At 40.7% G+C, this 288,358-nt stretch overlaps 3 protein-coding genes across 7 annotated transcripts; 2 read left to right on the top strand and 1 right to left on the bottom strand.

Annotated features, from left to right (window-relative positions):
* Window positions 1-55,470: 55,470 nt before the first annotated feature.
* On the bottom strand, window positions 55,471-137,690 carry JPH1 (junctophilin 1). 3 transcript variants are annotated; one of them, XM_082674473.1, is made up of 6 exons: window positions 137,203-137,690; window positions 131,860-132,619; window positions 77,992-78,110; window positions 67,529-68,169; window positions 60,676-60,772; window positions 55,471-58,002 (listed from the first exon to the last, which is right to left on the bottom strand). In XM_082674473.1, the coding sequence occupies exons 1-5, from the start codon at window positions 137,579-137,581 to the stop codon at window positions 60,692-60,694; spliced, it is 1,980 nt and encodes a 659-aa protein (XP_082530599.1). In that variant the 5' UTR covers window positions 137,582-137,690; the 3' UTR covers window positions 55,471-58,002; window positions 60,676-60,691. The 3 variants fall into 3 exon arrangements, with proteins under 3 accessions (XP_082530599.1, XP_082530598.1, XP_082530597.1); XM_082674472.1 differs by lacking the exon at window positions 55,471-58,002 and adding an exon at window positions 58,199-60,225; XM_082674471.1 differs by lacking the exon at window positions 55,471-58,002 and adding an exon at window positions 58,199-60,222.
* A 338-nt stretch (window positions 137,691-138,028) lies between these two features.
* Window positions 138,029-141,023, top strand: LOC309835141 (uncharacterized protein). The gene is made up of 5 exons (XM_082674474.1): window positions 138,029-138,197; window positions 138,497-138,536; window positions 138,664-138,809; window positions 139,926-139,967; window positions 140,128-141,023. The coding sequence occupies exons 2-5, from the start codon at window positions 138,507-138,509 to the stop codon at window positions 140,249-140,251; spliced, it is 342 nt and encodes a 113-aa protein (XP_082530600.1). The 5' UTR covers window positions 138,029-138,197; window positions 138,497-138,506; the 3' UTR covers window positions 140,252-141,023.
* Window positions 141,024-166,762: 25,739 nt separating this feature from the next.
* On the top strand, window positions 166,763-182,682 carry GDAP1 (ganglioside induced differentiation associated protein 1; the record flags this gene model as incomplete). Of its 3 annotated transcripts, XM_082674829.1 has the most annotated exons (6): window positions 166,763-166,879; window positions 167,559-167,751; window positions 176,736-176,909; window positions 178,861-178,955; window positions 181,210-181,324; window positions 182,300-182,682. In XM_082674829.1, 6 exons carry the CDS (start codon window positions 166,763-166,765, stop codon window positions 182,680-182,682), a joined length of 1,077 nt encoding a protein of 358 aa, XP_082530955.1. The 3 variants fall into 3 exon arrangements, with proteins under 3 accessions (XP_082530955.1, XP_082530956.1, XP_082530957.1); XM_082674830.1 differs by lacking the exon at window positions 176,736-176,909; XM_082674831.1 differs by lacking the exon at window positions 166,763-166,879 and having other exon boundaries at window positions 167,581-167,606.
* Window positions 182,683-288,358: the final 105,676 nt, after the last annotated feature.

The following is a 288,358-nucleotide window of genomic DNA, read 5'->3' as shown; positions in this document are numbered from 1 at the left end:
AGCCACAGTGACTGAGCCCACGCTCCTAGAGCCCGTGCTCTGCAACAAAAGCCATTGCAATGAGAAGCCCGCACGCCACAGCGAAGAGTAGCCCCCGCCCGCCGCAGCTAGAGAAAGCCTGTGCGCAGCAGTGAGGACCCAACACAGCCAGAAATGAAATAAATAAAACAAAAAAAGAAAAAAGAAAAACCAGACATCTCAAGGAATTTAGCATTTTTCTGTATATGGGAACATGCAAGAGTCTGGGCTCATTGAAATCATTCCTTTGATGTGCACCCCAGCTATCTTGGCCCAGTATCCTGTTTTGTTTTTTTTTTTCCTATCCTGAATCCCCTCAGGGTGCACACTTGGGGGCGCTGCAGTGGCTGATGGCTTGATGGCCCCATATCCTTTGTTTTCTGACATGGCAGGTGACTTTTCTTCATCCACAGACCTGTCCTGAAAACACATGGGAGTTGTCCATTGGTTTGGGCTGACAGGATGATAGAAAGAAAGGAGATCTGAAGATTAGTTTCAAATTTAAAGTTCCTCTCCCTTGGCAATAATATCAAAAAGGATGGTAACAGGCAAACTAGAAGTATACTTGGGTTAAGAAAAAATATTTTATTAAAAAAATACATGTTTTCTATATCCTTTCCTGGTTATAAGGGTCTTAGAAATATTTTAGAAAAGCCCGGAGTTGGCACTGTTCACTATGCTCTCTTGAAATTATATTTCTGCTTGTGTCAGTGCAGTATCTGCTTCTCTGTTCCCTGATTTCCACTTGTGTTCAGTCTTGAAGTCAAGACACTATCCTAACTCCTGCATCCCAGCCCGGAGCCCCAGGGTGCTGTTTCTTCTTCCCCACCTTCAAGCAGAGCCAGACCTGGGGTTGCCATTCCTGCACACACTCCCTCATCCCACCACCAGTAGCATCTTAGCTATGTTCTGTGTCGACTTTTTCCTCAAGCTGGTCCTTTCTGTTTCTTGCTGCTGGATTAATCTCTTCAGGATCAGTTCACGCCTCTGCTTATAAACCTAGAATGCCTCCTTCTTTCCCCTGGAGGAAACCCACATTCCTTGATCAAGAATATAAGGTCCCCTGGGCTTCCCTGGTGGCGCAGTGGTTGAGGGTCCGCCTGCCGATGCAGGGGACACGGGTTCGTGCCCCAGTCTGGGAAGATCCCACATGCCGCGGAGCGGCTGGGCCCGTGAGCCATGGCCGCTGAGCCTGCGCGTCCGGAGCCTGTGCTCCGCAACGGGAAGGGCCACAGCAGTGAGAGGCCCGCGTACCGCAAAAAAAAAAAAAAAGAATGTAAGGTCCCCTAAGGCCCCTTTAGTAATTTAAAGTCCCATAAGGTCCCTTTTCAACCCCATCTCTCACTAGTTCCCCTCACACCTGTCTAGCCCTGACCCAGACCCAACTACGTCTGTGCTATGCTGGCTTGAAACTTGTCCTGATTGTTGTGCCCATAGAAGAAAATTTCACTTCTTTAGCATTCTCACAGCACTCTCCTTGTGTCTCTCTTCTACGGCATTTACCACATTTTAGGTTGTTTTATAATTTGTCAGGAATGTTTTTTATCTCCTCCACTAGACAGTATACTGAGTGTGTCTGTGCACCTGTCTCATCTTTGTATATACCTCCTTCATGTCTTGGACAGTGTAGGTCCTGAGTAAATATTTTAAATTGATTAATTCTGAGTTCAGCTGGGACTATTAGACCAAACTAAGTTCACCGGTCCAGCTCTGTGTTGGAATTAAATCTAGGGTTGGTCTTGAAACTAAGGTGTTCTTCAGATCTTTTATAAATCAGGCCAAATATGGGACCAGCCTTTAGCTTTTAGGACATTAACGATTCTGCACCTAAGTCCAACGTGGTGGTGATGGGTAGGGGGGTTCCTCGTACATCCAAGCAATTCTCTGATACCAGCTGGGTGTCTTACAATTCAGCTCAATCCTGACACTATCTACCTGGAGATAGCATCAGATCCCACAGGTTAAGGGCTCCATCCCAAAAGAGACGGCACCCAGCCGCCCCGCCTGCCCCTTCAGACAACAATCACAAGTCCAGGTTGCCAACTGTGCTTCTGACCTACAGGCTGTCGATCGGAGGTTTCCATGACCCCATCCTTAGGTTCAATTAATTTTCTAGAGTGGCTCAAAGAACTCGGAGAAACACCTTACTAGATTAATGGTGTATTATGAAGTGGTATAACTCAGGAATAGCCAGATGGAAGAGTTGCATAGGGCAAGGCATAGGGAAAGGGCATGGAGCTTACATGCCCTCTGAGCCCACCACTCTTCTTCAAATCTCCACATGTTCACTAACCCAGAAGAACCCCATCCTTTTTTTTTTTTTTTTTTTTTTTTTGCGGTACGCGGGCCTCTCACTGTTGTGGCCTCTCCCGTTGCGGAGCACAGGCTCCGGACGCGCAGGCTCAGCGGCCATGGCTCACGGGCCCAGCCGCTCCGCGGCATGTGGGATCTTCCTGGACCGGGTCACGAACCCGTGTTCCCTGCATCGGCAGGCGGACTCTCCACTGCGCCACCAGGGAAGCCCATATGTTTGTTTATTTATTAAAAAAATTTTTTTTATTTTTTGGCTATGTTGATTCTTCGTTGCTGCGCGTGAGCTTTTCTCTAGCTGCGGTGAGCGGGGGCAACTCTTTTTTTTTTTTTTTTTTTTTTGCGGTACGCGGGCCTCTCACTGTTGTGGCCTCTCCCGTTGCGGAGCACAGGCTCCGGATGCGCAGGCTCAGCGGCCATGGCTCACGGGCCCAGCCGCTCCGCGGCATGTGGGATCTTCCCGGACCGGGGCAGGAACCCGTGTCCCCTGCATCGGCAGGCGGACTCTCAACCACTGCGCCACCAGGGAAGCCCTCCCAGAAGTTTTTAAGCTTCCCCCGAAGCACGACAAATAGCAAATCCTACTGCAAGTCAAAATATCTTTCATGTTAACTCATACTCTGATATCTCTAGCCATCTGGCTAATTTAGGGCCTCTTTTCTAGAGTCAGTAAAATTGTAATGAAACCTAAAGGCTAAGAAGTAGCAGGTCACTGGTGTTATTCAAAATTGTCTTATTTGGGTGAAAGTTTGAGACATAAAAAACTTAAAATATTTTAGTTTCCAGATGAACGGGTACCCATCTCTGCATATTGCAAATTAAACTTGGAACGTTTACTTGCTTTTGGCCAGAGACAGATCCAAAATGACTATTAATAGAGGTAATAGTCTGGTGTGAAGGCCATCCACGAAGAGATACTAACTTTCCAGCAAGAACGTCCAAGGCATCCAGCGGATGACCGAAATTAGAAAGGTTCTTTGAATTTAAAATGACTGGTACTTACGAAGGAATCATAACATCTATAAAAAGCTATCATTCATGTATCTTCGTCAACAAACCAGGAAGCAGTGGCCTCAGCCTGAGTTCTAAACTTGGAAGCCCTAAGGGTTTGCAGTGTGACTCTGGCCAGGCCACCTTCTCAGTGTCCCACATCCCTGTCTCTGAAATAACTGGACACATATTTTCTACCTCATAGGAACATACAGAACCGAGAGGAGGTGAGACAAAGGAAATGTTCCAATTATTAGTGAGACTAATTCTGACATATCTAAAAGGAACCATAAATGTTTAAGCACACGGGGGGAGTTTGCAGACATCTGTCCTTTAGGAGTTAGGCATCCCAGTTGTGGATTGTCTAATCCTACAGTTTCACTATGCTGTCCATTTTTTTGTCTGTTTCCCACAGTACAGTTTAGAACATGACCTTCAACTGAGGCACATTTCTTTCTCTTGGAGATGGCTGTCCTGGCGTCTGTCCCGCCAGTTCATCTCCAACTGTGACCACCACTTTCTCCATCCCCACTGACTTCACTTTCTTGCCTCTCTCCCTGGATCTTTTTCCTCTTCCTTCCAACACCCCAACCCCGCCCCGCCCCGGGTGAGTGATCCCAAGGGAAAAAGAATCATCTGGGCTCCCTGTCAACCCTCATTGACCTCCTAGTCCTTCTAGCTCAGCTAGCCCTTCTTGAGATGTCCACGGAGCCACTCAGCTTCACCGATCCCTCAGGGAGCCTCACTCTGGTAGCTACACTAGCCTAGACCCCTTTTGGTGCAGTTGAAAAAAGTGCAGTAATTCAGAGGGAATTTTTATTTAAAAAATAATACAGGATAAGATTTTAAAAAGTAGTTGAATTTCTAGATTCTAGACTTTGATCCTGACTTAACCACAGATTTGCTTAACGACAATTTCTCGGCACCTCTTCTTGCATCCTTTTCCTTTGTGCAGCCCAACCTGGGGTGGACCCAGTCTTAGCTACCTGGCTTTTTGTCCCTTATGGATTCCGTGTGACCCTGCTGCTGGGTCTAGGGAGATTTAACTCTTCTTGATCTTGTTTTTGTTTGTGTTAGTTTAGTATGTCAGCTTCACTCTGGTTGTCAAGACCTCTACAAGTTCTCTTATTCAAGAGAAAACAAAGACAATAACCGAACACTTTGCTTGATCACCTACTTTATTTATTTTTAATTAAAAAAAATTCCGTTAACTCTTTTTTAAAAAAAAATATTTATTTGGTTGCGCTGGGTCTTGGTTGTGGCAGGCATGCTCCTTAGTTGTGGCTCATGGGCTCCTTAATTGTGGCATGTGAACTCTTAGTTGCGGCATGCATGTGGGATCTAGTTCCCCGACCAGGGATCGAACCCGGGCCCCCTGCACTGGGAGTGCGGAGTCTCAACCACTGTGCCACCAGGGAAGTCCCTTGAATCACCTACTTTAATCCAGGCACTGTGCTACATAGTGTGTGGCATACAAAGGAAAGCAAGATAATTTCTAGAGTAGCTCATAGCTTAGTATGAAAGAGGGACAAAAACCTATAGAGTTGCAGAAGAGTGAGGCAAAAGCTTGGGCAGACGTTTGACATTTTTTGGTATCCTACATCCAGACCTCCTCTATGTTCTTGAGGATTGGCCAAAGATTGCATCTTCACGCTGGGCAGGGTCTTCCTTCACCTCTTGTAAACCACAGGAATTCTTTCGTGTCCCCAAAAGATGCAGCCGTGTGACCATGCTCAGCCAATCTAATGCTCCTGCCTAGGATTTCGGATTCTAATGGAAAGAGATGAAGATATAGAGACTATTGAAAAGTGTTTTTAAGGTGGTAACCTTGGCACGGAATCCAGAAACTGCATTTGGTTTCAGCCCATTTACCACTATTCTCTAGCATTGCAGGCACTCAGTATTTTCCAGGGTATATTTATTTTCCTCTTAAGTTATTCAGAGTTTTGTTTTTTTGTGTTTTTGGTTTTTTCATTTTTGCTTGAAATCAATTGAAAGAGAAATTAGTAACGAGGAGTGTGATGCAGACAACAGATCCTCAGATGAGAAAAACTAAAGTTGGGTGTAGGGCAGTGAAAATTCCATCCGTATTAGTCATGGGATTCTGACAACCCTTGATGTGAAGTGGCAAATACCCATTGAATTATTGTGCATTGTCACCTGAAATGAAACACTCATTGAAGGCAAGATTTGGGGAATCCCATTACTACGGACACAGTACAGTATGATGTCATGAGAACTCAAGAGTAGTGGGTGGAATGGTTTCTTCTAACAGCACTAGAAGACCTAAAGAAAGAGAACAAACAATAAGCCCAAATATATAAACCCTTAGCCGAAGATTGCACCCCCTTAACTTGAAAGGACCTCACTAAAAAATCTCTTACCACCTGAAACTAAATGGTTCAGGTCGCCCAAAACCAAATTCAAAGTTTAAGTTGCTGAATTACATTAGTTGAAGCTACAGCTTTGTCAAGTCTCTTCCACAAGTGGCTTTCAAATGTTTTTGGCCATAGCCCTCATAAAAAATATATTTTATATCATGATCCAGCGCGGGGGGGCGCGCGTGCGCGCGCGCACACACACCCCCCTCTCAATACAACTGAAACAAAGGTGTCATGAAACAGTATTTACCTTTATTGTATGCAAAGTGTTCTGATGTTCTTGTTCTATTCTGTTTAAAAAATTCTACTTGCAACCAACCAAACTGGAAAAACATTGTGTTACAGGAAGAATTAGAATGAGGAAGTAGAAGAGGATCTCATGGACTCAGGAGGTAGCTGGAATCCCAGACCCCCAGTGAGACTTCCTTATCAGTAAAAGCAGCCCAGTACCTGTGTTGTGGAGGAAGGGGACAGACCCTTGTTGAAATCTGCAATTCCCTCCCAATGCGAAGCCAATACTTGTCAGCTCTCCGCCATTTACCATCCTCCACCCTACCTATCTTTGTCTCTAAATCTGTAACCAGAGTCAGACCCAAGCATGCTCCAGGAGGCTGACAAGTTAAGCCAGGAAAGGGAGACATCCATAACAAAGAATTAGAGGACTTTGTTAACTTCTGTCATCAAAATCCTGGAGAATGTATGTAGAAATGAATTCTGATGAGGTGCTTCCCAACCAAAGGGGGAGGAATCCAATGCACAATCAGACTGAGCTTATCGATAAGGCTGGGTTTTCCGGAGATCCTGGAGTCAGCATACTAGTTTCAGCAACTGAGAATCATTTCAATTTTTAGCTTGATTAGTTGACCAACAAAAGCTGGTTTCAATAGCAGCTCCCATCAAATGAAACTGATGAGCTATGAATCTTTTGTAAGCAGGTAGAGGAAGGAATTCAAAGAGTGAGGAACCCTGGAGTGAACTTATCCTGTGTAATCTGTCAGCCACCAGGTAATTAGACCCCCTCGGGAAGGCACAGGGGACCTTCCCTTTGCAGTACCTTGAGAAATAAAACAGCTGACAGGGGGCCCTGGATCTTTGAAAAGCTCTTTAGTGACTGTTCTCTGAAGGACAGAATTGCTTATGGAGATGTTGTCACTGAAATGGGATTACTGATTTCAATGGCAAGATGAGGGGGGTTGAAGAGGCCCCTTCCCAATGCAAACTGGGCATTCAGAGTTTACCTGCTAAACGATGGGCGGGGGCAGGGCCCATAATGAAAGATAAGTTGCTGCCTTTACACCCCTGTCCTTAAAAAGAGAGACAATAGCTGATATCTGTTGAATACTTAATGCAACGATCACTGAATCCTCCTAACACTATGACGTAGGACTCTCATGTTCTCCATTTTACAGGGGAGCAAAGTGAATCATGAAGGTTAAGAACTTTGCCCAGGATCTTACAGATACTAAGTTGTGGAGCTAGGATGCTATCCCAGGGCAGTGTGGCTCCGGAGGCCATGCTGTATCACAGGAATGTTTGATTTTGGAGGCAACCTTTGCCCAGAGGTGGATTTGCCATGAGGCTATTGAAGCTTAAGCTTCGAGACCCTCTTCTGCACGGACCCCCTCCGAGGCCCTGGGAGGGCCCTGGAGATGTACTTACATGGGCATATGTTGTAAAATTTGCAAAAACGAATATTTTAACTGCAGTTCGTTATGACTGCTGTCTTTTTACTCTGGCTTCCGGATCTCATGTACCCTCGAGTCAGGTGACTTTGGAGGGGCTGTGTGCATGCCTGGGATCTGGCTAAGGGGAAGTTGAGTTGGGGATTCATGTAGATTAGTTTAATGGGATACATTTGTGTGGTTTACAGCCGCTCTGCCGACTGACCTATGTCGACTGAGAAAAATTGCGCAACCTAAAAGTTGAGAGTTATGTTTTATTCGGCAGACATTCTGAGGACTTCAAGCCCAGGAGACAGGACTCTCAGATCACTCTGAGGAACTGCTCCAAAGAGGCAAGGGTGGGGGGAGCCAGGATCTATGGAGTTTTTGCAACAAAGACCAGGTAGTCGGAACATCAAAAGATTACTGTTAATTAAAGAAAGCCAGATATCTCAAGTTAAGGAGTTTAGCACTTTTCTGTGGGACAATGCAAGAGTCCGGGCTCACTGAAATCGTTCCTTTGATGTGCACCTCAGCTCTCTGGGGCCAGTATCCTGTGTTTTCTCATCCTGAGTCTCCTCAGGGTGCACTGTCGGGGATGGCTGCAGCGGCTGACTGCTAGATGGGCTTGGCGGTGGACAGCCCGTTTGTCTCCATCCTGAGTTCCCTCAGGGCTCACTGTCCGGGCGGCTGTAATGTGATTGCTTGACGGCTGCAACATCCTTTGTTTACTGATATGGAAGGCAATATTTTTCACTCACACCTAGTATGGTGAAACTGACACTACTGTCCTGGTTTTAAGCCATAGATAGGGCCAGAGGTTCTACCAACCTATGAACATACATGATGGACCCCGGTCCAGGAAGTACATGGGATGTAGAGGGAACCAGGGTTTAAAGTGGAGCCAGATCTCCATAGGGAGGTAGAAGCTCGTCTATGGAAAATTCTTCAGTCATCAGATGTGTAATAATTAGAAGTAGAGGATTCAGTTTTCATAGATGTTTGGTCAAAAATGGAAAGTTCACTTTTGTTAGGCATATACTTAATAACTCAATATATATAATTAGAAATGTACCCTAAACAATGTATAGTTTATCGGAATTCCTATGCTTGTCGGGTGTAACTTGGGAAGTCTGTGTGTGAAGACGTTGTGTTTAATGCAGCATCGTCTGCCTGAGACAAACAGGTGAAGAAGATTTATCTACCAGCCTGCATCCCCCTCGCCATCCTCCCTGGTCAAGGGTTGCCCCACAGGCTGGAACCTCCTCAGACGTTCCAGGGCTGGGTGTGAGGCAGGTGGTTGAACAGGTCCCTGCAGGAGACCCAACAGAGGCAGAGAAGCCCAGACAGAAAGCAGGTGATACACAACGGCCCTGCCCTCAGGTGACTCACAGCAACAGTGGGAAGAAACAAGTGGACTCACGTGGAGTCCAGCAGATGCCCCACATACCGGCCCACAAACTTCAAAGCTTATATTATACAAAATCAATCCCTGCATAAGGAAATTGAAAGGCCCCCAAATCTCACCATGGAATTAAGAAAGAAACTTGATAAAAGTTTTCCTAAATTTGACAACAATCCTGAAAATTAAACCAAAAAGTTTTTTCTAAATTACCAATAGTAAAAAAAAAAAAAATTGATCAACCATGCAAAAGAAAACAATGAATTCTTTCCTTCTTTTTTGTTTAGAAAATATTAGTCATAAAAGTGTGTGTAGCCAAAAACCTTGGGAAAAATATTATAGAGGTGGATTAGGCATTAACTAATAAAATATGTTTTTTTGAATTTTCTGATATTTGTGATGTTTACCAGCTTTCTAAAAACTGCAATTTGTATAATGTTCGTACCTAATATATTCGTAATTTTGTACTATTTTTCATAAAGAGGTTTCTTCCAAGGTTTTTAAGTGCAGATCCTACAAAATCTGGATCTGCTTCTGTGTAGGTCACATCTGGGGGCTCTGAAAGCCTGCCAGCTTTGGGTGGGCCCAGGATAAGAGAGGGCTCTCCGGCTGAACCAGACCAGAGCACAAACATGGGAATAGACAGCAGTGCTCATGGGTCAGCGTATCCAGGGCTGTATCTTAGAGGAAGTTGCGCCATTGTTTTATTAAGAATTTCTAACGCAGCACCTGAGATTCTACCAACAGCACAAAATCTATCTTTTGTGGACCAGCTGAGAACCTACCTAGCATTTTCAATATTGTTTTTTATGAACAAATGTACTCTAAGTCTTCCCTAAATCGCTTACAAACCCAGCTTTGAACCATAGGCTGTTTGTCTATGACTGTGTGTAGGTACACACACACACACACACACACACACACACACACACACACACACTTCCATATGTAAGCTCATCTCGCTTTGCTCTTTTTAAAATATATTTATTTACTTATTTAATTTTTGGCTGCTTTGGGTCTTTGTTGCTGCGCGCAGGCTTTTGTCTAGTTGTGGTGAGCAGGGACTATCTTGCTTGCAGTGTGCAGGCTTCTCATTGCAGTGACTTCTCTTGCTGCAGAGCACGGGCTCTAGGTGCGCGGGCTCAGTAGTTGTGGTGCACGGTTAGTTGCTCTGCGCCATGTGGGATCTTCCCAGACTAGGGCTCGAACCCGTGTCCCCTGCGTCGGCAGGCGGACTCTCAACCACTGCGCCACCAGGGAAGCCCGATACGTTTCATTTTTCAAGGCATTTCTTGTAGAGAGGTATAACTGATATGCATTTGTAATCACTGGAAACCTCATAAAGTCTAGCTCCTTTCTGAATAGATTTCAGCAATAAAGGGAGCGCCGTGGGTTTAGGGGCTCTTTTGCCAGGGTCTATGTGATAACAGGAACTTCTTTTAGGAGTTCAGTTATGTAGATATAACTTTTGTTGAATAGGATTGTCTGTAGGGTGTAGATCAGGAATCAGCACAATTTTTCTCTAAGGGGCTACATAGTAGATATTTTAGGCTTTTTGGGCCACCCATGGTCTCTGTTCCTCTCCCTCCCCCTGCCTTCCAGAGGCAACCCCCCTTCCTTCTCCTCCTCTTTATCCCATTAAAAATGTACAAATCATTCTTAGCAACAAGGCCTGACAAAAAATAATCTGCAGAATGAATTTGACCAGTGGGTCATCATTTCCGACCCCGGATATAGATTATTATATTTATTTAGGGTAGGTTGAGCTGTGCTCCAGTAACATCTTGAAAGTCTCAATGGCTTAACACATTTAATATTTATTTCACACTTACCCGGTCACGTGGCCCTCCTCCATTTTATAGCTGTTAGATCTGCACCAGCCATCCTCGAAGGTTGCCTCAGAACAAGGCTGGCATTGGAAGGCAAGTGAAGTCCCCAGGGGACAAAAGTTAGGCGACCCTTACTCTCAGGTTCATGCGGATCTGTCTTGGAAGGGAAAGGGAGATCTGGGGATTTTACAAAGTCTTTATTTTTTAGAACAGTTTTAGATTTACAGAAAAATTGAGAAGATGGTACAGAGAGGTCCCAAAAACCTTATACCCAGTTTCCCCTGTTATCAACATCTTACATGAGTATGGTTTTATTTGTTATTACAACATTTATTACAATGAATGAACGAATATTGATACATTATCATCAACTAAAGTCTATATTCAGATTTCCTTTTTTTTTTTTACCTAATATCCTGTTTAAAAAATTCCAGGATCCCACATGACATTTCATTTTCATGTTTGCTTAGGCTTCTCTGGGTTGCAACAATTTCTTCGGCTTTCCTTGTTTTTGATGACCTTGATAGTTTTGAGGAGTACTGGCCCTGTATTTTGTAAAATGCCCCCATGTCGGAATTTGGTGTTTTTCTTATGGTTGGACTGGGTTTATATGTTTTGCAGAGGAAGACCACAGAGGTAAAATGCCATTTTTATCACATCGTATCAAGGGTGCACGCACTCAACATGATTTATCACTATTGATGTTGACCTTGATCACTTAGCTGAGGTAGTGTTTGTCAGGTGTCTCCGCTATAAAATTACTCTTTTTCCCCCTTTTCATGCTATACTCTGGAATGAGTTATGCGCAGCCCACACCTAAGTAGTGGGGAGTTATGCTTCTCCTCCTTGGGGGCGGGGTATATACATAAATTATTTGGAATTCTTCTGCACAGGAGGCTTCGGTCTTCTCTCCCATTTATTAATTTATTCAATACTTCATTTATATAAGTATGGACTCTTTTTTAAATTAATTAATTTATTTATTTTTGGCTGCGCTGGGTCTTCGTTGCTGCCCACGGGCTTTCTCTGGTTGCGGTGAGTGGGGGGCTACTCTTCGTTGCGGTGCGCGGGCTTCTCACTGCGATGGCTTCTCTTTTTTTTTTTTTTTAACATCTTCATTGGGGTATAATTGCTTTACAATGGTGTGTTAGTTTCTGCTTTATAACAAAGTGAATCAGTTATACATATACATATGTTCCCATATCTCTTCCCTCTTGCGTCTCCCTCCCTCCCACCCTCCCTATCCCACCCCTCCAGGCTGTCACAAAGCACCAAGCCAATATCCCTGTGCCATGCGGCTGCTTCCCACTAGCTATCTACCTTACTACGTTTGTTAGTGTGTATATGTCCATGACTCTCTCTCGCCCTGTCACAGCTCACCCTTCCCCCTCCCCATAACCTCAAGTCCGTTCTCTAGGAGGTCTGCGTCTTTATTCCTGCCTTACCTCTAGGTTCTTCATGACGATGGCTTCTCTTGTTGCGGAGCACGGGCTCTAGGCGCGTGGGCTTCAGTAGTTGTGGCTCACGGGCTGTAGAGCGCAGGCTCAGTAGTTGTGGCGCGCAGCCTTAGTTGCTCTGTGGCATGTGGGATCTTCCCGGACCAGGGATCAAACCCGTGTCCCCTGCATTGGCAGGTGTATTCTTAACCACTGCGCCACCAGGGAAGTCCTATAAGTATGGACTCTTGATGTTTGCTTTATGTTTTGGGTTATAATTCAGTACTTCCTTATTTATTTTGTGACTTAAATTATTCCAGCTTTGGCCATTGGGACTATTTCAGTCGGCTTTTGTGTCCCTTTGACATAAGTAAGCACTTCCTTACTTTTTGGTACAACAATATTCTTCAGGTTCATATTTTCTGCCCCAATCCTAGAATCAGCCATTTCTCCAAGGAGCCCTGGTTCCTTTTATTGGAGAAACCAAGATTTGGGTGTTAGGTGCACGCATTGCTAATGGGGTGTCCTTGTTTCTACAAGACACAAGTTTTAAGGGCTTGGTGCAGCAGAGGCTTCAGAGCATGGTCCGGAGAGTAGAAGCATATCCTCATTTGAGAGCTTGTTAGAAATGCAGAGTTGCAGGCCCCAGACCTACTGAATTCATACCTACAGCTTAACAAGAATGCCAGATGGTTCGTATGGACGTTTGAGGTTGAGGAGCGCTGGCCGGAGCTCAGTCCCACAGACCCAACTGCAAGGGAAGGTGGAAATGGGAGCCCAGGGAGAGAAAATAATGTAGTAAACTATTGCGTTGTCTCTATGACAACCAAGCACTTGAGTATTTGCTCAATATTGGTGAGTTGGTTGGATAACTTATGCTTAAAGCACCTGGTTTATTTTTGTTTTTGTTCTTCCACTATATTATTTTCTTACATAAAACATTTGTTCCCTTATTCAAATATTTATTTATCAAGTACCTGCTACTTTTCTGGCACTGTTCTGAGTACTAGGGTTGCGGTGTGAACAAAAAGGTAAACATCCCCACCTCCGTACAGCTTACAATTCATGTGATGGTGAACCGCGCAGCCAAACATGTATATGGTAGATGTGGGAACTGTTATAAAGAAACATAAGGCAAGTTAAGGGGTGACGGGGAATGGAGGAGATGGGGAAGGCTGCTGATTTAGGTAGGATGGCTTGGTCACCTAAGCAGAGATTGGAATGAAGTGAACAAGTGAGGCCTGTGACTGCTGGAGACATTCCAGGCAGAGGGAACACTAGGCAGTTGTTCTCTTAAAAACCAAATGACACATTTAGATTCAAATTTTAAATCTCAGCTCCAGAGTCAGGTATCAGAATATTCAGATGTTGAAAACTTTTGGACCTTAGGTTGATTTTTGTTTTTTTTTGTTGTTGTTGTTTTTCCATCAAGGTTTTTGACAACATATAGATCCTGCTGTGTTATCACAAGCTCTTTTGTCATCAGTGTATTTGATTTTTAATGTATGTGAAATCCTGATACTCATTTTATAGGCTGTGAAAGACCGTACTTCAGTTACTCTCAAGCTTTTTGATCTTGGGACTCTTTTATATTCTTATAAATTAGTGAGGACCCCAAAGACCTTTTGTTCATATGGGTTACGTCTATAGATATCTACTACAGTATAAATTAAATCCAAGGAAATGTAAACATTTATTATTAATTCATTTAAAAATAAGAACAAAAAAAAATAAAAAATAAAAATAAGAACAGTAAGCCCATTACATATTAACACAAACAACATAATTTTTATGAACATAAGTGTATTTTTCAAAACAAAACCAGAATTTAGTGAGAAGGGTAGCATTGTTCCATGTTTGCGAATCCCTTGGAAGTCTGGCTTAATAGAAGCCAGCTGGATTCTCATGTTTGGACAGAATGAGAATTCTGTTGCAGTGTCACACTGTTGCAGTGTCACACATCGTGTAGCATCTGGAAAAGTTCATTGTATACCTGTAAGAGATTGAGAGTAAAAGAGGCAAATAACAGTTTAGCATTATTACAAAGTAGTTTTGACCTCATGGACCCCCTCAAAGGGTCACAGGTACCTCCAGGGGTCCCCAGATCACAGTTTGAGAACCTTTCCCTTATCATATTCTAGCCTCATCCCTCTGCCTTGGGAGAGTCATTTCGCTTTTTTGGCTTGAATGTCTTCATCTTTAAAGTGGACGGAATAACAGTACTTATCTTCCTGGGCGGCTGTGAGGATCGAATGACAGTTCATGGGATGCATTTACAGCCAGGCCTGTACAGAGAAAACCTGAGAGTCATTAGTGTGATTTTTAAATATAGAGGTTGATTATGACTTTTTTTTTTTTTTTTTTTTGCGGTACGCGGGCCTCTCACTGTTGTGGCCTCTCCCGTTGCGGAGCACAGGCTCCGGACGCGCAGGTTCAGCGACCATGGCTCACGGGCCCAGCTGCTCCACGGCATGTGGGATCTTCCCGGACCGGGGCACGAACCCGTGTCCCCTGCATCGGCAGGTGGACTCTCAACCACTGCGCCACCAGGGAAGCCCTGATTATGACTATTTTTAATCTGTGATATTGTTCATATAGAGGATTTAATTTCATGCTCTTTCCTTGGTCAGGAATTCACCCCCTACTTAAAATCTTCTTGTTATAAAAAAATAAGGCACAGAGGTGAAAAGTATTAAACACACACATCTGTTTTCTTTTTTGAAAAAAATTTCTCTTTCAACATATTTTAAGTTCCATTACATATTTTTTTCATATTGATAATCCCTTTGTGATCAGGACCGGGGAAAACACGTGCTCCCACCCCCCAGATGAAACATACTCGTACGTGACAATTCCCCACATAGATCTCATTTGCTGTTTACTCTCATCATTGAGCTGAATTCCTTTGAAGTCCAAGAAGAAAACTGCCTTCAACCACTGTAATAATTCCTTAGGGACCATTGACCTTCAACGCTTCTTTCATTTATAACCAGTTTGCATGTTGATCTAATTGTCATAAAAGTAGTGTGCATTAAAACTGCCAGCCAGTGGGCTTCCCTGGTGGCGCAGTGGTTGAGAGTCCGCCTGCCGATGCAGGGGACACGGGTTCGTGCCCCGGTCCGGGAAGATCCCACATGCCGCGGAGCTGCTGGGCCCGTGAGCCATGGCCGCTGAGCCTGCGCGTCCGGAGCCTGTGCTCCGCAACGGGAGAGACCACAACAGTGAGAGGCCCGCGTACCGCAAACAAACAAACAAACAAAAAACTGTCAGCCAAGAACACGGAACGTTGATTTTTTTCCATGTTCAAATTGCAGTGATTCTCTCTTAATTCAGGATGTATGGCATTCATATTCTGTTGTTGTATTTCACCCACAGGAGTTTAAATAAAAAAGCGTCACATCACTTAAGCAACAGATGTACTATGCATTGCAAAGTTGGACAGTCTTGTAATAATGCTCTTAAATGTAAAAAAACTTCAAATGACAATAATACTAGGTCAATCCAATAAGCATTCACAGCCTCCCCCACACCCACCCTGAAAAGGGAAGCATTTATGCAACTAATTAGTTTACCATAGTAAGTAATCCACTGACATTTCAAAGAAGCTTTCCTAGTGGAACCTGGAGTAAATATTATGTGGCATGTTAAACTATAAATAGGGTGAATAATGGTTCCCCGCCCAGTTTTAAAATGCTATGGAAAATAAGTGAGCTCCATCTGGGTAGAATGGGTGTTACCAGCCCTCTCTACACAAGTGTCCAGTTGCCAGGCTCAGGTTCCCTATAGCTGCCGTGGAAACTTGATGATTCATCTCACTTTCCAGCCTGACTCTACCAGGTAGCTAAAAAAGAGAGTGAGTGTTTCTCTTGGAAAAGAAAAAAAATGTAGAAGACAAAAGAAAACAAAATTTATAACCGACTCAGAGAGATGGATTCCATCTCATTTTGAGTGAGTGGAAAAAACAGGGCTTTCTACATAAGCGAATTTTGCGGCCACTTGCAACTTGAATGATTTGAGGAGTTTTGATAAGAAAATCATGTAAGGCTCCACATCATTGTATTACGGATGATCTTAGCCTCAGAGTTCTGTGCACTTAGTGATTTTCTTCCAAACTGCACATCACTTGTAGCAAGCATGAAGCCCAGAATAGAAAAGTGAATGATGAAACAGAATCTCTACGTGGAGAAACTTCTCAAGCACACTGGTTTGGGTAAAGCAGAAAAATGGGGCTCAATTGAAGGCCTCATTAAGGAGGGAGTGAGGAGAGGGCTAGAAAGGAGAACCAGTATTTTCAGGGCTCACCCAGCAGAGCCAACGAAGCAGCTGCCTTTCCAGGATATAAGAGGGGCCCAGAGTTTCTCACTTGTCTCATTCCTGAAATTCCAACCGTAAGAGCCACACATTCAAATTAAGTCTCTCTGTGGAAAGACCCCATTCCTGTGTGTGACACGTATTCATCCATTAAGTGCATTGATTCAACATTTCCCATGACCTGTGGATTGTTCTAGAAATGTAATGATGCCAGAAACACAAAAAAGTTTTATTTTTTATCTCAAGAAGTTCATAGTCTCGTGGAGTAGAGAGAGAGAGAGAACAACAAATGATACTTTAGGCTGCTATAACGAAATACCAGAGACTGGGTGGCTTAAACAACAGACATTGATTTCTCACAGTTCCGGAGGCTGGAAGTCCCAGTTCAAGGGGCCAGCAGTTTCAGTTCCTGGTGAGGCCTCTCTTCTTGGCTTGCAAATGGACTCCTTCCTTCTGTGTCCTCACATGACAAAGAAAGAGAGCTCTGGTGTCTCTTCCTCTTCTGACAAGGGCACTGATCCCATCATGAAGGTGTTCAATTAAAAAAAAAAAACAATCAGACGTTCAATTCAAGACATAATTAAGGATAGGAGGAGGGGCATGCCAGTGTATGCTAATAGCCTGGGTGCAAACTCATGTGTTGAAATCTAAACCTTTAAATACGGTGGTATTAGGAGATGGGGCCTTTGGTAGGAGCTTAGGTCATGAGGGTGGGGCCTTCATGAATGGGGTTTGTGCCCTTATTAAAGTGGCTCCAGAGAGCTCCCTTACCCTTCTATCGTGTGAGGGCACATGAAAATGATCCAGGAAGAGGGCCCTCCCCAGAATGTGACCATGCCTTGATCTTGGACTTCCAGCCTCCAAAACTGTGAGAAATAAATTTCTGTGTTTATAAGCCCCTGGTTGGTGCCTTTTTTTTTTTTTTTTTTTAAATAGCAGCCCAAACAGACTAAGAGTCACACCAGTTACAAGGGCCTCCACTGCCCCTCGTGCCTGGGAGGCCCTCAGTGTTTGCCAAAGCCCTTCTCTGAGAGTCAGTCCACGAAATCCCCCAGAATGAGTTTCTTCCTTTGCAATCTGGCCTCTGTTACCCCTAAAGAGATGGCAGGGAGGCTGTAACTAGTATATGACCTCAATTGATGCTCCCAACTTCCAATAGACTCGGAAGAAAAAATATAAAGGGTGACAGCAAAATCATGATAAATGGTCTTCTGCAGGAAGACTACCTCCAAAACTCTTTTCCAGGGCTAACATGCCCCCTGGGCCAAGGCTGCCCCCAAGTCTGTTGCTTCCCTCACATGAAACCTTCCTGGGGTGTGGAGAAGGCTGAGTGTGGTCAGATTCAGGGCCCTGTTGCAGGATGCCCTTGGTAATCCCTGTGCCGGGGAGTTCGTGTCTTCTGCACAGTTACGATTTAACTCCTTGCCTTAGGAGCTGATGGGGCAGGGCTGAAACTCACACGCCCAGTGAACCCTCTGATCAGGGGATCAGGCTTTAATTCTCTGAAGGTGCCTTGGGACGGAGCATCTCTCTGAGGTTGTTCAAGGTGGTGGCTTTAAATAGTTCCGTTTCTGTTTTCTAAGTACATCTGCTTGGGAGAGAGTTCTGGGTGGCAGGGGTGGGCTCAGATACAGACTTCACCCAGGGTTACTCTACACATGGTGTTGTTTTCTTTTTTTAAATAAACTTATTTATTTATTTTTTGGCTGTGTTGGGTCTTTGTTGCTGCGTGCGAGCTTTCTCTAGTTGCGGCGAGCGGGGGCTACTTTTCGTTGCGGTGGCTTCTCTTGTTGCGGAGCACAGGCTCTAGGCGCACGGGCTTCAGTAGTTGTGGCACGCGGGCTCAGTAGTTGTGGCTCACGGGCTCTAGAGTGCAGAGCTCAGTAGTTGTGGCGCACGGGATTAGTTGCTACATGGCATGTGGGATCTTCCCGGACCAGAGCTTGAACCTGTGTCCCCTGCATTGGCAGGCAGATTCTTTTTCTTTTTTTTTTTAATGAATTTATTTGTATTTTATTTATTTTATTTTTGTCTGTGTTCTTTGTTGCTGCTCACGGGCTTTCTTTGGCTGCGGCAAGCAGGGGCTACTCTTCGTTGTGGTGTGCAGGCTTCTCATTGCAGTGGCTTCTCGTTGCGGAGCACAGGTTCTAGGTGCGCAGGCTTCAGTAGTTGTGGCACACGGGCTTAGTAGTTGTGGCTCATGGGCTCTAGAGCTCAGGCTCAGTAGTTGTGGTGCACGGGCTTAGTTGCTACACGGCATGTGGGATCTTCCCAGGCCAGGGATCGAACCCGTGTCCCCTGCATTTGGCGGGCAGATTCTTAACTACTGTGCCAACAGGGAAGTCCCCATGTAGTGGTTTTGATAAATACTGCACTCTACCAAGGGCAGGGGCCTTGACGACTGAGGCTGGGGCTGGGGAGCCCTTTTGGTGTCCGGCTCTGGGCTTGTCCCTGCTCCACCAGCCGTTTCGCTCATCACTGCTGTGCTTCCACTCTAGATCCTCTTCCTGCCACTCCAGCCAGGAAGGAGGTGAGGACGGGGGCACCATTTTTCTGGGAATCCTGACCCGTAACCTCTCCCTTTAGGATGGATGATGAAGGACAGCCCCTCTTGCCTCCAGAGGATTCCCATCTCAGAATAAAACCCAGATCTCTTGCCATGGCCTCCCAGGTCCTGTGCGCTGTAGCCCCTGTGAGTTTCCCCTCCATCACTCCCTCTGTTGCTTAATCCGTGACAGCCTAGCTGGCTTCTTTGTCAGTCGTGGATCCTGGATGGAGTCAGGAGTCATCCTGCCTCAAGGCATTTGTGTTTGGCAAATACCTTGGCGTCCTGGGCAAGCCTTGCTTGTTCAAGTGTTTTATTCAAGGGTCTGCTCCAAGGTCTTATCAGAGACCACCTTACCTGACATAGCACCTTCCCTCCTCCCTGCCTTGCCTCTTACTTGGTACCCTCTTCCTGGCTGTGTTTCCTTTCCTAGCTCTTCCTGCTGTCTGACATATGTTGTGTGTTTGATATGATAGCTAAGTGTGTCTCTCCCATCACCCTACTGCAAGCTCCTTGAGAACAGTTACGTGATCTCCCCAGCGCCTAGAACAGCGTGTGGCATGTTAGGAGGGACGGTCCAAAATATTCTGGAATGTTTGTTGAATAGGCGAGGGCAATTTTCTCAAAAAAGTACTGTCGCTTCCCTGTATGCTCACCTCACCTATGCTCACCTCACCTCTGTTCACAGCCACTCACTGCAGTGAAGCCGCACCCTTGGCTGGATGATGACGTCTTACATTCATGCAGCCCTTTTCAGCTCTATTTGACTTTCTGAAGCAGTTTATGCTACGAAGAGAGTATTATGGACTTTGGAGCCAGATAGGTTTGGCTTTGACCCTATTTCACCGCTTAGCAGCTCTGCGCCGCTTAGTAGCTGTGTAATCCTGGGCAGCTTCTTTCACTTCTCTGGGCCACAGTTTCCATTTTAGTTAAGTTAGGATGCTAATACCTCACTCATGGGATTTTTTCCAGGAGGGTTAAGTGAGAGAATATATGTGAGACTCCTGGTCCAGGCTGGGGACCTCATCAGAGCGCTGTAAATGTTGGCTGCGTTGCTTGCTTCCCTCCCTCTTCACACTTCCATGACTCCACTGTGTCTTCTGCTCATGTCTGGTCACTTCTTTGTGTCCCTTGCACACTTAACTTTATCCTTTTCTCCACCTCTGGAATGACTGTTGATCCCCAAGACTGTCCTTAGCCTTGTTCGCTTTTTCTGCTACTGTGTGTCCCCCGGGTTATCTCATCCACACCTAGGACCCCAACTGCCATCGGTATATTGATGATTTAAAACCCCTCAGGCCCCTCTCAGTCCTCTTTCCTGGGCTCCAGACTCCTAGTTCCCACTGTCTTCCGACCTCTCCACCTAGATGGCCTTCTGGCATCTCCAACTTCATACGTTTCAACTCAGCTAATGAACTTCTCTGCTCCCCCAAACACTCTTCCTCAGTCTTAGACAATGGTACCTTCTCGGACGCTCATTGGAAATTGGTGAGTCGATTTTCACTTCTCTCTCTCCTATGTTCTGTATGACTAAGCCCAATCATTTCTTAGGTATTTATTTATTTTTTATTGAAGTATTGTTGATTTACAATATTGTGTTCATTTCTGGTGCACAGCAAAGTGATTCAGTTATACATATATATACACATTCTTTTCCATAGTCTTTTCCATTCTGGTTTAATACAGGGTATTGAATATAATTCCCTGTGCTATACAGTAGGACCTTGTTGTTTATCTCTTTTATATATTGTAGTGTGTATCTACTAATCCCAAACTCCTAATTTATCCCCCCCCCCCCGCCACTCCTTTCCTCCTTGTTAACCATAAGTTTGTTTTCTATGTCTGGGAGTCTGTTTCTGTTTTGTAAATAAGTTCATTTCTATCATTTTTTTAGATTCCGCATATAAGTGATATCCCATGATATTTGTCTTTCTCTTCCTGACTTACTTCACTTAGTATGATAATCTCTGGGTGCATCCAATGCTGCAGATGGCATTATTTCATTCTTTCTTATGGCTGAGTAATATTCCATTGTAAACACGTACCACATCTTCTGTATCCATTCACCTGTAGATATTTAGGTTGCTTCCGTATCTTGGCTATTGTGAGTAGTGCTGCTATGAACATTAGGCTGCACGTATCTTTTCAAATGATAGTTTTCTCCACATATATGCCCAGGAGTGGGATTGTTGGATCATATGTAAGCCCAATAATTTCTAATTTCTAAATATCCTTTAAAACATTTTTACCCTCCCTGCTGCTCCCTTAATTCCAACTCTAATCATTTCTCACCTCCTTTTGACTGCCTGTATTTTCAACTGGTCTCCCCCTTCAGAGTACTCTCTTTTCTAAATAATCCTCCAGTGTGAACTTTCTAAAATGGGAATGTGGTCATATTATGTCCAATTAAAAACAAAATCCTTGGATGGTTACCTGGTATCTTCAGGTTCAAGTTCAAACTCTTTGGCATGATAGATGACTTTCCATGAATTGGCCCATTCTCAGCTACACTTGCAGCTGCCCCACCCTGCTGGGTTACGACAGGCCCCCCTGCCCTTGCCCAAGCTCTTCCCTTTGCCGGGATCACCCTCATTTTCCCTTGTCCATTTGGTAAACTCCGCTTAGCCTTGCAGCGCCCAGTATGAACATTACCTCCTCTTTGAAGCTTTGTTGACCTTTCCAAGCTGTGGAAAGTACCAGCCTCCGGAGTCCCTCCCCACCTGCACATACCCTTCTTGTAAGACTTACCACTCTCCACCATAACCCATTGACTTTCCTGTTTCTCGTGCCATCTTACAGACTGGAATGTTGCTGAGGCATTCACCTCTGATTCCGCAGCATTTACCTCAGTAAATAATGGTTGGGTTAGTACAGTACACTGGCTCATCCTTTATCTATCTATCTACCTACCTACCTACCTACCTACCTATCTAAGTTTATTTACTTAAGACATTGAAAGATAGTTGATGTACAATATTATGTTAGTTTCAGGCGCGCTGCGTGAAGATCTGACATTTACAGGTGCTCGCTCATCCTTTAGCACATTGAAGCTGCTGATAGATTCGGTTTTGCCTTATTCCATTCCGGTCTCCCTATTGCATGTGAACTGGTTCTAGACTTGTTTCAGGCTTCAGTTTTTTTTTTTTTAGAACTAGCTTGGTTTTTCTCCTGAATCACATTGGCGGGCATACATTGGACTAATTCATCTGTAAGTTCCTCTCAGACTCTGATGTTATAATCACGTCTAGCGGGACTAGAAACTAGGAACCCCAGAGTCCTGCCCCAGCGCTGCCACTAAGCAGCTCGGACACGTCAGTTAGCCTTGAGCTTTGATGGTCTCTTTTGTAAAATGGAAGAATATTCTTCCACATGGTTTTGAAGATGAACCAAGTACTGAAAGTCTCAAATGCAAGGCAACCTCTTCAGGGGGTTATGCCACATATTTCTACATTTTATACCATCTCGAAATAAAGAGGGACCCGTGTCGCATGGCTGCCTGGTCTTGCTGTGTTGAACCAGGAGAGGCCGTATCAAAAATTGTGGGTGAAGTCGTGAGGAAATAACGCAGAGTCCTTAAATAACCCAGAGCATTCAGAACATACCAAACGACTCTCTCGGAGAAGTGGTCTAAGAATCCCTCTTTTGAACCTGGACAAGCTGACATGGAATTTTCCGGGGTGGAGCTGTGATGACTGGGATGGGTCTGCCTCATTGGGTCTCTGTGAGCTCTGTGCTGGATGAGTTCAGGGTGTTGCCCTGGAATATTCTGCTGACGTCCTCTTCTGAGGCCATTTGATGATCACAGATGAAGATGTCTCTGTTGTGATTTAGAAATCCTGGAAGCCCCCAAAGAATGCTCCAAACATAGAGGCCCAGAAGCTGTCTTGTGTAACAGCTACAGAAATGAACAGAGGGGGCAGGAGACAAGAGCAGGGATGGAGCCTGTATGTGGATAAACCAGTCTGTTTGCATACAGATGGCCAAGAGACACATGAGGAGCTGCTCAACATCACTAATTATTAGAGAAATGCACGTCAAAACTACAGTGAGGTATCACCTCACACCAGTTAGAATGGGCATCATCAGAACATCTACAAACAACAAATGCTGGAGACGGTGTGGAGCAAAGGGAACCCTCTTGCACTGTTGGTGGGAATGTAAACTGATACAGCCACTATGGAGAACAGTATGGAGAACACTATGGAGAACAGCCTTAAAAAACTAAAAATAGAACTACCATATGACCCAGCAATCCCACTACTGGGCATATACCCTGAGAAAACCATAATTCAAAAAGACACGTGAACTCCAATGTTCACTGCGGCACTATTTACAATAGCCAAGTCATGGAAGCAATATAAATGCCCATTGATAGATGAATGGATAAAGAAGATGTGTTATATATATACAATGGAGTATTACTCAGCCATAAAAAGGAATAAAATTGGGTTATTTGTAGAGATGGGGATGGACCTAGAGACTGTCATACAGCGTGAAGTAAGTCAGAAAGAGAAAAACAAATATTGTATATTAACGCATATGTGTGGAACCTAGAAAAATGATACAGATGAACCGGTTTGCAGGGCAGAAATTGAGACACAGATGTAGAGAACAAACGTATGGATGCCAAGGGGGAAAAGCGGCGGGGGGCGGTGGTGGTGGTGGTATGAACTGGGCGATTGGGATTGACATGTGTACACTGAAGTGTATAAAATAGATAACTAATAAAAAAAAAAGGGCAATAAAAAAAAAACCAGTCTGTTTGAAAAGACTTACTGAGCAACTGTTATGTGTCAGGCTCTGTCAAGTTCTGGGAATGCAGAGGTGCATGAGAAATGGCTTGTGCTTGTAGTGGAGGAGCTGGGAGAACCGGTTTGGCATCAGCAGGGTCTGTAGGAGGGGAATGCCCCGAGGCAATGTGGTCCTTTCCTTAGTAGATGAACACCACTGAGCACTGCAGAGATCAGGGACCAGGCTGCCTGGTGTAGGGTGTACGGGAAGCTTGGCCTGGTCCCCACTCCATGCAGCCCCTTCCCCATAAGTGCGTGACTGACAGGACATCTGTTCTCCTGTCTCTACACCGTGGTGGCCTAGCTGCATCCCAGAGGCTCAGAAGCAGAACCACTTGTGTGGTTTGAGCTTCAAGCCCCCGAGAGAATGGTTGCTCACACATGTGGTCCTCTTTGATCGACACCAAAGACCTTCCCACTTACTACAAATAACTTCCCCTGAAGCCCATATCATTTGACCTTTCACTATTATAGATTCATTCCTTTAGATGATCAATGGAGGATCATTTGAAAAGTGAATAATTCTGCAAATACGAATAATAGCTAACACCTACTGATATTTCCTCCTTGAGACTCTGGTTTAAGTGCTTTACAACTATTAACTCATGTAATTCTCACAACAACCTGATGAGGTAGGTGTTTCTATTTTCCCCATTTTACGTATGAGGAAACGGAAGCACAGAGCTATTCAGTAACTTGTCCAAAGCCGGTCCCACGACTAGAAAGTGGTAGATAGGAGTTTTGAATCCACGTAGACTGGCTCCAAATTCATGCTATTAATACTGTGCTCTTTTAGAAAGAGCAACATTGAGCCTTATTAGCAATTACTTCTTTAAATGACATTAGCTTATATTTAATAAGTATGGTGTTGCAGACACCACACTAAGTGATTTTTATTATTTATTGTTAATAAAACCCAATAGTGTAGGTACCATTATTATTACCATTTACAGGTGAGGAAAATAAAGATGTAACTTGAGTTCACATAAGCAGGAAATATGGAGCCAGGACTTGAAATCAGGTAGTTGAATTCCAAAGCCCATGTGTCCAACAGGACACTAGACTGTGACGTACAGTTGGGTGGGAGCATGACATGGAACGCCCAGGAGGAAAGTTTCCTCAGGGAGAGAGCGGGCTCTGCAGCATTTCCGGGGAGAAGGGGATGTGGGACAGGATGGAAAACACTGCTTTCCCTCCTCGGTTGTACCTGAGGCTGACTCTGCCCTCTGTTCAGCTGAGAATTTGTGGGAATAATTTTGTCTACTAGAACCTTACTTAATAGACCAAATATTCTATCACTAAACTTTAAAATCAGGAAGGTTAAAGGTCTTCTATCCCAACATCCCACCTAATGCCATACGTAAGTTCCCTGATAGATGCCAACTCTCCCTCTGCTTGTACATCCTCATTCACAGAAGCTCACTGCTCCTCCAGACAACCATTCCTTTATGAATGATGTGAGGAAATAATGAAGAGCCCTTAAACAACCCAGAGCACTCAGAACATTCCAGAAGACCCTCTCAGAGAAGTGGTCTAAGAATCCCTCTTTTGAAACCTACCTCTCGTTGCCAAATTAGTGGGCTGAAAATCTGCAGCTCTGTAACTTCTATTTCTACCCCGTGGAGCTAGACAAATGGAACTCCTCTGTTCCTGAGCCCATCTCCTCTTCGTTTCATAACAGGTCCCTTCACTCTGTGGGCTCTTGACACCAACTTTCTTTCAGGCAATCAGAAAGATCTCGCTCTCTGCTGCCGCAGGTCCTTTGCTCATGCAAAGGACCAGCCTTTCCTCTGTCTGGAAGGCTTTCACCTCTCTTCCGATTCATTTTGTTGATTTAGACTCTTCCTTTCCCTTCAGCTCAGTCATTTTCTCAGGGAAGCCCTCCCTAGTTCCTCTGACTCGGTCAAATCTCCCAGTCATAGACTTTCAGAATATCACTGTCTTAGATGAGGTTCTTCAAAAGCAGAGCCTGAGGCAGGGATGTGTGTACTCATGATTTACTGAGAGCGGGAAGGAAGGAAGGGAGGGAGCGAGGGAGGGAAGGAAGCAAGATAGGGATGGAGAAGTTGCTGCATGTACTGGCTTCAGCCTGATCTGAAGGGGAGCTCTGGAGGGTAGACTCAACTGTAGAGTCTGTCCTACCTTTGGGAAGATGCTGGGGGCTGCTATACTCCCCACGCGTGCACTGGTCATGGGCTGTAGGGGTGGGTTGACTTCCAAGCACTTCCTGCAGATGTTGTTGGGCATCCTCTTGAGAAGGTTGCACGTTGAGGCTTTAGATGAAGACTTTGGGGATGGGCTCAGAAGCCCAACAAGTAAAAGGCATCTCAGAGGGCTGGGTGGGGCACCAGCCAGAACCTCGTCTTCGTAGAATTTGCCCAAGTAAAACTTACATTTACATGTGTGATGGTTTGATCAAAATCTGTCTCTTCCTTTGGAGCGTAATCTCTTTTTAGAGATTGCATCTTTGTTTGTTCATAAGGTTTCTGTGTGCCAAGCTCAGGGCTTGTAGGTAGACAGTATTCAGTAGGTCCTAGGTGAGTAAATAAATCGACCAACAAGGGAATGGATGAAGCCTGCTTCCTCTCTCGGATGATAACCATCTCTTTTACTTCCTTTTCTATTTATCAGCTTTTGGACGCTTTCGATTCGATTCTGTCCTACAGACTATCTTCCTTTCTGGCTTCCTTGAATTACACTTTCCATCCTAAGAATCCTACATCCTGGTGGTTAACAAGCGAGGGTTTATGGAGACAGTTCCTCGATTGCTTGTTCTCAAGAGTGGGGACCAGCCCGCTTTTGTAACAATGTATAATTGTCAAGAGCCTCAAGGAAAGAGAAGAACACAGCAGATACCATTTAGATCAAGATTCTCTTAGTGTTGCTTTCTGGGTATCAGGGGAAACAGTGGTGACATAGTCTTGTTTTTATTCTCTTGGAGAGTTCCATAGCCAACTTCCCATTGACCTTTTGCTATATCTCACTACCCTGCCTTATAGTACTATTTAGATGAATGAAGATTTTTATGAATTCTTGCTAATTTGTCCATGGGCTTATTTAATTAGCCAGATCCCCCTTGTTGCCATATAGCTTGTTGAAGGGTCAGGCCCAGAAGCAATGTGATGAGAGAAGGCTAAGCTTTGGTGGTGGAGAAACTGTTTGGAGCCTGAAAGCTTTTAGAAAGTTGAAGGCACTGATCACTGGGCAAAGGGGCTTCTATCAGATGATAGGAAGTTCAAAGGCACGAGGAGTCTGGCTTAAATCTAGAACTGACTCTGTCTGTTGGACGAGGCATTAGAGTTCTAATGAGTCCTCTGCTTTGCAGAAGTGTGCGTGTGCGTTTCAGTTAGTCAGAAATATTGGCTGGGGTCTACTATCATCGAAGCATTGTTCTGGGCCCTGGGAATATAACAGTGAATGAGATGACAAAGTCCCTGCCCTCAAGGAGAATGCCGGTGTGTGTGTGTGTGTGTGTGTGTGTGTGTGTGTGTGTGTGTGCGTGCGTGCGCGCGTGTGTGTGTGCGCGCGCGTGTGTGTGCGCGCGCGCGTGCACATATCCAACCCTGAGATTTGCAGCTCTCTAAGTCTGCATCCGAAACATGCATGCTCATCTGACTTTCCACAACCTCTCCTTCCACATGTCAGAGCAGCATGGTGTCTGGGACACAGCACGAGGCCAGGCGTGAAAAGAGCTGGTATCCGTCCTTGGGTCTGTATGGCCCAGCTGGGTCACCTTGGGAACTGTACTTCACCTCCCTGAGCCTCAGCTTCTTCATTTATGAACAGAAGGCTTGGAACAAATGGCCTGCAGCTGTAGAATTCTATGGATACATTTACTGTGGGTCTAACTATGTGTTGGGTACCTTTGTGGTATCATTGGAGTTCATTTTCTCATTGAATTCTCTGCGGAGCTGGAATCCATTCCTTTGATTTATAGATGAGGAAACTGAAGCCAGAGAAGTTGAGTTACTTGCCCAAAGTCACTCAGCAAATTAGTGTTAGAGCCAGGATTAGACCCATTAGACCCAACTCCACATTCAGTGGTATTTAACGTCGGCACGGCTGACCCTGCTCCATTGCTCAGCCCTCACCTCATCCTTACATCTGCTTCTCACCCCACTCGTGTGCCTGCTGTCATCAGGGACTGCAAGGTGGGTGGCTTTGGTGGGGAACCAGGAGACAGAAATCCCATCAGGACTGGCTCCGACACTCCCACTGTCATCCTGTTTTCCATGCCTGTCTCTGCGGCTTGTTCCATGCTTGTACCAGCGGATCAGAGCATCAGCGGGGAAGGGAGAGCCCCAGGTAGGGACACTGAGCACATGGGAACAGGATTTAGTGTTGTAAGCGAATCTGACACATGCTCAGTGATGTGCACAATAGTTATATTCTATAGTAATGAAGAATAAATATTACATCGTAACATAAATCTGATTAGCGTTAAATTTTAAAGGTCAAGCTAAGCACTGGTCATTTTAGAAGAAGACTTGGCCACAACAGGAAAGTCTTCACATTCAACTTCCCCCCCAGATTACTCTTGTCCCAGCTCTCACCTTTCCTGATTGTGTGTCCTTGGGCAGTGGTTCATTCAGCTCACTGACCAGCAGTTTCATGACCTATCAAAGGGGCACAATAATACTATTTCCTAGGGTTTTGGTAAAGATTAGATAATGTCTGTGGAAGCACTTTGTAAACAGCAAAGTGCCAAACAAATGTTAGTTATTGTGGTGGACGTTGTGCCATCCTAGTGGCTGGGAATATAAGAAAGAAGGTACAGGCCTGGCCTGTGAAATGCTGTCTTCTGGAAGCCCTGTGCCTGCATCCAAGCTGCCTTTGACTTGAGTGTTCCCGTTGCCTCAGGTTACGTATTTTCCTGTTTCTGTCACTTCCCTTGGTTAATGGTACCCAAAGAGCAGATTGAGTTGATTTAAGGGAATACCTTTCCTCCCGCGCAAAACTTCTATCTCCTAATGTAGATTTTCCTAACAGCAGCATTCGTTTGTCAGCGACCAAGGGCACAGCACCGAAGCACAAGCAGAGTAGATGCTGGTGTGGGCTGCTGACAGGGAGGAGAAGCCCCCAGGGTGGCCTGGCCCAGGAGATTAGGAGCGAGGGACCTTGCCGGCCTTTGCCCAGATGTAAGGGGTGAGTGTTGCAGAGACTGGCCACTGGCCACTCATAGCAACCTTCCTTCTTCCATTATGCAGACAGCGCTCAGTCTGAGCTGAGCACATGACTGCCAAGCTCTGTTAGATGTGGCTTTGCGAATAAGTTCTGTGATGTGAGCAGAAGTGATGCTGTGTGCAACTTCTGGGCTGTGCCCTTAAAGGGATGAAGTCTTTTTTTTAATTTTTATTTTATTGGAGTATAGTTGATTTACAATGTTGTGTTAGTTTCAGGTGTACAGCAGTGATTCAGTTATACATATATTCATTCTTTTTCATATTCTTTTCTCATATACGTTATCACAGAATATTGAGTAGAGTTCCCTGTGCTCTCCAGTAGGTCCTTGTTGGTTATCGATCTATATAGTAGTGTGTGTATGTTAATCCCAAACTCCTGATTTATCTCCTCCCCCCCACAGACGTTTCCCCTTGGGTAACCATAAGTTTGTTTTTGATATCTGTAAGTCGGTTTCTGTTTTGTAAATAAGTTCTTTTATAGCAGTCCTACTCCTGGGCATATATCCAGATAAAACCATAATTCGAAAAGATACGTGTGCCCCAATGTTCATTGCAGCACTATTTGCAATAGCCAGGACATGGAAGCAACTTAAATGTCCATTGACAGAGGAATAGATAAAGAAGATGTGGTCCATATATACAGTGGAATATTACTCAGCCATAAAAAATGATATGATGCCACTTGCAGCAACATGGATGGACCTAGAGATTATCATACTAAGTCAGTCAGACAAAGACAAATATCATACGATATTACTCATGTGTGGAATCTAATTAAAAAAGGACACAAAGGGACGAGGTCTTTACTCAGCCTCCTCCCCTTTCTGTAGGCTGGAATGTTGGCATCATGGCTGGAGCTGTAACAGTGAACTTGGACTATACAATGGAAACTGCCTGCTGAGAATGGCAGAACAACAAGATCAAAAGAGCCAGTGTTGCCAACACCATAGAGACATCGTGACTAGTAATGGATTGCTTACACTTGGCCCATCACATGAGGGAGAAATATATCCTATTTTGTTTAAGCAAAATGTTATTTTAGCATTTGTTATAGCGACTGTCTCTTAGGCAGTCCAGTGAGAAAGGGTATTTTGTGCCCTGGTAAGGACAGACATCTCCATGCATCATGGGAACCATTGGATGAGGTCGTTGTCATTTAGCGGAATGAGCTTGGGTGTTGATACTGAAAGGCTATTTTGGTGTTGCCGCATAATAATTGTTGGGGGGCTTCCCTGGTGGTGCAGTGGTTGAGAGTCCGCCTGCCGATGCAGGGGACGCGGGTTCGTGCTCCGGTCCAGGAGGATCCCACATGCCATGGAGTGGCTGGGCCCATGAGCCATGGCCGCTGAGCCTGCGTGTCCGGAGCCTGTGCTCTGCAATGGGAGAGGCCACAACAGTGAGAGGCCCGCGTACCACAAAAAAAAAAAAAAAAAAAAAAAATTGTTGGGGACGTTATTAACCTCTCTGTGTCTGTTTCCTCATCTGTAAAATAATAATAATAATAATAGACATAATGGTACCAGCTTCTCACATTTTATTGAGCACATAGCTTGGTTCAGGTGCCACACGTTGTTTGGATTAAGTGAAATAAGAGAGTCTTAAGTAAACAGAATACAAATGTTAGTTATTTTAAACTTTGTTATATGTCTATAAGCATTATTATTTAATTTTTCCCATGCTGATTTCTTGTTTATTTCAACGGCTTATGGGCATTGACCATTTCTGAGACTTTGAATCCCCCAAAAGACCTAGTTCAAAATTGAGCACATAATAGATACTTAGTGAATATGTGTTGAAGGCATAGCTTTTTGTTTTAATTATTTTTTTTGCAGTATAGTTGCTTTATGATGTGTTAGTTTCTACTGTACAGCAAAGTGAATCAGCTGTATGTATACATATATCCCCCCTTTTTTTGGATTTCCTTCCCATTTAGGTCACCACAGAGCACTGAGTAGTGTTCCCTGAGCTATACAGTAGGTTCTCATTAGTTATCTATTTTATACATAGTATCAATAATGTATATAAGACGTAGCTTATGTTTAAGTGGGATACTTCTATTCACAGTGACATTTTATCTTGATTAAAAAAATTTAATTGTTATATACATAACATAAAATTTACTATTTTAATCATTTTTAAGTGTACAATTCAGTGGCATTAAGTACATTCGCATTGTATAACCGTTGCTGCTATCTATTTCCAGAATTTTTCCATCATTCTAAATAGAAACTTCGTACCCACTAAACAATAACTCCTCATTTCTCCCCTCCTCCAAGTCCCTGGTGAACTACTCTACTTTCTGTCGCTATGATATTGCCTATTCTAGGTACCCCATATAAGTGGGATCATATAGCATTTGTCCATTTGTGTCTGGTTTATTTCACTCAGCATAAGTTATCTCAAAGTTCATCCTGTTATAGCACATGTCAGAATTTCATTCCTTTTTAAAGCTGAGTAATATTCTATTGCCTGTATATGCCACATTTTGCTTATCCATTCTTACATTGACGGACACTTGGGTTTCCACCATTTGGCTGTTGTGAATAATACTGCTGTGAACATGGGTGTGCAAGTCTTAATTTGATGTTAAAGCAGCAACTTGGGCCTTACATCTGGAATGGACACCCCTGTTTCTGTGGGGCAGTGCAGCAGTGGGACGCAGCTCCAGTGTTTCTGTCGGAGGCGTGCTTGGGATATCGGAAGGGTCTTGTGTATGCCTAGTCACGACATCTAGTCCCTGGCACAGCTATGAGAATGTCCACAGTTTGTGGCCATCTCCTTACTGGGCACGGAAGGCCTCTAAGGGACAGGGAGAACACAGGGAGGGTGACATCGGCGTGGATGGGCACAACGTGTTTGTGCAGGTGGATCTCTTCCTGTCCATTCCTGGATATGACATGTCCAAACTGCTCTGGGCCGACTGGCTGAAGGTGTGCATCGATTTGCTGAAGAATCAGAGGTTGGTGTCTCGGAGCTAGAGGTCAGGCTTCCATATCCTGGGGCTGTAAGTGCTGTATGTGTTTGGCTGATAAGCCTTTGGTTGTTGGCCGTCTGTCGTGCAAGTCGAAGCTGATGACTCTGAAGGCATGTTATGGCAGAAGAATGCGCGGGGAATGTGGCCATTACCCCCACTCCTGAGAAATGCAATCAGGAGGATTCTTACTTAGGTCATGTAGCTCTGAAGACACAGCTCCCCAGGCCTGCAGGTTTTATACCACCTGCCAATGAATTCTCCAATCTGTGTCAACAGAGGACGCACTGCACGGCCCTGAAGCCTCTCACATTGATCCTGCCGTCTGTGAGATCAGATTCCAGGATGATGGGCTTTTGAACGTCTTTGAGTCTCAGACGAAGTCAGATGAGGACAGTACAGGCAGGTGTTCTCATATGACCTTGGTTTTGGGATCTGTCCCTTTGGGTTTCAGTCATTCGGTAAAAATTCAGATCCTTTCATGCGCTGCGGTTGTAAACGGTTTGTGTTTACTGCTTGCTAGACGGTGTAAAAGACACTCCTAAGATGCACTAAGAAAAATAAGGATGTTGGGCTGTTAGGAAACAAAGGACTTAAATTTCATTTTTGGGTTAACTGTAGAAATAAAAGAGTTTATGGAATACTATAGCTCCAAACCCAGTGCCTGGGCTGCCGTGCCCTCATTTTTGTTGCTTGCTGGGTTTCTAAAAATTTAACTAGTTCCCTCTCTTTCTCTCTCTCCCTTTTAAAAATTAAACTATTGTTGATGTACATTATTATATAAGTTACAGGGGTACAATATGGTGATTCACAAATTTTAAAGGTTCTACTCCATTTATAGTTATTATAAAATATTGGCTATATTCCCCACATTATACAATATATTCTTGTAGCTTTCTTTTTGTGGTACGCGGGCCTCTCACCATTGTGGCCTCTCCCGTTGTGGAGCACAGGCTCCGGACGCGCAGGCTCAGCGGCCATGGCTCACGGGCCTAGCCGCTCCGTGGCATGTGGGATCCTCCCGGACCGGGGCACGAACCCGCATCCCCTGCATTGGCAGGCGGACTCTCAACCACTGCGCCACCAGGGAAGCCCCTTGTAGCTTATTTTATACCTAACAGTTTGTGCCCCTTAATCCCCTACTCCTACGTTGCCCGCTCCCCCTGCCTCTCTCATGTTTCTCTCTCTCTTTTCTAATTGCAAAAGAAATATCTGCATATTGCCTTAGCCTAGGAAACAAGAGCTTGAATGAAAGTGCTATTGCATCATTGGGAGGTACAATGCCAAGGTGGCCAGAGTGAGGGAATTGGAATTGCAGAGGCTGGGAGGAATGGGAAGCAGATATAAGGTGGGGCGTTACTTCACGTAGACACAGAAGGTGGCTGCTGCTTCACGGATGCATCTAGCCAGTTTCTCAGCCCCATGTGTTGGCTCTGGACGAGATGTGCAGAAATGCCATACCCTGGAGCAGTGTCTCGGGGGGTGAGTGAGGAATAAATGTATTTGTTGGCTGCCTCACATCTCCTGTGTTTCCATACGGTGAAGTTCACCTGCAGGACATTATTTCCCCCGCACTCCCAGGTTGCCCACCCCCCCCCCCCCCGCCCGACCCCTTAGCGGCTGCAGAGAAGTCAGACCCCAGGGTGTGGTACTTCATCTGAAGCAGTGGGAGGAGCCAGAGATGCTGGCCATTTACTTCACCTGGTGGAACCAGTGTGTTACAAGGGCAGCAGGTGAGTGGGGCAAGCATCAGAGGTCTAGGAGAGAGCTGAAGCTAGAGAATCCAAGGCAGCCCCTAAGATGTGTCGATACAGACATGGCAAACATTGAAGCAATACTAAAGAGTGTTAATAAGTTTCCCTTCCATTGCAGACCTTCAAGTCACTGTCTGTAGTTTGCCACAATATCCCACGTGTACCAAACTCTCATGTATGTTGATAAGATTGTATTTTGATGCTTGTAGCAAACCCCCCACATATGTGGCTTAAACAAGATGGAGGTTTATTTATAAAAGTCAGAGGAAGCCGGGAAGGCAAGGGGAAGGCAGACCAATGGCAGCTTCCTGGTTATCATTCTGTTCCATTGTGTGTAGCATGGCTTCTATCCTCAAAGTTGCTTTATGTTTTCAAAATAGTTACTGGAGCTCCTCCAGCCAGTTCCAGGCCAAAAGGAAAAAGAAAGAACAAAAAGGTGTGCTCTCCTAGCTGAGTGAACCGCATTTAAGGAGCTTTCTCAGAGGCCTAGCCTAATAACGTCCACTTATGTCTCATTGGCCATCCCTAACTGCAAAGGAGCTGGGAAATAAGGCCTCTTGGCAGGTACCCTGCAGCCCGGAATAAAATCAGGGTTCATTTAGTAAGAATAAAGGAAAGAATGAGTACTGGGTAGACAGCTAACAGCTTCCTTTTACACAAATCCAACACCTTGCTTGTAAACATTTAATGCATCTTGGGTATTGCTCCGAAGTAATGCATGTAAACTCACTTCATTAATTTGAATACCTGCATTGCATTCTGTTGTGTCGAAATACTCAAATTGACTTAACGTGTCCTCTGTGGGTAGATATTTAAATTATTTCCAATATTTTGGCTATTATAAACTGTGCTGCAGTTAACATCCTTCTACATATGTATTTACTCATTAGTTGAGTATATGTCTCCAGGATAAATTTACAAATGAGGAATGGCTGGGTTAAAAGGGTAACCGTATTTTACATTTTACCATATATTGTCGAATAGCTTTCCAAGGTGTTGGCATTAATTTATATTCTACCCAACAGTATATGAGTGCCTATTGCCTTTCAGATAAGCACTGTGAAAATAATACAGATAACACTGTGTATTATTAACCTTTATGACTTCCTCCAACTTGACAGGTAAAAATGGTATCCCATCAATTTGAGTTTTACTCATTGTGACATTTACTTTTTAATTGATCTTGGATGTTGTCAATTTTACCTATTTCCTTGTCCTAAAGCAGTTTAGGTCGATGGGTATTCATGTTACTCTTAAGATTCAGAAGGAAAGATTAAAATGTTCAATTTGCAGTCCATTCTAGTGGATTAAAAATTTGTTATACATGTTAAAAAATAACAGTTTTATTGATATATAATTCACATAGCATAAAATTCACCCTTTTAAAGTGTACAATTCAATGGTTTTTAGTATAGTCACAGAGTCGTGACTCTATTATCTAGTATCAGAATATTTTCTTCATCCCCAGAAGAAACCCTGGACCCATTAACAGTCAGCCCCATTCCTTACCTCTCACAGTCACTCATCTACTTTCTGTTTCTGTAGATTTGCCCATTTATCTATTCTGGACATTTCATGTAAGCGGAATCATACGGCAAGTGGGCTTTTGTGACTGGATACTATCACCCGGCATAATGTTTTCAAAGTTCATCCATGATGGAGTACGGATCAGTGCTTCATGCTTTATTTTATTTTGGTAAAATATACATAACATAATATTTATCATTTTAATCACTTGTAAGTGTACAATTAAGTGGCATTAAATAATGCATAGTGTTGGTTACCCATCACCACTCTCTATACCCCAAACTTTTTCATCATCCTCAGGGTCAATTCTGTAACCATTAAACAGTAACTCCCCTTTCTACCTCCCCCAGTCACTGGTAACGTGTCTCTGTCTCTGTGAATGGCTTATTTTGGGTACCCCATACAAATGGAATCATGCAGTAGTTGTCCTTCTGTGTCTAGTTTATTTCACTAGACCATGATTTTTCAAGGTTCATCCATTTTGAGGCATATATCAAAATTCTGTTCCTTTCTGTGGCTGACTAATCCCTTGTGTGTATATAACATATTTTGTTTATCCATGAATCTGTTGCTAGACAGATTGTTTCTACCTTTTGGCTATTGTGAATAATGCTGTTAAGGACGTTGGTTTATAGACGTCTCTTTGAGTTCCTGCTTTCAACCCTTTGGGATATAGACCTAGGAGTGGAGTTGCTAGGTCATAAGGTAGCTCTATGCTTTACTTTCTTAGAAACCACAAACTTTTGCACAGCGGCCACACCATTTTATATTCTCCTCAGCAATGCATGAAGTTTCTAACTTCTCACGTTCTCACCAACACTTGTTATTTTCCATTAAAAAAAAATTTATAGCCATCCTAGTAGGCGCAGGTGTGAAGTGAGGTGTGCATTTTCCTAATGAGTTAATGATGTTGAGTATTTTTTCATGTTCTTATTGATCGCTTGTATATCTTCTTTGGAGAAGTGTGTATTCGGATCTGTTGCACATTTTTAAATTGGGTTATTTGTCTTTTAATTGTTGAGTTGTAAGAGTTCTTTATCTTTCTGGATAGAAGTCACTTGCAAAATGTATACAAAAATGTATGATTTGCAAATATTTTCTCCCATCCTGTGGTTTTTTTCCACTTTCTTGATGGTGTCCTTGACGCACAAAAATTTTAAATTTTGATGAAGTCCATGTTATTTAGTTTTTCTTTTGTTGCTTGTGGTTTTGGTATCATATTTAAGAAACCATTGCTTAATCCAAGATCAGTAAAATTTATTCTCATGTTTTATTCTAAAAGATTAGAGTTTTAGCTCTTATATTAAATCTCTAATTCATTTTGAGTTAATTTTTATATATGATGTGAGGTTGGGGTGAAACATTTTAAAAATCATCTTTATAAAACAAGAAGTTCTTCATTACATTTAAATGGTGTACATCCTCCCTTAGCTTTAGCTCATTTTCCTTCAGTAGAGAGTTCTTCATTCATTCACGTAGTCAACTAATATTTATTGAGCAACTGCTTTGTGCCAGGCTCCAGTATAGAAGAATGCAAAGGGGAATAAGAACTAGTCTCTATTTTCAGTGAGCTAACAGTGGAAAAGGGACACAGACAAGGCAACCAACAATTATTGGATGCTGTGGCAATAGGAGGGGCACTTAATTCATCTTGAGAAGGTCGGGGGAATGTTTCTCTGGAGAAATTATGATTGACTTGAGCATTGAAGAATGAGGTCAAGCTTGTCAGGGGGAGAAGTGCAGGGGGAGAGAGATGACGTTCCAGGTAGAGTGAAAGCACATGTAAAGAAAGCCATGGAGCCCATGAGGAACTGTGGTACGTGTGTAGACAGGAACGTGAGGTTGTTATTATGTGAAGTACCATATGAGGGGTCTGTATTACAATTCTGGCAGCAAAACACAAAGGTGAGTAGACGTTGTTCCTGGAGGCCTTTGTTATTATCCAGATAAGAAGTTATGAGAGGCTCAACTCTCATGATAAGAGGCAGTGGAAATGAAGCAAGAGGTAGATTCAAGGAATATTTCAGAATATTGAACTGATGAGAGTTGATGATGGATGAGATATGCCAGTGAAAAGGAAGAGAGGCTGAGCATTATAGCTCTGGGAAACTGGGGAGACAGGGGTGCAGTTAATTCACTGAATTTAGTTAGGGACCTAAGTATGGATTGTAAACATCTGCCACATTTTAAGTAAACTTGGGCCAGGTCCAAAGCTTTCAGAAGGCTTCAAAGATGCTTAAGTGTTCTACTCTTCCTTCAAAGCCCAATTCACTTTCTTCAATTTGAGCTCTCGAATAAGGAGTTTCTTATACCATTGCTAACACGTTACTGGATCAGGCTCATGTTCCTTTCCCTCCCTCCCTCCCTCCCTCTTCCCCTAATTCCCTTCCTTTTCCAGTACTCTTTTGCAAGTTTGTATCGAGCTAGCCTATTGCAGGCAGGGGAAAGAAAGAACCCAGGACTTTCCAGCACTGCTTTTTTGCTCCCTCTGCATGTTGGGGAGCGCATCAGATCCCAGTGGGTACAAAGGAATTTGCTTTCCTGATGGTTCCCTTGGTAAGAGCACTGCATGGAACAAGCAGACGCCTCATAAGGAGGAAAAGCTGTTGTTGGAATAGGAAATGTGGATAATTGGCGTGCTTCCTTCATCTGCCAATGCTGCCCTGAAAACGAGCCTCCACGGAGCACAGCTTTTCCGCAGTGCAGCTGTGGCTCCCAGCACGCAGAGTCTGTTCTTTGGGAATTAGAAACACATTGATCGGAGCTGTAAAAGCTGATGGCTAAAAACAGTCCAATTGCATATGTCATCTGAGAGTTCAGTCGATGGGGCCGTCAGGGTGGTGAGCGAGCCAGCTTTTTGCCGCTGCTTTTGCTTTGCTCTGAACCCACTTTTCAATGGCAAGATTATGGGCACCTGCGCTTCATCCTCAGGCCTGAGAAACCCAGGGGAGCGGGAAGTCAGTGCAGGTTGGTCTCCTTTGCTAGGGTGCAAGCTGTTGGAAGTCAGGGGAGTGGAATTTAATTTTGTATTTCCCGTAGCACCTAGCAGTATTCTTCCAGGAGAAAAGGTAGGTCACGTCATTCCCCCAAGTGCCTTCTGGGAAGGCTGCAGCTTGGCTACATCCTTTGACCCTCTCTTTCCCGGCTCACCCTCAGGTGAGCTTGCGGGACTTGGAGCAGGCCTTTGGGCCACCACTTTTCCGGGATCTCTAGAGACAGCGGACAAAGGACTGCCTTCTCCCTGGTATCTGGGGAGGGCTGAGGGACTAGTTGAAGAGGGGAGAACCTGCTTCGCCTTGGGGTCTGGGACAGACACTGACATTTTATAGCTGCCTAGGAGTGTCAAGTTGGAGAACTCCTGCCTACAGGAGTTCTCTCACCTGGAGGTCCTGATGACCCCGTTGGGAACACCCCCTCCACGAGCCTCAGGTGAGTGGTACTGATTGGCCGGCTTGTTTACCGAAGGCCCACCTTCAGCCCTTACTTGGTTTGCTCGTGTACCAGAGCCCACAACGGCCTGACTCGTCTGCTTGCAGGGCTGGGGTCGGGGTGTGGGACACAAAATCAGGAACAGGCCGAGAAAGAACCACAGCCACTGGATACAAAAGCCAAGGTGGCTCTGTCCAAAGCGAAGCTCTTTCCACAGACAAGGTAAGAAAGAACTTTAACCAAAAAGAATCATGAAAATTCTTAAGGAGATAAAATTAGACCTTTAAAAAGGCTTTCTGGAACTAAAGGACTCTGGTTTTTGAAGACATTTAATTCAATAGGTGTATTTCGAGCTCTTATTACTGTCTTACAAACCTTATGCCGAGTGCTACGAGGAATACCGTGATGACCGAGATTATCCCTTTGCTCAGGGAGTTTACAGTCTATTGAAGAAAAAGTTATATGTAACTAGACATGGTGCAAAGGAGGGTGACGTGAGAGCTTATATGAAGTAGGAATGAAGTGTTTTTGCACATAGAAGGAGCCGTTAGTTCTAAATGTCAGATGAGAGAAGCTTCGTGGAGGAAGCACTTTTCCAGCTGGGCGGTGGGAGATGGAAGGGTCTCAGCCTGGGGGAAGGGCGGGCAGGCAGCTCAGTGAATGCAGGGCTCTGGGAGCACCGAGGCCGAGGGGTGTCATGGAGATGAGGTTGGAAGATGGTGAGGAGTCCCATCAGAGGGTCTTGGACGCCATATTAAGAAATTTGAGGGCCATGGTGGTGGACGAACCAAGCAAGACTTGGGCCACCCCTGAGGGGTTTTGCAGGGGTAGAAACAGCGTGAAGGACCGGACTGGGGCTCAGGCCGCACTCAGGGTTCAAGGCCTGTTGTCTCCCTCTCAGCTGGTGGCCCTTCTGTCCTGGCATTGCTGATGTAAAAAGAGACATGTCCTGAGAACTAAGAATCGTATATATAAAGTGTGTTTGGTACATCGTGGCCTCTCGGTGTAGGTCTGCTGCCTTAATAAACAACCCAGGGAGAGGCTTGGGTAGGATAGAGCCAGGTTATAGTCGGCGTATTTGAGGCTGAAACTAGCTTGTCTGAGTTGCCTGAGCCAGTCAGAATTCCAGTCCAGATCTGAGCCCAGGGCTCACATTCTGCCCCTTGAATAGCACTGCTCCGTGCAGGCAGATGGCCGGCGCAGAGGGGTTTATAACCCGTGTGTGTTGCTGTCTTCGAGGAGTTTACCATCTGGCCTCTTTTAACACGGGAAGTTGGCCCTCGAAGCAGAAGCTGCCTCAGGGCTGTGGTGATGGGGGGGGGGGCTTTCCTGGAGGCAGCCGACCTCCCCGTGGACTTGGCCGAAGAGAGGGAGTTCCAGGGTGGTGGGTGCGCTGAGGTGCTGCCCGGAACCTGCTTTAGGAAGGAGGGACTTACTCCTTCAGCTGTTGCACGTGCTACAGGAAGATGGCCCTCAGCTGTCACCCTCTGGGGATTGCTTCAGCTGAAGAGAACTGCCTCACTCACTTAGGGTCCCATCTCCTTCCAGAGGAAGTTCCTGCGCAGTGACTGACCAAGGCCGGGTGATAGACCTGTCCTCTTCCCCAACCTGGGGCAACTTGGAAGGTTAGCTCAGCCCCCGAGCTCTCTGTAGGGTCACTTGGGGCTGACGTCCTCCTTGGGGCTGCATCACAGCTCAGCCTCTCCCTCTCCTGCTTCTCCTTTCCTGGTTCTTCCACAGGTGCTGACCCTAGAGCATCCCTAGCAGACATCTGCCTGCTAATCCTTGTCTCCGCTGGCTTCTTGGAGAACCCCATCTGTGACATCTGGGTTCAGATGATAACTTGTAGCTTTGGGCTGTAGCTGAGTCTACATGATTCAGACGTTCCCTGGGTGCTGTGTGGTGAGAGGGCAGAGATCAACGTAGAAGGTTGATGGGTCCCAAGAGCCCACCGGTGTGTGCTCTTCTAGGACCTGGGGCCTGTCCCTGACCCCCACCTTCTATCTACCCCCTTAAAGTTCTTGTCTGGGATGGACATATTCCTTAATGCCTGGTGGGACAGAGCTGAGTGTGTGTGGGTGGTAGACAGTGGCTGGTGGGGATGCTCAGGGGCATGGGAGGAGCGTCCAGTGGGGGAGGTACCATCTTCTAAATGCCTTTGCAGCTGCTCTGTCGCATGGAGAGAGGAGCAGAGCGTGGAGAGGATAGTTAGCAGGGACTGGCTGAGAATGGGGTTCCGTGTTGAGTGGGAGGGGAAATTCAAGCCTGGGGAGGACACCTAAGTGGTCTCAGTCTTTCTAACCTGTGCCCACTTTGTGATGGAGGTAAAAAAATACCTGCTCGAAAAGATCACTAATATGCAGAATAGAGAACCCAACATCTGCAAATCTCCAACCAGGAGAGTTCCATTGGGATTGATTTTCTGTCGTTCGAATGATGAAAGAAGCTTTATGCATACAAAATTCTAAGTTGTAAAACTGAGACTCCACCTCGGAAGCGCTGTCTTAGTAGAGCACAGCAGCCTGAGGTTGTGTCGATATGAAGCCGGAACGTCTGATGGGCTGGGGCCGTGGGTGCCCCATTGACGCTGAGCAGCTCCTGGAACTCAGGGACCCCAGGAACCCTCTTGCACACTAGTGACAGGAGGGCACATGCCTGACAAAATCTCTCCAGGCTGCCTGTCTTGCCTGTGGCTGTACGTACGCGCGCGCACACACACACACACACACACACACACACACACACACACACACACACACACACACACACACACACACACACACACACACACACACACACACACTTTCCAGTGAGTTTTCTGAGTGGCTCTCTGCTCCTTCTCTGGCCAAGTTCTCACGGCCAAGTGTTGGCCAGTTGGAAAGTCAAGACCCAGCAGGGGACTGGCTCCCATATACCATCCTCTGACAATTCTTCTTCAGATGCCAAGAACCTTGTATCGAAAGGGTCTGGCCTGGTTCCATGAATGCACAGGGGCTTGTTTCCCCGTCTCCTCTCATTTTCAGGGCAGTGAAGGAGCTGGTGTACATTCTCTAATAAGGAGGTCACAGGCTCAGAGCTAAGTTGGAGAAAGCTTTGGCTTTTGTACCTCTGGCGAGTCCTAGCAGCAGCGATAGAAAGGGCAGACTGGGGGCAGAGAGGCCGGTTCGGATGCTCTTGTCATCCATCCGACCGGCCAGTGGTCATGAAGAGCCGAGCTGGAAGGGTGGCAATGAGACTGGGAGAGAGGATCATTGAGACGAGCCGGGGGCAGAGTGGGGGGAGCTCACAGCAGCTCCAACAGAGAGAAGTCCGGTTTCAGCCCCGAGGGAATGGTGGCTGATAAAGCTGTGAAAAGAAACTAGGAAGTTAGTTCTCACAAACCCGATGAGACAGTCTTCAAACATAGATGTGGTTTCAAATTCTAGCTCTGTTACTACTAGCTGTGTGCAGACCATTGCATAGACAAGTCTGATTTGTTGTCGGTTTTTAATTTGTAAAATCTAGGATGACAATGACCACTTCATAGAGTCTTTTGTTGCAAAGAATACATGGAGTGAGAAAATATCACGAAGCCTTTACAGTAGGCCAGCACACATCACACTCCGATGGTAGTGACTGGATAGAGTCTGATTAGCACAGCTTATGAGGCTGTAGCAGGGAGGTCATCCTGTAGAGGAGAGAGGACAGTTCTAGCTGAGCTGGTTGGGGAAGGGATAGACCCATGGAGGACTCAAGAATTTACACTGGTGTTTCTTGAGGCCTTTGATATTAAAGGGGTTCGACTTTCCCAAGCACAGAAATGAATTGATTTAGAAAACAGTCTCTTATTTTTCAGAGTAGATACAAATGACAAGCATGAATACTGTTGATAATCTCTTTCATACTTTCGTAAGGTTGAAATTATTTTCTTTTACTTTCATTATAAGAAAAGCTGAGATTTTTTTAAACATATTTATTGGAGTATAATTGCTTTACAGTGGTGTGTTAGTTTCTGCTTTATAACAAAGTGAATCCATTATACGTATACATATGTCCCCATATTTCTTCCCTCTTGCATCTCCCTCCCTCCCACCCTCCCTATCCCACCCCTCTAGGTGGTCACAAAGCACCGAGCTGATCTCCGTGTGCCATGCGGCTGCTTCCCACTAGCTATCTATTTTACATTTGCTAGTGTATATATGTTCATGCCACTCTCTCGCTTTGTCCCAGCTTACCCTTCCCCCATCCCCGTGTCCTCTAGTTTTTCTAGTAGGTCTGTCTTTATTCCCGTCTTGCCCCTAGATTCTTCATGACCATTTTCTTTTTTTTTTAGATTCCATATATATGTGTTAGCATACGGTATTTGTTTTTCTCTTTCTGACTTACTTCACTCTGTAAGACAGTCTCTAGGTCCATCCACCTCACTACAAATACCTCAGTTTCGTTCCTTTTTATGGCTGAGTAATATTCCATTGTATATATGTGCCACGTCTTCTTCATCCATTCATCTATTGATGGACACTTAGGTTGCTTCCACGTCCTGGCTATTGTAAATAGAGCTGCAATGAACATTTTGGTACATGACTCTTTTTGGATTACGGTTTTCTCAGGGTATATGCCCAGTAGTGGGATTGCTGGGTCGTATAGTTCTATTTTTAGTTTTTTAAGGAACCTCCATACTGTTCTCCATAGTGGCTGTATCAATTTACATTCCTACGAACAGTGGAAGAGGGTTCCCTTTTCTCCACACCCTCTCCAGCATTTATTGTTTGTAGATTTTTTGATGATGGCCATTCTGACTGCTTTGAGATGATATCTCATTGTAGTTTTGCTTTGCATTTCTCTAATGATTAATGATGTTGAGCATTCTTTCATGTGTCTGTTGGCAATCTGTATATCTTCTTTGGAGAAATGTCTAGGTCTTCTGCCCATTTTTGGATTGGGTTGTTTGTGTTTTTAATATTGAGCTGCATGAGCTGCTTGTAAATTTTGGGGATTAATCCTTTGTCAGTTGCTTCATTTGCAAATATTTTCTCCCATTCTGAGGGTTGTATTTTTGTCTTGTTTATGGTTTCCTTTGCTGTGCAAAAGCTTTTAAGTTTCATTAGGTCCCATTTGTTTAATTTTGTTTTTATTTCCATTTCTCTAGGAGGTGGGTCTAAAAGGATCTTGCTGTGATTTATGTCATAGAGTGTTCTGCCTATGTTTTCCTCTAAGAGTTTGATAGTGTCTGGCCTTACATTTAGGTCTTTGATCCATTTTGAGTATATTTTTGTGTATGGTGTTAGGGAGGGTTCTAATTTCATTCTTTTACATGTAGCTGTCCAGTTTTCCCAGCACCACTTATTGAAGAGGTTGTCTTTTCTCCATTGTATATTCCTGCCTCCTTTATCAGAGATAAGGTGGCCATATGTGCGTGGGTTTGTCTCTGGATTTTCTATCCTGTTCCATTGATCTATATTTCTTTTTGTATGCCAGTACCATACTGTCTTGATTACTGTAGCTTTGTAGTATAGTCTGAAGTCAGGGAGCCTGATTCCTCCGGCTCTGTTTTTCTTTCTCAAGATTGCTTTGGCTATTCAGGGTCTTTTGTGTTTCCATACAAATTGTGAAATTTTTGTTCTAGTTCTGTGAAAAATGCCAGTGGTAGTTTGATAGAGATTGCATTGAATCTGTAGATTGCTTTGGGTAGTAGAGTCATTTTCACAATGTTGATTCTTCCAATCCAAGAACATGGTATATCTCTCCATCTCTTTGTATCATCTTTAATTTCTTTCATCAATGTCTTATAATGTTCTGCATACAGGTCTTTTGTCTCCTTAGGTAGATTTATTCCTAGATATTTTATTCTTTTTGTTGCAGTACATGGGAGTGTTTTCTTAATTTCACTTTCAGATTTTTTATCATTAGTATATAGGAATGCAAGAGATTTCTGTGCATTAATTTTGTATCCTGCTACTTTACCAAATTCATTGATTAGTTGTAGTAGTTTTCTGGTAGCACCTTTAGGATTCTCTATTTATAGTATCATGTCATCTGCAAACAGTGACAGCTTTACTTCTTCTTTTCCAATTTGGATTCCTTTTATTTCTTTTTCTTCTCTGATTGCTGTGGCTAAAACTTCCAAAACTATGTTGAATAATGGTGGTGAGAGTGGGCAACCTTGTCTTGTTCCTGATCTTAGTGGAAATGGTTTCAGTTTTTCACCATTGAGGACGATGTTGGCTGTGGGTTTATCATATATGGCCTTTATTAGGTTGAGGAAAGTTCCCTCTGTGCTTACTTTCTGGAGGGTTTTTATCATAAATGGGTGTTGAATTTTGTCGAAAGCTTTCTCTGCATCTATTGAGATGATCATATGGTTTTTCTCCTTCAGTTTGTTGATATGGTGTATCATGATGATTGATTTGCATATATTGAAGAATCCTTGCATTCCTGGGATAGACCCCACTTGATCATAGTGTATGATCCTTTAATGTGTTGGATTCTGTTTGCTAGTATTTTGTTGAGGATTTTTGCATCTATGTTCATCAGTGATATTGGCCTGTAGTTTTCTTTCTTTGTGACATCTTTGTCTGGTTCTGGTATCAGGGTGATGGTGGCCTCGTAGAATGAGTTTGGGAGTGTTCCTCCCTCTGTTATATTTTGGAAGAGTTTGAGAAGGATAGGTGTTAGCTTTTCTCTAAATGTTTGATAGAATTCTCCTGTGAAGCCATCTGGTCCTGGGCTTTTGTTTGCTGGAAGATTTTTAATCACAGTTTCAATTTCAGTGCTTGTGATTGGTCTGTTCATATTTTCCATTTCTTCCTGGTTCAGTCTCAGAAGTTTTGCATTTCTAAGAATTTGCCCATTTCTTCCAGGTTGTCCATTTTATTGGCATATAGTTGCTTGTAGTAATCTCTCATGATCCTTTGTATTTCTGCAGTGTCAGTTGTTACTTCTCCTTTTCATTTCTAATTCTATTGATCTGAGTTTCTCCCTTTTTTTCTTGATAAGTCTGGCTATGGTTTATCAATTTTGTTTATCTTCTCAAAGAACCAGCTTTTAGTTTTATTGATCTTTGCTATCGTTTCCTTCATTTCTTTTTCATTTATTTCTGATCTGATCTTTATTATTTCTTTCCTTCTAACTTCGGGGTCTTTTTGCAGCTGAGATTTTTATTTAGCTATTTATTGATTTATAATTGACGTATAACTTTAGTTTCAGGTGTACAGTATCATGATTTGATGTTTATATGTATTGTGAAATGATCACCACAATATGTCTAGTTAACATTCATCACCATTAATAGGTACAATTTTTGTTTTTCTTCTGAGAACTTTTAAGATTTGTTCTTTGCAACTTTCAAATGTACTATAAGATAGTATTCTTAACTATAGTCACCATGCTGGACATAATATTCCCCATGACTTATTTACGTTACAACTGGAAATTTGCGCTTTTTGACCCTGTTCATTCATTTTGTCCACCTCCACCCCCACCTCTGGTAACCAAGAATCTGGTCTGTTTCTATGAGGCTTTTGTTTTTGTCTTTAAGATTCCACATATAAGTGAGAGCATAAGGTATTTGTCTTTGTCTGGCTTATTTCACTGAGCATAATGCCCTCAAGGTCCATCCATGATGGTTGCAAATAGTGAGATTTCATTCTTTTTTTACGGCTGAATAATATTCCACTGTATGTATACGTGTATGTATATAGATACCACATCTCTTTATCCATTCATCTGTTGGCAGACAGTTTATTTCCATGTCTTGGCTATCGTAAACAATGCTGCACTTAACATAGGGATGCATATATCTTTGAATTAGTGTTTTTGTTTTCTTTGAATAAATACCCAGATGTGGAATTGGTAGTTTTATTTTTAATTTTTTGAGAAACCTCCATATTTTTTTCCATAGTGGCTGCACCAATTTACATTCCCCACAATACTTCCCAAGGATTCCCTTTTCTCTACATCCTTGTCGACACTTGTTATTTCTTATCTTTTCGGTAATAGCCATTCTAACAAGTGTGAGGTGATATATCACTGTGGTTTTGATTTGCTTTTCCCTGGTGATTAGTGATATAGAGCATCTTTTCATATACCTGTTGACCATCTGTATGTCATCTTTGGAAAAATGTTGAGATCCTATGCCCATGTTTTAATCAGATTTTTTTTTTGCTATTGTGTTGAATTGATATATCTATATATTTTGCATATTAGCCCCTTATCAGATATATGATTTGCAAATATTTTTTCTTATCCAGTAGGTTGCCTTTCACTTTGTTGATGGTCTCTTTTGCTGTGCAGAAGCTTTTTAATTGTATGTAGTCCCACTTGTTTATTTTTGCTTTAGGTTTAATTTTTGCCTTTGCTTTTGGTGCCAAAATCAAAAGACCATTGCCAAGACTGATGTCAAGGAGATTACCACCTATGTTTTCTCCCAAGAGTTTTATGATTTCAGGTCTTACATTCAAGTCTTTAATCCATTTTGAGTTAATTTTTGTGGATGGTGTAAGATAGTGGTCCAGTTTCATGCATTTGCATGTGGCTGTCCAGTTTTCCAAACATCATTTATTGAAGAAACTGCTCTTTCCTCATTGTATATTCTTGGCTTCTTTGTCTCAAATTAATTGACCGTATATGCATGGGTTTATTTCTGGGCTCTCTATTCTGTTGCATTTATCTATGTTGCTGATTTTATGCCATAAAATGCTATGTTGATTACTATAGCTTTATAATATACTTTGAAATCATGGGGTGTGATGCCTCCAGCTTTGTTTTTCTTTCTCAACATTGCTTTGGCTATTTGGGGTCTTTTGTGGTTCCATACAAATTTGGGGATTCTTTATGTCTGTGAAAAATGCCATAAGAATTTTGATAGAGATTGCATTGAACCTTTAGATCGCTTTGGGTACTGTGGACATTTTAACATTAATTCTTCCAATCCATAAACACAGAATATCTTTCCATTTATTTGCATCTTCTTCAGTTTCTTTCATCAATGCCTTAGAGTTTTCAGTGTACAGCTCTTTCACCTCCTTGCTTAAATTTATTCCTAGGAATTTTGTTCTTTTTCATGTAATTGTAAATGAGATTGTTTTCTTAATTTCTCTTTCTGAGAGTGTATAGAAGTGCAACCAATTTTTGTGTATTGATTTTTGTACCTTGCAACTTTACTGAATTAATTTATTCTAACATTTTTTTGGTGGAATCTTTAGGGTTTTCCATATATAATATGTCATCTGCAAACAGTGATAATTTTACTTATTCCTTTCCAGTTTGGGTGCCTTTTATTCCTTTTCCTTGCCTAATTGCTATGGCTGGGACTTCCAATACTATGTTGATTAAAAGTGGCAAGAAGTGGGCATTCTTGCCTTGTTCCTGATCTTAGAGGAAAGGCTTTCAGCTTTTCACCATTGAGTATGATGTTAGCTGTGGGCCTCTCATATATAGCCTTGTATTATATTATGGTGAGGTACATTCTTGCTATATCCACTTTGTTAAGAGTTTTACCAAAATGGATGTTGAATTTTGTCATAAGCTTTTTCTGTATCTATTGTGATGATCATATGATTTTTATCCTTTATTTTGTTAATGTGGTGTATCACAATGATTGATTTGTGGATGTTGAATCATCCTTGCATCCCTGGAATAAATCCCACTTGCTCATGGCATATGATCCTTTAAATGTATCATTGAATTCTGTTTGCTAATATTTTGTTGAGGATTTTTGTGCCTATGTTCATCAGAGATATTGGCCTATAAATTTCTTTTCTTCTGGTGTCCTTGTCTGGTTTTGGTATCAGGGTAATCCTGGCCTCTTAAAATGAATTTGGAAGTGTTCCCTCATCTCCTATTTTTTGGAAGAGTTTGAGAAGGATTGGTATTAATGCTTCTTTGAATGTTTGATAGAATTCCCCTGTGAAGCTATCTGACCCTGGGCTTCTGTTTGTTGAAGTTTTTCATTACTGATTCAATCTTGTTACTAATAATCAGTCTATTCAAGTTTTCTAATTTGACATGATTCAGCCTTGGTAGGTTGTATATTTCTAGGAATTTATCCATTTCTTCTAGGATGTCAAATTTGTTGGAGTGTAATTTTCATGGTTGGCATATAAATTTCATCTTTTATGATCCTTTGTATTTCTGTGGTATCAGTAGTTTCCTCCTTCACTTCTGATTTTGAGTCCTCTTTCTTGGTGAGTGTAGCTAAACCTTTGTCAACTTTATCTTTTCCTATATGTAAGGTTGAAATTATTTTTTGCTACCATTTTAATAGTAGCTGAGATTTTTTAATGGGGATTAAATGATAATAAAAATTTACTGTTTACTTAACAAGAAAAGTTCAACCGTGTTATTAAGGATCCAAGCTCTTTCCAGCTTTCTGCTCCCCTGTTCTTGTTGAGTTTTTGTTCTTATGCTTGTTCCCTCATGATCGCAATATGGTTGCCATAGCAAATAACATCACATCTACACCCAAGACAGAACAAAAGTGCATGTTGCAGCACCATTGAGTTCTCTGCTATGTATCTTTTTTTATCAGGAAAGCAAAAAGTTTTCCAGAAGATTCAGCAGAGTTTCACTGGCCAGAATTAGATCACATGGCCACCTCCAAGGATTAAAAAAGCCCAAGAAAGCAAAAATTTGGCAAGGAGGAACAAGATTGCCTGATAATCATTCCCTACCCTAGTGGGAGATTTTTAAATTTTTTATTTATTTATTTTTTTTGTGTTACACGGGCCTCTCACTGTTGTGGCCTCTCCCGTTGCGGAGCACAGGCTCTGGACGCGCAGGCCCAGTGGCCATGGCTCATGGGCCCAGCCGCTCCGCGGCATGTGGGATCTTCCCGGACCGGGGCACGAACCTGTGTCCCCTGAATCGGCAGGCGGACTCTCAACCACTGCGCCACCAGGGAAGCCCGGGAGATTTTTTAAGCAGCTGAGTTTTTGGAATAAGGTTTTTGGCAACTTAGAATTCTGGTTTATCCAGTGATTTATTATTTAACTGTAGATCAGTAGATATGTTCATGGGTAAGTAGGTAGTCTCTCTGTTTTCTAGGGGATAAGAGAAATGAAAGACCATTTTAGAAGAAGAGATGTTTTTGCCTTTTTGGTATCCTAGGGCCTGCAGAAGCCTAATTCCCTTTCTTTTCATTCCTTTTTTTCTCTTTTTAAATTTCAGTAAATAAATAGTAGCGCTCTCTATAGAATGATTAAAAATGACTGGTGGACTTTAAATTTAAATTGCTTTTTGTTGTTGCTTTTTAAATTTATCTGTGAGTGCAGCAGTGGGCTCAGTTGCTCAGGAAGCTGAAACAACAGGAAGGTGGACAAAGAAGCCAATTCCACCTCGTGCAGGAAGGGCTTGTGCAGTAGTGATTAGCAGCTGCCCCTTTACTGCCCTTGGACTCGGTGGCAAAGCCTAGGCTCCTCCTTATAAAGAAAAACTGTCTTGACCCTTCATGGAAGATAGCTTAAGCATTCACAGATATTTATAGTAGTTTAGTCACCAAATTCCTTGTTATAGAATCGATTTAAAAATTGTGCATTTGATGTGATATTCAGGGACCTCAGACTCAGTGATAAAACAAGTTATTATGGTAACTTGAAACACCTTTGTATTAAACCTCAAATTAGTGAAATTAATGACAAAGTAGTTATTTTTTTGAAGGGAGGCAAATTTTAAATATCTCAATTAAAAAATCTTCTGAAGATGGATCGTGGCAATGGATGTACAATGATGTGAATATACATAATGGCACTAAATTGTATACTTAAAATGGTAAACTTATGTATATTTTGCCACAATAAAAGAAAATTCTGAACGTAGTCTTGTTGAGGAACCTACTCTAATGAATAGGTAGAATAATTTGTAAAGAGAAGAGCAAATAATTGCATATCAGTGGATGTTCTCCCTTTACGCTCAGTACGTATCTTGATCGCAAAGCGTTCTCTTGCACTGTGGACCTGTACACCCAACGGCGTTCTCTCCATTTGGCCTGTCTCACCAAACACCTCCGATCTCAAACTGAATTCAGTGTCTTCAGTTTACCTGTGCACACCTGTTCCTCCTCCCACCTTCCCTGTCTTAGTTAAGGGGCCTAAGAAGCACCCAACTGCTCCAGCCTGAAACCTGGGTGTCGTTCTTGAATCCACATTTTCCCTCAACCTCCACACCCAATCAGACACCACTTCGAGTTAATTCTGTCTCCTCAGTGTTGCTGTAATCTGTCCATTTCTTTTCACCTCCACAGTTGCCACTCTAAGGTAAATAAGGAATCAGGAACTCTTCTCTCCAGATGAGCTCCCAGCATCCATTCTGCCATCCGCTTATCTTAATGTCTGAAAAACGTTCAAGGTGTTAAGAAACACTTAAAAAAATCATTTTATTGTGGTAAGACCACTTAACATAAGATCTGCTCTCTTAATAGATTTTAAGTGTAAAATAGAGTATCATTATCTACAGATAGAATGTACAGCAGATCTCTAGAACGTCTTGCTTTACTGAAACTTCATACCTGTTGATTAGAAATCATTTTCTTAACCAATAGATGATCTGTTGGTTTTCTTGGAAACATCATCAAATTGCTTAGCAAACTTTACAAAGGCACTCAGCCATAGTTTTTGCCAAATGGAAATGAGTGACATCTAAACTTCTAAAACTATCTAAAACTTCTTACTCTTCCACAAAATATTCACCCTCCCCCCCATTTAGCATAGTAATATTAACACTGTAAGACAAAAAAAAGGGGGGGAGTGATATCTTCAGGGCAAGTTGTGGAAGATGGCTCTCTTACACTAGTCTGTGAGTTGCCCAAGTGGGCAAGGTGATTTCAGTTTTACTAATTCACTTATCAGTCTTATTGGACATATATGTGTACCAGGCACTGTTGGGGCAGAGACATGGGACAAATTCCCCACCCATGAGGAGCGCACAGCCTAGTAGTCGAGACAGATTTGAAAACCAGATGATTTATGCAATGCAGTGCTAAGAGTCAAGCAAGGTGGTCTGGAGTTATTGAGGAGGGACATTCCATGGAACCCGGGAAAGCTTCCTAGAGCTGGAAAGTAAAGAAGATCTGGACTTGAGATCCAGTGCTGCCTCCAAATCCAGCCCTTTTTCCATTTCAGCTAAGAATGTAATCGATGTGGCAGGCACGGGATTTAAAAAATCTCGTTATTTTCATTTGCATTTCCCTGGCTGTCCGTCAGGTTGAGCATCTTTTTATGTTTATTGACAGCGTATATTCTCCCTTCTGCGTATTGTCTATTTTTGCCATTTGTGGAAAATCCTAATGTTGAAAATAAACTCAGAGGCAGATAGGGGGCTTGTCTGACGCTGATTGTAGGACTGATTTCTTAAGTCCTACACACATCTCCTGACAAAAAATAAGGATCAGGATGTTTTCCTAACCACCCCCCCCCCACCCCCCGCTTCCTGCCAATATCTGTCTTCTCTCTGATAACTGAGCTTCCTCTTCTAGCCTGGTGGTCTCTGAGGAAGGTCGGCTGGACATGACGGAATCTGTAAGTGCAGACACTGTCATCATCTTTAACTGCGTAGTTTTATTCTTCTGTTAAGACGAGGGGAGAAAGTCTACACAGATGGACAGAGGGAGTTATGTGTAGGTTTGCAAATGTGAGCACTGTCTGATAAAACGGAAGTTTCTGAGCGTGCAAATCTTAGAGAATGAGGTCCAATTTCATATCTGGTTTGAGAGATATATCTATAGACAAACTACTACATGGATCTGAGAATGACTCTCATTCATGTAACAGAAAATGCCTGAGACATCAGTGTTTCATCCCAACTAATCCTGATGACTCAACCTCCAATGTTGTCTTGCCTGATGGCAGCCAGAAGGGCTCTCCACCTGTGCCCTGTGTTCTAATCTCTTGGTGGCCAGAGGAGAGAGCCGCTGAGATGTAGGGGAAGGGATATCCAGGACTTGGAGCCAGAGGCACCTGGCTGGGAGTCTTGGCTCTGCTCTCTATCAGCTGTGTTTTGTTAAACAATTCTCTCCACCCCTCTGGGCCTTGGTTTTCTCGTATGCAGAATGGGGAGAGCGCTTTGTAGTTCCCAGAGTTGTTTTAAGGATCAAATAACATGATTGCTATACACACATTAGGTATGCATGTATTCTTTTTCACTCTTCTGTCTTCTCTTTGCCACAAGCCAAGGGCCTTGGCTGTAGTCGGTGCTTGACACATGTGTAGTGCTTGATTCCATACAGCAGTGGTTCTCAAAGTATGGTCCCCTGGCCAGCAGCATCTGCATCACTTGGGAACACGTTAGAAATGCAGAAACCTTGACCTACTCAATCAGAAACTGCTGTGGGACTCAGCAGCGTTTGACATCCAGGTGATTCTAATGCTCGTTCAAGTTTAAGAACCACTGCAAGTCTCCTTCCTGCTGTGGTAAATATAGAATGAGATTTGGTGAGAGGGGAAAAAAAGTGTTTAATGATATAAAAGCTATTTAAAGTCCCAGAAGGTGACTTTCATCTAATGTGAGGTTTTCCTTAAAATAGTGAATACAGTGTTTCAAGAAGGAGAACTGTTTCCTGCTACCCTTTGGAGAAAAGCAACCACCTTTAGCTTAATGCAGGGTTTGAGATAAGCTATCTGGACGTGGCTATCCACCGGCTTAGAGCATATACCTTCTTACCCTCTTTTCTGTTCTTTTTCTATAAATATTAATGACAGAACTTATAAACTAATGGATGCTACACTAACTACTGAGCTCTGGGAGATCTGACATGATGCTGTTTTTGCCATGCTATTATTTCTGATTAAATATATTTTAATTTAAAGGCACAGCCACTTGCCTATGTTCATAACCACAGAGATTAAACGTAATAGCGGGGCCCATTAACACACTTCTGGGTATCAGTGAAAATCTTGACGCTCTACATGGATCAGGAAGCTAGCTCCTACAGCTAAGAGTGTCATCACTCCGGCAAGCCTTTGTCAAGCTTGTTTCTAGTACGCCTTAACTGTATCTTTTATTATAAAGTTTCTGTGATTAATAGACACTAATGAATAGTTGTACCTAGTGTATATAACGAGTGTTCCGTATTATTAAATATTCCTAAGCTTCTTAGGAGAAACGCATCAATACTCACCAGTAAACCTTCTGATGATCATTATAAGCTTTGATTTTTAACTGTCTGCCCTTTGCTTTTCATAAGGAACTCATTTAAATGATTTAAAGTACAACTGATTCTCTATGCAGATACATTCCTTTGGGCAGGACCTGATACTTAATAGCCAAAGAATTTCATTTCAGTGAATGTAAACAAACATGAATTGAGTAATCATGAACAATAAAGAAAATAATTTAGGTGATACACACAAACTTTATTTTACACTTGATGAAGCATAGTTTTCTTTTGGAGAATTGCAAAATGGGGGAGAAGGTAGGAAGCTTTTATTGGATAAAGAATAAAGAACAAGGAAAAGAGAAATTGAACATATCTAATTGGCTGGAGCCGCAGAGTCAACTTTGGGGTGAGAAGGTCTAGGTTGGCTTGGTGTTTGGGGGTTGATTGGCTGACTGTATGTATTGAGTTTCTGGTTAGGCGGAGCAGGGACTAGAAAGTTATCTACGTTTTGGTTTGCTGAACTGGTACCCTTGGCAAGAAAAGAGTCCATCTTGGGCCTAGGAGTTTATTAATGAAGGAAGAAGTAAACATTGCTAAGAAAGGTGAAAGTGTTAAGTGTAATCGTACCTGCTATATGTTGAGAGTCTACCAGGTGCCTCTCCTAACCTCCTAACCTCTTCTAACCTCTCCTGACTGAAGTCACCTATTTTGATTCTTACAAAAACACTATGAGGCAGATATTACTGTTCCCATTTTACAGACACCAAAACTATCCTTAGAGGGTCCCAAAATGGACATGAGATGTTTGGTGTTGGCATATCCTATGAATATGGGGATGACTCAAAACGAAGTGTCGCTGGTTTCATAAAACTGCATCTGAGAAAGTGATGTGCCTGCTTTTGAGGCCTTCTTGTGCTTCTCTGTTTGAATTAACATCCTCAGTTAAGTTGACCTGTTTGTCAAACTGCACTGGTGCGTTGTGTGTGTCTAAGCTTGCCCCTGGTGTGGGGAGCCTGATAAGGAGCCAGGCTACGATTAGGTGAGATGGAGAGCTGGGGACTCCCGGGGCACAGGGCATTGGGCAATGTACTGAACACACAGGTAGCGTGAAAACTCCTGAGGGCCTGAAGCAGGGCAGCAAATAGGTTTCGAGTACTTCCTTTATAATTTACTCAGGTAGTCTTTGGAAGTCAACACAAATACAGGTAAATTTATAGAGTAAACCAATAAAAACTTAAACATATAGTCTTCTAGGATCTATTCTGGTTAGTAATACTCTTTTGTGAAGGAAGAAATGGACATGATTATTAGAAAAAAATGGAAAGGTAATTCAATGCACAAAAATTCTAATAAAAGAAAGCCAAATTGCAAAGTAAGGAAATATTCTTAGTGCACAAGAGAAATTAAAAAAAAGTTAAGAATTCCTCACATTACTTGTTGTATCCTGACAAAACCAGCTGGATGTAGTTAACACCAAACTTTTATTTGAAGCACAAATATGTTTCATTCTTTAGTGCTTTCTCGTGTTGAGATTATTTCCCAAATTCTTGCTTGGTTTCAGTGGATTGATGAGTAACGACAGACTTAAGTGATACTTGTTTATCCTTTTGAATATTGTATGGATTTGTAGGTTTCTAACCTCTCCTAACTTTTATTTGGCTCAATTATCCAATTTAAAACTGCTTTTCAAATGCCACGTGTAGTTCTTAGGTGATGGGGTCCACCACCCCTTAGCTCCACAATGATGCTACATTTGAGCATCTTCTTGGCCTTTATCACCTTCAGAAACAGCTACCTGATTTCTAGGTATTTGCTCTAGCGGTCAGAGCGATTGTTAAAACATGCCTAGAACATGAGAAGATTAGATGACTTTGTGGCTTCTCACTTTTGCCTCCACTTTTACTGAATTAGGGACGTGATACTTAATCAGATTCTTTTCTTTCAAATATGTGCAGTAAGTGGCAGGAATGTGATACATATAGTCTTAAACTAAAGCCCTCTTCCACTGCTTTCCCTGAAGCAAATATCGTCATGAATTCCACTGAATGTTCAGTATTGTTCTTGATAATTTCCTGAATGAGTTTGCTTGGGACAAGGATGCAGACAAGGAAAGACTTGTACCTCAACGTTGTAGTCATCTTCCACTGATTTTGTCTCTGCCTCCACACCCTCTCTCCAAAATTCTTTTCAAAGATGGATAATGCTCTTCACCACAGTAAGCAAACAGCCTTATCAATCACTAGCTGACCAAATCTCTGGCCCTCCCTTTCTGTGGTAATTCTACTAATAGTTTACCTAAATGAGGCTTGGGGTTGAGAGAATACCAAGGCAATTCTATGGAACACTAAGGTAAAGTATTCAAAAGAACATCATGATATACATCTAAATCTTTTAGGCCTTCTGTGTGCGGTTTCTGGGTTAATCCTAGAGATCAGGTTCAAACACAACCCATACCAAGTTCATTTGTAAAATGCCTCTTACTCCAAAATACCAAGCAAGATAGCACTTAAGAACTAAACGTTTATTAATAATATTTAGTATTTTTTAAGGTTCAAAAATCAACATCTTATTGAAATACCGAACTAAAAGTTATGAAACTTAAATATACTTAACACTTAGGATTTTAAGTACCTTATTCAGAACTTTTGATAGTCTCTGTTATAGTTACATCAACTGAGTAGCATTCAGGAACTTACGGAAATGGGCTCATTCAACCCACACTGTTACCTTGTATTTCATCGTATTTTCTGCCTTTTCATGGCTGATCAGTATGACAGTCTGGAATAATGCTGGTCAATATATGAAATGAAAAAGCACAGCATTTAGAGTCATAGCTGGGACTCTGATACAAATATTCGTAGCTTTTTGGCTACATGACCTTGGGCAAGTCATTTACCTGCAGGAAATCGTTCACAGGGACCTTGTAAGACTCTAATGAGACGAGAAAGTTCTTTGTGTAAAGCAAACGTCTCGTATCCTACTATATTAAAAATCACATTTTAGTGTAGAGACGGAGCTCTGTAAGTGTGGCCTTCGATTTTCCCAGTGAGAGAGACTCAATGACTACCACTAAAGAACATCATATGACCTATGGCGTAATTAACCTTTATAAAGAGGCCTTTAGTGGGATCTTACTATATATTTTTTAATGTGTTTGAGACACAGGAATTAAAATTTCCCCTAGTTCTTCCAGTTAGTAAAGGCTAACATGTACGAAGCAGTTCCTATGTGCCAGGTACTGTACTAAGCACTTCAGGTAAATAAGCTCATCTCCTCCTCCGATGAGGTCAGCGCTGTGGTTCTACCCATTTTACAGATGAGGAAACCAGGGACACAGATTAGAGAAGAATTCCTCCATCAATCATGACCACAGCCAAAACTTCACCCATATTCACTGCATTCTATATACGCTGATATTTTCTCCTACTCCCATATGTCAGGCCCCTGTAGAGGCTATGACAGAATCCTAAGTCCTTTCTGGTACTTTGGGGGTAAAAAGGACATGCTGGACATAGATAATTGACACACCTGGGATCATCGAACACGGCCTGATGGATCCTTACACTGTCCTGGCAGAATACGCCACGTCCACAGCTGCCTATGAAGCTGGAGAGAAGAGTCTACACCGCTTTGCAGAGCCTGGGGGGGGCTGCGAGTGCACAGATTGAGCCCAGGGAGCTGCTCACCACGACTCTTGGAATAGCTGTTGTACGAAAAGGGCACGCAGAATATTTTCCAGATCTCCCAACCACACGGTCTTCACCCTAGCTTTGGCTTCAGCCACTGAAACACGTGGTTTGGACACAAATCTGGAGTCAATAATCTTTCTAGCACCCTGTGCTTCTCCCGCCTGCTCCGAAGTAGTCTGTCCTGTGTTCTGTTCCCTTAGGATTTGCTAGGAGATGAATCACGTGAGTTGATAAATCCGTTAACACCTAGAGGCGATAACTGGGCATTGCTTACGTGGGGGTCTTCGATACCTCAGCCCTCAACAGGAGTGGCTCACTTGGGAATTTAAAAGCGCTGTGGCAGCTCCGTGGGAAGCTGTTCTGGAGAAGGTCCGTTTATTGTACTTCACAGGCTGCCTGCTGATGCGTGGAGCCAGCCGAGGCCAGCACCGAGGATGGCTTCAAAGGCTGCAGGTTCTAGTGGCAGCAAGTTTATTCAGCTGCACTTTGGACCTAAGCAGCAGAGGCCAGAGCAACATAGTAATTTCTTTGGGTCACAATGGTCAGAAAACTGTAACTGAAAAGTGCCCACGCAGGAGAGACTTACTTCATCTTTAAGTTTTCCTTAAAAACAGGAGCAGACTCAAAACCCAGGATAAGGCACTAATACAATTAACGAAGGCAGTAAAGCAGAGCGATGAATCTTACTTTGCAAAATGATTCCAAAGGCCTAAGATGAAAGAGACGAAGAAAAAACTTAATGGTGCAGCGTAAGACCTTCTGCCAGGTGGGTTCTTTGAGCACTGCGCCCCCCCCCATTTCTATTATTAATTTCTCAGCAGATCTTTCTTTCACCACCATCACCAGCCAAAAATTCCACATAACTCAAGACAGTAATTTACTCATAAAGGAAACACACCTGCAACTTTATTAATAACCAACGTTTTTTTTTTATTAGAGCAGATACAGTTGTGAAAACTGTACATTATACATTTTGGTTTCAAGGATTATAAATAACGGAACTCGCAGGTAGGGAGTTCTTTTTCACAGCAAGAAACTTTAAATAAACAAAGTCATGTTTTATTAAGTACATTGGCAGACTTCGTGTGCTGTCCAAAATGTAGAGTACAGTATAACAACCCATTAGAAAGAGCCTTTCATGTAAAATACAGCTGTGCACATTTTAGAAAAATACCAACAATTTGAGCTTTGTTTTTAAAAAAGCTTATAAATCATACATACATTTATAAATGGAACCAACATGCTCACTTTATAAACATATCCTTTATTATCTGTTACCCATTATTTTCCAAAGCATTACACATTCGAAATAAACACTTAAGATTAAATATTTTATTTAATTTTTTTAAAAAATCAGCTTTCCCAGCATCAAGAGCGATGGGGTGAGGAAGGAGCAGTGAGAATATTGAGACTGACACAGGAACTGAAACGTTTCTTGGGGAAAAACGTATACTTCCTAAATTTAAAAGTCAAAGCAAAATGTAAAAAATAAATAAATATACAAGTTGTAATTTTCATTTGCTCTCTTTCTGCTTTCTTCTTTATTCCATATTGGTCACACCCAGGATTCTCAACATATTGTACTTCTGCAAAAAACACCACTGCGTTACTGCCCTGCAGGTGACAAAGCATTCAGTCCACACCTGTGCTAATACGGGAATTGTCTCTTCTGCGTCGGAACAGTAGCAGATAAGGTAAAAAGAATCTGATTAAACCATGCAGATGGTGAAAATGTTTAGGAAGAGCTCCCTCTCCTCAGTAACGTCTTACCAAGATTGGACAGATAACTTACCTCCCCTGATTTTCTTTTTAAATAAGTATTTTTATAAAGACCACATAGTTTCTCTAAATAAGCATGCTTCTGAGTAATAAAGAATAAATTATAAAACAGCAAAAAAATCAGATTATGTCAGAATAACAAAGGACTGCAAAAGACAGATACTTAAAAATTGTCTAAGCCTTTAAAATGTGAAATACAATTACAAAAGGACTTTGAAAAACATGAAAGGCGTAAAATTGAGAAGCACTGATTTTAACAAAGCTTTATGCTCTACCTGAACGTATTCAACAAAAATTTAAGTTTGGGGAGAAAAAAAAAAAAGAGCAGTTATTAATAGCATCTTGCTTAACTTTCATGGGAATTAACATAGCTACTGACAAGATTTTATTTGGTTGGCAAAGTACGTCAGCAATGAAACTGAATCCTTTAAACACCGATTACTGCAATCCATGCAACATTTTGACTCTACTTCTTAGAATTCTCTCGTGTTTCAGCTTTTAAAATTTAGCACCTCCTAAGTGCGTAAATAATTCATCTCAGTAGTGTTAAAAATGTTTAAAGTTAAATTATTTTTAGGTAGGTGTAATGCCTTTCAAATTGCTAACTTTTAAATAGCCTTTTACAGGTTTAGGAAGACTAAACGACACGAAGAATGATGTATTGCTATCAAAATAAACACATTTTCTCTAGCATTCTGTTGTTTCTTTTCCTTGAGATGCGACACATGTGCGCTTCAGCCAGCCGGGACCGCATGTTGAAGATGACTATACATCGGATTTAAATAAACAGCAGAAATGAACATAATCGTGCACAAGCCAACGAAACCTTCTCTCCCGGGACGTTCCAGGAGATGAGAAAGCAGCAGGTCATGGCATAAGACTGGTGAGTGATGCGGCTACCTACTTCTTCTAATGAGACAGGAGTGAATGCTGGAACCACGGCCACAGCAACACAATCCTCCGACCGCATTCCTCGGGCAGTCGTTTGTTTCCCCAGCTCCCTACTAGAATCGTCAGATGGTAAAATAGTAAGGCAGCTGTTGACTTCCATCAAAAAAAAAAAAAAAATGCAGCTCCATACATTTCCAGTTTAGTCACACTCTGCTAGGACAGATGGAGTAGCCAATGCCAGGAACTTCGCCGGATGGGGCTGCTTCAGCAGATTTTAAAAAAGAATGATTATTAAGTTTTGCTCTCCAACATGGCTGCTTGCTTCAGCTCCCAGAGGACCCCAAAGCATTCCCAGGGGGACCGAACGGGTCCCCCGGCTGAATTTCCCCAGTTTCATCTCTCTCTCTCTCTCTCTGGTGATCCCATCCTAATTCCAAGCCTCCTTCCCTGTGTCTGAGTCTGACTGCGGTGTGCCATTTAAAGGGCTGATGACACCACCGCAGAGAACTGTGGGCTAACACCACTAGTTGTCATGACTTCACTGAAGGGTCAAAACAGTTACATCATTGAGTAACTATGTTGAATCGCATTCAGGCACAGCCACAATTAAAGTGAAGGACAATACGTAGTTGTTAAAAAAAAAAAAAATTTGAATATGGGGAAAAAAATGTTATATATTGTGATTTTATAGAGAAATGAAGGCTGTTCTTACCTTTTCCTAATTCCAATCAAGTTAGAAAGTGGACAAAAAGAATGGCCAACCCGATATTCAGCAGCATGACGAGGACAATCATGATTGAATTAGGGCCCTGGAGACGAAATAGAACAAAACAAGTGTCACTTTTCCATGTTAACGGCAGTAGATAAATTAGCTCACAAAACCAATTACCAAAAATATTTAAAAAGACCCAACACAGTTGCAGTAAATAAGGTATGAAGAATGACGGCAGTTCCAAAAGGTATAAACTAAAAATAGCTAGGCTGTATTTAAATGGAGCCGTCTCTCAACTTTCACTTAAAGATGAATCCAGTCTTGATTAAAGCTAAAAAACGACTTAAAAAGTAATCGACTTCACCTCGAAACACTGGGCAACAGTCTGGGTGAGACACAGCTCACCGTAAAGGGTTTAAAAACTGATGGGAATTAGATACGCATTTTTGTTAAGGTGTATGTAAGTCGTCGGATAAAGAAGAATCATTTCCTCATAAAGGCAGTCAGAAGGGGAGAGTGAAATCCGCAGACAATGAGGCTGCTCTGGAAACGTTTAGGAAAAACTCAAAATGAGGTTCTTTGACTCTTGCTTTTCCTGGGTTTCTTTTTGGATACTCTCCCTTCCTTAAGGTAAAAGCTGCAAGTGGGAAATTGAGCCCTCTCAGAAGTTACTGTGCAGCTCTCATTTTTAATTCCTCTGCTTAAAGCCACAACGTTTCAGAAATCAGGTTACATTTTAACAAATCAGAGTCCTATTTTGCCAAATACTGCTATAAATAAATACCACATAGCCCAAGGTACCCAAAATTTACTTTTTTTTTTAAAAAAAAAAAAACAAAGAAACCTTATATGACCCATCTTTTTAGATTTGCCTGTGCTTGGCCATCTTTATTACAAAGATGCGATCTTGGTATTTACTATTAAAATAGTGTCTAATTCTTAAGTAGCATTAAAAGTGTTCTAAAAAGTGTTCTAAAACTTGCCATATAAGAGAGGTTGGGTAGGTAGTTTTATTCTCATTCCACAGATGAGGAAACAGTTGTACTATATTTGACTATCCAATGAGACTACAGTGAAACTGGGTCAGAGTCCTCAAATGTCGTATTGATGTGATTTTTTTTGTGGGGAGGGGTGGGTAAGTGAGCAAGGGAGACCGGAACTGCCACTGGTCCAGTGCTTATCTCGCAGGACCTAGGGCTTGAGTCTCATATCCTTCAAGGACATCTCCTTTCTGGATGAGGTCACAGCCTCCTTGGTAGAGGTCAGAGTACCCTGTTCTTTACCCTAACGCTTCACACTTTACTGTCGTTTCTTGTTAACTGTCATCTTTCCCCCTAGACTGAGTTCCACAGGGGCACTGCCTTGTTTACCACTCTATGCCCACACATAAGGGCTGCCCAATTCATCCAGGCAACCAATATTTAATGAAAACCAATCTTTTGGTACTTTTCCAAGTGCTGTGGAGGTGGTGGTTGAACTGATATATTCACTGTATTAAATGAGGAACAGGGTGATTAATAAAATCAGGGTGAGAGAGAGGAGGAATAAAAATGGGTGCCCTTGATGTAGGGACTGTTAGGAAGAAGAAAAAGCCTAGTTCCTAAACCCCAAGTAAATGGGAGGAAAACAAACACTTAATTCTTCACGGTGACTATTAGTTCCATTTTACAAAGCTCCGAGAGGGTAAATGTCTTGCCCAAGGTTACTCAAGCCAGTTTGAACAAATTAGAACTGGGATTAAACTTTAGTCTGTTCACTTCAGAGCTACACGTTCTTTTTATCTCTATTAAACCCACAGGCCTTAGTTTAAAAATAATTTCCCATCAACTTCTTTAAAATGGCATTTTCATCTACATCCTATGATACTGTAGTATCAGAAAAACATCAAATCTTGATAATGACCAATGGTTCTTTTAGTAGAGTTGTGTTCTCAACCTATGTAACTCCTCAATCATGGTTAACTTAGAACATATCAATAATGTAGGAAACTCTTATAACTCAGAAAATAATTGAGATGATCGTTCAACATCATTACTCAGCATGGAGATTAAAGAAATGCTGTTACTACACAAACTGATTAGATCTTGCCATGAATGTGTTAAGAATTTTGGGATCGTCTCAACTCTTTTGGGTTAGTGGATTTCTTTTCATAATTCCTAAAGACAGTGATATGAAAGAAGATGAGGAAAAGTAACAGGGTCAGAGCAATACAATGTGGAGTTCAGTGACTTACACGGACGCTAGGAAAGCGGAATAATAGAGTACCTTCAGTAAAGCTACTTTCAAAGACTTAAGGTGTGCCTGGACCTTTAACTCCCATTTCATAAATCCTTATAAGGTTCTATGAATTTCTAACCTTTTTGAATTGGTTAGTATTTTGGGCTTGTGTGTGTATATATATTTATATACCTAACACTATTGAACATGTATTTCTCGTATATGTTCTAATATACAAATATATGTATATTTCTCCTACTAGTATAGCTCCATTATATAAAGCTATTTTTAAAGATGACTCAGTGAAGATGAGGGTAAACCAGCAATAAAAGACTCAAACAGCAACCAGGTAAAAAATAAGTTCTGGGATGCTATGTTTAATAGGCAGATACCAAGACGTCAGTGACCTCTGTGCTCTTCAGATACCTGGGCTGGGTACAGGGTGGAAAGCTTTAAGGTGAAGTCTCATAAATATGACTGTGGTGGCCAGTTGTAGCTTAAAATAGCAAAATGAAAAAAAAAAATCAGTCTTGATTTTCAAGACGGACTGGGACAGGTGTAATAAAAGAAGCTGTGGCAGGGCAAAGTGCGAGTCTTGTTTGGAAGAAACTTTCAGGCAGTTAGAAAATAAAGTGCAGGAAGTCAAAATATGGAAAGACGTTCTAACTCAAAATTTTTTTCTTCAAGATACTATCGCTCATTTAAAATTGTGAAGAATTTTCTGAAGAGTTAGTATAGTTTATGTTAAACCTCAAACTTCTCCAAAAACATGGAAAAAGCCAAGTTTAATTATATGTATTTATGGAATGTGTGTGTGTGTTTCAAACCTGATCTAACAGGGATAGGGATGCCTTAGGTTTTACGACAATTCAGAAGAAAGGTCGGGTAAATCTCAGACTCTGAGGCTGATCGGTGTAATTGCTAAGAGAAAAGTGCAGGTAGTTTTCAGGAGTTGAGATTCCTAAAGAGAAGACTCCTCACTAGTCTATTTGACGATAAGGTTCTAAAGATACCTCTACTGCCTCCTAGCCAAGCTGCCACACTGCAAAAATCCTACAAAAAATTCTGGCATCCCATAGCATTGAGTCCATAGGAGTCACAGACTGAAGGGACGGTGCAGAGTGAGCCTTGCCAGGGCTTCCCTTCCCCTAAGTGTCAGCCTGTGTCCCAGAAGAGTCTCTGGATTTCTAGGAGATCAATATCTAGGGTGATCCTGAGGGTGGGTCAAAACCTACTGGAATATTTATGAACTATTTATGCTCCAACTAGTGTTAAGGTGAACTCAGTAACAGTCAACGCTCTTTGAATACTTACTTTGTGCTAGGCACTGTGCTGAGAACTTTATAAAGTATCAACTCATTTAATCTTTACCACAACCCTTGATACAGGTACAGATGAAAAAATCAAGTCACGGAGCAGTCAAGAAACTTGCCTAAGGTCATCGAGCTGGTAAGTAACACAGCTAGGATGTGAACCTGTGAAGTCTGGCGCCAGAGGCCCTACCGCTAGCCACTAGCCTACCCTGTCTCAGTAAGCTGGCTAAAATTGTGCAGATGGTTTGGTCAGCCACCCTACACGTGGCGATGCTGACTCAAGGTGGATCTCTCACAAAGATGGATTCAGTCTGCTTCCCCTCAGATGTCTGCTTTAGTGTGAACTCTGCCATGAATTTCCACGTTGTTATTTGTAAACTTCTAACTTACACAGTGTCTTTTTACCTCGAAATTGTATGCAGTGTTCTTTTGTTTTAAAGGCCATTCACGGCCTACCTTTAGGATGATTTTGTCACTTCCTAACTCTCTGTGAAGAAAACAGTTATAAGGGGTGCGAGAGGCAGCTTTATGTTATTAAGGAAGAGAAGGTTAATTGTGAAAGTCTCCGCACGAAGGTGCCAACTCAGTCCTGCCTTCCAGCTCCCGGCAGAGGTGCAGAGCTGCTGGCCTCCCTTCTCTCTTGGGGTGTTTAGGGGAACCCTAGAGACCGGCCTGCAGAGCTGCACGATGCTTGGCCAACTCCCAGAATCTGACTGTTTCGCACATTCGTTAAGACAGATGCTGTTTCTAAACAAGAAGGCTGTGAATTTACCAAATATACCTATTAGTAACGTTTTACAGAAAGACTACTAGGTAACTCATCTAATATGAGGAACACTGGGGCACACGCTTCCCCTTGGGGAGTTCTGGAAATCAACTGAACCCCACTACTGGGTACCCGAAGGTATAAACGATAATAGCCTTGCATTGCCTGAATCTCCCCTTTGTAAATCAGGCAAACCAATACTAATACGTAGGTGAGGCTTTACTAACCTATGGCTATAAATGCTGAAAGCCAAATAAGAAGTGAGTTATCACATTTAACAAAGTCAGTAGTGATGATATTAGCACAGACAGTTATAATATCAGGATACTGACATACCAGTGTTAAAATATTTTAAAAGATGAATGCTCACTGAACAGTCTCAAAGTTATTGTTTTGAAAACCATTTATCTATATGGAGGTTGACTCTCAGAAAGTTAACCTGATTTATTCATATTTAGATAATTAAAATGGTGAGAATTTTAAAAAGGTGGGAACCTGTGTTGATAGATATTAGCAAAATAAACCTAAGAAATTTCAAATATAAGTTAATTAAAAAATGAATTTCAATGTCTAACCCTATGAGTAGATAGAACAGTAAGAATTTTTTCTTAAAGGTAAGAAACTGATGGATGTATTGTTGGCCAAAATATTAATCCACACCTTTATGCAAATGTTTCTGAAATTACTCGTAAATACTGGGTCAGCTATGGCTTCCTCCCTAAATTACAATCTTTTCCAAAGGCATATGACTAGGTCAACAGATCAGTCAGCTTTTTATCAAAAATTACTTAGCTTCAGATTTTATAAATGCTACAGAATTTGATAAAATACTAATTCCTTTTATCATTAACAAATCTCATGGAATGAGGATGTAATAACAAAAACCTTAAATGCTCCAGACTCATAATAAAACTAGCATCTACCAGAAAACTGAAATTTTAGGAGAACTGACACTTGGAGGAGTTAGAAGACCAAAGTGATTTTCTTAAACAGTTGAAAAATTTCACTTCTCATATGGGAAAGAAAAAGTTCTAGCTGCAAAGCCTGGCCATTAAATAAAATCCACACTATTTATGAGAATAATTCATAATAGCTAGAAAAGATGTTCTTTTGTCTAAAGATGCTGACCATTGTGGGTGCAGAGTCAAAAGGCAGGTTAAGGACTTAGCAAATGGCAGTGGAGCCCTCCTCCTGGTTAGAGCACAGGCGCAGGGGGCAGGTGGGCCGTGATTCCTTCCCAGCCCTCAGAATTAGCTATTGTTATGGACTGCATATTTGGATCTATCCCCTGCCCCCAAATTCATCCACTGAAGCCCTAACCCCCAATGTGATGGTATTTGGAGGTGGAACCTTTGGGAGAGAATCAGCTCATGAGGGTGGAGCCCTCAGGATGGGATTAGTGCCCTTCCAAGAAGAGACGCCAGAGAGCTTGTTTCCTCTCAGTCCCGTGAGGACACAGGGAGAAAGACGGCCTGTGTTCTATCGACCAGGAAGTAAGTAAGTGGCTTCTCACCAGACACTGAATCTGCTGGTGCCTTGATCTTGGGACTCCTGAGCCTTCAGAACTGTGAGAAATAAATGTTTGCTGTTTAGACCACCCAGTCTAGGGTAGTTTTGTTATAGCAGCCAGAGCTAGTAAGACAGCTACCATGTAGTCCTTTTTTTTTTTGGTGGTGCCTCACAGCTTGTGGGATCTTAGTTCCCTGACCAGGGATCGAACCCTGGCCCTCGGCAATGAAAGTGAAACAGGACAGAAGGGGGCAGGGCACAACCTTTAAAAGAATGATATAGCCATAGTACATGACAAAGACTGGTTAGAACCAACTAGGTCCAAGATGGCAGAAGATCTGACTTCCAGAAGACCTTAAGCCTCATTGCATGCTCATTGTAATGTATCACCTTATGCTAAATGACACATCCACCAGCGCCACGACAGTTCCGAGGCCAACCATAAAAGGTCAAAAAGTGGGCGGTGACCCAATTCCTGGAAATCCCCGGCCCTTCCCCCAAAGTTGGAATAATCCACTCATTAGCCTATGAAATTACCAGCCCATAAAAATGAACCACCCCATATTTCGAAGCCTCTTGCCTTCCAAGATGGCCCACACTCTGTCTGTGGAGGGTGTTTTTCTCTAAATAAATCTATCACTTTGTCTCCGAATTCTTTCACAACGAAGAAAGAACCTTAAATCCACCGGGAACAAAAGTGCAGAGTCCTAACCACTGGACCGCCAGGGAATTCAACAGCTACCATGAAGCTCACCAAGAAGTGCTGGTAAAGGCTTGTAAAAGTGGAGCTGCAACAAGCTAGTCACGTCAGCCTACCTGCATGAAGCCTGAGGGTTGGCCGAGTGAGCACAGAGGAATTTCTGCCCGAGAGCCCACTGTGGCTCAAGCTACCAGTGCTAGGCTCTACTCTACACAGCCCGGTGCTCCCAGGGACTTTTGCTAAGCGTAGGTGCAAATCGTCGTCATCAAGGCGCAGATGCCCCACGCTGCCACCCGAAAGAACCAAAAGGAGCAGAAGTGAGAGAAAAACACGTCTCGCACGACTTACCGAATTGGCTTCTTTTTCCAAAGCAGGGCACGAATCGTTGCTTGCTGGGTTCTTTGGTATAGCAAGTTCAGACTTCTTAGCTTTTGGCTCAGCTTTGCTTTCTTTGGCAACTGGTTTTGTCACAGATTTAGGGGGACTCCACCTGTTGGGCGATGGCTTGTGCACCAGCGCCGAGGAAGACTGGCTTGGCCCTTCCTCTTCTTCCACGTCCTCCGGGGGGTACTGGGGGGCGTTCAGTTTCACGTAGTAGCCGTGATACTGAGAGTGCAGCTCCCCGTTACTGGGGTTAGGGACGTGGTGACGGCCAGAGTACCTGGAGTGGGGCACAGCCGCTCCCACCTCCTTCGTGGGAGCCTTGGAGGTCAAGGGCTTATTGACGGTGGCCGTCACCTGCTCCTCGGCTGCACTCCTTTTGTCTTGGTTGAGTCTGGCCCCTGAGCTGGGATTCTGCTTCTTCACGGGCTTTGGGGAGGGAGAGCCGCCTTGTTTGGGACTTGCCTCGGGAGACGCTGGGGGTGTCGTGCCTTTGCGATAAAAGTGAGGAGATTCCTTTGGTGTAGGTGGCTTTTCCGGGACCTTTTCTTCTGGATTTTCTTTAGCATCTACACCTTCCTGAAATCTCTGTTTGACATAATCTGGACCTGGGGAGAAAGGGGACAACACGAGGGAAGGTGATAAAAAATAATAAGGCATAAAGGCTTGTTCCTCATGGCTACTCATATAGTATTTTGCTAAATCAGCTTAGCCTTTTCTCTTTTCGTTTTAAACATATTTATGAGGCTTTGACTAAGCATAAGGACGTTTCATTCCCTGGGAGAAAAGATTATTTACTGATTAAAAGTTTTTAAGTTAATATATACCATTATGTACACTATTGTGATAGCCACAAAAGTTAAACAGTCCTGCTTTTTGCTGCTGGTAGAATACAGAGGCAGAATTCATATGGATAGAGCACTCGAGACAGCACCATAATTAATCTGAACGTTCCAATTTACATGGTGTAACTAAAATACAGAGTATACACTCATATACAGAAATAAACTGACTCGTATGTTTAATATGTAATATATTAGAACACTTAAATATATTAGTGTTTAATAAAGTATCTACACTGTCGGTGGAGAACATGCAGATAACATAGTTTTAATGACCCTTCATCAAAGGAGCATTTAAACTGCCTAGTTAGGAACAACTTCTGAGCTTTAGGTTACACTTTATAAGATGACTTACTCGGAGTCCCTTCACAGCCTGGGTTTGCATCAGCAGCGTTTCTGCAGGCATCAAAGTCAAGACAAGGCAGTTGTCTTTGGCTCTGTAGTCTCAGGATTTTTTTTTTTCTTTTTCTGAGTACTTTAGAATTGTGTAACAATCATATGTTATTTTCATAAATAGAAGAAAATTTCACTTAAAAAAAGGGACCCTGGTGCCATTGTTATTTTATGGGTAGATTTTGGGGGGAGTGGGGATGTAAGGAGAATGTGCATCACAAGATGGTACTGGCAGTGAGCGCTTATTTAAGGAGGCCAGTGGTCCAGAGAAGGGCCTTTCTGGGGCCCTCAGAGACATGCTCCAAGGCAGTGCCCTTCTTTCTAGGCACTTTGCCCCTCAGCCCCTCCCCAGTAACCGGGTCCTGTGCATCCTTTGGCCACCACTTCACCCATCAGCCATTTTTCATCACAGCAAGTCAAGGTCACACAGTCCAGCTGGCCCTCTTCTCTGCAAAGGGGCAGGAGCTGACAATGTCATCTCTGGAGTACCCAAGGAAGAAATCACCCACCAACTTGCTTACAGGAGCTGACCAGCTCTTGTCAACTCCAGAGCACTGCATCTGTTCGCTTCCCTTCCTGTCTCTACTCCCACCTCTCAGCCCAGAGGGGCTGAAGAACAATTATCCTTAAAATTGTTAAAAGTACATACTGCCTCCACCAACAGATGAATGGATAAAGAAGAGGTTTTATATACACACACGCGGAATACTACTCAGACATAAAAGAGAACGCAAGTTTCCCATGTGCAGCAACGTGGACGGACTTGGAGGGCATTATGCTAAGTGAAATAAGTCAGAGAAAAACAAATACTGTATGGTGTCACTTATGGAATCTAAAAGATACAACCAACTAGGAAATATAACAGAAAAGCAGCAGACTCACAGATATACAGAGAACAAACTAGTGGGTACCAGTGGGGAGGGAGGGAGGGGCACTATAAGGTGGGGGAATAGAAGAACTACTGGGTGTAGGATAGGCTCAAGGATGTATTGTACAACAAGGGGGGTATAGCCAATATCTTGTAATAACTGTAAATAGAAAATAACCTTTAAAAATTGTGTAAAAATAGGGCTTCCCTGGTGGCACAGTGGTTGAGAGTCCGCCTGCCAATGCAGGGGACGCGGGTTCGTGCCCCAGTCTGGAAAGATCCCACGTGCCGCGAAGCGGCTGGGCCCGTGAGCCATGGCCGCTGAGCCTGCGCGTCCGGAGCCTGTGCTCCGCAACGGGAGAGGCCACAGCAGTGAGAGGCTCGCGTACCGCAAAAAAAAAAAAAAAAAAAAAAAAAGAAAATTGTGTAAAAATAAAAAATTTCAAAAAGGTAAATAAAAAAATTACATACTACCGACTTGTAATTGCTCCTCCTAATTGCTCCTCCCATGTTGTGAGACTGCCGTTTATTATACAAGGCACTTTCCAAAATGTAAAGCCTCACCGAAACCTTAGGAAGCAGGCGATACTCCGATTTTACTGATATGGAAACAGCTGTAGCAGCTGAAAAACTCAAAGTCACACAGCTCCTGTGTATCCTTAAAATATAATGCAACATGGAATACACTAAGCCCAGAAATGAGAATCCCCAAGGACCCACATTTATAGCTTGTACTCAGGGCCAAAAGCATAAGAGCATTATCTCATATTCCATCCTCCAGAAGACAAAGCCAAACAGGGTTCAAATTTCCCAAACAGGTCAACACCGCCAACAACTGAGATTTCCTTTTCTAAACTTGGTTAAGTACCCCCTTTAAAAAAATCGGCAATTTTCTTTTACATCCTCCATTAAAAACGGCAGTATGATTTCTTGGCAGAGATGTATCTCACTTGAGTGAAGAAAAAGAGGCAACTGCAATTATTCAAAAGGTGCTGTCTTTGTTTCTGGATTCTTCCTTGGTGTTGTGACTGGGACATACCACCAAGAGGAAGAAGCATCGGCAGCACCAGAAAGCGACATTCTTCATCGACAGGCTTGCCCCTACTTTCAAAAACCCATGAAGAACATTTATACTGGCCTTTCATGGAGAAGCCCCTCCTCTGCACCTCTGCAGTGTACTGTTTACATTTTTTCCTCCCACCCCTCTACCCCAGATTTCATCAGAACTTGGTTTCATTTGTGCTTCTCTGTTATCCAATTGTAGAGCATTACTGAAATACCCATCTAGGCATGGTAGGAAGTGTTCCGTGCAAAGGTAATTAATAGTCAAGGCTCTTGGAGCCAATCATGTTTCATTTAAGCCGCCTAACTCTGAAACACAAATTACGAAGTACTTTTAATGTCTTCAGTCTAAGGGGTCAGTGCAAAAGTTAATTTTGCAAATCCTTCTCTCTTGAGATTAAGTCATATTAAAAGCTAATGTTTAAATACACACAACAGAAAAGAACGGGAAAAAATAATCTCTGGCAAACATGACTAGTTATGCACTCTTGATGTTGGAAGGAGAAGACAGTCACTGAACCACGAGAAATAAAGCTGTCACAAAGCCTATGTGCTCCATTTTGAAAAGGTGAGACCCTAACAGTGACGCTTACAAGTTCAGGATTTATCTGGGTAACCACTGGTCTCACCTGCGCTTACTGCAGAAAGCAGACGAGAAGCTGAAATGGGAGCTGCTCTGACAGATCCCAGCAAGCACCAGCTGCCAGCAAGGGATGAGACTCTGCTGAAACGCTAACAGCGGCAAGAGATCGTTTATTTGGGAGGAAACTCAGGCAATTCAGTAAGAGCGGGTCCAAGAAAAATAATTTTTTAAAAAGTGATATGCTTTAGTTATCTGGAAAAAGAACAAAGACTTACAAATACCTGAAGACAAAGCACAGTTTCAAACGCTCTTTGTAAAGAGTAAGTAGAACTCTGCCTACCTCTTAATTTATGCTATCATTAATAGGCCAAGCAGAGAATGATTTGGCCACTGGAGGATTTTGTAGTAACCGACTTACGAAGCTTTATTTTGGATTCCATTGAATGTATTTATTATGTTTATGAACTCTCAAATACCGGTCTAACCACTCCTTTAGATCTTTAGAAATCTCATGCATTGCTCCTTTGCACAGTTTTCCTGTCTTAAATGTCTTAGGAAAGGCATTTCTTGTGCCCTATCTCCTAAGACACGGTTTTCAGGCGTATTCAATTCAGTTTTATTTACAGGGCTTCTGATGATATTCAAAACCTGTTGAGCTCAAAGAATTTACCAGCACCACCTTTCAGATGAAAAAATCCCCCCCAGCTTTATTATGCGTTAAAAATTGGCTGGATAAGGGAATAAAGGCACTCCAAAGCAGTCAGTCCACATTTGCTGCCCATCAGAGGTACCTGGGGTGCGATTCCCAGAGAATTTAATAAGTATGAATCGAAGCCTAGAAATCTTGATGTTTAACAAATGCTCCAGGTAACTCTCATGTACCCAGTATTGGCATTTAAAAGCATGGCAAATTTGGGATTGACATGTAAACACTGCTATATTTAAAACAGAAAACCAGGGACTTCCCTGGTGGTGCAGTGGTCAAGAATCCACCTGCCAATGCAGGGGACATGGGTTCAACCCCTGGTCCAGGAAGATCCCACATGATGCAGAGCAACTAAGCCCATGCGCTCTACTACTGAGCCTTCGCTCTAGAGCCCACACGCCACAACTACTGAAGCCCGTGTGCTCCAGGACCCGAGTGCTGCAACTACTGAGCTCGCGTGCTGCAACTACTGAAGCCTGCATGCCTAGAGCCTGTGCTCCGCAACAAGAGAAGCCATTGCAATGAGATGCCTGTGCACCGCAACAAAGAGTAGCCCCCGCTCACCACAACGAGAGAAAGCCTGCGCACAGCAACGAAGACCCAACGCAGCCAAAGATAAATAATAAAAAAAAAATAAAAATTAAAATAAATAAAATAAAATAGATAACCAACAAGAACCTACTGTATAGCACAAGGAACTCCCCTCAGTATTCTGTAATAACCTAAATGGGTAAAGAATCTGAAAAAGAATAGATCCGTGTATATGTATAACTGAATCACTCTGCTGTACACCTGAAACTAACATTGTTAATCAACTATACTCCAATATAAAATAAAAATTTAAATAAATGAAAAAAAAGCACCTGGGCGAGACCTTGAAATAAAGACTTCTGACTCAAAAAAAAATTAATTAAAAAAAAAAATTAAAGTGTGGCAAAAAGTATGTTGACTAGAGGTAGACCCAACTCCAGCCTCCCTTACCTGCATCCAGCTGGAAGTGGTTCCAGCATGGCATAGTCAACTGGGGACTGGCCAGCTACCTGAGGATACACACTTAGATTTTACAGAGTAAGATTAAGTGCTTTTAAAACAAGATATTTAGTATAACGCAGAGGGCAAAAGTTTTTCCTGGACAAGTTTCTTGGAAGGCACACGGTGTGACTACTACTTGTCTGTGTAGTAATGTGCGTCAGTGTTGCAATGCCAAGCAGCATAAAGTTGATGAGATGCAGCAGTTCATTAAAAAGACTAGTCAGAATATCACCAAGGAGGGAAATTATGAGAAGTGTTGATAGCTGTCGCAGTCAGCATTTTTGTCTGTTTTTACAGACAGTATTTCTAAATCCTAAGGGATTTTTTTTTCTCCCCTGGGGATTTAGTATTGGGACGATGTCAGAGACGGGTCACCTGCTCACTGACATGCCGCACAACACGAAACAACAACACTGAGCACGTGTCATGCCCACACACAGAAAGGTTACACGTCACAGCTGGCATGAACGGCGGATGGAAACAGCAGGGCGTTCAGCTAGTTCTTCATAGGTGAGCCTCAGGGAAACGGCTGTGGGCAGAGGAAGCACCACGGAGACTCCTCCAAACAAATGTCTACCAGGGCAGTGCTGATGCCAAATGCTTTGTAGCAACATCAGAAGTCATTAAATAGATAGCAGGATTTTTCTGCGGAGACTGCCAATCAGTAAAAGAAGACCAGACTGAAAGATTTTTAAAAAAATTATATAACCGATAGCAGGATCCCTTTTATATTCCATGTGGAAAGAATGCTACATTCCCACAGGACTTTAGAGTCCCATCGGTAACAATACCGCAACTTCTGAGAACACAGCCACAGCCCTGTTGTCCACAAGCCGTGGGACACCCAGCCCAGGGCCCCTTGCACATGGTGGGCTTTTCAATACACACGTGTGTGGAAGGGGATACACTGGAATGCCTAAGTGGTAAGAATAACCAGCAAACCCATGAATTATTAATTTCACGTCAACTAGTGGATTATTCAGTTTTCCTTTTTCTATGAAAAAATTTATTCAGAATTTTGGGTCTGGAAAGTGAGTTTAGAAGGCATCTATTCCAGGATGCTTCTTTCTTCTTAACCAAAAGTATTACATATTAATGATAGGCACGGACAATTCTTAAGACTTCCAATCCATACCAGAGCTTAGTTATCAGTGTCTCAAAATAATCTAGACTAAAAGACTTCACTTTAAGTAATCAACACGCTGTGTGTGTGTGTGTGTGTGTGTTACACCCTGTTTGTCTCCCTGCCCCTCACAAATTCATATGTTGAAGCCCTAACCCCCAATGTGATGTTATTGGAGGTGTGGCCTTTGGGAGATAGCTTAGATTAGTTCACGAGGGTGAGACTCTCACGATGGGCTTAATGCTCTTATGAAAAGAGGAAGAGACACCAGAGTTCTCTCTCTCCAGGTGCATGCACTGGGGAAAGGCCATCTGTGAGCCAGGAAGGTGGGCATCACCAGGACCCAGCCATGCTGGCACCCTGATCTTGGACTTCCAGCCTCCAGAACCACGAAAAATAAATGTCTATTGTGTAAGCCACCCCGTCCATGGTACTTTGTTTTAGCAGCCCAAGCTGACTAATACACACACTTAAACACAGAAAGACAAAGCTCGTTGAGGGTGCTGCCTAGGCCACCTGGCAAGAGGGCCCTACGTAATACATTTGCCACATTCTCTTTTTTAACCCATGACCAGTGACCCCCACAACGGACAAACATCACTGGAAATTAAAAACAAAATAAGCATCTTGATGGAAAGGAAATTGAAACAGTGGGGAAATGAGCCATACATAGAGTTTCCCAATCATTCTCCACCATGTCCAACTCCCCACTACCTGCTCAGTGATCCTCCAAAGTCTCACCTCAGCTTTCCGGGCTTAAAAACCTGATTTCATCCGCACTTTGAAGTAGAGCCATCCCTTGGGGCAGACTCACATCACCAAAGCTCACAAGACTGATGGTTGACACCAGAAGACCAATTCATCAGTTCACAATGAGCAAGGTAAATGTCACGGAGGCCTGAGACCTGCACTGATTACCACCAGTGCGTGCTCTCCCTGTTGGCAGACCTCCACGAGAAGCTCAACGAAAATCAGAAGGTTAGTGGTGGATGTGGAATCAAGACGGAGGCATGAGATGAATCAAGTAGCTAATGGCATCATGCTGAGCTAACCTGATGCACCCATTTCTTCACTCGGATGATCTCGCCAGGAAAGCCACACACAGCTGGCAACGGTTCCCCGCATCCCTCCCTATCGCAGAAACGTCCTTGCCAATGCAACTGCGGTACTCCAAGGTTTTGGGCCATGGGTTTGCTCTCCTCTAGACAGCATCTGGATGGGCACTGCCTAGTTTCGCCTCTGTGACTCTTTCTTCTATGCTACTTTGGGGGGTGACCGAGTCTTTAGAGGTTTCAATACACTCAATCAGGTTACAAGGAAATCTTGCTATGCTACAGCCGTGCTGTCACTTACGATCACTTTATACACTTCTGTGCAGTCTCATGGGCTCATTTTAACGCCCGGAGGGCAACCTCATTTCTAAGTTCCTGGGGGACAACTCACTGTGTCACTCATACTCATGGCAATTTAGGTTTCTGGGTACTATGCGATCATGTACATACACATTCATACACATCCATTGGTACGCTTTGTCTTATGTTACGACTTGGCCCTTTGAGTGATAAAGCCATTCTACATGGCTACGTTTTTTCTGTAGTTTTAAACTAAACTATAGAATAATACAGTTTTGAACTAAAAGTAGAAGACTGAACTAAGATGGGAAATATCTGAAAATACCGCCAGCTCCTGAAAAGAGGTAACTTACTATGAAAGTGTTCGAAATATAAGCTATGACAGACATCCTTCTTTCCCCAGGGTTAACAACTTCTATATAAGACACATCCATTCCAAACAAAGGGAACATTTGTATCTGTGATATGTAAATGAAACAAGCAGCCTGACTCAGAGAAAGTACTTGAAAGCCCTTTCAGAAATGTCTATCTGATCTGATCACCCTGTAAATGCAGAGTGGAAAGCATGAGTTATGCTCCCGTGAGAAGATCAATAATACTCAGTACAGAAAAGGCTTTCTATACAGTTGTCGAAGGAAGTGTTGGCTGCGGGTCAAAGGGGATTGCAGCCGCTGCCCTTAGCTCCTGTCTCAAACAGACCCCTTGTCATCTCGTGCCGCTGTGATATATTCATTACTGACAGCTTGCTTATATGAAGCTGTTTTAGCTAAGAAAGGGTGGAATTACATTTTCCCACAATATGTTTTCCCCCCTCAAATGCTTTCACATCATAAAAAGCTTTTAAAACCATTTAGCCTGGAAAACTGAGATGACCTCCCGTATCATTTACCTCTTGTTAACACCTAATAGCAAGCTACAGCGACCCTATTCCCCAACAGAATTAACAACAGAATCAAGAAATGACCATCTGCAGACAACAGCAAGTTTGTTTGCTTCCAAAGCAGCTCGAGCCCAGGGCTGCTATGTGAACCTGCACCGTCTCCTGACTGCTGAGCTGCTCCCAAAAGCTTCACTGCTGGGAAGGAAAAAGATGATCCCTCCTGGGTGGCTGAATCCCCTCCCCAGCTCTCACACCCTAGGACACGTAGCTGCTAACGTGTGTGAGTTTCCAGAAGAGTGTTTATTCCTACTGCAAAAAATGGAAAATTTCCTTTTCCTAATAAAATACACATACGTATTCAATGATTTAAATCCCACCCAGAGGTTTAGAAAGGATGCACACAAAAGAAGAGGCCCATTATCACTGGTCCCCTCCCTTGGAGCTGAACTAGTACAGAAGTCGCTCTGTGGTAACTCAATCAACTCAGCAACCGGACTGGGCCCCTCCCTAAGCTCTCCTCCTAAAAACTGAGTCTTGTTAATGGCCTTTTACTGTCTTCATTCTTTGCAGAAAAAAAAAAAAAAAAAAAAATCCTGTCATTTCCTTTTCATTCTCCCATCCTTTATTATAGCCCCGTTCCTAGCTTTTAGAATACAGGGACACTTGGTCTTCTATTCACTGTGACTTACCTTGTTCATGTAGTCACACTAATGCCCTGTGGGTTCCAATATTATGTCACCTTCACTGGAACCAAACAGGTATTGGACACGTGTGTTGTGCAGGGTGCTACTTATCCAGCTTGATTAACAGAAACCAATGTGAAAAAACTTTACCAAGACAATATAAATTTTGAAACTTAGAACATTTCTTTTAGTCTCTCTTGCCCAGAAATCTGTTGATCCTACAAATCAACAGGAAGATGCTGTTTCTAAAACAATGGAGAAACATATATAAAAAGGTGGCGACTGCCATTTTGTTAACACCAGTATATTAAAGGGATGGAAGCAGTCTACTAGGAGACCACTAAGAAGTGAGGTAACTATTGAAACCCACTGTAAATATTTGTTTACTGCTATTCTATAACATCTGAGCCAGATGATCTGGAACGATTTTCTCCTCTTAATCTGTGCAGATTCATCTGTCTTTAAGTGGTATATTTCTTTACGTCCTAACCAAATTCCTTTGAGGTGTATTAAAAAAAAAAAAAGTCGCAGTACTTACTGGCTCTTCTCTTATTGCTAACGTGATGGTTCCCCGTGCTTCTGATTTTGAGGTACCTGTTTTAGCACCTGAGACGGTCCCCAACACACTAACACAATTTCTTAACCACTTCTCTTTTAGATTCCTGTCTTGTTTACTGCTATCAGCTCAAAGTCTGTTGCTGGAGGGTGGGCAGAGGCACCGGGGAAGAAGCCAGATCTCCAGCGCTAACACTCGGGCTCCAGGCACGTGTTACTCTAAGCTCCCACTTGTTTTGTAGTATTGCTGAAATTCATGGGGCACAGACCTTTGGATTAAAAGGAAAAGAAGGGAAAAAGGAAACCAGAGGCAATGCTCCTACCCCTCCCATCACAGGTCACCTGTCCTACCTGGCTGGTAGAAGTCAGGTGACAGCTCTCTGGCCACAGCTCTCGCGATGTCACACTCCTGGCGGGCGGCCAGAGCAGCCTGGTCGGCGGCGTCAGCTTTGGCTCTTGCGTGCGCGGTCCTACAGGAGCACAAAGGGCGCGTCAGCAGGGGCGGCACCTAGTTAATTACACAGGACGGGCAAACGGTCTACGGGGCAGGCAGGGCCTGGAAAGAAATGCTAACCGTGATCCTCGCCCCACATCTGCAACAGAAAGTTGTGAGACATCATACTGTTGTGAGACATCAATGAAAATCAAGCGGATGAAATCACCTGTGAATTGCCTCCATCTTTCTTTCAAGGTTAATGGAAGTATAACCAATTGTATGAAAGTATAACAAGTTCTGCGCAGCTTAAGGCAAAGCCTGGTGTTCAAGACTTAGAGGATGAAATCCCCCGTTGACTTTGGTTGGCGTTCCCCCTCCCCGCCCCCCGACCATGGAGAGTAGAATTAGAGCATGTGAATTAATACAGGGCTCATGGATTTAATGTCTATGGTAGAATCGATACAAGGATTTGATTAAGAAAGATCTGCCCAGTGGTGCGCTGGCAAAGTAGCTCTCTGGGGGAAAAAACAGTAAAACTGATTTGTAGCACTGACTGATTTCCGTGGTGTCCACGCTCCCAACGTGGCCAAGTCACACTAGCAGCGCAACTCTGCTGAACGTGTAGTTGGGAACAGACGCACACCACGGGCTCCCCCAGCCTGCAGGAGCAGGCCCAGTGGTCTGCGGGAAGAATGTGCTCAGGAGGCTTCCAAGGAGTCCATTTAGTTGTTCTTTAAGCATGTCTCTTGTGTGAAACCGAAAGCAGGCGGAGAGGTGGAGCGGGAAAGAGGAAAGGGATCTCCTTCTGTCTTCCACCTTCTCCCCGGCCCGTCCTCACCCACTGAAACCGCTTATCTTTCTAGAGGACAAGGGCTAGGGAGAGGGCAGCAGGGATAAGAATGGGGCTCCTTACGGCAAGGCAGAGGGACTGATGTCTGCCTGCCCAGGAAGAGGACATTTGGAGGCTGAGACTTTGGGTCATCCTCTTCCAAAGGAGGAGATCTTATCCAAGCTAGTATTTAGACAATTTTCATGGGCACCTGCTTCTTATAATTTTGTGAACTATTTTCTTTTATTAGCGCTAGGCAGGGCTATAGATAACTAGTGGTAAAAGCTTAAGGGGAGTCTAAAAGAGGTGTGCCTGCAGGCCTTTCAGAGACAGCAGGAGAGGAAGTTGGGAAATGGCATCATGCCCTAGCTGGTCTTAGGAGAGAAAACCCAGGTGGCACCTGGAGGAGGCCAGCAGACGGGATTCCTGGAACTAGACTGCAGGCAGAAAAGACGGGGAAAAAGGGGTCTGACCTGAGACTGTGGGGCTAACTGGGGGAGATCCTATTTCACTCCTACTTAGGACCCAGCTGAGCCTGGAGGACTGATGTACTAGAATATAAGTGTAAGGGAGATTTTTTATTTTGGGCATTTTTTAATTTTTAATTTTTGGTTCTCTACTATACTCCCAAGGCACAGAACAATGCCTGGCACATAGTATTTACTGAGGGCCCACTTTATAAATAAAGGAATGTCCTTCGGAACCTTAAAAATAAATGGATTGACAAAACCACAGAGACAGTAAAAAGACCAGTGATTGCCAAGGGTTCAAGGTGAAAGTGGGTGAGGGATGAACAGGTAGATCTAAAGGGATATTTAGGGGTGTGAAACTATGCTGGATAATCCTCTACTGGGGGATACATGACATCATGCTTTTGTCAAAACCCACTGAACTGTACAACACAACGAGTGAACCCTACTGTCAAGTATGGACTTTATAGTTAATACTAACGTTTCACATTGGTTCATCAGTTGTACCAAATGTACCCACTAATGCAAGATGTTAATAACAAGGATTAACTGGGTGTGGGCAAAGGATGTATATGGACACTGTACTTTCTCCTCAATTTTTCTGTAAGCTTAAAACCGCTCTAAAAAAATAAAGTCTATTAAAAATGAATGAATCAAATTCTGATCATCAAAATGGTCACTTACGAATCTTGGAGGATGTTGAGGATGTTTTAGATGATCTCTGTCTACAGGGCAGGGAGTACAGAGGCAAAATCAAGGGGATACGGGCTTCCCTGGTGGTGCAGTGGTTGAGAGTCCGCCTGCCGATGCAGGGGACACGGGTTCGTGACCCGGTCCGGGAAGATCCCACATGCCGCGGAGCGGCTGGGCCCGTGAGCCATGGCCGCTGAGCCTGCGCGTCTGGAGCCTGTGCTCCGCAGTGGGAGACGCCACAGCAGTGAGAGGCCCGCGTACAGCAAAAAAAAAAAAAAAAAAAAAAAAAAGGATAAGAACATATTCCTAAAAAACCCGGCTGTGGTAACCCCTGCAAGGGAGCCATCACTGATGACACTTTAGTCCCACGTGTTGTGCTGAGACTCAGAGGCTGCCCTCTCTTATGTCCTTTCAGTTTCTCAGAATCTCAGCTCTTTTTTTTCCCAGAATTATTTTCCATTTTATCTGCTATTCTTAGCTAGAGCCTAATTATGTCTAGGTACCATAATTAATGAAGCCACAAGAGTACAGTTATCCTACCCTATAATAAAACCTGATAGCCCTTCGATGATAAACTTACAAAACTCAAGCACCATTCCGAAACAATCACAACCCACCACCACGGAGTGGAATAAAATGGCGGTAGTATTTCCACCACTTTGACAACGCGCTAAACTGGAGAACAGACAAATGTAGATGAACCTTTCTGCAAATATATTTTGGAAGCACAGCATCAGTGAAGCCTTAACCCTTTACTTTTTTCCTTGTTCTTTCCTGTAAGAGCAGACGAGGAGGGGGGACTTTTCCATCTAGCACCCCTCCCCATGTCAGTGCTCCCGCATGGCTGGCACGATGGTCAAAACCACATTCAAGCCTGAAACTAGGTATCTGCTCAGGAGATTTTGGTAGCCCTGGACCTGATAACAAGAAGTAGAAGAGAACAGGAAGCCATCTGAGTTTGCTGTCATCAAAAGTGTTGTGCGGGGCTTCCCTGGTGGCGCAGTGGTTGGGAGTCCGCCTGCCGATGCAGGGGACGTGGGTTCGTGCCCCGGTCCGGGAAGATCCCACATGCCGCGGAGCGGCTGGGCCCGTGAGCCGTGGCCGCTGAGCCTGCGCGTCCGGAGCCTGTGCTCCGCAAGGGGAGAGGCCACGACAGTGAGAGGCCCGCGTACAGCGAAAAAAAAAAAAAAAAAAAAAAGTGTTGTGCGGCCAGCCCATTAAAACATCTTGATTTTGCCCAGGGAAAAATCTGGGCTTGACCCTGGTCCACGTTATTCATGTGCTCCAATCCCAGGCTCAGTTCTGGAGCAACACACGACCCCGTTACTCACCCAACGGGTAAGACGTGCCATTGTTCATGGCTTAGGGGGAGGGAAGTTTGGGCTAGTCATTCTGGGGAGACCGGTGGAAAAAACTCCAAGTGGATGCCTGGCTGCTACATGTAGCTGGTCACATGGAAAACATACGCGCCAACAAGGAGCATGCCTGCGTGCCCAAGAAGGCTTTCATTTGTTCCAAAGACTGCTGACATCCATAAATCTTCAGACCCTCAGGAATCTCCAAATACCATTATCATTTCTATACTTTCTCACATAAAAGGCAGCAAAAAGTAAGTGAAAAGCAACATCTTTCAGTTAGGCATCAGTGGTAGACTTTCTTTTAGGGTCCTATTACAAATAAACCAAAATTTTGTAGAGAGTTACTATTTTGGGGTAAAGAGATACAGAGAGGCCTGGGCAACTGGCTAAGCTGGTACAGCAGGTAGGTGACCCCCTCCTGGACATCAGCCCTGCAAAGGTCACTCGGCAACAGCTGAAACAGTAAATGTGGAATTTCTTTTTTTTTTTTAATTTATTTAATTTATTTATTTTTGGCTGCGTTGGGTCTTCGTTGCTGTGTGTGGGCTTTCTCTAGTTGCAGCAAGCGGGGGCTACTCTTTGTTGAGGTGCGTGGGCAGTGACTTCTCTTATTGCAGAGCACGGGCTCTAGGTGCGTGGGCTTCAGTAGTTGTGGCACGCGGGTTCAGTAGTTATGGCTCATGGGCTCTAGAGCACAGGCTCTGTACTTGTGGCACACGGGCTTAGTTGCTCCGCGGCATGTGGGATCTTCCCGGACCAGGGCTCGAACCCGTGTCCCCTGCATTGGCAGGCAGATTCTTAACCACTGCACCACCAGGGAAGCCCAATGTGGAATTTCTGAATGGCAGGCATCACCTGTACTTAAGAACTTAACTACAACTTGTTTCTTTCCAATCAGTAATTTGATGAGAATCTAAGTTTCTTTTTTCTTTAGTGACTAAAATGGTGTTTCACGAACTCTCAAGTCACCTTACTCAGAACAAAATGGTCTGGCTTTCCCAGTTTTTCTTAAACATAACAGTGCTTTTAAAAAAAAGAAGCATATAAACAATACACTGCACACGCCCAGCACATAGGCCTACTACTAGTAAGGTAGATGCAAGTCCCTTAGACGTCTGTCCCAACTTCTTTCAATCTTTTATATACCTGTTCACTGACATAGCTGATAAAGATTTTCATCTAGAATGGACAAGGATTTTGCTAAAGGTAAAACTGTATACAATACTTATACTTTTCTATTTCTACTTCTTACATATTTTCTTCCCAACAAAAAACTGCTTCAAAAAATACGCTGATTTTTGATGTCTTCTAAAATGTGTTACTTACTAAGTCAAAGTTAAGTTTCCTGACCTGACTCTGAAAATTTGATGGCAGAGGCTGTCATCTAGTTGGTTCAGGAGCTGTACATGTGATTTGCTTTGATACCCATATATGTAAAGAAAATTCTTAGCAACATTTAAAAACGAGCAATTGGACTTCCCGGGTGGTGCAGTGGTTAAGAATCCGCCTGCCAATGCAGGGGACATGAGTTTGAGCCCTGGTCCAGGAAGATCCCACATACCGCGGAGCAACTAAGCCCATGTGCCACAACTATTGAGCCTGCGCTCTAGAACCCACGAGCCAAAACTACTGAGCCCGAGAAACACAACTACTGAGCCCGCGAGCCACAATTACAGAGCCTGCGTGCCACAACTACTGAAGCCCACGCACCTAGAGCCTGTGCTCCGCAACAAGAGAAGCCACAGAAATGAGAAGCCCGCGCACCACAACGAAGAGTAGCCCCCGCTCGCCGCAACTAGAGGAAGCCTGCACGCAGCAATGAAGACCCAATGCAGGCAAAAAAAAAAAAAAAGAGAGCAATTGTACGTAAGACTCCAAACATCAGTGAACGGCAACCCCATTCGTCCAGTTGCTCAAGCCCAGATCCTGTGAGTCATCCTGGTTGCCTCCCTTGCTCTCACACACCACATCCACGGTCAGCAAGGCAGCCGGCAGGACCTTCAAAATACACACCCGACCCCGCGTGTCTCCTTCTCATCACCGCTCCTGCCCAGGTCACATCTCACCGGGTTCCTGCAAAGGCTGAACTGATCTCCCTGCTTCTGTCCTTGCAGCCTGCCATTCTATTTCCGTTCTGGTTTTCTTGAAATTGCCTGACACTAACCAAAATCCTTTCCTGGGTTACGGCATCATGTGCAAGAAAATGCCCAAAAATGACCTTAGTTAGCCTTCCTTTTGGACTGTGACATTATTCACTTATGAGAGACCTAGACTGGCAAAAACCAATCATCTTGTGTATACAGTGGGAGCCCTTTTAAAGAAGAAATCAGTCTGTTAAGCAAGGAATACTCTCGATATGAACAAGAACTAGGTGTCTCCACAGCTCTCAGCTAAAAAGCAAAGGCATAATGTCTGAGTTCCTGTACCGGAAAGAAACTGGTCTCTCAGTATCGATCTGCTTGCTTCTCTGGTCAGACCAACCCCACGAGACTCAGCATACACTCCTCCTGCTAAGGCACAAACGGCCCCCTTAGCTGCTTCTCCGGACTTCTAACTGTCCATCTCTCACACACATACCTATTCATTGGCACAGCTGAAGATGATTTTAATCTGCAATGGACAGTGATTCAGCTAAAGCTCAGTAAATGTGGTTTAGGAAGACTACTTCTTGTGGGTCCAATCTTTACGTTTATTAGTTCTTGAATGTTAATTTTCTTCCTACGTTGCTTTTTTGTTTTGTAAAAGACAGGACCTGGAATAATAACTTCAAGACTGTGTTCTTAGGTCCTGGTTAAAAACAAGTTACAGCTTCAGCAAATAGTTGTCTTTTTTTTGCCAGGGTGGTCCATTGCTTCCTTTTCTAAAAGCATTATCAAGTTATTTAGATATAAAATGTAAATTTAGGGGCATGGTATCCCTACTGAAATCTGGTATTTGACCTTTCAAGGGCCCAAACTCTTGCAGAGGTATGACGACACAGGCTTTGAAAGTGTGGGTAGCCAGAGACCAGGCTGAGGCCAGTCTAGTCACAGATGATTCTTGTCTATGAGATCAGAAGTTAAACCACATTACTTTAGCAATCTTAGAGATGCCTTCTTAGAATCATAATTCATACCATGCCCTTGGCCTTTTTTCAAGGGGAGATAGGAGGACGAACCATGATATCCAAGATAGGATATGAACCAAGATTCATGTGAAGAGTGTGAAATGCTGTCCATTATGTGTATCACTGTCATGTTCATAAAGATGTGGGCAATACATTCCTCAAAGTTTAGTGTCAGGAAAAATCTGGTCTATGATGATATACTGGCGTGCTTCCTTGCACAATGAGAACTACAATGAGAACTACGTTATCTATTGTTTCTCTTTTTGTTACAGCTACCGGGATACCTGGAGTATAATTAACCTCAATCGTATGTGCATGGTTATCTTCTCTAAAGACATGGCTTTAACATTCCCTGGTCAGAGATGCTACTATGTATGTGACTTATAAAGCCCTGAAAATCCTTTTTGGAGACTGGCAGGATATTGAAAAAAATTACTTGTTATACTAAGTTTTCTGAACTTCAGCCCCTCATAGTGTGTGAATGCTTAGGGACATACGTGATAACTTGGGGACATCAGAGCCTACTATGCAGCTTCCTTTACAGAATTTTTTTCTATATTCAGAACATTTTCAAGCTTGGAAAATAAGTCCTCATTCTTAAGTACTTTACAGGCTTTATTCCCTAACATTTTATCAAACTTAATAAGCTTAAAGGCTATATTCTCTGGATAGGCCGGGTCAAAGGCACATTTCTAATCCTCGGCTGGAATAGGCCAAATAATTGGCTATCTTCTACTTTATCCTGAGTTTTATAAAACTTATCTAAAATTTACTTTGCCATATAATTTACGTATTTAGAAAAACCTGATGTAAAAACAAATTTAAGGGATGTTTTATTCTTGAAATAATTTTTAGAGAAAAGTCCTTTTAATGAGGATTATTCTACAGGTCAAAAACATTACCACTAAATAAGACTAAAATTTCATTTTATGGGAGAAAATATTTGCTGATCATATATCTGATAATGGGTTAGTATTCAGATTATATAAAGAACTCTTACAACTTAATAAGAACAACAACAACAATTAAAAAATAGGCAAAGAGGGCTTCCCGGGTGGCGCAGTGGTTGAGAGTCCGCCTGCTGATGCTGGGGACACGGGTTCGTGCCTGGGTCCAGGAAGATCCTACATGCCGCGGAGTGGCTGGGCCCGTAAGCCATGGCCGCTGGGCCTGCGCGTCCAGAGCCTGTGCTCCACAACGGGAGAGGCCACAACAGTGAGAGGTCCGCATACCGCAAAAAAAAAAAAAAAAAAAAAAAAGGCAAAGAACCTGAATAGACATTTCTACAAAGGAGATATAAATGGCCAATAAGCACATGAAAAGGTGTTCAACATCACTAACCATAAGGGAAATACAAATCAAAACCATAATGAGATGCTACCTCACACCCACTAGGATGGCTACCATGAAAAAAAGCACCCAGAGAAGCAGCCGCATAGCACAGGGAGATCAGCTCAGCGCTTTGTGACCACCTAGAAGGGTGGGAGGGAGACGCAAGAGGGAGGAGATATGGGGATATATGTATAGCTGATTCACTTTGTTGTACAGCAGAAGCTAACGCACCATTGTAAAGAAATTATGCTCAAATAAAGATGTTAGAAAAAAAAGAAACCACCCAGAAAGTAATAAGTGTTGGCAAGGATGTGGACAACTTGTAAACCTTGTGCACTGCTGGTGGGGATGCAAAATGGTACAGCTGCTGTAGAAAACAGTATGGTGATCCCCGCAAAATTAAAAACAGAATTACCATATGATCCACCAATTCAACCCCTAGGTATATACCCCCTAAAATTGAAAGCAGGGTCTCAGAGAGATATCTGTACCATCATGTTCATAGTGGCATTATTCACAATAGCCCCAAAGCAGAAACAACCCAAGCATCCATCAATGAAAGAATGGATAAACAAAATGTGGCATAAACATACATGGAATGTTATTGAGCCTTGAAAAGGAAGGAAATTCTGATGCGTGCTACATCATAGACGAACCTTATGCTAAGTGAAGTAAGCCTGTCACAAAAGGACAAACATTGTATGATTCCATTCATAGGAGGAACCTAGAACAGTCAAATTCCTAGAGTCAGAAAGTAGAAGGGTGGTTGTCAGAGGCTGGGAGGAGGGAGAACAGAGAGTTGTTATTTAATGGATATAGAGTTTTAGTTCTGCAAGATGAAAAAGTTCTGGAGACTGGCTGCACAACTATGTGAATGCACTTAACACGACGGAACTGTACACTTAAAAATGGTTTAGGATGGCAAATTTTGTTATGTCTATTTTACAATTAAAAATTTTTAAAAAAATCACCCATGAACAAGTATTTCTAGAACATTCTGTGTGTCCAGAGGAAGTGAGGAGAAAAGACCAAAGGTTGGGCTCTCAGACGAGAAATTGCTTCACTAATCCCAGCCAGGGTAAGCTAAGTCTAGTGAGGGGAATGGCGGTAAGAAAAGGAAGAGCCGAAGGACACGTTAAGGAAAAAAGTGTCAGAACTTTGAAACACGAGGGCAGCCTCCACATCTGTTTTTCCAGCTCTTAACATAAAGCCTGGCCCAGAGGCTGTCCTCAACAAATATTGGTGGAATAAATACATAGGTAAGAAGGAGAGAAACATAAAAGCTAACCCCAAGGTTGCTAACTTGGTGTCCAGGTGAATGGCTTTACTACAGAGAGAAATTGTACAGGTGGGAAGGAGAGACAGTTTGAAGGTGATGACAAGCTCAGTTTTAGACAAGTAGGATTTTACACGACACAAGCATTGCGATTTGGAAATACAGGGCTGCAGTGCGAAGTTAAGGGTCAAGGTTAGCAACAGGAATGTGGGCACCGTGATCACAGACGATGAGCTCACAGAAGATCGATGAGCCCATCAAATACATAAGTTCTTGGATACATTGTTCTTGGATAAATCCTGTGCTCCTCTTAGGAGTTAAGTGGGCCAGATCTGAATTTGTCTCTTCTCTAGGGGAGCTGCACTGATCGGCTGATTTTGGGGCAGTTAGAATTAACAAGTGCAGTTCAGAGTCTGAGAGAGGGATCGTTTGTCAATCCTGTGATGTGCTGGAGAAAGTGAGGGCTGAGAAGAGGCTGCTGAATTTGATGAGAACCTCCGGGAGGGCAGTTCTAACAAGAAGGCCACTGTAGAAGCCAGACTGAAGGGGGTCAGTGAGGAAGGAACAGAGGAAATACAGGAAGCAGGTGTGGGCCACATGCTGGTGATTTCTGACCCAGAAAGGAAGGAGGAAATTTGGACAGTAACTGGGAGGATTAGCTGGGCCAAGGGAAAAAGACACTTTACTTGTATCGTTGAGAGCTGATCCTGTTGGAAGGTGGGAAGAAAGATGCTCAGAGAACAGAAGAAAATGAAGGAGCTTTGAGAAGGGAACCACCATTGGAGTCGGGTCCTAGATGAAGCAAAAGAAAGGAAACAGGAAAAAAACATAAGGACAGTGATGGGTTGATCCAATGTTTTAAAATTATTTAAAGGATTCTAAGCTTGAAAGAGACAGAGAGTACTTTGGGCTTTGGAAACCAGACAGACCTGGGTTTACACCCCAGTTTATCACATCCTGGCTGGGTCACTTTTGCCTCAGTTTCCTTACCTGTAAAATGGGGATGGTATTACCTTGTATAGATGCTCTGGATCAGAAGTGATTTATATGAAGTACTGAGTACTAATGAGAGAGTATTTAGTTGACAAATGGCCATTATTAGTCCTTGGCTGAAATTTAGGGCTGGTAGGGAAAATCTGGGTGCTTAAAGAGGTGAGGATTTGGAATCAGCACTGCACAAAAGTTCTAAGGGATGGAAGAAAGGGAAACTGGAATTGCTGAACAGCACTGGGAAGACCTGATCTCAGGCCAGCATGATTCAGCATCTTCCTCTGGCAGGGGTCTCTTTTCTGAGAGAAGCAAAGAAGGAAGAAGGGGCCATTGATGCAGGGTAGAGATCTGAGCAAGGAGGATGGAAATGTACCCATCACAGAGCTTTGGGTAGGAGGAAGGGCACATAGCCAGTGATAGACGCTGGACCAGATGAAATACAAAGGGTTAAGTTAGGATCCAGTGAACAATGTGAAGTGAATCTGATGACTGTAAAGTCATATAAACGCAGACTATCATTACAGTTATTACAGTTTTAGGTGCTTTTTAATTGCTTGAAATATGGCTTCTTTCCTATGGCAAATTTCACAGAAATGGCCTATTCTGACTAAATCTGGCTTACTACTAAAGGGTGTATCTTTAGTTCAAGTTATCAGCCAGCAGCCTTTTGGTAACAAAAGGCAGGTCAAATTATTTCAAAATGGATGCATATACGATAAAACGAAATGAGATGTAATCATGGCTACATTTCTTTTTAGTGCTGTAACAGAAACATCTGGATGTGCCTAAAAAGAACTTTACAACCTTCGGGATCTGGGTTGTGACGAGAATTGACGAGAATTGTCAGGTCAAGGCTGTTTTTATTTCCATGTCAGTGCTATTATGCTTTCTGTCCTTTACCAATGGTCACTGTGGTGAAAGATTAAAGTATGACTAAGAGCAATATAAGACTACCTCGTGGTCGAAACACATGATGGCAACCAGCAGTGATCAGCTGAGGGACTGATGGACTCCAGTGACTGGGTCACGGACAGACCTAACTTCCGCCTTACTGCAGCAAATGCCCAGTGGATGTGCACTTGGTGGTGCTCAAACAATCCCATTTCATAAATGCTTAAACATTAAAACAAAGAAGCAGACATCCTTCATGCCTTTAAAATGACATAAACCACGGAGAACTCCTAGTTGAAACAGTCTCTTAGGCAGTAAAATATCCATTTTGTAAATTACCTAAAATGGCTCTCCTAAGATCCCAAATCCACCAGTTACCACTTCGCTTTCATCTGTCTAGACCTGCCAAGACAGTGAACAACAAAGGCATCCATTCCTCTCCTGGGCATGCGATGCTGAATGGTATGAACGTGAACGTGCTTGGGACTGGCTTCCGCAAAGCCATTCTGCATCTTAAGCTTTATCATATTCAACATACGTTGAGTTGTTGGGTTTATAACAGGACTGCTTTGCAAGGAAAACCAAGATAGTAGGGGTACAGTTATTCTCTCAGCAAACCAGTTTTATTCACTTCATGTTTCCTTGTAGGAACTGTAATTCAGTGACTCCACTCATTTCACACCTGGTCCGTGACAATGACTCGTTCCATAGTTCAATTAAGAAGTCCTTGACTGCTTTCACTTTAAATCTTTAGTCTTTTGCTGCAACAGATATTGGGGACACCGATATAACGAGCACAAAGGATTTGCTCTGATTTACGTTAACCTTCTGGATTTGAGGAAGGGACTCTTGAAAGTTCTGCTTTACCAGACAAATTAAAAAGCACAATTAGAGCTAGACAAGCCTCAGAGAGTCTACGAGGCCCCTCCCCTGGGGTCAGAGAAGTACTATCCCTTCTGTAGGGATTTAAGACTCAGAGAAACCAAGGAACATATTCAGTCACACAGCAATTCAGTGGGATGAACGGGCAGAAGCCAGGTCTCCTAACCTTTAGGGCAAAGCTGGCTAACGATGCTGTCTACCGTCTGCAGATTTTGTTTTAGCAAATGTTCTGTGATTTATTTCATCTTCTAGTTATAAACTTTTCTTTCTGCTATAAATATTCCTTCATAACCATAGTTCTGTCTTCTTATATTCATGCTTTCACCTTATTGAGTCTGCTGCCCTCCTTATTTCTCTATTCAGTTATCTTTAATATTAATAGACTTTTAACTTCCACTGAAAAATGCAAATGTTGGGCTTTCTTTTCCTACATATTTTTAAAACCAGTTTTGGCTGACTTTCAAATGAAATACAGCTTAGAAAACATCTTACTAAAGACTATAGGGAAGATGTGGTTTTCATCAAGGTTATTCTTTCGCGGGAACATTTTAGGTGGTGTTAAAAATACTGCAGATTCATCTAAATCATAGTTGCCTTCCCCAAATCACCAAATTAGTAATTAACGCCTCCAAGTTTAAAAGGAAATATCAGAAGATCATCCAGTTCTTCCTGAATTCTTAAAAAGTTGTCTTCTTTTTCCTCATGAGAATCTTAAAAAATGTCTTGTGATTTTTATCTGTTTTTAAGCATTTGCTGTGTTAAACTGAGAACAGAAAATGTTCACCCCATACTCAATGTGTAAGATAATAGCTTACCCAAGGACGCTGAGAAAAATGGAGGCTGAGACAAATATATAAGCCAGGATGACTGGTTTTCTGTTTAGCACGTTTAAATAACACTTGGTACAATTTGGGGGGGGGGTAAAGGCAGTTTTGAAGATGAACACACGTATGTTGAGATAAAAATGTGTGCTTCTCCTTCGTTAGAGATGGTGCTGGAAATGCAAGGCAGAATTCAAATAAAATAAGTAAAAGAATCATGTTAAATTCCTGCTCAAATAATAGGAGTCTTCTCTTTCAGTTCTGATAGACTGCCAATGACCTGCTTCAATACTATTATACATCCTTATGGCACCTATAATATTCCAATACTTGGAATATTCTTGACCAGGAGTCTGTTGCTGGCTTGAGTTTCTATTCTAGAAACACTCTGATGAACTTTTAACCTTTATTTTTTTTCAGAGTGGAATTAATTGCCTCGGGGGCCTGGGATGCAATGCCATGCCCGTCGCTGGGATGGATAAACTCCTGCTGCAGCCACTGGGGAATGTGGGGTGTGCCTTCCTGGACTCCATTCCTTAGTGACAAATGCATTGACCCAAACGGAACTACCCCTTACCAGTATGAGATTCAGACCAACTCCAAAGAATGTCAAGAAGAATTCCAGGCACAGAGGGAATGCTGCACATCCCAAGAACAAGGCAGAAATTCAGGCTCTGATTGGCGCTTAGGAAGGGGTTTCCTTTGAGGCCCAAGAATTCAAAACCTACTGACTACCATCTTGTAATGGGGAAAGCAGACTGAACTCTGGAGGGACAGGAAGAGTTACCTGCCGAACCCCAAAGTCTGCCCACCGCCTGGTTGAAAGTTGCCCAGTGTTAGCATAAAGGTCCAGGGCCTTCCCTGCTGCTTTGCTGGTCTCTGACAGCTGCTCTAAAGGTCTCCAGGTTTACCTTGCAGCATGGGCTATACTTCCCAAGTTAGATTACCTGCATGTGCTAAGTTTCAGGCAATGGCAGGAGTACTGGAGGTAGTTCTTTTTTCCCTTTCAATAGAATCACAGTATCTACTGGAATGACAACAGACTTGATAACAAAAGGATGTGCCCTTGTCGTATGGCGGCTTGGGAGTAGCAATGTTAAAAATCCACTTGTACTGAAGGCAGAGAACCTCAGAGCCATGAGAAGCTCTGGAGGATTCTGGTGGAAACGTGTAACATACATTTATAATTGGACCAATTATATACATAATTATAGATATATAATTGCACTATTATAATTGCAGTCCCAAAGGGACTGCAATGGACACAGTGGAGGATGATACTTCCCATTCTTCACTCTGCTCTGGAATGAATGAGATGGGGCACAGAAAGCCCTCTTTATAGCTTCATATGGAGTCCCTTTGGGTTGACCAGTTACCCTGAAAACGTACAGGCCATCAAAGAGAGGAGAAGCCTATGAGAGCCAATCATCAAGTCCAGAACAAGCCCATTCTGAAGAGGCCTCCATTCCTTTTGGAGGATGTGGGAACCCCTCCGCCCTGCAGACAGGGCTTCTCCCAAGGAAGAACTGGAATGCCCTGGAAAATGGCATTTGTTCCACAGAGTGGGAGGTTAAGGAGCCTCTTTCCACGCCAAGACAAGGAAGTTGGAAGCTGGTGTGTGGCTTGCTGCTCCACATCTCTGCTGTTAGGAGCTTTTACTGATATTATTAACGTCCTGCTGTCCCTTGTCTTTCTACTGACATGTCCCTGCGGGTTTCAGATCACTTGTGAATTTGTGTTCTCTAAAATAACCACCCCTGGCCTGTCTCCTTTCACTGCTGTCCAAATTGTCATTTCATGATCAACTCCTAATGTCTGCTACCTCAAAAAAAACCTCAATGTACTTAGTGATTGACAAACGTCCAGAAATACTTTCAAATTATTTGCTACTCCGGGCAGCACACATAAGTCTACTTAATTCTAAGTCCCATGGTCATTTTTCTTCCCCTACTTACTATATTTATATTGCCCACATCACCATCCTGCTCTGACCTCTCTGTAATTCTGGGGGTGAAATTCAAGCTTTTTTTCCCTTAAATTTCTCTCTGGCAGATGATCACTGTTGGCATCAGTTAATTGTAAATACGGAACTTCTCCGCAATGTTTTTCTGAGACATCACAGCCACAGCCACTCAAATGACTAAGCCTGCATGGAAAAGTGAAATTAAAAAGGTTCTCACGCTGGTCTGAGAGAGGCCTCTGTCACACCCTGAGCTCTGAGACACTATAGTAAATCACTGTAAGTAACACATTTTAATATGATAAATAACTTCTTGCAATTTAATTGTTAAACTACCTTTTCCAGGAATCCACATCAGAAAAGAAGAAGTAAAACTGTCACTGTTTGCAGATGACATGATACTATACATAGAGAATCCTAACGATGCTACCAGGAAACAACTAGAGCTAATCAATGAATTTGGTAAAGTAGCAGGATACAAAATTAATGCACAGAAATCTCTTGCATCCCCATACATTAATGATAAAAATTCTGCAAGAAAAATTAAGGAAACACTCCAATTTACCATTGCAACAAAAAGAATAAAATATCTAGGAATAAACCTACCTAAGGAGACAAAAGACCTGTATGTAGAAAACTATAAGACACTGATGAAAGAAATTAAAGATGATACAAAGAGATGGAGAGATATATCATGTTCTTGGATTGGAAGAATCAACATTGTGAAAATGACTCTACTACCCAAAGCAATCTACAGACGTAATGCAATCCCTATCAAACTACCAATGGCATTTTTCACAGAACTAGAACAAAAAACTGCACAATTTGTATGGAAACACAAAAGACCCTGAATAGCTAAAGCAATCTTGAGAAAGAAAAACAGAGCCGGAGGAATCAGGCTCCCTGACTTCAGACTACACTACAAAGCTACAGTAATCAAGACAATATGGTACTGGCATACAAAAAGAAATTTGGCTCAATGGAACAGGACAGAAAGCCCAGCAATAAAACCACGCACATATGGTCACCTTAGCTTTGATAAAGGAGGCAAGAACATACAATGGAGAAAAGACAGTCTCTTCAATAAGTGGTGCTGGGAAAACTGGACAGCTACATGTAAAAGAATGAAATTAGAACACTTCCTAACACCATACACAAAAATATACTCAAAATGGATTAAAGACCTAAATGTAAGGCCAGACACTATCAAACTCTTAAAGGAAAACATAGGCAGAACACTCTTTGACATAAATCACAGCAAGATCCTTTTTGACCCACCTCCTACAGAAATGGAAATAAAAACAAAAAAAAACAAATGGGACCTAATGAAACTTAAAAGCTTTTGCACAGCAAAGGAAACCATAAACAAGACAAAGAGACAACCCTCAGAATGGGAGAAAATATTTGCAAACGAATCAACGGACAAAGGATTAATCTCCAAAATATACAAGCAGCTCATGCAGCTCAATATCCAAAAAAACCCCAGACAACCCAATCCAAAAATGGGCAGAAGACCTAAACAGACATTTCTCTAAAGAAGATATACAGATTGCCAACAAACACATGAAAGGATGCTCAACACCACTAATCATTAGAGAAATGCAAATCAAAACTGCAATGAGGTATCACCTCACACCGGTCAGAATAGCCATCATCAAAAAATCTAGAATGAATAAATGCTGGAGAGGGTATGGAGAAAAGGGAACCCTTTTGCACTGTTGGTGGGAATGTAAATTGATACAACCACTATGGAGAACAGTATGGAGGTTCATTAAGCGACTAAAAATAGAACTACCATACAACTCAGCAATATATATCCTGAGAAAACCATAATTCAAAAAGAGACATGTACCACAATGTTTATTACAGCACTATTTACAATAACCAGGACATGGGAGCAACCTAAGTGTCCATCGGCAGATGAATGGGTAAAGAAGATGTGGTACATACATACAACGGAATATTAGTCAGCCATAAAAAGAAATGAAATTGAGTTATTTGTAGTGAGATGGATGGACCTAGAGTCTGTCATACAGAGTGAAGTAAGTCAGAAAGAAAAAAACAAATATTGTATGCTAACACATATATATGGAATCTAAAAAAAAAGGTTCTGATGAACATAGGGGTAGGACAGGATAAAGATGCAGACGTAGAGAATGGACTTGAGGACACGGGGAGGGGGAAGGGTAAGCTGGAACAAAGTGAGAGAGTGGCATGGACATATATACACTACCAAATGTAAAATAGATAGCTAGTGGGAAGCAGCCACATAGCACAGGGAGATCAGCTGGACGCTTTGTGACCACCTAGAGGGGTGGGATAGGGAGGGTGGGAGGGAGACGCAAGAGGGAGGAGATATGGGGGTATATGTATACGTATAGCTGACTCACTTTGTTATACAGCAGGTACTAACACACCATTGTAAAGCAATTATACTCCAACAAAGATGTTAAAAAAATAAATAAAATAAAATACCTTTTCCATGGCGCCAGCATGATTTCAGAAACCAGCTCATAGACCTTGGTTCTCAAAGTCTGAAATTTAAATGCTATCAGATGACGAATCCCTCACATCATTAAAATTTTCCAAAGTAGCACTAAATGTCTGCTTGGTAGGTTTAATATGACAGTGAATTTTGGGGAAGAATACATTAATATACATAAATACATAATATACACACATTTTAGTATGTGTATATTACATGTGATTTGAAATATATATCTGCACCAACAAATGTTAACCACTGTTGAGTGTGTTTTTTTTGCTTGTTCTCATTTGGGGCCAATACTTAACTATCCTATAATAAAATTTTTTTTTTGGCTTTGTTGAATCCCAGGGAACATGACAGCTGAAATCAAGAAAATCTAAAAATCAACGAACCAAGCAAAAAATTTCAGGAATGAATACTTTAACTGAAATGGTAGCTAAAACTCTTGTACCGACTACTGTCACTGTTCTGGCAACTAGTAAAGTCAGGGCTGTTCATATTTTTAAATGATAATTTCATCATGTGCAGCGCCAGGCTCAAATAAGGCTTTGTTATAGGGTTATTATGTAATTCAATTCATGGGTTCAAAATGTCTCCTATGCCTGGAAAGCCTAATTGCAATGGTACTGTCCTTGACTTCTGACGAGAAATCACTGAAGGGGAATTCAGGGACCAGATTTAATTTTAAAATAATAATAATATAGCACATTTGAAGTAGCCTTCTAAGTGGCTGAGCGTTTTAACCCGTCTTCTCTTTTGCACTCTGGGCATTTACGCTGACCTGAAATTTAAGTTATGAAGTAGGATCCCAGGGTGTCCTATCCGCCGTTGTTATCTGAGCCTGTACAGTCCATCTCAAAAGCCCGTTTTCCCATCCCTTAGCCATCTCTTGGCAAACAGCCCTGCTCCCTGCCATTTGCCACTTGTGCTGGGCTATTTTAATTCTGGACAAGCTGCGGTAGTAGGCTATATTTAAATTGGCCTGCTCTGTGAAGAAACACGGCAAATTCACATGGCATCTCTTCCCTTTTTGACATAATCCAATTGTGCTTTGGCTTTGCACAAGCTGCGTGAGCTTCTGTGTCATACATGCTGGCTTAGCTCCCATTCCCGGCCTCCCAGGTGTTTACCACCCAAAAGGTGCAGTGGGGGAGGGCTTCTGGCAGGGAGGAGACATGGCAGGGACCCAGGGAGCAGTCACCAAAAACTCTAACTGAGACACACGAACAACAATGAAAGGAAAAGGAAAGATGCCCCCAGCTCCTCTGGCTGCGTGTGACTGGAATATCTGCAGAGTAATTTCTCAAAGGCCGATCTGCAGATATGAATTTTTGTAAAACAAAATGCACCTACTGAGAAAGCGTTAAGAGAAACGGCACGCCCATAAAAAGCCAGCTTTCTCAGGTTTCTGAGCTTTTAGATAAAGTGGACATTCTTAGAAACACCTGGATTCTAACCGGTCCCTCTGACTGGCCTCACCTCCGTCCCCTGCCATTGGTTTATACCCTTCTGTGCCAGACAGAAGGCGTACGTCCTTACTGGAGTCATGCTCGTGCTTCAGAGAAGACGAATAGGCCGGAAATATCCCCTTAAAATCATTAAAAGTTAAATAAAATGTAAAATACGGTTTTCTAGAGAACTGCACCTGAGGTCTTGTAAACTTTCAGAGTTCAAAGCTAGCCGAAAGCCAAAATCTATTATGAAGAATCTGAAGACAGTTAACTTTCAAGGGAATATTTTACAAGTCCAAGACTTTTGCCTTGAGACCTTAACGTACCAATGCTGTACGGACATACTCCTTTTGCTGGCAGTGGAATTAAAATCCAGACTAATTATAAGATCCTCTTCATCTAGCCGATCCAGGGAGCTGAAGTACAGAAACCAGGATTTCTGCCTGTTTACTTTTGTGATATTTTCTTTGACTACTTGGGCCATTAAACTTCACCTGCGGTCAGCCAGGATTCTACTTGATTTTTTGCTGAATAAACTTGACTACCCAAGCAGGTGGTAAATAACAGACTTCTGTTTTCTGGAGTGAGCAAGAAACCGTCTGAGAAATGTCATGTTAAAAAAGCATTCACCCACATAGACTTATGAATTAATACAAAACCATTTTTAAATGTCCCTAACAAAGGAGGGGCCCTAGTAGACTATTTGGTTACACGTAGTCAGGGCTACAAGCTTTCAAATTTATCTACATAGTAGCAAAACAGAGATGAAGAAAATGGATCAAAACAGAGACGCCTGTTTTTACTAGAAGGCACACAAGTGTTACTATCATTGTGCTCTGAATATCATGGAAACACAACTCAAAATAAATCCCATATTACCCTTACTGCTCTAAGCTTTAGGAGAGCTAATTCCCAATTTCGACAGATAGAATGCCATTTTCTTTCCCAAAGGCATTCCCCCAGGCTCCCTGGTATTCTTTCAGGTAATAAAATAACCTAAGGTCTTCTTAGTGTTTTTTTCTTTTCCTAAAATATTGTCCAAGCTCATTCTTAAAGGCAACATGACAATGAAAAAAAATGTGAGGGACTCTTCCACCACAACTACACACAACTATTTAGAATAAATCATGCAGTTATGAGACTGGATCAAGGACCTGCTATGGAAACGCTGCCAACGGGAGTATAATTTTGGCTACATCACAACAGAGAACGGGAGTATAATGTCCCTAAAGGACCCTCGAATCCTTTAAGGTCGCTGCTCCAACAGTCATTAGGACTTTCCTCCCATAACCAGCATCCCCTGCCCTGAGAACAGAGGGAAGGAAAGGTCTTGATAAGACATCTTCTTAGGTCAGGATCAAGGTAGGAGAGACCAATTCTGGCCTTAAAAAATTAGTTTACATGATTATTAGCACTTTCGAAGACCTATTTTTAATAACTTCCTAATTATTAGTTCAACTTTTATTATATTATGTGCTTCTCTGTGATAATTACCAACTAAAAGACACACATATAGATCACACATACTCCAAGATTACAATACCAGTACATTATTTCTAGGAACGACAGAGTAGAGGGGAAGTTAAAGGAAATTCTATCACATTTCTTAAGGAACCTGGGAGAGGAACGACCATTAAGCAGACAAATAAAACCACAGGTGGTAGGAGCTGAAAATAAAGGGGCACAGGCCAACGTCTGGGTTTCGGAGGACAAGGACGGGTGAATAAATGGGACAGGTCCCAGAAGTTTATACCGGCAGTGGGCATGCTTCACACAGCGTGAACAACAGGCTAAAAAACTGAGGCTGGGAAGGTGTGAGCAGGGTGGTGACCTGTGAACTCTGCCCTCTGTGGCCTGGAGGTCAGCCCCTGCCTTTGGTCATTACACAATATGACAGGACAACAAAGGAGAGGTGCAGGTTCCTCTTAGTCAATTCAATGACTTGTAATCCACAGAGTGTCACCACTGGGAAAATCCAAATATCTGGGATATATTTATTGCATTAAGCCAGCAAGTACTGATGATGATGATAATTACTGTTGACATTTACTGAGTGATTTTTTTATACGCCAGGTTCAACTTGCATTATCTGTTCTAAAAACTTTATGTGCAATAGGTCCTGCAACCTACCCTGGGTTACCAGCTGGTGAATGGTGGGAGCTAATCTGAACTGAAGGCAAGAACTGTGCACACACCCCCCGTCCCAATCCTAGTCAGGCTGTAGACTTTCCGTATGGTGGTCTTTTCATTCTCTCCATGAACACCTGGTTTTTCTCATCATCTGAATTACTAAAAGATGAACATTCTCTTCCAGATATGACTAAATTAACATATACATTTCTCTTTTGCGTGAGTTGATCGTTGTATATAATAACCTTTTAGCGATAAACAATTCTCGGTTTAAACAAAAGTATAATCAACACTGTCAAGCAACAAGTTGCTTATGAGCTGCACTAGCTTTCTCTGTGATTTTGCTCCAAGATAAGGGATTTTTTTTCCTATCAACATCTCCCTCAGACCTTGGTAAGACGCTGAGGTGTTGCTGTCTTTCACTGGGGTTTCAGTGGGTGACACACCCCAAACCCTCGTGGTGGTGGCATATGAAGCCCTCTGCCTGCTGGGCCACCCTGAGGCCACCATGCCATCCATCCTGGTCTCTGTTGTCTCCCTTCATCTGGAGGCTCTGACTGTTCCCTCCCTACTACTGCCCTCGATGTGTCCTTAGGTGTCACAGCATTTTTGACTTTTGTTGGCCTTGAAAGCCCGATACCTCAATCCACGGCATATTGTTACAACTACAGCATAAATGTAATCCTTGGATTAGATTAGCATAATGGAAACTGCACGGTCTCCCTGGACTTGCTCTATAAATGTAGACACATTATTTAGGATTCACAGACTTCGAAAGTGCCAAACTAAAAATATCTCTTACATCATACTGGAACGCACTCAAAGTTGAGTTTCTTGCTGTTTGTCTAATCCCTTCCTATAGTGGTTACAAGCATGAGGTTTAGAATCAGACTGCGTGGATGTGAATTAGCTCTTAGCACTCGCCGGCCTGTAACTCAGGGCAAGTGACCTAGCCTTGTGACACCTTTGTTTCTTCATATGTTAATTGGGAATCGTGGTAGAACCAACCTTGCAGAGCTATTATGAGGATTACAGATGATACATGTAAAGCCCTAAAAACAGATGATACAGATACAGCTGGGCATAGAATACTCAACATCATTATAGACACTATCTATCCATTTAGTTAACTGAATAACTTAAACAGATATTAGGTTTCTAAATAAGCAACATCTTCAAATGGTTCAATAAAATATAAAAAACAGCAAGGAAAGTCTCCCTCTTCCCTTGTTCCTTACTCACTCTGGTACTAACCCAGCACAGCTAACCAGTGTTGCCGCTTTTTATAAAGATTTTTTCAGGGTTTCTTTAAGGAATACAAGTTCCTGTTTTCTCCACAACAGGAAGCAATATATACGACATTTCTGTACCTTCATGAAATGCAGCCAGAAAACCACGACCAAACCAAGCATTAGGTATCATACTGTGCCAAGTTACTGCACCCCTGACCTTCGAGAGGGACGACAGTGAGTGTAGCTACCCAGGGGAAGCAGGGGTGCTGGGGGGTTCCAGTCAGAAGACCTGTATCTGTGTCCTGGTCCCAGCATTTGCAAGCTGTGCAGACCTGCGCAGCTAGTATACTTAAAAGTCCTGGAGGCACAGAATTGGTTGTCAACGTGTGTGCTGTGGGACTATGAGATATGAAAACTTGAAGACTCACACAGACACACACACACAGCATTACCACCAGTTAGAAGCTACCGAAGCCCATAAGGCCACTCTTTCCACTCTAGAAACACCAGCGGGTGAACGTGGAGAATGTGACATCTCTACTCCTGACCCGGTAACCTGGCTGGCCAGGTGATGTTCCTTGTCTAGGGTCACAAAGGTCTACATTTCCTTGAGGAACAAAGAGCTGGCATGGCCTGCGCTCTGTGCCTTAGATCTGCCTTGTCCAACTTTTTCAGTGTGGATCCGGTTTCTGTGAGAGCTGTTCTAAAATTGCGTCAACAATAGTTTTTACCTGACACTAGGCTTAAGGTCTGGAGATGAACGAGAGGTAAACTGGGAAGGAGAAGAGATGACCCCGAAGACGCTAGTGGTTTTCACGTCCTTAGAAGCAGCTAAACGTGTTCGGTCCTCTGAAAGCATGGCTGACGGGCCCAAGCCCTGAGATCCGGGTTCTATGCTGATTCCTTGCTACTTATGACCAGAGGCCTCTCACCTCCCTGTGATATTTTAGCTTCCTCATCAATAAAACGAAGGGGTTAGAATGAGAATTCTAATTCATTCTCATAACAAAATGTTACATATTTTCCCCACCCATATGAAATCAGATAAGTGTGCCTATGATCTGGTTTGCAACGGCCCATTTCCACCTCCTCGGCTTCCCCCTGCTTCCTACGGACAGCCCTTCCATAAAACCTGAGAACTCCAAGGTCTGAAGCTACAGCCTGAAGACCCCTGGGAAAGTAAGAGTTCTAAAGTTCCTTTCAACTTGAATATTCAATAACTGTGGTAGCTACACGTTTATTTCTAGGGAAATTTGCTTATTATATATAAGTAAAATCTAGGCCTCTCTTTATTGGTTTTAAAATTTTTTTTTAGAGTGATAATAGTCTTCCTACTAAATTATTTTTCTTTGGTAAATAAAGTTAGAGGTATCAGATTAAATAAGACTGGCGAATGTACCTTCTAACTAAAACTTTCCTATGATAATGTGCCCTAAACAATGGCCTGCATACAGCAATCATGTGGACAGTGAGAAATGAAGTTGTATGTCTTTGACAACAGCGCAGATCCGAAACCCTAGCAACAGATGTTTATACCTATGATCATAAAGCCTAAACGTCCTCAAGGATTCATGGCTGATTATTTTTGTAAGTGAACCTCTAATGCTAGCCACAGTCTTCAAACATCCTGTAATCTTCTAACTAAACCTGGAATTATTAATCGTGATATCAACATACGTTGCAAAATCTGGAAACTAAGAAAGACCTCAGAGATCATTCAGTTCTAACTAATTTGTGCAGACCGGGCAGCTCAGGCCTAGAGCAGTTAAGCTGACATCACACTCACATGCACGCACGCGCACACGCGCACACACACACACACACACACACACTCTTTCAGGTCCACAACAGAGATGTCTGCGTTATATGACCCCAGCCTCCCCAGGGCCAGCACCCATGGTGACAGCATGGCAGGAGGCATGAGAACAGCACCATACAGGAAGCAAAGTACTAATATTCCTAATGAGCTGGGCAGAAGGTATCACTCCACCGGCCATTAGCTGCAGAAACTTGGGGGACGTGCCATCGTCCTGGGACTCAGGACGCATTGTGGGCCGGGACGGCTCTTTTAAATGCGATTGCCAAGAACTGGGCTACTCTTCAGCAAAGCAGAATGTTAGATGCTGCCTAAATATTTTTTTTTTAGTTAATTATACTATTACTGCATTCACTTTTCTTACTAGTGATGAAATGGATGGGAGGAAGGAGAGGGAGGGAAGCAACAGCCCAGAGAAAGGCGGGCGGACAGGAAAAGCGAGGAGAGGAAGAGAGAGATGGCGGTGCCCTGACTGCTGTGGGTTCAACACAGCAAAGGGCGACGAAGCAGCAAATATTCCAGAGTTATGCTTTACGCTGACAAACTACCTCAAGTCCCCGAGAGAAACAAGAAAATTAAAATTTTAATATTTATAGACTACCATATTGTGTGGGTTGATGCATACACACAACACACAAATAATGATAATAAACGTACAGTACTGCCCTGCAACCACTAAACATCCATATTCCAGGAACTTTATGAAACACTTTATGAACAAAATGATTGTGCTGGACTCTCCCTACAATCCTTCACGGTTACTATTCTATTATGTACAAGGAATCGTGCTCCGATAGGTGGTGGTCTATTCAAAGTAGACAGAAAACAGCAGAATCAGAACTGAACCCAGGTATGTTTAATGAAAAAGCCCGTCTTCTTTCCTCGAGAAAATAATTAAAATGTTGTGTGTGTGTGTGTGGGGGGAAATGCCAGTGTGTGATAACTGTTTGCTTATTATACTGGTTTTTGTATTTAAGTCACACATAATCCTGATAAAATGAACTTTCAGTAAGTTGATCATTCAGATAAAGATTCTTGTCAATTCTGCGAGCTACAGACAAAACTAAAACGGGAAATTAAACAGCATCCCTAAACCAACTCTCCTTCCCATTGTCCTCCCAGGATCAGAATGTTACCAGTGGTCACTTGGGCGTGTAAGGCTTGCCTTAATATAGTAGGAGCAGAACCCCTACTGATCCTTCAGTGAGCCAATCTGGTCAAGAGAGCCGAAAATACTAAGTGGACAGATGTGTTTATCCAATTATTTCAGGCGAACAGACCCAGCCTTAGTACCCAACACGCTGACATAGCCCCATTCTTCTTTGGAAGCAAGTGTTCACGGACGAACATTCTGTTTATGAGACTTTGTAGAAGGTGCTCAGTGTTCTTCTGATTACCGGAATGCAAGTGTCTAGGCCCGGCTCCCCACACCAGATCCACTCCTATGTGTCCTGCGTGGTTAGTAGGACCTACCCCAACTCTGACCTAACTCAGCCCACAATTATCCCCTCATATTCCTACTTCGATGCTCTTAGGCCATGGGAAGTCTTCCTAAACACTGTTGGATTTCGCGCTCCTACACCCTGTCCTTTTCTTTTTTTTTTTTGTGGTACGGGGCCTCTCACTGTTGTGGCGTCTCCCGTTGTGGAGCACAGGCTCCGGACGCGCAGGCTCAGCGGCCATGGCTCACGGGCCCAGCCGCTCTGCGGCATGTGGGATCTTCCCGGACCGGGGCACGAACCCGTGTCCCCTGCATCGGCAGGCGGACTTTCAACCACTGTGCCACCAGGGAAGCCCTGTCCTTTTCTTATAACCCCTGATGCTGCCACTGCCAGCCTCAGCCTTCCCAGGGGTGCCCGGCAATAGCCATCTTTGACCTCGTGACGGACTGGAAGACGGGGAGAGGCGACACAGGGATGACCAAGCTAGCTCTTAGAAACCCTCCGAAACACGCCTGTGAAGCTGTCTAACCCGAGCGGAGGTGAGGACACTTTCCCGAAGTTCCACAATTACCCCTTACGGAAGGCTCACTATGCGTCAGGTGTTAACACAAGATCCATCTCACACGTTAGCTCATTTAATCCTTTTGATGTCCCTCTGGGAGAGCTCCACAATGAATCCTATTTCTACTGATGAAGAAACTAGGGCTGAGAGAAGTTAACTAACTCGCCCAAGGCAGAGTCAAGACTTTGCCTGGTTCCAAAGCACGTGTTCTTCCCACATTGCAGGACCTTATATTACAGCGTGGATAAGACCGGTCCTTCTTACTAGGCTGGAATCTTCCTCCAAGTTTTGCCTGTCAAAGACCCAAACTATTATTAGGGAGGATGTGTGAATATTTTAGTCTAAAACAGAAGACCCAGAGGCTGTCTGCCCGGCCACGCAAGGCATTCCACTCTCTATCAGGAAGTTTTAATTTTTTCTGTGTCATTAGGCCAGAGATGCCAAGAATATTCATGCTGTGGTGGGTACCAGCAGTACTCTAAACTGTAGCAAAAGATTTTAAATGAAAACCTTCAGAATGGATACATGTGAATTTAAACAGGTAGCACAATATTTTACTGGAGACACATTACTGAACTGTATCTTGGTTTTTTAAAAAGATAGTTGAACGCAGTGTCGATTATAGCACTGCTAGTGATATGGGGCGTTTGAGGCAACCTAAGAGTCCACCACTAAGCGAATGGTCAGTGAACCGCGGTACATGCACACTTTGGAATACCGTGCAGCTGAGAACCCACAGCCCAGGTGTCCATATGGCCACAAGGATAAATCTTAACACGCTGTCTTGAGGGGCAAAAAATATAAACAAAACTAAAAAATTTATACAGGAATGTTATTAATCTATTAATAATTATAAAGAAAAGGAGCTGTGTGACTTGGTGCCATTCATATAAACTACAAAAATATAGAAAATGACACTCTTCCCTTTACACAGAATCAATGACACATAATAAACATCTATTACTGAGTGCTTCTAGAGTGGAAGGGGACAGGCCTGGGTAAACAGACAAAGGGGACGAGGGAGGCCTTGCATACAGAAGGCCAGGACCTGAGGAATGGGACTACTTCAACCTTCTACACTAAGGGGTTCAGCAAAGGTGAGGGGGGGGGACAGGGAGGGGTGGGAGGAGGGGAAGGTAGGAGAGGCAAGAGGGAAGACAGAGAAGGAGACAGTCAGAGGGTGGACCCAAGTTATGAACCCAGCTCAGAGCTTTGCTTCCACAGGGTCGTTGTAATCTCGTAGTTCTATTTCGTGGTGGTCTAATACGCCGTCCTCAGTTCTGGGAACGTTCCCCGCGCTCACGTGCACGCGGTCACCCCCCCCACCCCAACCCCACCCCTGTACAACCAAGCCTGGCCTGGACCCAGTCTGCAGGCTGGGATACTAACGTAAACTGAAAATGGCAATTGTTGGCATGAGAACTGAACCCTTGGACCGATGCCTATAAAAAACGCTCCGTTTTCTTTTTATAAATACACAGACTGGCAGAGTATAAACACCGCAATGCGCAGAGAGCCAGGAAGTGAAGAGAGGGGTGGGCTCACAACTGGATGTGACTGAAAGTTCCCTTCCCTGCCCTCCCCCTGCATGCACTGAATCCAGCCGTGGCCGTGACCACACCTCTCCTTCCCTGGGACCCCAGCCTTGGAGAGTCCGCCTGTCTCTTAACCTCAGGCCGGGTGGGGAGGCGCTGGGGGTGGTGGTGGGGAAAAGCCGTCAGGAGCCAGGAATGGTGAATGAACTCCTAAACAAACTCTCCACTGACACATCACTAAAAATAAGTATGCTTACATGCGTGACACATTTTTGGAACGGTACACTGAACTCTCTCTTTTCTCCTCTCTAGGGACTTAACGTTTCATACTCATCTTTATAGGAAGTAAAACGCAGGTACAAGAACTCTGAGCGTGCTAGGTAGGAGCTGCTGATGTCTGTGATCAATGCACAATTGCCAGAGCTGCAGGGAACGGCTGGGCACGTGTATCAGCTGCTAGCCTGCATCCCGGTCAAACGCTGATAAGGCTCACTTGGGCATTGCCTTATTTAGTCAGGCTTCTGTGCCCAAACACTGGTGCACAGTGACAAGTGCACATGCTATTACCAGTCTTTCTCCTCTTGGTCACTGGTGCTGACACACCAATTACAAAAAGTGTCTCCATTACTTAGACAGCCTCTTGCCTTTCCCAGCAGGTAACGGTATCACAAATAAGCCTGAACACGTCTACCGGGCAAAGAATTCCCATAAGCAACACCGAAAATTAAACTCTAATTCTTAAGGCTTTCCACCCCCTTTACCCCAACACTGAACAAATTATAATGTTATACATTAATACTCTATTGGCTAAACTGCTTATTTTTTGTAGTGTTGTAATATGATTACTCTATTTGGCTAAACTGCCTTTTTTCATAAACTAGTATTATTACTATTTCTGACTATATTATTTTTAAAAAGAAGCATAGTGTTGTAAACAGCCTAATATTAGAAGTCAATAATTTGACCTAGACCTTATTGTGCTCTTAACTGCACCAATATATATGAATCTTGTATGTCTATGTACACATATATGTGTATGTACATAAACCACTATATGTATTTAAATTATCTTCTGCAAGAAATCTAGCATATGAGCAGTTTTAATTACTTAGAGAATGAGGAAGCTCTTTATGTATTGATAAGGAATGAATTCCAATACGTGCTGTTAATCTAAAAAAGCACAGAGTACAAAATAGTGTGGATTCTAGTTATAATCCTATATATACAATTCCAAGACCTAAAAACCTTTAAAAACCGTAATTTTCTTTTTGTAAGTTTAGTGCCAAAACTTATTTGACAGTAACACCTGAATGCACCTGACATGAGTTGCATTTATGGTTCTTACGGCTATTTACGGTTCTTATTTATCCCACCTGGTATGAATATTCAGTTTCCCTGGAGAATTCATTTCTTTTATTATTCAGCGCTGCTCAGACCCCCTGGGGGGGTGTTACGTAATTTATGCTATATGCACCATATTGCTTTTCTAAAATCCAATAAACTGAATTCTAAAATGAATCTGCACCCAAAAGGCTTTGGAGAGCAGTTATGGACTTGGGGTATGTAACCATCTGCGTCAAAGGGAATAAAGTGTGTATCTGGATGTACGAATATCAGAAAAATTTTATGAAGTCCTAATAACACTGGTTGTCTTTCGGGAGAGAGATTTACTACTCAGCCTATTCCACTTTGTAACTTTAGAAGTTTGAACCATGAGCGTGTATCACGCATTCACAAAATAAAGAAAAATTAAAAAAATTGTAAACCACAAATGATAAGCATACCACGAGAGCCCGATCTACTTAAAATCCATCCTGTTAACAAGTCTGACAGGCAACGCTTCACACCCACTGTCAGTGGGTCCCTTTGACGAAACTCCCTCAGTCACCGTGAAGTCTGGTTTCTTTCGACTCTCGTCTTGAGCACATCCAGGTCTTTCCAATGCATTCCCCTCTTCCTCTAAATACTGTTTGCCTTTTGCTTCTTAAATGAAACCTTTGTCTCCCTAACCCGCCTGTGGTTACTTCAATTATGTTTGTAACTCTCTAAAACTCATGTAGTTGGCCAGATATATGCTTACTTATTGGTCCTATTTTTTCTATTACACTGGAATCTCATGACAGTAGGGATAAAATATCTGGCTTTAAAAACTCTACTTGCGGGGCTTCCCTGGTGGTGCAGTGGTTAAGAATCTGCTTGCCAATGCAGGGGACACGGGTTCGAGCCATGGTCCAGGAAGATTCCACATGCTGCGGAGCAACTAAGCCCGTGTGCCACAACTACTGAGCTCACGTGCTGCAACTACTGAAGCCCGCGCACCTAGAGCCCGTGCTCTGCAGCAAGAGAAGCCACCGCAATGAGAAGCCCGTGCACCACAACGAAGAGTAGCCCCCACTCGCCGCAAATAGAGAAAACCTGCAAAGACCCAAAACAGGCAAAAATAAATAAATGAATCAATCTAAAAAAAACGAAAAACAAAAAAACTTTACTTGGCACAGTTTTTCTTACATGGATGGTCAATTATACTGTGTGTATATCTGGTCCTCCTAATGAGCCTCCTAGGGCCTGCTCATATAGTGATAAATATTAGCTAAACTGAATTAAGCCTAGAAAAGAAAAATTACTTCCCAGGAAAGCTTTAAAATGAAAATAAAATGGAAAAAACAATCAAGGCAGGCTTTAAGACTCAAATACCACTTGTAATGACAATTAGAGGTAGAACCCTGGGCTGACAGGGAACCATTCTGAATTTACAATTTCCAAATGCTGACACATGCCCTGAGGGTGGAGAAAACTCAGTTACGTTTTGGTGCTCTTGCATACAGAAGAAATGATCTAACAAGAAATGCTCTGAGTTAAAGAAGCAAGTTATCTACTAATCGTGATGAGTCCTGAAGACCTAAACTAAGAGTCAGAATCTTTAAAAATCATTGACTTCTAAATTTAGAAAAAACCCAAATCCTTATCTTAGAATCCCTGAAATCACTTCAAAATCATTTTTGAAAAGGTCACTAAATTGCATTAGTACACATATTCACTTTAACAATTAGTCCAGTTTCTCCTTTTTTAAGACTTAGCAGAGACTTTTGAAGAAGAGTAAAATTCCATCTAGTGAAGTGAAACTTGCCTCTATACAGTTCATCCAAGTCTAGTGCTTTGGCACTGGTAACAAACCTTTGCATTCAAAACCATTCGAGGGACTTCCCTGGTGACGCAGTGGTTAAGAATCCGCCTGCCAACGCAGGGGACACGGGTTCGAGCCCTGGTCCGGGAGGATCCCACATGCCACAGAGCAACTAAGCCCGTGCTCCACAGCTACTGAGACTGAGCTCTAGAGCCCGCGAGCCACAACTACTGAGCCCATGTGCCACAACTACTGAAGCCCACGTGCCTAGAGCCTGTGCTCCACAACAAGAGAAGCCACCACAATGAGAAGCCCGTGCACTGCAACGAAGAGTAGCCCCCGCTCGCCGCAACTAGAGAAAACCTGTGCACAGCAACGAAGACCCAACGCAGCCAAAAATAAATAAATAAATTTATTTCAAAAAAAAAAAAAACATTTGAAACCCCCACTCCAAATAGAAACCATATTTTCTCTCCTTTTTATTCTCGTAAATTATTCCTACTACAGAAATTCACTTTTTTTTTTGGCCATGCCCCACGGCTTATGGGATCATAGTTCCCCGACCAGGGATTGAACCTGGGCCCGTGGCAGTGAAGGCTCCGAGTCCTAAGCACTGGACTGCCAAGGAATTCCCAAGAAATTCACTTTTAAACCATGTCTGTGTAATCACAAAATAAAGACAGAATGCCTAAACAGTTCTCAATACAAATGTATTGTTGTGACTAATAATCACTGAACTTTTTTCTTTAAGCCAGAAAAAACTTGGTCAGAATTCTAAGTCACCATTCTCACTTTACAGATGAAAAAACCAAGTCCAGAGAAGTCCCAGTTTATTGGATGTGTTCGATCTGCTGTGCACTCTGAGCTATGCAATTATCAAGAAGAACTGGCTGGACATTTTTAAAGAAACAAGTACGTACCTATAGCCTGTTAAGTACTGAAACAGAGGTCTGCACCCAATGCCAAGGGCGGAGAGAGGAAGATGGAGGGAGCTAAAGAAGGCAGGCCCGGGGGGCATGGGGGGGAGGGGAGGCACTTCCGCAGGGACAGGTTTCATCGTCCCCCCTCCTCCGTGGGTCCGCTAAGCCTCCTGCCACCCTCCCTGGCAGAATTTCAGCTGCACCAGCACTTCTGCCCGCTAATCGGCTGTTTACTTGTCTGGCTTGCCCAGAGGGCAAGGGCCGCCTCTGAAAACCCGTTTCTTGACCATACGTAAGGTCAGCACGGAGTAGGCTCTTGGTCAGCATCTATCAAATGAACTGGATCTACACATGACCTTGCGGTAAAAATGGGCCAATCCAGAAGGACGGTGGATGCTGACTTTGAGTGGAGAAGCAGGAAAAGTGGGAAACAGGAGAAGGCAGATGTGAACAGAAGGCAAGGAAAAGCAAGAGCTAGAAGGCCAGAGATAGTTAAAGGAACATGTGAGCGCTCAAGGAAATGCTTTATGAGGAAGGCAAGACAAAAAGAAAGTTAAGCCCGTGGACGATTTCTCAACAGAGATGAATGTGTGCTTCATTCTTAGTTAACACTAAATAAACAGGTCAAGAAACGAGACACTCCTTCGGTTATTTGAACAATCTTTTCCCCCCACATTTCCGATAAGACCTAGTAAATATTTCAGCTGTGCAGAGCTGACCTGGCCTTAAAAAATGACTTTCAAACTATGCACTTCTTTTGTGCACGGAGTGAAAATGTTACCTAAGAGTTTGCTGCTTGGCAAACACAGACTCACTCAGTGAAGGGAGTGTTATGAGACACCGGAAAGGAGGCTGCTGTGTAAACTGTGAAAGACACCAACCAACCAACCCAAAGAAATCCATCTATTCTAAAACCACAGGATCCATTAAACCCAGCTACCTTCAATAAGGAGGAAGTAGATTTTCTATAGAAACCTTATTAGAGAAGATGGTGTATTTGTTTAGTTAGATCCGACTGTCATGTCTTTCCAGGTTTAAAATGATAAATGACCACCAGGGCCTAACATAACTGGAGTCATGGCAATGGGCGTGTGTATCTATCACAAGTATGCCACTAGCTAGAGCACGGTCCTCTTTAAAGCAAGATGCTAACACACAGTTGCTTAGCAAGAATAAGATGGTCTAGCAGATTTATAATGGTAATTAAAGCTTTGATTTTTAAAAGAGGTGATAACCCCAAAGGTATTTCATTGAAAAGTGCACAGTAATCACAAACCTTCAGTAGCACACCAGGAATCAGGTACATTACAAGATGTTCCCCATTGGGCTACTGTTGCCCTCACACCTGCTTTTGTGCCCTTTTCTCATGCTCTTTGCTCTGCTTAGAATACATTCCCCCCCCACCAGCCATTTCTGCTGCCCAAATCCTTCTAGTAGTTCAAGACCAAACTCTAACCCTCTCCCCATAAAGCCTTTCCTGATGCTCAAAAAGGATGAATCACTTTGCTCTTTTAAACTTTACCCAGAACTGAAGATTCTGAAAACCTGATTCTATCCGGGCACTTACTCTTCACCTTGGATCACGGTGACCTGTCACGTTCCACCACGAGGCTCTAAGCAGCTGGAGATCCAGCATTATCTCGGGCTCACTTGCAAACTCCTAGCAGCGCTCCCTCACAGAAGCACCAACAGTATTCACTGAGATAAAGAGGGGGGGAAAGAGGGGGGGGTCTGGGTCTTCCACGAATTTCCACAATACGAGTGGCATGTGGGTCTGTACTAACTTCTCCCTATTTTTTACTTTATTCTTCTGATGTCATTTTGCAAATGGCAAATTTACCCAACTTCATATGGAGAGAAGCGTGGTTTCAGTTGTTTCCCTAAAGCCTAAGCAGACACGCTTAGAGAATGTAGTGAAGACGTTTTAATAATCTTACAATAGACATTGCACACTCTTTTCTTTGATTAAATGGAGAAGTAGTACAGGAGAATTTTCTATCCAACTTTAATGTCATTTTCTCATACTTTCAAGTCTGGCTGTTTCTTCTAAACAAGTGGATTGAAGCAATATGAGGTGGGAATACAGAAATGCAGGGAAGTAGGTGGGCCACTGTGTTGAAAAGAGAAGTCCCATCAAATCCTGTTTATTAGCAAGGCTCTGAGACCAGGACAAAGACACAGGTGTTTCTCTTAAGGCTGTTTAAACTTCCATGGCAGACAAAACACAATGGTGAATCGGGCTGGTCTCAAAACAGAAACCTGCATCACAAAAATCTGTCTTTATGGCCACAGTTTGCACATACCCTGGGGCAGCCTTCAGGCACCTCACCCAGAGGCCTGGCCCTGTACACAACAGGCTGGGGTCTTTCTTCACATTTGTGTGTGATGTATTAGGAGAAAATCATTCGTCCTATTCTAGAATTGAGTGAGAATCTCCACAGCCCTCCTTCTCAGAGACCTATGACTGCCAACGCACTCCTACTCACCCAGTAACTGAACGCGTCTATAATACTTGAACTTCTTCAAAACCCTGGATCGTGCCTCAAAAGGCATCATATCCTCGTTGGATATGCCCGACGAGGCAGCAAGAGAACAACTTTACCAAAAACCTCTCTCTGCGCCCCATGATAAGAGCCCACACCTGCACAGCACTTGCTGGTGCCAGACACTGTTCCAAACGCTTAATACATAACAACTCATGGGAGTACTCACTCCAACCCCATGAGGAGGCATCATTAATCATCACACCCACTTCACAGATGAGGAAACTAAGGCCTGGAGAGGTGAAATTGTTCGCTTGAGGCCACTCAGCTGAAAAGTGACAAAGCCAAACTTGTAGTTGCTCTGGGCTCTTCACTGCTATACCAGGTTACAGAAAGATTTCAAAAGAATTCCCTAAACTTCTCTGGGCAAAAATCAGGCTGTCATGTCAAAGATTTATGTGAACTGCTTCCCCCTTTCTCCTGTCTGAAGTTCTCTGCGACACAGCCAGATCACATTCACCTCTTCCTCCATCTTCCGACAATGATAATTAAGAGTTGACCCACGAGCCTCTCTTCCCAGGACCAGACTGACCAAAAAGAGGGGATGGCATTTTCTCAGAGCTCAAACTATGGTTCAGAGCCGGGCACACACGACCATCCCCGACATATTTCTGCCAGAAATAGGATAGTTGGGACCCAACCGTTGGAAGACAGTGGGCGGTGGGGTGTGGCAGTAGACGCCCGCCCCCCAGCAGTGGCTGGCAGCCCCTGGGAGACACGGGGACTCTCTTGCAGAGCACAGAAGGGTGGTCCCCCACTGCAGGCAGGGGTTGCGCTCGCCTCTCTGCTTTTTCAAATCAGGCTTCCCAGGCAAAATGCAGGCCTCACTCTGGTCTGTCCTCGGGGAGGGATGGGGACGGCAACCTGCCGATCTGAGGGAGCTTCTCTGACTGTGGAAGTTGGTGGAGCCACCGGAACCAACAGCAACGAACCAGGCGCAGCCGAATGGCTGGAAGGGGAATCTGGGGACGGGCTCCAGAGCCCAGGGCCTCACTCGTGAGATGACCTCTTAGCACTGGAGAGAAAGTCCTCAGCACTGGCTCTTTCTGTACCTCTCTCAGGCCGATCATAGAAGCCTACCTTACTCACCTCTCCAGCTTCAGTTCTAAGGGAAGCATCTGAACGCCGTCCAGGTAGACAGGAGAAGAGCCAAGGTGAAGTCGGCCACAGGGAATGAAACAGGGCCGGGAGCGGGCCTGGGTGGACCTGCCCTGATTCGCACACCACCGAGCCCAAGTAAGCCAAAGTGAACAGCAGGCAAAGACTCTACACCAACCTCCCTTTTCCCAAGAATTCCTCCTCTTCCTTGGAACAAACCTCCTATCTGGTGATGCTCCCACACATTGCCTCAACCTCCACGTAGCTTTTATTTAATTTCCAGCCGCCTTGCTAGTTGCTTACATGCCCATCTCTCTGTCACTTGGTTATAAATTTCCGGGAGGATGGGCCCCTATCGTTCTCATTTTGATTTCTCCCAGGGCACCAACCTTCCTCCCTTGCTCTACACAGAGCATACATTCGGAAGAGGGTGGAAATGATTACAAAATTGACTCTAGGCACTTCCCTGGTGGTGCAGTGGTTAAAAATCCACCTGCCAATGCAGGGGACGCGGGTTCGAGCCCTGGTCTGGGAAGATTCCACATGCCGTGGAGCAACTAAGCCCGTGTGCCACAACTACTGAGCCCGCGCACCACAACTACTGAGCCCACGTGCCACAACTACTGGGCCCGCGTGCCACAACTACTGAAGACCTCGCGCCTAGAGCCCATGCTCCGCAACAAGAGAAGCCACCGCAATGAGAAGCCCGCGCACCGCAACGAAGAGTAGCCCCTGCTCGCCGCAACTAGAGAAAGCCCGCGTGCAGCAACGAAGACCCGACGCAGCCAAAATAAATTAATTAATTAAAAAAAATTGACTCTAACATGAGAAAGTTATCATCCACTTTCCACTTCAATTGATTACCTTGTTTAACCCTCATGACAATCTCCTGAGGAGCTATCACATTCCCGACGTGCAGCTGAAGTGGCATGAGGCCTGGACAGCTCGAACCACTTGCTTAGGACACATCATTGGCAGCTCCAGGACCTGAATCCAGACTGGGGCTGCAGTGTCTCTTCTTAGCCACTAACAGTTTAGACGGCCTCTCTGTGCCCTGGAACCACGTGGATATAAATGACAATAGAGGTTTTTTGCAGGGAAGAAACAAAAGAGAGCTCTTCAGCCTCCACGCTTTCGCCCTTGTGGTTCCCTCTGCTTGGAAAGCCCTTCTTCCCCTTTCTCTTCCTGGAAAAGCCAACTTGTCTTCTCAAGAGCTGTCCGTCGAAGTCCCTTGTGGTTCCCCCGGGTGTTTAAAGACCCTCTGTTGGGCTCTTACGCATACTGTCCTTTGCTATATCGCACCAGGTAATACTTGCTGGTTTTCTCCTCAACCTCCTGCCCTAGTATATGAGCTCTCTGAGGGCAAGGGCTGTCTTTTCACAACACTCCACATTGAAGTATTCAACAACTATTGGCTGTATCAGTTTATGTAGCTGAGCCCTAGGAAATCAGCCTCATGAACCATAAAGACCTTTTAGTAATGAATGATCATTTCTATTAAACTGAACAATTTTTATGCAGTAATCTCAGTACAGAGATTTTAAAGATACATATATGTAGTACTGAGCTGATACAGGAGCTGTCAGAAACCTGATTAGATTTTAGCCTTGTACTGTGGATTCTAAATCTCTAAGGAGGAATACCAACCTAAAGATGACAAATCAATCAAAACCAAGTATTTAGAGAGCCAACATCATCTTGACTGACACCTGTGCTTGGTTCCATGCAAGGTATAAAAACTGAATTGTTCTTATTGGCTATACAGTATATATTAATGAGCATCAAAGAGGCCTCTGAAGTCTAAAAAAGACCTACTCATGATGATCATTTTCTTTCCAGGTGTGCAGTATAAGTAAACATTTCATTTGTGCTGAATTATTAGGAAAAACTTTCAGTAATTCTGTATGGCTTTAGAGCTCATGAGTTCAGTGTTTATTAATTCAGACTTCTAAAGCTTATTTAGAATTTAAGTGAGCAGAATTTCATACTAATCAGAGATGGAATGGATGGGCGAAAGGAGGAAAAGAAAAACTAGGAGAAAAAATCCTGAAAATGTCATGAGAGAATCCAGTTCTGCACAGACTCTCTTCAGTTCCTAAAGGTCCTTACACCTATTTAGTGCAGGACCTGTAAATATACCAATTTGCCTAAAAACTTCATTTTTTTTTTTTCTGCAAAGATATCCCTTCTTAATCTCCATGACTTGAAAGCTTAAACTTTTACATCTCTGGCTAATTCACAGTCCTCATAGAGACAAAAATTATAAAGCATGATTCAACGTAATCCATGGTGTTGAAAGAGAAACTTACATGTGAAGAGTTAATGATATAAACAGCTTTACATTTTGATTCACTTAAGAAGCAGTCATCATGCAGTTAAAAATATTTTTTCTTTTCATATTTTCCTGTTTTAAAGGCAAGAAAAACCTTGACAGACTAGAAGCAGTAACCAGCTTTTTCTTTTTTTTTTTTTTTTGCGGTACGCGGGCCTCTCACTGTTGTGGCCTCTCCCGTTGAGGAGCACAGGCTCCGACGCGCAGGCTCAGCGGCCATGGCTCATGGGCCCAGCCGCTCCGTGGCATGTGGGATCCTCCCGGACCGGGGCACGAACCTGTGTCCCCTGCATCAGCAGGCGGACTCTCAACCACTGCGCCACCAGGGAAGCCCCCAGCTTCTTCTTAATGGAAAAATCAGACTGCTCGACAGAGACCCCTGCACCTGACCAAGCACTCCCACACCTGCCCGTTTTCCAGCAGGAGTGGTGTTTTCTCAGGTGGTTGGTCAGATCCTAAGAAGGCCCTTAGCCAGCGACGTAGATGGTATCACGGAACATCATAAGCACAGAATAGACCCCTAGCACCCCCACTGGTTTTGATCCTAAGCTGAACCCAAGTGTTCTTCCTGGGACTCCTAACTCACTCACTGTCCTACCTACTCCATGTAGGGAAAATGTCTACTAATGTCCTTCTAGAGGTACACAGTGGATGGTACGGTTTGGGGCCTGCAATCAGCCACTACAGAGTTTTCACACTCTTTAACTAGTAAGGCATGTTATCTTCATGCAAGTCATGTCCTTATTCCCTTCATTTTGTACACATTTTTTCTGTAATGCAGGTCACATTTTAATATAGTTTTAGAAACACTTCCGAATATGACTATCACTTTAATCAGGAAAAATACCTGAAACATGTATGTTAATTAGCCATTAGTACATTGTTTAAAAGAATTTTTTTTTGAATCCTTGGTTTACTTCATTGGGTTTATAAAGGTATAAACCTACTGATTTTTCCATTTGAGTATTTTGTACTAAATGTAGTTTTCCCAGTAAACCTGTTGACAAAAATCATGTTTTAAATAGGGGAAAAATGAAAGGTACCTTTTCTAAGCATCTTAGGCGAAGAAAGTCACGGATGTTAATTTCATTCTCTTATGTGGACTTAGCTGAAGACACTAGGCAGCATGAAGAGTTAATGAAAGCTATGACTAGAGTATGGCTAATAAACTAGATAGGGGGATGGCTTGTCTCTTAATAGAGTAAAAAAAACAGATTTGCTAATTTGATTTCAGACAGTGGAATTATGCAAATAGAGATGTTAGCTATAACCACAACCAAACCTTGTTCAGCATCTTGTCTTAGTTTATCTTACCTTAGTATAAAATAATTCCCTGCTTCTTTCCACATACAGGCCACTATCTCTAACTCTCCTTTATCAATTTCTCTACCCCAGCCCTCTCTACTCATTTTCCTAACAACTCCTTATTATAATTGACAATGCATATCTTTCTTTGATGTTTTCATTTCCTTTGGAAGCTCTTAAATGCACAAGGCTTCAAAGTACCATTCTTACAGGAATCTCATCTCTCTGCTTTTCTTCCTCCTTGAGGGGCCATAAACTGAAAGCTCCTCCCCAAAGCGTCTCCATCATCATTCACGGTCTGCTTGTGCTCTTAGCTACCTATGCTCAGACCCTCAGAGCCTGAACTCCCTTGTACACAACTACCTGTACACGAGATGAGTTCCCCTTTATAGTTCAAGAATCCAGTCCTTTATGCCTGGATTGACTTATTCACGTCCTGACGGTGCTGTCCTAACTTCTGCTGCTTGAAATCCACCTTGCGCACAGGGCAGCTAAAATCATTCTCCTCACATGTTGTTTTGCTCATGTCACTCACTTCCTCAGAACTCTGAAACAGCTTCCACTTGTGTGTTGCGTAACACCTGATTAGTGCTTTTAGGATCCTTTACTAGTCAGCACCCCTTATCTAATTGTCCTCCTCTCCCGACATGACTCAGCTGTGCTCTACACCACTGCAAAGCACAACATTGCGAAGCTTAGATTACACACGCCAGTGGGTGGTGCAAAATCCAGAAGGGGTTTGAGTACACTTTTGTACACACATTTGTAAGATTCCTCAAAAGGGGATGGAGCTCCGGAGCCTGAATCTGACAGCAGGGGGTCTGTCCAGCGTCTCCAGCCTCCTACTTTCCTAGTATTTTTATTCTTTTCTACAAACCAACAGCATTAATTTTCAGGGATTTCAGAGCAGCTCCACGACTGCCCTCCCCAGATTTACCAGCTTTCTGGGTCATTGTTCCTGGCGGTAGGATGAGGGTGAGAGGGAAGCGCTTGCCCATGAAAGAGCCTTGTTTTCAGGTTTTACTAGCAATGGGAGTCATTAGGCAACATCAACACAGAACATCAGATGATTAACAAGGCTATGAAACTAAAAGAAAGATCTACTCCAGCAAGCCACAAGGACAATATTGTCCACAGATAATGAGCACTGGCGATACTCACTGCCTTTAAGCGGTTTTTCTTTCTCTTCAGGCTGTGAGTCATCAGATATGCTATTCTTCCCCCCACCTAGCAAAATCTCCGTTTGCCTCTGTGACAAATCATGCCTTTGCTTCCCTTTAAAATGTTGCCGAAGACTCAGATTCCTTATGAAATCACTCCAGACCAATTCCACCTGGCATCAGACACGCCCGTTACACCAAGAACCCCTCTTTATTCACGCCCTCTAATTTTCCTCCCTTTTCTCATTCCTGGGCATTTCTTTAGGGCCAGTATTGCTATACATACATGTTCACGCAGACACCATTTATGGGAGGGATGGTTGGGACTTGTTTTGTTTTCTTTCTTTTGTTGGCTTATGCCTTCTACTTCCCTTTATCTTTAAGGGCTTATTACTGGGCACCGAACAAGTGTAACGATTACAAATATAGCAACCGTAATTTAAAGAAAACTTTTAAACAATAAAGTTTAGTGACTGAACTTTAACGCCGCACCGTTAATGCATTACTGAAGACTCCAAAGCAAAAAAAAGGGACAAACCTTTCAATAAGCTCTTCTTCCCCTTGTTTTCATTTATGGAATTATTGACTGCTCACTTTAGTACCATATTTTAATCATTCCAACAACGAGTGGAAAGTTATTCTGATTTAGTGAGGAGTAAGAAGAATAGCATAATTTTGAAAAGAGCTTTCACTGTCAAGTTTATCCACTAACATTTAAAAAAAAAAAAACCAAAACCCAAAATATTACTACGATATGTGGCCAAGTAAAAAGTCTTTGGATCTGTTTTATGAACAATTTATTTCTTTTTAATACCTATAAGACTGACCATTTAGACATTTTAATCTTCTTCAAAACTTGTATGGAACGGGGGCAGAGGACTAACAGTTGACTGAATGTATTACTCTGTGCTATTATTTAACCACTTCTATGAGTACAAGTTACCTCCCACCAGCTCAAAGCTTGTGTGTCCGTGGGCAGAGGGGCACGGGGTCAGGCTCACGCTTCCTCTCCCCCTTCAGGGCTAGTGCAGGTCTAAGTATGTGAGCATCTAACAATGCCTCTGACTTGATCAACACTGACTGGTCTGTCAGGGGTCATTCAAAACCGTTTTGATTTTGGTTCGATGTTCCTTGCTACAAGCCTGCTTCTAACAGTTTACACGGTAGGTCATTTCCCCTTTCAGCCCACCATCTTCTGATTGCAGACAAGTCTAGAGTTGGAAGAGTAAAACGTCAGTGGTGTTTCACTGAGTGATTTACTCACGGAGTAGTTTCTGTACGAGGCATCGTTGGTAGAGCTACGTGAAGTCAAGGTTCAAAAACAGGCAAAGGAGGTGAATTCACAGGATGGCAGAGACCCAGACCGGGGCTTTCCGTGACTGCCTGGTCCAGTTTTTCCCACTTCCTCACTCCCATTGCATCGGTAAGAAAAAGAGACCTGGAACGATTACTTGTTCAATATGTCAGAAATAAATCACCCATATTCTGGGAATGAACGAAACGTTTTGCTAACCTGATTTAGGGGCATTAGAATATCAGACACACAATGTCCTAGATCTGCCTCTGCTCCTTACCTTACCCACCACTTCCAATCCATCAATTTCTGCTCGTTTTATCCCTTGCTTCTCTACCACCCCAGCCTTCGACTGGGTCTCTGTCATCTCCACAGACCAGGCCTCCAGTCTTGGCCCCATTTAAATCCATCTCAAAGGCAGATGGTTTCCTGATCAAATTCCTTCAAAGACTCCCCAAGGCCAGCAGTGGAAAACCCAGCTCCCAAACCTTCACCACCTCGTTTCCCATCGTACCTCAATGTAGCAAACTTCAGCGCGCCTGAGAGTAACCTGGGAAGTTTGCGAAATGCAGACCTCCGGGCCTCAGCCAAAGAAAAGTTAATTCAGCCCCAGGTGGAGGACCAGGAAATTTTCAGCAGGCCGCCCGGGATCTGCCCTCGGGGTGGATGGGGCACGCCTGGGGAGTGCTGCCCTCCAGTCCCGCTGCTTGCAGGAACTCAGCCCATGCACGTTCACTCCACTCTGGCCTCCCAGGATGTTCCTTTGGTCTGGAGCATGCTTGCCACCGTCTGCTTGCCGCCTAACCTCCACAGCACAGGCTCAGCCCCACTCCCGTAAGCCCCACGTGCATTTGGTGTTCCTCTTCCTCTAGGCACGCTCACAGCTTTACCTCAGCATTTACGATACTATATGGACAGTATCGGTTTATGTTTGTCTCCTGCACAAGGTTTGTGGCTGTTGAATGAATAATGTCTGTTATTCATTGTGGCAAATGAAGTATATGAGTAAATAATTCTGCTTCCAGACAGATCTTCCTTTAGGAACCGAGACAGGATACGGGTCAAAGAAAAAAAAAATCCTACCCCAATTCTCAAAATCCTGTGGAGGTTAAAGCCTTGGGCTCCAATGGTTATGCTGTCTGGGATCCTCCCTTGATAGGTCATCTACTTGTTTTGTGACCTTTCTATACCTCAGTTTCGTTTCCTACCTACTCACAGAGTTGCCATGGGGATTAGGTGAGATGACAGATGACAAGCTCACAGCACAGGTCCAGGCACCAGGTAACCACTCAAGACATGTCTGTCTGCACGTGGCTAAAAGGCAGTGCCCCAATTGCTCTCCTCAGAGCAAAAGGGGAAGGGCGCTTGCACTGATGCATGCTATACACGGGGGAACCGTTTAGAGTGTCTACACTGCTTCCATATCTGGAAACACTGCCAAAAAATTCACTACCTGCTAAACAGCTTCCTTTGGCGTTTCTGTATCCAAAGGCTGCTAGTGAGATTCCTGCTACCGTCAAAAATCATCTTACAGACTCTATGCAGAGATCTTAATTTAAATTAAAAAATGTGATTTAAATGAAAATAATTTAAGTATTTTAACAGGTTAATATTTTTTAAAGAGAGCACAGTTATCTTCCCTTCCCCATTATAAAATTCTTCTGTACTTTACATTCTTCCGTTACTTTACATTCCTATTGTTAGGGGTGACATTACATATCTGAAGAGACATTTTATTAAGTTTTCTTAATTTAGTCCGGGCCCGCTGTGCATCTTGAGAGTGGTCACAAGAGACTAACGGGTTAGGCAAAGGAAAGGGGCCTGGCAGGGAGGGCCATTCCAGGCAGAGGGAGCTGCCTGTGCAAAGAGCACGGGAAGCGGTCTGCAACAAACCACCCAGGCTGGGTTACGTGCTTCCAGGTGGGCCCCTCCAGCCTGCAGCCCTGCCTCGCTCCCAGCTCCTGTCCTGCTGCACAGGAACCCGCCAGCCTATCTGGTCTTACCAACACGTTTTGTTTCTTATTCATCTCTGTATTCCTAGGGCCTAGTGCCATGTTTGGACACAGCTGGCACTAAATAAACGTTTGCCAAATGATGTTTCTTTAGCATAATAATTTCTGATAGTGATATTTTGTTCCCGTGCGTTGCCAAGAAAGAAACAGGCCAACAGATCTATCTTGCTCGCTGGGTATGTCCCTTGAGCACAAATCTTAGAAAGTATAATTTCACAAATTCAAGAAGGGACGTTCTGATACCTGAATTGCATTGTCATAAGGCAACAGATTCCCAAGCACTTGACGTGAGAACTGCTTTATTGGTAACTCTTAAAAAACAGCTGTGTCTAGTATCATGTACAGGAATTCCTCTTTCGTGGCAGGGCTCCTAAATGCCACTGTTCCTCAGGGTTACTGTCTGAGCTCTTTACATAAAGTACACATCTTTCTGAGTTCCAGGCCCACGGCCCCTTTTGTCTTTTGGGCATCTCAAAATTTAAGAAGTCAAAAATCCGGGCTCCCCTGGTGGTGCAGTGGTTGAGAGTCCGCCTGCCGATGCAGGGGACACGGGTTCGTGCCCCGGTCTGGGAAGATCCCACATGCCGTGGAGCGGCTGGGCCCGTGAGCCATGGCCGCTGAGCCTGCGCTCCGCAGCAGGAGAGGCCACAACAGTGAGAGGCCCGCGTACCGCAAAAAAACAAAACAAACAAACAAAAATCCAAACTCATCTTCCTCTTTAAACCTGTACCTTCCTCCCTGGTCCCTTGTTTCAATAAACAGGACCAGCATCCTTCTAGCTGTCCAGGCCAGAAACCCGAGTCACTGACTCTTCTGGTTCATCACACCATCAACTAAGTCCTACTGGGTCTGCCTGGGAGGCTCTCACCCATACATTCACTTCTTTCCCACCTCCACTGCCACTGCTTAGCTCACTCCATGGGCTCTTACCTAGATTACTGGTCAGCCGATTACTACTTAACCTGTCTCCAGTTTTATTGCCTGCCCCCTTCCACTTGCCAATCTCTATACCACCTGCAAACAGAGTGATCTTTCTAATACTTGATCATGTAATTCTGCTGCCTGAAACTATCAACAGGTCTCCTCTGTCTTTGGGATAACGCCTGAATTCCCTATAGGTCCGTGAGCCCCCTGCTTACTTCTCCACTTCATCTCTCAACAACCGCCACCTAGTGCCCTCTTTTCCAGCCAAATACACGAGTGCCACTGTCCTCTGCACCATCCTCCACCTTCTTCTGGAAAACATCCACCCATCCTTTGGTTCCCAGCTTGCTACCACTTGCGGAATCTCGCCTCCAGCCCCGGCCTATGATTAAGCTCCTCCTGTGTGCTACCTAAACTCACAGCAAGGTGCCTATCATCCAATAGGTAACTGCTTTTTCAATCTGTACCAACCAGATGCTGTGACAGAAAGGACTAGGTCCTAATCATAATTTTACATTTACATAGTATGTAATCGGTGAGTGACTGGAATTAATATTTCACTGAGATAAGAAGCAAACCTTATAAAATGGGCTGTCTTTTCTGGGAATCCAGGCCAGACTGTTAACTAACTTGTTAAGAGACGACAGATAAGGGCTAAAGGTACCGCACTGTCAGGGCATTTGCATCTTTGCAAGGGAGCCTGTCAGTCCATAGCTCAACTGATTCTGAAATCACTGGGATGAGCCGGAGGGGGTGTGAACAAGTGACTAGGGCTGGTGGAGGGTGGGTGGAGCCCCATCACCTGACACCCCACCATCCTCGCTCTTGAACCCTAAACTTTAACTTCTCAACAAGTTTTGACGAAGAGGCTCCCCCTATGAATCTCAGACCTTTCCCCAATAGGTGGAAGTATACGTATGAAATCTTGAAATCCTACTTCCAAAAAGCTCCCTCACCAATGTAAAAAAAAAAAAAAAAAAAAGAAGAAACTGAGATGGACACTTGGACCAAGCGAAACTGAGAGGGACACTTGGACCAAGCAACTGAGCTCAAAATTTGATTGACTTGATAACTGTAAAATTTAGCAAAACATTTTACCTCATTTAAAAGTTTTTAGACGCTAACGAAAAAATATCACAAAATGATTTGTTAATCTCTGGCACAACGGATCATTTTTAAAATACTAGAAAGTGAATTAAAAATTAATTGTATTGTACTTGGCTTGAATAAGTTTCTTTGGGTGCACAGGGAAATCCTAAGAAGATTTGACTTCAAAGAGCTGTACTATTTTCGAGGCAATCTTGATTCCTTACACATTAATTAAATTTCTGATAAAGCAGCTTATTCTGAATTGAGCATATTATACAAATACATGTGAAACACCCACTGAAACAGAAGGGCAAAATGATTAAAAGCTGATTTGGTTGTACTCCCAAGAGGCCATTGGACTAAGGCTGAGTGACTTACATAAATACCTTTGGCATTTGTTGGATCCTGTTCCTAAACACAATGTTCATATTTCATCTATAATAAGAAAAGCATCTCAAAGATTTGCAAGGCACTAGTCTTGCAAGCGTCCAGTTTGGTGTCTTGAGTAAAGTGAGATTGGTAGAGTCAGCTTAATCCATGATGGAAAGTTGTAAGCAGGGTGCCTGACAGCTGCTGCTCGCAGGCGCCTCCCCGCTAGGTTAGCATGCGCACGGAACCCTGCCACTGGCCCCAAGGCAGAGCTTCTCCAGGGCAAAGCCAGCGTTCCTATGGAGCACACGGGATGGGGCCTGAACCCAATCACACCTCCGCCTTTCCGGAAAACAGTTTTAGCAGGGTGGTTTCCACTACATCGAAGCTGTAGTGAAAAGTAGCTGCTGCCTTAATGCCCCACATTGACTACATCAGGAAGGTGTCATATTTCACAGCTAAATGAGATGGAATCTGCCGAAATTTGGACTGTCTGGAGCAAACTCAGATTTCTGCAGTTAAAACCCGGGCCAACGTGTGTCCCCCAAGCCTAGGTTATCATCGCCCTGGACTGTTTTTTTCCCTCCAGTCTTCACAGCCGGTTTCCACCAAGCAGGTCTCTGCAGAATTGACTATGACCTCACGTGCCACTCGTGCCACTCCTACCACGTACGGCATATTCTCCTCGCCCTCCCTGTTCCAAGCGGAGAGCCACGTCTACACGGTTCAGGGTTTAAAAAGGAATGCGTCTAATGGCCCTAGAGCCTGGATAACTGTGTGGTTCTCCCATATCATGGTGGCCCAAGACTGAGTTTCATTAAATCTGTATTGCTTGGACCTATCTGTTAATCACTAAAACTCAGGCTCACCTCAATGCCTCAGGGTTTCTGAATGGGCCTGGCCCTGGGAGGGCTGGCTGAAGAATTTTTTTAAAGAAATATATTTAGAAACGAGATGGCCTAAGAATGTTTTATAAGGTGCTCGTGATACAATGTGTTCCCATTTCATGTGTTAATGACCTGTTAAGCCACCAGGTGATATAACATCAGAGCTGAAGGAGAAGGAAGAGCAGAGCAAGGGCTTTCTCCGTCTTCCCAGTTCGGCCTCTGGACGAGCATTGTAGCCAAGCTCTGCCCCCTGCTTAGGGGCAGGACAGGGCTGACGCCTAGGTTATCTTTGTGGTTTCAGCTGTTCTCTCCACACACCCACAGAATTCTCAGTGACTGCTCGGCCCCTTAAGAAGTCCTGGGCCCCGGGATAGGAAGAAGCATGTCTTTCTTTCAACAGCCTGGAGAAGAAGGTGAGGAAATTAGAGCGGGTGCCTCACTTGCTCCCATGGGAAATGGGCAATCTTTGGTAAAAACGACAAACATGTACTTCAAACTTTGATGTGCAATACAGAAACCACAACACACGTAAAGGGTAATGGTGACCGACACTAATATATCCAAACAATATGAAGATGAAGTCTTTGTTATCCTCCACTGTCTTCAGGATCAGGACCCCAGCCTAGCTTGACAGAAACACACGGGGCCATTTCCTTACTCATTTTCTCTTCAGTCTTAAAAAATGTCATTGCCTGTTGACAATATACTGACTCCACACCGACTGCGGCTGGGAAAGGGGTGAGTCTGGACACGCACGTCTGCACACAGGTGGTCAAGTCTGGTGGACTCAACTCCGTTCCTTTGGCTTAGCCCTATTTCCGCTTCCCAAGCCTTCCTTCCCTTCCTGCTTCCATCTTTACCTCCATCTCAGGCTGGCTTCTTGGTCTTCTATCAACCTCCACTTTTGGGAATGGTACTTGTAGGATCGACACGTTTTCTAAAACATTAACTAGATGTAGGGATTTACAGGTTAAAGTCCCATGACACTCACTCTTTCATTCAACCCTTAAAACAACCCTCCTGTGAAGAAAAAGGCAAACGTCAGCCCCCACACACAGAAGCTTTTCCGCACCTCAAGGCCTGAGCGCTTTAACCAAGACTCTGGAATCTGCTCATGGGCTGGTGAGAGCAGGTGGAAAAGGGCGACAGGCAGCAAAGGCAGATATGGAAGAACACGGGAGACGCAACTGAAAAAAAATAACTGATGCTCTTCTCAGCCATACATTCCCACATTTTAGGTGATGTGCCCCTCAAATTTCTTTACTTATTTAACAGTCTCTTCATTAAAGTGACTTATGAGGCATTACAAGGAGTCCGCCTTCCTATGAAAAATCACTTCCGCTAATAGTTGAAAATTAACCAGAGCCCCAGTAGAAGAAACAAAAACATTCATGGAAAAGGTAACCTAAAATTGTTTTTAAAGATGTGATACAGCCTCTGATATTACAGAAAAGAAATAAAGATAAAATATAAACTATAATAATATCGATTTTCAAAAGAGAAAGAGAAACCTTTTATCCAACAGAATTTAAGGACCTCAAATTCCCTGCCCTTTACAATAACTCGGCAGATTGAGCTTTACCTAAAATTGGTGGTAATAAGTTTAATTTGGATCGATAAAGTGCACTGGCTCATGGCTGACTTTGGGCTTTAATAGGTGTGAACGTAGTCAAGTGATCTTGTGAGGGACTGTTCCACTGAATGTTATTATTTGAGCTAAAGAAAAATGACCAAAAAAAAAACATGGCTGGACAAGAAAACCTTTCAAAAGGAAACAGACAGCTGAATATTCAGCAAACAGATTTTTAAAAAGACAATAAGCTCTTATGTTCTGCCTTATCACAAATTTTGGTGATGTCAACTAAGTAGGATAGGCCAATGTTATTGTAGTTAGTAAAAGATGACTTCCTGGAAATTTCTTCTCGGACACTCACAGGTATCACTGGACCAGCTCATGACGAATGGAATTAACATTTTGGCTTAACTAGAAGCTGTTATTCCCTGGCTATGCTTTAGTTCTGACACTTTAATGATGTTGACCTAATTAGGGAAAAGGGCACGTCTAACACATACTTTTGCATTTTCTGCACTTCCTTGACTACTGCCAGGTTACAGGGTGATGAACTGTGAGAGCTAGGTTTCCTGTCCGAGAACTGCGGTTTAAAAATGTCTGGCAAAATGGAATTAGAAGCACTGGCAGTGTACGTACCCAAAGTAGTGAGGATGTGATTCACTCATTCATCAAATATTTACTAGAGCTCTTATAAAAGTGCCCTGATCTCAACTAGCTGCTGGTAATTCAAAAGTGAGCCCAGCTGCCTTCGGGGCCTGGCGCTCCAATCTAAGCTGGAGAAAGAGATATTATACACACATACTGAAATACAATGACGATTTAGACCAACGGGGGGATTTGGACTGAGGGGGTGGGGTGGGAGGGGCAGGGGTGGGGAAACCCTCTGTGAAGAAGAGGCTCTATGTCTAAAGCAGAGTGGGGAGCAGCCCGAGGGGCTGGCCAGGGGAGCCGGGCCTGGGTACCAGCCAGAGGGAGGGATGAGCAAAGACTCCCCTGAAGGAAAGCTGTAGTGGCTGCGTCATTCTGGGCATGGAGGAAAGGGGGAGAGTGGCATGAAATTGTAATGTACCTTTTTAAAAGAGAAGTATGGGAAATATATTTTTCCTGTAGGGTTAAAAAAAAAACCCTGTCATTTTAATATGTGAGTCCCAAACTGGCAAACAGGGAATCCAGTCTCTGGTGCTGCAAACGGACAGAGCAAGCTCACCAGACCCCTTGATGCTGAAGTTCTCCACGTGCTATCTGGCTGCTTCCGTCCCCCAAGCACAGCAGGGCTGGGCAGGGGACAGCACATTCCCTGTCTAGTGCTGCCGTTACCACCTGAAGTGACACTAATGGTGGGGGAGAGGTTGGGAGCAGACAGCTCCACCCCACTCATCAGCCTGACCCACCACTGGCACTTCACAGTGGTCCTGGGGGATTCCCAGCCCATCACCCGACTAGCTGCAGTGAGGCTGGCCAGAGTTAGTGAGTAAGGGTCACTATCCCACTCCGCTCTATCCTCCCTTCTTAGTGTTCTTTCTTCTAATCTGATAACAACGAAGCAAGTATAAACAAATACCTGTGGTTCTCAGATGCTTTAGGCCAGAGCTCTCCCATCCTTTTCAACACACCTCTTCCACCCTTTAGCATAACTACTCCTTCTAAGGCCCAGATTCTACAAAGCCCTTCCCTCTGTCTACACCCCTCCCTGAATTATCTATTCGTTTCCATGGAAGCGTGGTTCTCAAAGGGTCACTTAAATGCCTCAACCAAATGCCTCACCTTAAAATCCCTCCTTAAAATATTTTTCTCAAGGAACAGTCATTTGAACATCTGTCTTAAGGAATTATTGGAGACAAGAGTTAGCGGAGTAAAAAATGACCAAATGAGAAAAATGACTGAAATGACAGGGACAGTGGGGTGACCTTGGGCAGAGCCTCGGTCTCTGCCTCTGAAAATGAGGAGCTTGAAATGTTCAGAGCTGCTCCCCTTTCTCTTGCACATTTCTTAAAAAACAAGGTGGAGACATTTTCTCAATCCCATATGATGACTTTTACTCTCTGGGCCAAGACAAGAGGAGAACAAAACATTTTAAAAAAATCTTATTAACATAAAATCATATAAACGTTTGGAATTAGAACAGACACCTAAAGAAAGGTTATAGGAGTTGGCAAATTATTAGCATCCCTTAAAGTTTTAACTCTTTGAGTGCTAGCCAAACTAGCTAGGAAACTTTCAGTAACTACTGATTCTACTGCATTATTTCTACCATCTACTACCTCTTCTCTGTCATCCTCATATTCCCTGATCTATAAGAATTAAGTCCATAATAAGCCTTCAGAAATAAGCCTCCTGTGTTTACTGGGAAGATACACCACTCCGTCTGCAAGGAAGTAAAGGAAAGATCCACAGATCTATCATGTTTTCCTGAATCTTTGGGCCGAAGATGGCTGGTTCCATGTCTCCTGATTTCCTTGAGGAGCCATTTTCACAGAAGGTAATTATTTTCCCTCAAAGCTAGGCTTTGTTTCCAGATAAAATAAGGTGATGGTACAAAAGCGGATCCAGGGCTTCCCTGGTGGTGCAGTGGTTGGGAGTCCGCCTGCCGATGCAAGGGACATGGGTTCGTGCCCCTGTCCGGGAGGATCCCACATGCCGCGGAGCGGCTGGGCCCGTGAGCCATGGCCGCTGAGCCTGCGCGTCCGGAGCCTGTGCTCCGCAAGGGGAGAGGCCACAGCAGTGAGAGGCCCGCGTACCGCAAAAAAAAAAAAAAAAAAGCGGATCCATTTCCCTGGGATTTCAGAAACAAACAAAGATCTCTGTAGCATAAAAAACAACAGTGCTACAATAATAACACTATCAGGGAGGCAATCTGAAGTGGTCAATAACCATTAACAGATCATCTCCCTTTGTTGCTAATGTTGAACTAGTGATTTCAACAGTGGCCGCTGCCAGGAGTCTTACTTTCTAGTTCTTATTCTGCCATCACTGGGGCAAGGGAGGGGGAAGAGTGTCTTTCTTTCTTAAACTTTTGATATTTTTAAAAGCAAAAACCATTAATAACAACTGCTAGAAGGGTCAGGAAGGACTGAGCAAGTTGCAAAACTCTGTATCTGAAGTAGTCATTAAAGCAAGGAATCTGGAAAGACACTAAACCAGTGAAAGTGAAATATAAAAGGTTAATCGGGAGTTAAAAATTTTTTTTGCCTATCATGTCATCAAAACAGTGTTTTTTTCCTTGTGGTAAGAACACTTAACATGAGATCTACCCTGTTAAAACGTTAAGCACACACTACAGTATCGTTAACTACAGGCACAATGTTGTAGAGAGCTCTAGAACGATTCAACTTGTTTAACTGCAGCTTTATACCTTGGAACAGCAACTTCCAATTTCTCCCTCCCTTCAGCCCCTGGCAACCACCATTTTACTGTTTCTATGCGTTTGACCATTACAGATCTCGCCTATAAGTGCAATCATGCAATATATTTGTCCTCTGACTGGCTTACATCACTAAGCATAATGAACTGAGCATTCTGTAAACAGCTAAGTGAAATCTTTATGAAGGCGTTAACTAGCTAGAAGTACAAGCTCTTAAGCTAAATGTCTGTTAATTATAAACTATTATAACACACTACTCCCAAACTACATAATACCACCCCAAAAGACTTTCGACAGAGAGACTGTGCCTAGAACTTGGATAAGAGTTTTACGATACCGGTAAAATCAGAGGTCTCTGCATCACAGCTTTTTGTTATGTAGGTTCGTCCAATTTAATCATAAAAGTCAATAATTAAAGCAAGCATAAGAAAGGTATTTGCTAGAATGTCCCGCACAGGTTTATCTTCCACCTGCCAAGACTGAATTACCTCTAGTATTATCACTAGGTGAAAACAAAAGGGAAGAATCCAAGAGCACATTTCAAATTAGAGACTAGGGCCTAACGAAAAGTATATCAATTCGCTCTAAAAGTTATCAGAGGGCCATGGAAGCTGGCAAGGTTAGATGTGCCAAGTATCCTATCTACAAGCAAAGTAAAAAGCAAGTAGATGCGATGCCTGGTGATCAGAGAAAACCATGATCTACAATAAAAGATGCTCAGCAGATAGGAGAGACCGTTCTTGAAAGTTTGCGCCAATTAACGAGCAATATTAACTTTAAAATTGGGTTTGGGATAAACACGGAAATCTTGAACACTTTAATATCATATATATCTAAAAATAATACAAAAACCAAGACCGCCTCCACTTTCCAATTAGCGTTTCAGACACTCAGAAGTAAACAGCAGCCATAAAATAGGGGCATTTAAAAAAAAAAGAATTTCAGGGCTTCCCTGGTGGCGCAGTGGTTGGGAACCTGCCTGCCAATGCAGGGGACACAGGTTCGAGCCCTGCTCTGGGAAGATCCCACATGCCGCGGAGCAACTAGGCCCGTGAGCCACAACTACTGTGCCTGCGCGTCTGGAGCCTGTGCTCCGCAACAAGAGAGGCCGCGATAGTGAGAGGCCCGCGCACCGCGATGAAGAGTGGCCCCCGCTTGCCACAACTGGAGAAAGCCCTCGCACAGAAACGAAGACCCAGCACAGCCATAAATAAATAAATAAATTTAAAAAAAAAAGAATTTCAGAAGTCTAGAAGTATTAAGTTAAACAATATGAAATCGCCATTTTTTGTACATCGAAAAGTTTGAACATCAGAATTTTCACATGGTTCCACCAAAGAAAAGGGAGGGCTCATTAATTTAATGGTAAGAATAAAAACCTGAAGACATGCTAAGAGTTCGTGGTTTCACAAGGAGGTTTACTTCAATGCGAGGATAGTACTGAAGCAGGACAAGGGTTTTTAATATTCTACGATAAACGTTATGTCTCAAATCACACGAAACTAGGGCCAGTCAGTACCTGCTCAAATGAGCCTAAGAATAAAATTTTCCACGTATAACCGTCCCACTTTCTTTTTTGACTAACATATGACATCCAACCCTAGTAAAATTCTATTCCCAGTCGGTTTCTCCATGCCCTGGTTGGATGCCTGAACCTGGCTATCATGGGTAGAACTTCAGGGGCGTGCCCACATACACCTCACTTCTCAATCTACTATTCACCACTGTGTCCTACTCACTCCAGCCCTCCTCTGCCGCTCTTTCTTTTAACCTTGGCACACTGACAGTCCCATCTGCCTTTGTCAGGCTCTCCCCACCCCCTTCCTTTCAATATAACAGTGATCTAGGCTTTCTTGCATAGAATGGGGGGATTCTGCCGAGCCTCGGTCACTCTGCCTTTCCCATGTAGGTAAGCTTTGCTGTTCAAAGAATGTCTGCTGGATTCTGTCACGTAGCTTTACATTTCTGCCTTATCTGAATCCTGGTGAGTTTCCCAAAACCAATCTCACCTATAAGGCATCCATAAACAGAATTTGAATATTATAAATTAGGATAATTTTCTAAGGCAGAGTTGTACACACCTCCAACTTTAATATTAGAATAAAGGGACTCACCTACACTAGGTGGGTTTCCAGGTGGATGGTATTTTCTTTCCAGCACACAAAAGCACTGTGCACTCTCTGGAAGTATTTCAGGGGTACTTTTCTTTCTTAAAAAAAGTAACTTTCTGGACTCTGGGAAATGTACACAGGCTCTGAGTCAACTCCATCACGTTCAGTTATCAGGGAAGTAATTTATATGAGGAAGGGAACCGCAATGTGCCTTCGACATTTTTTGAGGGCGGAAACTTTCAGAAGAGTGCAGGTACGTTTCTGACTCATTCTATTGGGCTTAATCATTTTCCACCTTTGATTCCGGCAGTTGTAGAACCTATTTGGTGATGTCACCAAAGGACTGACAAACATATTATTTGATATTCCACTGTTGCGAAGGACCCAGGCAGAACCACCCATCCTGTGCGTACATACCTTGAATTTGCTATTTCCACTTTGGTTCTCGCCATGGCGGCTGCCCTTTGCGCGCCTTCGATCGCTCTGTCCACCTTCTCCCTAGTTTTTGTATTTCTTATTGGTATAAGCTGCTTCCTTATTCCACGGACCAGAATATTATTTTTGTATTTTCCCTCTTCCTTAGAGCCGTCGGGAAACACGGTGCAGCCATACCCGTGCCTCTTGTTATTTGCCCACTCGCCTTCATACTTCATGCCGTTGGAGCGCTCGCTGATGCCGAAGCCGGTGCGCTTGTCATTCTTCCACTCGCCCATGTAGGTTTCCGTGGTGGTGGCGTCCACGTGGTCTTCCACCGGGCAGAAATCACAATCTACGTCGCCGAAGCTGATGGTGGAGTTGGCGTCGCTGGAGCTGATTCGGCTCATGGCCGCGTCGCTGCGGACCGAGCTGCGCTTGCTGGAGATGGAGGACTTGGATTCGGACTTGCGCAGTTTCATGCTTCCCAAGAGGGAGCCGCGGCGGAAGAGGCCGCCCTTCTTCTTGCCCGCGAGCTCGGCGTCTGCATGGAAGTTGAGCACGAAGCCCCCGCGGCTGCCGGCCGGGCTATCGGCGGCTGCCGCGGCGTCGTGGAGCACGCTGCCGTTGCTCTGCTCGCTGCGCAGCGAGGCCAGCGACGTGCGCAGCGGCGAGCGGATCACCGTGGCCATGCCGTAGGGCACGCTCTGGCGCACGCCGTAGCCGTGTCGCATGCCGCCGGCCCACTGGCCCTGGTAGGTACCTTCGAGAGACCGCAAGAGAGCACAGCGTAAGTCTGGGGCCGAGGGGGCGCTGGCGCCTGCGAGCGCGGGGCGCGCACGGCTAGAGCCCTGCGCGCAGGCCCGGCGGCCCAAGGTTTAATCCCGCACATTGCCAAGTCAACTCTTAGGGATGCTTTTAAAATTCCATTTGTGAATCCCGTCCCTGAGATGTTGTGCCTAGACCTTTTCTGTAATTGTATGTAGGCTTTTTGTATACAGCTGTGGTGGCTAAAAAGCGCGCACTGTTTACCTTTGGGAAAACTGAGATAAGGCCAGAGGAAAACTTCCACACTTAACATTACGGAATTCATCTCAGGGCAAAGGCGTGCTTGACAGTGTCCACTAAAACCTTGTTGACACCAGATCACTTTTTCAATGAATATTATGCCTTCTCAGGAAAAGAATAATCTCTAATCGAAAGCATTTGTTTTCAGTAAGTTTTTCTATTAAATAAATTAGCAGAGACGTTTAAAAATTAATCTGGAGCAGCTTTTTAAATAACCTTAGGAGGAACTGAATGTTAAGATTAGGGAACTTAGAATTTTCTCTTCTACATCAAGTTCATTTCCTTTTAATTAAAGGAAAATTTTAAATTAAAATATCCCCCAAAAGAAGCTATGTAGAAATTTTAAGATGTAATTACTTATTATTCCTAACTCACAATATCACAGAACACCAATCATGATAACAGTCTGTCTTGACTTCTTTCAGTTTCTGATTATACCGAGCTACCTTGCCATTTTATATTGCCGTGAAAAGATTTCTATTGCATGGCATACAGTTATTTTTAAAATACCGAGAAGTGCTGCTTATAGTTTTGTATCATTGTGTTAACAAGGGCTGATTACTGCACTTAAAAGTTAAAGCCATAATGGCTCCAAAGTCAGAAGTTTTGACTAATTTCAAGACTACCGTCGCTTTCTGTTCATTCTGATAGATTTTTGGTATATAAGTAGACAGTAGCAGGGAGACAATGAAACATGAAGTGGGTCTGGTACTGTGAATGTCATATTCTGGGTAGGTCTGAACATCTTAACCTGACACCTAAGAACTTCTGAGGAGGTGGGCATCAACCCCAAAGGATAAGACAGTCAAATAGAACATTTCAGATCAAGAAGCTTTCTACTGAATATTAGCCATCTCCAAACAGGGAAGGAAACGGAATTATTTCCTTAATAATTATTTCTTTAACAGGGAAGGAAACTGAATTATTAGGAAATTGCAACTTACTTTTCCCTTTTCCTGATAGATAAAATTTTAAGTTCTAAGATAAAAGTTATACAACCTGACTTACACGCACTAAAACTACCTTATTTTTAAATACTTTGTTTAAATAAGCAAGGAATGCTATAATTGTATCCTTCTACATAATGACAAGTTAATTTTGCTAGAACAACTTCCAACATACTGTTTGATATCAAGAAGTATTTACACTTTTAAAATGCAACCATACTGTCTTAGGAATTCCTAACACTGAAGGGAAATTAACAGCTAGTTTCCTTAAACTGCTATCTCCAAAAAGTATTTAGAATTTCCAACGACGTATTGCTTGAAAACTCTAAGTGGTTTAAGGCAACAGCAATAATTAGAAAGTTTAGGGTGTTGCTTAACTGTCCAGTTGAGAAGCAGAACAATGGCATTGGCTATATTCCCGTCCTATTCTGTTGAGGAACAGTATATGGAAGAATTCCTCCACAGAATTGCTAGAAACCAATTTACAGTCAAAGTGTTAGTGGCTCATCTGAAATTTAAAACAGGTTTAGTTTAGTCAATGAACCTAGCAAAAAAAGGGCCTCTAGTTCTTTATGAAGCAGGTGGTTTCCACCTGCTCCCTGCTGCTCAAATAAAGTTCTAATTAGTTCCTCGCAATCCCTTAAATATAGATGCATAGTTCACAAGTTTAAAAATTATTTTCATGGGTTTGAAGTTATGTGCTATGATTCTGTGTCTGGGAGCTGATTTTCTAGATATGGCCATTTTCACTAAATAAGCTTGTAGTGGAAGGCATCCAGTTCAGAAAGAATACCAGTCAAATTTAGACTTTATTATGCCAAACTTAAATCTACATGCTGTGAATGGGTATGTGCATGTGCAAGTATGCATATAATTAACAAAACAATGTGTCTTCCTAGATATTTTCAATAGCTTCATGACAGGTGAAAAAAGGAACCACAGCAGGATCAGAATTTGCACCAAATATTCTGGGCACCTAGACTTGGATTTCATGAGCATGGTACTAATTTATTCTTAATATTCAGGGGCTTTCTATTTCAGTAACACTTCACACACAAATCACTAATAAAATAAACCGAGTGATACTTGTCAATGGAATTATGGCTTCCTTCCTCTAGTTTAATGCCACCACAAAATACATGGAATCAGATTTTCCCTAGGTCTGAAAGGGTAGCTAGGGATGGACTTGTGGTGCAGAGGCAAAAAGTAAAAATAGGGGAAGTGATATGTCCTGTTTTGGCCAAAATCTTTGTATGAAATAAGTTGTAGCAATACACTTCAATTTAGACCCCCATTTTATGATTCAGGACTTTCTAATTAACTGATTGGCATCCGAAAGAAAAACACAGAGTAGGAATTCAATAGTGATTTTTAAGAGTTTTTTCTCCCCTTCCTAATTGGTAGCATATTAGATTTGTTTTTGGTAGAAAAAGAGAACCACAGTCCTACAGTGATGCCAAATTTTGAGGTTTTTAAAAAATTCTTTTAAAAGTTAGTTTTAAAACAAGATGCTGATTATCTACCCTCATCCTAGACACTTATTTGAGCTTCCACAACACATACACAGAGGACCTTTACTGTGCTACATATATATATATATTGATTGCTAGGTATAGTGAATACTCTAAACCAAGAGATTTTGTTTAATGAGTAGTAACTTTGAAAGAAGACATTTATTTTTAGCCTTCCAAATACTGTGGTAAAAGAACTATCCATGGCCTTCTTGAAAGGTTATAAAATAATGCACACATTTGAAAGATAAGTTTTGTATTCCAACTTTCGAGCATGGAATTTAGTTATATTGTAGACCCGGGGCCTCCAATAAAATCCAATCACAAGCTAACATGTTTGTAAGGCTGTCAACCTAAGGCACTCTATGCCCATTCAGAACATTTAAGGGCCCTAATTACTGTGGAACTTGAAACTCATGCAGCCCATATACAAGTATTTAAGTCCCCCCCCTTTAATCCATGAGAACCATATCCTTCATTTATACTGTAGGATGAAAAGATGTCCTTTTTAGCAAATCCTACCATTCTGCCGTTTTGCATTTGAAACACGGCCCAACTGTTCTGAGTAAGTGAAGTGTACAAATTGTATAAGCTTTTATATAAGCAGTGGCCTGACTGGGGTTGCCGTGGGCTGGAGAAACTTTTAACTGGATCCCTTTAATATCCTCCAACTCTGAGCTGCAGAATTCTGACCTTGCTTCCTACAACCCTCTTCAACTAACTGATTATGTTTAGTATATGAAAATGTATTTTACCAAAGCATAAGACATGCATGCTTCTCAGTTTATTACAAAAGGAAATTCATCAGATTTTGATACCTGTTTCAATAATGTTTCCTGGCTGGAAAAAAAAAGGGAACTCTGCCCTCTTATATACAAAATTTCTTTTGCAAATATTGTTTAAATATTAAAACAAGGTGAATTTTGCTCACAGCCAGCATACCATGTCGGTCATACACCTTAGTGCAAACCGGCGATTTCGTACTGCCATTCTCAGGAGGAAAGTAGCTGTTAACTTAGCAACTATACCTTTCAATTGTATTTTTTAAAACGTAGACTCCATTGTTCATTTCTAAAGTGTTTTCCTCATAATTTGTCCAGCTATCTGCAGCTCAACAATGAGTACCTTCTTTTGATGGAAAACCAATACTTCAAGAAACCGAATGAAAAACAGAAAGAAAACCCCACATCCTCCGAATCCCACCTGCATCAGGTGGCCTCTCCACTCCCATAACTAGGATGTTTCCAAAAGCACCTCAGATAAGGAACAATTCCCCAACATCCTAGTTAATGGGGTTCTGGCTTCTATCTTTAGGCTACTAGAGGACCAGAAGCGAAATACGACTCCACGTGAAACCAATCCCAGGAGCGGTCCGCAGCGACCGCCAGCCTCACAAGCCCAGGGCGTTCGCTCTAACTCCATGGGAGTGGTGATTTCAAACCCGCCCGGGAGAGGGAGGGATCAGGAACGTAATGTGACGGGCTCAAGTGACAGCGTCCCCTCTCCAGCCCAACCCTCCCGGGCGCGCTCCCTCCCGGTGGCAGCGCGGCGCCGGCCAGGTATATTCACGCCTTGCTCCCCAGGGTGTGCACACACCGCCCGCTCCAAGAACCGGGTCAGATCCAACCCTTGCGCACCAGTCGCGTCCCACTGCACCCTCCCGGGAAGAGCGGGCGCGGGAAGAGGGTGGGAAGCTTCCCCAGGTGTTTTGGCGGGTTTCCGGACACGTGCGCCTCGCGTCCTCCCCGCTTCCCCGCAGTCTGGGCAAAGCCCACCGCACTAGCTCGCGGAGCAGCCGAGCCGCCAGCGACGCCGCTCACCTCCGTCCCCGTAGGTCTCCACGCCGTACCCGTCCTGCAGCCCGTTACTCCAGGTACCCTCGTAGCGAGCGGGGGTGCACAGGCTCTGCCGAACCCCGTAGCGCCCCTTGAAGCCATGTGACCACTCCCCCCGGTACATCCACTTGCCCTTCGTCTCCACCCCCAGCCCGTGCCGCTTGCCCTGCGCCCAGTAGCCCTGGTAGGTGTTGCCGCTGGGCCAGGTGTAGCCTCCGACCACCTCGAAGCCGTGCGACCAGGAGCCCGAGTACTCGCCCTGGCCCTTGGGCCCCGTGCAGATGCCATGCCCGTGCGCCTTGCCCTCCTCCCAGCCGCCGCAGTAGGTGCCGCCATCGTCGAAGTCGAACCTTCCGCCCGTCATTCGGGGGGCAGCCCCGGCGCGCTCCCCGCGGGGGCACGGACGCGGGCAGAGCTGGGCACGGCAGGGTGTAGCTCGGGGGTGGAGGCCCGGCGGGCGAGCTCACGACAGCGCCCCGGGCAGCTCGCGCCGCCGCTCGGCTCCAGTCCGACGCCGCCCCCGTCCTCCCCTCTTCTCTCGCCGCTGCCGCCGCCGCCGCCGCCACCACAGCCGCCTTCCTCCTCCTCCTCCTCCTTCGCCGCCGCCGCCGCCGCCCTGGCCAGCGCCGCGCGCGAGAGGACAGCCCGGGCTCCGGAGCGGACCTTCAGCTGCTCCCACCCGCCCACGTGAGCCGGGCGCCGCCCCGCGCCCGCCCCTCTTCCCCTCCCCGGGCGCCGAGGCCCGGCCCCGCGGCGCTCCCGCCCCGCCCCCCCCCCCCGGGCCCTGCCCCCAGCCTCGGGAGCCGCCGCTTCCCCGGCGGGCGGGCTGGCTCGGGACCGGCCGGCGCGCTTGTGTTCTCGCAGCGGGATGCGGGTGGGAGGGCGATTGTGCCCAGGGCCGCGCGCGAGTCCCCGCCTGCCTGGAGGAGGAGGCGAGGCCGCCTGTGTGGAGGCAGCTCGCGGGCGGCGGAGGCCCAGGTGTTTGTGTTTGGGGTTTATCAATGTGGTGACGCGCCCATAAGTGCGGCCACGTGTGTGTTGAGGGAAAACTCATATGCGTGTTTGTCTGCATGGGGTTCGTAGTTGCATTTTTTCGGCCTTCCAATTTGTGTACTGTTGCGTTTGTCATGCTCAGCTGTCACCGTGAATTAACATCCCCCAGATACATGTATGCATGTGAGATAAGTCTGCCACAGCCTAGATCTAATTGTGCAGAATGTTCTTTTACACCTACCCATTTCAAAGCACATGTGTTTGCATTTATTTAATGAATATACAGGGGGAGAGCAATGCAGTTTGAAAAAGCACAGAATAAACTGGTGAGTTTTTTTGTTTGTAATAATGAAGAGGGTGTTTTTAACCTGTCTTTGCAGGGATATAGGGTATTTGCTTCTACCTCAGAGCCTGCTCCCTCTAATGCCTCATTTATTCTTCTAACAACCCTAGAAATTCTTCAGCCCGGAGCTGTGTACCCAAAGGGCAGACGGCTCAGTCTGTGTATGTTGTATAAGTGTCTGGAATGCACACCTGGTACCTCTCCACTGGCATCCACAGTTTAAGAAAGTAAATAGAAGCTTTCAAGGAGGAATATGGTAAGTAAAACACTGCTCTAAACTTACAAAGAGTCCCTGACCTACAAAACTGGAGACAGGTGTCAGCTGATCTACTTTCCAGCTGCAACACTGCTTTGTTGAATTCACTTTAGACAACTCTTTTAAACTTTTAAACCTCTATTTCACCATCTTCCAAATGGGAATGACAAGATTTACCTTTCACTTTCAATGTTAGATAATAACTGAATATACTGTGGGTGCAGTGTAAAGCCAAACATCAGAGATTTGTTAATAGGCAAGTTGCTAAGTCAGTATTGCCTCTGGGGAAAGCAGGCACTGGTTTCAACCTTACCCTTAAAATACCCATGGGAGACACTTCTCTGTGGTTCATAGCCAGGGGTCTTGGGTTAGCCTCTCAAGGACACTGCTTTGCAGAGCATTCCTGGTATTCCTTAGGCTGAGAGGCTTTTGGATGACACAGTAAGCACCAGAGGCTGCCAAAAGTTCTCTCACTAGGTTTTGATAATCAGATAAAAATATAAGGACAGGTGTCAGGGAAGGCAGCGGGGAAAACGGAGACTAAACTGCACAGAAAAGGAACTGAAACTGACCTTGATTGTCTCCAGCTCAGGACTGGAGCTGGCCTTTCCTGCTTATCTGGCTGAAATACTGAAAGAAAAATCTCAGTTTACACAGAACCAAATCACCAAAGAGAATTAGAAACCCTTATCCATGGCGCTGCCTGCGGAGCTGCCAGGAATAGTGCTTACCCTAGTGGCCTGAAATAATTATGCACCTTGCTCAGCATCTTGTCCTGGGCTGGGGATTGATTTAGGCCACTGGGAAAACGAAGGCCCAGGATTTTGCAGCTGAGCCATAATTCCATTTTTCTGGATCAGGAGCTAGTGTAGACGGTCCCATTTCCATCTGTTTTGGGGTTCTTTTTGATACGCGAAACTGTGGGATCGCTCAGGCCAACATATTTTTTTCTCATTTTGAACTGGATTTCTTCATAGAGTAACTTTTGTTTTTTTGCCTTTTTATTTTCGACCCACCCATGTGTGTTAGGATCTACATATATGAACATTTAAGGGCTAAACTTGTGTTTGCAGGCATGGTGGAAACATTGAACGCTTTTTTACTTTTCCTAATTAGCTGTCAGGCAAATGATGGACTTTCTGAAATACACAGCACAGAGTAAGTAAGTTTCTGGATCTATAATGGATGTGTAGTCCATCCATGGTAGATGGATAAAGGGCGTTGGTGCAAACACATCTGGGAAGAATATGGAGATCTGGGGACAGTAAAAGATATGCTCATTTATCCCTTAATCTTTTACTCTTGCTATCCCTCATAGATGTCTTCCTTGGAAGGACCCTTCATTAAAAGAAAGAATCCACCACCAGGTGTCTGCTATTACATTTCAACTCATCAGTCCTAACTCGACTCTGCCACTGACTCTCTTCACAGGGGAAAATTAGTATTGAATTTTTGGTAGTTCACTGAGAGATTTTTGGCAAAAAATCATACATACAGAGCATACGACCCATGCTTCCATTTACCTGCTGTCATCCCGGTGCAGTGTTTCCCCAGTCTGACTGATATGTTCATTAACGTCAGTGTTCAGGTTCAATGGCAACGGTTGGAGAAGACAAGGGAACGAGAACCAGGAAGAGGAAGAGGTGCTGAGGACGGTGGCACAGCACGTAGGAGGTAGTGGAATAACGCTGCAGTTTACTAGTTGGGGTTAGTAATGTCCTCATTGAGTTGAATTTAGCTTTAAGAGGAGATTAGTAAGAAGAGAATATGAATGTTGGTTTGACAGGTGGGGTGCGGGAGGCCATTAAAGCCCAGGGGCCAGCAGCCACGCTAGCGCTTGGTTTTTCTCCACTGTTTAAAATGCGGCCTTGTAGATTTCCATTCTAGAAAATTTTGTAACAAAAAGTAAGCCATTTGAGTGTGAATGTCTAGTAACAACATGTTGGTGAGGATGTTTTGCTTAGAATTTTATCTTTTTTTAATAGAAGATGTGTTTAAAATTTTATTGGTGATTTCATTTATTTACATATTAGAATTAGTTACTGAGAATTTTTAATAAAACTACAAATGACAGAAAGCTAATCTGGAGGTGTATGTTGTCCGAAGTGTGCTTATTGATTCAAAGTGTGTACAAAAGCAAGTAGAATTTAAATTACTTGATTTATTATATAAGTCAAAATGAGTTTTACTACTATTATATATAGGACGGATAAACAACAAAGTCCTACTGTATAGCACAGGGAACTATATCAATATCCCATGATAAACCATAATGGAAAAGAATATGAAAAAGAATATATATGTATAACTGAATCACTTTGCTGTACAGCAGAAATTGACACAAATTGTAAATCAACTATACTTCAGTAAAATTTCAAAAAGAGTATTATTAGCATATCTGTGATAAAAGATTCATAAAAATTTTAAAAACTTGCCCACAATAAATAAAAAGTTAAGAAATATGGCCATAAGCTTTGCAGATACCATGAAGTCAGAAGAGGAAGCGACTTACGAAATTAATGAGCTTCACAACTTTGAAGGAAATTACGGTATGCCAGATATGTGTCAAGTTCTTTACATGCATTAATTCATTCAGATCTCATGATAACCCATGCTAGTAGTACTAGTGTTATAACCATTTTACAGAAGAAGAAAATAAGCTTTAAAACAGTTAAGTGTCCAAGATCATTCGAGGTAGAAATGGTTGAGCTGGAATTTAAACCAAGTCTGTCTGATTCTCTTAATTACCACTCTTTATTAGAGTGAGGGTGAGAACTTCCAAATGGAGGAAGGAAGCAGGCTGGGTGGAGAGCAAGAAGGGGTGGTGAAGATGACTTTTATTTATTTTTTAGAATAGCTGTCCAGGTGACGGTGATGCTACTGGCTAGAATTAAAGAAATGGAGGAAGAAGAGTAAATTATAGAGGTTGGGAAGATAGGTTCATATAGGAAAAGATGATCCAGAAATATATCTCAGAGATGTTCAATAGGCAGTTGGAGGCTTCCCTGGTGGCGCAGTGGTGGAGAGTCCGCCTGCCGATGCGGGGACACGGGTTCATGCCCCGGTCCGGGAGGATCCCACGTGCCGCGGAGCGGCTGGGCCCGTGAGCCATGGCCGCTGAGCCTGCGTGTCCGGAGCCTGTGCTCCGCAACGGGAGAGGCCACAGCAGTGAGAGGCCCGCGTACCACAAAAAAAAAAAAAAAAAAAAAAAAGGCAGTTGGTAATGCAGGTCAAGGACTAAAAATAAATTAGTTGATAAGTAAATATAGTTGTCCTCAGTATCTGTGGAAGATTGGTTCCAGGACTGCCCCTCCCAATACCAAAACCCACGATGTTCAAGTCCCTTACAGAAAATGGCACGGTATTTGTACATAACGTATGTACATCCTCCCATATTCTTGCAATCCTATCTAGATTCACCTAGAATAACTAATACAATGCAAATGCTATGTAAACAGTTGCCAGCACGTGGCAAGTTCAAGCTTTGCTTTTTGAAACTTTCTGGAATTCTTTTTTTTTTCAAATATTTTCAATCTGCGGTTGGTTGAATCTGTGGATATTGAATCTGATGCAGCATAAGGAAGGCCAACTGTAATCCCTGAGTTTCTCTTCTGACAGGTCTCTTTCGGTAGCCCTTCCCTTTGAGACTTGTACCATTCATGCTGGCCCACTCTGTAGGAAGCCAGCAACTGGCTCCGTGCTGTATTTTTCAGACAATCCATCTTCTCTAGGTCACTCCCCTTGTTTATCTAGGACCAAAGGCTTAGCTGCTTTCCCCCACCTGCTGTTGCCTGCCATTGTCCCCAGCAGCCTCATCCTGGCCTCACCATCCGTCGTGTTTCTCAGCATCATGGCCTTTATCTTAAAGTCCTCAGACATAGCGTGGCCCTTACTTTGACCCATACGTAGGCCAACACTGAAAACTAGAACTTGACAATCTCCCTCTTTGACAACACTCGCTGGTCTTTCCCATTCACTGAACAAGCCATGGACTCTTAGCCAAGTCTCCACTCCTTTGATGCCCTTCATGTCCTCCTGGCCCTTCCCTATCCTCCCTGAAGGCCCTAATGCATCCTTTCCTCAGCATTGTCCTTTCTATAGTGACCTCCTAGTTCATCTGCCTGCCCAGCCCCCAAGCCTAAGCCACAGTTTCTCATCCCCTGCTCCTAGGAAGCCCCTTCTGGAGAGAATCACATTTACCAGTTGTCATTGCAAATCATGGGTGTGAAGCCTCAGGCAACCCCTCCAACACTGCGTGGCCTATCTCTTCCCAGGCAACTTCCAGAAGCCCATCACCATCCCTGAGCCCCTCTTTCTTTCCTACTTGTCTTCTCTCTCATGGAGGAAAAGAGCTAACCCCTGGGAACACCTTCCTTCTCTTCAGATTGGTTCTCATTTTCTTCCTTTCTTCACGACCTCATCCCAGAGGAAAAGATGTCCCTTTTCCTCTCCACGTTCTGGGTCAATTCCTTCTCTCTTGGATATACTTTAATTTCTTTTCTTCCCTCCAACAGAGGTGCTCGTGTGTCCTCTATGTTAAAACAGCCCTCATTTCCTGGTCCCGCTTTCACCTCAAGTCTCCTGTCTGTTCTGGAAACTGCAAACTTCCCTGAATGAGTAGGTTACGTTCACGTTTTTCCTCCCCACCTCTCATTCTCATGCCACTTGATTTGGGTTCTATCCTCACCAGTCCAGTGAAGCTTGTTTAGCCATTAGGGACCTCCTAGTTGACAGATACAATGGCATCTCTTCAATTCCTATCCTGCTAGGAGTGGCAGCTGCCAGTCTGATATTTGTGAACACTTAACCTCCCTCAGCTTCTGTAAAACCCATCTCTCTCAGCTTATCTCTCCTCTCCCTCTTCCTCTCCTACCGCTTTAGCTGTCTCATTCCCTGTGTATTTTTCCTCTTATCCCTTTCTAATCTCCTTAGGCTATCTTTTGTTTCCAAAACATTAGCTTCATCGTAGCCAAATTTCCTGTAATTACTGGATACTTGTTGGCTTATTTTATACAACTAGGCAATCCTGCCCTAGGGCCCAAGAGTCTAATTTAGAAATAGTCTAATTCTGATATAAAAACACCAGCTGAGCCTTATTTAAGTCTCAAGGGCAGGTCTTTGGTTTCTTCCCATGACTTGTCCCTTGTGGCTCTCTGCCTGCTCTTTTTAATGAGCAGTGGTCCCCTAGACTTAGCATATGTGTCCAATGATGAGGCTCACGGGGGCTTTCAGAAAAGTTCTAACAATGAAAAAGGTGAATGACAGGTTAAAGGGAGACTTAAAAGAGATAGTAAGCTTGAAGACACAGAGTAGACTGTTTCAGGTACTAGGTCTGTGCATTGAAGACCTACTACCTGAAGCAAACCGTAAGATGTATTTCTATGTGTGTGTGTACGTATATCTATGCACTTGTATATACGATGACTCGGTTAGGTTTGGAGACAGAGAAGTAGCTCAGACCTTGCTCTTAAGGGTATAAAACATACCTAAAGAGGCAGGAGATAAAAATGAAAAATAATAAAAGTGCAAGGGAGACAACTATAAGTAGTAAACAAGCACCAAGTGTGATAAGGGTTCAGAGGATAGAGTAGTTTTGCGGGCTGCTATAGTTGAAACGATTCTCAGGAATCATGGGCGTACTGTTTAGCTTTGTGGATAATGTAGAAGGTGCATCCTTCCAGATATCTCTAAAGGGATGGTCTTCTTAAGAGACACTGTACAGAGGGAAGGAATGAGGGGAATTCATGACTGTGATTGGGAGAATAGAGGAGACCTCCTGGAAAAGAGGTCCCTGGAATTGAAGGAGAAAAGAGGATGAGTTCATCTCTCTCATGCAACAGTGAAAATCATAATGCTTTATTCTGAAAATATGGATGAAAGGCAACTCAGATTTTGAAATAACACAAATTGGGGGTGGGGGCAAGGGACTATAAAAACATACTTGGGAGTGTTGCTATTAAGATGGTAAAAGTTGTGAAAATTGATGGGATAACCATTTCCTAAAAAGGTTGAATAGAGGAGGGCAGTACATCAACATCCATTCATGATAAAGACTCGACTCTTTCCAAAGTGGGTATAGAGGGAACGTATCTCAACGTAATAAAAGCTATTTATAACAAACCCACAGCCAACATAATACTCAATGGTGAAAAGTTAAAAACCTTCCCACTAAAATCTGGAACAAGATAAGGATGCCCACTCTCACCACCTCTATTCGACGTAGTATTAAAAGTCCTAGCCACAGCAATCAGATGATAAAAAGAAATTAAGTGTACCTGAATTGGAAGGGAAGGAGTAAAATTGTCATATGCAGAATACATGACACTATACATAGAAAACCCTGAAGACTCCACACAAAAACTACTAGAAGTAATAAATGAATTCAGCAAGGTAGCAGGATACAAGATAAACATACAGAAATTGGTTGCATTTCTTTACACTAACAATGAAATATCAGGAAGGGAAAGTAAAAAAAAAAAAATCTCTTTTAGAATTGCATCAAAAAAATAAAATACTCAGGAATAAACCTGACCAAGGAGGTGACAGACATATATGCTGAGAACTAGAAAACATTGATAAAGGAAATTGAAGATGATTTAAAGAAATGGAAGGAGATCGCATGCTCTTGGATTGGAAGAATTAGTATTGTTAAAATGGCCTTACTACCCAAAGCAATCTACAGATTTAATGTGATCCCAATCAAATTACCCATGACATTTCTCACAGAACTAGAACAAATAATCCTAAAATTTATATGGAATCACAAAAGACCCAGCCAAATTGCCAAAGCGGTCCTGAGGAAAAAGTACAAAGCTGGAGGCATTACACTCTGAGACATCAGACAATAATACCACAAAGCTACAGTAATCAAAACAGCATGGTATTGGCACAAAAACAGACATATGGATCAATGGACCAGAATAGAGAGCCCAGAAATAAACCCCCACACCTAAGGTCAATTAATCTTCGACAAAGGAAGCAAGAATATACAATGGAGAAAAGACTGTCTCTTCAGCAACTGGTACTAGGAAAACTGGAGAGCTACATGTAAATCAATGAAGTTAAAACACTCCCTCACACCATGCACAAAAATAAACTCAAAATGGCTTAAAGACTTAAATATAAGACAAGGACACTATAAAACTTCTAGAAGAGAACATAGGCAAAAGATTCTCTGACATAAGTTGTAGCAATGTTTTCTTAGGTCAGTTTCCTGAGACAGCACCAGGAATAAAAGAAAAATAAACAAATGGGACCTAATCAAACTTAAAAGCTTTTGCACAGCAAAGGAAACCATAAAGTGAAGAAACAACCTATGGACTGGGAGAAAGTCTTTGCAAATGATACGACCAACAAGGGCTTAGTTTCCAAAATATACAAATAGTTCATATAACTCAATAACAAAAACCCAAACAGCCCAATCAAAATATGGGCAGAAGATCTAAATAGACATTTCTTGAAAGAGGGCACACAGATGGCCGACAGACACATGAAAAGATGCTCCACATCGCTAATTATTAGAGAAATGCAAATCAAAAACACAATGAGGTATCACCTCACACTGGTCAGAATGGCCGTCATTAAAAAAGTCCACAAATGATAAAAATGCTGGAGAGGGCATAGAGAAAAAGGAACCCTCCTACACTGTTGGTGGGAATGTAAATTGGTGCAGCCACGATGGAGAACAGTATGGAGGTTCCTTAAAAAACTAAACATGGAGTTACCATGTGATCCAGCAATCCGACTCCTGGGCATATATCCAGACAAAACTAAAATTCAAAAAGATACATGCACCCCAATGTTCATAGCAGCACTATTTACAATAGACAAGACGTGGAAGCAACCTAAATGTCCATCAGCAGGTGAATGGATAAGGAAGATGTGGCACATATATACAATGGAATATTACTCAGCCATAAAAAAGAATGAAATAATGCCATTTGCAGCAACATGGATGGACCTAGGGATTATCATACTCAATGAAGTAAATCAGACAGAGAAAGACAAATATCATATATCACTTATATGTGGAATCTAAAATATGATGCAAATGGACTTATTTACAAAACGGAAACACAGACATAGAAACAAACTTCCCTAAGGGGAAAGGGGGAGAGGGGTAAATTAGGAGATTGGATTAAAATATACACACTACTATATATAAAATAAACAAGAAGGTCCTACTGCAAAGCACAGGAAAATATATTCAATATCTTGAAATAACATAATTAAAAAGAATATGAAAAAGAATACACATATATGTATAACGGAATCACTTTGCTGTACACCGGAATCTAGCACAACATTGTAAATCAACTATAGCTCAATAAAAAATGTTTTTTTAACCAAGAAGGGAGGTGCACAATATTGCTGAAAGCACAACTAAGGAGTTGCCAAGTGACTGACAGCTGAAGGAGAGAAAAAAACAAATCCATTATTAGGCAGTAAAGAAACGCAAATTATAATTGGGGAATGAATGGTACCGAGAGATCTGGAATGGGATTAGAAACAATGGCCAATAATAGGAAAGGCTTCCCTCTAACTAAGCGACATTGGGGACTGTTGTATCCTTGCCAAGCGCTGCAGTCCCAGTCCACATATCACCTCAGCACACACACCTTAGAGCCCTGGGGGATTCTTCAGATACTGACTGCATTCCAAATACAGCTTAAATTCCTCTTCCTTTCCTTAAACACACTCTAGAATGTTTGTTATCGCTTGCATCTCATTTACTACTTTCACATAGCAAGCGCTTTTTAAAGCTTACTGAGAAGGAGAAACACCCCATGGGGAGGCTGCAGGGGTGCACTGCTGAGATCTCCCTCCAAGAGAACCTGCGGCAGGCGAGGAGGGTACTTGGTGGATAGCCTCCAGCTGCGGCGACTTCAGATCTGTGGTGGTGTTTGCAGTCAAGGCCATGCTCTACCCTGGGACATCCCCTCCAAAGTAAAAGGCAAATCGCTGCATCTCGTGGCCTCTGATATACAACAACAACAACAAAAAGCAGAGGACCCAGTAGGCCTCTTGGATTCTGGAAGCAACACCACACTTAGAAACTGCTCCAGCCTCTATGCTGAGCGACATGGATGGAAGGCTGGCAGATTTGAGAGGGCTCAGAGCTGGAAAGAGTTTTGCAGGAGGCCCAGGCAAGCAGCCCTGCCTCTTGGGCCATATGATCAGGCAGATCTTTTGGTGCTGGCGTCTGGTGTCAGTGGTGAGAAAAGATATGATAGGAAGATTGTGGCAGGCCCCAGTGGAAGAATCACAGTGCAGGTCTGTGGAGATCTGAAGCAAGGCCATAGCGTCTGCAGAAGAGAATATAGAGCTTCTGAGGATCAGTTCCTTGACTTTGGCAAAAAAAAAAAAAAACACACACGACTGCTTGACCATGGGACCCCAAATGACTGTTACTTTAGAATTTCCTATGATGAGCTGGGTCCTGTAGAACCCGCCAAAACAAAGTTGTACAGACCCAGAAGCAGTCTATTGTAAGATGAACGTGGTATATCCAGGGTCAAGCCGAGCAGAACCAGAGGACACAAGTAAGCTGCAAGAACAGGTGGTCCAGAGCCCCATGTCCCCTAGAATTGCACTAGCACCCCTTCCCCAGCTCTTACCTATGGGAAGATTACCAGCTAAAGAGGAAGAAAAGCCTGCACTTGGTTTATGGATGGACAGCCTATTATGTGGATGAAGCTGAAAATGAGTGGAGGCTGCATTACAGCCACACTCAGGAGTGGTCTTGAAAGTATGCAGAGAGGGAAAATCTTTCCAAGGGGCAGAGCTGTGAGTGGTGAACCTGGTCATCTATTTTATGTGAAAGGTGGGAAAATATGTAGATTTCTGGGCAATGGCCAACAGCCTGGCCATCTGGTCAGAGGCCTGGAAGGGAAAGGACTGGAAGATGAGAGACATGGAAGTTCAGAGTAGACGCATGTGCATGAACCTATGGGAACGTGTAAAGGGTTTTGTGCTACATGTCAATGACCTCCATGGAAGGGTCACCGAAAACCCAGGACTCTACCTAGACTGTCTCCAGCCAACAGCTGAGCACAGTGGGATTGCTAGAGCTGATTCATGCCTTCTCAACACAGGCCTCCTCTGACAGGTTATGTTTTCTGTGCTCCCCATGGACCTGGCTGGAACTTTCTTAGAGCTATTCTGCAGTCTGTGTTTCCTCTACCCAACCCTCCTTCCTTCCCTCCTTCCTTTCACAGGTTTCAGACCTGCATTGTGACCCAAAGGCCACCGCGATGAAAAGCCCGCGCACGGCAACGAGGAGTGGCCCTCGCTCGCTGCAACTAGAGAAAGCCCACACACAGCAATGAAGACCCAGTGCAGCCGAAAAAGAAAAAAAAAAAAGAAAAAAATACATTAGGATCTCTGGGGAACGTATGTGATGGGGCCTCTCTCAGAGATTTTGCCAGACGAGGGTTAAACCTGGACAAGCACCTTTTGAAAATGCTCGACAAGGGATTCTTACCTGCACTCTGATGAAGTATTTGTACTAAAGGAATATTTAGTATGGATCTGAGGTGTGGAAACGAGGCATAATTTAGCCTAGGCTGTAACATGCAGGAAGGAAATTGGTGGTGCGTCAAACATGGAGGGACTGACAACAGTATATAGCTGGCAGTTTCTAAATGTCCACTCTGTCACACTCAGGTAGAGACGCTATGAATTATTCAATCAGTTGGTGAGTTAGAAATCACTCAGGCCATCTAGATCACCCAGACTGTCTTTTTCCAACTGCGAGACTAAGTTTTAGGGGGTCCTTAAGTTTATCAGGTCCACTCACTGCTGTACATAAGTTACCAGGGAAGTGCCCCTAATATATTTCTGATGAAGAATCATTTCTGTAGGGTGACTTCCAAAAATCCCCTGATGACAAACACTAGGGGCACTTGTTATATATATGCATGCCCAGGTTACTCCCATGGTGAATTCTGATTCAGTGGGTTTGAGTTGGGGCTCAGGGATCTGTGATTTTAATAAATACTCTGGGTCTTCAGGGAAACATTACTGTAGGGTTGTGTAGCCTCATGTAGGCTAACTTAGATTCCATAAACTGATAAAATAATTTCAAAGTTGCCTGATACTAGTGATCCTAATATTTCTTTCTCACATGAATTCTCTCTCAAAGTGCTTTAATAATTATAAACTGTATCCTTCTCATCATTTAAAAGTCAAAATTCAGGGCTTCCCTGGTGGCACAGTGGTTGAGAGTCCGCCTGCCGATGCAGGGGACACGGGTTCGTTCCCCGGTCTGGGAGGATCCCACATGCCGTGGAGCGGCTGGGCCCGTGAGCCATGGCCGCTGAGCCTGTGCGTCCGGAGCCTGTGTTCCGCAACGGGAAAGGCCACAGCAGTGAGAGGCCCGCAAAAAAAAAAAAAAAGTCAAAATTCAAAAGTGAAAGGCCACAGCAGTGAGAGGCCACCGCAAAAAAAAAAAAAAGTCAAAATTCAAAAGTGCTGTGTAAGAGCATGCTTGCTAAGGATAAGTGTACAATAGATAGTGAATACTTATGCAATAAAAGAAGCTGTTAATGAGGTGACCTTGAAATCCAGAACTTAATAGAAATCTGATAACTCTAGACCAAATCAGTTGGTTGACTTGTTAAGTCTCCATTCCTTCCTCAGTGTCTCTGGAGTGTGAACTCAGGGAGTTGTGCTGTCTTTAGAGATCACTGGCCTTGAGAGGTCTATCTCTTTCACCCATCTTGGATAAGTGACAGGGCATAGGGCCTGAGTTTATGGTTACCACACAGCAAAGTACCACTAGCCCCAGCTCCTGAGGTTTTCAGTAGTTTAGAATTGTAGCCTTGATCCTGCTGGCAAATTAGTCCAGTGCCCTGGACTAGCTGGGCACTATGGCGGCCAGGCATACAGGCCTGCCCCCTGCTCCCGATTAGGGGCACCTGGATTAGCTGCTTTTCTTGTCCATCACTCCTGGGGGTTTAGAGCAGTATTGAGACAGGAGGGGCTTAGAGTTGAATACATAGCAGGAGAATGTATCCATGATCCTGGGACGACTACTTCTAGATTTTTAAAAATAATGTCAGATAAATGACATTAACGCTCTACTATTCTGAGTAAATGCTTGTTGACTGCTGAATTATATACATCTTAAGAGCTATTCCGTCCAAGAAGTAACTAAAATAATCTGTAGCCTTTAGAGTCACTTTCATATTGATAATGGCATATGTCTTGTCTTTGATTGGTGTCTGAGGAAACTATATGCAAGTGCTTTTTCAGTTTGTGATTCTCTTTCATCTCAAAGGCCACGTTATTTTTCCTAAAATTTATCATTTCTTTGGAATGCACCAGGTGAATGTAATCCAATAATTAAAAGACTTTAAAATGTTAGGAAAGGTCTATTCTCCCTCTTTATAGCTATTTTAGTGATAAGAATGTGGTCTTCAGGATTTCCTTTTGTCCATTGACTCAACATATATATAGCGAGTGTCTTCTAAATGGAATGCCCTATAATGAGTATGAAGTCATTAATGACCTGCCCTCATGGAATTTACAGATTACTACAGGGGATAGATAATAAATCAATATATCATTGCAAATTGCTGTGCTATAGAAGAAAAATTAGTGCTATAAAAAAGGATGTCAAGGGACACTTTTGTTTAGATTGCAAGGTCAGGAAAGGCCTCCCCATCCATCCAGCCAACTACCCATGCATCCATCCATTTATCCATCCATCCATCCATCCATCATTCTAAGAGTTATGTCTTTCTCTGTCTGACTTATTTCACTAAGAATAATACTCTCTAGGTCCATCCATGTTGTGCAAATGGCAGAATTTCATTCTTTTGATTTGCATTTCCTTGATGATTAGCGACGTTGAGCATCTTTTCACGTGCCTGTTAACCATCTGCATTTCCTCTTTGGAAAAATGTCTATTCAGTTCTTCTCCCCATGTTTTAACTGGGTTGTTTGATTTTTTGATGTTGAGTTGTATGGGCTGTTTATATATATTTGATAGTAATCCCTTATTGGTCATATTATTTGCAAACATTTTCTCCTATTCAGTAGATTGTCTTTTTGTTTTGTCAATGATTTTCTTTGCTGTGCAAAAGCTTTTAAGCAAATTAGGCCCCATTTGTTTACTTTTGCTTTTATTTCCTTTACTTGAGGAGACAGATCCCTCCAAAATATTGCTGTGATTTACATCAAAGAGTGTTCTGCCTATGTTTTCCTCAGGGAGTTTTATAGTGTTCGGTCTTATATTCACGTCTTTAATCCATTTTGAGTTTATTTTTGTATATAGTGTTAGAGAATGTTCTAATTGCATTCTTTTACATGTAGCTGTCCAGTTTTCTCCACACCACTTATTTAAGAGAGTGAGTGTCTTTTCTACATTGTATACTTTTGCCTCCTTTGTCATAGAATAATTGACCATAGGTGTGTGGGTTTATTTCTGGGCTCTCTATTCTGTTGCATTGACCTATGTGTCTGTTTTTGTGCCAGTACCATGCTGTTTTGATTATTGTAGCTTTGTAGTATAGTCTGAAGTCAGGGAGTGTGATACTTCAAGCTCTGTTCTTTTTTCTAAAGATTGCTTTGGCAATTCGGGGTCTTTTGTGGTTCTATATGAACTTTAGGATTATTTACAATAAAGTGACAGGTAAGCTAAGCTCTGAAGGATGAGTAGGAGATGGCCTGGAAAGTAAGGAGCAGATCAGCTGGAGAAGAGGAAACAACTCTGAGGTAGAAACAGCTTGGCACATAGAAGTAACTGAAAACAGGACAGCGTGTTTGGATTTATTGAGCAAGGGAGAGGATCTTGGTAAGAGGTGATGGTGGGGAGGGAGGCAGGCACCAGGATGTGGTTGTGATCTTATTCTAAGAGCTCATAAGAAATGATGACTGTCTAGGCACTTCCCCCATAGCTGGGGGTAGGGCAGAGAAATGAAATGAGGAAGAAGTGTAGTATTGGAAAGAAAATATAAAAAGGGTGTTAAATACCAGCCCCTCCTGATTGATTCTGATACACACCCTGAAGCAAGATATGACCCCCTCTGCTACAGAATAGTGTTTTTCAAACTTGAAAAATGCACAGATAGCTTTTGAAGAAAAACAAACATTTATCCAGACTTCTTGCCCATGGTGGGTTCAATCATTTTATAAATATTTAAGTATACATTCTTTGTATATATGCACTTAAATATATAAACCATCAGATAAGGTATATCTCTGTATGCTTATAATTTATTTACAACATAAAACAACATAAATTGAAAACCGGTAATTTTGAAATTAACGACCTGAATTTCATGTGACATGATGTTTTGATGAAATAAAATTGCTGCTTGCATTTAAAAAAGTTACGGCACTGCCTACGGAGGTACAGCTTCTCCTGATTCAGCAAATGCATCCTGCTGGATGCCACTGAGGACTCCTCTATAGGATTTCTTAGGAAGTCTTTCTTTGTACAGAGTGCTGGTATAACATTTGGCTATTGCTTGGTGGATATACATCATTTACATATTAGCTCTGCCTCTCTTCTCATTAGTCAGAAACAATTAAAGTAGAAAGACTCAATGGCAAAGTCTGCTTGAACATAAACACAAGATTAGCCACCAAAATCAAGTGACACTCCACAGAGATGAAAAATCTAGAGAAAATTACCAGACCCCTTAGAATACATAGGTGAACTCCCGTAAGTGTGTGGACTTTTGTTTGGAAAATAGTTCTAAATATGAGAGCAGATTATTCCCAGAGACTTCCTAGAGGAGAAAAAAGGGCACTATTCCTTCTCCCATAGAGCCATGGAGACAGGATAAATTGTTCCTTCTAACATTCTAAAAAGGGATCACTGGAATCTAAGGTTTGGTAGGGTCAGGAGGGATCATTAAGATTTGAGTGAAAGGAGAGACCAGCTTGGGTGTGGTCACAAGTCCCTGTGGTTCCTGCTATGGTACTCAGGACAGACAAGATTAGAAAGAGATGACTGAGGTGCCTCTGCCTCCCAGATGTTTCTGGTCAATTGGCTGAAAAAGGCTTATAGCACTAGCCTCCCAAGTCAGGTGCACAAACCTATGGGGTGTGGGAAGAAAATATTAAGAGCCCTGAGCCCTGACCTCAGGCATATAAAGGGCAGCTCTCAAAGAAGTGTGAGTGGGGGCTCTGTAAAAGTGAGCGCTCTCAACAGTCTGTATAATTTACCAAACACGAAGAGCAGCCAGGAAAAGAAGTGTGCATTTTCTGATAAGGTAGACTATCATGTCGTCTATCATTGTAAGTTGATCAGGTTAATCTATATGAAATGTCAACTAAAGTTAAGTTTTACTGTTCCAAGGTGTCACTAGTCTTCCATCCATCAATAATATCCATTACTCCAGGGAGAGGGGTGGGCAAGGTACAGAGGACTAAACTGGAAACTTCCAGCTCGAAAACAAATTTTACGTAAGAAAAGGTATACGAGATGCCAAGGCAAATATTTGTAAGATTCAGGCTTTGCAAAGAAAAAGAAATGATTTGTCGGGTTCCCCAAAGCCATCAGTTGGAGACTTAACACAGGGTTTTTACGGTGGAACATGGATTAGAGAGGATGTAGGCTATGACATCAGAGCAGTTTAGAGGGGTCTGGGAGAGGATGAGTGGGAATAAAAATTCCCAGACATATTCCCAGATACACAGAGAATCTGAGGGCGGAAGGACTGCATATTCTACTTCCCTCTTGGACATCTGGGGAGAAGGGTGGCAACACCTCATCAAACAGTTGGAAGCAACACAAGACAGCCACGTTAGGATAGAGGGGATGGAGTGGATATTTGGGCAGGCGGCCTGAGATGGCCGTGCAGTGGACATTGACGTGCTGCCCAGATACCCCTCCTGGGTCAGGTACTCGTTCCCCGGCTGCTGTGAGTCCTGGCGGCCGACGCCTTGCAGCTGAGTCCATCTCCAAGCATCGCCCTTCGCCAAAGAAGCCCTCCTAGCCCAAGGTCAAAAGAACTCCCTAAGGCAGCATATATCCAATGACTGGTCCATTGTTGGGGATAGAAAGGTCTAGACCCCTTGCCTCTATTGGAACAACTCTGAAATGCCCTCCCACTTCCAGAGCTCCCAGTACTATCAGCTTCTTTGCAAATGCATGGCAGTAGTAACTTCTCTCTCTGCTCACCAGCTTCCCTCATTCCCTTACAAGTGTTGTTCTGGAGAACATTTGCCAATAAACCTTTTATAGGCGCATCTCAAAGGCGGTTTCCTGGGGAACATTAGCTACAACAGGCCTCCTAGGTCTCACTAGCTCTGGGGCTTGGGGGTTGAAATACGAGGAAGCGAGAGATGAGTTCTCCTGACTTGATATTGTTGAGGATTTTGAGCAGGTGGACTGCTCGTGGGTTTCCTTGGTGTGGTGAGAGGTAAGGCTTTGGATGGGTGTTACAAAGGCAGGGACTGGTTGGGAAGGTGTGGTTGAATTTCAGAGGATCAGTGAGAGCAAAGACAGAGTCAGCATAGCGGGGGAGGGTTGGATGGCCACATGCTGCCCATGCCTGATGCTGGAAGGACTGGCCAGCTCTGAAACCTTCAGCACATGCAGAAAGGCCAGGGGTCAAGTTTCGAAGATCCAGCTGAACAAGACATCTCAGGGGAGACTATTGAGGACCAGGGGATTGTTTTCAAACCCCCTCTCTTGAGGTCAGGTGAATTGTAAACCACCAGAAAATTAGATCCATTCCCCACCCTCCCTACCACCACCAGAGGGAAAGAGAAGAGTGACTGACTATATACCCCAAAGAGATCTGTATTCTATTAGAGTGGCTGAGTTACCCTGAAAGGGACGAAATTAAGAGTTTTTTCCACTATCAGTGGAAAAGAGTCTCTAGAGCTGTTAATTTTGGTCCTAGAGAAATAAAACAGTTCCATTGTTACACATCTGAGGTGTGATGGTACAGAAATATGCAACCGAAAAGAGGGAAGAAAGACCAAAACCATACCAGGGCAAAAAAGCCATCGTTGTGATATGTACTTATATATATCACTTTCTTAACAGGAAGAACTAGGCCTTGTTGTAAGGCCCTTTACTGAAATACTTCTATAGTTTACGGACATTTCAGGTGAAAATCAGCTGAGCTGCCAGCTGAGAGTGCACTTTAAATATCCCCCTGGATACTGGAAACGTATTTCCCAGGCAGACAGCCAGAAACCTCTGAGTCTGCAGCACAATTGCCTGTAGTGATTTTGAGAGTGAACAGTTTGAAGACCAACTACAGTTGAGGCAAAGGAAGCATGCTGGAGGGAGGTTAAACGTCCCTGCTCGAAGATGACAGCAAGCCTCCTGTTCTCAACCTTTTCGTTTCTCTAACTGTGTTTACATATATTGTTTCCCCAGTTAATTCTCACAATACCCTGGGAGGAGGTTCCTGTTATCGTCCTAATTTTGCAGAGGAAAGGGAGGCTTATAGAAGTCCCACAGCTGGCTAGCCGGGACAAACACCGGCAGTGGGCTCCGGAGCCCATGCGCCCACCTCTGCAACCCACTGCCTCCTCTAGAATGTTCTGCTGCCTTGTACGTTACAGAGTGGAATTGCAGCAGGGCTCATGGAATCTGAAGTCACTTTTGCAGAGCTAGAGACATACTGCTGCCAAGCGCAGACGATCCGCCAGGTGAGCGCGAACGCGGAGTGATTACAAGCTACGGCAAAGATCTGACCACTCGGTAACGCACAGGGGTCCGTGGTAGAGTCAGAATCCCTCTCACGTGGTGCAGCGTGTAACGCATGTGGTAATTAGTTATTTATGTATCTAAGTTCTTCATTTAGAAAGTCTGTATACAGTTACTTTCTAGGAGCCGTGTCACCTGTGCCCTGCACCATTGTATCCTTAATAGGAGTTTCTGTGGCTTGTCATTTAGTCCCTTTCGCGTCACAAAAGAGGAGTGTCTAGTAAGGAAGAGTATGAAGCAAGAGAAAAGCTTCAAGTGTTCTGGTAACATTTGGACACTCCCAACACTCAACAGTGGAAAACTCAACATTTGCCAAATTTCCAAGCCGTGTTTATCAGCCAGATTGTCACCGCCGCCCTGCCCCCCGCCCGTCCATGTTTTCTTTCCTTAGCAAAGATACCACCAGTAGCAGTTTATGATAATAGTGGGGTGCTAACAGTACACATTTAAAATACAGGACCACAGAACGTATAGCTTTTCAAGCCATAAGCGAATAGATTTGGGAATACTGCAGAACTTCTCGTTTTAACTTTCCTCCTGATAGAATCTATTTGTATCACTGGTTTTAGCCTTGCAGACTTGGAGGGCGTGGTGAAAGATGAACGGGCAGTGCTCAGCCACAAGGGGAGAAAAACGTCACCCAGCCCCCAGAATAGCAACAGCAATAAATATGGTCATGTCGCTCTTCTGCTGAGGACGAAACGACAGACAGGATCACATTTGCGGCACCCAACGCCTGCTGGCTAGGGGAGGCTGGCTCAGGGGTTTGGAGGAAACCTGCACAAAAGTTGATGCTGACGGAGCGGCTTCATTTTGGAGCTGTGACTTAGCACGCAAAGAAGGGGGGCACAAATCCCACCGCAGGGCGAAGGCACCCTTCTGGCCACATGGGGGTCCATTCTAAATCGGCTTTCCTGACAGCTGGCTCAGGGCTCTGCAGAGCTGAGCCCAGAACTTCCCTGCATGTCTGCCTGAGAACTTGCTGTTATCTGCAGCTGCCACAGACAGCCATCAAGGCACATGCGTAAGGAGGAAGGTGAAAAAGAGGGCTCTCGTTGGTCATCAGTTTAAAGCGGGGCCCATAGGATTTCAGCCCCTTCATTGTACAGAATCAGCACCTCTGCTCCGGGAGGTCTTGGAGGAAGTGGCATCTCCCTCCCTTCAAACCTCCTCAAGTCTCCCTTTGCAGACGAGCCCCCCTGGGCTCTCACCATTTCTGTGATTCCGAGTGCTTCATCTTCCTGTGTCCCTTTTCAGACACATTTCAATTTCATATAATTTATGGCCATGTCTCTGGGTGGTTGTGGATTTACCATCTTTACATTCTTTTGCCACGTGGAATTGGCCAAATTGGGCTTTTACATTTTCATACCTTGCATACAGCAGTCGTCTTTTAGGCTGAAATCAGTTTAAGCTCATATATGTGTACCTGATTTTTTTCCATGTTTCGAAAACCAAAGCATCACCTGAATTTGACCGGTTTTCCTTTTTCTGCTAAAGTTCCCTGCTCTAAAAGGATATAATTTCTTATAAAGCCCAGCTCCTTCTCTCTAGGTCTCTGTGGTTCACTTGGTCTCTCCAGCCAGTTCCCAATGTCACACAGGGGGTCACTGGAAACAGGTTCACTGTGGCCACGTGTCACCTGTCTTCCTCATGTAGCTTTAACAGGCACAGATTCGATTCCACGCTTTCGGTTACATGCTTAGGATTTAAATGAATCTTTTCTCCATGGATCACAGTATTGTTTTCCTTCGGAAAATACAGCACATAAAAAATGAAAGGAAATGTTGCTTTGGACTTTCGTATCTGAATATAAACTTCAGCACTGTGTTTTATTGTCACTATTATGCTTCTTTAGGATCTTATTAAGACCAACAAGATAAATGAAGTAGTTTTCATAGCACTAGCTCTCATGTTTGTTCTCTCGACATCCCTGGTGGCGTTGGGTGGTTAAGAAGAAAAATCATGCCAGAGTGTTGAAGCTGGTGCCAAAGGAACAGAGATGACTGTTTGGTGCCTGGTATCTGCTGCTGCCCAGAACCTTATCTTGTCCTATTTATACATTCACAAAGCAAAATCTGACAGAACAATCCTTGAAACATTAGCATTTTCTTTCTTTAAAGCTTATGATTCTGAGTTTTAATGCCATTTTTCTCATGTGGCCAGGGACAATGCAGGCATAAATTAACTTCTCTGCTTATTATTTAGTGACTAAAAGAACACAAAAGCAAGGACATTGGAAGAAGAAATTCCAATGCATTATTAAATATTCTAATTTGAATTACCAGGCTAAATGCCAAATGATCTTAAATCCCTGGAAAGATTCCTTTAAACATAAAAAGAAAGTGATAAAAGAAGGTGTCCTGGAAAACTACTTGGATCATTTATTGGGAAACAGGAGGAAAAAGGTATCCTCCACCGAGAGAATGGCAATTCTGTGGTTATGATGAAAGGCTGATTGGTACCTAAGCATACTGTAAATTAGTAGGAAAACATTAACTTTAGGAGACATAACTAATCAAAAGCTGCAGTTTCAGACATAAGCAATAAGTATTCTCTGTGGAATACACTTTTTTCACATCTAAATATCCTAGAGGCTTTCATCAAACATTTATGAATAGATCTCTTTATTATTGTAACATGAATGAAAGAAATGTTAGGCTATTATTCATATACCAGTAGAGCATACTGAGAAGCGACTCCTTTTTTTCCTCCTTAATTTCTTTTGTCCCCATAAGTGATATTTGCATAATATTAATGTAATCACCAAAGTATTCTTTTAGTGATGTACTCCAGTGAGCACAGCCTGAAGTCCAGAAATGAACATGTGGGGCTAAGCCCCCGTTTTGACACTTACTTATTAGTGTGAGTTTGGGAAATTTCCTGACCTCTCTGTGCCTCAATATCTCATCTATAAGACAGGGATGATATATCTCCCTGCCTTAAGGGATTTTGCAAGTGTTAAAACAGAATCCACATATCAAGTCTTCAAAATAGTTCCTGGTACACAGTAAACGCTTCAAAAAATATTAGCAACCGTGTAGTGCAAATGCGTCCTTGTTTTAACTGTATACTGGTCCATATTCATGAATTTATTCTGAAATGTCCACCATTCATGTATTTATTCTGAAATGTACACCAGTCGAGATGGGTAAGAGTGGGTGGACAGATATGTCAAATCCTTTCCACCAGAAATACGGCTCAAAGTGAATTCTCTACTAAAAAATAAAGAGTTTAGTGCACCGTCAACATTAGTAGTGATTCTTCGAGAAACTAGGACATTAATAAAATTACTATAAGTTTACAGTAACCTCACAGTGAGAGCCTCCTGAATTAGTAAGTTGCACTTGGTATTAAATATGACTCTTTGCTCTGGGATGCATTTTGGAGTTTCAGAAGCAAGTCTGGGCCATTCTAAGGTTATTGAGGCTTTTGCCTAGAAGCCTGCAGAGAGTAAGCTACATTTTCTGAGGGGAAAGCGAAGGAGTCTTGGCATCTTGCGCCTGTAAACTCTAACTGGTGGCTTGGCACCAGGGGGTTTTACCCGGCTATTTTGTGGAAGTGGTTCCAAATTATTTAAACTTTTCTTCCAGATACCATAGTCAGCCTTTGGCTTTCATGCACTATTCTGCTCTACCAATTTTACAGATGTGGCAAACTCGGGACTGAGAGTTGAGATGGTTCATCAGGTATACTGATAGCTCTCAGACTTAACGTGCATCAGAAAGACCTGGAGGGCTTTTAAAAACACCACGGCTGGGCTCCACCTTCAGAGTAGAATGTGCATTTCTAACAAGCTCCCAGGTGATATTGATCTGCTTGTCAGGGGACCACACTTTGAGAAGCACAGTGATAAGTATAGAAGGCAAGTTGATTAGAGCCCTGGTAAACTAGTTGAAACCATCGCAATTGTTTTAAACAAATCAGTGTATTGATATTTGAGGAGCTATCTTTTGTCTTATTCAATTGGATAATTAGTTTTGTAGATGCTTGAGAATATCAGATCACAGGAATTGTTCACACTGGAGGTAAAAATTCTCAAAAGTAATTTCTAAATAAGGACCTCTCCCCTTTTTTCTTATGTATATACCAGTTACAAATCTTATGCAATTCACATGGGTCAGATAACCGGCCTGCGTCGGGCAGAGCAGGTCAAATAGCTTCTGGGTGCTTGGTGTTAATGTTGCTGTTATCAGGAGAAGTGGAGATATTCTGTGTCGTTTTGTTTTGTTTTACATATGTATAAGATGTTTTTCCCTAATTTTCGAAAATTTGGTTTTGAACTAGATAGCTTAATTAGTTAAATATATTCTCTGGAGACTATCACCATTTCTATTTTCTAATTTGTCAAGGGAAAAAAAAAAGGCAGGGGATTGATTATTCTTAAAAAGATAGAGACCTCTTGTGGTCATTCATAAAAGTACTTAAAAAAACCAGAAACCTAGAGTATTTCAATTTGTCAAAAGGTTTCAAGATCTCTGGCTTAGCTGACATGCATTAAAAAAATACAAAAAAATATGAATTACCAAATACCTGTCAAAATAGATAATATAAGTAATAGGACTTTATGTAATGATAACTCATAAACATATACATCATTCAGCTATAACAGATCTATATGATAAATTAAAAGTTGACAGAAGCATAAGACATAAAGGAAAGTGCACAAATCATAATTGTTTAGCTTGGAGAATTTTCCCAAACTAGCTCTATCTGTGTATCCACCATATCTGACTCAGGCTCAGAGAGCGTATGTGATCTGTTATTTCACAATATCAATCAAATCCATTTTAACTTCATTCACTCAGAAACACTTAAATGAATAAAGAATTTCAATAAAAATGAACATAAAAAACAGTCAATTTAATGAGCCATGATCCACAGTCCAGGTTTGTAAGTATCACATTTTGTCAAATAAAATTACCTTTACACATAGAATTTCTAGAGCAGTGGGCTAAATAGGCTATAATTTATTATTACTATTGTTGTTGTTGTCATTGTTTGCTGTTGCTCTTGTTGTTGGTGGTGTTTATCTACTCTTTTTCTCAATTAATAAGCAGTTTTGGAACATCTTTTATGTACCAAGCACTTTTTTTTTTAACATCTTTATTGGAGTATAAGTGCTTTACAATGGTGTGTTAGTTTCCGCTTTATAACAAAATGAATCAGTTATATATATACATATGTTCCCATATCTCTTCCCACTTGCGTCTCCCTCCCTCCCACCCTCCCTATCCCACCCCTCTAGGTGGTCACAGAGCACCGAGCTGATCTCCCTGCGCTATGCGGCTGCTTCCCACTAGCTATCTGTTTTACGTTTGGTAGTGTATATATGTCCATGCCTCTCTCTCACTTTGCCAAGCACTGTTTTGGATTCTTGGGGATACTAAAATGAATAATATGGGGTCTTTGACCTCAAGAGGCTCAGAGTCTAATACACAAGAAAGACATATAAGCAGTAGTTTGATATGGTAGTTTGTGTTCCAATAGAAGTATCTATGTGGACTACTTTTTAAGAAAGTGGCTATATTTTCCCTAGGCTGTGTAAAGCTTGAAAGTCCACAACTTTGTCTCTTTGGTGTAAAGCTAGCAGTGTTGTAGAAAGTAATACTTGACTAGTAGTCAGAAAAGTCATATTTGGGGCTTTCCTGGTGGCGCAGTGGTTGGGAGTCCGCCTGCCGATGAAGGGGACACGGGTTCGCACCCCGGTCCGGGAAGATCCCACATGCCGCGGAGCGGCTGGGCCCGTGAGCCATGGCCGCTGAGCCTGCGCGTCCGGAGCCTGTGCTCCGCAACTGGAGAGAGGCCACAACAGTGAGAGGCCCGCATACCGCAGGAAAAAAAAAAAAAGTCATGTTTGAATGTAGCTCTTTCACTTACTAGCTCTAGGATTTTGGACCAGTCACTCAGTCATGATGGACGGTAGTTACCTCACAGGCTATCATGAGGATCAGATGAGACCGTAAGAAAGTCGTCACTGAGTTTTAGATGTGGAAATTCTACATTATGCCTTTTGCTTATACGGTACTATTAATATTAAACACTAATGCAATAATCGATTCATTCAGTGTTTACTGGCGCATGGTTCTGCTGCTGGGAGGATGTGCTAGAGAAAATGCTCAGTGTTTAACAGTGGGCAGGTGCACATTTCTTTTCTTCCTAAAAAGAGTGAAGAGACTGAAAAGGAAATAAGGATAGTGGGGTCTGAGAAATGGGGAAGGAAAGAGAACTGAAGCTGGTTGGGACAGTAAAAGGTACCAAAAGGAGATGAACATACAAACTTAAGCACGAATTTACCCCCAGTTCTCCTGATCATCGTCACCGTCAAGACAATTTTTTGAATACTAAATAACATACATACATTCAATGGTGTGCTGGTAAATATTTAACAACCAACTCTCCAGAAAAAACCCAAAACACACGGTAGCACTGGTCAATTTCCATAGTGTAAACACTCCTGCCACAGCCAATTTTAAGCTACTAACATGATATCACTGAACAGGGAGATAGGAAGAGATGCACCCACCCCTATATATGATTTCCATCCTACAAATGTAATAGACATAAATAAACTCAAGAGTATAGATAATGGTAAACATAGCAAAATAATTTGAAAGTGATGTTTTGAGTATTTGCTAGCTTTATTTTAAAAATAACTTCTTAAATGCAATTTAATTTTATTTAATTTTTAATAATGGCTGTGTTGAATATCCAGCTTGCAAAATTTCTGCAAATTTAACCATCAGCACTCTCGAGGCAGTGTGAGCCAGTGGCAGCAGTGGGTAGATTGGTAATTGCTCTAGTACGGTACCAGTTAGGGTTACGATCATCACCTCTTCTGGGAAGCCTATCTATGTTAGGTGCCTTTCTCTATAATCCCGTCATAATCTCTTACATATCAAAGCAATTACCACACTGTGTTGAAATCTCATTTTTCTACCTCCACACTTGAGTTCCCAGTGACTGTGACTTTTAAGTCCCTATGTTCTTCAGCTAGGACTGTTCCTGGGACAGGTAGAGCTCAACAAAAGCATACTGAAGAAATAAATTGACCTGGCTCTGGTTCCTGTTGTCCCGGAGCCTGCAATCTAATGTGATTGATGTACAAAGACACATCACTACAGAATACACACAAAATTTAGTAGAAGCTCTGAATAAACATGTGAATGAATAATAAGGCTTTTATATCACATAAGAGTGGCTTTTATGAGGGTGGAAAATAACAGAGATTACGGATCAATCGAAGTAGATATAGCAGTTCTATTTTTATCCCTATCGTGATTTCAAAACAAAACAAAACACCAACGTGTTTCCTTATCCCATCTATTTAATAACATTCTAATGTTCAAATATTTAAGAAGTAAAAGTGGCACATATTCATTATAGAAAAATTACAGAATACAGAAGCATAAAGAAATAAAGGCCACCTATATTTTACAAGGTTGATGTATTAGGGAGGATAGGTTAAGATAATAGCACCCGAAAAGCACCAAATAACAGTGGCTTAAACAAGATGCTTTATCTCTTTTTCAGGTAAAGTTTGCAGGTTTGCAGACTGAGGTTCATGTGGTGGTTCTGCTTCCCAATGTCCCAAGGACAGCTCAGGGCTCGCCATCCCTGGGGTGTGGCCCCATTCGTCAAAATGCAAGTCAGCATCCAGCCTCCTGGTAGCAGGATGGAGGATGGGATGAAGAAGAGGCACAAGGCCAACTGCCTCCTCCTTCAGGAAGATTCCCAGGATTTGCCCTTTGGCATGTCCATTACATCCCATTTGTTAGAAAATAGTCACATGCCACATTTATCTACAACGGAGCCTGGGAAATGCAGCTTTTCTTCTCAGCAGCCATGTGCTTGGCTAGAATTTCTATCACCACTGAAGAAGGGGAAAATAGATATTTAGGACCAGAATTTGCTGCAGTTATTTCCTTAGTTAAATTGCAAAGAAAGGAGTTAATAGAAGTTGTGCCCACTTTCAAGGTTATTGATGCATATTGATAATTTTCCTTTCAGAAGCTCTGTATGCATTTGTACTTCCAAGGACATATATGAATACTTAATGTTAAACACCAATTCAGTAATCAGTCAATTCATTGATTCCTATATGGCTTGGCTGCTGGGAATATGTGATGGAGAAAGTGCTCACTGTTTGATAGACCCGGGCTTTATTGTCAGGACTCTTTCAGCTGCAAGTGACAGAGGACCTAACAAGAATATTGGATTTATTCAGATATTGAGGTGATCGATCACATTAAGGAAAGGGAATGGATAGTATACATTGGAATCTGAAGTTAGAGAATTAAAAATGAAGTTCTTGTGAAGAGGAATGGGAGAGGAGGATTATACAGTAGTTGTAAACATTCTGAGGCCTAAAGAGAGAGCAGCAAGTGTGATATGATGCCCTGTTAAAGTCACGGAGGGGCTTTTCCACATGTACTTTCATCAACTGCTGTTTTTCAGGCAATGTGCTAAGCGCTTTATACACAGTCCCTCACCGAATGCCCATGTCAATCATATATTTTTATATGCCTATATGTTGCACATGATGAAGTGAAGGCTCAGGAGAGGTCAGGTTAAGGGTGGAGCTAGAATTTAAACCCCACTCTGATTGATGTCACAATTTTGCTTTTTCCTCTTCTATTCGGAAGAGTGAACTGATAGAAAACAAATTTGGTAAGGATCACTTCTGCTGTAGTATTTGAATTAACTTAAGGGTATAAAGAGACGCTATAAAAAATCTTTAAAAATTATACAAGAATTAGAGAGAGCAACAAATAAAGTGTTGTAAAAGGCAGGAAGGACCTCATGAGAATTTTGTCTCTTCTAGGGGGCTTTTTTTGACCTGAGTTGGATGCCTACCTCTCTTTTCTCTTAGTACCTGTGTTTACTCTAAGACTGAGAGTTCTCATCTCCACTGTGGTTGTCTGTTTATTTTGTTGTCTCTGCCACCAGACATATCTTGGGTGCCAGGTATCAGGTCTTATACAACTTTGTATTACCAGGGCCCAGTACAATGCTTGGAACACAGTAGGTACTCAATAAGCATTTGCTGGATGAATTATACAAGCATTCATTTCATGGTCATATTAATACATATTGACTGAAAGAGAAATTTTGCTAATTTACTATTACGTTAAATTTTGAGAGGTGAATAGTAACAACTAGATTAGCATAAAATTATGATTTTGGCCATGATTATAAAGAGAATGTTTATAAGGCAACTGAACTTGTACATAATATGGAGTGTCTACAACATGCTAGGCTGTTTTGAGTGCTTAACATTGTATTTAGTTATTTATTTCTCACAAAAACCTTATGGGGGGAAATAGAATTATCTCTACTTCAAAAATTGTGAAAATTGAAAAACTAGGAAATGAACCCAAGTCGTTCTGCTCTAAAAATTCTGTGTTTAATTAGCAGATGCAAACTATTATATATAGAATGGATAAACAGCAAGGTCCTACTGTATAGCACAGGGAACTATATTTAGTATCCTGTAATAAACCATAATGGAAAAGAATATGAAAAAGAATACATATATATATGTATATATATACACATATATATGTATAACTGAATCACTTTGCTGTACACCTGAAACTAACACAACATTGTAAATCAACTATACTTGTTTAAATATTTATAATATAAGTATTTTATTATATTGCAATAAAATAAGTTTAAAAAAATTTTTAAATGGGCAAAATATTTTCTGTGTTTAACTAGGCTATTTTAATTCGCCATTGTTTATGAGATTTATTATTATTTTTATTGTTGTTATTACATGACCGCATAATAGCATCTTCTAATGAGAACTCATAAATCTTTATCCTGTTGTTTTGTCTGTAAACCGGGAACTTCCCTTCCACCAAAGGCACAGACTCTCCAAGAGGACCCCTAAGTATCTTGGGAAATTGATGCTTTTATGCCTGAGCAACCTCTACTCCATCTACAAAACCGATGAATAATTTGCAATCAACATTTTCCATTACTCATCTTAAATGATCAGGGACTCATATTTGAGATCGTTTTCCCTAAAAAACGTCCAATTGCACCTCCCCCGCACAGGTGACTTCTGTGCGCAGACTCTCCCCCGCAGCTTTCTCGCCCACGAAACTACACTTCCCAGCGGTCTGTTCGTTCATCTGCGCGAACTCTTCTTTCCCGGAGCATCGGGTGGCATCCTGGCAAAGCTAAGGGCGATTTGCAGGGCGCTGTGGCTGGGAGAAGTAAAGGGCGGACAGGCGAGGCCCTCCCGCGCTCGCGCGTCCCCGAAATGGCCCGGAGGCAGGACGAGCAGAGAGGGGGAGCGCCCTTGATGGCGGAAGGCAAGTCGGACGCGGAGGTTAAGCTCATTCTGTACCACTGGACGCATTCTTTCAGCTCTCAAAAGGTAAAGGCCTCCGCCGGGCGGGCGGTGCGGATCGGGTTTCAGCACCGGGACAGCTCCCTCTGGGTGTTGCCCGGGTAGGCCGGCCCACTTAGAAACAGGCCTCCGACGCCCTAACCCCGGCGGGCGCTCCCTGAGGGGCGGGGGTGCGCCTTGTAGGGGAGCAGGGAGCATCAGTCTGAGGTGCAAAGGCACTACCAGTCGTGAAATGCAACAAAAAAGCATCGCTTTCGGTATTTGGGCGGGAGGCCTTGTCTCCGGGGCCGTGGAGAGCGAGGCAGAGGGAAGCGCCTTCCTGCAACCACATCGTCTAGGGTTCCTTCGTTTACTCTTGGTCGCATTCACTCTCTTCAACAGGCCTAGCCTATCTGTTTCAGGTCCTTATTATGGGGAGGACACATCGTAAGGTTTAGGACACCGAGAAAGTAGTAGTGATGAAGAGGGTGACTGTGGACTGAATATAGCCAGAATCCTTTTCATTACTTAATTATCTTTTCTCACTTATAAGAGGAAGACGCTAGAATATATCTCACTTGTTAATTCCAGGAACAGGAATAGTTGAAAAGAATCTTGAAAATATTAATAACTCAGGGAAGCACAAAAGAACTGCTTGATGGTATCCAGGGATGTCATTTAATTAAAAGCCTCCACGCGTTGTGGTAACCAGTGTGAACTCTTCCAGGTGCGCTTGGTAATTGCTGAAAAGGCATTGAAGTGCGAGGAACATGATGTAAGTCTGCCCCTGAGTGAGCACAATGAGCCCTGGTTTATGCGTTTGAACTCAACTGGAGAAGTGCCCGTCCTTATCCACGGGGAAAACATTATTTGTGAGGCCACTCAGATCATTGATTATCTTGAACAGACTTTCCTGGATGGTAATGTTAAGGCTATTTGTGATTTCTTGGATTTACTTTCAACACAAATATATGTCTTTCTTCCTTCCCTCCCTTCCTTTCCCCCTTCCTTCCTTCCCTCCTTCCTATTTCCTCCCTTCCTCCCCTCTTTTTGGTTTCATGATGGTGGTTTAGTGCCAACAACCTTTTCCATTTCCATAAGCACACAAATATAAAATGGGTCAATAAAATAAATTTTGTATAAGCCATTGTAACTCCATTGAAAAGATTTCACGTAAACTACCAATTTTAATGTCGGAACTTCCCTTTTAAATTCACTTGCAAAAAACCCTGCAGGTGTATGGTTTGTGGTGGTGATTTATTAGTCTTGAAGTCAAATTCATAATATTGATTTTAAATGAACAGTATGAAAATCAGTTTCATTTAGTCTACTAAATGGTTCTACCTTAAGAATAATAAGAGGGAAAAAGAGGAATAAATCTTAGGCAAGGGAGATTAGAATGTTGGTATACTTGGAGATCTTTGCTCTTGTTACATCTGTATGGTTTGAATTTTTATATCTTTTGTGAGGAATTATAGGGCTTAAGTTTGTACAGTGATTTAAAGTAATAATCATTTATTGACAGCCTGTTTTGTGTCAGACATTTTATAATTTCTGTTCTAGTCAGTCTTCAAAAAAAAAGCAACCTGAGATAGGCATGGTAGACTAATTATTCCCCTTTTGTACATGAGGAAGGAGAAACAGAGTGGTTGCCTAAGGTAACATAGCTATTTTATGGTAGGTTAGGGCTGGAACGCAAGCCTTTCAAATCCAAACCTTCCTATTACATGGACCATCTCTCATAGTCATTGCCACTTACACATTGTCTTGCTTCTTCCTAATAACAAGCCTTTGAGGTAAACTGTAGCTTCAATATTTGCCCAGGATTACACAGCTGATCACCGACAGAACTGAGAGCAGAACAGAGGGCTCTTAGCTATCAGCTAAGTACTCTTCTGAAAAAGAAGTTGCACGACGAGATCCAGTTACTCTTCATCTGCCACCAGTTATGTTGATGTTAATTGGGCAAGATAAAACCAGAATATAACGCCAAATTATTGGAAGCTGAGAAAGGAAATTATAAGGCCCCAAGAAGTCTGAGGTACTTAGAAGAAAGATAGGTTTAGGACCTAAATGGGAGCTGGGGGGAGTTTACCCCAGGGAATTAAATTAGCAGTGGGCTTCCCTTATTCTTAACCCAAGTGTTTAGTTCCCTAAGATTTTGATTGGAGGTGGCCACTGATCTAAACTGCTTTTCCATCCATCATTACTTGCTATTCCTTATAAGTCTAAATGCTGGGGACTGAACAGGAAATGGGGGCTAATTGATTTAAGACAATTTTTCTCAATCTTGAGCTTTTTGGAAATGGACAAGTCTGTTGAATAATAATTTGTATTTCTTGGGAGAAGTGATTATAATAATGTGAATAAGACAAAATAATTGCATAAGAATTCTACTTTAAATCATCAAAAACTTTCAAAGGATATAGCAAATGAAAATGTTTAAATCTTTTGTTAGCATCCCTTGAACTACGATTACTACCATTCTCCTCCTCTTTGTGACATTATCTCTCCTGTAAGATATTCAGTAATATACAGTATTACTTTACAGTATAGTAATGTTAATGATTATTAGGCTTCATGAAATTTTTTTTAGGCTTTTTCTTTTTCTTTGACTATATAATAGCAAAACTGAAATGCATTCGGAGTCCTACTCAAGGTGAATACTGACCTTTTCTTGCTACTATTTATTGAATCAGAGGAGAAGGTACTGTGGGCTAAACATTAAGAGGAAAATATGGAAACTAAGGACTTTAATTCTGGTTGTACCAATAGAATAAGTAGACAATCGAGAATTCTAGCTCTTAATCTGAAGCTATCGCAAACTGGTTGCATATCCTTGGTGACTTGACGTTTCTGTTTGTCCTCTTGGATTAGGTGATATAATTTTATCAGTTGCAGAGATAAAGCAAGTCCAATCAACTCTTATTTCACTCTTTCCCATTTCCCAAGGAGAGTAGTCATTCAACTGGAAAGAGTGAAGGAAGATTAAGATTCAGGGAACTAAAACCCATGGTAGCTATGAAGACAGTAAGAAAACAGTTATATAAATGCAGGCGTCTAGTCTCCAGATGAAGTTTGTGTCAAAGTGTTAAAATAAGAAACAAACATGTAAGCATTATCACAATGATCATTTAGATAATTTGTATTTATCATTAAGAACTCATGGAGATTAGGAAAAGGGCCAGACAAGAGAGAGACAAATGTTATCCCAATTGTTAACCAGAGGGGAGGCTGAATTCTAATTCCTGCTACTTAACACGTATTCCATGGGCCAGCAGCACTGGTATCACCTTGGAGCTCGTTAGAAATGCAGAATTCTAGACTCTACTGCAAGTCTCTTGAATCAGAATCTGCATTTTAACAAGATTCCCAAGTGATTCATATATACATAAAAGTTTGAGAAGTACTACTACAAATTACTGTGCATTAAATAATTGCTTAAGCTTTAAGCAGTGCTATAAATTACTGTCTTCAAGTGTGGCAGAGTTCTAGAATGTGTTGTCAAAAAATTGTAAAGTATATATTTTTTGAGTATCTCGATGAAAAGGAAACAGCTTAAGTTTTACATTACTGGAGAATGTCTTTAACACTTTAAAAAGTGAATCTATTAGGTGCTGGGCATAGTTCTACATACAGGGTATCTTGATTTAAGCAGAGCATTTGAGGTTAAGTCATATGATACCCCTGTGGAATGAAGGAGCATATACGGCTAGATGAAAGTAATGCACATTTTCTGATGAATAAACCACCATAATGAAGAATATTCATTTATGAATTTCTTATACCATGTTGCTTGTTTAGCTGTATTCTCTCATTTCACTTATCCTATGATAATTTTATCATACTTTAATTATTTCAATTACTTGTAGACCACTGTAAGCTCCGCGAGGTCAGAGACAGTGCCTGTTTCATTAACAACTGTATTCCCAGTGCCTGGTATGGTGACTGTTCTTTAATGGGAGCTAATAAATACTTTTGAATGATTAAAATGAATGAGTTATTGAAAACAGATGTCAGCCTGGACAGGGATCTCTCCTGGTGTTCTTTTAGGCTTCTATTCTCTGACTGAGTCTAACAATTCCTTCAATGATTTGAATAAAGACATCAAAGAAACACTATTATACTTGCAGATGTGTGAGCTGTGATAGTTAAAATGATGACTAGCTTATGAAATGCTTCTCATGGACAATAAAATGGAACAATAACTAAGATAAAGTTTAACAAGGCTAAAAGTAGTATATGAATTTTGTTTTAAAAAATCAGCTGCAGGGCTTCCCTGGTGGCGCAGTGGTTGAGAGTCCGCCTGCCGATGCAGGGGACGCAGATTCTTGCCCCCGTCCGGGAGGATCCCACATGCCACGGAGCGGCTGGGCCCGTGAGCCATGGCCACTGAGCCTGTGCTCCGCAGCGGGAGAGGCCACAGCAGTGAGAGCCCCGCATACTGAAAAAAAAAAAAAAAATCAGCTGCATTAATGAAGGACGAGAGACCTGGCCTGCTAATAAGTTACCAACAAAAGCCAACAATGAAATAAAAGACTAGTGTGATTTCAAGTTGTTTCAAAAGTATAGATTCTGTCTAGAACATGGCAAATTGTGACCTGCTATATTTGAACTGGTTGGAACATGCAGCATTTTGACCAATTATGGATGGAACTTTGAGGAAAGGTGACAAATTAGAATGATAATGAGTGAATGGATTTCATGAGGTGTATAGCTGCCCATGGTTATATAAGAGACTTTAATTAAGTGTATCCATTCATCTAAAGAACAGAGTGTAGTCAACTGGCATCTCCTTTGCTCTTATTTGCTATCCTTTATTAGTCTATCAACTGGGGATTGTACTAAAAATGATGGCTTGCTGACCTGTACACCTTTCTCAACCTTTCTGTATAATCAGTATTTACATATTTACATCCTTTTGGTATATCATAATCTCTTTTAGTGAACTGTAACTTGGCCACCAAATAATAAAAAAAAGTGAGCATGTAATCTCCAAATTATCTGGAAAATTAAAAATGTAAATTGCTAGGAATCTGGCATCCCAATTAAATTCAGAGTTTTAGAAGTAAAAAAAAAAAGAGAGAGCATGAAATAACTACAAAATACTAGAATATATACTGTTTATTACTGCCAATCAGTGGTAACCTGGAATCAAGGATGTCATATGGTGAATATTGAATTTTGGTAATTTAATATGTTTTATAACAGTTCTCTGAAGACTATGCCCCATGTCTTATGTCTAGATATATCATTTTAAGTATTCTTAGGAAAAGAATTTGGTTTGGAAATAATCCAAGTATTCTGGTATATATTAAAGTCTCACATACTACGTCTGATTAGGAAATATAAATTTATTTTATAAATATAGTTTTATCAATATATATTGAAAATCAACTCAGATTTTAAAGATAATATTCATTCTGAAATTACTGTTATATTAAAAATATAGTTATTTATGTAAGGAATTTTCAATTATTGTTAAGGTCATAGAATAAATAATTTTATATCTATTACTAAAAGGGTCTCATATATAGTTGAATAACATTATACACTTTTTCGCACATCTACTGAAATTGCAGGTTAGCACAAAGGATTGTAACTGAGTGCAGAGAAAATATGGTATATGGTAAGGAAAAGAAAATGAGTCTTTAAAACTCATGATTATGCCAATAAAAGTGATTTTAAAAAGTAATTAAAAAAACTTTCTCTGATTTGTTCAATTTTAGTGAACAGGATGGGGTGTTAAAATTACAGAGGTCCTGGTTCTATATTATGTGTATACAATAATTGGAACAAACTATCTGATCAAGGAATTTTGCCCCCCAATTATGAATGTTCCTATAAAAGTTTTAAATATACTACCAATTAAAAAGTAGTTAAACATTTAAGGTATAAAATGTATTGACTATCTTGCTACAAATTTGGCTGTGTCTCAGAAAATTCTGGATGTGTGTAATGAACTTGTGTAATTTGACTTCGTGTTTTTTCTCATCTGTGTTTAGATTTGATCTTCCTAGCTCTGAAGTTATGGCAGCCTTGAATTGTAGTCAGTTTGTAACCATATCTTTTGCTTCAGGTCATAATTTAATTGTTTACCATTATTATCTTTTTAATAGCCTGGTGTATGACTAGTTGAAGGGTACAATTTTGTTCAGCTACATGCTGCATATTATCTTACGTACCAATGTCATCACTAAGTGATCTAAGTAAAATAAAAAATCGGCAAAGGGATAGAGATAGAAATGAAGTCTAATCTATTCTCATTGAAGGAAGACCTGACAATTATTCAAATAGACCTAGGGGGTATCTTTCTAGAAAACAGTCATAATAATGCCTCCTTTATCTGCCCTCACTGGGGAGTGTAGGAAATCAAAGCAGCCAATTTAGGAAAATAATTAAAATGTATGCCTTTAAGCCCCTAGATTCTTTTTAGTTTTTGCTCTTGGGGAAACTGAATGTAATTTTTTTAATGGCTCAGGGCCATTGTTATTCTACCCAACAGTACAGGGACTTGAGAATATATGGAGCTGTTGGTCCCCATTAAATGGTTACAGAATGCTTTTATTGTTTCTTTCTGATTTAGAATTTTGTTCTTTTATTTCCTCTCTTTGTTGTTTATCACATCTTTCTGCTTTATGTCCATCTGCCTGTTTCTAATTTGCTGCCTAAATTTAGGTGCAGTACAAGACCTACCTTTGTCCCTACTCAGTTCTACAACGTCAGGTCTTATGCCAATGTACTTATTTATTCTTCCAGCTTAGTCACTGATCCTGGCTTCCACTACTGCAACCTTCCACCCCAATGAAGAGTTCCCAGAATTATTCTTATTGCCTGTTTCTCAAACCCTGTAACCCTTCTATTGCTTTCTCACTCCTGATTGAGGTAGAATACCAAGAAAAGATTTTCTCTTTTTAGTATCGTAACAAAAATGCTTTATGGAAGGACTGGAAAATAAAATGAGAATGAGAGGGAAGATTTTCTGTATAATTCAAAGGAAATTCCCCGTTGTCTTTTGAAAAACTCTCTTTCCAGAGGCACTGGACACTTTTGTGCGCTGGTGGCACATTGGATGTGTGATACTGGACAGGGTGTCCTTGAAGAGAGAAAGTGAGCTTGGAAAAGAACATGGGTTCAGTGGGTATCTGATGCTCTGCCTGACAAAGTGTTTTAGGAGATAGTTATATAGTAATGGAGCACTGAGTAGAAGATTACTTTTGTGCATTCAAATCTTTGGATTCAGACTTGGCCAGATGGACCTTCGCCAGAAAGCAACTAGATGTTGTTTTTCCTGCTTTTATTCGCTTTCCCAGGAAGGAAGTCGTATGCTCTTCTGAAGACAAACCCCCGGCCTGGCACAAGAAAGCAGCCAGAGCCAGTAGCTATAGATTTACCCACTTGAGAGGCATTTTAAAATGTCATATCATTTATGGTTATTAAGCTGTGGTTCTTGGACCCCCCAGAACAGAGGTTCTTAAACATTTGGGTTTCAAGGCCCCTTTGTCTTAAAAGTTAAGAAAGACATTTGAGAGCTTTTGTTTATGTGTTCTATCTATCAATATCTATCAAACTAGAAATTAAAATTGAGAATAGTTTAAAATACAAGACTATACAACCCCACATTCCATTAATGCCACAGTGATGGAGTTATCACATGTTGTATAGGCTCTGGAAAATACCGTCATACACTCAAGAGAGAATAAGAGTGAAAAAGCAATTAACATCTTAGTATTACTATAAAAATAGCTTTGACTTGTAGACCCCCTGAGAGTGTCTTCAGGAAGCCCAGGGGTTTTTAGACCATACTTTGAGAACTTTTACCGCTAGTGGTCTGTGAATAGAATTCAGGACATTTGATATCTTAGACGGGAAAAAATTACATCTTTATTTTTCACTAATTTCAAACAGAAATTTATCATTTCCTTTCATTTCCAATGTAGGCATAATCCAAAGCAATATCAGGAGTGCCTGTGACTTTGTTCGTATGTTCATGTGACTGTGATGTGTTCATGGCATATCAAGTTATTGCAGATATCTTAAAATATCACTTATGCCCATCACTACTTTGAAATTATGGTAGTTATTAGAACTGCTGCTAGCTTTTGTTAGTGTATTAATAAAAAGACACCCATATTAGTATTTTATAATTTAAAATTACTTTGATAGTTTATTTTAATATCAATTTCCTTTGCAATCCTATGTCTTGTATTTTGTGCATTTAAGAACATTATTTTGAGAAGAGGTCAGTGGCACACAAAAGGTTGAGAACTCTTTAGAATTTCAAGGACCTTAGAAGCCCTCCAGTCTGTTATCCTCATGGGAACGTTTACCATGCATTGGTTGGGCAGCAAGGAAGTGTGCTCTAGTTGGGCTGAAAAGTCAGCAAGGAAGTGTGCTCTAGTTGGGCAAGTTCACGGTTGACGAGCAGAATGTAGCTGACCCTTCGTTCTTGGTCATTCTAATGCAGACTTCAGAACTGGACTCCCAGCAGGGAATTAGACATTTGCCCACTGGTTTGAGGAGTAATCCATGTTCGTTTTTCTTAGAGAGTCAGAAATAGCCTGTTGGCTTAAAATCTTGTACTACTTGGTCTGGCATTATGAGATCTTGCCTGAAATCTTACTCTCCAACCAACTCTGAATTGTCAATGCTTATGAATGAGTGTGCGATGCTCAAAAGGATTCCAAATTAAATAAATAACTCAAACTAAATGAATAAGTGAATAAGCAAAAAATAAATGAATAGAGTTGAGGTCATTCTTTTCACCTGTTAGATTAATAAGCTTGTTGGCATTTTTTTTTAGGGGAAGTTTGAGAGTCAGAAGTGGGAATAGATTCTGTAGGGACTTAGCCCTGACCTTTGGATCACATGGTTCATTTTTATTCTTCTTGAATAGTCTCTGAGAAGTAAACCCTTTGAAGATGTTACAATGATGTAATAAAACAGAGCACTGCATTAGAAGTTAATGACTTTGGTTCTTGGTCTGCCTCTAATTAGCTGTGGGATCTTGGGAGAATGTCTCAGCCTATATATCTCAGTGTCCTCATTAATTGCTACAGAGCTTCTGCAGCTCAAATATTCTATAATAACTAGCAATTTGGGAATATATTAATTCACTAATTGAAATTTATTCAACACCTACTATGAGCCAAACATTATATTGGGCACTGGGATTCAACAAGGAACAATACATGGCCCCTGCCCTTAAGGAGTCTATAGTTTAGAGTTTAACCAGCAAATGAAGATTTATGTAGAGCCCACTTTCCAGAGATAAAATATGAGAAATTGCTGGTGAATTCCACGAAGATTGTCAATTCCTATTCACATAGCGTCAGTGGGATCACTCTTGGTATTAACTGGAACCTGGGAAGGTGTGGTCCCTGATCATCTTTCCATAATGAGCCTTCATTCACTTAACCAACATTTACCAAGGGCCTAAAATGTATGAGACACTATGCTACACTCCGGATCATACGTTCCTTGCCCTGAAGGGGTTTATGGGGCAAAAAGATACAAACAACTAATTAAGGTGATAAGGGCTATAATGGAGTATGTACAGAGTATTTTGCATGCACAGAGGAAGGCACACTTGACTTAGTCAGATGTTGGTAGTTGTGGAAGTTTGGCGAAATTTCGGCAGGGGAGTTGGCATAAAAAACTAGACCTTGAGAGTAGTGATTTGCAAGGTGGAGAAATGTGATCGTGGTTTGGGAATCTGGTCTGGTACCTCAGTCCGATTCAAATTTTGAATGTCTGGGCTGGAGAGATATCATCCTTTAAATCCCTTCATATAATACTGAAAATGTTAACGTAGAGGGGCTGGAGTTTTTTGTTTCTTGCTTTTGGATGTAACATCTTGTTTGTAACTTTTCCTTCAATGTTTGTGTTTGTGTGTGTATTTTAGAAAAAACACCCAGGTTAATGCCTGATAAAGGAAGCATGTATTACCCACGGGTGCAACATTATCGAGAACTGCTTGACTCCCTGCCCATGGATGCCTATACACACGGCTGCATTTTACATCCTGAGCTAACTGTGGACTCCATGATCCCAGCTTATGCAACAACAAGGATTCGCAGTATGTAAAGAGCTTAAAGACCTAGAATTCTGTCTCAAGTTTCTTTTAATTCATTTCTGAGACCTAGCACACCTCAGGAAGACTTGGGGGCAGGGTTGTTGAGTCTGCTTCATGGATGTGCGTGTTATATATTGATCCACGCACCAGTCAGATGAATCTGTGCTTCAGCTGTTCAGCTGGACATTTATTGTCTACAGGACCTGATTTTCCAGCTCTTGGCCTTGAGGGCCAAGCTTAAATAAAACTCAGAAGAGTGGCCTGTGGAAAAGTAGAGAACGTAACATGTTCTCATGGACAAATGGACTAGGAAATAAGGAAAGCTGGGATCTGCTGGGAGTTATGGGTGACTGAGTTCACATTTCTGGTCTTTAATTTTTGTTTCATTATGTGAAGAGCTGGGCTACAGGCTGTGTAGCCATTACTCTTCCTCTGAGTTTAGTGATCGGAGATTCACTGAGCTTGAGCTGTGACCTCCAGCTCTCTCCTTCCTCCTGCCCTGAGGATAGGGAAGGGTCAGTGCCTGGGATACAAAGATACAAACAATTAATTAAGGTGAGGAGGTGTGCTCCATGGCCCAGGGGATTGGAAAGGGAAGGGGCTGTGATCAAACTGGGGGTTTTGACCAGGAACACTCACGCCCAGAGCTTCAATTCCAGAAAGCGCGTTCTTTCTGTTGCATCACACCTCGCCTTTACAGTTCTCTTACTGACGCTACTTTACTTTCTTTTCAACCCCCTCCTCCTTACTCCTCTCCTCTTACCTTCCCTGCCCTGCTCTCCCTCCCTGCATTTTTCTCCTCCCTCTTCCAACTTCTCACCTTCCTCTTGTTCCTCCTCCTTCTCCTCAGAAATACTCATTATATGATTTGAAACAAGTATTCTGACTATATTTCCCTAGAGTAAATATTTCTCTAAATAAGGCTTTTCCCTTCCCTTTCCATAGAAATTTATTACAGAAAACTTGGAAGGTACTGAAAGGTAGAACTGCCCTGCTCAAGCACTTACGATGTGCTGGGCTTTGCATTCAACGCCTTTCCACGGTGCCTCCCGTTTCATTCTCAGCCTGTGCGGCAGATACTCTGAGAGCTCCATTTTATTTTATTATTTATTTATTTACCCAGATTCTATTTTTATTTCCTGGGAATTGTTGATGGGCTTTGCCATGACAAGGTTCTACCGGTCTTTCACTTTAGCAGCTCCCACCTACTGAGATAAGCGGCAGGGTCCTTTGATGCAGAGGGACAATGTAGAGGTAGAAACCCCCTTTTAAGAGGATAATGAAAGGATCAAGATGGGTGTTTAGTTTTCTTCTTTTCCTGATTCATTCTTCTTAGTAATATAATAGCTGAAAGGTCACCCTTATAGTTCAGGAAAGTCAGAATGTTACAAGTGAGAGAGGATCTTAAGAAAAAGAGTAGAGGGTCACTAGGAAGAAAAGAACAACTGGTTGCTCCAGTGTGTGTGTGTTTGTGTGTGTGTGTGTGTGTGTGTGTGTGTGTGAGAGAGAGAGAGAGAGAGAGAGAGACAACGTGTGTGCATAGGGGGTCTCATGCATTGAACTTTTTTTTTTTAACAGAGTGCAGTATTTATTTATGTAGACTTTGTCTGTAGTGTTTTTTTTTTTTAACAGCTTTATTGGAGTATAATTGCTTTACAATGGTGTGTTAGTTTCCGCTATATAACAACGTGAATCAGCTATACATATACATATATCCCCATATCTCCTCCTTGCGTCTCCCTCCCACCCTTCCTATCCTACCCCTCTAGGTGGTCACAAAGCACCGGATAGCTCCATTTTAAAAGTGAGGAAACTGAGGCACACAGAGTCTGAGTCAGAGGAAGGGCATGACCCCAGGGCTTATGCTCTTACCATTGAGTTTCCCTGCTTTTCTTTGTTTCTTTTATGGAAGGGAGGAAATAATTTTCTGTTTCAAAAATGATTTTGTTATCAGGCCAAATTGGTAATACAGAGTCTGAACTGAAAAAACTTGCCGAAGAAAACCCAGATTTACAAGAGGCGTACATTGCAAAACAGAAGCGACTTCAGGTAAGTAAACCGGGCTGTCCTCAACTGACATCCGCTGTTTGTATTAAATGTTCTACTTCTTGTACAGTATCACTATTTTTTAGAACATAGTCTATGAACTATCGCAAGTCACCAGAACACATGTTACCTTCGGCTTAGGCTCTGCTTTTAGAAAGAATTTTTCTTTATTAGATTTGATATTCAGACCTAACGACAATTGCTTAAAAAGCAGTCATTGCTCATGCTGGTTGCCAAGGAAACTTATAAAATGTAAAAGCAAGTTAATAAAATATTGTAGGAATCTGTCATTTCAGGTATTTTTCCACTTTGAGGCAGATAGACCTCTATCTATGACTTTTTTATACCAATAAAGTTACAGGCGAGTTTATTTGTTTTTTTAATATATATACCCCACATGCCTTTCAGTTTTTTTCCTTTGTACCTTTTGATCCCCTTCACCCATTTCTCCAACTCCTCACCCCACTGCCTCTGGCAACCACCAGTCTGTTCTCTGCATCTAATGAGCTTGGTTATTTGTTTGTTTGTTTTTAGATTCCACCAATAAGAGAGATCATATGGGATTTGTCTTTCTCTCCTTGACTTATTTCACTTAGCCTAATGCCCTCAAGGTCCATCCACATTGTTGCAAATGGCAAAATTTCAGTCTTTTAATAGCTGAAAAATATTCCATTCTATATACACCAATCACAATTTTTTAATCCCTTCATCTATTGATGAACACTTAGGTTGTTTCCATGTTTTGGCTATTGTAAACAATATTGCAGTGAACACAGGAGTGCAGATATCTTTTGAGTTAGTGTTTTTGTTTTTCTTTGGCTAAATACCCAGAAGTAGAATTGCTGGATTATATGTTAGTTCTATTTTTAGTTTTTTGAGGAACCTCCATACTATTTTCCACGGTGGCTGCACCAATTTACATTCCCACCAGCAGAACACAAGTGTTCCCCATTCTCCACATCCTTGTCAACACTTGTGATTTCTTGACTTTTTGATAATAGCCATTCTAACAGGGGTGAGGTGATATCTTACTGTGGTTGTGATTTGTTTTCCCTGATGATTTACAATGTTGAGCATCTTTTCATGTATCTATTGGCCACTGTATGTCTTCTTTGGAAAAATGTCTATCCAGATCTTCTGCCCATTTTTAAATTGGATTGTTTGTTTGTTTGCTATTGAGTTATATGAGCTCTTTATAGATTTTGAATATTAGCCCAGATATATGATTTTTAAGTATTTGCTCCCACTTAGTAGGTTGCCTTTCCGTTTTGTCGATGGGTTCCTTTACTGTGCAGAAAGAAGCTTTTTAGTTTAATGTAGTCACACTTGTTTATTTTTGCCTTTGTTGCTTTTGCTTCTGGTGTCAGATTTAAAAAAATCATTGCCAAGACCAAGTCAGTGAGCTTACCGCCTGTGTTTTCTTCTAGGAGTTTTATGGTTTCGGGTCTTACTTTCAAGTCTTAAATCCATTTTGAGTTAATCCATTTTGATGTGTCTGCCTCCTGAGGAACAGGTCTTTGCTTCATCATTTAGAGTCAGCCTTTCTCTTTCTGCTGATTCTTTCCTCCAATAAACTGTGTAAAGCTTCTCCCACGTTGAAAATCTAGCAAACGTCAGCACTCCCAATCCTGCCTCTACTTCCCAGCCTCCTTTATCCTACATGAGCTAAATAAGTGAGCTTCTCAAGAGAAACGCCTGCACATACAACACTCCTTACTCTCTACCTGCCCTTTTTTTTTTTTTTTTTTTTTTTTTGCGGTACGCGGGCTCACGGGCCCAGCCGCTCCGCGGCATGTGGGATCTTCCCAGACCGGGGCACAAACCCGTGTCCCCTGCATCGGCAGGCGGACTCTCAACCACTGCACCACCAGGGAAGCCCTCTACCTGCTCTTTAACTCACTGCATTCAGATTCCTCTCGCATCTCTGAGCCCTCAGTTATTCATTTGTTGAAGGCTGCCGACGTTCCATTCTGGAGTTGGGCACGAGAGGAGTCTCTTTGTGCCCCTCACATTCTTTGCCCTCTCTGATCATTTGGTTCCACAGGAGTTGCCAGTGAACAGTGGGTCTGACCCCTGGGATATTTTCACAGCCAGGGCATTTTCTGTCAGGTTTGCTTTTGCTTTAACACAGTTATTCTATTTCTTCTCATTGTCGAGAATAAACAGGCTTCAACTCTGTAAGAGTTTGTATCTGCTCTGCTCTACGCTGATTACTTTTACAGGCATAAATAACCTATAAGTTATTTTTGTTAATTAGTCGAAGCTCCTTGACCATGACAATGTCAAATATTTGAAGAAAATTCTTGATGAATTGGAGAAAGTCTTGGATCAGGTTGAAACTGAGTTGCAAAGAAGAAATGAAGAAACCCCAGGTAGGTTCTCATTTGTGTCCTTTTTCTCTTTTTCTGGACATCAGGAGTATTTATGGGAACATTCTTAGGTTTCACCAAAAACATTCTGTAATCTGTTTTTAATTGTTAGTACTCATGGGCAGTTTAAATTATGATAGCAACAATACTAGGTGTCAAATTCAGCAAAACCCAGGTGTCTAATTGTAACTCTGCATCTATGTGAAATATGACTGGTGAAGAATTCTTCTGCACAATTTAAGTGATGCTTCGTAGATTCCTACCTGGCCTGTTTCACAAATTTTAATTAAAGGAGTTAGTTTGGTTGAATAACCTGAGTACCTGCTTGAACGCTCCCTCTAGTGTTTTCCTCAGGCAGGGAGAAAAACTGCAAATTGAAGTAAAGTATAACATGGAAGCAGCCTGTGCACATGTGCAGGCTGGCTGGTGAGCGTCCACCGGCTGCACCTGTGAACCTGGCTTCACGACGAAGCCCAGGTGCAGACATATGGACCATTTGCACTATTCTGATTGACAACAAAGTTAAAGACCATTTTACCTGAAACTTGCTTCACAATAGGGACTTTCTAAATAAGTCACTAAAAGCGGCAACTACTGAGTGACACATGGATTTTCCTAAAGTACACCTGTCATTTTCTTAACCCAGAAGGAAATATCTGTTAACTCCTTTGGCTTGGAGGCTCTCCACTCCTCAAAATGATAGACAGGCTTTGAGCTCAAGTGGCTCTAGTGGCACCTAGGGACCCAGGTGCCTGACAGATGGCAAACAAGTCTCCCTTAGCTTGGGATACATTTGCATGGACTTTTTTTTTTTTTTAAAGCATAGAATTACTTGCTGAGTATTGTCAAGAAAATGTACCATGGCCTTCATCTTTTGCTACCCTCACCCTTGCCGTCAAGACTAAGACCAAAGATGCCAACCAAAGTCTATTTGTGCCGTGCTTGCCCCTTATCCTCCATGTCCCTTTCTCTAATTAGAAGAGGGCCGCCAGCCATGGCTCTGCGGGGAATCCTTCACCTTGGCTGACATCTCGCTTGCTGTTACACTGCATCGACTGAAGTTCCTGGGGTTTGCAAGGAGAAACTGGGGAAATGGAAAGCGACCGAACTTGGAAACCTATTACGAGCGTGTCTTGAAGAGAAAAACATTTAACAAGGTTTTAGGACATGTCAACAATATATTAATCTCTGCGGTGTTGCCAACCGCATTCCGGGTGGCCAAGAAAAGGGCCCCAAAAGTTCTTGGCACCATCCTTGTGGTTGGTTTTCTTGCAGGAATGGGATATTTTGCTTTTATGCTTTTCAGAAAGAGACTTGGCAGCATGATATTAGTGCTCAGACCCAGACGAAATTATTTCTAGGCTTTTGGGGATCTGGTGGCGGCAACTCATCTAGCCATTCAACTAGACCCTTCTCCACTCTTCCAGGCCCAGTGAAGAATGACCCTGGGCAGCTAGTAAAACGCATAATTTCCTTTACTCTTTGGCTTGTTTATGCAGGGAGAGGAGGCAATGAAGATGGTTTTGTGGGCTGGTAACTTTGAGAGGACTTATTTGCAACCCTGAACTAATTCCTCCTTAAAACATGTGCAAAGTCAAGATATGTGAATGCTGACAGGTAGAGAATAGACCTTTCGCTCAAAATGTCAGTTCAAGTTCTGGGTGATTTTGGGGGAGAAGTTTATTATTATGAGAAGACAGTAATAATAACCTATGATTGCCCATAACTCTTCATCTGAGACTATCTGGGTGTGTTGAGTGTTGAATAGTTAGCAGTATCTTCTCCTGGAATTCAGAAATCATCTTTGTTACTCAACACAGGAGTTCAGATAGCAGCAGGGCACAGCAGTGCTTCCTACTCTCACTGTTAGCTTTAGGCAGAAATAAGGGAGGCAAAGGGACAAAGAAGGGGGAAAAGGGAGAATGAAGTCTATATAATGATGACAATAGAATGCAACTTCCAGGTGCCTCCGATGCCACTCATGGCTGCCTGTCCCCTTAGTGAACATTATATTTGACTACTTGTGGCTACAGCCCATGCATCCTCCTGTAACTGAGGACCTTGGAAAAAGAGGACTGGGGAGTTACTGCAGAGAGTTGGCTGGAGAAAACCCTGGGCTTTACACTTATAGCACCTAATCTGACCTTAGTGTTAATTTTAAATGCACATAAATCACAGTCACTAATTTATTAAAATTAACTGATTACCTACTTGGGCATGAGATGCCTACTGGAACATGTCTGACTAGCATTTACATGAAACTCTGAAATTTCCTCATGGTTCCCCAATTCGAAGGTGCCTGTGAGATATCACTCCTGTAGACTGTTGTGAACAGTCACTGGGAGTCTTTGTCTCTCCAGCCCTTTTGTGCCCACAGGTGGCATTTAGGTGAATGTCCCAGGTAACTGCTAGCATGGCATGTGGCTGGGGAGTGGGTATTTCGTTGATCTGGGAGTGTTAAATAGTCTCATTCTGCATTTAGGGAGGCTGGTGTGTTAATGCAAAAACTGTTGTCTAAACCTTGCATCTATTTATTGTCATCAACAAAGCCTTAAAAGGTTACAGGGAAGGAGAAAATCTCGTCTTGATCCTTGGCAATTAATTTAGGGGAGATGAAATAAGTCGATAGATAGTGATTCCACCTATATTCCTTCATTTCCACCTATATTCACTTCATTCATTCCTTCATGGGCACTTTAGGGGGTGCCTCAGTCCATCTGGAAGGGAAAAACCCTGTGTGTCCCATGAACAATAATGGAACTGCAAGATACAGTTTGTGCTCAGGAAGAATCTTTCCTGGTGACAGGAAGGTGGAGTTTCTCTGGAGTTGGCCAGAAAGGTGTGGGGAGCAGTGTTAGGTGTGACAGGAAGCACGTATGGGGAATGGTGAGCTAAGGTTCCAGCGAACAGCAGAAGCTTGCTTGGACTCCCTCAGATGGGCTGTGCAGATGGCCAAAGAATGTACCTACCAACTTTTTCATTAACAGGAAACAGTCATGACTACTAAACAATGACTTTTTGATGGTAAAATGATTCTATAATTCATGAATCAGTTGTGTTAGAAAATATTGTTGAACTGGATACTCTCTGTGTCCAAAAAATTAATAACATCTCCAGTGTAAACTCAATCCAATAATAATGAACAGAGTGGCAGCTTTTATAATGTCTTGATTTTGAACCTCAGTGCATTGTTGTATAGAGTGTCTGAATTTGTTTCTGGGACATTCCAAACCATGTACTCATAAAAGAGCCACAACACTGATTATTCAGTAGGTCAGAGTGTTTCAGAGTTCTTTATGTCATCCTTTTATGAACAAGAACTCAGACATGAAGAAATTGAAATTGGATTTTTACAAAAATCTACAAAGGAGGATATTTACCTATATAAGGGTTGTTGATTAAGAATAAAGATTCAAAGTCCAATGCTGGCTTTTCATTAAATTTGTATTATTACTGATCAAGAGAAAATCTGCTAAAAGTATTTATGATTTTCAGATACAGTTTCATTGGAAATAGGCTTGTGTCGCTATTAAAGGTGATGCATTTGTGGCAATTTCACTTGTTTCATGGATACCCTTGAGTTTATACTTTTAAGATATTTGTTTAGGGGCAAAATGACCACTAGGTGTCGCTGTTCATCCAGCACTCTGAGACTGGGCTTTCTTTAGGTTCAGCAAGTCTTCTGAAATGTTACAAGTGAAGATAAACATTAATGACCTTAGTTTCTGAAATGAGGGCATCTTCATCAGATCATTCATCTGTAAAAGAGCTTGAGGCATATGTAGTATTGACGTCTAATGCTTGGAAGGGATAACTGTACCACACAATGTCAAGCTAAAGTGCTGAACATACACTATTAGCAAAATAGGCACATTTATGTATTTTCTCTTTCATGATCATTCGTGGACTGGCCAATGTGCTCCTCAATTTCCAAAATTTGTATAAATTAGAAAAATGCCTGAGGTACTAAATTTATGTTGGCTATTTATGTCTAAACACAAATACTATTTTATTGTTATTGCTGTTACATGCCTTTTGGATCTAATTTCCTTAACTGCAGATAGTTGTAAATTGCTTGCTCGATTTTTAGTAATTATTGATATTGACACCAGAGTTGTAAACTTTTTGGTATTGTTGAATGTAATAGATCAAGATACTATTCTGCTTGTAAGATCAATGAAATTAATTGGAAAATAAATATGTGTCCTGAAAGTACTAATTTTGTAATCTTTTTTGATAAATCAGATTATGTTTTCCATTTAATGTCAAAGCATAATGTTGTAATTAAGGTAAAATAAGCAGAAGTTAGGTGTTCAAAATATTTAGCTATAGGATGTCATATTTTCCTTGTAACATAAAAGTTACTGACTCTCGATTTATTTAAATACACATAATTTTATGGTTAAACTGAATGGTGGCTTAAAGAATACCATATCGATCCTGATCATTAAAGGGGTTCTTTTGCAGCCAGCCACTTAACAGGGTATATAGCATGAAAATGGTCAACACAAGAGTTTTTTTTTTTTTTTCAAAATAGTTTTGTTACATGTTCACTGGGTTTCAAATACTACTCTTTTTATGATATTTATGTATATTTTTGATATAGCTAATTCTTTTCCTTTTACCGAGTCATGGATTATGAATATTCAAATTACTATCCATATTTCTAGCCTTGGTGAGCTTAGCCATTATTCTAATCATCAAAGAGAAATTGAGTACTACTTCTGTTTTACATGGAACAAAGCCAACTAAATGAGAATCGAATTGATCTCATTTTCCCTAAGTTTGCAAACAAAAGGCAACAATTTTGAATACCATGGAACGTGATGTGCATGTACCACTCTATAGTCTGCTCAGAAAGAAAAAAGCACTATGGTAATGACAGAAGAGTCAAATTAATACTGTGAATAACAGTATTTAGACATAGTCTTCATATTGTTTATGCCAAATATTTGGCCCATTTATATTGTTGTTCTCTACTTAGTCATACCAGAATGTCTTGGTTTTCTAATTTTCCAGAACACCTGTGTTTTACTAAGTAGGGTAGTAGATTCCAAGCCAAGTGAAGAAGTATAATTTCTAGAGTGGAGATAATAGTTTTAATTGTGTATTACATTATGAAAATAAAGAGAGGAAAAGAGAAGGCGAACTCACGTTATGGGTTAGAAATGCAGTACATTGATGAAAACAATATACTTTATTACTTGTGCCTGAGTTGAGCCCTGGATTTTGTCCTAGGAAGAAGATTGACATGTGTGTCATGAGGCAGTGGGGTAGAGCAGGCTGTGAGGTGCAAGGCGACACCACCATGTGGAGTTGGAGACAACTCATGCTTATTATGGGCCTTAATATACTCTGATTCAAGTAGGGTGCATATCTCATCCATAGTACCTTGTCATAAAACTCCTTTGGGGAATAAAAATAAATGAAATTGAGTTATTTGTAGTGAGGCGGATGGATCGAGAGACTGTCATACAGAATGAAGTTAAGTCAGAGAAAAACAAATACCGTATGCTAACACATATATATGGAATCTAAAAAAAAATGGTTCTGAAGAACTAGGGGCAGGACAGGAATAAAGACGCAGACATAGAGAATGGACTTGAGGACATGGGGAGAGGGAAGGGTATGCTGGGACGAAGTGAGAGAGTAGCATGGACTTATATTTACTACCAAATGTAAAATAGATAGCTAATGGGAAGCAGCCACAGCACAGGGAGATCAGCTCGGTGCTTTGTGACCACCTAGAGGGGTGGGATAGGGAGTGTGGAAGGGAGACGCAAGAGGGAGGGGATATGGGGATATATGTAGACGTATAGCTGATTCACTTTGTTATACAGCAGAAACTGCAGAAACTAACACACCATTGTAAAGCAATTATATTCCAATAAAGATGTTAAAAAAAAAAACTCCTTTGGGAAGGATAGAATTTTTTTTTTGTCTTAAACCTTTATTCATTATTTATATATTGGCTACTTAATTACAATGTGCTGTCATTGAACTCCCTTACTAGGAAAAGCCAATAATATGGGTGAAAATGTAGAGATGCTAATGAAATGTAATTCAAAGTGTCAGGTAATTTTTGAGGCATATGGCCAGCATGTATAACTTTTTGTTTTATCAGATTAAGCTATCTTTTGAATGTAAGGTTCTGATATTCAATAGTCACACATACATATCATCAACTATGCATTATATCAAAAATATAATGATATAATTTCAGAGATTCTATATTTATTAAGTTCAGTGCTCAAAAGAAAGTAAAGGTTTGCATTAAGAAACTTAGATGAGCTAAAAATTACTAGCACTAAAAGCAGAGGTGGCTATGTTGTAAAAATAGCCACAAATTCTTCTAATTTCTCCACTCATTTCCGTGCAATCTTACCTTCAAGAAATAGCATCTGCAGAGTATGATATATTAGGCTTACCAGAGAGTAACCTACCAGAGATATTAGACATCATGTAGTGAAGAAAGTCACTGGAAGTCCATTCCAGGCAGAGTGGAGGGCCTCCTGAGCACCTCGTTAACCCCCCAGGCAGAACCATGCCCTAATGAAAGCCCTAAGTTAGACCTGGGCTTTTCAATCTTGGCGCTATTGATATTACACGACAGATGATTCTTATGTGGAGGGGTTTCATATGCTGTGGGATGTTTAGCGGCATCCCTGGTCTCTACCCACTAAACGCCAGTAGCTCCCCTTTGCTCCCCTGTTGTGACAACAAAAAAATGTCTTCAGATTTGACAAATGTCACCTGGGGAGAAAATCACCTCCTTTCAAAGACCACTGCTCTACACCCACCCTAACAAGGCCTAAAACCAAGCCCTGACAAGATCTGCAGGGGAGACAGATTTTGGAGGTTGGGTCCTGCCAAGTTAGAGGTGCTTGGGGAATGTCTTGGATTTCCACATATCCTCTGTAACAAGGCATAAAACCGAACCTACACGATATGAAGGGTATTAGCCAGTAAATGAACTGCCTACTAGAACAAGTCAACGTCCTTTAGAGGAAAGATAACAGGATCCAGAGCCTGTAATGTATCACTAACAATGTCCAGTGCACAGTATAAAAACATTACCAGACATGCAAAACCAAAAAGTAATAGTAAATAGAAACAATGTGGTATGACTCAAATGTTGGATTTAGTAAAGATTTTAAAGCAACTAAAGACCAATAGATCTACTATTTACTGAGCCTATTATATGTCAGGAGCAATGCTAGGCCCTTAACACATAGTATCTCTTATTCTCAAGAGAACTTTGTTGTCATCTGCAATTTACAGATGAGAAAACCAAGGCTCAGTGAGATGTGGTACCTGATGCAAGCTAATACATCTATTAAGTGTGAAAGCCAGGATACAGGATCTGCATCTAGATCTGATAGTCAAGCCTGTGCCCCAGACAAGCCAACCCATTCTCACAACTTCCACACTTTCCATTGTTGTTCATGTACATCTCACAAATCAATAATTTCCAAAGTTAATGCATGGATAAATATTCTTGGCAGAAAGTTTCTTTTTTTTTTTTTTTAAGAACAGAAGGCTCGAAAAAATAAAAACCAATAGATCTTTTAATTCTTTTAATAGAATTAAAAGAAAATACAGTCTGATTGAGTCAATAGGTAAGGATTCATAGCAGAGAAATAAAAACCATAAAAAGGACTAAATGGAAATTCTAAAATAGAAAAGCACTGTAACTGAAGTGAAAAATTCATTGGATAGGCTTCACAGCAGATAGGAGATGGTAAAGGAAAGACAAAGGAACAGAACTTCAGGGACACATGGATAATATCAGCTGGTCTAATATATGTGTTATAGGAGTCTTAGAAAGAGAAGAAAGTAAGAAAGAGGCAGGAAAAATATATAATTAAATAATGCCAAATTTCCTCAAATTTGATGGAAACCATTGACTTACAAATCTAAGAAAATTGAACTCAATGAAAGATAAATACCAAGAAAGCTACACCTAGGCACATCATAGTGGACTGCTGAAAACTAAGCATAAAAATAAAATCTTGAAAGCAGCCAGAGGGGGAAAAAGGACATATAACATACCAGTGAACAACAATAAGAAAGTTTGCCTAGTTTTTATCAGAAACAGTGGATGTCAGAAGAGAGTAGAAATGTCCTGAAAGTGCTGACAGGAAAATAAATCCTCAGAATTCTATCTCCAGAGAAAATATCTCTTAAAAACGGAGTGAAATAAAGACATTTTCAGATAATGGAAGCTGAGGGAATTGGATCTTGCAGGCCCGCAAAACAAAAAAATTCTAAAGGCATTCTTGAGACTGATGAGGGAATGACACCAGATGAAAACCCAAATCTACACAAAGGAGAAAAGAAGTTTGCCAGAAGTGGCAACATGTGGATGGTATAAAAGATTATTTTTATCACTTCATAATTTCCTTAAAAGGCACCTGACTGTTTAAAACAAAAATGATAACATTATAAGGTGGATTTTATAATATATATAGAAGTAAATATATGACCAAAAAAAGCACAGAAGTTGGGGGCGTTGGATAAATGGAATTATAATATTGTAAGGCTGTTAGATTTGTGGAGTATATGTATGAAATGTGAAGAGGGGTGTGTCAAGTGTCAAGTAACAAGTGAAAAGTGTGAAGAAGGAAGTGTTGTCAAGTGTAATGTGTGAAACTGTACAATTTTGACTCTACCCAGACTCTAATAAATTACGAATGCATTGTTAGCCCTGAAAGAACACTAAAAATTCTAAAGAAGAGCTAAGAAACCAATAGAAGTAATAGAAATAAAATATCAATGAAATGAACAACAGAATAACAAAACAGAAGAGACAAATGGAAAACAAATAGCAAGGTGGTAGACTTAAACACACTATAGCAATAATTATATTAAATGTAAATGTAATATAAATTATATTAAATGTAAAATGTTCCCACTGAAGGTCAGAGATTGTCAGATTAGATAAGAATGGAAGACACAAGTATATGCATCTATTAAGGATGCACTTTAAATTTAAATATATGCATAAATTGAACAAAAAAGACAGAAAGTAATACACCAACCAAATGGCACAAGAAAGCTGGTGTATGTTAATTTTAGAAAGAGTAGACTTTAAGACAAAGCATTTTACAAGAGATAAAAGGGACATTTATAAGTCAAAAGAGGACCAATTCATTAGGAAGACATAATAATAAATGTATATATATCTAATTACAAAGCTTCAAAATTCATGAAGAAAAAATTGACAGAACATATGGAAAAGAATAATGGAAGTGTTGAGTACCACTTTCTCAGTGATTAATAAACAAGTAGACAAAAATTAGTTTAGATATAGAAGATCTGAACACATTCTCAACCAACTTGAGCTAATTGACATTTACAAAACACTGTACCCAATAACCATGGAATAAACATTCTTTTCAACTGCATATGGAAAGCTCATCAAAGTAGACATATGTTAGATCATAAAAGTAATCTCAATATGTTTCCAAAGATTTGTAAATTACAGATTGTATTCTATGACCACAATAGAGTTGTATCAGAAATCAATAACTAAATTATTTAGAAAATGTCAAAACATTTGGACATTAAATAACACATGTCTAAATAACCCATGTCTCAAAGATGAAATCACAAGAAAATAATAAAATATTTTGAGTTGAATGATAGTAAAAATACAACATATCAAAATTTGTGGGATACAGGAAAGGTAGTGCTCAGAGGGAAATTTATAGCTTTAAAAGTCTATAATAGAAGAGAAGGAAGGTTTAAAAAATTTGACATGTTTGCACTTTAAGAGGTAAAGAAAAAGGGTAAATTAAACCTAAAATAAGTAGAAGGAAAAATAATAAGTAGAAGGAAAAAATCATAGGAAAAAATAATAAAGTCAGCACAGAAGTCTATGATTTAGAAACAGAAAAATTAACAAAGCTCAAAATTCATTCTTTGAAAGAGTAATAAAATCAATAAGCCCCACAGGACAAACCAAGAAATGAATAAATATAAATTACAAATATTACAAATAAAAGAAGAAATACTATTATATATCTTACCGATTTTAATAGGAAAGTAAAACAGTATTAGGAACAAATTGTGCCAATAAATTTGGCAATTAGATGAAATGGGTAAGTTTTTTGAAAAATACAACTTTCCAAAAGTGACTCAAGAAGAAGTGGACAATTGGAATAGCTATATAACTGTTAAATACATTGAATTTGTAATAATAATCAAAAACTTTTCACAAAGAAAACTCAAGGCCCAGACAGTTTCACTGGTAAATTCTATCATGCACAAAGTAAGAAATAATACCAATCATATATAAACTCTCCTTCAGAAAGTAGAGAGAGGAATGTTTCCCAAGTCATTTCATGTGATCAGTATAAGCCTGATACCAAAATCTGACAAAGATTTATAAGAGAAGAGATCAGAGACCGTTATGGACTGAATGTGTCCTCCTCCATCCCCTGCTCAGATTTGTATATTGAAATCTTACACTCCTGATGTGATGGTACTAGGAGGTGGGGAGGTAATTAGGAATAGATGAGGTCAGGAAAGGGGTCAGGGTTTGCTTAATGTCTGCTTTGCACCATGTGAGGATACAATGAGAAGTTGGCCGTCTACAACTTGGAAGAGGACTCTTGCCAGAACTCAGTCATCTGGTATCTTCATCTTGAACTTCCAGCCTCCAGAACTGTGAGAAATAAATTTCTGTTGTATAGAAGCCACTGGTCTATGGTCTGTTATAGAAGCCTGAATTGAATAAGAGAGAGGCAAGTATCCCTCACAAACACAGATTCAAAAATCCTCAACAAAGTACAGGCAAGTGAACTCACAAATATACACAAAAGATTTACAACTCCATTATGGCCAAGTAGAGTTTGTTTACGGAATGCAAGCTTATTTTAATGTTTGAAAAGCACACAACATAATTAACTACGTTAACCGAACAAGGATGAAACATTATATGATCAACTCAGCACACACAGAGCAAGATTTTGGTAAAATTCAACACACATTCAAGATAAAACCATTCAGCATAGTAGGAAGAGAAGGAAACTTTCTCAGCCTGATAAAGGCATCTACAAAAACCCCAAGTTAATATCATTTAATGGTGAAAGAGTGATGCTTTCCCTCTTAGATCAAGAATAAGGTAAACATGTCACTGTCATCACTTCTATTCATTATCCTACTGGAATAAATAGTACAATAAGGCAACTTCTAAAAGAAATAAAAGATATAAAATCAGAAAGGAAGAAAAAAACCTGTTTCTGTTTGCAATTGATATGACTGTCTATATAGAAAACCCTAAGGAATCTTCTAAAAAACTTAAAAATATTAAGTGAAGTCATCAAGGTCACAGAATGCAAGATCAATATGAAGAACTCAATGTATTAATATGTACCAGCAATATACATTTGAAAAATGGAATAAAAAATTCCTTTTACAATACATCAAAAAGATAAAATACTTAGGTTTAAGAGAGGATGTGCAAGACAGTTACACTGAAAACCTCAAATATTTGATAAGAGAAGTTAGTGAAGATCTGACTCAATATTGTTAAGAAGTCCATTCTCCCTAAATTTATCTATAGATTCAGTGAAGTGCTAGCTGACATCCAGTGACCCTTCTCCCCTTTTAAAAAGGAATTGACAATCTTATTCTAAAATTTATATGAAAATACAAAGGACCTAGAAGAATGAAAACAATTTTGAGACAGGACAGAGCTGGAGGCAGGACTTACATTATCTTTTTACAGTCTCTTCAAAAATGATGCTGGAACAAATAGATATCTATATAAAAATATATATACCTCAACACTAATCTCAAACAGTATACAAAAATTACTTTAAAATATATCACAGACTTAAATATACAAGCTACAACTATGAAACTTCTAGAGGAAGATACAAGAGAAAACTTTTGCTACTTTGTGATGAGCAAAGACTCCTTAGAGAGAGAGGACACAGAAGAGTACTCATCATAATAAATGATAAATTTGACTTCATCAACATTATAACTGCCTGCTTTCCAAAAGACACCATGAAGAAAATAAAAAGGCAAATTACAAAATGGAAGGAAGTATTCACAATATTTGTATCTAACAAAAGACTTAAAGCCAGAATATATGAAGTATTCTTACAATGCAATAATAACAAACAAATAGTTCAATTCGAAAAGAATTGAATAGAGACTTCATAAAAGAAGATACATAAATGGTCAACAAGCATATGAAAAATGCTCAACATCATTATTCATCAAATCCAATGAGATAGCTGGATTCAACTGGAAATAAAATAAACCAATCATTATGCCAATACAGAAGCTATTAACATTATACAGTCTAATCCAAATTCAAATTAAAACCACAATGAGGTACTACTTTGCATCCACTAGAAGGGCAAAAATTAAAAAGACTGCTGATACTGATTCTTGACAAGGATATGGAGCAACTGGAACTTTTATAAATTTTCAGTGAGAGGTAAATTTTACATCCACTTTGGAAAACAGTTTTGCAGTATCTTATACATTAAACAGGTACTTAACATATCTAACAATTCCACTCTTAGGTATTTATCCCAATGGACTGACAACCAATATCCACATTTATGTACAAGGCCTATGCACAAATGTTTATAGCAGCTTTAATAATACTAGCCAATTATTGGAAACCATTGAAATGTACATCATAGATGGATAAACTGTGCTATATTTGCACAATGGAATACTATTCGTCAATAAAAAGAATGAACTAATGATATATACACTAATATAGATGAATCTCAAAATCACATTATGTGAAATAAGGAATGGGCTCACACATGTGACTTAAACCCAAGAGTGAACATCACTAGCCAAGAGCCCTGAACTTGTCCTGCGTCTGACGTGAGTGACAGTCACCTCAAATCAGTGTGTCAACACTATTCTGGTGAACCAACCTCATGTGATCCTGTGAAAGAAAAACTGCACTGGTCAGTAGGAATGATTTGCCTAGTAGGCCGCTCTCCTAGAACTGGGTTCTGATCCAGAGAGTCCCATAGTTGCGGATTATGGGGTTCCTCAGGGCCTCTGGTGACCCTACATGTAGGCTTGGAGAATGTCCCAAATGGGAGAAAGAGGGATGTGAGTCCAGGTCCAAGTTTGAAGTTCTCCACTTGCATGGAATTGCTGGTCATGGCCAGTCCCAGGCACCTGAGGAGAACTTAGAAAAATGTAAACATATCCCTCTAAAGTGCAGGCAATCCCGGGGGGTACCTTGGGGTGTACCCTGGAGGTACCTAGACTGCTTGCTTGAGTTTAAGGGCAATACTGATAAGTGAGATGTTTGAGAAGTTCGGGAGTGGCTGTCTTGATTGACCAGGCTTTACAGTGGAAGATACTGCTATCAAACTATCAGTGTCATCAAACTGGTATCAGTTCCAAAGGATTCGGAACTGACAGAGGCTAGTTGGTAGCATTTAATCAACAGAGTAAAAGGTACACATAATTACCAAAATGAGGAGCAACTGGAGTCATAGTCCTTGACCCACAGGGACCTGTTGGGCAGCTAATAGACCATCTGTTGTCAGAGGAACACTATATGGGCAAAACCCACTAGGGGGTTACTTGGCTTGTATAACCAGAAAAAATTGAGTGTGGGTGAGAAGTATAACAGTTGTTGTTATGGAAAATCATGATCCTTCACTCAGCTTCCAGATCTAAAGAAATTCTCAGACCCCGAGTTTGTTGTCTGAAGGCGATACTATGTCCCTTTGAGAAACAAACTTGCAATTTCACCACAAGAGTGCATGACAAATATTTCTTTGCCACAAATATTTCTTTGACAAATGTTTCACCAAGGGACCTGTGGCCAGGCCCACCTCTTTCATTACAAGAAAGTATAGAAATGTATACAAAAAATGTTATAGGGCAAGTATACACATGGTAGCTGTTGGCTCACAGCCCATCCTTTTAAAGACAATGTTGAAGTATTTCAATTTAATTTACTTCTTTTTTTCTGGTAAAGTCTAAAGTCATTGGAAATTTTTCAAAAGATAAAATAAGAATGATTTTTCTTTAAATATTTTCAACTTAAAGTCTGTGAGACTGAAAATACTGCAAATATAAGTCCTGACTTATAATTTCATGTAATCAAAATACCTACCATAAATTTTCTATTCTAAGCATTGTAATTGTTTCCTTAATTTGAATGTCTTTTTCTTGCTTAAGGTTTTCCTTTAACAGGTGCTATAGACTAATTGTGTGTAACTCTTCCCAAATTCATATGTTGAAATCCTAACCCAATGTGGTGGTATTAGTAGGTAGGGCGTATAGGAGGTGGTTGGGTCATAAGGGCAGAGTCCTACCAGTGGGATTAGTACCCTTATAAAAGAGGCCTGAGAGAGCTCCCTTGTCGCTTCTGCCATATGAGGTTACAATGAGAAGATAGCCATCAAGAGGGAAACGGAACCTCGTTAGACACTGAATATGCTGCTGTCTTGATCTTGGACTTCCCAGCCTCCAGAATTGTAAAATAAATTTGTTGTTTATAAGCCACCCAGTCTACAGTATTTTGTTATATCAGCCCGAATGGGTTAAGATAGAAATTGGTACTGAGAAGTGGAGGTGCTGCTGTAACGGATACCTAAAAGTGTGGACGTGGCTTTAAACCTGGGTAATGAGTAGAGGCTGGACGAGTTTTGAGGTACATGGTAGAAAAAGCCTCTTTCGTTGTGAGCAGACTGTAAAGGGTGATTCTGGTGAGAACCCAGAAATAAAAGAGGAAGGCTATAGAGAATCTTAGAGAATACCTTGGTAATCTTAACAGATTTTTGATAGGCATATGGACAGTGAAGGCCAATGTGATGAGGTCCAGGTGGAAATGAGGGTCATGTTACTGGACAATGGAGGGAAGGCCATCCTTGTTCTAAAGTGGCAAAGACCTTGGCTAGATTATGTTTGTGTTCTCATGTTCTGTAGAAGGTAGAACTTGTGAGCAATGAAATTGAATATTTGGCTGAGGAAATTTCTAGACCTGGTGTTGAAGACGTGGCTTGGCTTCTCTTGACGGCTTACAGTAAAATTAGAGAAGAGAGAAATGACTTAAAGATGGAATTGTTAATCAGAAAGTATACAGAATTATTTTTTTCAATTTTTTCCTTCTGTTTATTTTTTCTTCTTTCCAAATTTTCTAGAATGAGCATGTACTAATTTTATAATCATAAAAGATTAACATTTAAAATTAATTAATTTGAATTTACTCAGGACAAGTCTATCTTGAAATTAATTCAACATGATGATAGAGTAATGTGAACACACTTTCTTTTTTTTTGTTGTTGTTGTTTAAATTCTTTATTTCATTTTAACAGCCTCTTGCCTGGCAGGAGGAACTTGTAATGAACGTCCAGTGCCTTTGAGTTTGTTTTCAATTCATTTTTAAAGTCCTCTTTCCCCCTAAGCTCTTCCTTTTTTTTTTTTTTAAACATCTTTATTGGAGTATACTTGCTTTACAGTGATGTGTTAGTTTCTGCTTTATAACAAAGTGAATCAGTTATACATATACATATGTCCCCATATCTCTTCCCTTTGGCGTTTCTCTTCCTCCCACCCTCCCTATCCCACCCCCATAGGTGGTCACAAGGCACTGAGCTGATCTCCCTGTGCTATGCGGCTGCTTCCCACTAGCTATCTATTTTACGTTTGGTAGTGTATATATGTCCATGCCACTCTCTCACTTTGTCCCAGCTTACCCTTCCCCCTCCCTGTGTCCTCAAGTCCATTCTCTAGAAGGTCTGTGTCTTTATTCCCATCTTGCCCCTAGGTTCTTGATGACCATTTTTTTTTAGATTCCATATATATGTGTTAGTATACGGTATTTTTTTTCTCTTTCTGATTTACTTCACCCTGTATGACAGACCTCACCACAAATAACTCAATTTCATTTCTTTTTATGGCTGAGTAATATTCCATTGTATATATGTGCCACATCTTTATCCATTCATCTGTTAATGGACACTTAAGTTGCTTCCATGTCTTGGCTATTGTAAATAGAGCTGCAATGAACATTTTGGTACATGACTCTTTTTGAATTGTGGTTTTCTCAGGGTATATGCCCAGTAGTGGGATTGCTGGGTCGTATGGTAGTTCTATTTTTAGTTTTTTAAGAAACCTCCATAGGGTTATCCATAGTGGCTGTATCACTTTACATTCCCAACAACAGTGCAAGAGGGTTCCCTTTTCTCCACACCCTCTCTAGCATTTACTGTTTGTAGATTTTTTGATGACGGCCATTCCGACCGGTGTGAGGTGATAGCTCATTGTAGTTTTGATTTGCATTTCTCTAATGATTAGTGATGTTGAGCATCCTTTCATGTGTTTGTTGGCAATCTGTATATCTTCTTCGGGGAAATGTCTATTTAGGTCTTCTGCCCATTTTTGGATTGGGTTGCTTGTTTTTTGATATTGAGCTGCATGAGCTGCTTGTAAATTTTGGAGATTAATCCTTTGTCAGTTCCTTCATTTGCAAATATTTTCTCCCATTCTGAGGGTTGTCTTTCCATCTTGCTTATGGTTTCCTTTGCTGTGCAAAAGCTTTTAAGTTTCATTAGGTCCCATTTGTTTAATTTTGTTTTTATTTCCGTTTCTCTAGGAGGTGGGTCTAAAAGGATCTTGCTGTGATTTATGTCATGGAGTGTTCTGCCTATGTTTTCCTCTAAGAGTTTGAGAGTGTCTGGCCTTACATTTAGGTCTTGAATCCATTTTGAGTTTATTTTTGGGTATAGTGTTAGGGAGTGTTCTAATTTAATTCTTTTACATGTAGCTGTCCAGTTTTCCCAGAACCACTTATTGAAGAGGCTGTCTTTTCTCCACTGTATATTCTTGCCTCCTTTATCAAAGATAAGATGCCCATATGTGTGTGGGTTTATCTCTGGGATTTCTATCCTGTTGCATTGATCTATATTTCTGTCTTTGTGCAAGTACCATATTGTCTTGATTACTGTAGCTTTGTAGTATAGTCTGAAGTTGGGGAGCCTGAATCCTCCAGATGTTTTTCTTTCTCAAGATTGCTTTCACTATTAGGGGTCTTTTGTGTTTCCATACAAATTGTGAAATTTTTTTGCTCTGGTTCTGTGAAAAATGCCATTGGTAGTTTGATAGGGATTGCATTGAATCTGTAGATTGCTTTGGGCAGTATAGTCATTTTCACAATGTTGATTCTTCCAATCCAAAAACATGGTATATCTCTCCATCTGTTTGTATCATCTTTAATTTCTTTCATCAGTGCCTTACAGTTTTCTGCATACAGGTCTTTTGTCTCCTTAGGTAGGTTTATTCCTAGGTGTTTTATTCTTTTTTGTTGCAATGGTAAATGGGAGTGTTTCCTTAATTTCTCTTTCAGAGTTGTCATCATTAGTGTATAGGAATGCAAGAGATTTCTTTGCATTAATTTGGTATCCTGCTACTTTACCAAATTCATTGATTAGTTGTAGTAGTTTTCTGGTAGCATCTTTAGGATTCTCTATGTATAGTATCATGTCATCTGCAAACAGTGACAGCTTTACTTCTTTTCCGATTTGGATTCCTTTTATTTCTTTGTCTTCTCTGATTGCTGTGGCTAACGCTTCCAAATCTATGTTGAATAATAGTGGTGAGAGTGGGCAACCTTGTCTTGTTCCTGATCTTAGTGGTAATGGTTTCAGTTTTTCACCATTGAGGACGATGTTGGCTGTGGGTTTGTCATATATGGCCTTTATTACGTTGAGGTAAGTTCCCTCTATGCCTACTTTCTGAAGGGTTTTTATCATAAATGGGTGTTGAATTTTGTCAAAAGATTTTTGTGCATCTATTGAAATGATCATACGGTTTTTCTCCTTCAATTTGTTAATATGGTTTTTCACATTGATTTGTGTATACTAAGGAATCCTTGTGTTCCTGGGATAAACCCCACTTGACCATGGTGTATGATCTTTTAAATGTGCTGTTGGATTCTGTTTGCTAGCATTTTGTTGAGGATTTTTGCATCTATGTTCATCAGTGATATTGGCCTGTAGTTTTCTTTCTTTGTGACATCTTTGTCTGGTTTTGGTATCAGGGTGATGGTGGCCAAGTAGAATGAGTTTGGTAGTGTTCCTCCTTCTGCTATATTTTGAAAGAGTTTGAGAAGGATAGGTGTTAGTTCTTCTCTAAATGTTTGATAGAATTCGCCTGTGAAGCCATCTGGTCCTGGGCTTTTGTTTGTTGGAAGATTTTTAATCACAGTCTCAATTTCAGTGCTTGTGATTGGTCTGCTTATATTTTCTATTTCTTTCTGGTTCAGTCTCAGAAGATTGTGGTTTTCTAAGAATGCATACATTTCTTCCAGGTTGTCCATTTTATTTTCATAGAGTTGCTTGTAGTAATCTCTCATGAACCTTTGTATTTCTGCAGTGTCAGTTGTTACTTCTCCTCTTTCATTTCTAATTCTATTGATTTGAGTCTTCTCTCTTTCTTTCTTGATGAGGAGTCTGGCTAATGGTTTATCAATTTTATTTATCTTGTCAAAGAACCAGCTTTTAGTTTTATTGATCTTTGCAACTGTTTCCTTCATTTCTTTTTCATTTATTTCTGATCTGATCTTCAAGATTCTTTCCTTCTGCTAACTTTGGGTTTTTTTTTTTTTTGTTGTTCTTCTTTCTCTAATTACTTTAAGTGTAAGGTTAGGTTGTTTATTTGAGATGTTTCTTGTTTCTTGAGGCAGAACTGTATTGCTACAAACTTCCCTCTTAGAACTGCTTTTGCTGCATCCCATAGGTTTTGGGTTATTGTGTTGTCGTTGTCATTTGTTTCTAGGTATTTTTTGATTTCCTCTTTGATTTCTTTAGTGATCTCTTGGTAATTAAGTAGTGCATTGTTTAGCCTCCATGTGTGTATTTTTTCCAGATTTTTTCTTGTAATTGAGATCTAGACTCATAGCATTGTGGTCAGAAAAGAAACTTGATACAATTTCAATTTTCTTAAATATACCAAGACTTGATTTGTGACACAAGATATGATCTATCCTGGAGAATGTTCCATCAGCACTTGAGAAGAAAGTGTATTCTGTTGTTTCTGGATGGAATATCCCATAAATATCAATGAAGTCTATCTTTATTAATGTGTCATTTAAAGCTGGTGTTTCCTTATTTATTTTCATTTTGGATGATCTGTCCATTGGTGAAAGTGGGGTGTTAAAAGTCCTCTACTATGATTGTGTTACTGTCGATTTCCCCTTTTATGGCTGTTAACATTTGCCTTATTTACTGAGGTGCTCCTATGTTGGTGCATAAACATTTACTATTGTTATATCTTCATCTTGGTTTGATCCCGTGATCATTATGTAGTGTCCTTCTCTGTCTCTTATAATAGTCTTTATTTTAAAGTCTATTTTTTTCTGATTTGAGAATTGCTACTCCAGCTTTCTTTGATTTCCATTTGCATTTAATATCTTTTTCCATCCCCTCACTTTCAGTCTGTATGTGTCCCTAGGTCTGAAGTGGGTCACTTGTAGACAGCATATATATAGGTCTTGTTTTTGTATCCATTCAGCCAGTCTATGTCTTTTGGTTGGAGCATTTAATCCATTTACATTTAAGGTAATTATTGATATGTATGTTCCTATTACCATTTTCGTAATTGTTTTGGGTTTGTTATTGTACTTATTTTCCTTTTCTTGTGTTTCCTGCCTAGAGAAGTACCTTTAGCATTTGTTGTAAAGCTGGTTTGGTGGTGCTGAATTCTCTTACCCTTTGCTTGTTTGTAAAGGTTTTAATTTCTCTGTTGAAACTGAATGAGATCCTTGCTGGTAGAGTAATCTCTGTTGTAGGTTTTTCTCTTTCATCACTTTAATACGTCTTGCCACTCCCTTCTGGCTTGCAGAGTTTCTGCTGAAAGATCAGCTGTTAACCTTATGGGGATTCCCTTCTGTTATTTGTTGCTTTTCCCTTGCTGCTTTTAATACTTTTTCTTTGTATTTAATTTTTGATAGTTTGATTAAAATGTGTCTTGGCATGTTTCTCCTTGGATTTATCCTGTATGGGACTCTCTGTGCTTCCTGGACTTGATTAACTGTTTCCTTTCCCATATTAGGGAAGTTTTCAACTATAATCTCTTCAAATATTTTCTCAATCCCTTTGTTTTTCTCTTCTTCTTCTGGGACTCCTATAATTCGAATGTTGGTGCACTTAATGTTATCCCAGAGGTCTCTGAGACTCTCCTCAATTCTTTTCATTCTTTTTTCTTTATTCTGCTCTGTTGTAGTTATTTCCACTATTTTATCTTCCAGGTCACTTATCTATTCTCTGCCTCAGTTATTCTTCTATTGATTCCTTCTAGAGAGTTTTAAATTTCATTTATTTTGTTGTTCATCATTGTTTGTTTTCTCTTTAGTTCTTCTAGGTCCTTGTTAAACGTTTCTTGTATTTTCTCCATTCTAGTTCCAAGATTTTGGATCATCTTTACCATCATTACTCTGAATTCTTTTTCAGGTAGACTACATATTTCCTCTTCATTTGTTTGGTCTGGTGGGTTTTTACCTTGCTCCTTCATCTGCTGTGTTTCTCTGTCTTCTCATTTTGCTTAACTTACTATGTTTGGGTTCTCCATTTTGCAGGCTGCAGTTTCCTAGTTCCCATTCTTTTTGGTGTCTGCCTCCAGTGGGTAAGGTTGGTTCAATGGGTTGTGTAGGCTTCCTAGTGGAGGGAACTGGTGCCTGTGTTCTGGTGGATGAGGCTGATCTCGTCTTTCTCGTGGGCAGGACCACGTCCTGTCGTGTGTTTTTGGGTGTGTGTGAACTTATTATGATTTTAGGCAGCCTCTCTGCTAATGGGTGGGTTTGTGTTCCTGTCTTGCTAGTTGTTTTGCCATTGCGTTTCCAGCACTGGAGCTTGCTGTTCGTTGAGTGGAGCTGGGTCTTAGCATTGAGACAGAGATCTCTTGGAGAGCTCTCGATGATTGATATTATGTGGGGCTGGGAGGTCTCTGGTGGACCAATGTCCTGAACTCGGCTCTCCAACCTCAGAGGCTCATGCCTGACACCCAGCCAGAACACCAAGACCCTGTCAGCCACACAACCAGGTACGTGGGGGAATTTCTTGCGTTTTGGGAAGTTTGAGTTCTCCTGCCAGCATTCAGTAGGTGTTCTGTAGGAGCTGTTCCACATGTAGATGTATTTTTGATGTATTTGTGGGGAGGAAGGTGATTTCCATGTCTTACTGCTCCGCCGTCTTGAAGATCCTCCCCTGCCTCTATCGCAATAGTTTTGAATAAAGTCTTCCTAGCTTGTTTAACTCAGTCCAGTGCAATTTCCTTTGACGAGTGAAAGAAAGCAGATAGTGATGGCTTGGGGATTGGGGAAGGTGTGAGAGAGAGGTATTACCAAGGGGCATGAGAAAACATGGGGGTGATGGATAGTTTTTGCCTGTGTTTATGGGTGGTGATGAATTCAAAAGTGTATTCATATGTCAAAAATTATTAAACTGTATATTTATTTATATTAATTGTACCCAAATAAGGCTGTTATAATTGCGTGTATCATCTGACCCAATTATTTGACCTTTAAGACTCCATTTTATTAGAACAATTGCATATGAATACAGAGACATATGAATAAGGATGTGCATGGTAGCAGAGGTGAAAATAAAAACTGGAAACCATCTTGATTATCAAGAGAATTAATAAACAAATTATTTCACATCCATAATAATATGTAGCAATTAAAAAAGTAGAAAGATTGTCAAGAGTAAACTGAAAATTAGTATATGTGTATTACTATGTGTGATTCCATTTATGTACAGAAATATGTAAGCACATATGAAAAAATTTAACACTAAAGTTCTTAATAGTGGTTGAATCTGGAGAGGGAATTGGAATTGTGAAGGGGTATGTGAGGGAGAGGAATTGAACTTTTTACTTTACCTTCTGTGTTTAAATCAATATAGCTTGCATATCTTTGAGATCTCTATCCTCTGCTTTTTCCTTCATGTCCTAATATTGGCTACCATGCTGAAGTGTACATTAACGACTTGGTCCTTTTCTATTATTTTCCAGTTTTCAAAATAGTGGATTGGTTTCCTAGTATTCTCCAAAGATGAACAATGAGGGATTTTTGGTAATATTTTGCAGGCATTTAAACATATTACATGTTTCAATTCACTGCGTTTATTATCTTACTAATGTTCATATTGTTCTATCTTTGGCCATATAAGTCTATTCAAGTTGGTTTCTGAGTTATTATGTGCATAATATAATTTGATAGCTCCTTTGCTTTATGGTATGATAAAATGCTTCAAGCACATGTTTTACATTTCCTGCCCCAGACTTGGAATCAGCTCTTTTTTCAAAGAGTCTTGATCCCTGTTAATGGGAAATTGATGTGAGGGTTGGTTATTGTTATTGAGATGATATATTTTTTTCTAGATCCTTTCAGTGGATAGAAGTTGGTATGTTCTAAAAGCATGAAGTCCTAATAGGACCTATTCTCTAGCTAACACCTTGTTAGATATCTTGAGTACTTTAAAAAGGATATAGAAAATACTGTCACTGGTCCTCTGTAAGTTTACAGTTTAATTGGAGTTTACTGATTTTGCCTAAGAATTAAAAAAATGTTGAGTAACATGCTTTTTTTTTTTTTTTTTTTTTTGAGTAACATGCTTTGAATTAATCCAGAGTCTATCATCCTTTTTTCTACAGGTGAATACTGCTTTTGAGTTCTCTTCATCAGTGCTGGGTTCAGATGATTATACTAATGATTGGGACCTTATTTAGAAAAATAATTAATGAGGAGAAAATGGCAGGCTGGAGTTTTGTTGTCATCAGTAATCTAGATGAAACTGTAACAAATATTTTCTGTTTAGAATTCTATTGTTTTTTCTTCTGCGTACATATCTGCTTGGGAGTTTGAATTATCCAAGTGGAGAATTTTGGATTATTAATTCTGTCTACCTTTTATTTGAATTACTCTCTATATGGAATCTCTTCTTTCCAGCAGTTCTAAGGTTTTCACCCCCAGTTATTGAATTAAAAACTTAGAATTCATGGAATCTAAATTACATTTAAACAACAACAACAAAAGGAAACAAAACAAAACAAGAAAAATAAGCCTCTTCCTCAATTTGCTTACAAATCAATCAGCTTGCAAAATCTAAAATTTTCCAGTGCTGTTTACAAACCTGGGTTAAGTCTGGGTCTTTTCAGGTTATGGCTTTCAAATTAAGCAAAGTTTCACAAAACATGACATTTTGTTTCCCTGGGTATTTGCATACAAACTTATTTAAACAAATCTAAATCCAGAATAACCATTCAATATTTTGGCTGGTCCCTCCAGAATTGGGTCAGGAGAAATCTTAAAATCAATTCAAATTAGCTTGTTTTGTTAAATTTTACCTGTTTGCAGGTTTCTGTTGGCCTTCATCCCAACCTTTAACTCAGTCCAGGTTTATTTGAAAACCAGATTGCACTGACTTTAGAATTAACCCAAGCTTGTTCCAAATGGATCCCACTCAAATAGCAGCCCAGGTTAGTCCAAAACTTATCTCTAGAAATCTCATTTTTTTTCTCTTGGGAGAGAAGAATCCAGCCGAATTTTGAGGAGTAAAACTGATTTCAGAAATTTTAGATTTAATAGCCTGTTTTTGAATTTTTACACTATTTCCATCCTTAATTTAAAAATGTGTTTTTCAAGCAAAAGAGGATCCAACACCGTATATAAGCCATGACAGAAGTTTTCTCATTTCTAAGTCTGTCTCTTTATCTTCCCCAGGTCTGGGGCTTAATCATCCCTTTAACTATATCTTCTGACATTCATGATCTGTATCTCTTTTCCACACTCTATATAATTGGAAGAAGTTATTTTTTCTCTTAGTTTTCCAGTTTACCAGTATTTTTAGCTATATCTCTTGAAAATTCACTTCTTCCATGAAGCTATCCAATCAAAATCTATAAAAGGCCAAAAGGCAAAGCATAAGCACACAGAGTTTTCTTCAACCATGTGAATCAACCCAGGTCTTGGTGGTAGTTGTTGTCCGAGCAGTAAGGTTGTAAGGCTCACATTATCACATAGCACACACGAATTCAACCCTTAACACCAAGTAGCAGATTTCCTGCCTCTGAAATGATGAGGATAATGATTTCATTTATTTACCTCCCAGGAATTATTATTTGGAATACAATCAGCTGAATTCAGACAATGCACTGATAACTAACTGTTTGCTTTTAAAAACATTCTGTTGTTTATTTTAAAAGCAACTGGTTGAATTTTGTTCATTAATATATGACTTATGTTAACATTTTCTTGCCCAAGAAGATTATATGTGTTGACACCTCTTATGGCTTCTGGGAGTTCACTTCAGTAGTGAGAATAACAACCAGCAGTAACATACTGTATTACACAGTTTCTTTAAATTCTTCTCAGGCGACCTCTTTTCAACCACGATGTTTTGTTCCAGAGCCCACGCATGAACAATTTTTATATTTTTCCAAAGTAAAAGTTGTTTTCTCCAGGTCTTTCCACTAGGAAGTCATGTTTCCCCTGTGAATGGAACTTGAACTCCAATTGTTCAATTCTAAATTCAAAGCCACAGAATTTGGTCTAAAGTAAACAAAGCACATTCATCTTCTTGTTCCTAATTGCTTGAAATTCTATCCAGGTTTTCTAAAAGTTGATTGAGTCTTACCAACATTTTCTATGAACCACACATGGATTTGGAGTTTATAGACAAACCCAAACCTCTAGAAATAAACCCCAAGAAGAAAGATTCATTTGGTTTCAAGTTTCACTACAAAAATTTAATATAACCTTATTAAAAAAGCACTAAGCAATACCGGATGGAGTGATCTGTTTCCAGCAAAATGTCATGCTTATGTATCATTGCATACTGGTACTAATTTATGTCTTTAAGTCTTGAATGAAGTCCACTCAGTGTTTTGCAGTAAATGCAACTATGCACATTTTATTTGTAGATAAAATTCAAATATTGACTTTACATTGTGAAATTACACAAAACAGTGTACTAAATAAAGAACAATATTATATGGATAAGGATCTATTCTAAACCATACTCAAATGACAAGATTAACAAGACAAATGATATGGATGCTAATTAGCTAAATATTAATCTATCAACTTCCAAAAGACCTAGAATTATAGAAGTAAAAGGGATTTAGGGATTTTTTTTTTTTTTTTTTTTTACCATGGTACTTCTTCTGCAGGTAGAAATTAGGTATTACCAAATCCAAGTCATTTATGCCATAAAGAGACTTGGCCCTTACAAATCTTCCCTGATCCTTCCCACATACTTTCTCCTCCCATTGGAACAGACACAGATGTCAAACTCAGAGAATGGCAGAGTCAAAAGACAGAAGGATCTACATAGGCCAGAGGAAATTTGCTGCTGATCAGGACACCCACACTGAACTTATATTAGCAAGAAAAATCTACAGGGTTAAGACATGAACCTTTGGGTGGTTTTCTGTTGTTGTTGTTGCAGATGTTAGCATTATTCTTACAAATACAGAAGGTATTTTACACTCAATCTCTATGTGTGTTATTTTATCATACCAAAAATATTATGGTATTAAAACGAACTTTAAATTTATAGGGAGAAAATTTAATACAATCAGCAGTGTCTTAGAATTGCATCATCTAAGGTAGTATTTTTAACAACCATGAGAATTACATTACAGCACATAGACCATCTTTATTTAAAATAAATAAATATATATATATATATATATATTTATTTATTTATTTTTGGCTGCATTGGGTCCCACCTGCGGCACACGGGCTTCTCTCTAGTTGTGGTATGCGGGGCCTCCAGAGCCCGTGGGTGCTGCAGTTGTGGAACACGGGCTATCTAGTTGTGGCATGCGGGCTTAGTTGCCCTGCAGCATGTGGGATCTTAGTTCCCGACCAGGGATAGAACCTGCGTCCCCTGCACTGGAAGGGGGACTCTCAATCACTGGACCACCAGGGAAGTCCTGACGTAGACCATCTTTAGATTTTCTAGTTGGGGCTAAATAATTTAAATAATTTAAGTAATGGTTCCTTTATAGTAAAGAGACTGACAAAATCACAAAAGAAAACCTGCAACTTTCTGGCTTAGACAAAAAGTGAGAAAAAACTCTACTTTTAATCCCCACTCTCCACTTCCTTCACTACTGGCTTTAAAATCTTGCCACGTTGTTTCCCTCTTTTTTTTGCTGTGTGAGCTAAGTTTGGGACAAGGGATGATGGGCATAAGGGATGAATAAAAGGACTCAGGGAATTTTAGATGAAAAAGCTTGGCCCCCAATTTTTGTTTAATGTGTATAAACTACGCAAAGTATCCTGGATCAAAATGCCCTGAACAGCCAAGAAAGATGATAAGGACTATTTTAGGTCTTTTTTATTGGTACCAAGGAAAGAAAAAATATGGGGCAGAAATTAAAAACAAATTTCCATGTATTTGACTGTTCAAGTGCCTCATGTTGATCTAGGAAATAAAAAAATACATTGTATGTTTGATTAAAAAGTAAACTCCTATCAACAAAAAGCAGATCACTAAATATTACCATAGCTGATAATTTAAAAATTATTATAAACCTCTCATTAACACTTAAGTGCAGTTAAATGGGGGCAAATGTCATTCAACAAGACATATATATTTGTGAATACTTTTAAGTGTGAAATAACTCTTTACCTACTGAGAGATGTACCTGAAGAAAGTAGAACCATCAAATGGTGGTCACACTGTTGGATATTTTTTGAAGCCTATTTTTTTCTCCTTCTTGTATATTCCGTCTTCTCCCTCATTCTTCTACGACTCTGTTCTTTCCATAGCAAATTCTGGTATAATCCTCATGTGAATGTTTGCCTTGAGTAATGTGAGGTAATCAACCACTTTGGATAGAATCTTCTAGTAGTTGTCCCTCCAGTACGTCTTCTTATAGGTCCTTTTCTTCTCAGCCTCAATGTTCAGGTTAAGTGCACTCTTTGACTTCCCCAGGCAGAGCTAATTATTCCTCCCTCTCTTTCTAAAGCATTTGATTCTTAACTCTGTTATCCACACACTTACACATATGCATTGATATTGACCAGAGGGTTGAGTACAAAAGGGTAATGAGGTGTTGACTCAGAGAGGGCACCGAGAGGCCGGTGGAGTTAAACTGAGCTGGGGACCAGGAGTGGTATTGCAGGTGAAGAGCCAAAAGACAGAAGAAGAGCCCAATTCCATCTGGAAATGGGAATTCAAAGGATGCTCAAAACTGGAGGGAGCTGTCATGGTAAGAGGGTCAGGTCAGGAAGTAAAATCATGAAACCCAAAGTGGAAGAATCCCTGAAGTTGCATCAACTGCAAAGAACACATGCGTGGGGCCCAGATATTGCTTTAGCTGGGATTTGCTTCTTGTTTCATCCCCGTGGGGTGTCCTTTGACCATATCTGTCTTCTTTTTTAGCCTGTGAACTTCTGTTGCATCTTCTGTTCACAGTGCTTAATTTAGAGATGATCAACCTAGAGGTAGGTCAAAGCTTTTAAGCATGTCAGTGAGTATGGACACTGCTTCAATAATACTTTAGTTAGAACATAAAGCAACTCAGTGTCTACCAATCTTACTTTTAAGTCCAGGAACCTGGCTATGCCTTATAAGTACTGTATCTAATTTCTATGTAAAGGCCCCAGTATGTCTCGGTGAAGAATCCAAAGTCAGAGGTAGGTTAAATGCACAGAAGACAGGAATTTTAATTTCATGTCCTCTCTTCTTTTGCAGAACAATGAGTGACATGGATGAGGAGAAAGGATCTTTTTTGTGCACAAGACAGTTTCACTGTATAGCAGTCCCAAGACCATGTTATTGAGAGTGTGGATGGAATTTAGGGTCACATAATCCTGCTTTCAAATGAATGATACTGGCACATTGCCTTCGGTAATTTCCTGATGCCCTATTGCACGTGGGCACAGGACTATAATGATTTAACAATGGCAGTGGGTTTAACTGCATCTTCAGTCAAACCTAAATAAAGCAAATTTTTACCATGTCTGTACCTGTAACTCTAGTCATTTGGTCTTAGGCTTCATGAAAGTTTGTTTAAAAAACTACACATGCACACGGGCATGTGCGCACACCCACACCCACATTTATTTAGCATCTATATAAGTACCACACTGTTTTAGATTTTACAGTGATAGAGAAACAGGTTAAAAGAAGTGAAAGACATAGTTTAGGTGTAAAGCAGCATTTTCAAGCTAGTGGTAACAACTTAGTAATGAATAGTGAAATGAATTCAGTCGATTATGATTGGCATTAAAAAAGAAAGAAAAAAACAGAAGAATAAATAGATACCTCCCATGTAATAAGGAGTGTTGTTTTCTGGAACATTATTTTCCATATGTATGCATGTGTGTACTGGGTCATGATGTAAAAGAGATTCCTTACTGTGTATCATAATCAAAAGAATTTAAGAGCCACTGCTTAAGGAGTTCTGCTATAGAAACACTGGAATTTACATGATAATCTTTGGGGCACTAGAGACCCTCTCCCCATGCAGATTTTTAGTTGTGAAATTCCTAAGAAAGGTATTTTTAAATGTCAGACAAATTCAAAAAAAGTCCATGCAATTATTAGTTTTCACAATTCTAATGTAACATATCTCATAGAAATTAAAAAAAGATTAAAAATTTTTGCACTAAAAGCAAAAATAATTTTTCCTCAAAAATGCAAGCAAATGACTTCTGCACATGTGAAAATTCTTGAAGTTAATCTTTAAAACTTAAATTTAATAGAAATTAATATTCCATAAAATTATCTATCTGAACAGATATACTATTCTTTCCTTATTCTTTTGTTGTTGAGCTTGGTTTAAGTAAAGAGACTTTTGGTCTCAATGTATACGCTCTTCAGAAGTTAATGGAAAAAGGGTTAATAGATATGTAGACATGAACATGAATAGAAAAATCTCTGTAATATAGTAATAGACATTTTCTTACAAATACATATATGACCATAATGGCCAAAGAATGTATTGAAATAGAAGTGAATTTTATACCTTGAAATCATGGGAGAAATAGTCATTTACTGGTTATGTTTTGTTTATCAAAAACATTTGACAACATTGTAAATCAACTATACTCCAATAAAAATTAAAACAAAACATTTGAATATTTTAAGTTTGATTACACTCAGTTATTTTTTAATGATATTGATGATTCAGCTTAACGGCTTATATTTTATTAGTATTGGATTCTTCATCCTGCCAATTTTTTGTGATAGTAGTGACTACATTTTATTGTTTCATTTGAATAAAATTTAAATGGAAGACATACAAGAAAAAGGCGCTACAAATAGATTTAAAAGTTTAATTCTTAATTTTTCCCCATCCAGTCAGAGAAAAGCACAGGGTATGTTTACATGTTTTACTTGGGTGGCTCTCTTGGTCTACCATTCTACATGGGAGAGGGCTAGAATTGCTAATGAACCCAGATTATGGAATTCTCGTTCTAAACAAGGCTGCCAAATATTTATAAGTTTTACATGATTTTACATTTTAGCTTTTGCCACCAGAACTTCCAGTAAAAGTATACGGATTATGGTCAGCAGTATTTGGGTAAGACATTTGGGCAAGTTTCTTTGCAGCTCTCTGTTGTGTAGGCTTCAGTAACTTTTAGAGACCACCTGATAGAACAGTCAGGATGAACTAAAATCATCCAACCGGTGCTGTTTATGTTTAACCTCCTTGAACCTCGATGGAGCTGCTTTTCAATTTAATTCAATTGAGATTTCTTTTCTTTCTTTTTTTTTTTTTTGGCGGTACGCGGGCCTCTCACTGCTGTGGCCTCTCCCGTTGCGGAGCACAGGCTTCGGACGCGCAGGCTCAGCGGCCGTGGCTCACGGGCCTAGCCGCTTCGCGGCATGTGGGATCTTCCCAGACCCGGGGCACGAACCGTGTCCCCTGCACAGGCAGGCGGACTCTCAACCACTGCGCCACCAGGGAAGCCCCAATTGAGATTTAAAAACTCAACTCCTTAACTAATTTGGTGCTATGTATAAGGTTTTAAGGCCCATGGTATCTGGAAAACTTTGGTATTTAGTCTCTTTATTAAAATTTTACAATGACCAATCTTTAAATATGAACCAGTTTAAAAAAGAAAAAAATAATCCTATTTAGTGCTTTAGTATCTCAGTCTTTGAAGGATTCCATGATGCTTTAATGTCTTTTTCAAAACTCTGATATTCATTACACCTTGAAGGCATGCAGCCTGTTTCATACTTGCCTTGACTAAATATTGGGACCTCTGAGGACATTTTGAGGCATTTAACTATTACAGGTTAGTTGGAAGAAGAAAGGTTGATGAGCCTTAAGCATCTTCTGGACAAGAATGCTGCTTTCAGAAAGAAAACCTTTCCGAGGCGGTTTGATGGTTTCACATTGAAGCCTGAAGCTGCAATGACTTAGGTTGTTTCTTACATTTGGTTTTAAGTAAACAAAACGACCAGAAACTTTTGACTTGTGATACTCTACCGTGAAGGACATGGTGACAGCAGGAGTAGTGGAATAGTCTGTCCCTGTAAACATTTAAGAGTCTTCTATGAATTTTGGTGAGTGATCATTAAACTGTTTTCCAACTTAAAAAAAAAAAGTATTGAGTGTTTTGACTTTATACAGTACAAATTACTCAGAATGTAGAAAGTCTCTATGATGATAAGGAGATTGTGAGACATTAGGTTGTGATTAATAAATGTATGATAATGGTCATTTCTTTTTTTAAATTGAAGTACAGTTGATTTACAATATTGTGTTAGTTTCAGGTATACTGCAAAGTGATTCAGTTTCATATATATGTATATATTCAGATTATTTTATATTATAGGTTATTACAAGATATTGAATATAGTTCCTTGTGCTATACTGTAAATCCTTGTTGCTTATCTATTTTATGTATAGTAGTTTGTATTTGTAAATCCCATACTCCTAATTTATCCCCTTCTTCCCTTTCTCCAAGTTTGTTTTCGATGTCTCTGAGTCTATTTCTGTTTTGTATAAGATTCATTTGTATCTCTTTTTAGATTCCACAAATAAGTGATGTCATATGGTATTTGTCTCTCTCTGTCTGGCTTACTTCACTTGTATGATATTCTCCAGGTCCATCCATGTTGCTGCAAATGATAATGGCCATTTCTTGAGCGCTTACAATGCACTAGGAAATACATTTAGTGATATGTACCTACTCTCATTTGATTGTTAACAGAGAATTATTTACGTTGTGCATTAACCAAAAAACACATTTTCTCTTATTGGTAGCATCACTCTAGTAACAGTAGCAGTAGCCATCATTTTCTTTTCTTTTTTTTTTTTTACATCTTTATTGGGGTATAATTGCTTTACAATGGTGTGTTAGTTTCTGCTTTATAACAAAGTGAATCAGTTATACATATACATATGTTCCCATATCTCTTCCCTCTTGCGTCTCCCTCCTTCCCACTCTCCCTATCCCACCCCTCCAGGCGGTCACAAAGCACCGAGCTGATATCCTTGTGCTATGCAGCTGCTTCCCACTAGCTATCTACCTTATGTTTGGTAGTGTATATATGTCCATGCCTCTCTCTCGCTTTGTCACAGCTCACCCTTCCCCCTCCCCATATCCTCAAGTCCATTCTCCAGTAGGTCTGTGTCTTTATTCCTGTCTTACCCCTAGGTTCTTCATGACATTTTTTTTTCTTAAATTCCATATATATGTGTTAGCATACGGTATTTGTCTTTCTCTTTCTGACTTACTTCACTCTGTATGACAGACTCTAGGTCTATCCACCTCATTACAAATAGCTCAATTTCATTTCTTTTTATGGCTGAGTAATATTCCATTGTATATATGTGCCACATCTTCTTTATCCATTCATCCGATGATGGGCACTTAGGTTGTTTCCATCTAGTAACCATCATTTTCTAGATGATTACTATGTGCCAGGTAGTTTATGTGAATTAACATATTCAATCATAAAAAACTCTCCAAGGTATAATGTATTATTGTCATTCTCATTTTTACGAGTGAACATACTGAGATGTAGTCTAACCTCCAGGGAGAACTTTTTCTTTCCTCAATGACTTTTGAACCTATATCGGACTTATCTCTCCTCTGCGTCATCTTCCCTCATCCTTTGAGGATATTCTCAAGACACTGAGGATGCAGAGGAAGGACTTGTTGAACTGAACCAAAATAAAGTTTACTATTTACTGTAGGTCACAGGGAACTCTACTCAACATTCTGCCATAACCTATATGAGAAAAGAATCTGAAAAAGAATGAATATATGTGTATGTATAACTGAATCACTTTGCTGTACACCTGAAATTAACACAACATTGTAAATCAACTATACTCCAATAAAATTAAAAAATGAATAAAAATATTGAATTTTTATTAAAAAAGAGTTTACTATTTCCCATGCTGGCCTAGGGGCCCTTTTTATGCTTTGCTAGTATCCTCTTCATGTCTTTATGTTTGCATTTACCATTTGCTATTGTGGTATGTGGACTTCATTTTTGAAAAAATTTACAAATAATATTCCTTTTAAGTAAATAGTCACCTTATATTCAAAATTGCTACACCAGTCATGATATAGCAGAGGTGAAGCATTTTAGTAAATCCTGACATTGAGCAGGGGAGAGGTTAAGGGACTAAAGCATGAGTGAGCTTCTTAAGGGCAAAACCTATCAAAAGGAGTAGAATTTTATTCCTGTCTTACCCCTAGGTTCTTCATGACATTTTTTTCCCTTAAATTCCATATATATGTGTTAGCATACGGTATTTGTCTTTCTCTTTCTGACTTACTTCACTCTGTATGACATAAAGCAGAAACTAACACACCATTGTAAAGCAATTATACCCCAATAAAGATGTTAAAAAAAAAAAGAGTAGAATTTTAATATTTCAGCACTGGAGGCCAGTCATGAATATGACATTGAGAACATTAAAGGGAGTCGTTGGGGTATAAGATGGTGTGTTCTGGCAAAGAATATGTCTGAGGAGACATTCCGGATTGTGAAAGTTTCCACACGGGACATTTTCCAAGGAGCCAAAAATATATTGGAATCCGTAAGTGTCAGTTGCTTGCATAGGTTTTTAAACCATTTTAAAGTAGGAATATAAAGCCCTTGACCTAAACAAAAGCTGACTGCTCAGCCAGATCCACACGCCCTGGGATCATCTAAGACACGCACCTGAACTCGTCTTGGTTTAAATCCTGGTTTTAATCACCGCTGAGCTGCAATTCTTAGATGCTGGAAAGCAGATGAGGTAAAAATGTGTGGAGTACATGTCTTTTCAGCAACATGGCACTACGCTGAGAATATCTGTGTCTCAAGTTAAAGTTCAGGTCAGTCAGTGCCATTTAATGGACTCTAGGTTAGTAATGATAAATAAACAGTGACTCACTAACACTGTTTATTTTCTATGCTTGAGACTTGACTTTGGAGCGGGCCCTATAAACACACATGCACTACTAACAGGACTGGCATTAACGTAATAGTCTGTGATATCAAGAAAATTTGGTCTGAAACATCAGCTCTGCCTTAAATGAACAGCTCCCTTCATTTCTTATTACAAGAAACCATGGAAAATCATACTTAAGAGCAGCAGCCTCACTTAAAGAGCTTCTATACTAGGTACACCTTTAAGGTCGCTTAATAAATTCTACAACTATATCTCAGATGGGATATAGCATGTGTTGTCTGTCTCCTAATTATTTTTCTGCTTGGTGAAGCTTATAAATGGTAGAGAACTTTGCATGATAATTCAATATTTTGATTTTCATCCTTTAGCTCTACCATTGATTCCCATAGTGAACTGTGACTTTTGACTAATAATTGTTCAAATGGCTACTAGCAAAGTCAAGAAGTTAACTCACTGTGAGATAATTCATGTTTCAAAGCTATAGTAGGGCTTTCATAAAGTACCAGTTGGTAACTGTGTGCAGTTAACTCATAAGGGAAGGTTTACTTAGAATAATGACTGTTGGTCAGGCCCGCCAGGTATCTTAGCTGCTTATTCTTGGAGTCATAATAATATAATTTTGTCTGCTGATGTAATGCTTAGTTGCAGTTGTCATAATTGAAAAAAAATTCTGTATCAATTCCTCTTGCGTCATGACATTTTTAGGCTTTGATCAATACAAAATACCAAAGAAAAGTGTATATGTTTGATTAATCAGAGAGAAATTGTGACTTAGAAATATCATTCTAGAACAACGGCACTGGTGACACCTCGACCAATGCAGGCTTTATCCCTAGGAACAACTCCTGTCCTCATTCCCTGTTCCTTTATTCTGTTGGCAAATTGGTCTAGGCAATAAGAAAAGTACTTATCTCTTTACCTCTCTTCTTAAAATCAGACCTGATTGCAAGCCTAAAAGCTTCTATTTCTCCTCTGGACTTGAGCCTTATCAACTTTCTCAGCTTTCCAGAATCAAATGGACTTTCCCAAACTAAACTACCTACAGTACAAATTACACCTCCATTCAGACACAACCTACTAAGTATACTTCATATTTTGAATCCTTCTACAGTTCTGAGCAACTCAAATCACTAACACTCCAGCCCTGCAATGCTTCAAAATAAGAGAAGAGGGGAGGACAGGGAGCTATATCTGCTTCTTTCTCTTTTTTTTAAAATTGAAGTATAGTTAACTTACAATATTATATCAGTTTCAGGTGTACAACAGAGAGATTTGACATTTTTACCGATTATGCTCCATATAAAGTAATTATAAAATATTGGCTATATTCCCTGTGCTCTACATTACATCCTTGTATCTTATTTATCTAATACCTAGGAGTTTGTATCTCTTAATCCCATACCCCTTTCTTGCCCCTCACCCCTTCCCTCTCCCCACTGGTAACCATTATTTTGTTCTCTGTATCTGTGAGTCTGTTTCTATTTTATTATATACATTTGTGTGTTTTATTCTTTAGATTTCACATATAAGTGAAAACACACAGTATTTGTCTTTATCTGGCCTATTTCACTAACCATAATACCCTCCAGGTCCATCCATTTGGTTGCAAATGGCAAAATTTCATTCTTTTTAATGGGTGAGTAATATTCCATATGGCAGTGTAATAGTCCATACAGATACTATATATATATATATATATACACACTATATATATATATATATATATATACACTATGTATATACATATATATCACATTTTTATCCATTCATCTGTTTTTTAATTTTTGAATTTTATTTATTTTTTTATACAGCAGGTTCTTATTAGTCATCCATTTTATACACATCGGTGTATACATGTCAATCCCAATCTCACAATTCATCCCACCACCACCCCACCATCCTGCTACTTTCCCCCCTTGGTGTCCACACGTTTGTTCTCTACATCTGTGTCTCTATTTCTGCCCTGCAAACCAGTTTATCTGTACCATTTTTCTAGGTTCCATATATATGGGTTAATATACAATATTTGTTTTTCTCTTTCTGACTTACTTCACTATTTATGACAGACTCTAGATTCATCCACGTCTCTACAAATGACGCAATTTCGTTCTTTTAAGGGCTGAGTAATATTCCATTGTATATATGTACCACAGCTTCTTTATCCATTCATCTGTTGATGGACACTTAGGTTGCTTCCATGTCCTGGCTACTGTAAATAGAGCTGCAATGAACATTGTGTTACATGACTCTTTTTGAATTTTGGTTTTCTCAGGGTATATGCCCAGTGGTGGGATTGCTGGGTCGTATGGAAATTCTTTAAGGAACCTCCATACTGTTCTCCAAAGTGGCTGTATCAATTTACATTCCCACCAACAGTGCAAGAGGGTTCCCTTTTCTGCACACCCTCTCCAGCATTTGTTGTTTGTAGGTTTCCTGCTGATGCCCATTCTAACTGGTGTGAGGTGACACCTCACTGTAGTTTTGATTTGCATTTCTCTAATAATTAGTGATGCTGAGCAGCTTTTCATGTGCTTCTTGGCCATCTGTATGTCCTCTTTGGAGAAATGTCTATTTAGGTCTTCTGTCCATTTTTTGATTGGGTTGTTTGTTTTTTTAATATTGAGCTGCATGAGCTGTTTATATATTTTGGAGATTAATCCTTTGTCCGTTGATTCGTTTGCAAATATTTTCTCCCATTCTGAGGGTTGTCTTTTCGTCTTGTTTGTAGTTTCCTTTGCTTTTCAAAAGCTTTCAAGTTTCATTAAGTCTCATTTGTTTATTTTTGTTTTTATTTCCATTACTCTAGGAGGTGGATCAAAAAATATCTTGCTGTGATTTATGTCAAAGAGTGTTCTTCCTATGTTTTCCGTTAAGAATTTTATAGTGTCCAATCTTACATTTAGGTCTCTAATCATTTTGGAGTTTATTTTTGTGTATGGTGTTAGGGAGTGTTCTCATTTCATTCTTTTACATGTAGCTGTCCAGTTTTCCCAGCACCACCTATTGAAGAGACTGTCTTTTCTCCATTGTATATCCTTGCCTCCTTTGTCATAGACTAGTAGATCATAGGTGCCTGGGTTTATCTCTGGGCTTTCTATCCTGTTCTACTGATCTATATTTCTGTTTTTGTGTCAGTACCATATTGTCTTGATTACTGTAGCTTTGTAGTATAGTCTGAAGACAGGGAGTCTGATTCCTCCAGCTCCATTTTTTTCCCTCAAGACTGCTTTGGCTATTTGGGGTCTTTTGTGTCTCCATAAAAATTTTTAAGAGTTTTTGTTCTAGTTCTGTAAAAAATGCCATTGGTAATTTGATAAGGATTGCATGGAATCTGTAGATTTCTTTGGGTAGTATAGTCATTTTCACAATATTGACTCTTACAATCCAAGAACATGGTATATCTCTCCATGTGTTGGTATCATCTTTCGTTTCTTTCATCAGTGTCTTATAGTTTTCTGCATACAGGTCTTTTGTCTCCCTGGGTAGGTTTTGTTTGTTTGTTTGTTTTTTTTTTTTTTTTTTTGCGGGCCTCTCACTGTTGTAGAGCACAGGCTCCAGGCGCGCAGGCTTAGCGGTCATGGTTCATGGGCCCAGCCGCTCCGTGGCATGTGGGATCTTCCCGGACCGGGGCACGAACCTGTGTCCCCTGCATCGGCAGGCGGACTCTCAACCACTGCACCACCAGAGAAGCCCCCTGGGTAGGTTTATTCCTAGGTATTTTATTCTTTTTGTTGCAATGGTAAATGGGAGTGTTTCCTTAATTTCTCTTTCAGATTTTTCATCATTAGTGTATAGGAATACAAGAGATTTCTGTGCATTAATTTTGTATCCTGCAACTTTACCAAATTCATTTATTAGCTCTAGTAGTTTTCTGGTGGCATCTTTAGGATTATCCATGTATAGTATCATGTCATCTGCAAACAGTGACAGTTTTACTTCTTCTTTTCCAATTTATATTCCTTTTATTTCTTTTTCTTCTCTGATTGCCATGGATAAGACTTTCAAAACTATGTTGAATAATAGTGGCGAGAGTGGACCTCCTTGTCTCGCTCCTGATCTTAGAGGAAATGCTTTCAGTTTTTCACCACTGAGAATGATGTTTGCTGTGGGTCTGTCATATATGGCCTTTATTATGTTGAGGTAGGTTCCCTCTATGCCCACGTTCTAGAGAGTTTTCATCATAAATGGGTGTTGAATTTTGTCAAAAGCTTTTTCTGCATCTATTGAGACGATCATATGGTTTTTCTCCTTCAATTTGTTGACATGGTGCATCACATTGATTGATTTGCATATATTGAAGAATCCTTGCATCCCTGGGATAAATCCCACTTGATCATGGTGTACAATCCTTTTAATGTGTTTTGTATTCTGTTTGCTAGTATTTTGTTGAGTACTTTTGCATCTATGTTCATCTGTGATATTGGTCTGTAATTTTCTTTTTTTGTAGTCCCTTTGTCTGTTTTTGGTATCAGGGTGATGGTGGCCTCACAGAATGAATTTGGGAGTGTTCCTTCCTCTGCAATTTTTTGGAAGAGTTTGAGAAGGATGGGTGTTAGCTCTTCTCTAAATGTTTGATAGAATTCACCTGTGAAGCCATCTGGTCCTGGGCTTTTGTTTGTTGGAAGATTTTTAATCACAGTTTCAATTTCATTACTTGTGATTGGTCTGTTCATATTTTCTATTTCTTCCTGGTTCAGTCTTGGAAGGTTATACCTTCTAAGAATTTTTCCATTTCTTCCAAGTTGTCCATTTTATTGGCATAGAGTTGGTTGTAGTAGGTTCTTAGGATGCTTTGTATTTCTGTGGTGTCTGTTGTAACTTCTCCTTTTTCATTTCTAATTTTATTGATTTGAGTCCTCTCCCTCTTTTTCTTGATGAGTCTGGCTAATGGTTTATCAATTTTGTTTATCTTCTCAAAGAACCAGCTTTTGCTTTTATTGATCTTTGCTACTGTTTTCTTTGTTTATATTTCATTTATTTCTGCTCTGATCTTTATGATTTCTTTCCTTCTGCTAACTTTGGGTTTTATTGGTTCTTCTTTCTCTGGTTCCTTTAGGTGTAACGTGAGATTGTTTATTTGAGACTTTTCTTGTTTCTTGAGGTAGGCTTTTATAGCTATAAACTTCCCTCTTAGAACTGTTTTTGCTTCATCCCATAGGTTTTGGATTGCTGTGTTTTCAATATCATTTGTCTCTAGGTATTTTTTGATTTCCTCTTTGATTTCTTCAGTGATCTCTTGGTTATTTAGTAACGTATTGTTTAGCCTCCATGTGTTTGTGTTCTTTACATTTTTTTCCCTGTAACTGATTTCTAATCTCATAGTGCTGTGGTCAGAAAAGATGCTTGACATGATTTCAATTTTCTTAAATTTCCTGAGGCTTGATTTGTGACCCAAGATGTGATCTACCCTGGAGAATGTTCTGTGCACACTTGAGAAGAAAGTGTAATCTGCTGGTTTTGGATGGAATGTCCTATAAATATCAATTAAATCTAACTGGTCTATTGTGTCATTTAAAGCTTGTGTTTCCTTTTTAATTTTCTGCTTGGATGATCTGTCCATTGGTGTAAGTGAGGTGTTAAAGTCCCCCACTATTATTGTGTTACTGTCGATTTCCTCTTTTATAGCTGTTAGCAGTTGCCTTATGTATTGAGGTGCTCCTATGTTGGGTGCATATATATTTATAATTGTTATATCTTCTTCTTGGATTGATACCTTGATCATTATGTAGTGTTATTCCTTGTCTCTTGTAACATTCTTTATTTTAAAGTCTATTTTATCTGATATGAGTATTGCTACTCTAGCTTTCTTTTGATTTCCATTTGCATGGAATACCTTTTTCTATCCCCTCACTTTCAGTCTGAATGTCTCCCTAGGTCTGCAGTGGGTCACTTGTAGAAAGCATATATATGGGTCTTGTTTTTGTATCCATTCAGTGAGCCTGTGTCTTTTGGTTTGAGCATTGAATCCATTCATGTTTAAGGCAATTATAGATATGTATGTTCCTATTACCATTTTCTAAATTGTTTTGGGTTATTTTTGTAGGTCCTTTTCTTCTCTGTGTTTCCCACTTAGAGAAGTTCCTTTAGCATTTGCTGTAGAGTTGGTTTGGTGGTGCTGAATTTTCTTAGCTTTTGTTTGTCTGTAAAGCTTTTGATTTCTACATCGAATCTGAATGAGATCCTTGCCAGGTAGAATAATCTTGGTTGTAGGTTCTTCCCTTTCATCACTTTAAGTATATCATTCCACTACCTTCTGGCCTGTAGAGTTTCTGCTGAGAAATCAGCTGTTAACCTTGTGGGAGTTCCCTTGTATGTTATTTGCCATTTTTCCCTTGCTGCTTTCAATAATTTTTCTTTGTGTTTAATTTTTGCCAGTTTGATTACTATGTGTCTCGGTATGTTTCTCCTTGGGTTTATCCTGTATGGACTCTCTGTGCTTCCTGGACTTGGGTGACTATTTCCTTTCCCCCGTTAGGGAAGTTTTCGACTATAATCTCTTCAAATATTTTCTCGGGTCCTTTCTCTCTCTCTTCTCTTTCTGGGACCCCTATAATGCATATGTTGTTGCATTTAATGTTGTCCCAGAGGTCTCTTAGGCTGTCTTCATTTCTTTTCATTTTTATTTCTTTATTCTTTTCCATAGCAGTGAATTCCACCATTCTGTCTTCCAGGTCACTTATCTGTTCTTCTGCCTCAGTTATTCTGCTATTGATTCCTTCTAGTGTATTTTTATTTACAGTTATTGTGTTGTCCATCTCTGTTTGTATGTTCTTTAATTCTTCTAGATCTTTGTTAAACATTTCTTGCATATTCTTGATCTTTGCCTCCATTCTTTTTCCAAGTCCTGGATCATCCTATCATTATTCTGAATTCTTTTTTGGAAAGTTGCCTATCTCCACTTTATTTAGTTGTTTTTCTGGGGTTTTATCTTGTTCCTTCATCTGGTACATAGCCCCCTGACTTTTCATCTTGTCTATCATTCTGTGAATGTGGTTTTTGTTCCACAGGCTGCTGGATTGTAGTTCTTCTTGCTTCTGCTGTCTTCCCTCTGGTGGATGAGTCTATCTAAGAGGCTTGTGCAAGTTTCCTGATGGAGAGGGACTGGTGGTGGGTAGAGCTGGCTGTTGCTCTGATGGGTAGAGCTCAGTACAACTTTAATAATCTGCTTGTCTGCTGATGGGTGGTGCTGGGTTCCCTCCCTGTTGGTTGTTTGGCCTGAGGCAACCCAACACTGTAGCGTACCAGGCTCTTTTGTTGGGCTAATGGCAGACTTTCGGAGGGCTCACGCCAAGGACTACTTCCCAGAACTTCTGCTGCCAGTGTCCTTGTCCTCACGGTGAGACACAGTCACACCCCGCCTCTGCAGGAGACCCTCCAACACTAGCAGGTAGGTCTGGTTCAGTCTCCTATGGGGTCACTGCTCCTTCCCCTGGGTCCTGATGCACACACTACTTTGTGTGTGCCCTCCATGAGTGGAGTCTGTTTCCCTCAGTCTTGTCGAAGTCCTGCAATCAAATCCTGCTAGCCTTCAAACTCTGATTCTCTAGGAATTCCTCCTCCCATTGCTGTACCCCCAGATTGGGAAGCCTGACGTGGGGCTCAGAATCTGCACTCCAGTGGGTGGACTTCTGTGGTATAAGTGTTCTCTAGTTTGTGAGTCACCCACCCAGCAGTTATGGGATTTGATTTTATTGTGATTGTGCCCCTCCTACCATCTCACTGTGGCTTCTCTCTTGTCTTTGGATGTGGGGCATCTTTTTTGGTGAGTTCCAGTGCCTTCCTGTCAATGATTGTTCAGCAGTTAGTTGTGATTCTGGTGTTCTCGCAAGAGGGAGTGAGAGCACGTCCTTCTACTCTGCCATTTTGAACTAAACTTTTTTTTGTCTTTTTTAAATAGCTTTCCTACAGATCACCCATTTAAAGCGTCCAATTCAATGGGATTCATCTGTTGATGGATGAATTAGGTTTCTTTCATATCTTGGCTATTGTAAATAATGTTGCTAGGGACATTGGGGTGCATGTATGTTTTTGAATTTTTTCATTTGCTTTGGATGTATACCTAAGAGTGGAATTTCTGGATCATATGGTAGTTCTATTTTTAGTTTTTTGAGGAACCTCCATAATGTTTGCCACAGTGGCTGCACCAATTTATATTCCCACCAACAGTGTAGGAGGGTTCTTTTTTCTCCATTTCCTCATCAACTCTTATTATTTCTTATCTTTGTTTCTTTCTATTCTTGGAGGATGGACTTGAAGAAAAAGTTTTCCTTACATCTGAAGAATGTTGGTATGCATTTTGATGGTGGTTTGTTTTGCCCTCTCCATGGAATACTGTTTAATTCTCTCAGGATGTTTCTTAGTGGAGGTGGGTGAAAGGGTAGAATGTGGCATCATTCTCTTAGTTCTCTGCCCTGTGTTGCTTTCAGGACTCATTTGTTAGTGATATCTCTAACAAGAGGGCCAACCTGACCCCAAATCCTTGAATCCTTCTAATGTGGCCACAGGTACCCTCAGTAGGATCATGAGAATTATATAACACAGGTAGTAAGGAAGTGCACCCTTTGTTACTGGCTATAAATTTGGTCCCTAATCCCTATCTGAAGCTCTTGCCAGGTAAATTGAGAAGAATCCCTTGTAGAGCTTCAAGAGCAATGTTTGGATCCAGACTACCTGCATCAGAGTCATTTGGGGAACTTGTAAATATGAAGATTTCTGGACATCATCCTAGAGTTACTTAATCTCCAGCCCTGGAGCTTAGGAAATATACATTAAAAAACGTCTCACAGGCAATTCTGATGTGCAATAAGAATTCTGAACCTTGTATAGGAGCCAAAATTAGAAGCATATATGATTAGCTAGTTTTTTTTAATGGTCTATCTCCCTTTGGTCCCTTGTCTTTATCTTCTAAGATTTGGTACATCTACTAAATTGAAGATATCCCCAGCTTTGTGTATTTGCATCCACATTGCTACTGAGAAGAGAATACAGAGATATAAGAGAAAATTGACAATGAAAGAATATGACACATGGTATAAGATCCATCTGCCTCTTGAATTAGTTATATGCAGTCACCAGTGGGACATTCTGATGTTAATTCTGTTATCAACATATCCACCAGGACCTCAGTCTGTAGCCAGAAAACTATAAAGTCTGCTGAAAAAACCACGGAGAAGAGAGAGAAAGGAGTAAGAGGAAATCTTGAATTGATTGAGTTCTCCCGCATTTATGACCAGAAATAATTGAAGTACCTTGAACCAGCAATGTTGGATTTTCTTACCATCAGCAGAAATGGAGACTTAGGTACTAAGGTAGATTCAGTTAGAGAAAAATTCAGAGTCTATGACCATGAAATATTAGGCTGGATATAATTTAAAACAGATATCTATAGTTCTACATTGCGTTTCCCATTGGAAATTCCTTCCCAGAGTTTCTTGGGATAGTTAAATGATCTTTGTTTTGAATCCTGAGAAAACTCAGTAGAGAAATGGGGAAAATGTATCATAATTCACTGCAAGAATTAAAGTTTAACAGTCAACATAACAACATTACTGGTTCAAAGAAATCCACTGATGTTAAGTCAAAAACAAGAGCAGAACATACAGACATGAAGAGCCTAAAGTTAAAGTGGACAAATGTGGGAACCTGGGCGGGAGCAGGCATGTAGGGAAGAAGCAGCTTAGTGGGGTCAGGAGTGAGTTAGGCTTGCTTCTAGCTGTTATCATGTTATAAGCATATGCTTGTGGCCCTGACTACTGGTAATGGTGAACCATTCTTGTAAATAAGTAAATATTAATATGTTTTTACACATAGAATATTTTATAAAACTCCTATGAGTGGTGTTCTAAGAAATTACAAATTTGGAATCAAAATAAGCCCTCATATTGGTAATTTTGACTCATGATTCTGTGTAGTGCTGCTAACTCTGCTAGGAGATCCAAATGTTATATTACAAAAATACTATTCAATAATGTTTGCTATAGTCTACAGTTCCTTGTAAAATTAATATTTCTTTATTTAAACCATTTTTAATATATCCACAACAGTAAATAAAGAGCATGATAATGTTAAAAGTATTTTAAGGATATTTATGATTTTGAGAATTCTGATTTTTCATTCCTGAATCTGAAACATTAATATCTGTTAGGAATTTGGAAACACTGTGGGAGAGTTTCTTTCTTTTTTTTTTTTTTTTAAAACATTTAAAAAAATTGAGATAAAATCTAAGGAATTTTCTTTATCATTCAGTATTCCTACAGGTAAAGCCTCATTGAACATGAGTTCACAGTCCACAGTTACACAATATAACAATATAACGTGTCAGAGTCATACTCATTGGATAGATTGAAAAACAGATTATACTTGGCCAAAGGGAAAACTATTAGTGGAAAATATATCTGAAGAATTTTGTAAAAGTAACACAAAGATACATAGAGATGAGAAATATTAAAGAGATATGAAATATGGAGTGAAGAAGTTCAACATATAAAAGTCAAATTGAAGTTCCAGAAGGACTAGAGAGGAGTGGGGAGAGGCAGTATTGGAAAAGGTAATGCCTCTGAATTTCCAGATATGACTAAAGATACATTCTCAGATTCAGGAAGCACAGGAAGTCCCAATAAAAGAGAGAACAAGATTTTCAAAACAAAAAGAGAGAAAGGCATGCCATTCATAAGGGAAATAAAATTTAACTGATAGCAGATATGTCAACAGAAGATATGTCAAACTGATATGTCAAATATGTCAAACTGATAGCAGATATGTCAACAGAAGATATGTCAAACTGATAGCAGATATGTCAAAAAGAAACAGAAGAAGATGACAGTAGAATAATAGCTTCCGAGTGCTGAGAGAACATTACTGTCAATCATGAATTTAAAAATGAAGGTAAAACAAATTTTCATACTAACAAAAACTGAGAGCAAAGGAATAACAAGATGGAATAAACACTGGTAAACATTATGTAAGATGGGAGGAGGTGATCAGATATCAAGATTTCTGAAGCTCTTATATACGTTAACCATAGAGTTTTTCAATTCAGGCCTGTATACTAAAAATAGTAGAGAGGGCTTCCCTTCCCAGATGAGATGAAGTAAGCCCACTCCCACTTCCCTCTGTTTCTTCTACTGAATGCAGCTATAAAACCTGAACAGGATGCACAGAGCAGCTATTTGAGGACTTTGAAAAGTAAAGAGTAGTAGCAGGCAGATTTGGGAAGAAGGCAAGAATTCAAAGTATCACTGGACTGGTGGTGGATTTACCAATCCCTCTCCTGGCTCCTGTATTGTGCTACCCTGGATTCAACGTAGCCCAAATCCCAAAATGGACACTACTGGGGAGAAGGGGAAAGAGAAAGACAGAGAGAGAGAGAGAGACAGACAGACACAGAGACAGACAGAGGGAGAGAGACAAGGGAACACCCAGTTTCTTGTGTTAGTTCTGGCTGGAGGAGTAGGAAAGACATCTCCTAGTGCTTAGAGACAGTGTAGAAATCACCCATTTTGCTTCTCTGTTCTCTCGCACCCCACCCCCCAAGCATTCCTATAATGGTTGTGGCAGCAGAAGCAACAAGAGCCCAGTTAAAATCTAAAGGTCCAAGGAGGGAACTCTTCCTCCCCGATTAGAGACTGGAGAAGTGGTAGCTCCCAGAGGGTGGGGTGAACACTTGCTGCTTTTTTCTCTTCCTGTTCTCCCACCATTTGGCCCCAAAGTAGGTACAGTCATGGGAAGTACACAGCAGAGTAGGGTAAATAAAAGCCCAGCTTTCTGGCCAGAGGAAGTTGTAGGGGGCAGTGCACGAGGGAAGAGGAAAGTACCGGGGAGATTGCAGAGAAGAAAGCCATTGAGAAAGTGACCCTTTAAGTTGTTTATGAATTCCTGGGCTCACCCTTGGGTTGTGCAAGCCTGGATCTAAAACAGCAGGCACAGACTTTGATAACTGGAACATGGGATAGACCACCACCAAAATCTCAGACTAGTCGATGACAAATGCACCTGCAGGAGAGTTCAGAGTAACACTGCTTTGGAAAGGCTTTGTAAACTGAGCTGACACTTCAGCCACCGGATGTCTGAATCCAACTGGTGGACTGAACACAACTGGGCAATTACCTGCCTCAATAAAAATTTCAATATTATCCCATAGGGTTCAAACAAGGCCCAGAGACCCCTAACGTAATATTAAAAATGTCTAGGATGTAAACCAAATTATTTGGCAGAGGAAGAACCAGGAAAATCTTAATCCACAAGGGAAAATATAACCAACAGATGTGTATGTTGAGATAACAAAGATGTTGGAATTATGATAAAGACTTTAAAGCATTATAAGCATACATATTATAAAAATGCTCAAATAAGTAAGAATAAACATCTGTGAAAGGAACGGAAACACAGAAATTCACAGCAAAGTAATGCAAGATGTAAAGAACAACCAAAGGGAAATTTTATGACTAATTGCACCTAAAAACCCAAGAATAAACAGACAAACAAACAAACCCCCAAAACAAGCCCATATATCTATCTTTTTCTTTGGTGGGGGAGAAGAACATTTAAATTTTACTCTCTTAGCAAATTTCAATTATACAGTACAGTATTATCAACTATAGTTACCATGTTTTACATGAGATACTCAGACCTTATTCACCTCATAGCTGAAAGTTTGTACCCTTTTACCAACCTCTCTCTACACTCCAGCCTCTGGAAGCCACTTTTCTAATCTCTGTTTCTATGAGTTTCACTTTGTTTTTTTTTTTTAGATTTCACATATAAGTGAAACCAGGCAGTATTTGTCTTTCTCTGTCTGGCTTATTTCACTTAACATAATGCCCTCAAGGGCCATCCATGCTGTCACAAATGGCAGGATTTCCTTCTTTCTCATGGCTGAATAATATTCCGTTGTATATATACTGCATCTTCTTTATCCATTCATCCATGAAAAGACACTTAGGTCATTTCCATATCTTGTGAATAATGCTGCTGTGAACCCGGGAGTGCAGATATCTCCTTGATATCCTATTTTCGTTTCCTTTCAATATATACCTAGAAGTGGGTGGGATTGCTAGATTATATGACAGTTATATTTTTAATTTTTTTGAGGAAGCTCCACACTGTTTCCCATAGTGGCTGCAACAATTTCCATTTCCACCAGTAGTGCACAAGTGTTCCTGTTTCTCCACATCCTTGCCAATACTTTTTATCTCTTGTCTTTTTGGTGATGGCCATTCTAACAGGTGTGAGGGAATATCAAATTGTGGTTTTGATTAGCATTTCCCTGACTGTTAGTGATGCTGAGTACTTTTCATGTACCTAATGGCCATTTGGATGTCTTGTTTAGAAAAATGTCTATTCAATTCCTCTGCCCTTTTAAAATGGGATTGTTTACTTTCTTTTGCTATTGAGTTGTATGTGTTCTTAATATATTCAGTATTAACCCCTACCAGATATATGATTTACAAATATTTTCTCCCCATCCACAGGTTGACATTTCATTTTTTTGATGGTTTTCTTTTCTTCTGCAGAAGATTTTTAGTCTGATATAGTTGAACTTGGTTTTTTTTTGTTCGTTTGTTTCTTTTGCTTTTACTACCTTTGCTTTTGGTGTGAAATCCAAAAAAATTATTGACAAGACTGATGTCAAGGAGCGTACTGCCTGTGTTTTCTTCTAGGTGTTTTATGGTTTCAGGTCTTACATTCAAGTCTGTAATCCATTCTGAGTTAACTTTTTTGTATGGTATAAGATAGAAATCCAGTTTTATTCTTTTGCATGTGGCCGTCCAGTTTTCCCAACAACTTCTATTGAAGAGACTGTCATATATTCTTGGCTCCTTTGTTGTATAAATTCAAAGTTCTATGTCTAGCAAAAATATTCTCCAGGAGCAAAAATAGTTTCAGATGAAGAAAAACTAAGAGAACTTCTTGAAAGCAGACTTGTTTTAAGTGGATTACTTTAAAAATTTGGAGAGATAGAAGGGAAATGGTACCAGAGGGAAATCTGAAATAGTAAGAATGATGGAAGAGCAGCAGTAAAGTATATATCTGGGTAAAAATTTCATACCATTCTTCACCTATTGAGTTCTTTAAAGTATTTTTGAAAATTAAAAGCAAAAATTTTCACACCATTTTAAAACCATTTCTTCCTGGAAGAGGTGGTCGAGAAGGCAGAGTAGGAAGACCCTGAACTTGGTAGGAGTCCCAAGGACACACCAAAATTAAACTATTTACAGAGAAGCTATCTATGAGAACAACCTGAAGAAGAAAAGATTTTCCACACTAAAGAAATAAAGAAGAAACCACAATGAGATGGTAGGAGGGGTGGAGACTCAATATAGTCAGAACCCATACCCCCAGGTCAATGACCCAGAAATGGGAGAAATAACATAACTGTAGAGGTCATCCTCAAGAGTGAGGGGTCTGAGCCCCACATTGGGCTCCCCAGCCTGGTGATCCTGCACTGGGAAGATGAACCCCTGGAACATCTGGCTTGGAAAACCAGAGAAGCTTATGTTTGGGAGAGCAAGAGGGCTATAGGAAATAAGACTCCACTCTTAAGGGTATGCACAAAATCTCACAAACTCTGAGTCCCAGCACAGAGGGAGTAGTTTGAAAGAAGCCTGGGTAAGACCCACTTGTTGATCTTAGAGAACCTCCTAGAAAGGCAGGAGGCAACTGGGATTCCCCCTGGAGATGGAGACACTGGCCATTTTGGGGAGCTTATCCTGCCATGATAACACCAGCACTGGTAAGTGCTATTTTAGAATCCTCTCTCTAGTCTATTAGTGCCAGGGATCTGGCCCTGCCCACTAGTGAGCCAGCACCATTCCTAGCCTCCATGGCCCTTGCAGTCAGCCACACAGCAAATCTTAATTAATGGAAAATATATCCCTGGCTACCAATCTGGGAAGCCTTTCGCTCTGATCCTATTGTTCTCTATTTAATTTTAAAAGAAATCGGTACAATTTCTACTGTGTTATAAAAACAGTTTATTATTATTATTATTATTTTTCTTCTCATTTCCTGGGCTCACTTGTAAGAGTTACAAAAGACAGAGATAAGGTTTGTTTTATTCAGGAATAAATGCCTCACTTAATACAGTGTTTTACACATATTACATGTTCAACAAATGTTTGATAGATGAATTGACGGTGCTAGCATTGGTGTTGACTCATACCTAACTCTGCACTTTTCTAATCCCTCTGGTTTTCATAAACCCAATACAAGCTTGATAAGTATTGATTCTGATCTATATTTATTTATATTATCCTGGATGTAAACATGAGGTTTCTGCATTAAGACAGACTTACTGTTATTACTTACTGCAATAACCCCATTGTTTATCCATGCTTCAGTTGTTCCCCCTTCTGGGGTAAATTGATGAGTGCCAAAGAGACGCCTCTGTGTGTGCCAAAGGGATTTCATGATCCACAGGAGAGGAATCCCCAAATAATGAGTCTAGGAGCTTATATACACATTGTTCCCTCCCCTCCTGAGAGTGAAGAGAAACCTAATTTCTCTAATGTAGACAAAGTCTCCTTGGGAAGAGAGGGGAAAGTCCCTGGGTTCTTACCCTTTGGAGTACTAATCTGTTATCTCTAGGGGGAAGATAAAATAGACCTCTCTGGGTTACAACCCCTGAAATGTTTTCATGATTCCATTTTTTATCTCTCTTTGAAATGAAAATACATACCTCTGAGGAGATAAATCACTTTCCTGAGTTCCCCCACTGTTTATTCAGTCATCATTTAGCTTCCAAGATTTGTCCTTTAATCTAGGTTCCAGTACAATTTGCTCAGAAAACCCTAACCATGCAGAAAACATGAACATATTCACTTCCCGACAGTAGTGGCCAATATCTACTATCATTTACACTCTTCACTAAGGTAATTATTAACCCCATAACCAGATCTTGTTATTTAAAGTGCTAGTAAAGGAGTGCATGCATTGCTACATCACATTTATTTTTTAAATATTTTGATAACTATCTTGCAATGTAACTAGTTGTCTCTGTAACTAAATGTGTTTCATTTTATCCTATTCTGAGAAGATGTTCATAGACTCCACCAGATTGCCAGAGGTGTCCATGAAACAAAAATGGTTAAGAGTGTCTGGTCTAGGTGTTGGACGTTGTGCCTGTGGACTATACCGATATCTATTTTACACATCCTAGGTGATACCACACACTAACACATACTGAGTTTGCAGTTTCCACAGGTTTACAATATGCATTCAAAATCTTTAAACTTCCCTCTTATATTGTCTTATACTCATAAGAATTCTTTATCCTGCATGATAAGAATGAGCATATATATACTGGCTTCTTGGATCCTTCTTTTTTTTAAAGGCAAACTGTATTCTGCTCAAACTAGCTGGAATATCCTCAGCAGCGGGTCAGATGGTATATTCCCTACAGGCACACATATTTGGTTTGGGTCCTCAGGAGGATGCTCTCTGTGCATGACCCTGATAAAATCCCATATTAACTCTCAAAGCAAACTGCACAGCACATGGCTTGTTCTTTCCCCGTATTTGCCTTGGCCTCTGAGCACCAAGGCCTCTGAAGCTGCTGTGGATTAGTACCATTTGCAATATGTAATCTCACTCCTCTCTTATTTGCTCCAGAAAATACTTGTAAGTAGCCTTAGCCTTCTTCAAATCAGAACGTGAAGACAGGTAATGGTGACCGTGTTTTACTTTGTTGAGTTGGGGTTCAACAAGAGATATTCTATAGCAACTTGTAACAACTCGTCAAAAACATTTTTTAAAAACCAGATGTTAAAAGGTTAACTGCAGTTGGATGGGACAAACTGGAAGGAGACAGAAAGTAGAAGTGGGTGGAAGCACAGGAATAAAGCCATTGCCCCGGAAACATAGCTGATGCAAACACCGGGAGAAAGTCGGTCAGGTAGGAGCAGTTAGAATATTAGGCTTAAGTCAGATAAGAAGGTTGAGTATTTTGGATTTAATTTGATTAGCAGTGGAGCTGTATTTGAGCCTTTGAATGAAAAGTTTCTGTTCTAGGATACCACATTACAGTTAGACCAACTACACTTTGAACGCTTGCCATGGTGTGAAACCGTCCCCTCAAAATTCATACGTTGAAGTCCTAACCCCCAAAGATGATAGTATTAGGGAGCACCTTTGGGAGGTGCTTGAGTCATGAGGACAGAGGCTTCATGAATGGAATTAGTGCCTTTATGAAAGAGGCTCCAGAGAAACCCCTTGCCTTTCCACTATGTGAGGACACAGCAAGAAGGTGCCATGGGTCACGAAGAGGGCTGTCACCAGAACGTGACCATGCTGGTGTCTTGATCTTGGCCTTCCCAGATTCCAGAACCGTGCGCAATAATTTCTGTTGTTTATAAGCAACCCAGTCTGTGGTATTTGGTCTATCTTTACCAATGTTCAATGGCAAGAATGTTTTAAAGAAATCCTGTGGTTACTGAAGTTCTAGCTACCTTCTAAATCTCCAGAGGCAAGAGCACCTAAAGATCAGTTCAATATTTGTCAATGCTTCAGTTTCGTGGGCTTTTAATTGTCCCTAAGGAAGAGTCACTTAGGAAGAAAAATGAAAAGATTATCCCCATCTTTGAATAGATGTTCCCCCAGACAGTGGTGAAATACAAAGAAGCTGATCCACAGTAGTTCTGTGACCATCACAGAAGAACCAGAACACCTCCTAAGTGAGTAGGGAGAAAGGATGTCTATGTTTTATGTGATATATGTTAAGAAAATCAGAAACAGGTGAAAATCTAATAGATAACTTGCTAATTATTATGATTTTTTTCTTATATAAACAAGAATGAAAAATTCACTCTTCAAAAGAGTTTATACGGTATGTTAGTTTTCTAGGGCTGCCATAACAATGTACCACAGACTGGGTGGGTTAAACAACAGAAATGTTTTCCTCACAGTTCTGGAGGCTAGAAATCCAAGATCAAGCTGTTGCCAAGATCAAGGTGTTGGTAGGGTTCTACGCAGCTGTTACAAGGAATGAGGAATATCTTTGGGATGTAAGTCAAGAGAAAGAAAGCAATGTGGAGAAAAGTGTATATTTTATCATTTATCAGAGAAAAGTGGGGTGTACTGGTATACAATGGAACGATAAACTGTAAAATGAAAAAAACATCACTTAAAAAGGGAGGGAAGACATAGGGTAAAGAGAATTTGGACAGGAGCTAGACTTTTTGAATATGTCTTGTAAACTTAATTTTTGAACTGTGTAAATATTTTATGTAATTACGTAATTATAAAACAACAAAAAAACCCAAAAAGCAATCCCTAAATATCCTCTGTATTCAGTTGGGGACATAACTTCACAGAGCTGAACTAGTCCAAGTGGCTTTAATACACTGTAATTTGATCGTTCATCCCTGGTGCACAAAAAGGAATTTTAATCCATTTTCAGTACTCAGGATCCAAAAAAGGTCCAACACATTGCCTGTCTGACATGTCTTTTAAGCCTTTTATAATCTATATTTTCTCCTACATTTCTTTTTCTCCTTTATTTAAAAATTTTTGTTCTTGTTGATGAAAACTGTTTATCTTATAGTTTTCCTCAGAGTCTGTATTTTGCTGTTGCATCCCCATAATGTAAAAATAAAGACTTATGACATTTATCAGCCCATTGAGAAAGCAAACACGGATTGGTTATTTGATGAAATTAAGAAATTATTGTTTATCTCTTAGGGTGATAGTGTAGTGTGATCTTGTTAAGAAGAAATACATGCTGAAGTATATAAGGATCAAATGCAAATGATGTAATGTCTGAAATTTGCTTTAAAATTATATGGAGGGGCAATTGATCTGTTGATTGGCTGGGGAGCTCAGTCAAGTATAAATCAAACTATACGAGTTTAACTAATCCTGAAGGTGTTAAAAATTCTTTATAATAAAAAAATTATAATGAGCGCTATCTCTAGAGTCCATTCACCTGGGTTTGAGTTCTGACCCCACCACTTAGTAAATAAGTGGTTGTAGGTAAATCATTTTACCTTTCTGTTTCATAATCTGAAAACTGAGGGTGATAGTATTATTACCTCATAGGATTCTTGAGCCACCTAAATGAGATAATACATGTGAGATGATTGGGCCACATTCTGGCACATAATAAGTGTACAAGAAATTTTAGTAATCATCATTAACTATTATTATTTTCTCTAAGTTTAATAAATGAAAACTGGGAGACAGAGGGAGTCTGAGGTATAACTCAGAGGAAAGCAGAGGCACTGGATGGGCAGAGCCATTGCAACATACACTGAGCTCCTAAGTTCAGTCATTCCTGAAGCTAGCATACCCCTGGACTTCCCACTTACTGGGGCAATAATTTATTAAGTCTATTTGAGTTGGGTTTCTGACACTAGCAAGTGAAGTTGTTCTAGTCATTTCCACACATTCTAACATATCTTAAACAGCGTTCCACCCTTTACCTAAAGCACAACTCTACTTATAATACTTGTCACTCAAAATATGAACAGACTTCCTAGTTTTTTAATAAATAAAAGCCAACCACTCAGCCTGGTATTTAACATCCTTTTTGACTTTGTCCAAATTAACTTTTCCAGCTTTATGTTCTACTCTTCCTAGTTCCCTGACCAGGGATTGACCCCGCGCCCCCTGCAGTGGAAGCACGGAGTCTTAACCACTGGACCACCAGGTGCAGTGACCAAGTTCTTAGGTATGCTGCTTCTGTGCCTCTAGGCTTGGCTGCCTCTCACCTGGAATATAACACCTTGCCTGTCCATTTAATAAGCGACTTCTCATCTTTCAAGGTCTTTTGCAAATGTCACTCTTCTCTGAAAATTTGTTTTATTAGGTGCTGGAAGGGCTGTCCTACATTTTATATAGCCCTTTGCTTTACTCCTACAGAATGCATCATTGATATTTTGGTATTAATATTATAGTTAGTTTAAAAATTGGGATGTTTAAAAAATTCATATGATATCATGAATCCCCTTATACTTGGAATAAAATCCTATCAGTTTTGTGTACAAAGGCTCACATGATCTGGCTCCTTCCAGCTTCTCTGATGACCTATGAGATGATTGTCTCCCCTCAATATACCCCAGCTTAATAGGTCTTATTTATATTCTTCAGAAAACCCAGCTTTTCTTGCCATTGATTAGTCATTCCCATTTGTCTGTAAGACTCTACTTCCAGATCTTCCTATGGCCGGGCTCTGCTCATTATTTATGCTTTATCTAAGGTCCTTTCTCAAAGACGCCTCTCCTCTTCACCCTACCTAAATTAGCCCAACCCCTACCCTGGAATCCCTATCATATTATACTATGTTATTTTCTCTGTAGAACTTTCAAGTGTCTTGAATTACCATGTTTGTTTGTTTAACCCTTGGATGTCTTTTCTGCCCGCTTCTCCTCCCAACTCCACTACATTAAAATTTCTATGAGAGTAGGGATCATTTTGGTCTTAATGCTGTATTTCCATCACCTAGAACAGAGGCTAGCACATAATTGGTGTTTCATAAATATTTGCTGAATGAACATTTTAAAACCCCTTTACTAGATTATCTGTACTACATAGGCACAGCCTGTTTTCCTATTTTACATAAATTATCATAATCCTTTTTATAGGTTATGCACACTGTGACTATCTGATGAGTGGACAAATTTTCCTTATTATGTTGAACCATATGAAATTGTCATTTTTGTATATCAAAAATAGTTGAATATCAGCAATTTCCTACGGTTGAATCTTAAGCTGTTTTTCGAAGAATTAACCTTACCTAAAGAGAGTTCTGGCCTTTGCGTTTGGCTCCTGGGAGGTGATGTCTACATGTCTTGAATGTCTTGCCTAATAGGAGTGTCTTTGTTTGCCTGGGGCTTTGGCCACCTCACAGTCTAACAATGTGATTTGTGACGGGGGCTTTGGGACATGCCATATCAGTTCCAAACTCCAGAGGAACGGGAGACTAAAGGTATTAGCCCCAACCTCTAAAAAGGGCTGGCAAAGATCATACAGGCAGTATGTAATCAAGTCTTAATAAAAAGTCTGGATAACAAAGGCTTGGATGCACTTCCTGGATTGGTATTGTTGTATAGTCACATACTGGTACTGAGAGAGTATGTTACTTAAGCTCTAGAGACTTTCTCCCTGCATTAACCTGTATAAATACTCATTGGAACTGCTCTCATAAAGTGATTAGACCATCAGAATATACTTAATGTTTATGATGCAGTACTGAATTGAATGTAATCAAGTGCTAAAATCTATGGTACAGAAAATGCTGTGCTATGACCTGTTATTACAAAGTAAGATCAATATCAAAGAAGATGGGACTTGAAGTGGATCTAGGTATAAAATGTAGCACGAATTCTCATTCTACCTGGTCTTTATCACACATGGGTAAAATGGCCAAAACTTTTTGAGATAACTGCTCATGGATGGAATCAGATCTCATACCATGCCCTCAACCATAAACCTTCCCAATGAAAACCATAATCTTACAAACTGCTCTCATTATCCCTAGTTCCATAAGGAATTACAGTCATCTCACGACACGTCTTCAGTGTGACAGCTAACTTCGCAAGTGACGCTTGGGTGACTTCATATAGAGAGTAGAAGGTGACTTCACATAAGTGTGAAACATTCATCTTTTAATAGATTTGAGCTTAAACATGGATATTCCAAGTTTTTACCTTTTCTAGAATGCATCCAAACTTCCATTCTGCTGTTTGCAGAAAATGAAGATTTTAAAAAATATTTTTATATTTATGCTCAATCATTAGTAACCTCTCCTAAAAATCAGATGTTTTTAAAACATCTTAAATGGCAGTCATTTTTTTTACATGATACAACTCCTATTCTTCTGACATGAAAGTAATGTGAGACAAAATTACTTGTAAATAAAAAAATTAGAACACCACTTATTGGAAGTAAGTTCCTGGAAATCTCTTCCTTCAAAGCATTCTGGTATGATATACATGGAACCCAAGACTGAGAGATATTAAGTAATAAAAAGACAGTCTGTAGTCTTAAGGAACTTACAATTTGAAGCCGGAGAGAGGAGTGATACAAAATATTATATGAATCCTGACAGAGGTTGACTGATACTCAAGAGCTGACTCTGCTATTTCCAAAGAGAACTAAGAAACATCCAACTGGAAAACACAGGAGTGTATTTTCAGTGGCAATTCAGACTCGATATACAGAGTGATGAAAGGGTTGAAATCATTTCAACAGGGTCAGTCCCTGTCTTTGCTTCTTATTCCATCCAATTCAAATGAGAAGCTTGAATTATAAAGAGGATAATTTGCATGGTTGTAAAAATTCCTGGAACACATCTGAATTTTAAATCATACAATTAAAGTAGGTTGTATCAGAGCAGAAGGATTCTGGGTCTCTAGAAAAATAAGCAAATTCATTAGCTTTCAAATCAGAGAGTAGAAATCTTCAGTGGCATGTAAACATTAAATTTGGTTGTTATGATTTCTATGTTGAGTCTCAAAAAGAGACTTTTAGAAGCATTTCTACTTTGCTTCCTCCAAATATCATAAATCATCACTTTGATTTCACTGCACATTTTCTTCAGTTAGGCTAGACTGTAAAAAATTTTGTTGTAATCTTTTAAAGTAATCATCAAATGTTTGTAGATCTTAAACGGAACAAGTATATTATGAGACCAATGGGAGAAAATACTCCAACTTGTGGCTCAATATTAGCACACAAATATTAATGAGTTCCAGTCATTCCCCAGGATGTCAAGAATAGAAGAAATATTTGAAAATATTTTCAAAATGCATCTCACGGTGCTGATTCCAGGGTGAAGCTCTTTCAGCTGTTAATGAAAAGCAAGCAAACACGTTCTCCTCATGTGACCCATGACATGGCACAGACTGCTCATAGAAGACTACTTTTAGTGTTGCTTTCATGCCCCCAATTTTTGCTTTCTGGAAATTGGTGTTAATACTCAGTGGTAGACCCCTACTGACCTTGTCTGTACTCCATGGCTCTGTCCACACAACCAATTAAACTGAAAGTATATATCTGACCAAAGGTGGACTAATTAGCACCTCTATCCAGAATTAAAGAATTAGAAAAGAGTGACTAGGAGACTGAGTGTATTTGGGACTAAGTTTTGTAAATGGTAGAAGTCTTGGGAGAAAGCCAATAAATTTGAAGCAGAGATCATTGAAACTTCCCATTTGTAAATGATCTCTTCCTTTGATTCCAAGAGATACTCGAGTGTTTCCAATAATTGTCTCTCTCCTGGCTCCTATTACCCAGAATCCAGTGGCCACAAACCTAGGGATGAACAATTTAATAGCAGAAGAAGTCATGAAATACCCAAGTATAACTTTATGTCTTCAGCTTCAAATTATCGTTTAAGATCCAAATTATTATTCATGCTTTTGTTACTGCAAATCCTGTAGAGTGCTTCGAGTTGAATTTTATAGCTGTAAAGGGACCTGAGAGATGATCTGGTTCAACTCTCTCATTATACAGATGAGGGAAGTAAGGTCCAAAGAATTTAAGTGACTTGCTTGTTAAAGATCTACAGCTATCAATCAGCGAAATTAGGGGTCCAGTGCTTTTATGTACTTAGTTTTGTGAATTATATGTTTTCATGTTATCTTAGTTGACTGGTTTTAATTAGGATTCGCTTTGCGATTTGTTTTAAATTCATATTGATTTCTTATTTATTTTTGTATTATGAAAAAAATTTAAAGAGAAATAAACTTTTACAAATATACTGGAGCCTCCTCTATGTGCCTTCCCAGTTCTGTTTACATCTTTCCTTCCCATGATGAATTTTCCTATTTATCATTTCTGATACATATTTTTTGCTACATATGTATAATGCATGCCAATAAAATATATAGTATCATTTTGCATGTTTAAAAATTTATATAATCATACCATAACTCAACATTATATTTTTGAGATTTAGCCACACTGATACATGTAGCTGCCATTTATTCAATTTCATTGTATTAAAGTACTACGACGTTTCTATTTCCCTATTGATGGACATTTAGGTTGTTTCCAGTACTTCATTATTCACACACTGCTGCAATAAATATTCTTGTACATGTGCACTTATCTACACATATGGGAGTCTCTCTATGGTATGTAGGAAGAGAAGGACTGAGTAATGATTTGGAGCACTTCCAACCTAACTAGACTTTGTCCAAAGTTTTAGTTGTACCAAATTATGCTTCTTTTTTATTTAAAAAATTTTAAAAATTATTTTAAAGAATTTTAATTGAAGTATAGTTGATTTACAATGTTGTGTTAGTTTCAGGTATACAGCAAAGGGGTTCAGTTATACATTTATCCATTCTTTTTCAGATTCTTTTGCCATATAGTTATTATAGAATGTTGAGTAGAGTTCCCTGTGCTATACAGTAGGTCCTTGTTGATTATATATTTTAAATATAGTAGTGTGTATATGTTAATACTAACCTCCTAATTTATCTCCCCTGCCCCACCTTTCCCCTTTGGTAACCATAGTTTGTTTTCTATGTCTATGAGTCTGTTTCTGTATTGTAAATAAGTTCATTTGTATCGTATTTTTAGATTCCACATGTAAGTGATATCATATGATATTTGTCTTTCTCTGTCTGACTTACTTCCCTTAGTATGATAATCTCTAGGTCCATCCATGTTGTTGCAAATGGCACTATTTCATTCCTTTTTATGGCTGAGGAATATTCCATTGTATATATCTACCACATCTTCTTTATCCATTCATCTGAGTTGATAGACATTTAGGTTGCTCCCATGTCTTGGCTATTGCAAATAGTTCTGCGACGAACATCGGAGTGCATGTATTTTTTGAATTATGGTTTTCTCCAGGTATATGCCTAGGAGTGGGATTGCAGGATCATATGGTAGCTCTATTTTTAGTTTTTAAGGAACCTCCATACTGTTCTCCATAGTAGCTGTACCAATTTACATTCCCACCAACAGTATAGGAGGGTTCCTTTTTCTCCACACCCTCTCCAGCATTTATTATTTGTAGACTTTTTGATGATGGCCATTCTGACCAGTGTAAGGTGATACCTCATTGTAGTTTTGGTTTGCATTTCTCTAATAAGTAATGATGTTGAACATCTTTCCATGAGCCTTTTGGCCATCTGTATGTCTTCTCTGAAGAAATGTCTTTTTAGATCTTCTGCCCATTTTTTGATTGGGTTGTTTGTTTTTTGATATTGAGATGTATGAGCTGTTTGTATATTTTGGAGATTAATCCCTTGTTGGGTGCATCATTTGCAAATATTTTCTCGCATTCTATAGGTTATTTTTTTGTTTTGTTTATGGTTTCCTTTGCTGGGTAAAAGCTTTTAAGTTTAATTAGGTCTCATTTGTTTATTTATTTATTATATTTCCATTATTCTAGGAGACAGATTCAAAAAGATCTTGCTGCAGTTTATGTCAAAGAGTGTTCTGCCTATATTTTCCTCTAGGAGTTTTATAGTATCCAGTTTTACACTTAGGTCTTTAATCCATTTTGAATTTACTTTTGTGTATGGTGTTAGAGAATGTTTTAATTTCATTCTTTTATATGTAGCTGTCTAGTTTTCCCAGCACCAGTTATTGAAGAGACTGTCTTTTCTCCATTGTATATTCTTGTCTCCTTTGTCATAGATTAATTGACTATAGGTGCATGAGTTTATTTCTGGGCTTTAAATCCTGTTCCATTGATCTATATTTCTGTTTTTGTGCCAGTGCCATACTGTTTTGATTACTGTAGCTTTGTAGTATACTCTAAAGTCAGAGAACATTATTCCTCCAGCTCTGTTTTTCTTTCTCAAGATTGCTTTGGCTACTTGGGGTCTTTTGTGTTTCCACACAAATTTAAAAAATTTTTGTTCTAGCTCTGTGAAAAATGTCATTGATAATTTGATAGGGATTGCATTGAATCTGTAGATTGCTTTGGGTAGTATAGTCATTTTGACAATATCAATTATTCCACTTCAAGAACACAGTATATCTTTCCATCTGTTTATGTACTTTTTAAGAGGATGCTTCAAAACCTCTGTATTTCAAATCTGTATTGTTAATATCTGGCCTTTAGAAACTTTAATTAGCCAGTCTTTAAAGTAAGTTAGTAATCTGAAAGTATCCTGATAGTACTCTTCTAACTTCAAATTCATACTTTACTAGAGTTCAAGTCAACTGGTTTGTATCTCCTGAAAAGTCCAGGAGTTGAGCTCAATGGGTAGGATATTTGGTGCAAGGAAATTGTAATGAACTACAGATAATGAAATAATGAAAGACTTAGGCCACTTGTGTTCAGGACATGTGCCTTTTGTTTACTTCTACTTTGCTCTGTGACAGATTTATGAATATACAGATTTATGGCTTTATAGGTCTATCACGAGTTTCAGTTAGTAAGGGTGTACCATGGATATCAAACTGTTGATGAAGAGCATATGGATTTAGCAGCTGATAAACAGACTGGCTCACTTTTGGTTTCCTTTTGTTCTAACTTTGAACTACTGGGGCATAAAATAAAAAAGACTGAATGAGAGAGCTATTTGAACTTTATGGCCATGTGCTCATGAGTCAAAGTAATTTGAAAAGATTAAAGAGATGTGGCTCATTATGTAAAACAAAATTAGCACAAACTTTGTTATAGTTTTTACTCTAAATGTTTCCCATTGAACCAGTAGAGTCGTCACAATTTCCACATTTTGTTATTCTAACTCCAAGTTGGAATGATCCTTAACATTACAGTTTTTAGGGATTCATAGTTTAAATTTTAATGCATGAATTGAAGTTAAAGTAATGTTCTGAAATAGTATTTCTATTGATAGGAAATTTATCAATCATCTTCCTAAACTACTTAAGACTGGCTATGAGAATTTTACTCATCATGGAACGTAGCTCTATTTAACAATCTTTTAGCTGTGCTACCTTCATTCACAGATGTAACAGCTATTTAAACTCACACACCCTCACACCCACCCACCATATCTTGATTTATCAGATCAAAATACGAAGTGGCAGAAGTACACTTTCTTATTTAAAATTTCAGAATTCTTTCTTTTTGTTCAAGTTCCTTCATAATCATATCCTGCACTTTCATGCTATCATTTTAAAACTTTTATCACAGATTTAAAAAGCTGAGCAAACTAAGTTAAACGATCGTTTTCATAATAATGTGTTACCTCTGGCTAGGATAGTTGCATTTCAAAAGTAATGCAAATGATGATGCCCATAGTAATCCCAAAGGGTGAGTCAGTGAATGGGGAAGTCAGTCACTTCTGAAGGGATGTGGGGCACGCCATGGCTTTTCAAAGCCTTAGTTCTTCTCTTAGCCCCATGTTACTTCCAGGCTTCCCTTTCCAGTCTCACACTGTGGTGCCTTCCCCTCCTTCTATGTTCACTTTACTGAGAAGTCATCAACATGCAGAGCTTCATCTTTCCAGTGGGTAGTCCAATACAGTAAGCCCCCTACATACGAACGAGTTCTGTTCCAAGTGTAAGTCTAATGTGCTTGTAAGTCCAACAAAGTTAGCCTAGGTACCCAACTAACACGATCGGCTATATAGTACTGTACTGTAATAGGTTTATAATACTTTTCACACAAATAATACATAAAAAACAGAAAATAAAGAAAACATTTTTAATCTTACAGTACATTACCTTGAAAAGTACAGTAGTACTGTACAGTAGTACTGTACAGTAGTACAACAGCTGGCATCCAGGGGCTGGCATCGAGTGAACAGGCAAGAAGAGTTACTGACTGGAGGAGGGAGAGGAGTTGGGAGATGGTAGAGCTGAAGGATCGTCAGCAATAGGAGACGGAGGGCGAGCTGCAATTTCACTCATGCCTGAGGTTGATGGAATGCACGTTCGCATCTTTGAAAGTTTACAACGTGAAGGTTCGTATGTAGGGGACTTACTGTATTGATCCTCAGCATTTTATTGCTCATTTTGCTTTATGTTTGACTTGCCACTCCATTCATGAGGCCACAATTTGGTGGAGGGCCCAAACCTTTCACACCCTGGTTTCTGAAACTAAACATAATTTGATTTATGAGTCTCTAATATATCTTTACACAATTTCAATATGTGGAAATCCAGTCTGAGAAAACCTTTGGGGATGATTAGTCATTTAGAGAAGAAACTGAAAGAGACTTCTTAAAACAGTGAGTTCTCTGATGATTATAACTGAAATAGTCAAGGTTGGCAAAAGCACAGGCATGAGCACAGGAGAGAAAATGTAAAGATTAAATATAGGAAGAAGAGTCTAAACCCATTGGAGGAGTAGTATCAAAGGAAGGTTGCATGGAAACATGCAGAGTCAAAAGTTTAAAATGTATGTATTTTCCAGAATGTCCAAGCACAAATGTGGCAAGTGCTGTATGGAGTTCTGATTAGCAGGTAGTCATCAAAACTCAGATTCCATTTGTTCACTCATCCATTCTCTGTCCATTCATCCATTGAAACAAACAGAACACCACATCTGAGCTGGGTCTCCCAGACATTAAAATGAATGGCAATTTTTGCTCTCAAAGAGCTTAGAGGCCTGTTAATGAATATGGAAGCAGGGATTGATTCATTTATAGAGAAACTGGGTAATTTCCTATGTGGACGGGGGGACCAGGGAGAGGTTTAGTAGTACAGGAAGAAGGGCAGAGCCCAGTGAGCCTGGAGTACTGGTCTGTCAAATCTAGAGCAAGCCCAGAATAATGATTATTGAGGGTTGGATTTTTAAGTGCTGGGTTTGGGCCAAGGGCAGACTGTAATGAAATTTCTGTTAGTCCAGTGCAGTGACAGCTTCATAAAGTGAACTTTGTCAAATTTAAGGAACTGCCTTTCTTCCTCCCCTGATATTAGGTCTTTTCTACTTTTTAAAAAGATAATAGTGATAGGTAGTTTAAAAAAATGTTTTTGAGGAGAGTAATGTCACCAAAATGGAGATCCCAGCCTCTGTCCTCCGACGAAGATCAACAATTAGCTATCCACAAATAAAACAACTCTGGGAGAACTCTAGAGAAATTTTAGCAACACAGAGAAACAAAAAAACTGAGAATAACTGCATAAGAAGAAAAGAAAGACAACTTCCTTTTGCCTACATCACCCCATCCTCAAAGCCAGCATTGCTCAGCACCAAGAAGGAACTTCCCAGCTAGAAAGACTTCCCCTCACCAGGAAAGTGAGAGTGAGACACTTCACAAGGGTGGCATTTTGGTTCACCCCACTCAGACCAGCAAAGATGAGATATATAGAGATAGCTGGGAACAAGGAAGAAAAGCAGGGGGTGCCAAGAGCAGCAACACAGCGGGAGGGATCATGGTTCACAGTGACCAGCTCTGCAGGCAAACCCAGCAGATCTCACTGCTGAAGAAACTCATGGCCAGCACAGCAGCCACAGACCCCTGCAGGTTTCACCAGCTTGGGCCCAACAGGTATTCACGTTCACTGACGCCAGCCACCCGAGTCTCCTTCCCTACTTGCTCCCCTCTATCCCTGCTGGAGCCAGCTCAGGCCTTTGCAACTGCTCAAGTGCAAGATGCCAGCCTAGACCCCTATGGCTGACCCCCACCACCTTGTGTGTGCTTAAGGCTGGTGCCCCTCCAGCTGTGCACTTGCATGCTGCTGGCCTGACACCTGTCACTGGCCTCCACTGCAGTGTACATGCCTGAGGGGTGTGCGGCCATAGGAGAGCACACTGATAGCTAGGGCTCCCGCAGCTGCCTGTGGCCCTGGATTAGGCTCTGTTTTGCGTCACTGGCCTACATCACTGCACCCACTTGCAGCTACCCTTCCAGCTGTGCATCTGCATGCCCCCAGCTGGACACTGTCACCAGCCTTCACTGCAATGCATACACTCAGAGGAGACTGTGCAACTGTGGGAAAACACGCCAAAAGCCAGGGCCCCTACATCTGCTGGCCCATAGTTGGCTCTGGCCCTTGCTGCCTGCCCTGGCCACCAGCTGTTGGGCCTGGAGCCACTGCTGAGGACCCCAACAGCCTTGCAGCCACTGCGGACACCCCACAGTGCTTTCTAAAGACCCCACAGTTGTGGACGTTGTGGATCTCAGTGGCCTGGGCCAAAGAGATATCACACTTCCCAAACCTGGTGCTGTCACACACCCTCACCCTTGTCACTCTGTACTTCTAGACCCAGCGTCACAGCACACTTCAGCATGCTCCCACCTGCAGGTAAAATTTTTCCCTTACTGAAGTCAGTCCCTAAAGTCTGGAAGAAGTGACTACTTCATATGTGCAGACACCTATGTAAGGCTACAGGGATCATGAAGAATCAGGGAAACATGACTCCACCAAAGAAATATAGTAAACTTCCAGTAACTGATTTCAACTAAATGGAGGTCCAGGAATTGCCCAGTGAAGAATTCAAAATAATTGTTCTAAAGATACTCAGAGAGCTACAAGAAAACACAGATAAGCAATTTAATGATATCAGATGAACAATACAAGAAGAAATTGAGAAGTTCAATAAAGAGATAGATAGAAAACGTAAAAAAGAACCAAAGGGAAATTTGGAGCTAAAGAATACAACAAGTGAACTGAAGAATTCAATAGAGAGCTTCAACAGCAGCCAAAACCAAGCAGAAGAAAGAATCAGTGAGGCAGAAGACATGCCAATTGAAATTATCCAACCAGAGGAGCAAAAAGAAAAAAGAATGAAAAGGAATAAAGAAAGCTTACAAGACTAATGGGATACCAGCCAGAGAAATAATGTACACATCACTGGAACCCCAGGAGTAGAAAAGAAGGAGAAAAGGGTAGAAAGATTATTTGAAGAAATGATGGCTGAGAACTTCCCCAACCTGGGGAGAGATTTGGACATCCAAGTTCATGAAACTAACAGGTCACCCCCAGATTTCAATCCAAAATGATCTACTCCAAGATCATTATAATAAAACTGTCTAAAATAAAAACAAAGAGAATTTTAAAAGCAGAACTAGGTAAAAAATTTCTCATGCAAGGGAACTCCCATAAAGCTATCAGCAGATTTCTCAGCAGAAACCTTGCAGGCCAGGAGAAAATGGGATGATATATTCAAACTGCTGAAAGAAAGAAACTGCTAACCAAAACTACTTTACCCAGGAAAAAAAGTCTTTGAAAAATTAAAAGAGTTGGTAACTCTATCTGGATGATCTATTTCTTTTTAAATTTGGTTGGCCTATAAAATTCAAAACCTAGGATTTATCATATTAGCCTAAGACCCACCCATCCAGGACCCCAGCCACAGGACTGGTTACTGTGATTGAACTTTCAGGCCTGGAACTTCATCAATTTCCTCTTGATATTCTGCACTCCTTCTCTTCACATAAGTGCTCTCACAATCTCCCCCATCAAATTTCAGCCATTCACAATTGCCTCTAGCTGTTGTCCTTTCTCAGCCTTATTACATTCAAACTTCTTTCTCTCCTCCAGTCACAAATTTCCTTAACCCATTTCAACCTTGTGTTTGCCTCCCATCATTAAAACCATGGTCACCAGAGTCACCACTGCCCAGTCACTCTGGGCATTTCCTATCTGAACTGCTTCCCTGCCATGATTTTGGTGATTCTACACTTCCTTGTATTTTCTCTTGCATCTATTCCATTTATTTTCACATTTCTGAATACATGTGGAGTAAAGTCATACACACTGCTGTGTTTCTTCTTCTTCTTCCCTCTGCATACATTATGTCCTTCCTAACATTAAATTAAATGCCTCTAAAAAATTCTGCTCAGTCTAACTAAATGAAATAATAGATTTACCATCCTTTTATACTTTCCATTAGGTTCTTGCATTTAGAACCTATTTGGCATCCAAGGTGAGAAACTGTTAATTTCAATGAAGGTTAAAAGTCAAGTGACTTTAGATAATTTTATATCTCCATGTAGTTTTGGTGGCAATGTCTGTGGAAAATGCCCTGTTCTCAGCACCAGTAACCGCTCTGAGGGTTACCTATGACATTATTAGAATGCCTGACCTAGAAGAGTCCTTAAGAGTGAGTCAAACTCTCTTACATTTCAATGGAGAGATTAAAGTCCATATATCTAGGGATTCATTAGGGGATTGAACATTGAATTGACCAAGATTTAAGTTTCCTCTGTCTGGGGAAAGGGATCTTAAAAAAGAAAAGTAATTTAATTACAGAAAAATAAAGAAAAGTACACGTCTTGCATTCTTGAGTTTATAGCCAGGGATTTTTACCTAATATACATACACACCCACACCCTGTCCCCTCTCTGCTGACACAAGGCTATTTTCACCTTTAAGTGAAGATACACTGAGCATATATAGAACTTGTGGCATTTAGCATGGTCCAGTCTTTGCATAAAATTGCCAGAAAATTTCTTGAGATTAAGGATGAAATGTACATGAAAACTCTGGGTTGTCAGTACTCATTGAACTTCTTTGAGTTCCAGGGTATTACAAGTTCAGAAGGAGTTCTTAGTAAGCCAATACCAACAGCTGTGGTCAGTTAATGCGGTAAGAATTAAACAGAAGAATTAGAGAATGATGATTATACAACTAAATAACTTCAGACTTGAATTTTGGTCACGTTTATTTCAATTAAAGGTCTGTAAAATTTCCAGCTCTACACAATGTGAGAAAAAGCCAAAATTGAAGAGAAAAAAGAACAGGAAACAAAATATATGTTGGGTTATGGTTTTGTATGAAGTATTTTGAAATTAAAAGTGTTTAACTATTTTAGATGAGTGGTATTTCTTTGACTTGAAGTAGGAAAATACTTAAATTAGACTGCAAATTAAATTAGTGCTAAGGATTGGAAATATTTGAGAACATCCTTAAGGGATAAATATATATTCCATTTCCTCTGTTTTTTTTTTTTTTTCTTGCGGTACACGGGCCTCTCACTGTCGTGGCCTCTCCCGTTGCGGAGCACAGGCTCCGGACACGCAGGCTCAGCGGCCATGGCTCACGGGCCCAGCCGCTCCACGGCATATGGGATCTTCCCGGACCGGGGCACGAACCCGTGTCCCCTGCATCTGCAGGCAGACTCTCAACCACTGTGCCACTAGGGAAGCCCCATTTCCTCTGTTTTTTAAAGGCTTCTATTGCTCACTCTTATCAGAAAGCATAATTTGCTGTTGCTAGTCAAGGAATAATAAATCTATTAGTTTGTTTCTGGGGTTCCAGGTTTCCAGAGAACTGACAATATTTTGGTAAATTTCTCTTCTGTGTCATAACAAAATTTCCTTTGTTTTCCTTTGTATATTTTGGGGGTGTCAAGTTCAATGTCTTAGTCAACAGGCAAGTATCTCCTTTAAGCCTCAATGAATCATAGAGTTGGAAGGGCATCCAAAAGTAATTTAATCCTATCCTTTACTCCCAGGCAAGATATCAGAATCATGCTTTACCCTGTTTGTAAAATCTGAAAGAATGCAATAATCTAGAATAGATGATTGAAATACTTACCATAAAGTTATTGTTGTTATTGTTGCATCTCTTATAACCTTCTTTTCTGAATCAAGATCAATATGTGAAAATAGGTGAGGTTGTTTGTTTCTTTTGCAAACTGTATAAGTCTACTTAAGAATTAACATATTTAGCTTGGGTACTTTTTAGCAGTCCATTTAGCAAAACAATGTCCTAGTGTTATTATAGCCAAAGACAGTAATAGCTTCCTAAAAATATATTATCATTGCTGTAGTTGAATAGTCCATGTTCTTATCTATATATAATCAGTTTTCCTTTAGATGATTTATAATTTCTTCTAGGTACTGATGCTATACACACATGCTAAATTATATACCATTTTTTAAAAAGACTAACAAAATGTTCTTCATCATTCCAGTTATTATTTACCTTTTTATTTTCACTTTCTCTAAACTGACAAAAAAATGTAGCAAAGGACATATACCATTTGTTATAACCCACAGAAATTGAACATTATACAAGTAGATCAAAATACTTTATAGTCACTACAGACTATAGTTTAAGAAGGCATCAAATCAGATACTATTCTGAATCAAAGACAGTCTCAAGCTGTCAGAGTCTCCTCAATGTGGCATTTCAACGTGAATGCCACATTCACTCATGTTGAGTGAAACAGAGGTATTAGGAACAATTTAAAAGGGATTTTCAACCAGTTACCCTTTAGGGGAAAGACGCTGGTCTTTAGATTCAAGAGAACTTTAAATTTCTAATAAATCTGTCCCCCAAAATGGCAAAAACCTGCCTGACTTGAAATAAGCCTCCTGCTATTCCTACCCTGGATGGGTCAGTTACTATTGGAAGACTGTGATCCAAGTTGTAGATTAAGAGAGGTGATTGCAACACCAATGTCCTGGAGACTTTCAAAAGAGTAATTTCTTTTTCTTTTATGCTTTAACATGAAAATGCCATGGAAAAAGCCCTCACTTTTTCCTAGGGTATTTCCTAGGGTAACATGATCAACAGAGAAATAATAAAACAATGGAAAAAAATCAATCCGTTTTTTTCTCTATTGTGATGTACTTTTTCTCTGCTGGAAAAGTGCAGGAATCTGGAATTTGTAATGTAGAAATGCTGAACTATCTGTGATGGGTGCTGGAGACCATGCAAGAGAACATGAAGTATCTACTTTTTCAGACCACAAAGCATCCTTTGATAGAAACTATTCTGAGGAATCTTCTCTTAGAAACAGTTTAGCTTGTAATATAAAACCTCCTGAAATTGACATTAAAGCACCTGTTTTAAACATCAAAGTTATATCCTCATCAAAAACACATCTACATGTGGAACAATTCTCACTGAAAACTAACTGGAGACTGGCAGAAACACTCTCGTACAACCAAGGCTGTAGGAAAGATCCACACGGAATCAGGTAGGAAGGGAAGAGAAACAATCAGGTCAGGACCTGTGTCCCTAGGAGGGACTCAGAGGAAAAGGGACATTGCTTGGGCAGAGATCCTACTTGGGGATTGAGCGGTTCAAGCCACATACGGGGTGCCCCAGCCCTGGGTTTCTACACAGGGAAGATGAGTCCCCTTGGCTGGCCGCAGGGCCTGTGGGACTAACAGGAGGGCTGTGGGAAGCCTGGCCTCTGCTCGTGAGGAGCACATGCATGCTTGCTCACACCTGAAGCAGGTTGGAGAGGGTGGATTGAAAACTGCATGAGTGGGTGGTTGGTTTCTTGTGTCTGCCCCAGTACATGCCCCAACCTGAGCTAAACAATGCTTCAGCCCCACTTGGGAGCTTGGCTGTGAGACACAGAGTCATCTCACACCTGAAGTGGCATCTGAGCAGGGTGGGGACAGCCACTACTGGCACTTACACAGGCAGCACATCAGCAGCAGTCTGGATCTCTGTCCCCAGAGGGAAAACCACAGCCTATGCTCCAAAACAAGCTGAGTGCCCACACCAACCTCTCTTGTTCCAGCACTGCTCTCCTCTGGGGCAAGGGTACTGGTCTGGGAGCCAGAGAGCACACTTAAAGGGAACAGAGTCAGTTTGGACCTGATTCTTAGGACATCTGTTCCAGCAGCTTGAGACTTGCCTCAGCCCCCAATAGGGCAATGAGTAACACCAAGCAGAAGGGAAACCCCAGCTCACACCTCGCTCCAGCACTACCTCCTCCGTCTTCAGCCCCACCTCCTACCAAGGTGATAGCTGCCAACACACCTTGAGGAAAGACCTCACTTGTGTTCACGTCATATCCAGCTCTCCCACCAAAGCCACTGGGCATATGCAGACTGTACAGGGACACTCCCACATAAGGACATCCCTTTAAGACCACAATAGGTAACTGTTTCACCTAATTTTATAAAGATAGTGAAAGTTAAGCAAAATGAAGACAGAGGAATGTGTCTCAATTGAAAGAGCAAGAGAAAACCCCTGAAAAAAGTAAATAATGAAACAGAAACAATTTACCAGACAAAGATATTACAAAGAAAGAAACTTACAGGCCAATATCTCTGATGAATATAAGTGCAAAAATCCTCAGCAAAATGTTAGCAAACCAAATTCAACAATATATAAAAAGGATCATACACCACGATCAAGTGGGATTTATTCCAGGTATGAAAGGACTGTTCAATATCCACAAATCAATCAATATATATGCCACATTAACAAAAGGAATACTAAAAATCATACAATCATCTTGGTAGAAAAGACATTTGATAAAATTAAACATTCATTCATGATAAAAGCTATCATCATAGTTGATATAGAGGGAACATATCTCAACATAACAAAGGCCATTTATGACACAGCTAACATCATACTCAATGGTGAAAAGCTGAATGCCTTTCCTCTAAAATTAGGAAAAAAGGCAAGTATGCTTACTTTCACCATTTCTATTTAACATAGTATTAGAAGTCCTAATTAGCAATCAGAAAGGAAAACAAATAAAAGGCATTCAAATTGGAAGGGAAGATGTAAAACTGTTACTACTTGCAGATGATGTGATACTTTACATAGAAAATCCTAAAGTCTGTACCAAAAAACTATTAGAACTAATAAATAAATTCAGCTAAGTTGCAGCATATAATATTAATATACAGAAATCTGTTATATTTCTATTCACAAATAATGAACTATCAGAAAGAGAAAACAAGAAAACAATCACATTTAAAATTGTATCCAAAAATTGTATCAAAAAGAAGAAAATACCTAGGAATAAACTTAAGGAGGTGAAAGACCTACACTCTGAAATCTATAAAAGATTGATGAAGAAATTTGAAAACTATACAAAGAAATGGAATGATATTCTGTGTTCTTGGATTGGAAGGATTAATATTGTTAAAATGTCCATACTATCCAAAGCAATTCAGAGATTCAGTGCAATCCATATCAAAATACCCATGACATTTTTCACAGAGCTAGAACCAATAAACCTAAAATTTACATGGGACCACAAAATATGCCAAATTGCCAAAGCAGTTGATCTTGAGAAAAAAGGTCAAAGCTGGATGTATCATGGTCAGTGAATTCAGACTATACTACAAAGCTACAGTAATCAAAACAGCATGGTACTGGCACAAATACAGAAACATAGAGCAGTGGGACAGAATAGAGAGCCCAGAAATAAACCCATACACTTATGGTCAATTAATTTACAACAAAGGAGGCAAGAGTACACAATGGAGAAAAGACAGTCTCTTCAATACGTTGTGCTGGGAAAACTGGATAGCTAGATGTAAAAGAATGAAATTAGAACATTTCCTCACATCACATACAAAAATTAAAAGAATGAAATTAGAATATTTCCTTACATCACCTTAATGTAAGACCAAAAACCATAAAACTCCTAGAAGAGAACATAGGCAGAACGCTCTTTGACCTAAATCATTGCAATACTTTTTTTTGGACCTGTCTCCTAAGGCAAAAGAAGTAAAAGCAAAAGTAAACAAATGGGACCTAATTAAACTTAAATAGTTTTGCACAGCAAAGGAAACAATCTACAAAATGAAGAGACAACCTACTGAATGGGAGAAAGTATTTGCAAATAGTATGACAAATAAAAGGTTAATATCCAAAATATATAAACAGCTCATACAACTCTACAACAAAAACAAAACAACCTGATTAAAAAATAGGCAGAAGATCTGAATAGACATTTTTCCAAAGAAGACATACAAATGGTCAACAGGCACACAGAAAGATGTTCAACATCACTAATCATCAGAGAAATGCAAATCAAAACCACAGTGAGATATCACCTCACACCTGTCAGAATGGCTATCATCAAAAAGAACACAAATAACAAATGTTGGCAAGGATGTGGAGAAAATGGAACCCTCATACACTGTTGGTACAAATGTAAACTGGTGCAGCCACTATGGAAGACAGCTTGGAGGTTCCTTGAAAAACTAAAAATAGAACTACCATATGATCCAGTAATTCCACTCCTGGTACATACCCAAATAATATGAAGACACTAATTTGAAAAGACACATGCACCCCGTTGTTCACTGAAGCATGATTTACAATAGCCAAGATATGGAACGAACATAACTGCCCATCAACAGACGAATGGATAAAGAAAATGTATGTATACATATATACACAATATAATATTACTCAGCCACAAAGAAGAATGAAATTCTGCCATTTGCAACAACATGGATAGACCTAGAGAGTATTATGATTAGTGAAATTAGTCAAAGACAAATACCCTATGTTATCACTTCTATGTGGAATCTAAAAAATAAAACAAATTAATGTATATAACAAAACAGAAACAGATTGACAGATGTAGAAAACAAATTAGTTATTACCAGTGTAGAAAGGGAAGGAGGAAGAGGTAAGATAGGGGTATGAGATTAAGAGATACAAACTACTATGTATAAGATAGATAAGCAACAAGGATATACCATACAGCACAGGGAAATATAGCCTTATTTTGTAATGACTTTAAGTGGAATATAACCTATAAAAATATTGAATCACTATGTTGTACACTTGAAACTAATATTGTAAATTAATTATACTTCAATTAAAAAAAAGATCGAAGTGAAATCCTGTATTTTCCAAGTCACAATTTTGGAAAAGCTTTAAAATTTCTCTTTTGGTTAAAAAATGAAGATGAAAGCTAGTGTAACTTGAGAAATTACTTTGTGCCAGGCTCACATAAATAATATGTGGTATATTCATATAATGGAATATTATTCAGTCATAAAGTGGAATGAAGTACTAGATATACAACATGGATGAAGCTTGAAAGCATTATGCTAAGTGAAAGAAACCAGACACAAAAGACCACATATTAAATGATTCCATTCATATGAAACGCCAAGAATATGCAAATCCATAGAGACAGAAAGTAGGTTAGTGATAGCAAGGGGCTGGGGGAGGGAAATAAGGAGTGACTACTAATGAGTACTGGGATTTTGGGGAATGATAGAAATTTTCTGGAACTAGTGGTGATGACAGTGCAAACTTGTGAACATACTAACAACTCCTGAATTATGCACTTAAAAAATGCAAATGCAATTTTTCTACATGGTCCTTCTTTCACATTACTAAATAAATTAGTTGGAATGGAAAAAAATTGGATCAGAGAGGAACCATGCCTTTAAGAATTTAAATATCCCTTATAGGTGATAAAGGTATAAATTAATAACTTAAATACATGGTAGACTGAGCTAATTATCATGAGGGTGAAACCCCTTTTGCCTTGTGTCTTTAATTCACTTAATAATTTTATTACAGGTGCCAGTATGTCTTTCTTATTAACAAAGCTCTTTCATGAGACTGGCATAAAGTTCATAACTACTGAAGTTGAGAAATGGGTAAATGGAGTCCTTTTTCTATTGCTTCTACATTTATGTTTAGGTGAAAATTTCTGTAGAAATAAAGATATTACCTATTTGGGGAAAGCATTATTTTCCTAAATAAGTTGGAGCATATTTTTCTTTCCTGCATTTTTGTAATAAAGGTAAAATTTATATCAGTGAAATGCACAGATCTTAAAACTACTTCCTTTCCCTAGAAATTTCCCAGTCATTATCTCTCATACGCAACCACTGTTCTGATTTGTCACTGTATATTTGTTTTGCCTGTTTTTGAATGTTGCATAAATGTATATACAGTATGTCATCTTTTATGTCTGGCTTAGTTTGCTCCACATAATATTTTTGATGTTTTCTCAAGTTGTTCTGTGTATCAGTAGTTCATTCTCTTTTAATTGCTAAAGAGTATTTTATTAAATGAGTATGTCACAATTTGCTAATCTGTTCTCCTATTGATGGACATTTGGACAAGTTTTAATTATATTGAAAAGAACTGTTATGTTATATTCCAGTACAAGTCTTTTTGTGGACATATATTTTCATTTCTCTAGGTATTTATAATGAAACTTCTAATAATTTTGTAAAGTGTTATATCAACTTACAATCTCACGAGCAGATAAATGAGTGTACTAGTTACTGCATATCCTAACATTTTGTTTTATTAGTCTTATTTATTTTAGCCAATCTAGTGGGTATGAAACGGTACTTAATTATAGTTTTACTTGGCATTTCCCCGATGACTAATGATTTTTAGAATCTTTTAATGTACTTATTAGACACATGAAGTGGCTTTTCATGTCTTTTGCTCATTTAAACAATTAAATTGTCTTTTGTTATTTATTTGTAGGAGTTCTTTATATATTCTAGCTCAATTTCTTTGTTGGATATATGTATTACAAATGTTTTCTTCAATGTGTGGCTTGCCTTTTCATACTTTTAATTATATCTTTTGATGAGTAGAAACTTTAGTTTTTATGAAGTCCAAATTAGCAATTAAAAAAATGTTCAGTGCTAAATAATCTTTGCCTACCCTTAGGTGGCAAAGATTTTCTTGTTTTATTTTCTTCTAGAAGCTTTATAGTTTTAGCTTTTCAGTGGAGTCTAGGCCATTTCAAATTGATTTTGTATATGGTATTTACTTTCCTCCTGCTATCTAAATTGAAGTCAAGAGTTGTTTTAGTTCAGGTTTGCCACTTTCTATTCTCTTCAGTATATTTTGTGACAAGTCATTTCCTCTCTTCAGTTCTCAGTTTCCCATCTATAAAATGACAGCATTATAATAGGTGCATACAGTATGATTATTTTCTAAAAGTTGAAGAAGTCCTATGTCAAGAAACAATTTTAGTCCCACACCCTACCAATATGTTAATTGAGAAGTTAGATTATAAGGATTGTGGTCATCCTCTTGTAGACAGTCCCTGTTATCTTACTATCTACTCATACACGAGCATAAGAAAGCATTCTAAAGCCCTCAGGGAAAATTCCTTCTAAAGCCAAACCTGAGAACTAAGATATTTATTAAGTACAGTATGTGAGTAAGAATTACTGGAGCTATCAGCTAGTTCTGTCTTTTCCTGTTTTTTTAATTAATGAATTTTAATTTTTGGCTGCGTTGGGTCCCCTTTGCTGCGTGCAGGCTTTCTTTTAGTTGCGGCGAGTGGGGGCTACTGTGTTGCGGTGCGCGGGCTTCTTATTGCGGTGGCTTCTCTTGTTGCAGAGCACGGGCTCTAGGCATGCAGGCTTCAGTAGTTGCAGTGCATGGGCTCAGCAGTTGTGGCACACGGGCTCTAGAGCGCAGGCTCAGTAGTTATAGTGCACGGGGTTAGTTGCTCCACTGCATGTGGGATCTTCTGGGACCAGGGCTCGAACCCGTGTCGCCTGCATTGACAGGCGGATTCTTAATCACTGTGCCACTAGGGAAGCCCCTGTTCTGTTTTTTAACAAACATTTACTTGTTATTTGGGTCTGTGGTTAAACTTTTTTTTTTTTTAAGTAAGAGTTGGACCAGGGAAAAGGTTTGTCAAAATATAAACTACAGAAATGCATCTTAACACTTTCCAAATGTGCTCACCTGGGAGGAGTTCAGAGTAGTGAAAGAGGAAGTAAGACTGGGGACGGGTGAGTCAGAAATGGAAGTATACTTTTTGGATCAGAAGTGTGCATGACTTGGTTTTGGTTTCCATTGTGGAAGAGAGGGGTCAGGTTGAGAAGAAGGAGCCAAAGTGTGAGGGTTTAAAGCCAGAAGCAAGTTTCGATTGTAGACATTACAGACGGAAAAGATCCACAGGATAATATTACCAAACGCATTTCCCGCCAACTCAGGATGCATTTGAACAGAGAGAGCAGATATGAAACTGACCATAACCAAAGGCCAGTGCTCAGCCATTGCTCTGGGCTTTAAAATGGTGATGTGAATGAAGTTTAGTTCAAGTTTATACTATTCAGATCAAATAAAACACTTGTGCCTTTTTAAAAGAAGCTGGGATAGAAGTTTTTTTGATTTTTGAAATCAATAAAAAAGTATTCTGGAAATGTCTCCACGTTCTCTAGATAATATAATTGCCATGTTTTCTCTGAATGTCTCTCATCTATAGGAACAGGGCTGCAAATGAATGTGAGAGTTTGTGCAACAATATCCTGGAAGAGTGATTCCAAAATTGCAGATCATAGATTTATACAAATCCATATAGTAAAAGGGGGAAAAATAAGGATAATATGTTTTTTCATAGAGTTAATTTTATTAAAAGTAAAGGATTTACCTTAATTTTGAGATTAAGACCTTTCTATATTTTTGCTTTTAGAATATCCTTTTTGAAAAAGAAAAGACAGTATTGGTTTGTGTATTTTTAATCACCTATCTTGGCAAAATGAAAATTGATAAATAACCCTATATAAATCCCTTCATTAAAAAAGTGAGTCTAAGTCATTTAAATTCAAGGTACAGCTTCTTCAGAACAGCGTGAGGGCATTTACAAAATGAAACAGGAAGGTCATCATCAAAACTACGCCTCTGTTGATTGTAAGACAATTCACTGTTTTAGATACAACTAGGCTGGAAAACATACCACCTCGTAATTATTCATGCCATCAGTAATAAGGTGCATCCTCATAACAGAATTTTTTCTTCTTTTTTTTTTTTTTTTTTGCGGTATGCGGGCCTCTCACTGTTGTGGCCTGTCCTATCGCGGAGCACAGGCTCTGGACGCGCAGGCTCAGCGGCCATGGCTCATGGGCCCAGCCGCTCCGCGGCATGTGGGATCCTCCCGGACCAGGGCACGAACCTGTGTCCCCTGCATCGGCAGGCAGACTCTCAACCACTGCGCCACCAGGGAAGCCCCAGAATTTTTAATATATGAAAATATATAGATGTAAGCCTAAGTATCTGTGAAATATAGTGTATGACTTGCATAAAGAAGATTAATTCACTTAACACGCAGTTAATTATTCAGTATTCTTCCTATTTATTCATTGTACAAAGTACCTGAGTCTAGGCTTTGAAGAGTTTCTGAGTGATACATAAAATTATGTCCCATATTCTTCATTCTTTTCACAGTGTAAAATTTCCTTAAAATTTTGAAGTTTCTCAAGTTATAATTTTTAGACACTTCTCATTTGATAACTATATCAAGTTGGCTTTGCCATCTTCTGCAGCTATGCAAACCATTCTGTAGTCTCAAACATACACAGCTCAGTGGATGAACAGCCAAGTAAAAACCACCATAACATATGTGACGTGCTTCTTAACGTTGGCAAGGGGGACCTGGTGCTGCTTGATGCATTCACAAGCGTAGTGTTCTTTCTATAAAGCTAAAGTGTGACAGGGGATGTGTTTAGGGATCATAAACAGGAAAGATAAATTCAAATTTCTGTTAAATATCTCCTCAAGTATTTCTCAAAAAGAGTTGCTGAAATTCTTTAGAAACCTCTGTCACATTTGTTAGAAAGTAAGGCAATCTCTTTTCCAAGCCCAGTCCTTAAACATTTCTCATTAGTATTTCACTACTGACTTCGGTATTTTACCCCAGTGACAGGCATTTTGTCGGTCTTCTATTGTAGCTCAAGTTCCCTAGTTGGTACAGTTACAATTTTTGGCATTGCAAAATACAAAGAAACTAACTTGAAGTGCATCAAAATTCTGTCCCTGGAAGAGAGTAGATGGGGATGGTTGATAAAGAGGTAATTTTGGAATTTTTTATAAAGCATTTTCCTTTGTACCTGAAAGTCCATATGTTAATAAATTGTTATAGTGAGGTTTCATTGAATTAAGAAAATTTCTCTACCAGAAACATAAAATGGCTTTTTATCAATTTGTAGATTTTCCCACTGCTTAGTATCCATTGTACATGTACAGAGAATTAGGACATTTTAAGGTAAATGAAATGAAGATCTGGATTGAGAAGACTGGGTTATGACCTACACTAGAAAAACTCACTTTGGTCCCTTCACTTCTTTTATTTATATTTTTAACAATTTTATTGGAGTATAATTGCTTTACAATGGTGTGTTAGTTCCTGCTTTATAACAAAGTGAATCAGCTATACATATACATATATCCCCATATCTCCTCCCTCTTGCATCTCCCTCCCACCCTCCCTAACCCACCCCTCTAGGTGGTCACAAAGCACCGAGCTGATCTCCCTGTGCTATGTGGCTGCTTCCCACTAGCTATCTATTTTACATTTGGTAGTGTATATATGTCCATGCCACTCTCTCACTTGGTCCCAGCTTACCCTTCCCTCTCCCCGTGTCCTCAAGTCCATTCTCTATGTCTGCATCTTTATTCCTGTCCTGCCCCTAGGTTCTTCAGAACTAATTTTTTTTTTTTTAGATTCCATATATATGTGTTAGCATATGGTATTTGTTTTTCTCTTTCTGACTTACTTCACTCTGTATGACAGACTCTAGGTCCATCACTACAAATAACTCAATTTTGTTTCTTTTTATGGTTGAGTAATATTCCACTGTATATATGTGTCACATCTTCTTTACCCATTCATCTGTCGATTGACACTTAGGTTGCTTCCATGTCCTGGCTGCTGTAAATAGAGCTGCAATGAACATTGTGGTACATGACTCTTTTTGAATTATGGTTTTGTCAGGGTACATGCCGAGTAGCGGGATTGCCGGGTCATATGGTAGTTCTATTTTTAGTTTTTTAAGGAACCTCCAAACTGTTCTCCATAGTGGCTGTATCAATTTACATTCCCACCAACAGTGCAAGAGGGTTCCCTTTTCTGCACACCCTCTCCAGCATTTATTGTTTGTAGATTTTTTGATGATGTGTGCCTTTCAAATCTTGATTCTCTTTCATATCAACATATTTCTGGTGTCAGGTGCCATACTGCAATACAACCTCTGACCCTGCAACTTCATGCTGTGTTGCAAATTTTATCAAAACATATGAACACATTTCTAGGGCCACTCGCATGGTCTTGGACAATAAAAAAGAAGGGGTTCTGAAGCTTAAGCTTCATGAGCTTAATGGAAGATATAGCACTGAGTAACAGCAACAAAAGCTGGCCTGTAGGGAGCAAAAAAGGGGTATCTAGTGGATAGGCAGCAGAGTGCTTACAGGAGCCTGAGAAGTTAGAGACATTTAGCCAGGAAGAAAGAAGAGATGGAGTGGTGGTTAGAAAGAGGGGTTGTATTACATGAAAAGGTTCTGTCTGTGGATTGCATTTTTAAGTTGAGGGATATGAATATACAGAGACAGGGTGAGGGGAAGGAAGGAGGAAGAGACAAAGGAGGGGGAGGAGGAGGGAAAAGAAAAAGGAAAAGAATTAGGGCAGCACTTTTAAAATTTCTAGTCATAGACTCTTAGTCTCTTCTTCCTTCTTTAAAGTTGATCTAAATTCTCAATGGATTCCCAACATGGCTTCCATGTGGTCCCTGTATGGAGGGAGGCTATCTCCATCCTCTGTGACTTCCCCTAACGAGCATCTCCTGCCAGCAGCTGATGTCATTTGTTTTCCCTCTGTGTCTCAGGTCACTGCCAAAGCTTTGTTCCATTTTGGCCTCTGGATGTCTGAGCCTTAACTTTTTCATTTTTCTGCTCCCAGTCACAAAGTATTTTTCTTTCCCACACCCTTCCTCGAGAAACATCTCAGACAGTAAGGGAGGGATGAGAGGAGGCACAATAACATGATGAGTTAAAAATGGGATACATTGGAAGCTTAAGACAGATTATGTCAATACAGATATTTTCCCTGGAAAGTAGAACATTACTGCTCTGCTTTCTAAAATCGATGGAGTAAACATACAAATTCAGTGAATGGACCTGAATTTTGCCATTGTAAGCGGTCAGTATAAGTTCTTTTTCAAAATGAATCACAAAAATATCTGTATTCTAAATAGGTTTTCTTTGAATATTGAAGGGCTAGGACTTTTATGACATTTTGGAACCTGACACTTGAAAGTAACAACACAATCAAAAGTGTCACACTTGGCTGTGTTCACATGCTGCCAAAAAAATTCAGGAGAAAATTGAAAAATTCACTCATTCATCTGGAAGTTTCCAAATACCCAGATGTTTGACATCATACAGATTGTTAGGTGACTGATTGGGTTGTTCATATTCCGCATGTTTGGCAATGTATAGATAGATTCTGGTTATGTTTTCAGATAGGGAAATACAATGTGTTTCGTGTGTTCTCTTGGGCCCCCAAAGCTAATGGTGTCTAATGGATTTTTCCCATTTGATCCCCATGAACACAGTTTAATTTCACTCGTGTTTTTTAGTCCCACAAAAAGGCAGGTACAGATATTTTATTGCTTTTAAATCTCAAAGTACTAACAGATTTGAATAAGAAAAATAATTTTGTTCCAACAGAAAGCTTTTCACCCCAAGGAATAAAATTTTCCTCTGTTTATTCCAGCAAATGAACAATAAAAATACATGAAATCATAATATTGCTAAGTCTGAGAATAAACATCAAAACTTGACTGTTTTTTTTCTTTTAAGGCAGAACAAGAGGATGAGTTTTTTTAAAAAAGTACGTTCAGTTAAATTGTATCTAAACACTATTACTTTAGCACATCAAGATTTAGAAGCATTAGGAGAATGGCAGGCTAATTTTCACTATAAATAGTGACTCTTTGTGCGTTCTGTTTGCCTAGAGTTAATTTTTTTGTCAAGTACTTCCCAGCTGGGCTATGCTACTCATTTTAAATTGATTGTGTGTTCTGCATGGAGCTAGATCAATTTAGGGACCTGAGAGCTACCACAGAGAGACATTCACCTTAATTTAAGAGACTTGGGCTTGTAAGCCTTTTCTTCAATATGTCTAATGACTTAATTCAACAAATATTGACCGAGTTGTTCCCATTTAAAGAACACTGGCCTTAGTACCATGGGACACAGAGTTAAATAGTGGAAAAGCCTTACATTTCAATTGACTAAGTTAGAGAATATTGGTCTGAAGCAATAAATTTGATAAAAATACACTGTAGGGAAGAAATGATGCCTACCAAATAGAAATTAGTTATCAATTATTAATATCTTGAGACTGAAACTTAAAAGTTACTAACATATTCTTAAGGAAATGGAATAGAAATTAGGGATTATTTAAAGAAATTTTATTCTTCCTTCTTCTATATGGTACAGAAACCATTAAGGAGAAAATGGACCAAAATAAAAGTAGAGAATGAGGATTACAGTATTTCTTCTATACTTGAATGATTTCAAAGCATATACCAATATTAAAAGAAGTCTTCAAGAATTCTAGAAAATTAGAAAGCATTTGAGTGATAAAAGCACTAATAGCATGTTAAGTGCAAATCAATACAAATGACAACCTGATGGATTGATTCATTCAGAAGAGATCAAGTTATCAAAAGATCAAATGCAAAGTGAAAATCCATAAATATCGATGTGTTCTGATACACTGAGGAAGAGAACTGCAGGATAACACGTGACAGCTAAGCTATACGTGGTGGATAACAAGTACAGTCCTCCAGCCGTCCCTATCCACGGCTTCCATATCCGTGGATTCAATCAACCGTGGATGGAATCAGAGGTGCGACTGTACTAGGCATTTTATATAAGGGACCTGAGCATCCCTGGATTTTGGTATCCCTTGAGGGGAGGGGTCCTGGATCCAATTCTCTGCGGATACTGAAGGACGAATGTAATTGCAAGAGGTACGTAATTAAGACAATAAATTACGGCAAATGAGTAAGTAACATGTCTTAGATTGGTCCTCAGTTGTGGGCTGAAACAGATTAATGTAGTACAGTAAGCATAACTTTAAGAGTATTTTAGAAGAGAACTGCTATACTATGTACTGGGATGCACCCAGAGCAGATCAAAGTATCCTTGCTGCAGGGAAGTATATTCTGCTACAGAATAATTTTAATAAAGCAGTCGAAGTCACCCCCCTCCCAAACCAACTGTCCAGTTTAATAGAAATAAGCATAGGAAAAATGTAGCTCTGAGAGAAGGACTAAACAAATGTAGAAATAGTAGCATCAACATTAAAATTGTTGCTATCACGATTACAAGAACCACTTCAGTCATTGCAATAGTAAGCAAAAATTTTCTGTGGTTTATTTGCTTATACAAATGGAATCTGATGTGCATAGGTACAAATCAATACAAATGGCCAAATGTGGCAGTTTAGTTCAGTCAGTAGAGACCAAATTATTGAAAGTTCTAGTGTAAAGGGAAAAATCCCTAAACATGTATGTATACTGCTACAGTGAGAGAAACACCACAAAATAACTAAAGGCAACATGGAACAAATATTCAGTTCTAGTGTGGAGTTTAACTCTTCCAGGGATGAAGAGGATAAATCGGATACAAAAACAAGGAGACTCTGATCAATGAAACAGGCTTGGTGGAGGCATGCTGAAACCCCATGTGTGGGATGATAAGTGAAAGCAGAGAGAACTGGCACCCCTAAAGGGGTAGATAGCACAAAATATAGTGACGACAGAGAAGTGTCAAACTTCAGTTAATTTAAGCTACTGAGATCCAACTTTGATTTGGTAAGCTGTACCGTTATAGTAGAGGGACCCAGCCTACAGTAAAATTCAAAGTCAGGGAATAGTTGCTTCACATTATGGTGGTTTGCTTAGTTTGCAGTAGGATCCCCAGCATTGACTATGTAATAAGGATAATGAGCCACCGCAGCCCTAAGGGAGAGCAGTTGGAAGGGGCTTGGAAGGCTGCTAACAGCCAGGTGAAGCAAGTTTGTTTTCAAGGAATAGTACGGTGACTAAAAAGCATATGGTTGTCTTTGCTCCCATCTAAGCACCTGAATACTGGTTTTATGACGGCAAAGCTGAACTTTGTGTACACTGGCAGTTGTGCTGGCTGCTTGGCAGGATGCATTCGAGTTGAGTTTGGATGAGATTGTACGTGCTAACGGTATTTAGTGTCTCCAGTTAAGAACCCAGTAAGATGAGGAATGAAGTATCACCCCATATTTAAGGAAAAGGATATTGATTTCATATTCAAATACCAGCCTACTGTCATTTGTAACTTGTTCTGTAAACATCTTAAGTTTAAAATATCTAAATCTAAGTTTCAATATTCTCCTCCAAACTAGTTCCTCCTTACTGTTATTTCAGGCACCTAGTTGCTCAAGCCAGAAATTTAAAAGCCATCTTTGATGTTTCTATTTCCCTTAGTCCTTGCATTCAGTCCATCACCAAGGCTTGTTAATTTTGCCTACAAAATGCTCCCGGTGTCCAAGCACTTCTACCTCTGCTGCCTCTCTCTGTTCCAAGCCACCTGTTCTTCAGACTAGATGACTGCCTCTCAGGTTCTCTACTTCTCCTTCTCAGCCTTTTCCAACCCCTTCTCCATGGAGCATCTTGATCATGTAAAATTGTAAATCAGATCAAATTACTCATCTGTTTCAAATAACTTCAAAGATCTTTTATTGCTCTTAGCATAAAGTTGTTTCTCAATATAGCCTATGATGTTCTGCATGACCTAGGCCTTGTCTGCCTTTCCAGGGTGTTTTGTGACGACTTTTCCCCATGTTCACCATGCTTCAGGCTCACTGATATTTTTTATTTCTCTAATCACACCAATTTTTTCTCAACTTAAGGCTATTGTATTTTCTGCATAATTTTTGCATCATGCTTCTAGGCCAAAAGGAAGACCTGACAATTTCATTTAGTAAGTAGTTATGGCCAAAAAACTTGGTAAGTATTTATGTCCTAACAACTCAGTAGCAGCTTTAAAAAAGTAAATTGAAAGAAAAAGAATAAAATTCTCAACCACAATGATTATGAGTGGGATGTGTGCACCGTTTGTCCATAGCACAAATTCTCAAGTTTTGGAATCAGATTAGATACTGCCACTCTTGTTTTTTGTCTCACATTGGTTTTTATGTGGTACTTGCTTTCTATTGTAGCAAGTGTTGAAAATTTTGTAAATCTGCTGTAAAAAGATATCACATCATGAAAAGAAATATAGCATGATTTAATACTAAAATTATCAACTACTTAGAGTTTTAGTTCACCTTGTGTCTCCCAAATATTGAATATCTCTGTATTTCTCTCTCTAAAATATATCAGAGTACCCTAGTAAGTTCATTGTGGTCCTCCAGGGTGCCTTGGCACATAATTTGGAAACCATGGCTCTGGAGAGCTTGTGTAGAAGAGTGACCTGATCTGACTGAAATTTAACAGAATTACCATGGCTACTGTGGAGACAATACTGAAGGGGCAAAGGTAGAAGCATGACCAGTTAGTAGCCTACTGCAGTAATTGAAAGCTAATGGTGTGGTAATTAGGCTGGAGTGGTAACAGAGGAGGCGATAAGGAGTTTAGATATATTTATGATATGAGCTTACAAGAGTTGCTGATAAATTGGATTTCAGCTGTGGAGGAAAGAGAGAAGTCAAAGATAAATTCAAGTTATTAGTCTATGTAACTGAAAGGATAGACAAGCAATCTTAATGAGTGTATGGGAAGATTAGGGACTCAGTTTTGTATGTGTTAAATTTGATCCAAGCAGAGAATAGGAAATTAGGGTCTGGAGCTCAAGGGAGAGTTCTGATCTATACACACGTCTGTGAATCATCATCATATATTTATAGGCAAGAGACTAGATGAGATTTCCAAGGGAGTAAGTTACATAGAGAAGAGTTTCAGGAGATAGAAAAGCATGTTTACATATAAATTAAATATACATTTATCCAGGTCGAAGGGAAAACGGATGATGCTACTGAAAGGAAAGAATTACTGGAACAATAATCCATAGGAGATAAGAGATCATGGAATCTAATCCAGAGCCCTATTTAAGGGCTGGGATTAGTTAGTAGCACAGACAAATGCCCATAGTAATGCGGGAGAAGGTAGGGGATATGGGGATAAACAAAAGTTTGGTTATATGTGAAGACTGGCACAGTTCTCTCTTTATTGTTTCTATCTCTTCAGTAAAATATAAGCAAAGTCATCAGCTGAGAGTAACAGTGGTGGTAACAGAGTTGGAAATTTGAGGAGAGAGGAGAAGTTATGAAATAGTTTTCTAAGAGAGTGGAAGAACAAATAAAATAGGTTAAATTGCAGTGTTGGGGAACATTAATGGTCTAATGGAGGTTCGTGATCATGAATTAAAATAAGAACATTTAGCAGGATTATATAGTTTTCCGAGCCAGGTTCAGTTTCCCTGGTGCAAGTCTGGAATAGGTAGACAGCTAGATATAACCAATATAGTGTGTTTTTTAAAAGTATGATGAAGAAAAAGAGGTCAAGGGAATTGAGGGTTTATCTAAGGTAGCAAATGTAATGACTGATTCTGGATTTTAAGTTGGTTAACAAGGACAGTGACGATATTAGAGAGGTGAGGGTCAATGAAAAGATGGTAGAATCAAGAGTTTGTAGGACCTAATTGGTTCAAAGGATTGTTGGAGTAAGGGTATTAGAGGTACTTCTGGTCATACAATAGGCTCTTGAAAATGAGATTATGGAAAGATTAAAATTATGGGAAATTACAAGGCAGAGGTATATGCATGGAGTGAGTGGCTGAGTTAGGGTGTTAACAAGATATTTGGAGGAGGGGAGATCAGGGAACTGTAAAACCAGGGCACTGGAATGATCACTAACCAGTATTCTCTGGCTTTTTGAGCCATTCTTAGAAAGGCCTTTTGCACTCCATTGTTATAAAAATAATTCTGTGTTTTCTTCTGTTACTATTAGGATTTCACTTTCTACATTTAATTATTTCATCTCTTAGAATTTTTTCTTGGAAAATGATTTCAGATATCAATACAATCATTTTTTCCAGATGCATACCTAATTGTCCTAATGTCATTTACTGAACAGTCTTTTTACCATTGATTTAACACCTTTATCGTATATTAAAATTACATATGTATTTGGGCCTACTTTTGGACTTACTACTCTATTTTTTTGGTCTGGTTATATACCAGTACCATAATATTTAAATTATTGAGTATTATGTTTAATATCTGTTGAAGCTAACCCACCCACTCTCATTGCTCTTCTGTTTCAGTGATTTCTTACCTATTCTTACATATATTTTCCCATATACTTTGGAATCTGATTTTCTATTAAAAACTATTAATATTTTAATTGCAGTTGTATTATGCTTATAAATTAAGAATAATTGACATCTTTATAATTTTGAGTCTTCTCATTCAAGATGTCCATTTGTGCCTTTTGGAGGTGCATTCGTTTTACTCCATAGGCCTAGTAAATTACTTGTTAAATTTATATTAAGTAATTTTATGTACTTTTGTTGCTAATGTGAATGTGGTTTTATCCCATTGTATATTTTAATTGGTTGGCTTTTGCATCTGTGAAAAACCACTGATTCCCATATACTGTTTTTTCACCCTGCTACTTTAAGCAATTCTCTTTTCATCTGTAATACTTTTTTAGTTGATTCCTGTGTGTTTCAAGGTATATAATAATATCATTTGAAATAATATGATTGAAATTTTCCAAATTTTATACCTCAAATTTTTGTTCTTATGTCTAATTGCACTGGCTGCTAATTCAAGTACAATGTTAAAAAATAGATGTACTGATGATTTTTCTCTTGCTCTTGTCTTTAATGGGAACTCCTCAGTTAAGCATAATGCTGGTTTAGCCAAAGAATAAATTCTTATCTATACTTATGCTATTAATTATTAAAAATCAAGAATAGTTCTGAATTTTGTTCTTTTAGCCTCTAAGGAGATGATTATATAATTTTTTTCTCCGCAGATATATTAATATGATGAACTATATTACTAGGTAAATTACATTAACAGATTTCTCTAACTGAATCATTCTGGCATTATTGGAATTAGCCTCTTGGTTTATCATCTTTTAAATGTACTGCTTTTAATGTGCTACTAATATATTACATAGGTAATTTTATTATATTCACAAGGAGGACTTTTTTTGTGTGTATGTGTCTTCCAGGTTTTAGTACCAATACTATATTTGCTTCGTAAAAATAAATTCTTGAAATTTTCTTCCTTTTTAATGCTCTGGAACAGTTTGTATATCATTTAAATTATTTGGTCTTAATATTTGTCAGAATTCCCCTGGGAAACCTTCTGAACCTGGAGCTTTATTTTGTGTGTGTGTGTGTGTGTGTGTGTGTGTGTGTGTGTGTATGTGTGCGTGTATGTGTGTGTGTGTGTGTGTGTGTGTGTGTGTTGCTGCTCTCCAAAGAAACATTCATTCTGTGCAATAACATGTCTTTTTTAATGAGCTGTTCACCCCTGTGGCTTTGTTTTGGTCTGACTAGATTTAAGCCACGGTTCAGATTTGCTCATTATTCTGGAGGCAGAAACTAGGAATTGCCTCCTTAGTGTACTATTAAATAAAATAAGCTTTTCTTCTTTTGCATAATTTTCCTCTTAATAATAAAAAACATGAATGCCCAATAAGAATAAGAGGAAAAAGAAAGCTTGAAAAGTGCCGGATAAATACCCAGTCTTTTATTTGTTATGTTTAGTGATGGAAACTGATTATATAACTTGCCATCATTTGTTTCAAACAGACTACAAAGAGGAACAAAACAACAGGGATTTAAACATGGGAGGTTGTTCTTTATCAGGGGACCCTAGGTGTAATAATGGAGGTTATTTTGTTTATTAGGAGGTGAAAGGAGAATAAAGAAGCAGGATAGGGGTGGAGGTCGAAGGACTTTTCATTAGATTTTCCAGGTGTTTCTCAAACTAAACTGAGGTTTATTGCAAATGATCTTTATTCCAGGATCAAGTTACCTACTATTGATATTATTTGTCATATTTTTATGTGTTGAATAGTTCTCAGCAGGGGCATGAAACTTGTGGAGTCCAGGATCCCTTTAGGTAAAAGTGGCAGGGCCCACCTGACAAGGAATAATTCCTTGATATCTGGCCTCCATGAGCATGCTAGCAAATTATCCATCAGCAGCTATCTAATAAGCTTTCCAGAGGCATTCCTCCCCATTTTCTCTTCTGTTCCTGAAGAGTCACCGGGGATTTGTTTTATTTACTTAGTTTTCACATGATATTCCAGATTCTGTGTATGTGGATGGGCAGGGCATCAATGACTTGTGTGATAAAATGTGTTATGTGGCATGGTTGAAAAATGAAAAAAAATAATTTAGATGAATTTAATTGAAATTCCTTTAATTTGTACACATCTAAAAATACTACTCAGACTAATTTTTCTTCCTTCTTTGAGAAGTTGCTCGTTTGCAAGCACTGTCTCAAGATTTCTTTCTGTACAACTCATGCATATGACGGCCTCCCTTTCATCACCCTAAATAAGAAAGATGGCCTCATAGAATAGAATGAAATCTTTGGGCCTGTGCCACTGGGCAGGGCCAACTTTTAACATAACTTTGGTGTTAGATGATCCAATTTTCATAACAATCAGCTGTCCTCCTGCACTCTGTGACCATAAGTACTCCATGCTTTTGTACTCTTTCCTCTGGTTTAACAAATACTCATAAAGGCAATATGGTGTGTTACCTACAAGTATGGACTTTGCAGTCAGAATGCCTGGGCTTGAATTCTGGTTGTGCCATTTGCTGGATGTGTGACATGAACAAGTTACTTACCTGCCTTAAGCCTCAGAATCTTAATCTTGAAACGAAAACAAAAAAAGTCCTACTTCATGAGATTGTTGCTGATAACAATAAATAAATGAGATCATGGAACTAGCATGCAGCTGGACAGATAAAGCTCTATTAATGTTAATAATCATTATCTGCAATTAATGATGTCTATAAGACATAGAGCTAGGGCCATGAAGAATACAAAGAACTATAATGTTCAATCAAAGAAAGTTTATATTCTGATAGGGGAGATAAGATACCCACACAATAACAGCAAAAAATATGTGATGGAAGTAGACATTTAAATGAGTTTTTCAAGAGAAGGCTTTACAGAGAATCTAAGCTTAAAGGCTGAGTACTGAAGCATAAGTACCCTTTAGATAAAAAGGTATTTCTTTTTCCATATTATATATTATATATATATAATTATATATTATAAAATATATAATATATATAATATATATTATATATTATATTCCTACTTATTCTGGGATAATTATAATCCCAGAATAATTATTAATACTCTCTTTTCATTCTCAGTTTGAGTGGTAAATTAGGTGGACCCCCATCATATAAGGCACAAATCTTGCTGTTATAAAGGTGTCATTTGGACATGCACACCAGAAATTACTGGAGAGTAATATAAGATTTGATGCAATCAAGCATTTAATTTCCTGATAGAGCCTAAAGTGTTATATTCAGGAGGGACAGTGAGGGAGTTGACATCATTAGGAAAGGCTTTAAATGGGAAGAATCTGAAGGCTGGATAGACCGAGGGAGGGCTGACATTCCAAGCGAGGGAGAAAGAGGAAAAAGTCATAGGTGTGGGTATACAGATAACAATTTTGTGCCCCACTAAGGAAACCAACTTAGTGGAGTGGGAAAAATGGTTTGTTGGATAAGGTACGCCATTTGATGGGGAAGTGTAGACTGCTTGAACTGGAGAAATTGTTGTGACATCCAGCACACAGGAATGAGAAAACGTGGCAACAGTAATGATTTTGGAAAACTGGTCCAAGAGTGGTGAGTGGGAGATGGGCACTTGTCCTGTGTGGGGAGAAAAAGTTGAAGTACTGAGCTCAGGGCAGAAATTCTCCCATTACAGAGCCTTACTTGGGGGAATCTCACTGGAAGGGAAATCCACATGAGCAATGCTCAGGGTAGGCTTCTGTCATACCATGGGACACAGTTACACAGTGCAGATTGACAGTACTGTTGTCATAGGACTAATTGGACAGGAAATCATTTCCTGAAGGAAATAATTTTGTGTAAGATGACAGGTCTCTTTTCTGGGTCAAGAAACTATAGAGTTATTAATACTTTTTTTTTGCGGTACGTGGGCCTCTCACAGCTGCGGCCTCTCCCGTTGCGGAGTACAGGCTCCGGACGCGCAGGCTCAGCAGCCATGGCTCACTGGCCTAGCCGCTCTGCGGCATGTGGGATCTTCCCGGACCGGGGCACGAACCCGTGTCCCCTGCAACGGCAGGCGGACTCTCAACCACTGCGCCACCAGGGAAGCCCAATGCTTTTTTAAAACAGGAAGAATAGAAATAAAAGTACAGTGATGTGTTCCATATAGCTTACTGCCATGTGCTACAATGCACTCAGAGGACATCAGTCTATTTTCTTGCCCCTGCTGTACTTTGCACACTTATCACACACAAGGCAAATGCTTCTTTTACTCTTCTAGCTCCCATTGCAAATTCTGTGTAGTCAGGATCTCATTTTAATAATATTTTATCTACAGTGTTTTGCATAATGCATTCATGATAAATTAGTGAAGTCAGATGATGCTGGAATTTCTGTTTTGATAATTCAGTTGACACCCAAAGAAGTTAAAAGATCTTCAAAAACAAAAAACAAAAACACAGAGAAAGGAATGTGATGTGTTCTTGTGGGCTAAGCACAGTTAGGAAGTGTGAATGGCTTCCCCGCTTAGTGTAGGATGTGATTTTTGTCATGGATTTGACTATATATGAAATTATTATCTAAAGGATGGTAAGCATAAGACATCTTTCCTCTCAACTAAAAAGGCACACGACGTTCCCTGCTTGGATATTAATGTATTTTATTCTTTCTGCTTTTTCTTTTACTCTTTTTCATAATATTAGTTTCTAATATTACCTAAATCAGCAGTCGATGAATATTAATGTTTAGGTATATAATCTGTCCTTTATAGCACTTCCATAATGCTTTTCATTGTTAATTACAGCAGTAACATCACAAACAGCCATGTTAGGAACTTGAATGTGCTTTGGAATCAGATGGACCTGGCTTAAATTATTCTATCTCACCGACTAGCTGTGTGACCATTCATAAGTTATTTCTTCTCTCCGAGCCACCATTTTTTGTGCCTTAAAATGGGGATAGCAACAGAACATATCTCATAGAGTTGTTGTGATTATTAAATGACATATATATTTAAAGGAATATTGTAGGAAGGCGACATCATCAAGATGGTGATGTAGCGTATTTCCGACTTCAGTCCCCCTCACAAAGAGACAAACTAGCCACTATCCAAAGACAAGTTACCACTGTGGAAATCTCATAACTTGGAGATAAGGGTGAAACACCACCCTGGAACACAGAGACTGAGAAGGTCTGCATTAAAAGGGTAAGAGGAGTGGTTTCACTTTGATCGCATTGTCCTCCCTCAGGCCAGCACAGCTACATTAAGGGGATCCCCTCTGGGCCTATGGCTTCTCCAGTGGGAAAAGGCATCCAGCTCCCCTGGCATTGTGTGATACTTCCTGAGAGGCCCATTCAGGTTTTGTTTCACAGCAACTGAGGCAGGAAAGACAGGACCGGGCCCAAGGACAGCCTCCTCATGTATAGGCATTAGGCAGAAGGCGAGGCCACCTCCTTGTTTTGCACATGAGGCCATGGCACACGGAGGAATGGTATCTAAAGCGGAAACTCTGTAGCATCTGAACGAGAAACCCTGACCGTGCAAACCGTGGAGCATGCGCAATAAAAATGCACAGGTTGCTGATGACCCTGTAACGACCTTCCACGTGTGATGCTTAGCTAGAAGGGAAAATTTAAGGGAAAGTAGCTCTTAGAGCAAATGTATGGTGGCTTCAGGAGACAGATGAACAGCATCGGGAGCTGATGCAAGCTGGTGCAATCCAGGCCACACGTCAACCTTCCCCTCAATGAATATTTCACCCCGAATCACAAAGACCCCACCCGTTCAAAGGACTAAAAACAAAAGGGGGATCAAAAAACTGCAGCGCACTCGTCACGCACGAGGATGCCCACACTCTTCTCCGAGCGTGTCCTTTCCCTTCTGCCCTGCATAAACTGCTTTCTTTGTCCTCTTTGCTCCTCAGCCTGTGTGTGTGTGTGTGTGTGTTTTCCTTTGTGTTCCTCACCTGACAGCCAGCCCTGTCTATCTGTTGAGCTTAAGTTCTAATCCTGCTTAACTAAGGAGCCTAAACAGTGACGTGGGCAGTCTCAAAGCCCAGCCGGTGGTATTGCCTAGCTGTGGATCCCAGGCTAGGGTGGTACCCAGCAGTGGAGCCCAACATACGGCCCTGATTGATGGCTGAACCTAGTCTGTAGCCTCAGCCAGGCAGGGGGCCCAGCCAGTGATCCCCCCATCATAGTTCCATCCAACCAGGGAGCCCTGACTGACCCTGCCCAACTGTGGAACATAGTCTCCAGCCCCACCTAACTGTGGGATACAGCTGGAGGCCCCATCTGAACAGAGAGCCTGGCCAGTGACCTTGCCTAACAGCAGAGCACAGCAAGTGGCCTACCTGATCTCAAAGCACAGCCTGTGGCCCCACCCGACTTTGGGTCACAGTCTGTTACCCTGCCTGATCACAGAGCACAGCCTGAGACTCTGTCTGACGATAAAGCCCTGACTGTGGTCCTGCCTAAACAAGAGAGACCAGCCAGTGGCATCATCCTGTTTGGCAGCAGAGTCTAAGACGCCACCTGACCAAGACCAATTCTGGAGTCCAACTTACATCCCTATCCAACTGTGGATTCCAGCCACCGGCACTGCTCTGCCAGGGAACACAGTCTGCCACCTTACCCAGCCAGAGGCGAACCTGGAGCCCAGCTAGTGGCCCTACCTGACTGTAGAGCACAGCCAGCAGCCCTGCCAAATCAGAGAGTCTATCCAGTGGCCTCACTTGAACACAGAGCCCAGCCATCAGGCTCACCCAACAATGGTGCCCAGCCAGCAGCACAACATTCCACCCTCAACCTCAGAGCACAGGCGGTGGCCTCACTCAACTAGAGACCCCTATATAAAGCCACACCTACCTGTAGATGCTATCAGCTGACTCATCCCGTGCCCCAAGCTTCGTCAACTGGTGAAGGTGAGGTCGTTCCCTGCTGTAGCAAACCTGTAAAGTCAGGAAGAGGAGATCACTTACCTAAGTGCACAGATCATTGCAAGGATACAAGGATCATGAAGAATCAGGTAAACATGATGCCATCAAAGGAAACTAATAAAGGTCCAATAACTGATCCTAAAGAAATGGAGATCTATGAAATGTCTGAAATCAGAATAATTCTCTTAAAAAAGCTCAGTGAACTACAGGAATACACAGACAGACAGCTAAACAAAATTAGGAGAATAATGCATGAACAAAATAAGAGGTTCGAGGCTTATGGGAAGATGGCGGAAGAGTAAGACGCGGAGATCACCTTCCTCCCCACAGATACACCAGAAATACATCTACACGTGGAACAACTCCTACAGAACACCTACTGAACGCTGGCAGAAGACCTCAGACCTCCCAAAAGGCAAGAAACCCCCCACGTACCTGGAGGGGATTAAGAGCACTGCTTAAAGGAGCTCCAGAGACGGGCGCGAGCCGCGGCTATCAGCGCGGACCCCAGAGACGGGCACGAGACGCTAAGGCTGCTGCTGCCGCCACCAAGAAGCCTGTGTGCGAGCACAAGTCACTCTCCACACCCGCCTTCCAGGAGCCTGTGCAGCCCGCCACTGCCACGGTCCCGGGATCCAGGGTCAACTCCTCCGGGAGAACACACGTCGCACCTCAGGCTGGTGCAACGTCACGCCGGCCTCTGCCGCCGCAGGCCCGCCCCGCACTCCGTGCCCCTCCCTCCCCCCAGCCTGAGTGAGCCAGAGCCCGCGAATCAGCGGCTCCTTTAACCCCGCCCTGTCTGAGCGAAGAACAGACGCCCTCCGGCGAGGCGACCTACACGCAGAGGCGGGGCCAAATCCAAAGCTGAGCTCCTTGGAGCTGTGAGAACAAAGAAGAGAAAGGGAAATCTCTCCCAGCAGCCTCAGGAGCAGCGGATTAAATCTCCACAATCAACTTGATGTACCTGCATCTGTGGAATACATGAATAGACAACGAATCATCCCAAATTAAGGAGGTGGACTTTAAGAGCAAGATTTATGATTTTTTCCGCTTTTCCTCTTTTTGTGAGTGTGTATGATTCTGTGTGAGATTTTGTCTGTATAGCTTTGCTTCCACCATTTGTCCGAGGATTCTATCTGTCCGTTTTTTTTTTTAATTAAAAAATTTTTTTTCTTAATAATTACTTTTTATTTTAATAACTTTATTTTATTTTACTTCATCATTGTTCTTTCTTTCCTTCCTTCCCTCCTTTAGACAACGAATCATCACAAATTGAGGAGGTGGACTTTGAGAGCAAGATTTATGATTTTTTCCCCTTTTCCTCTTTTTGTGAGTGTGTACGTGTATGCTTCTATGTGAGATTTTGTCTGTATAGCTTTGCTTCCACCATTTGTCCTGGGGCTCTATCCGTCCTTTTTTTAAATTTTTTCTCTTAATAATTATTTTATTTTAATAACTTTATTATATTTTATCTTACTTTATTTTATTTTACTTTATCTTCTTTCTTTCTTTTTTCCTTCCTTCCCTCCTTCCTTCCTCCCTCCCTCCCTCCCTCCTTTCTTTCTTTCTTTCTTTCTTTCTTTCTTTCTTTCTTTCTTTCTTTCTTTCTTCCTTCCTTCCTTCCTTCCTTCCTTCCTCTACTAATTCTTTCTTTCTACTTTTTCTCCCTTTTATTCTGAGCCATATGGATGAAAGGCTCTTCGTGCTGCAGCCAGGAGTCAGTGCTGTGCCTCTGAGGTGGGAGAGCCAACTTCAGGACACTGGTCCACAAAAGACCTCCCAGCTCCACATAATATCAAACGGCGAAAATCTCCCAGAGATCTCCATCTCAACACCAGCACCCAGCTTCACTCAATGACCAGCAAGCTACAGTGCTGAACATCCTATGACAAACAACTAGCAAGACAGGAACACAACCCCACCCATTAGCAGAGAGGCTGCCAAAAATCATAATAACTCCACAGACACCCCAAAACACACCACCAGACATGGACCTGCCCACCAGAAAGACAAGATCCAGCCTTATCCACCAGAACACAGGCATTAGTCCCCTCCACCAGGAAGCCTACACAGCCCACTGAACAAACCTTAGCCACTGGGGACAGACACCAAAAACAATGGGAACTATGAACCTGCAGCCTGCAAAAGGAGACCTCAAACACAGTAAGATAAGCAAAATGAGAAGACAGAAAAACACACAGCAATTGAAGGAGCAAGATAAAAACCCACCAGACCTAACAAATGAAGAGGAAATAGGCAGTCTACCTGAAAAAGAATTCAAAATAATGATAGTAAAGATGATCCAAAATCTTGGAAATAGAATAGACAAAATGCAAGAAACATTCAACAAGGACCTAGAAGAACTAAAGATGAAACAAACAACGATGAACAACACAATAAATGAAGTGAAAAATACTCTAGATGGGATCAATAGCAGAATAACAGAAGGAAAAATGGATAAGTGACCTGGAAGATAAAATAGTGGAAATAACTACTGCAGAGCAGAATAAAGAAAAAAGAATGAAAAGAACTGAGGACAGTCTCAGAGACCTCTGGGACAACATTAAACACACCAACATTCGAATTATACGGGTTCCAGAAGAAGAAGAGAAAAAGGGACTGAGAAAATATTTGAAGAGATTATAGTTGAAAACTTCCCTAATATGGGAAAGGAAATAGTTAATCAAGTCCAGGAAGCACAGAGAGTCACATACAGGATAAATCCAAAGAGAAATATGCCAAGACACATATTACTCAAACTGTCAAAAATTAAATACAAAGAAAACATATTAAAAGCAGCAAGGGAAAAACAACAAATAACACACAAGGGAATCCCCATAAGGTTAACAGCTGATCTTTCAGCAGAAACTCTGCAAGCCAGAAGGGAGTGGCAGGACATATTTAAAGTGATGAAGGAGAAAAACCTGCAACCAAGATTACTCTACCCATCAAGGATCTCATTCAGATTTGATGGAGAAATTAAAACCTTTACAGACAAGCAAAAGCTGAGAGAGTTCAGCACCACCAAACCAGCTCTACAACAACTACTAAAGGAACTTCTCTAGGCAAGAAACACAAGAGAAGGAAAAGACCTACAATAACGAATCCAAAACAATTAAGAAAATGGGAATAAGAACATACATATCGATAATTACCTTAAATGTAAATGGACTAAATGCTCCCACCAAAAGACACAGATTGGCTGAATGGATACAAAAACAAGACCCATATATTTGCTGTCTACAGGAGACCCACTTCAGACCTAGAGACACGTACAGACTGAAAGTGAGGGGATGGAAAAAGATATTTCATGCAAATGGAAACCAAAAGAAAGATGGAGTGTCAATTCTCATATCAGACAAAATAGACTTAAAAATAAAGATTATTACAAGAGACAAAGAAGGACACTACATAATGATCAAGGGATTGATCCAAGAAGAAGATATAACAATTGTAAATATTTATGCTCCCAAGATAGGAGCACCTCAATACATAAGGCAAATACTAACAGCCATAAAAGGGGAAATCAACAGTAACACATTCATAGTAGGGGACTTTAACACCCCACTTTCACCAATGGACAGATCATCCAAAATGAAAATAAATAAGGAAACACAACCTTTAAATGATACATTAAACAAGATGGACTTAATTCATATTTATAGGACATTCCATCCAAAAACAACAGAATACACATTTTTCTCTAGTGCTCATGGAACATTCTCCAGGAAAGATCATATCTTGGATCACAAATCAAGCCTTGGTAAATTTAAGAAAATTGAAATTGTATCATGTATCTTTTCCGACCACAACACTATGAGACTAGATATCAATTACAGGAAAAGATCTGTAAAAAATACAAACACGTGGAGGCTAAACAATATGCTACTTAATAACGAAGTGATCACTGAAGAAATCAAAGAGGAAATAAAAAAATACCTAGAAATAAATGACAATGGAGACACGACGACCCAAAACCTATGGGATGCAGCAAAAGCAGTTCTAAGAGGGAAGTTTATAGCAATACAAGCCCACCTTAAGAAACAGGAAACATCTCGAATAAACAACCTAACCTTTCACCTAAAGCAATTAGAGAAAGAAGAACCAAAAAACCCCAAAGTTAGCAGAAGGAAAGAAATCATAAAAGTCAGATCAGAAATATGTGAAAAAGAAATGAAGGAAACGATAGCAAAGATCAATAAAAGTAAAAGCTGGTTCTTTGAGAAGATAAACAAAATAGATAAACTATTAGCCAGACTCATCAAGAAAAAAAGGGAGAAGACTCAAATCAATAGAATTAGAAATGAAAAAGAAGTAACAACTGACACTGCAGAAATAGAAAAGATCATGAGAGATTACTACAAGCAACTCTATGCCAATAAAATGGACAACCTGGAAGAAATGGACAAATTCTTAGGAATGCACAACCTGCCAAAACTGAATCAGGAAGAAATAGAAAATATGAACAGACCAATCACAAGCACTGAAATTGAAACTGTGATTAAAAATCTTCCAACAAACAAAAGCCCAGGACTAGATGGCTTCACAAAAAATTATATCATCTGCAGAAGGAATTTGGGAGGAACACTCCCAAATTCCTTCTGCAGATGATATAATTTTTAAAAAATATTTTATTCTTCATTTCAAATGTTCCTGTTACCTTTGTGATTTTTCTTTTCTTGAGAGAACTTTTGACATAGAGCATTGAGTTCAATATAATCTTTGGTTCATGGCATTCATTGGTTTGGGCAAGTTCCTTAACCCCAGTCTTCACTTTCATTTGCCTCATTCCCTATTATAGAAAACTATCCTGTTTAATGCATATGCTTTATTTGTACGTGATATGATTATATATACAGAAAACCCTAAAGACACCACCAAAAAGCCATTACAAATGAGTAACAAATACATTAAAGTTGTAGAATACAAGATCAATATACAAAAATCTTTTGCATTTCTAAACACTGACAAAAAGAGAAATAAAGAAACAATCACATTTACAATTATAAAAAAAATACCTTGGAATAAATTTAACCAAGGAAGTGAAAGACCTAAACACAAAACTATAAGACATGTTAAAAGAAAATGAAGAAGACACAAGGAAATGGAAATATAGTCCATGCTCATGTATTGGAACAATTACCACTGTCAAAATGTCCATGTTACTAAAGTCACCTACATAGTGCAATCTGTACCAAAATTCCTGTGTCATTTTTCACAGAAATAGAACAAAAAATTCTAAAAGTTATATGGAACCATAAAAGACCCCGAGTAGCCTAAAGAAGTCCTGAGAAAAAAGCAAAAAGCTAAGGTATTACACTCCTTGATTTCAAATTATATTAAAAGACCATAGTAATCAAAATAGCATGGTATTGGCAGACAAACAGATACATAGATCAGTAGAACAGAATTGAGAGTCCAGGAATAAACCCATGCATATATGGACAATTCAAGATAAAGGCAAAGAATGTACAATGGAGAAAGGATAGTCTCTTCAATAAATGGTGTTGGGAAAACTGAACAAACACATGCAAAAAAATGAAACTAGACCCTATCTCATACTGTACATAAAAAGTATTTCAAAATGGATTAAACATTTAATGTAGACCTGAAATCATAAAACTCCTAGAGGAAAACGTAAGTAGTACATTCTTTGACATTAGTCTTAGCAATATCTTTCTAGATATGTCTCTGCGGGCAAGGAAAACAAAAGCAAAAATAAACAAATGGGATTACATCAAGCTAAAAAGTTTCTGCACAGCAAATGAAACCATCAATAAAACAAAAAGGCAACCTACTGAATGGGAGAAAATATTTGCAAATGATATGTCTGATAATGGGTTAACATCCGAAATATATAAAGAACTCATACAACTCAACAACAACAAAAAACCTGATTAAGAAATGGGTAGAGGAACTGAATAGACTTTTTTTTTTTTTTAAAAAAAAGAGAACATACAGATAGCCAACAGGTACATGTAAAGATTTTCATCATTACTCATCAGGGAAATGAAAATGAAAACCACAATGAGATATCACCTCACACCTGTCAAGTATGGCTATTATCAAAAAGACAATAAATAATAAGTGTTGGTCAGGATAGGGAGAAAATGGAACATTCATACATTGTTGGTGGGAATGTTAATTGGTGCAGACACTGTGGAAGACAATATGGAGATTCCTCAAAAAATTAAAAATACCATATGATCCAACTATTCCTCTTCTGGGTATTTGTCCAAAGAATGTGAAAATACTATTCCATAAGATATATGCATTTTTATGTTCTTTGCAGATTTATTTACAATAGCCAAGATATGGAAATAGCCTAGGTGCCTGTCAAGGGACAGATAAATAGGTAAAGAAGATGTGGTTTATATAGGCAATGGAACACTACTCAGTCAGAAAAAGAATAAAAATCTTGCTATTAGTGACAACATGGATGGACCTTGAGGGTATTATGTTGGGTATTATTCCCAACAAAGAAATGCCCAGGAACAGATAGTTTCACTGGTAAATTCTATCAAACTTTTAAAGAGGAATTAACACAAATTCTTCTCAAACTCTTCCAAAAAAATTGAAGGGCATGGAACACTCCTAAACTCATTTTGTGAGGCCAGCATTATCCTGATACCAAAGCCAGATAAGGGTACTACAGGAAAAGAAAACTGTAGGCCAGTATACCTGATGAGTATATATGCAAAAATTCTTGACAAAATACTAGTGAACTGAATTCAACAGCACATTAAAATGATCATACAATGTGACTGAGTGGGATTCATCCCTGGGATGAAAGGATGGTTTAACACGTAAATCAATAAATGTGGTATGTCACATTAATAGAATGAAAGATAAAAATCATGTGATCATCTTAGATGTGGAAAAAGCATTTGATAAAATTCAGAATCTTCTCATGATAAAAACTCTCAACAAATTGGATATAGAAAGAATGTACCCCAGCATAATAAAAGCCATATATGACAAACCCACAGCTATCATCATACTCAATAGTGAGATGTTGAAAACTTTTTCTCTACGATCAGGAACAAGACAAGGGTGTTTCTCAAAAAACTAAAAACAGAACTACCATATGATGCAGGAATTCCACACTGGGGTATATATCCGAAGGAAATGAAAACACTAATTTGAAAAGATACATGCATCCCAATGTTCATAGCAGCATTATTTACAATAGCCAAGATATGGAAGCAACCTAAGTGCCCATCAACAGATGAATGGATAAAGAAGATGTGGTATATACATACAATGGAATATTATTCAGCCATAAAAAGAAGTCAAGAATACTGAATGGGGAAAAGATAAACTTCTTCAATAAATGGTCTTGGGAAAACTGAATAATTATATGCTAAAGAATGAAATCAGGCTGCTATCTTTCACCACTCATAAAAAGTAACTCAAAATAGATGAAGGACTTAGATGTAATTCCTGAAACCATAAAACCCTTGGAAGAAACCATGGAAAAGCCTCTTTGATATTAGTCTTGGCAATGATTTTATGGATATGACACCAAAATCATAAGCAAGGAAAGCAAAAATATACAAATGGGACTACATCAAGCTAAAAAGCTACTGCATAGCAAAAGAAACAATCAACAAAGTGGAAGCCTACAGATGGAAGAAAATATTTGTATACCATATATCTGATAAGGTGTTAATATCTAAGATATACAAGTAACTCATACAACTCTATAGCAAAAAAAAAAAAAAAAAAAATCCTGTTAAAATATCTGAATAGATGTTTTTCCAAAGCAGACATACAGGTGGCCAACAGTAACATGAAAACGTGCTTGACATCAGTAACCTTAGGAAATGCAAATTAAAACCACAATGAGGTATCACCTCACACCTGTTAGAATGGCTATTAACAGAAAGACAGATAACAAGCATTGGAGAAAGGAAAGACAGACAACAGCCTTGTGCACTGTTGGTGGGGATGTGACCTGGCACAGCCGCTATGAGAAGAGCATGGAGGCTCCTCAAAAAATTAAAAATAGTTCTATAATATGAACTAGCAATCCCACTTCTGGGTATATATATGAAGGAAATGAAATCACGGTGTTGAAGAAATTTCTGCACCCCCATATTCATTGCAGTGTTATTTACAATACCCAAGATATGGAAGCAACCTAAGCTGCTTTACATATATAATAGAGTTTTATTCAACACAGAGTACAGAAGTTTTTATGAGCAGTGAAAATTCTTTGTATGACATTATAATGATGGATATATGTCATTATACTTTTGTCTAAACCCATAGAAAGTGCAACACTATTCACTTCATTAAAGTGAACCCTAAGGTGAACTGGAGACTGGTGATTATGATGTGTCAGTGCAGTTCATCCTTGGTTAAAAAAAAAGTCTTAAAAAAAAGAATTAACACTCAGGGTAGAGTTTTTGGCAAAACTTTTGTTTCACTTTTATATATGTATACATATTATATATGTGTGTGTGTGTTTGTTGGATTGTGATGTAAAATGTACTTTTTAGATCAAAAAACTTGCAGGCCACTGTAGTTAAATTATGCTGGCAAATAAAAGCACAAATTAATCTCAAAAAATAGAATACTATTCAGCCATAAAAAATGAGATCTTGTCATTTGAACAACATAGATGAACATTGAGGGTATTCTGCTATGGAAAATAAGTCAGACAGAAAAAGACAAATATTGCATGATTTCACTTATATGTAGAATCTGAGAAAAACAAACAGAAACAGAGAACAGATTGGTGGTTGCCAGGGGTAGGGGTGGGGGTTTAGAGAAATGGGTGAAGATGGTTAAGTGGTACAAACTTCTAGTTACAAGATGAGTAAATTCTGGGGCTGCAATGAATAGCATGTTGACTATAGTTAACAATACTATATTCTATACTTGAAAGTTATATCTTGAAAGATGAGAGTACATCTTAAAAAGTCTCACCACACACACACGCACACACAAACACACAAAAATGATAACTATCAGAGGTGATGGATGTGTTAACTAACCTTATGTAGTAATCATTTCACTATATATATATATATATATATATATATTTCAAATCATCATGTTGTACACCTTAAACTTACACAAGGTTGTATGTCAATTATATCTCAATAAAGCTTGAAAAAAAAAGAATATTGTACAGTGCCTGGCACATGGTAAGCCCTCAATTAATATTAACTATTGTTGATATTAGGTACAAAAACAGCCTTTTTCAAGAAAATATTTCTCAGCTGTTCTAGAAGTAGCAGTTTTGATATGTGGCATTGGAAATGAAGGAAACAATTTAAGCAAAAATATACTTTAAGGAAAATGAATGTAAATTTCAAGAGTGGGGAGAGACATGTTCTTATTTTTCTAAAACATTAATTCTTAGTACTTTTTTCTTCCATTCTGGTTTCCCATGTTTCATGGAGCCAGGATATACTGCCTCTTTATATTGAATTAGGACTTCCCTGTCTAGCTTGGCAAACATGGGCAAGTCCTCTTTTATCTAAAAGCAACTAGACCTAGACAGCTACCTGGCTTAATATAAATGAGAAAAGGGGAAAACTGAATATATAATACTCATTAAAAACGGTAGATTTGGCAGAGGTAGACCTGAATGGCTGAAGCCAAATGTGAGATCCATATGTTTCATTGGGTCCTTTTTGCTTTTGCAGCACGACTGAGAAGTACTGTGGTTATGAAAGATTTTCTGGGGCATTCAAGTGGTAGAGAGGTAAAGTAAGTCACTTAGGCCAAAGGATATACATTAGATTTGTCTCTTTAACTTAATCTTAGGATCTGGACTAAGCTTTGAGGTGCATTGAAAGGAAGTGCATCTCATCTTCAACGGAAGGACATGGGCTATAAACTGGGAGACATCACTGAAAGACATGCTACCCTAGGATGTTTCTAAGAAGTTACATCTTGGGTCTTGGATAAGAATGGAGATTGGTGTACCAAATACCACATCCAAACTCAGTGAACTTGTAAATATGCCATTCCTCACTTAGGTCATTCTCTTTTCAACACTGGTACAAAGAGAATACTCCTCTGAAATGTACTGCTTTTGCTACAGTTGTTTTCAACTTATACTCCATTTTTTGTCATTCAAATGATTCTATTGGTAAACTATTAGAAAAATAAGCATTAGGATCTAATTATTATATTTTAAAATTACTTAACTTATTCATTTATCCATTCACTCATTCCCCTACCATTATCCATAAGCATTTTGAAAAATTAATAATCAGAAGAGATTTTACTTTTTTTCTATAGAAGTTATTGTAAAGAATATATACTTTTGATTGGTTCAAGATGTCAGGGTAGAAGGCCATGCTCTCAATCCCTCTTGCGAGAGAACCAGAATCACAACTAACTGCTGAACAATCATTGACAAGAAGACACTGGAACTCACCAAAAAAGATACCCCATATCCAAAGACAAAGGAGAAGCCACAATAATGGTAGGAGGGGCGCAATCACAATAAAATCAAATCCCATAACTGCTGGGTGGGTGACTCACAAACTACAGAACACTTATACCACAGAAGTCCACCCACCGGAGTGAAGGTTCTGAGTCCCACGTCAGGCTTCCCAACCTGGGGGTCTGGCAATGGAAGAGGAATTCCTAGAGAATGAGATTTTGAAGGCTACTGGGATTTGATTGCAGGACTTTGACAGGACTGGGGGAAACAGAGACTCCACTCTTGGAGGGCACACACAAAGTAGTGTGTGGATCGGGACCCAGGGGAAGGAGCAGTGACCCCATGGGAGACTGAACTAGACCTACCTGCTAGTGTTAGAGGGTCTCCTGCAGAGGCAGGGTGTGACTGTGTCTCACTGTGAGGACAAGGACACTGACAGAAGAAGCTCTGGGAAGTACTCCTTGGCGTGAGCCCTCCCAGAGTCTGCCATTAGCCCCACCAAGGAGCCTGGGTAGGCTCCAGTGTTGGGTCACCTCAGGCCAAACAAACAAAAAGGAGGGAACCGAGCCCCACCCAACAGCAGACAAGTTGATTAAAGTTGTACTGAGCTCTGCCCACCAGAGCAACAGCCAGCTCTACCCACCACCAGTCCCTCCCATCAGGAAACTTGCACAAGCCTCTTAGTTAGCCTCATCCACCAGAGGGCAGACAGAATAAGCAAGAAGAACTACAATCTGGCAGCCTGTGGAACAAAAACCACATTCACAGAAAGACAGACAAGATGAAAAGGTAGAGGGCTATGTAGCAGATGAAGTAACAAGATAAAACCCCAGAAAAACAACTAAATGAAGTGGAGATAGGCAACCTTTCAGAAAAAGAATTCAGAATAATGATAGTGAGGATGATCCAGGACTTAGAAAAAGAAAGGAGGTAAAGATCGAGAAGATGCAAGAAATGTTTAACAAAGATCTAGAAGAATTAAAGAACAAAAAACCAGAGATGAACAATACAATAAGTAGAATGAAAAATACACTAGAAGGAATCAATAGCAGAATAACTGAGGCAGAAGAACAGATAAGTGACCTGGAAGACAGAATGGTGGAATTCACTGCTGCGGAACAGAATAAAGAAAAAAGAATGAAAAGAAATGAAGACAGCCTAAGAGACCGCTGGGAAAACATTAAACACAACAACATTCTCATTATACGGGTCCAGAAGGAGAAGAGAGAGAGAAAGGACCTGAGAAAGTATTGGGGGAGATTATAGTCAAAAACTTCCCTAACATGGGAAAGGAAATAGCCACCCCAGTCCAGGAAGTGCACAGAGTCCCATACAGGATAATGCCAAGGAGAAACATGCTGAGACATATAGTAATCAAGTTGGCAAAAATTAAAGACAAAGAAAAATCATTGAAAGCAGCAAGGGAAAAACGTTAATTAACATAGAAGGGAACTCTCATAAGGTTAACAGTCGAGTTCTCAGCAGAAACTCTACAAGCCAGAAGGGAATGGCATGACATATTTAAAGTGATGAAAGGGAAAAACCTAGAACCAAGATTACTCTACCCGGCAAGGATCTCATTCAGATTCGATGTAGAAATCAAAAGCTTTACAGACAAGCAAAAGCAAAGAAAATTCAGCACCACCAAACCAGCTCTACAACAAATGATAAAGGAACTTCTCTAAGTGGGAAACACAAGAGAAGAAAAGGACCTACAAAAACAAACTCAAAACAATTAAGACAATGGAAATAGGAACATACATATTGATAATTACCTTAAATGTGAATGGAATAAATGCTCCAACCAAAAGACACAGCCTTGCTGAATGGATACAAAAACAAGTCCCATATATATGCTGTCTACAAGAGACACACTTCAGACCTAGGGACACATACAGACTGAAAGTGAGGGGATGGAAAAAGATATTCCATGCAAATGGAAATCAAAAGAAAGCTGGAGTAGCAATACACATATCAGATAAAATAGTCTTTAAAATGAAGAATGCTACAGAGACAAGGAAGGGCACTACATAATGATTAAGGGATCAATCCAAGAAGAAGATATAACAATTATAAATATATATGCACCCAACATAGGAGCACCTCAATACATAAGACAACTGCTAACAGCTATAAAAGAGGAAATCAACAGTAACACAATAATAATGGGGACTTTAACACCTCACTTACACCAATGGACAGATTATCCAAACTGAAAATTAATATGGAAACACAAGTTTTAAATGACACAATAGACCAGATAGATTTAGTTGATATTTATAGGACATTCCATCAAAAACAACAGATTACACTTTCTTCTCAAGCATGCATAGAACATTCTCCAGGTTAGATCACATCTTGGGTCACAAATCAAGTCTCAGTAAATTTAAGAAAATTGAAATCATATCAAGCATCTTTTCTGACCACAATGCTACGAGATTAGAAATCAATTACAGGGGAAAAAAAGTAAATAACACAAACGCATGGAGGCCAAACCACATGTCACTAAACCAAGAGATCACTGAAGAAATTAAAGAGGAAATCAAAAAATACCTAGAGACAAATGACAATGAGAACACGATGATCCAAACCTATGGGATGCAGCAAAAGAAGTTCTAAGAGAGAAGTGTATAGCTATACAAGCCTACTTCAAGAAACCAGAAAAATCTCAAATAAACAATCTAACCTTACACCTAAAGGAAGTTGAGGAAGAAGAACAAACAAAACCCAAAGTTAGCAGAAGGAAAGAAGTCATAAATATCAGAGCAGAAATAAATGAAATAGAAACAAAGAAAACACTAGCAAAGATCAATAAAAATAAAAGCTGGTTCTTTGAGAAGATAAACAAAATTGATAAACCATTAGCCAGACTCGTCAAGAAAAAGAGGGAGAGGACACAAATCAATAAAATTAGAAATGCAAAAGGAAAAGTTACAACAGACAGTGCAGAAATACAAAGCATCCTAAGAGACTATTAAAAGCAACTCTATACCAATAAAATGGACAACCTGGAAGAAATGGACAAATTCTTAGAAAGGTATAACCTTCCAAGACTGAACCAGGAAGAAACAAAAAATATGAAGAGACCAATCACATATAATGAAATTGAAACTGTGATTAAAAACCTTCTAACAAACAAAAGTGCAGGACCACATGGCTTCACAGGTGAATTCCATCAAACATTTAGAGAAGAGCTAACACCCATCCTTCTCAAACTCTTCCAAAAAATTACAGAGGAAGGAACACTCCCAAACTCATTCTATGAGGCCACCATCACCCTGATACCAAAACCAGACAAAGGGACTACAAAAAAAGAAAATTACAGACCAATAGCACTCATGAATATAGATGCAAAAGTCATCAACAAAATACTAGCAAACAGAATCCAACAACACATTAAAAGGATCATACACCATGATCAACTGGGATTTATCCCAGGGATGCAAGCATTTTTCAATATACGCAAATGAATCAATGTGATACATCATATTAACAAATTGAAGAAGAAAAACCATATGATCATCTCAGTAGATGTAGAAAAAGCTTTTGACAAAGTTCAGCATGCATTTATGACAATAACTCTCCAGAAAGTGGACATAGAGGGACCTACCTCAACATAATAAAGGCCATATATGACAAACCCACAGGAAACATCATTCTCAATGGTGAAAAACTGAAAGCACTTCCTCTAAGATCAGGAACAAGACAAGGTTGTCCACTCTTACCAGTATTATGCAACATAGTTTTGGAAGTCCTAGCTACGGCAGTCAGAGAAGAAAAAGAAATAAAAGGAATACAAATTGGAAAAGAAGAAGTGAAACTGTCACTGTTTGCAGATGACATGGTGCTATATATAGAGAATCCAAAAGATGCTACCAGAAAACTAATAGAGCTAATCAATGAACTTGGTAAAGTTGCAGGATACAACATTAATGTACAGAAATCTCTTGCATTTCTATACACTAGTGATGAAAAATCTGAAAGAGAAATCAAGGAAACACTCCCATTTACCACTGCAACAAAAAGAATAAAATACCTAGGAATAAACCTACCTAAGGAGACAAAAGACCTGTGTGCATAAAACTATAAGACACTGTTGAAAGAAATTAAAGGTGATACCAACAGATGGAGAGATATACCATTTTCTTGGATTGGAAGAATCAACATTGTGAAAATGACTATACTAGCCAAAGCCATCTACAGATTCAGTGCAATCCCTATCAAATTACCAATGGCATTTTTTACAGAACTAGAACAAAAAATCTTAAAATTTGTATGGAGACACAAAAGACCCTGAATAGCCCAAGCAGTCTTGAGGAAAGAAACGGAGCTGGAGGAATCAGGCTCCCTGACTTCAGACTATACTACAAGGCTACAGTAATCAAGACAATATGGTACTGGCACAAAAACAGAAATATAGATCAATGGAACAGGATAGGAAGCCCAGAGATAAATCCACACACCTATGGTCAACCAATCTATGACAAAGGAGGCAAGGATATACAATGGAGAAAAGACAGTCTCTTGAATAAGTGGTGCTGGGAAAACTGGACAGCTACATGTAAAAGAATGAAATTAGAACACCCCTTAACACTATACACAAAAATAAACTCAAAATGGATTAGACCCTGAATGTAAGACAGGAGACTATAAAACTCTTAGAGGAAAACATAGGAAGAACAGTCTTTGACATAATCACAGCAAGATCTGTTT

This window comes from Grampus griseus, assembly GCF_964374135.1.
Source record: "Grampus griseus genome assembly, chromosome: 17".
NCBI lineage: Eukaryota > Metazoa > Chordata > Mammalia > Artiodactyla > Delphinidae > Grampus > Grampus griseus.
Note: the sequence above shows the minus strand (reverse complement) of the source record. Positions and strands in the feature narration are given on the sequence as shown.

What these genes read in the sequence shown, in the direction of transcription:
- JPH1 (XM_082674473.1), bottom strand. Translation starts at nt 137,581, where the DNA reads ATGACGGGCGGAAGGTTCGACTTCGACGATGGCGGCACCTACTGCGGC. An exon ending in GGAGACCTACGGGGACGGAG is followed by an intron (nt 132,620 to 137,202) that starts GTGAGCGGCGTC and finishes GGTCTCTCGAAG; the next exon opens with GTACCTACCAGGGCCAGTGG. An exon ending in ACCTGACTTCTACCAGCCAG is followed by an intron (nt 68,170 to 77,991) that starts GTAGGACAGGTG and finishes CTTTCTCCCCAG; the next exon opens with GTCCAGATTATGTCAAACAG.
- LOC309835141 (XM_082674474.1), top strand. Translation starts at nt 138,507, where the DNA reads ATGCAGTTTGAAAAAGCACAGAATAAACTG. An exon ending in AAAAAGCACAGAATAAACTG is followed by an intron (nt 138,537 to 138,663) that starts GTGAGTTTTTTT and finishes TAACAACCCTAG; the next exon opens with AAATTCTTCAGCCCGGAGCT. An exon ending in TCTGAAATACACAGCACAGA is followed by an intron (nt 139,968 to 140,127) that starts GTAAGTAAGTTT and finishes TATCCCTCATAG; the next exon opens with ATGTCTTCCTTGGAAGGACC.